The 252,807-nt window shown below is 35.5% G+C and overlaps 1 protein-coding gene across 5 annotated transcripts; it reads right to left on the bottom strand.

Annotated features, from left to right (window-relative positions):
* Positions 1 to 20,544: 20,544 nt before the first annotated feature.
* Positions 20,545 to 248,877, bottom strand: arl15a (ARF like GTPase 15a). 5 transcript variants are annotated; one of them, XR_015935956.1, is made up of 6 exons: positions 228,519 to 228,644; positions 165,958 to 166,102; positions 159,901 to 159,960; positions 137,221 to 137,429; positions 29,519 to 29,987; positions 27,989 to 29,469 (listed from the first exon to the last, which is right to left on the bottom strand). XR_015935956.1 is itself a non-coding variant. In XM_088629511.1 (6 exons), the coding sequence occupies exons 1-5, from the start codon at positions 228,570 to 228,572 to the stop codon at positions 48,521 to 48,523; spliced, it is 507 nt and encodes a 168-aa protein (XP_088485637.1). In that variant the 5' UTR covers positions 228,573 to 228,647; the 3' UTR covers positions 29,850 to 29,987; positions 48,507 to 48,520. The 5 variants fall into 5 exon arrangements, 4 of the variants coding, with proteins under 4 accessions (XP_088485638.1, XP_088485636.1, XP_088485635.1 ...); XM_088629511.1 differs by lacking the exon at positions 27,989 to 29,469 and adding an exon at positions 48,507 to 48,559 and having other exon boundaries at positions 29,850 to 29,987; positions 228,519 to 228,647; XM_088629512.1 differs by lacking the exons at positions 27,989 to 29,469; positions 29,519 to 29,987 and adding an exon at positions 20,545 to 21,198 and having other exon boundaries at positions 228,519 to 228,647.
* Between the last annotated feature and the right edge of the window lie 3,930 nt (positions 248,878 to 252,807).

Here is a 252,807-nt window from a genome sequence, read left to right as displayed (position 1 = left end):
TGCTCAAAATTTAGAATAATGACCCTGAAAGTCTAAATTGCCACTTTAGTTTAAAATTGAATATTACTTTTCAGTACTTGATTACTTTTTATACTTTTAGCTGAAAATGTATATTTTTCCAAATTGTGTAGAAGTAGCTGTTAATTCATATTGAGTTATAAAAGGGCAAAATTGAATAAGAATTTTTCCTTGGCTTTAAGTTTGTTGGTATTAGACTAATGGCAATTCTAGTTTCAATATATTTCCATATTTTCTATATAATTTTTAATTATTGTTTCTAACCTAATATATTCCAAAATAAAATAAATTGCATGTGCTAGCATGGTGAGAGATGACAACGTTTTTTGTTTCACATTTTAAATAGTAGTAATAGTTTCAGAAATAGTTTTTCACTTTTCAATGTCATTAAGTTAGATTGTGATGAGCTTTTTGTGTAATTTTCTGTGACATATTTTGAACATTTTTATGCAAAATGTTAAGTGTAGAAAGTTATATTTTCAGAAACCTATTCAAAGTGACTTGGTGCAAGCAGAAAAACTTTATGCTTCTTATACTTTTGTTATTCTCTGTATGCACAGACAAAAATGTCTCCATTTTCTTATTTTATTTAAAGCAGTTCTTTCTACATTTTATAGTTCTTTTAATAAGTATTTTAACCTTTTCTTTTATCTGTTGGTTCACTTCACTCAGTAAAAAAAGACAAGAACCGCCTTCGAAATGTTGTAAATCGCGGCTCTAAAATCCCTGGTGAGCCTATAAGACCCCTGGTACAGCATAATGCCCAGCAGATCCTGAGAAAGCCCTATGCCATCATTGAAGATTCATCTGATCACTGAAATATGGCAGCGGTCTAATATGTTTTGGGAGTTTTTGCACTATGGGTCTTGGAGACCCTGTTAAAGGGGAACTGCAATGCTATTTTTACATTTCAGGGTGAGAAAGAATCCGCATTGATGAGTGCATTTCAAACCACAATAAAAGTAAAATGTACACAGTAACTTGTAAAACCTCCAATATTACAAAATAGACAAAATTGCCAGGTATGCACAGCACTACAGTATGTTCTGCAAATCTGCACGAGGTAACAAAACTTCCAGTGAGGTGTAGCAGCCTTACTTCATTGTAAAGAAGAGGGCTTGTGAATACAGTACATCTCTTAATTCAATAGAAATATCGCTCTTGATTTCGAGATGGTTTTGCCGAAAAAATACTAAGTGTTAACTCTGCATGTAGATCATGTTAGAACACTTCTAAAGTGAAACGTCTGCTGCACAACTTGTGCTTAGTCATTATGGTGACTAGTGAGCAGGACGGGCTGCATCACATCACAATATGTGGGAACAGGTTTGTTTAAATTGAAATTTTCTGTTTTTTTCTGTAATGTCAATTAATTTATTGTGTTACCGAGATTTAATAACTGGTCTGTGAAATTGGGACTTCTGTTCCCCTTTGTTAGAGAGGGGGAATCAAACTCTTAACACGTAACATGACATTTTGGCAAAATATCTGGTTCCCTCTGCCAAGCATCTCAGCTTGGCTGAAGTAAGACATTTCAGTATATAGATCAAATCTTTTATCCAAGTCAACAAAAAATGATTACCTGCACACAACATGTTCTCTACAGGTAATCTCAATCCCAACCTCCATCCAATGGAATGTTGTTTGAGCTCAAGAAGGTGGAAACAAATGTCTGAAGGACCTAGTGTAATTTGGCCTTAAAGAATTATCAAAATTCCCCCTTCTAAAGTGCCAAAACCTTATAGAACACTACAGGAGGCATTTTATTAGTGTTATCCATGCCAGGGAAGAAGACATCCAATCTGCAAAGCTTTCCATGATAGGTTTTGTTCTTATTTCATTAGGAGTCTGCAAGAACCTGTAGGGCACTGTATTGGTCCCATTTGAGCAATAAGATCAGTCTTCTTAGTAAAATGATTATCCTTTCTACTGAATTACTAGAACTCATAAAGAATAATGCTGTCAGACTTGTCCTTAAAGCATCTTGTTTTGTTCACATTTATTGGGGTGATCATTTTTTCTGATATACAGGTAAGTGATTCTTTGACCAACAATGGAGCAACCTAAGATGTGAATCACACTTTTACAAGAGAATAAGTGTACACTGTACAGGAAACTTAATTATCATACAGGTTATTATTCCATGATTAAGATTACTTTCCATCAAGTGCATTCTTAGGCAAATAGTTTGTCACTAGGTCAATGTGTATGAACTAATTGTTGTATCTTAATATAGGAAGTGTGTACAGACTACTTACCTTTAGTTTTACTTTCTCTACAATACTGAAGTAATGATTTGCATGATAAACCTGAAAACTTTAATATAATTTATTAGACATGCGATTACAGTAGGCAAAGTTAGTTGTAAACATCCTCTGCTCCCTCTCTTTTATTTTAGTGGTAGGTCCTATGATTAGGAACATACTTTTAAACTAGACCTAGACTAATATGTGCATAAATATTAAAATGACATTGCTACAATTCATGGCTTTTGAAGGAATTTACCTTTTTGTTTTGTTTTTGGTACTTAAATGATTTTCAAACACCTGTTGACAACAATGTACATTCAAGCATTCAATATATCAAAGTTCACATCAGTGAAGGAATGAATGCACAAATAGACAAAATTAACATGATTTATTTATTTCCATGCAAAAAGCTTTACCAGTTTTAATTCTTTACATATGTTAATTGTTTGAATTGCAGACATTACATTAAAAACAAGGCTACTAAGTCCTGCACGAACTGTTTTAGATCATTAACCTTTGTAAAAAAAAAAACTTTGTTCCTTGGGGATCATAATTGTTGTGGTGTAGTAAGAATGTGCCTGCTTAGTGGTCTACCAAAAACCTCCCTTTGGACTTGAAAGCCTGGCCAGACACGTCTCTTGTAATTGTGTTTATTTTGATCATTAAGATTTTCCTTGCAGCCACACAAATTCTATGAACTGCTACTTTCTAAAGCATGTGCTATTTTCTGTGATTTGTATTTATTGCATAATTTTTATCTATACTATTAATCATTCAAATTGCAATATGTCCTGGAACGACCTACCTAATCCCAGTGGTTACACTGGATTTTATTACAAATGTAAAACAATTTATTTCATTTTTACTTCAAAAATGCACAAACCTCAGTCTTAAAGGCAATACATTATGGATTCCTACATAAATAAATTACTCTGATGTTTTAGCCAACATTCCCCTAATCAACAAACATTTTTATATTGAAATATACTATTGCACATTCTGTTTTATGTGCTGTAGGTAATTGTTTCAGTTTGGAAATACCCTTGAGTTCATCATTTGAAAAAAAGTGGGCAAGCATGGTCTGTTAGCAATTTAAAATCTAGATGTAGAAAGATGTAAAGGCTTGCCTATCAGAGTAAAGATTTTGCTATTTGTTTCAGATGATGTTCTTGATCAGATCATGAAAGAATAAGGGCTGAGAGAGAGCTAAAGAGAACTGAATTTCTCCAGTGGAAGTGTGAAATATTGGTTGAAAGGCAGAATATGTTAATATTGTCAGAGATGATACAGGAGTAATGGAAATTAAAGCTAGGTTAAAAAGGTGTTTAAGAAGCTTACTATAATGCCTGCTACTAAACCGAAGAAGGAAAAAAACCATGAGAAATTACATCTCTCAAGACACTACAGTATGAAGTTCTATCCAGATACATCCTTCAGACAACTTAAAAAAGTTGTTCAGTTGCACAGATGTTCAGAGTTGAAGAAATTCAAAATATTCATCATTTTATGCATTTATACTGAATAGCAAGCAGCTGAAAGTAATTTGCAGCCTTTTAAAGTGTACAATGTTTTTCAAGCATTATTATTTCTTCTCAGATCCATTATACTGTAGCTTAATTAAATGCCCCCATTTGTTTCTGTTTATTTTAATGATACCTTTGCCAGCTTCCCTTGCACATATTACATTTGACAATTTGGAACATTGATAGTGTACTGTTACTTACATAACAATGACGAAAAAAGAGAAGAATTGGAAGAGGAAGATTCACCTCTAGCCTGTTCTAGGATTGTGGCATGTTGTTGCCACTTCAGTAAATCTCCAGTTTTGTAGTTTTTCTATACCTGAAGTGAAACCTAGCCAATGTTGTTTTTTCTGTTTCAATAGCTTATTTGTTTTAACAATGGATGGGTCTTTTCATGAAGCTTCAGACAAATATAAGTTTAAATTGATGTTACTATGATCTAATTAAGAAGCATTCATTGTAAATATTTCAAATTTCAAAAACCAGGCAACTGGGCCCTTACTGTTAGCTCAAAAGTCAAGCGATTCACATTGATGTCTTTACTTTTTGTCATAAGCTCTGCTTTTGTACTGTACACTTACACTCTTTCTTATTTAAGAACTTTAAGTTTAATATTTCTTCATATTGTGCTTGTTGAATCACTGAACCACAAGGAAAAGCTTTTGAAGAAAGAGATACGTTTCATAGAATAATTCCTATCAGACATTTATTCTCTGCTCAACAGCAACATTAAAACAAGTGGGGTAAAATGTGTTTTTGATCACATTTATTTTAAAAATAAATAGGAATTAGTCAGATGGCTACATAGTCTGCTCTAACACACACATTGTGATTGGTACAGTAACTGTGCCATGGGACATACAATAATATTGATGAGATGTCAAATAAGGTCATGTAATAGACATTATAACACCCCCAGGCATGTTTTCTACAGCAAAGTAAAAATGCCTGTGTTACAGCCACCCTGTTTCTGTGCACTTTTTTTCTGCAATTGGTCCAAACGGAAAAGGATTATCAAATATGATCATTCGCTTCTATATGTACTTTTTTTAAAATTATTTATGAGACACTACAGCGAAAGATTTGAGTTAGTTCTGTCTCATATAGAGCCCTGCAAAATATTCACACCCTTACAATGATGTCCCATTTTGTGGAAATACAACTTATTTATACATTTCTTAAGTGAATGCTCAACTAGAACAAATCAATGGGTGAAAGAAGTTATATGTCACCAAAACTGCAAATGAAATCAAAAACTTAAATATGTTGCTTGAATAAGTATTTACCTCTCTATGGCAACCCTAATTTAGTTAAAGTAGGTAGATGCATCGGCATGCATAGGTTGCAAATTCACATACCGATGAAGGCTCCACAGCCGAAACATTGTTTCTTTTTTTCTGTTTTCAGCATGCAATAAACCTTTACTTGATCCTACTTTTAAGATGCATAAAATTAATTTCATACATCAGTTATTTGATTAATCAAAAATTAGTTAAATGGCCTCTGTGTGAAGTAATAGTGGATCACATGGTTTCACCATACAGAAATTCAAGACAAAATTTAACCATGAAGCTCAAGAAGTTTCAGAACAACTCAGACAGTTGGTCAAAAAAGAACAGATCAGGAGAATATTATAAAAAAATAAAAGGCAATGAATATCTTGATGAGGATGGTGTAGTCCATCATTAAGAAGTAGAAGGTGTATCATACCATCCTTACACTGCCTGGATCAGGCTGTCCCTAAGCAGCTGGGCTAGGATGAAACTGATTAGTGATGCCACCTTGAGGCCAATGTTGACTTGAAAAGAGCTACAGAGTTCAATGACTGAGATGAAAAAGAGGAGTCAACTATATCCCAGTCACTCCAGAAAGCCTTTATGGCAGAATGGCAAACCCATCTCAAACCCCCCAGTGGAGTTTGCAACAAAACACACAAACATGTGCAAAATGATTTTGTGGTCAGATGACACATGAAGGCAAGCATCTTAAATACAAAGCCTTATGTCTAGCACCACCCATTCAACACCATCCTTACAGTCATGCATGATGGTGGCAGCATTTTGTTATGGGGTTGCTTCTCACCAGTGGGGATTGGTAAACTGGTCGATGTTTAAGGGAAAATAAGGCAAAGTATGGGCAAATCCCAGCCGAAAACATGCTTCAGTCTGCTGAAGACTCAAAACTGGGACATACTTCCGCTTTCAGTAGGATATTGACCCAAAGAACTAGGATAAAGCTATTCTGGAGTGCTTTAGCAACTGAAAATCCATCGCTGAAAAGGAGATTCACCATTTTTTGGGTTAGGGTGGTGAATTGATATGTACTGTAATTAAATCATTTTTTTTATTTTTCTTTGTAGTTTTTGCTAACATTTAACTTGTGTCACCCGTAAAAGTGTTGATAAAAATAAAAGCCACACCAACACTGCCTACAGTATATCCAAAATCATTTTGTGATTTCAAAGCTTTGAGAGGTCCATACAAGTTACAGAATGCTATGATGTGAAATTATTAAAAGGGGTTCAATAATCAGGTGCATTAAATATCTATTTCACCTTCCTTCACTTGAAAAACACTCTAGTTTGTGAATTTCGTTTTTGCGATATGAACAAAAGTACAGCTTTAACAACCAAAAAAGCAGACAATCTATGGGTATGTAAACAGCAATCTGCAAACTAACTTGTGTCAATATCAAAATTATTAACTCATTAACTTTCCATTCTCTTACCAATGCTAATTATGAAAACAACCACACACACCAAAGATGGACTCTTCTCAATTTCACACAGTGACTACTGAATAGAAAATGTCTCAACATTGAGAATCTGCTTGTTTTACTCCTGAAATTCTATGAGCCACAGGAAATGGCTTGTAAAGTATACCAGGCTACATGGCAAAGACTCTGGACAGTAGATTGGAGGAGATCAGTGCCTTAACAGATGAGTCATAGTTCAGTTTAAGATTTAAAAAATGATGAAGGGCTATGGAGATAATTAAGGGTGAATCACTCTGACCCTGTGCTGAACTGACTTGAGTTTTTCAAGTGAAGTGACCCACAGTTCTGTAGCTCCAGATGTAATGACTGACAACACCTTTTCCTGAATATATTGCCTCAACTCATATATTCTATTAATGAACAACTGAAGCACACTTCTATGTTATGAAAATGGTTTGTAATCTGCTATTTATACATAATCTGATAGAGATTATTAAAAATAATGAGCAAACAAGCTAGTATATGAATAAACGATTTCTTCACTAAAGAATTATTCACAGTTCACATGCTCCGTCCATCAGTATTGGATTCAAATGTACTCAGGTTTTTTGTGTTGCAGAGTTAAAATATAATTCTAAAACTACACTGCAGATTCTGCTGCAATGATATTGGTGTTTTCTTAATTTCATTCCTTTATTTACTTTAAGTTTACCAGTTATCACTACTTTATTGGGAGTAGGGATAGCATTTGATCAGTGATGAGATGGTCTTTGTGTAATGAAGTAGACAAATGTTCTGTTCACATACACTGTATATCCACTTGAGGGCTTGAATAGTTCTGTTCCAAACCTTATAGAACTTGGCACACAGAGCAAGACAAATCTAGATTAATTCTTAACTATGTAACAAGATTCTTTGAGAAGACCACCATGAAGATGAAGTTCTTAAATTAATCTAGGGTGTTTGATTCCTGTTTTCTTAGGTGAAACATTTGTAACCAAATAAGGAATACATATACTGTATGTATACATATATACATACATATAGGAGCCCAAGAGATTGTTAATCAAATTGCAGTAAAGAAACCATGACCAGATGGATTAGCTGCATGACACAACACTACCATTTAGGAATTACATTTCAGTTCTTAATTAAGGGATTTTATTTAATGACATCCATTTGTTGTACACATTTCCAGTTAAGGAAGTATGTAGGAAAATGGAAGGCCCAGGTGAATACATTTAACACAATTGCTGCCCTGATGTCTCTACCAGTTCTGCACCACGATAGTTTTTAGATTAACCCATTAGAGCTGTGAGTGTTGCTACAATAAAATGAAATAAAGTACCCAGTAAATGTTTTGATAACCTGCTCAAGAGGGAACTTTTTGACTTCAACAGACAAAAGCATAGTATATTGTTACATTTAAAGGTGTGCAGTTTATACATTCCTGGAGGGCATACAGTAAAACAGCTTTACAAACAGATAATGTAAAAAGCATCATTATCCGTGTTCCATATCCTCCGTATTGGACCAAAAAAATCTTATATACAGATGTTTGCTTTAAAGCCCTCGTACTGGCAATATTTCCCTTCTTTGGATTTTATTGATTGTTGATTAAATACAATGTCAAAGTTCTCGGGAATAAAATATGCTTTGAAAAGTTAATATCTCTCATTCAGTCAATTTGTAATGAGAATGTTCAAGGGATTCCTCCGTAAACTGATAATCAATCCTTTGTTGTGTATTGTTTTAATTTGCAACAGTAAAATTCATGCAATGTAATCAACTAGCATTAAGTAACAGCAGGAAAAATATGGAACTTTACAGAATGCTAAAACTGTATTCCTAAGAGTTTTCTTAAGATCTTTTAGGTATCATTTAATTATACTCTTGAAAATAGCACACCGTCAAGATCTTCATTCTGTTTTTATGACATAATGTTTAAAAATATTAATAATATCACAAAATATTTCAATTTTTAAGTACCAAATATTTCAGAACCTTCCAGTTTTGAGTGACTGGTGAAATAGGAAGATTTCAGCAGATGAATTTCTCTGCGACCTACTGTATCTAGATTTTGGGAAACAGCACATTATATGACAGGCTTAATAAAACATTCTAAAGAAGAGAGATTATAGTGGTTTCAGTGGCCTAAAAAATGAGGGGATTCATTTATCAAATACATTGGTTTGAACTCAGATCCAGAAAATAATTGACCATCCATAAAACACTCCTTAATTCTTAAAAATTCATATGGAAGCTTGTCATAACACACTGCTTCACCCATGTCAAGAATTATATGAAGTGTGAAGCATTTTTATTTCCATCTGGAGAACGTAAGCTGTTTTTAAAAAAGAAAGTTGCACTGCGTGTACCTGCTAGTATAAATCATGGGGAAGGATTGTAATTTGGTTAGAACCTTGTAACACAGGCATTGTCGAAGGGCAGACTAAGCTTGACAGATATATAAACCCCCCAAAAAGGTTCTCACGAAGAAGAAAAAAAACAGCAGAAAGCATCCATGGCATGCCGCTTAATTTGAGTTCAGGTCTCTTCAAAGGATCACTTTTAGATGGGTCGGCTTCCTCTTTAGTTCTCAGGGCTAGACTAAGTAAGAAGGCCCTCTCTTGGGACTAAAGGCATGCCACGGCATAACACACTCATTTTCCGCTATTTATCAGCTCCTGTATTCTTCTTTTCCACTTTACCATTCATCGCTATTAGGTTTTACTTTTTTTCTAAAAGAGACCTATGATTCACCACCAGGATAAGATCAAAGTTACTATTGATCAATGACTCAATAAGAAATGGGGTGAAAGGTTCCAGGCCATCAGCACCCCTCCAGATACCGCAATCTCAATTTTATTTAATGAGGGTTCATTCTTATGGATAAGTGACAGAATCTTAATAACCTAGCAGCTGACTTAACTTGCTTATTTTCTCTCTGCACCCTAAAATATTCACTAATTAGCAGTTTAAATTTTACTTTCCTGGAATAATCGTATCACTGATTCTGTGGCAAGACCTTTTGACATAACTTACAGCATTCATTATTGATTACTGCTACATCAGTAGAGGTCTCCCTAAAATCATTCTGGTAAGATGAAAAACAAGTGCCTGATTCAGTATTTTAATGTATTCTATATTCAAAGGTAATGAAGATGAACAACTAATTAAATTGTATTAAAGGATAAAAAAATCTTAAACATTAAATGTTACCTTTTATGTTACCTTATGTTTCTTTTTTTCTAGACACTTGTTTTAACGAGTTTGGAAAAAAAAACACCTGAAGTGATTATATTGTTAAATTATGGCCATCCATTATTTGTAAATGTGTAAAAATGTCGTGAAATGTAGTTTGTAATAAATTATGAATTTAGAAGAGGGTTTTGGGTGGCTTTTACAGAGACTCCTCTAAAGATATGTAACTAATATGTACACCTCCTTAAAGAATTAGTAAAAACAAAGGGTGTATAAACTAACAAAATGAAAACAAAATGCTTTTTCGCAGAACTAGAAAGAGTGCAGTGTCTTGTGGATTTATATGCTTGTGAGTAGTTAAAGAATTCCTTTAAGTATTATTTACTTACAGGAGAGCTCAACTGCAGGTATGGAGAAGGAAAATGTTGAGAGCATAATTTCATGCGAGTGGCAGTGCCTCTTGGTTATTATTAAACGCTTATTAGACGTTTGTAATCTTTTTAAACACGTCTTAAATGGTTATTTATAATTAGTTTTCGAGTGTTTAGTCTGAAATTCGAATTCTTGTACTTTAATTTATTGATTTCAAAATGATGAAACCCAAAAACTATGTATGTATGCTTTTCATTGCCATCCAATCCGTTTCAATCAACTTTCACCGAGTTGGCTCGCCACAAAAGAGTTTTTTAATTGTTATTTTTTGCATATTGTCTTTTTGCAGCATCACCGCACCGTCTACTGCTTAATACGCGCACTTCAACTACAGCGTATTCAAACAACTTGATTCCAGGTTCTTATCCCCACTTATCGCTTATGATAAATACAAATAATATCTACTTTTTTTCTATGCAGCACCCAAATAAGAAATAATGCGACCTATTCTGATACCTTTACCTGTAAACCTGCGAACTTTTCTACGGAATGTTTTATCAATTTCTCCAGCAGGTTCTAGACCGTTGACAGACTAAGTTACGTGATTTATTGTTGGTAAGCCACAAACATTAAAACACTGCATGCCACAATACCGATCATCAAGTTATCAAATACGGTAATAACACGTGTATAGTCCTAGTATATACACCTGCAAACTTGATCTTTAGTTTTAGGATGCGATTTCAAAAGTAATAAAATCAATGTTCCGCCAATTGCCCTACATTATAGAACATGGCTTGATGTGACGTCTTGTTGCCCCTAAAGAGTTAATCGATGGGTTTGAGAAAGGACAAAAACAGAAATCGGCACTCTTTCCTGTCCTGTTTGAAGGAGATGCGAGTTGGCAGCACTGAAAAAGCTTGAAGATTAATGGTGTAAAGGGGGGCTCTGACAGCTTTTCCGCTGCTTGCAGTCCTCCTGGGTGGGCCGATTGGTCTTGGATGTCACTTTTGCTACTTAATCTTGTGTATCTGAAACAGTCTGACGTGTTTGGCGAGCCCGGACTGTCCAGCTCTGTATAGACATCAACAGGAGAGTCAGATAAAAGGAAACGGCGCTGGATTATTCCTCCCCCTCCTTTTCCTTTCTTTTTTAAGTATCTGAAGCACTCTTCAACACAATGATTACCGAGGCCCCGAAACTTAATAATATTCTCGAAGACCCGAATTTCTTCACAATACAATTCGAAGTAAATAGGAGAACTGTCTAAAAACCATTGGTGCTTCAAAGGCACTTACAAAGACAATTCTACTACTATTAATAATAAATAATAATTTATCGTAAAATTATCTATTTTGTTATAAACCATCTCAAACACTTCCCAAACTTGCATAATTTCTGCAATTGCAACATGACTTAATTGACTTTTTGCACCTTTTCGTTTCATTTGTCACAGCAGCCTTAATGTTTAATAAGTGAGCATCGCTTTTCCTGGAATTGAAGACTTGTAGTTCTATATATTTATATCATGGTCACTGTGTCCTTTTCATTTTAATAACCTCAATGGAATACTTGATCTATTTTACAGATATATTTTAGCTAACAGTCATTTTTAGTTGGTTCTGACATTATCCTGTTAATAACGGAAATCTAGAAAATTATTAAAATACGACTCCTGCCAGTCTGCACGAGTTCTTCACACTCAGTGTTAAAAGCTCTCATCATTTGCTTCTCCCCTTTCAGCGTTCTCTCGTCAATGTATGAATGGACATGGCGACTGATCAAAACCTCAAAAGCATTTTACTTATTTTATGGAATAGAGGGATTCCCAGACAGATTACCGTTTTTAAATGAGCAGCTGTTCGCCTTCTGCTGGTTATGTTTGTCTGGCAAATGGGCTCTGGCTGTTTGGGTAAATCCTGATACGGAGCTCAACTCCAAGTGGCAGGATATGGCTTAACTGTTCCTATACAAACTCAGTAACCAAGCCTAACGTTTTGCAGGGGCTAGGTGTGAATATCTAAAGAGATTGTCTCTGAAAATATACAGTACATGGGGGGTACATGGGGAAGATTTCTCTGCCTCTGCCTCTGCCTTTTGAAAAAATCTTCAAGGAAAAGAAGTACTGGAATATTGCATCACTCTGATCATGCCTGATCCACTAGAAACATTTTAAAATAGAATCTATGAAGGAAATGCGAAATGCCTTTCTGAGGAACCGTTACACATGTTATAGTTAAGTTATACAGATATTTTTTTCTTTCCATTTGAATATTATCATTTTTATATGATAAAACAATGGATGTGCTATAAGGCTAATCATGAGCTTTTCTATTGAATTGCTTTTTTACTTTCATATATTTCATTCTCTGAAATCCATCAATGATGTCAAGTACAGATTCTAAATTTATTTACTGATGTATTTAGTGCAGCACCATTTATGCACCTCAACATGTCATTTATTACAGAGTTTAAAACTAAATGTGTATTCAATGTTTATTTCCTTGGCTGTTTTGTAAATAACCTTAAGTAAATGTAATATAAAAAAACAAAATTTGCTAAATAATCCTAATTAATGTAAAGAGCTATAATGCCACAGACAGAAAACATGCCATTGAGCATGAGTTAGTATCCATCGCCACTCCATTAATATAATTAAACCATTTATGGTCATTTGTAAGTCCCGAGGTCTCACCATACCTACTGACTATATCAACACATTGTTCAGAGAGACTTTTCATTCCTTTGACAGCAAGGCCCTGAAGCCCTGTACTTCACATCTATTGAACCTTTAGAGAAGATGATTCATTGGTAACATCTTGGGTGAAAATCTTCCACCTTTTGTAGTTGTTGCCACAGGCCTCTGTGTAAGTACAGTATATTATATTTCCTTGGTTCATTGCCAGTCTCTGTAGTTACAGTACATATTGTTGACAGGCCAATTGTATATTGTCACATGTTCAAGGTCATTGTTGTGGTGAGAGAAAAAGTCAAAGGATGAACTGCGATACTGCTGGGTTTTGTATTGTATCACTAAACCCAATGCATTCTGAGGTATTGAATGTATTGTACTCATACTGAATTTTACTTTAAAATGTTGTTGTAAAGTGCATTTGAGATGACCTGATTTGCCCAGACTATTGAGCTACTCATTACTGTTCATGCACTATTATGGCAAACTGGCATTTCACCTCCCTCTGTCTGCAGTATAAAATTGCAATGATTTCATCAACCGTGCTTTTGTAATAATGCTTATACAGAAACAAATTCCCCATGTCTGAGGCACCATTGATGAGATATCACTTTCAGTGCAGTATTTGTAAAAAACATCATACACTCTGCTGACTATGAGTCAGCTTACTTAGTCTGTATAGCTGACTTATTTGAGTAGACTGCTATGCTATCATAAACTTGGCTTTCTGTGTAAAAGGGTTTGTCTCCTAGTGGAAATAATTGGGCATATCCAGTTCTAAGAGTTAAGTTAAAATATTCAAATTAAATTTACATAAGCAAAAAAAAACAGTACTTGGATTATTTCAAATTGTGTATAAAGTTTTCATTAAGAGACAATTAAATAGTTCATAAAATCTTGTAGTGTAATTTATGTGTTGTTTTGCAATTCGTATTGTGAAGGATGTATTTACAATATAATATGGTAAGCATCAAAAGATCCATATGACTTTTTCCTGGAACAAGATGACAAAAATACTGACTTTTATTAAACAGACATGACAAAGGTGAATTCATTATGCTGATTTACAGTACACCAGTCAACAAAATAATTGAAGGTCACAGTCCAGTGACCACTAAAGAAAACAATGTAACTTAAGAAAGCTTAAAAACAAGAGGAGGCCATTTAGGCCATCTTGATTGCTGGTTCCTAAATAGTCTGAGGTTATCATTCAATTCTTTCTTGATCTTTCTGAATCAATTTGAGCTGTACAGCCTTGTGGAAGTCTGTCATATTTCCTTCATAGAGCCTGGAAAAACTTGTGCCTGTTCACCAGCCTCATCCTTAGATGACACGTCTTCCCAGCTCATCCCATTAATGTTCAATGGGCTTGATTCTGGATAATAGGACAACCATAGCATAACTGTTACATGAACATCTCGCAAGTAGTATGTTGTTACACACGATCCTACGATTTGCCATCAATCACCCCAAATAGAGTTGTATACACAAGACATTCCTACTACGACAATCACCCTTGGACCTCCCTATCAATTTACATATTTTACACAACACCTACTGTTGTAATTTTCGTTCTGTATGTCTGACACCTGATGTCCATCAGAGTGGATTTCACAAAACCTTGATTTATTGCTACAGAAAACGTGGCTCCACTGCAGGTGTGTTCACCAGCAGTGACTTATTCCAGGCTCCAACATACTAGTTGTGACATTCAACAAGTGTAGCACTGACATAATCAATGTTACACCAAAAATATCAATATCACAGTTCTATATACATTTATTTTGTTAAAACTTACATGCATAGAGTGAAACTTATATGCATAGAGTTTCTTTTGGTACTCATTATGTTGATAAGATTACATATAAATTAATATATGTCCCTAGTTAATGTTCATTGCATATTAACTGTTGTGATTCAGTTCATAATAACACAACAGATCAATTCATATTAGTAGATTAATGTATGCGAGTGTGTGTACATACTGTATCTTAAAACCAATACAACAGACTTATGAAAATAAACTAGATGTATTCAGACATTGTTAATGTGAAAAAAAACTCTTAAAAAAAGGTACCAGCCATTAAAAGTGGAGATTTCAGAAACTGAGGCAAAGTTACATAGAACTATTTGTCTGCCTTATGGCTCTTGGATCCTGGGTTTGATTCTGGGTTACCTGTGTGAAGTATGCATGTTGTCCATGGAGGTATTCTCTTCAGTTTCCTATTAAAAACTAACTGGTGTCTTTAAATCGTCCCTATAATGTGTATGTGTGTGTCGTACAATGGCCACCGACTATACCATCCAGTGCATAGTCCCTCCATATGCAGCTGGGATCGGCTCTGAGTTTTGGTGACCCTTACCACAATAAGAGGCTTTCTAATAATGCATTGGTTTCTTTCCCTTATTGTGCTGTTCTTTATTCTTCCCTCAGACATTATTCACTGTTTGATATCTATTTAAAAAATGTTTACTACTGTTCCCGTGATAGTGTTTTTTTCAAAAATATTTTTATTTACTGTATTTGTCATTTAAACATGAATTATCTTCAGTAACACAAGAAAATGCTTGCTCACCAGTTTAAAAGTTGGAATAGTTTTTGGTCATGCTTAAGGCCCTCTTGACAACAAAGCCCTTCTGCAATTTCTCCCTTCCAAATTTATCAGTGGTTACACTGCAAAGGAAAAATACAGTGAAATTATGTGAAACCACTGCAAATATGATACTGTATTATAACAATTGTAAACATACAAACACTTCAGTAGCAATTGACATTATATTTTTTAAGTGGTGGTGTCAAACACTCCACTGTAACTGAAAGACATACAGTGCCTTCAGAAAGTATTCACCCCCATGGATTTAATACATTTTGTTATTTGTTAAGTTACAAACTGAAATAAAGAATTTATATGGGATTTGTCACTAATCTACACAAAATATTGTGTACTGTCAAACAAAAGTTCTGGATTTTTTTCATGTAATTTAAAGAAAAACATTGAAATGTCTTGATTTAATAAATATTCACACCCTTTGCTATCTCACTCCAAATTAAGCCCAGGAACATCTAATTTACTTGAGTTTATTCTAAAATTTTAATGGAGTCCCCCTGTGGTCAGTTTAATTGGTTGACACGATTTCAGAAGCACAATATCTGTATATACAAGGTCCCTCAGTTGACAGTGCTTGTCAGGGTAAAATCTCTCCCATGAAGACCAAGGAGCCGAGATAGAGCTCTGAGGAGGCAAGGAATTAGAGGGGGTATAAAAACATGTCTTGAAAACAGCAGTCAGGTCCATCATAAAGAAATCCACCCAGACTCTTCCTAAACAACTGGGCAAGAAGAGCCCTAGTCAGAGGAGTGATCAAGAAATCTAATGACCACCCTGATTACACTACAGAGTTCCATGGCTGAGATCAGAGAGCCAGAGAGCTCCTATGGGAAAGTGGCTTGGCAGAAGCCAATAGCATGCCTGGAGTTTGCAAGCAGGCACATGGCAGACCCTGAGACCACATGGTAAACAATTCTCTGGTCTGATTAAACAAAAATTGATCTTTTTGGCCTGAATGCAAAGTGCTGTGCCTGGCACATACTGAACACAGCTCATAACCCATGGAACATGATATGTACAGTACCATGAAGAATGGAAGTGGTAGCATCATTTTATGGGAATGCTTCTCAACAGCAGGGACTGGGGCACTTGAGGGAACAATGAATGGAGCCAAATATGGACAAATCCTTAAGGAAAACTTGCTTCAATCATCAAAATAACTTAGACTGGGGTGAAGATTCACATTCCAACTGAACAAGGACCACAACAATACAGCCAAAGTGAGGCCAGAGTAGCTTCAGAACATAAAGGTAAATGTCCTTGAGTGGTCCAGCTAAAGCCCAGACCTGAATCCTGCTGAGAATCTATCGAAGGACTTGGAGACTGTGATTCACTAATGCTCCCCATGCAATCAGACAGCTTGAACAGATCTGCAAGGAACAGTGGATGAAAATCCTCAAATCCAGATGTGGAAAGTTGATTCAGACATACCCAAAAAGACTTAAAGTTGTAACTTCTTCTACAAAGTATTAACCTAGGAGAGTGAAATAGTTCAGTAAACAAGATATTTCAATTTTTTCATTTCCACTTTTGAAATTGCTGCACATGTTCTATAAATCAAGGAGAAAAACATTTCAATGCATTAAAAATTCTGATTGTAACACGATAATAATAATAAATAATTGCTTACACTTATATAGCACTTTTCTGAACACTTCACTCAAAGCGCTTTACAGGTAATGGGGACTCCCCTCCACCACAACCACAACCAATGTGCAGCATCCACCTGGATGATGCATTGGCAGCCATAGTGCGCCAGAACGCTCACCACACATTAGCTATCAGTGGGGAGGAGAGCAGAGCAATGAAGCCAATTCATAGATGGGGATTATTAGGAGGCGATGATTGGTAAGGGCCAATGGGAAATTTGGCCAGGATGCCGGGGTTACACCCCTACTCTTTTCGAGAGTAATTGTTCAGAGTGGCGTATACTTTCTAAAGGCACTATACAGTATGTTTCAAATATGATCCAATATGATCTTAGGATGCACAGGGCTAGTCCAAAAGTGCATGTTCTGAGGAGGAGCAGGAAAGCCTTCATAAATTATACATTTCTTATTTTAACAGGTAGCTGATTACATCAACAGTGAACAAAGGAGGAGAATGAGAGGATGTTAGAACTTGGTACTAGAAATCATGAGCAGAGAGGATGAGAAAGAATATTGGGGTATTAATGGTGCTACCGCACAGTAATCTAATATGGTATATATTGTATTGAAGCAACTAAATATGGCTGCTTTGTTCTGTGCTTGATTATGTGGGTTACATCACAAGACTTGGGCATCAAGCAGATAATCACAGAGCTTGACTATGCACTGACCCTTTGTCACTGCTTAATGAACTGACCTTTTAGAGGCATCCTTAGTACACATCCAAAAAATTACATCTGGCTGTTTGGAGTCAAGGAATTTAAGCCTTGATAACTTGGAACATGAAATAATGGCTTGTACCCTAATAAATGTTTTTACTTCTTTTCATGGAATCTCTTTGGCTCTAACCTATTTTTATAAATATTGTTTTGAACCTGATATCATAACTTTTATTGCCTGAATGGCAGCCAAACATGGGTACTGTTTCTTTCACTTTACTTTCGACCACGTAGCCAGCAACAGACTATCAACAACTAAGGATTTTTAACCAGGATAATATCATTTATAGACGTAATGCAAAAGCTGTCATATTTGAAAGCATTTGTGTTTTTTCTAAAATCAGCCCACATAGTGTCATCATTGTGACTCTTTTCCACTCCTCTTGTAAACAGTTTGTATTGAATGGTACAGTATGTCTACCTACAAATCTTGGCACACGATCTTCATAGTGTAGGTTTAATTGGTCTCAAAGTTTTAAATAAAGCATAAAGGTGATGTTTATTATCGACCTTTTCCTGTTATTCACTTTTCAGTAGTTGCGTCTCTTAAAGGTCAAATAGCTTTGCAATGGAAAAAACAGTAAATAAGACTTGTGCACATTTTCATGTATGTTTTTATACCAGGAAAAAAAAAACATTGTTCAAAGTGTCAGTTGTGAATTTCTAAATCTGAAAATGTGCATGTTGAACCCATCATTACTCAAACAATTTGATCTTTTCTTCCATTTATGCACTGGCCTTTCTGGACGCAATACAAACCAGAGCAGAAGTGATACAAAGTGTTCCACTGACTTGTCAGCGAATGTGACTTTGTTTTTTAAACTGATTCTATTGCAGGTTGTTTCTAATCCTTCAAAATTGCAACTTAAACCTCAATATTATGAGAATGCAGCACATTATGTGGTACTGTATGTTATTAATTAAATTGTCTTTTCAGTGTACTGTATGTGACGGACTGTTAAGGTTTTGTCTTAGCTTTTCTGTCACTTGAATAATAACATCACATTATTATTTTCTAAAACCACTTACTCAATTCAAGGATACAGTGACCAAGAGTGTATTCCAGGAAACATTGGGAACAAGACGGGATACAACCTGGATGGCATGTTAATCCATTGCAGGACACACATGCACACAAGAGGGCTAATTTACAGAAGCCAATTAACCTACATGCCCAGAGCCTACAAAGCCCCATGTCCAGAATTGAACCTAGGGTCCCAACACTGCAAAAAAGCAATGGTAACCACTTCACTGCCATCAGTCTCTTGGATTATCGTCAATACTTACTGAGTCTTAAACTTGTGGCTTTTTCATAACCGAACACAAGTAAAAATTTAAGGAAAATACCTATGATCGAATTTTTTCCATCCCTTTTAATACCAGACAGGAATCCATCACAGGACACACATAAATATGCACACACTTACATGAGGATCAATTTTCCCAGAATTAAGCAACCAGTATATCTTGGGACTGTGGGAGGACAGTGGAGCAGAACAGACAGTAATGTTAACAACTGTGCAACCCTGCCACCTATCATGGAAATGACTTCTTTAAAGAGATATTTCCAAATAGTTTAAAATCCATTTTACCAGAACTATAAATGGCACAGTCATTCAATTACTGAACAAGATCAAAATGCACTCAAATGGAAAGAGGCTTCCTCTCAATACAGTGACAAAAAAAAGAACTGCAAAAACACACAATATTTTATTAAGAATTAGCATAAGTGGTCAGGATAGTCACTGTGTAATGAAAACATCTGCACTTTTTCACCTTACTTTTTATATACTTTAGCCCAAACATTTCTTAATTGTTGATGAAAGATTATTTGTTTTTGCTGTACAGTTTTGCTGAATGTTTTCCTTTCTCCACAATGCAGACTGTGCCTGTTCAATTGTATTTTTTATTTAAAAAGAGAACATGAACACGACCAAATAAAACTGTCCACACCATCTGCAGGACACCATTTATCTATTTTTTTTACAGAACATACTATAGCACACATGAATTAGAGATAGTGATATTAACATGAAAATTAAAGGTTTAACATTTAAATCACAGTTACCTGATAAATAATTATTAATGGTTTGTAGTCCATTATAAGCAGCAATTGAAATTTTGATATCCAAAATTTTACTTTTGTTTTTAACTGACAGGCACTGTACAATATATGGGAAACTGTTAAAGGTTTGAAATTGTTCACCCAGAGCTGGGACATCAAAAGCCATTGAATATGACTACACAGAATCTGTCTGGTTGATATGTTCCTTCATTATAAGTAGGCATATTGATACTCACAGACAGGAGTACCATCCATTGAAAGTAAATAATACAAGAAGACTATATATGGTATTATTTTGAGTTTTAGAATGGTTTTAATGGTTTAATCTCATAATTGAAATTCCCACATTTCAATTAGAAGAATTCTAGATAATATACAGTATGTACTTGCGTTAATAACTGATGAATAGATGGTACACATAAGTGATAATTGTTAATATTGGGATAAGTGGTGTGCCTCAGGGGTCTGCATTAGAACCACTGTTGTTCCTAATTTTAACACTGATCTACATTCCGGTATAGTTAGCAAACTAGTCAGAATAACTGATTATATCAAAATATGAGGATTGGTGAACACTGCGGAAACTACAAGAGAAATAAGTCTTAGACCAAATTCAGGACTGGGCAAAAACATGATAGCTGATATTGAATGTACTGTAGGTAAGTGCAAGGTGTTGCATGCAGGTAGAAGAAAATAAAGTATACAATGGAAAACACTGAAGCTGAATACTTATTTATTTGAAACATGATTTATGTCTTCCAATCAAAGTGAAGCAATATAAAAGAAAAATATAATAAGATAATTTACAGATTTTAATCAAAGGATGTTATTTCAAACAATAAAATGGAATGTGACGCACAGTGATCTCATTTCAAATACTGAGTACAATTTGGTCACTGCGTTGCAGAAAAACATATTGCTATTTTGGAATCAGTCCATAAAACAGAAACTAGTTAAATTCTTGGCCTTAAACAATGTCAGTGATGACAGCAACAGAATCGTTTTTTAGATTACTTTGAGCCACTGACAAAATTAACCTAGTGGAATTTGCCATAATTAACAATATGACAAGTAGAAATGTAATAAAGTTCAGTGTAAATAAATACATTTAATTATTTATATGTAAACAATAAAAAAGTAATTATACACAATATATGTACTATATTTATATATCCAGTTGGATGAGGATAGCTGAAGAATGTAACTCTTAGGGAGGCCGTCATCCACCAGTAGATTAAAATTTATATACAGTATATACAGTATGCAACCTACTCAATTTGAAGCACACAGGGCTCAGATTCACAAAATACATCCTTCACATGGTAGAGTAATGAGAGGAGGTGCTTAACTCCCTTCCTTATGGGGTCCAGGGATGGAACCCTGCTGGGAACAATTTAAAACAGCTTATCAAAACAATCCTGCAAGTGTTTGAACTTTGGGGAGAAACTGAAATACATGGAACAAACTCTAACGTACACAGGAAGATCATGCAGACTCCACACAGATGGCCAACCAGGTCTGGAATCAAATCAGGGCCTTATACAGTATATACGTATATATATATATTTGAATGTACATATAAATATGTTGTAATTAATATATGAAAAACATTTTTTTTGCTTCGTTGACCTAGAATCAGTGTTTGCAAAGAATGCAATGACTGATGAATTTGTGTCATGGAACAGCGACTGCAACTGCTGAGTGGTGAGATTCCAGAAAGAAAGAGAAAGAGAAAATTTGTCCCAATTCTTCCCATCTTTCAGCTGATTTGAATATTCAGCTAGTTTAAAGATGATTTAGCATTACATTTTATACATTCTAAAGCAAAATCAGTATATTCTTGTCTGAATACAAGTTCACATTTACTTGCACAGTGTATTTTTTAACAGAAAACAGAAGACATTTTCATGCAAAGGATTGTGGGTGTCTAGAATAAATAACTGAGGTACACTGTTGAATCATGTTGCCTGGGATACCTTAACAAAAGGCTGTATGAGGCCTTTGGATCTATAAGTTACTGGCGAGAAAACAAGAAAGATGGGCCGTATTGATTCCTTTTATTTGTATCCCTTCCTCTATTCATATGTTCTTGTTTTTTTTCTTCAATCCGATTAGCTTAGAACTTAATTGAACCTCTCAAGATGAATCTCAATTACACATTCATAAACATAAATTTACTGTGGTCACATAACAATGGATTTAAACCTGTGTGGTTTTCTTTAAAAAATATTTGCTTCAGCCACAAATATTCACTTGTAAAAGAAGATGAATAATTGGTTTCTAGGTAGGTGTTCATCCCTTCCAGAAAAGCAGAATTAGTCCAGAACTGGTGAATGGTATCGGCTGTGAACATACTGTTTTTTCTTTCATAAAGCAATTGTAACAGTGAAACCATTTATTCAGTTTAGACTAAACAAAATGAGAGGAGTCAGATTACTGGAAACAAAAGATACAGAGCAAATGAAATTTGATGTTGGTAATTATAAATAAAGGTAAGAAATACATAGTTATAATTACAATACTTAATATAACACAATTATAACCATAGGAGTTAGGAAAAGGACCTAGTGTTGTTATTATTTTATTGCTGTCAGCATTTAGGCTACTCAATGAAGCAATAAAAAACAAATAGATGGCTTGGCTACACAGAAAAGTGTTGAATACAAGTCAAGAGAGGTTATGTTTAATCTGTACAATTAATTAGTTATATCACATTTCTCAAATACTGCATACATTTCTTAAAAAAGGGCTCAAGAACCATTAGAGAAAGTCCAGTAAAGTGCAACAAGACTCATTTAAGAGTTTAAGGAAAAAGTAAGATAAAGGACCTTAATCTTCTCAGTCTCAGTACAAGATGTCCGAGAGAGGATCGAGAGAGGTCTTCAGAATTTCAATATCTGAAAACGATGTTCTTATACAGAGATTCATTAAATCATGGAATGCAATAACAGGACACAACATAGTAAAAGCAAGTTGAAGGGAACTTTGAAGTCTAGTTTGGCCGTAGTGATACATTTACGTGTATAGGAAAACAATAAACACAGAGAGACTTCTAATGATTTCTAATTTCATAAGGCTGGGTAATGAAAAGCTTTCGTTTTCATTTCTGAAAACATAAGGAAAGAGAAACAATATGAAAGGCATTAAGAAACTTAAAAATAAATGGAAAGGACAATTATTAATTGTTTTGTAAATAATGGCTCTGAGATTAAATACACGTCTGTAAGGTCTCTCAGTCAGGTAGTAAATTTCAAGCAAAGATTCAACCATGAACACCAAGAAACTTTCAAAACAACACAGGGGAAAACGCATAAAACCTTTTAAAGACCCTTAAAATCTCTTGGAGCATGGTGAAGTCAATCAATAAGACATTGAATGCATCCAGGAACTGCATAAACTGAGCAGCCGGGCAAGGAGGAAAGTGGACTGTATACTTATGCAAATAACATATTTCGATTTTGGCCCTTTAATTTTTGTTGACATTTACTGAAATTTATCTAACCCTCAGAAGCTGTCAGTTTAATCATTCAGGTTTTGAAAAACATATTCATCTTAAAAGACATATATGCAGCATTTTAGAATTTCACAAAATTCTGTAGGTAGCTTTTACAAGTGTGAAAATACAATTAAAATATGAATTAATAAATCCAATAAGCAGTTAGTAAAGAGTTGTCCTTGATAGACATTTTTTTTATTGAGAAACAAAAATGTCATTACTCTTTGTGTGACCTTCATACATAACAAAAATAAAATCCTATGGGAGACACAGGTACAGTACATAGTAAAGTGCCTATGAAATGCTTTGGATGTGTCCCTGTATTTTATTGTAGCTCACATCTCTTCTAGCTCTCAAAGGATTGAAACAACAGAGGGGTGTTACCATGCACAGGAAATGTCATAAACCATCAGCGTATTTATTGTTAATTTCCTCGTAGTGCCCAAAAATGGCAGGACAGTATTGACTTGCTCAGAAGTATCTGACCTTATATCAAAATTAATTCAGGATGTTGAGTTCTTGATGTTTTTGTTATGTGTTTATTTTTAATTCCAGGACCCCTAAAGTACTTCCTTATGGTACAGTACTGACTCTGCTTAAAGAATTCCAAGAGGGTGACCCCTCACTGTGAGTGTCTGTAAGTGTAAAACTGGCCCTGATGATAGAAACAGGATCATTAGTACCAGCTGTACTTTAGAGAAACATCTGTTGTGCTCCTAGATTTAGTCAACAATCTCTAACAACAAAATCCAGCAGGTAGAAAAGGCCAAGAAGATTCTTTGAAGATTGAATGTTAACAAGGTGTTGCCCAGAAAAACACACAATATTTTTTCTAATTGTGTTTTCCTAATTAGCTGTAGATATATTTTAAAAAGTATATCAAGTCTTCATAAGTGGTTTGAAAAATATACAAGTTCAAATCTGAATTAACAGGTTCAGCATTGTACTAGGAAAATATATGTAATACGGTACATTTAAAAAGAAAAGCTAAAAAATGCTAATTAGAAAAGATTGCTTACTCTTAATATCTGAAGTTGATTAAATGCTTCATTTACGATCTCCTCATCTCAACATATTTCTGCCATTACCTGCCTAACCATAAAAGTATCCCTGATGCTTTTAATGTTATTATGAAATTCTCTCTCTTCTCTGTCATGTACAGAAGAATAACAACCTCACTCTTCTGTCTAACACATCCATAACAACATCTGGTTAATTAAAAACAGATTTTTTTTTTCGAATTTGCATTTGATATGCATGACATTACAAGTGTATATCATATCTTAAAATTTTATCATTAAGAGCTCAGTAAAAACAGATACTGTATGCTTTTCTCATATGTAAAGTGATAAATTGAGATCCCTGTCTCTGTCTCAATACATATGTAATATGCCTGATATAACCAGTTAAGAGTTTTATACAGAGTAGAGAGTGAGATACTTTAATAGTGGTATTTGACTCTGGAGACAGATAAACATTTAGGTATGTCTCCTACAGCTACATTTGCATTGTCTTAGATCATCAATTTAGAATTCACATTGCTGGAGAAATGGGCAGGGTAATACTTCCCAGATTTATGCCTTTCAGGTTCAATTGAATTGTGGATGTTGTTCTTTAGACACCAGAAATGTATATATATGAGATACCTAAATATTATATAACAAAATATCACATTTAAAAGTGAGAACCTACAGTAAGATAACTGGGGAACACCATAAATATAACCTTTCTGCATAAAAAGTAATAGAAAACTAGTAAAATAAACTGTGTAATTGTGATTAGATGCTTAGGCCTGAGGGAAGTGATATTTTTAAAAACAATTCATTGAGCTACAGAGAAACCTTTCTGACTCAGTGGTATCCCTTTCAGAATCCCTGTAATGTCTTTCCACAGCTGGCTATACTGAATTTCCTGCAGGTCACATAACTAGCAACTGCTTAAGTATTATTATGAACAAGGCTTAATTAAAAAAAAACTAACATAATGAATGTCAAATTAAGGACAATAACATAACAGCAATCTGTATGAAAAATCTTTTATTAAGGGACAATTAATTGCAGAATTCATTAATGAGACACAAATTGCCTAAATGTTGCAGATGTACACATGTACTTTAAAGTTCTCTAGCTTTTCTGTTTACATTTGACCAATCTTAAATTGGACTATTATTGCTACACTTCTTACCTTTTTTTTATGCCTAGTTTGTCTTTTGAAAATGAAATGGAACAATCGAACTGGGGTTACTGAAGGACTTAAAGCAAGATAAAAACAGATTCTAAATCAGTAGTTGCAAGCACCTTTTGTTATCAGCTCCTTAGGTGACTATAGGCATCACAGGAATATCTCACAGCTATCACATTGAAAACAGTACCACATTTTCAACACATCAACCAAGAGGCAAAAGCTTTTGCATACTCACAGAAATGGATAACCTGCCAACTGTATATCCCAGACTCCACTGAAGTCTGGTGAGCAAATCACTGGAGAAATTCCCTTGCAATAGGCTTATTAGAGTCCCTTATCACAACTGACAGATAACCTGTGGGAACAATTAGAGTCCTGATTCAATGCATGCACACATACTGCCCATTTTCTTTTTCAATTCACCATAAATGTCATAATAATTAGCAGCAGCATGGAGTAGTGATTAGAATGGTAGATTGGAGATTTGTCCTATCGGGGGTGGGATGTTACTGTTTTAAGTGAGAATTTATTCTCAATTGACTTACCTGCAACAATAAAGGAATGAAGAAAACATCACTCTAATCCCCGTGTCAACTTTTACACAGATGGTAGCTCTTGGTTTCACTTCCAACACACATTCTACCACTGCATGAGTCCAGATAATAAGGAATGCACAAAAAATTAAAACCATATTAAAATTGTGTTGAGAACTGTTAAAATACTCATTTAACAATTCACTTTCAAAGGAAAAAATATTGACATATTTTCTCCCCAGTAATTCAGTATTTTGAGAGTAATCGTTTTAAAAAAATATATTTTAGATTTGTTATCTAACAAATAAAAGGATATCCAAACAGGTTGAAGGGTACTTATAGTCTTTAGGGTATAAGAAAATAGCCCCTTTATTGAGAGGAATTTTCCATTGTAATTCATACATTTTGGCAGGATAACTAGGTAGAATGTCATGTCATACCATACAGTGTTATGGGAGGCCGGAGTCTACCTGGCAAGCAACAAGCGCAAGGCAGGGTACACCCTGTACAGGGCGGCAGTCCATCGCAGGGGCAAGTGGAAGCCAGTCATACAGTACATGGAGACAATTTGGCCACGGTAAAGGCTGAGGGGGGTGGAGGAATTTGGCCTGGTTACCAGGAGAACTCCCTACTCTTATCGAGAAATGCCCGGGGATCTTTAATGACCACTGAGGGTTAGGACCTCGGTTTAACATCTCATCCGAAAGACGGTGCCCACTACAATATAGTGTCCCTACCACTATACTGGGGCATTAGTACCCATACCAACTGCAGGGTGGGCGCCCGCCACTGGTCCCACTAACACCACTTCCAGCAATAACCATAGCTTCCCAGGAGGTCTCCCATCCAGGTACTGACCAGGCTCAACCCTGCTTAACTTCAATGGGTAGCCAGTTGAGAGCTGCAGGGTGATATGGCAGGTGGCTAGGTAGAGAGTGAAATTCAAAATTGCCAAACTACAGTATACTACATGCTTTGGCAATGATTCATTGTGATAACTCATGAAAATACCATTGTCAAGAATACTTTGTTCTTTTTTCTGTGTGATTCTTCTATACATTCAGACAATTTCAATCAATATGGAGAAATGGATTCTAAACACTTTCTGCTTTTTACCATACAAATTGTTATGAGGAATACTTGTATTTTCAGTTACTTATTTCTATTTGCTGTGTAAGTGATTTTTAACTGACATCAGTCAATATAATAAAAAAAGATTAAAAGACATTTTAGTCCAGTAGGACTTATTCACAATTAATTAGACCCTGTCATGTTGTTTTCACCTTAAAATATAGCATTTCAATCAATTGTTTGGTCAATTGACCAAAGGTTATCCATAATTAACTGAAGATTGTGACATACCCAGCTGCAGAAACATTTGTTTCTAAAAAACATTGCTTTCATACATGTTCAGCACTAGTTCACATGTGATCTACCTACATTTTAGATTTTTTACAATAAAATAAAATAATAAAATAAATTCACGTTAAAAAAAGGATGACTGGCTCATCCTGTTTGCCATAAAATCTTGTATTTCTCACACTGACCCTATAACAAGGTACCTGAATATAGAATGTTAATCTTTTAATGATAAAAGATTTTTTGACATGTTCATGCAAGAACAAGTCTTTATTTTTGCAAAAGCACAACCTGGACTATAGACACATCACAAAAGCCATTGTTTTGCAAACTGAACTATTAAAAAGATATCAAAGTATCTTTTTACTCCTTTAAACCTGATCACTTAATAAACACAAAGACAGGGAAAATAAGAGATTAAATATACGGAAAGTCTTGTGATTTTAGACACAACGTGTATCCATCTGGGAGACTTCAAATTGGAACAGATAACAGGATACAGAAATGCAATCTGTTAAAAATTAGTTGAAAGGGCATTTCTGCATTCATCTGATATCTCCAATTAACAAACAAGGCAAAAGTAATCGCAAAGACACTCCTCCTCTATTCAGCCTTTATTGTCAGTACTGGACAGCGGAAATCACGTATAAATCACACATATACACAGTATAACTTGTGAATGACTGTTGGTATTCCACCCAACTGAGCAAACTGTTAAATACAGATTTTTTTTTCCAAGTACAAACACAGGCTTTTGCCCTTCAACAAACAAGATGACCTATAATAAATGTACAAATTCCTGATATTATAAATGAATTACAAAAAAGGCAGCTGAATTGGCTAAAAGGGTATAAAAATTTAGTAGGTTCTATAAATACGACAAAAATACACCAAGCAATACTCTAAAAAGAAGTTTCAGTTATCACAGAATTTTATTAAAATAGTTTTGCACTAAGAACTTTGAGACACCTCTGGCACATAAAATGGAGAGGTGAAGAAATTATGAAAAATGCAGAAAAACAGGGAGAAATTGTGAACACAATTGCAAAGTGTTAGAAGTACAAGCGCATGAATGAGAGCAACAAGACAGAGGTGGCAGACAGGGAGGGGAAGTCTCTGACAGTTGGAAGGCATTAAGCGTCAGACAGGGACTTGTCAAAAACAGCTGTTGTGGCTGCTGATTGATAGTGTTTTTATTCTGCCACCACGAACACACACACAGAAGTAATTTAGCCAAATGCTGAACACCACATACCACAGAGTCTTAATACTCAAGCCTAAAGTTGACTTTTTTCAAAAGATAATGAACGTTTATAAAAAAGAAATGGATCACATATTAAAATAGCCCATTATGCATTTACAGACTTAAGTCAACATAAGACTTGACATTTTTTGGTCTTACACTTCAGTTGAATGCTCCATATGAGTGGACAGAAGAGAATTTACAGCACTAGAAAAAGACTATCAACCCTTTCCATCTGAAAGTTCCATCTTCAAAAAACCAACAGACATACCTAACAATGTTGTTTAAAACATCAATTCTGGCAACTTCCTATCTAAAATATACTGTACATTGTCATTGGCTGAAAATGAGGATCCCTTAATTTCATTCTTTTTAAAAAAACAGTTATTCATTTTCTACATTTCATGCTTTGCTTTCAGTGCTGCAGCATGCAATTCAAGATATTTCTCAAGTGGTGGTATAAAAATTGATTACTATAATCCTTTTTTAAGTATTTTATGTGTAAGAGCCTTCCTTCTCGATAACATGTAACACCAAATAAGTATGATTTGCATGCTCCTTACAGTAGATCAGGGATAAGGTCATTGAAAAGACTGAAGTCTAGCAGATAAGTCTTGTTTTGTAAAGCCTTTTTTGTAAAGTCATATTGAAATTTAATTATTTTTATGCACATCACATAAGGCTTTAGACTAGAAGTTGCATTACTAAAACATTCTGTGTTATCAAGATATTTTATAAATGCACTTGATAACCATGCTTGTCAGTCAATCTACAAATCAAGCATACTGTATGTGTTAAGATATAAAATAATTAGTAGCAATGTGCAAGTTACCTTTGAGCTATTTATGAATTCAAATAGACAAAGTTTAATTCCAAAAAATGTCCTACATTTGAATTTTACCACACTGGTTCAGTAAAATGGCACAAACAGTAGTAACCAATTAGTATATTTATATTTTTTAATTTATTTTGCCACCGGGATTCAGCCTGTGCTGAATTCTTTCATAGGAGCTCCACTTAATAAATTCTTTCAAGAGGATATGATTGCAGGTGGCAATCTGCACTTGTAATCTGTTTCTCAGCTAGAGACACCATTGAAACATACCCCTCATCTGACACAATACAGTACAGAGAAACACCAAGTTTCCTAAGACAGTCTCTGGTTTTGTTGTGTTTTATTTTTCTCTTCAGGGATTCATTTATTTCATATTCTTCCAGGCTCCAAGTCCTTTTCTTCCAGTAGATTGATCAAGTGGCTGAAACTTTCTTTCACTAAATCCATATTATCTACTGAACTAGGGTCCAGAATCCATCGTTTTCCTCTTGCCAGGGGTTCCAATTCAAAATACTTCTTAATCTAGAGGAAGAGAGAGAAAAAAAGCCATATTTAAAAAATGCTCCTTTTTTTGTTCTTACAGGCCACCTTCCAAACTTGTGTCAGCACTAATAAGGCTGACGAAGCCAATGTATTGTTTTATTTGGTGACAAGCTTGGCAGATTGTTTCTACTTTCAATCCACGGTGATGAATCTTGTGCTTGTGAAATGAAATGGGACTGACATTCCTACAGACCAAAGGCTTCAGACTATCTAGCAGAAATGTAGTGAAAGAGCACTTGTTGCTCCAATTAGTTTTCCATACACTGTAAATTAATGTTACATATTGCTAAGTATACAGTGCATATGTTTATCAAATTCAGTGGGGACATACAAAAAATAAAACACTAAAACCTCACACCTAATCTTGAAAAGAATATAAAACAAAAAAAGGCAAAATTTTTAAAAATACATAGCATGTAATGTACATTCTTGGCAGTTGACTTTGATATTAGCAGTTGATTATAAGAATTGTATTGGCTTTAATTTTAGTGCCTGATTTATTTTAATGTGTTGGCAGTTCATTACAATGAGGGGAAAAACAAAACCATCTGTTGCATACTATTAATCTAATGAGAAAACAGTACTTCTACAATATGTTTGCTTAATCTCACCATTTTAAATTGGAGAAGTGTGAGTTATTTTTAAGCTATATGCTGTATTACTCCATTTCAGTCAGCACTCAAAATACTACTTGCATTATTGAGGAAAATAAACTATATGCCAGAAGTAGCTATAAAATACCAGTATGAGACATGGATATTCCAAGTTTATCATAGAAACAACCAATTTAATTATATGAATGGATTTAAGGCTGTATGACAAAGTGAAAATGATTCATGCTAACACGTAGCAGCAGTTGGAAGGTAGTGGGTTTAGATCCTGGGTGGGGCACTACTGTTCTACACTTCTACACTTAATGCAAGATACGTCAAGTAGACTGCTGCAGGAAAAAGCAAAGTTATGGGTATACTTTCAGTAAAAGCATCTGTCAAATAAATACATAATATACCAACTTTTTACATTGTCATTTTTGTTCTGTCATGATTCCTCAAGTCAAATGTAGCACATTAAACATCTTAAAATGAAGTGCTTATATTTCTTTTGCACCTTCACTTCACGGTCTTGACTCATGCATGGAAGAACAAACACCTGAAATAACACAGCTCTTGAAGTAAAATACTTTTCTCACTTATAAAGTCTCCTTCTTTCTAACCTTTCTAATTTATTCATTCAAATTCAACCTTTTTTTTAAAAAAAGGAGAGGGAGAGGAGCCAGAAATTAACTATAGTCCAAAACTGAAATAATGCCTCAAGGATTCCAAATGACATTTATATCACATTAACCACATACCAAACTATGTATTAAGCCTTTCACCTTTGCTGATAAAAATAATAAAATAATTTATTGTATTCAACCAAACATGTTGGAAGAGACCCACTTTTCCCATCCCTGAAGTACAGCTCCCATCAATGTGACGCATAACAGCCCACCATCACAGCAATTCAGGAAGAGAAGTGAGAAGTTGCTTCACTAATTGAATCAAGGGGGAACTTGATTAGGAAGGCTAGATAGTACAAGTCCAGAATGGAAGTTATCAGGACTACCACAGTTAATATTTCTACTCTTACAAACAGTGCCATGGGATCCTTCATGTCTTTTGTGATATTTTGAGAAATTATTTAAAAAATGTTTTTAGTAATGGAAAGTGTAGTGTTAGAAGTGAATTGACACTCGTAGTCGGAGAGGCCTACAATTGGGGTGATAGGGTTAATGTTCTTAATATCCTAATTCTCAGGGCCACAGTTTAAATGCTAATGCACTTCTGGCACAGGGAATTGTGAGCAAATGAGACAAATGCTGCCTTTTTTTAAGATGAAAAAAGACCACTCTTGGAATTCATTGTTCCAAGATCACTGATATTGTTATTGTTCACTGATATCTGATCATTTTCCACATACAGATACAGCCAAGTAAGGGACAGGATTCAGCCAAATAATGACGTGACATTTAAACATGGCTTTGTTAAATAAGGCCCAATCTGGGGCGACTTCATTCCCCTTTCATTCATAAATCCAAACTTGGCAGCTCAAAGTAATAAGAACAGGACCCAACTTAGCTTGAATTGTGCCTTAATTAACCAAACCACATTATAGTACATCTTTATAGTACTGATCTGTTTTACTAACTCTGCCCTTTTGGCTGATGTTGCATCTTCATTTGGCTGATCCTTGTTTCTGACTTGGCTTTTTGTGTACACTGGAAATGTTTTTGTCATTCTCTATATCACATGAAACTTGTTTGCCCTGTAATGCATGAAATCAGATTATTTGTGTTTATAAAATGCATCAGTTAATTTTAAGCTGCAGTGGAATAACATCAAATATAAGCACAATATATTTTAGGGTTTTGCAAGCCTTACCACACGCCAGAGTACTTTTAAGGTCCCAAAGATATTAAATCTCAGAATTTTCTGAATAAATGGATTTTTAAAAACAGAAAATTATTTTGTAAACTGAAATGAAAATTTTCTTGCCCCTCTAATTATAGTAGTTGTTGCCAATTTGTGCATTCCTTTGTTTTAGCAAGAGTGTACTGGGAAAATGTTAATTTCCCCAGTTGTATAACCAGAGCCACAAAACACATAGAGAAAGAAAAAGGTCTACACTGGGGAACTTCCAATGTTTTAAACTGGCTACAATATGCGATTAGGAAATAAGCAGAAATTCATTCAACTTGTGTTGTCCAAAACGTTATTTATATATTTCTGCAATGACAGGTCCAAAAAATGTAACTTTGCAGCTAATGAAAAAACAAACCACGAATCAAGCATTTTGTGTTGTAATCCAGATTATAACCTTAGCAGTCTATGGTGCGTGATTTAATTCTCACAAGGATGAACGAACAGGAAAATTCATAGAGTTTTAAGGTGTAGAAACAACCACACTAACATCATGTGAGTCCTAAATAACAGGTCATACAAATACACTGTCTGGTTGTGAGCCCAGATACACATTGTTTTAAAATATGTAAATAAAATTCATGTTAAAAAGACTTCTTGATCTTTGGAGAATCAAATAAGTGGTGATAATGACATTTAGGAAAAGCCTTGCTGATTGTGACTTAATTGAAATACCAACAGTACAAAGGACAAAAGAGCTTCTAGATGACCTTGGCCTTAAACCTTAGGACAGCACTAGCACTGTCCACATTTTTGGAAGCAAGAAACTCCATGACTAAGCCTACCACCATATTTCATCAAAGCTTCTCAAAGACTTTGTGATTTATGGGGAGTTTCACCCTTGACTCTAGACACTGACAAAGAACTCTCACCTTTGACCTTCAATAGGCAGGACAAAAATTGCAATCAGCATAACTGGGACATGAACACCACTTCTAGTGAGTCCTAGTCTGGCATGTCTCACTAATTCATTGCCATGTGCTTAGATTTGAGTACCTTACTCCCAGGCTTAAAATTTACATTCCTCTAGAGTTCATTCAGTTAAATTTTGTAAGGATATCTGAGTTTCTTCCAAAATCATGAAACACATTTGCATTATTTAATCAGCAAACACCTTATAAGGCTAACCATCATCAAGAAAGACAATGCCTTTATACAGTATGTCACTTACAGTACAAATTGTTGTGATGAAACACAGAAAAACATGGTGTCGTTGCGTAAAATGATTAAACTAGGCAGAGCCTTTCAAGTGTAAAAGTTTATGGATGAAATGCAAAATAGAATTACTTTAAAATACATCATGTTTAGCAAGAATAATCTAGCAAAAGAGGACCCACAATTTGACCAGATTTGACAACTAATTTTGAGTTAATTAAAATCACCTTCTCAGATTATCTGCCCTTTTTGATTGATTTAATTCCTGTGCGTGAAAGACCTTTTTTTTTAAAGTAAAGCAGCTTCCACTGTGTAGATTCCACTTTGTTGATTCTGTATGGTACTAGAGTTTCCAAAATATTGTAATTATTATTAAAAGAATAGTAGCATTATACTACTGTAGCTGTAGCATTTTCATTATTTTTTATCACAGCTATTAAAACTATATATATTCTAGACAGGTGCATGTCAGAGAAAATGTGGTTATCCACCTTTACTGAGCCATATATATTCATAAAAAATAAAGTTGTTATTTGATCAGGAAGCAGAAACAGTAAAAACTTCACATTTTAACAGATAATGTGTACTAATATCCACGGAAACCATCCACTTTTGACCTTTAAATAGAGTATTTATAACAGAACATAACATATGGCACTGAATGTGAAATAAAGGGATTTTAACAAAGCCAGTGCTCTCCAAAGGAGCAGAGTTGTCTACCTTTAAATTGTGATGAATGATTTATAGTTATGTGATTCTGAATGACCACAACAGTGAATCAGAGGATGCAACTTCTTTTTTCTGGAGGAGTCTTCAGTTCTAAACTGTGTCTTGATTATAGTGTTACAGGGGTTTAATGACAGATTAAATCACATCAGTGGTGTTAGCCTGAGGGTCTGTGGAAAGCTGAGCAGACCCAAACAGTGTTAACAAATCTGTCTGGGTAATATGAGCCTACCAGACCTTCCATTCACTGTCTGTCACAGGCCCTCTTCTGGAGGTCTGAGGGCCTGCACTGGCAATCTGTCAGAACATGGGAACAGCTCTGCTGAATAGTGAACTACACCTTGCCCATTTCAGGAATCATACTTTTACCATTAGACTACTTTATCACATCCACCAGAAACATCAACAGGTACACTCATTTCAATTAACTTAAAGACAATGTGAAAATGCAGTCAATTTCAGTGGTGGTCATTTCTTCATTCACATAATAAAAGAGGAAAATGTTTTCTGTTCTGAAAAGCAAAAGATGTAGATTCACAGACTCCTGTATTTTAAAGCATAAATTATTGCCACTTAATAATTTCTACTGATCTTCCATTCTTATTACATCACCGTGTCTGATCTTTTTATCCTATCAATAAGTTGTGAAGATGTACATATGGTCAGTGACTACCTTGATAAAACTACTAGATTAATTAATTTATATGGTGTGGTCTAGGCTCTGCTTTATATAAACAATCATACACTCAATCATATCATGTTCTAAACTGAAGTGATTAGAATGAATTATTTAAAATAATTTAAAAAGAAAACTCCTCTTATACTCTCAAGCACCAGGTGGTAACCTCTTTTTTTCTCATATAAAACGACAAAACAGCAATTCCCTCCAGATACCCAACTAGTTTCTCTGGGATATCCTCTTAAGCACAATTACATTTATTTAAGAGCCTTGTGTGACAGTGGTAAGTCCCCTCAGGAAGCAGCCAGATGGCTTTTCAAGTGACCACTGGGTCATCCAGTCTAGCCTTTTCCAGGTCATAGGGAGCCAACATGTAGACTTGTTTAGCTGAGAAAGCTGATTATGTCTGTGAAAGGTGCATTTCAAAAAGTCACTCTATAACTCATCATGTGGTGACCCTCAACCTACTGGCATCTTTCTGCTAAACCATTCTACTTAACTTCTGTGTGAAAAAGATATAAAAGTTATAGTGTTTTTGCTTAGACACAAGTGAGTTTTTCTGAATAGTTGGTATACTTTGTCAGTCTACACCTTAAATACTTTAGGTGTTATGTTTTAAGGAATCAGTAAAAGATCCTAGGACCTACCTTGTGTTATTCTTAGATGAAGGGACAAACCATTAAGAAACTCCAAAACTATGAAATGCAGAAAATAAGTTACATCTAATGATGTAACGGCCATGATGGACTGTTATATACACTGTGACCCATAATCCTATGGGAAAATAGTCTTCTGTTTGGTTGTGGACAGTAATGCCATGTGTCTAGGCATGAAGTGGCCAATTATAGTGTGCTTTGCAGTCTGCTTTCATGTGTTTTCAAACACTGACCATTATTTAAAGATCCACTGAGGTATACTGAGGTACCACATATTGTTTTACAAAGAATAATAAGCATATTTATGAAATATTGTTAATTGCACCAAACTAACGAATAATAATGTGTTGTTTTTCGGTATATGTAGTACCTGAACTGCTAAACACTGACAGGATAAAAACACCACAGGAAAACAAAAATGGAAAATACTTTTTACCCAAATACATCTGAACCTTCCACTTTTTACTGGAACCATATCTCTGTCCCTCAATATTTACTTAGTGCATGCTGGCCTTGGTGTGCAGTAAAACCATCTATGTTATATCCTGATCTGGGCTCTAGCTTAAAAAAATGTTATTTGAGCCAAATTAAGAAAAAAAGTGTGTGGATCTGGTTGTTGTATCGACAGCAGCCCAGGAGAGAGATGGTCCTCCCACTTCCAAAAAAGAAAAACAAAACAAAACACTCCTTCAGACAAACATCTAGAAGATGCCAGAAAATGCTGATTCAGACTTTCCTGTCTGGGAGTACAACTCAATTATACTACTTCACTTCCAAGTGGCACTGAGCTACTTTATTTTTAAAGTCAAGCTGTTTATAAATTTCTCTGTATATCACAAAATATTAATTAGTTCAAAGATCACTCTTGATTAAAAGCCACCCAGATATTAATTATGAAAATATGGTGCTTTAGAAATGGCAATTTAAAACTTGGTTCTGTAATTTCAAAGTCATAGGCTGTCATAGGCTGTATGCTGGGATATCAACAGCAGGTGCTGAGAAGTGCTTCTTTTGTTGTCTGTCTGTGGCCGTCACTAATCTACAGACATCCTACTTTCAGTGGTAGGAGGAGAGCGTTTGGAGTATGTCCATCTGCTCTTTGGTTTGCAAGATTACTATTACTACTGACCATGTCTGAGTCAGGCAAGGTCATTAGGACCATTAGGTCATTAGGAATTAGTGTTTCACACTCCATTGATACAATGCATTTGTTTTTAAACCTGAGAAACAATAATACAAACAACCAATAAACTGTAAAATATGGAAATACACTGCAAAAAATAAAAATAAATATGACAGCCTTTTAGTGGTTCATCAATTAAAGGTCTCAGGGCCTCAGTAGAGGATTTAGAGATTGCAGGTTTAAGCCCAGGCTATGCCACCCGACTGAACAAAGGGTTCCCAAGGGATGCCAAGATGAGTGGACAGACCAACATCATATGGAAGAGAGTGAGTTTAGTGATTGCTACTTTGCAATCTACTGGCCTACTGGCCTGAATGGTAGGTCTACTGGCCTGAATGGTAGACCAGTGAGAATCGTTTCTTTCCTCAGATGAATATATCTGCTCTGTGGCTCTATGAAAATTCGCTGCCAACTTAACAATATTATTCTGAAACAGTATGTTTTGATGTTTCAGCAGATGTACTGATCAGTGAAGGAAAGTCAGTGCATGGTGATTCCATAAAATTATAAAAGACATATTCAAAATATACAAAAAATAATTAAGTTAAAACATGATGAATAATGGTAACAAAAACACTCATCTGAAATCTAATGTTATATTCTTTAGATATACAAAACGTGCATTTTGAGTTTCCTTTACTATATTAATTAGCTTTTAAATGGCCATTGTTTTGCAAATATTTTTCTAGTTTAATTTAAATATTGTTTCCATAATTCTTACAATAATAGAAATAAGACTGAGTTGTCTGTGGTTTCCTGCCTTTATTTTGTCCCCCTTTAAATGAATTACATTTGCTATTCTTCAATCTGCAGGTACAACTCCCTTCTTTAACCACAGATGAACCATGCTAGTTAAATGTCATAATTAAATGATTAATAAAAACCTTTTCCTTAAGAACAATGGGAAATATACATAGTGATTTATTAGTTTTAAGCTATTGTAGTCATTGCAATACCTCACTTTAAAATGAGTAATTCTAAATTCACTCAATAAGATGGAGCTTGTTCTTTAACCTGGGCCTTACAATCAATATTTTCTTTTGGAAAAAAACCTGTGTCAAATATTAATTTACTACTGTTTCATTTTATCTCCCAGTATTAATCCCATATTGTCCTACAAACAGATTACTTCTACTTTTACAGTTCATTCTGAGAGCAGGACGTGTAGAAGACTCTGAGCAGGGTGAAAATCCGTAAGGCTGCAGGGCCTGATGGGATACCACCTCGCGTCCTGAGGACATGTGCAGCCCAGCTGACCACAGTGTTTACGGACATCTTTAACTCCTCCCTGTCACAGTCCATGGTCCCCACCTGCTTAAAAAAAACCACTATTGTTCCAACCCCCAAAAAGACAAAAGTGACATGCCTGAATGATTACCACCCAGTAGCATTAACATCTGTGGTGATGAAATGCCTGGAGAAGCTGGTGTTGTCACACATCAACTCCTCCATCACAGAGTCCCTGGACCCCTTGCAGTTCGCCTACCAGAACAACAGATCAGTGGATGATGCTGTCTCCCTGGCTCTGCATACAGCCTTGGAACACCTGGACACTAAAAACTCGTATGTGAGAATGCTGTTTGTGGACTACAGTTCAGCATTCAATTCCATCATACCCAGTCAACTGGTGACAAAGCTCAGGGGATTAGGTCTGTGCAACTCTGTCTGCAACTGGCTGCTGGACTTTCTTATCGAGAGACCACAGGTGGTGCGGATAGGCAATAAAACATCAACACCACTCACCCTGAGCACTGGAACCCCACAAGGCTGCTGTCTGAGTCCAAGGTTGTACTCCCTATTTACTCACGACTGCACAGCAAGACACAGCAACAACCGCATCATTAAGTTTGCCGATGACACCACTATAATAGGACTGATCAGTGATGATGACGAGTCCACTTACAGGGATGAAGTTGTACAGCTGCTTAGGTGGTGTCATAGCAATAACCTGGACTTGAACACAAAGAAAACGAAAGAGCTAATAGTGGACTTTCGGAGACACAGGCCACACACTCACAGCCCACTCAGTATTGATGGAACGGAAGTGGAAACAGTCACCAGCTTTAGGTTTTTGGGAATTCACATCTCTAAAGATCTAACCTGGACTGTGAACACTGACTCTATCATGAAGAAGGCTCAGCAGCGCCTTAATTTCTTGCGGTGCCTCAAGCGATGGGGGATGCCAATACATGTGTTGGTGAACTTCTACCGCTGCACCATCGAGAGCGTCCTCACCAACGGGATCACCGTGTGGTATGGGAACACCTCTTCCTGAGAAAGAAAGGCACTGCAGAGAATGGTCAATATGGCCCAGAAGATCATCGGCTGCGGTCTCACTGAGATTAAACAGCTCTATGAGGACCGCTGCCGTGGTAGAATTCTGTCCATCACAGAGGACAGTCACCACCCCGGGCATGAGCTCTTCACCCCACTGCCCTCAGGCAAGAGATATAAGAGCATATGGACACTTACCACTAGATTCTTCAATAGCTTCTATCCACAAGCAGTGAGACTGGCGAACACATTTAGCCATCCCCCTCGGACCACACCTACACCATCACCATCTACCTCTTTATGATTTCTTATCTATTGCACATCTCCAGTCATTGTTTACACGTCTGTATTGTTTACATTCAAACTGTCTACATGTTTACTTGCACATTGTCTATTGTTTGTTTGTACATTGTCTTGATGCACTGTTTGCACTTTGTCTTGTTTTTTACACTAGTTTTACAATCGAGAGACTTTCTGTAAGTAAGAATTCCATTGTACCAGTACCGGTTACATATGGCAATAAAGTTCAAGTTCAAGTTCATTCACTGCTTTGTTAAGTACTGGATAAGATTGCCTTATTTTAAGCCTCTGCTTCAGTATTCATTTGCATCTCACTCTTTACGATCCTCATCTTTTTTGTTGCATATGTAGCTTGTAATCTCTAATTTTGAATTTGATTCTTAAAAATCCTACAGTACCTACCTGTTGTCTTCACTGAATTTCTTAATTTTTAATTAAGTTTTCCATTGACTCTGTTTAGGCTTGGACTTTAATTTTAGGGGCGAATTTACTTGAACTTTTAAGAAGCCAATATGTTTTTAATATATAACATATTTCTTCTATTAAATCTGTATCCTTTTGTTCACAGTATACTTGTTTGAAATTGTAAACCCTAATATAAGAATGTAGAAGTATACAGTACATTAGAGGGTACCATATTATGGTCATAATTCCCTAGTGGTTCTGTCACATCTAATTCATTCAATTTATGTAATTCATTCAATTTAAAAAGACTAGTCAAAAAGAGCATCTCCCCGAGTAAGTGCCTGTACAAACTGGGATGCATCAATCATTAACTGTTTCAGCCATATGCATTTCAGCTTCTGTATTCCACATGATATCTCACTCATGATATGGCCCTGGTGTGAGAGTGTCCTGCAAAGGACTGACACACAGTCCAGGGTGTACTGTACCCTGCCATGATGTTGTTTGCAGTAATACTGTAGGTTCCAGCTGTCCCACAACCTTAAATTGGATAAAGCGGTTAGAAAATGGATGGATATTGAGGGATCTAAATTGAGGGATATTAATATATGACAAATACATGTCAACTTTTTTACATATTTCCCTGATTGTCCTGAAGCTGTTTGAGATTGTGTCTGAATTAATTAATCTATAGCATACACCTGTTGTTTAGCCTTAGTAATATAATATTCCAGTTTAACCCATATATACTGTATTATAAAGTTTTTACACTTATGCTTATGTTTTTTAGCTTGTAAGATTCCCCCCCCCCCCACAATCGCCAGTGTTTTTTTGGTATACACCCAACCAGTTAGTAAATGCCAAACTCTTCACCTGTGATTTCATGGCTATGAACCTGCAACTGCACATGGGGGAGAATGAGGAAGTGTGGGCTGATTCCTCTGACCTGTCATCTTTAAACATGTCACAGGTTACACATCCCTGCAGAGGATGTTTAGCAAGGAGAGGCACATTACCAACTGTTAGCGCCTCAAGCCACAAGCTGCTGAAAGCAGAGTGCCTAGGCTGACTAATCTAAATCTACAGTACAGTCAGTACTGCTTAGCCAGTTGTATGCCACCCCAGCAATGTAAAGCAATACTTTCCTATGGAATTTGTTCCAACATGCACCATGAAATGAAACCTTCCTTGTTTGTGGCTCAAAAAGAAAGATGTGGCTCAATTCCAATGATCTTGGCCTTGTGTTGCTCGACAAACTAACACAGTTTGCAGAGAAACTCATTCTAGCAAACAACACACTGCAATAGACTCATGCTGCCGTACTTAAATATATATTTAATCTACTTGAGGTGTGTAAGTAGATCCAAAAATAATTATTTTAAGCATAGAGCATGTGATGAACACAGAAGGCAGAATAAGAACCTGTCACCAAACTAAGGACATTAAGATTAGGGGAAAATATATTGAATGAGGTGTACATACTGTATACACCTTTGCCATTATGCATTCAATCTATAATTAGGAGTTTGCTATTCTTTACTGGAGAGTACAAAAAGTAAAGACAAATCTAAATGTTAAATCTGAAGATAGGAATGTGTTGCAAACATACATTATAGTTGTACAATACGTATTAAACCAAAAGAATCAATGCTGGAAGACAAATATCATTAAACTAGCTGCCAGGGCGTGGGTATTATTCACTTAACCCATTAGAGATATGATAATATTTTTTGTCAGATCGCAATATCTGCAAAAGTTAGTAAGTTTCAGTCCAGTCCACAGTCTTATTTGGTCTTAGTTTTGCTATAGCTGACTTGTCTGCTTTTTAAGCACTGCTTAATTTGAAGGGTAAAGATAAGAAAAAATGGACTGATGTATTTGAACTATTTTTGTCTCTTCTAGGCATAAAAAATAAGAGAACAAACAAACAAAAGATACTGAGCCATACTGTTATTGTTCACAGACACACATAGATCCATATACTGTATATAAATACTATGAATACTCATGAAAATACATGAATTAAGCAATAATTCAAGGAAAGGAAGCAAGACCATGGCATACATTACATTTTATTTATTTTTTAGTTTTATGTAACTTGGGATACAGAATGAATTCTTTATTTCCCATACACTACTTAAAGTGACCTCCTGATTTATTCATAACACTGATGAAAAAGGAACAAAAAGGGCATTTAGCAGCAAAGTTACAGATTGCAAAATGTGTCTTGCTGAAAACTATTACAATGATAGCATAGCATAGAGCAGCGGTAAATTGTCACTGATCATCACAAGTTAGGGGATGGTTATAAATGAATCCACAAAAAGATTAATTTACCACTTCCCACTGTTTTGTAATTAAGATTTTGTAAGGCTAGTATATACTGTAGGTATATTGGCAATTCTGCCATGAAAATGACACAAGTGAATCTTGCTACCTTGGACAAAGAGACAAGTGATTTAGGAAGCAACTGTAAATTGTCATTTCAAAGGCAACAGCTGGAAATCACCATTAAAATCTGGCAAATTAAGAATACAGAGCTTTGAAAACAACCATTTTGAGTCTCTTGCATGAATGTGCCAAATTAAATCTAATTAAATCAAAACATTTGGTTTGATGTAAAGGTGAATTTCATGTTGAATATCACTCATCTTCACAATAAAATAAGGTGGGAAGTCTATTAAGTTTCATGGTTGTTTCATAGTTGTTAAAGATAGGGGGATCATGATCTCCAGCACATACTGTAAAAGCACATTTTGGCCAGAGACTTGGTTCCCTCAGCCATGAAGCTCAAGAATAACTGAAAATTGACATTTCAGCATCATGATACACTGCACACAAAATAAATGTTCTTGGCCATCTCAACCAGACATCTATCCAATTGAACATGTGTGGCTTAAATACAAGAAGGCAGCTCACAAGTGGAAACTAAAGGATCTGATGGACCTGGAATTCTCAAAAATCTCCCGTCAGAAGTGGTTGAAACTCATACCACAGGAGTTACAAAATTCTGTTACCCTTGTGATTTCTCTGAAGTATTTATGACAAATATGCCTTTCATCTGTGATTAAACAATAGCATTTTTAGATTTTTGTTTACAAGACACATTAAATAATTTGTACATCTTTCTGCTACATTAAGTTTTTGTACCTAGTTCTTTAGTGGTATTGTTAAATCTGGAGAGTAGCATATGTACAGCATGCACAAAACAACACACTGATAGTTCCCACAACATCCTATTACAAAAAGACTGTTTTGATAGCAGTTAATCTTGTAAAAGGTATTAATGGTTAGTTCACTAAAAAAACAAACAAAAAAAAAGCTAAATAAATCACTGAAGTTTTTCTTAAAATATTGCTTTCACCACGACTCTTTGCAGGGATAAGCAGCTTTGGGACAATAGATTACATTTAAAAAAAATGCGTCCACAGAGCATTCTGCTTTCACACTATTTTCTACTTATGACTGGTGACTGTACTGTACATAGACAGCATATACAGTACTGTATATGTACCAAAAATGCTGAAAAGGCTCAGCAGTTTACCAAAGACAATGAATATTGATTTGTAACTATTCATAGAATAAGTCTTCCCCCTTTCTTGACCTAAAAACTTGCTCTGATCTTAATTTTCTTCTTCGTTTCTCACATTGTTTATGATCTCCGAGTAAGATTGGGCGAAGTCAATAGGACAATGTCCTAGTTAAGTCTTAAAAGTTGTGATGTGGTCCCTTCATGGTGCTTACAGTGAAGATATCCTGGCATGTGAGCAGCACTGGGAGCAGTTAATGAGTGAAATTACCTCGCTCAAATATCAGAGACAACCAATTACTCTGTCTGAAACGCTGGCTTGTAAAGCTATCGGTCACTTGTAAAATGGTCTGCTACACACCCGAAAGATATTGTTTAAATAACCTGAAATGCATTTACCATGAAATTGATCCTGTTTCATTTGTTAATTCTAAACCTCCTCAAGTTATCCTCATATGCATACACTGTGCAAAAAACACATCTCATCTGTCTCTTTTAAGATTTTGTAGCAACAATAACCCTTGAACAGGCAACTTCTGAAAGAACCAATTTTGTAGACATAAGAATTTGTAAGGGCAAAAAACACCATTTTAATAACACGTTCCGGACCTAGTGTGTTTTGACTTTGCTGTGTTTGAGGTAACACCACTGTGATAAACAGGTAGCATTCCGATTCCATGAGACAATCTCCAAGTATATTCTCAGTGTGGCACAGAATGTCATTTTCTAGGGTTCACACACCTGTCTATTGTATGCTTAAGCAGCCTGTGAAATCTTACTATAAAGATTATAATATACACATACAGAAAGAACAGCAGAGCACCGGAGTTTCACTTGAATACTGAGCTGCCAAAGCAGGTGGCATGAAGCAAAGAAAGAATGTATCTAAAAGGTTCCTGAGGGCTAACTACAGTGCTGCTAGGAAACCAAACAATCCAGCCAAGAACAATACACCAAAGGCTGGCACCCAGCCAGACTCTGGCTAAACACCAAATTTAGTCTTAAACCAAGACTACACTGGTTTTAGATTTACTGGTCTCTACGTCAACATTTAAAATCACTTCTCTAATGTAAAATTCACAAGTAATTCAGACTGTTTCTTCTCAAAGATAGCAGACTGATGCCAGATTCTAGTAATTCTCAAGGACTTCATAAATCCACTGAACAAAAAAGGTACAAGGAAGGTTTAAGAGACATGCTATAAGACAGTGCAACATTGTTACTTTAGTTAAGGCCAGGCTATTTTAATGTTCCACATAGTCCAGGTCTTTTGTGCAAATAAAAGATACAGTATCCAGTGACATTCCCATTACAATCACAAGTCAATCCCTGTCCATAGGAACAACTGGTCATTTTAGGTTTTTAATGCAAAATCCAATCAGAAGAAAATAAGATGCATTACGGAACTGAGATTAATATAAGAAAATTAGCAGTTTTTCAAATAACAAAAACATATAACTAAAGCAAATGCACTAATTTAAAGCAAAACAGTTATTGAACTAAACTTTACACAGACTGATTTGACACTTACTGGACATAATATGGTTTGATATACTCTCCAGATATATGCTCCCCAGTAAAATAATCTATACATAAAACATAGCTAATATTTTAAGACAATATCATTCAAAAACACAGTTGTAGCTTGTGTACATGCTTATTGAGTTAATTGGGGTTGTTTACAGAGTGACGGTTGACAGTGTCAAGACACCAGACTATAAAAGACTAAAAGATTTTAAGATAGATATGGAAATACAGTAGAGAATTGATGGCAGCATTTTAAACATACTCTGCATGAAGCACAAGAACAGAATCTTCCCAAAGGTAAAATCTAGCATGAAATGTAAAAGCAATGTAAAAGCAATCTTGCAAGACAAAAGGTCCAAATCAGAGATCAACATAGAAATAATGCACTTCATACAATGATTAAACCTAAAATGTGGAATGCATCCAGTGTTCAGAAGTATTCAAAAGTTCAAAAAGAAATTTCTTTAGGTATAGAAGCACTTAAGATAAATGAAGGTAATAAGAGATGCTATTTATAGGCCATTAACAAAACTCTTCCAAAAGTTGTTCAAGTCAGGAGTAATATTTAATGACTGACAAATTGCTAACGTAGCATCTATTTATAAAAAGGTTAGGAAAGGTTCACAGGTTAGAATAGTTAAATGTGAAGAGTATAAATCATGGGATGTTACAATTGTACATCATTAAAAACTCATTCAGAATATTAGCTGTACTCTAAAACACTAAAGGCTTTCAAGAGTTGCAGGACTGTACAATGTGCATGGAACAAGAGTTCACAATTTGAGAAAAGGAAAAGGAGAAAGAACCACATACAGTACAGTATGATACTTCATGAAGTACAGTAGATGGCTAAGAACAACAACACTGGCCCATTGACTGTTTTGTCAAAATGATGCATTTGTGCAAAACACTGATCTTTAGTTACCCTACTGATGTTGTGCCCAAATTTGGCACTGGATTGTTTATGCCACTAAGTTTCAGCTACTTTTCACACAAAGCTCAGGCACAGATGTTCCCAAACTAATATTGCAGTATTGAGATAAAACCAGGAGACAGTTTCCAATGCAGGATGTTTTGTATGAGATCTCTTGTAAAATTTAAAAATAACAACAGGTTCAATGATTGTGGCATAATGCCTGTACTGATTATAACCGGAGACACGGACAAAAAGCGACGATGGGGGAAAATTGTGTTTGCCTGATCTTATTACAGATTTACAGTAACTCAATTTATTAAGGGCCATGAGCTGTCCGACAGCTAACATCTGGACTCACTCATCTGGCAAGCCGCCATGCCCCTTCATCAGGCCTTGACTATGTTCACCTTTCCCAGGTCGACTGGTTTGCTCTGGAGGGAGCTGTTTTTGGTGGGCCCACAGAGAGGCCTGCTGTGAGGTGCAACTGCTCAGTACTGACAGGTGACCTGCTGGCAAACTGCAAAAGGCAGTGGAAGATACAGTACTTGCTGCAATCAAAGTGTCCATCTGAAAATGATTTAGAACGTATACAATCTCTCTGCATAGGCTCAAGGGACATGTGTTTGAAATTCAAGGTTTCTTATGTTTTTCTACTTGTTTCCTATAATGTATTTTCCTCTAGTAATCTTGATGGCTTTTTAACATTTTATTTTTCCATGGGAACTAGACGACAGAGGTACAAATTTCTTCTGGACACTCTTAATCTGGGTTTTATTAAGAGCGATTCATATAGAAAATATAAGACAAAAATATCAGACTAGTGAAATAGACAGAGTAGTCAAATAAAAATTGCAAGATTTTTTTCAAAAACATAATCAGATTATTATTATGTTTGCACACACCAAACCAACTCATATTGCTTTTGCTCAATATTTGCAAGACTTTATGTACCTAAAAACATGTTTATTGTCATGGGCCATTTATTTCCTTTGGTACAGAACCTTTTCTGACTGCACTTAATCACTTCCAGGAAACCAACGAAACAGGCACAAAGGCTGCATCCAAGGCTGTATCCTACAATGCCATGCTGTGAGGAGAACTCTTCCCAAATCCCAACATCGACAGGTTTCAACATTTATATCAAATAATGATTAAAGCCTTTGGATTTGTTATCGCTTTTAAATTTTGACGCACATGGCTAAAATAATTGTAGAACTCTTAATTAACACATTTTATTTTTGTGATAAAGTCTGCCCTTTAGTAACCCAAACAAATTTGTGTTTTTGTTAAGAAAGCAATATTATCCTAACTGTAGCTCCTTAAAAAAAAGGATATCAGCTGCATGGCAAAACGTATCAAAGACCACAGAAATAACAACAGAAACATGAACAATAACAAGCATGTTAATAATAACACTAAATAATAACTAAAAGCAAAAAGGAACAGTGCTCTTTGGATTTTTAAAACATCATGAGTTCGATAGGCTCAGATAAATAGAATAAAAGTGGAAACAAAATCCCAGTGTTTGATCACCATTGATCAGAGTTGGACTTTGGTTAAGGTCACATGTGAAGTGAGTTCGGAAGTCTCGACTTAGTCTCTGCCAGGCAGCCATTCACCCTGCAAGGATCAGAAACAATGGAATAGGATTTACCACAACTGGAGGTCCTTCCTCAAAGGGAGTCCTGAACTGAATAGGCATGGAGATTGAATTACCCTCTCACCCCGATAGACGGTGGTCTATGCAGGTCAAGGTTCAGGCACATTGACAGAGACGTGTGGGAAAGCCAGGCAGCATGCCCACACAAACTGCCCACTGTCGCCCACCCTCAGAGTCTCACTCCCCGAGACATTCAAGCCTATTTCTCAAAGCAAAACCGTCTCAGAGAAATGGAGGGAAAAGGACCAGGAATAAACAAAGGCTTCAAAATACAATGATGCATAATGCCTCAGGTTCTAGCCAATAAACGGACTATTATTAGATAGTCGGAGAGCATTGTATTTTAGAATTGAGTGGTTGAGAAGCTATTATTCATTATGTTTAAGATATTTATAATGTTTTAACATGGATTTTAGAACAAAATATGCTCGGGAGGTAGGTAAACAAATAAAATTAAACATCAGATCTTTATTGCAGCTTTAACCACATTTAGCTGAGAGACGCTCGACTCACTTGTCCTGAAGGGACCCAGACTACATATCCAGTTCAGTATCTGTAATTGGTGTCAGGTTAATAACAAAGGAAATACAAAATGTAATGGAGATGAAGCAAGAGCTGCCAAAGCCCAGGCTTACCTGGAAATATCCTGTGATTGTGGGAATGTGAGACCAAGTGCTAAGCACTTAGGTTGCTGGGGGAGATAGAAAAGGGGGTTTATCTCAGGCTCTTTCATGATTTGGTTACACATTCAGGTCAACGCTGCTCTATGGACATCTAGGCGGCCCGAGAAAAATTGAATCCCCTTTGAACAGTTTCATTGTCTCCCAATGTGATAATTGGCTGTTGACGTATTGACCAAGGGCTTTCCGGTGACCAGGGTTACCGTGGAATTTTCTTGTCTTTTCCCTTTGATGTCTTTCCACGAAAGAGTAGATGGGATGGGTATATGAACATAATAATCCTTATTAAATGCACATGGTCATTTACATGCTCATATGATATCATGATGAGTGTGTGCTGAGTACAAACCTTCAAATGATGGCTTATGTATGATCAGGACCTTTAAGATCATAACAATCATCCTACAAATGAGAAAGAAAATCAGTAAATTATTTGTACTGTAAAATAGGTGATGTTCAACACAGTTGCAGATCTCCTTGGAAGCTCATTGTTAAAAATTTGATGTATGTCCTAGTGATAAGTTATAGAATAGTTAACAATGCACAGTTGCACTGGAGTATTCACATCCCCATTGACAGTAGATTAATTTACCTTATTAAATATTGTTTCCTAAAGTGTAGTCATCAAAAGGTAATTGATTTTCAAAATTTAATACTGATTGATTGCAGGAGGCAGCATGAAAGATTCCAAATTAATTAACCTAATTCAGACGGGGGGTGGCAGTACCATATGTCTGCAACTCTATAGATATGTCTGTTTAACTAAATGAATAGTTCTTTTTCCAAAGGATGTCAAGACTTTTTGCTTGTGACTATACTTTGAAACTGATTTTACAGTATCATACCTGTAAACGTAAATGGTGTCCTGAATCAAACTTATATTTTGTATATTTGTGGAAATCCAATATCATATATTTGTGCAGATTTTCATACTGTTAATGCCTAGAATAAGGAAAATAAATCATGATTTTAACAAATCAAGAATTTAAGGAGTACTTACAACTCCGATAAGACAGATTTCATTAGTCAAATAATTTTTTTCATGCTTTTATTAATGATTTTTATTAATTCACTCTGTCCAATATTTAGCTTTGAGAGTGTCTCCAAATATAAAAAGGTTCTTGCTGGAATAACTTGTTGGCCTAGTGAACATATGTTTGTGAAATGTTACTGTCAACAGCTATAGTGCTTTACTGCCAGACATAAACTAAATCAACCTAAGTTGAACTGAGGGTTTTAGACACCTCTTAAAATCACATCCCTTCAATCAGTGCATTTTTATTTGAAAGATCACACTTCAAGTGTAGCATTAAATTAATGAACTAACACAGCTGGAGTTGAAAAATAGCCACACTATCGAACAATAATGGTCTACCATCAAAATATACTTGTACCTAATATAAACACATGAAGTATACTAAACAGGAAGCAATCCATTGGCTTTGATGATTTTTCTCCCCTTGGGCTATGTTGCACAACCTCGTTTTTATGAATCAGATATTTTTTCTCTTTCGTGTGTTACATTTTTTTGTTTCTTTTTAATAGTTAAATACAAAAAGGCTTATTATGCAAGGTGAGTCAAACCAGGTAAACAGTAAAATAAGCAACAGTACTCCACATGGCCTCACTTACACGTTCTCAGGAAATGCTTCTATTAAAATGTATGAAAAGAATATTCAACAGCAACACAGTGAGTATTCAGTTAATGCTGAGATTTATCAATTATAATCTAAGTGCTGTTTCACTGTAAGAAGCACTTTTTTTTTACAAAACTTAAAATAAACTTAAACAGATTTAATCAATACTATTTATTCCAGGTTTATACAGATGCATATATTGACATTCTAATAACTTACAGTAATTCTTGAAGTGAAGGTATTTAACCTAATAACAATTAAGGCTTAATGGAATTATGTAAAATTAGATCTGCAAAAGGACAGATACTCGCAACACATTTTGTAAGAGCACCTAGTCTTCAGGAGTAACCCGGTATAAAAATATTCTTGAACAAAGTGAAAAAGTTTTTGATGACATTAAACATCACCATTAACTAGAGTAATGATTTCTAAAACATTTTTGTATTCAATCCAGTTACAAAATGCACTGTTCAACTGCTTTATGTTTAGATGAATACCACACAGGTTTAGTCCATTCAGTTTGTGCACTGGATAAACCAATAACAATACTGGTGACAAAAATTGCAAATTTCTAATCAACTTGTTTAAGATGAGAATGATAAGATTCAAACACAAAACGTCAAATGCAAATAGAACCTGCCCATTTTAACTGATACATACAGTGCCATATAGAGATCAGGCATGAGTTACTTGATAGACAGCAGTTTTTAAGTCAACATATTCTCAATAGGATTTAAGTCAGGACTTGGAGTGGCTCACTTTCAGTTAAGCACATTCACTTTCTAATTCTTAAGCGACTTCCATGTAGCTGGCCATATGCTTTGGATGACCGCCTTCCTGAAAGGTAAATTTTTACCCCAGTTTTAAGTCTTCAGCAGACTGAAATAGTTTTTCCCCCCTAATATTTGCCTGTACTTTGCGCTGTCCATTTTTTCTTCAGGCTTCAAATTCCTAATTAAGAGAAGCATCTCCACAGGATGAGGCTGCCACACCATGCTTTAATGTAGGGATGGTGTTGTTTTGTGTTAGAAGTAAAGCTTTGCAATTACACCAAAATTACAATTTGTTTTCTCATTTGAACACAAATGTTTTTCATTAGCACTTGTATGCTTTGCTGCACACTACATGTACAATTTTAAATGGTATTGCCACTTTGACATACTGTATACTGCAGGCTAGGATATCATTGACCCATCTCATCCTTTGAGCTCTGTTGCTCTTTCAAAGTTGTCTTTGGCTCACAGTGAGTTCCCTAAACATTTAACTGCTTTGTTGGCTTCTAGTTTGGAGGAATAGCCTGATCTAGGCAGCATCTGCCACAATATGAATTCAATTAACAGGTACAATTCTTGATGACTCAATAGACTGTGCTCACAGGGATATTCAAAGACTGATATTCTTGCACCTTTCTGATGTGTGCTTTTTGAAGAGACTTGCTTTGAAAACTACATAGTCACCACGGTTACGTCTTTGGTTAAAATTCACTGCTTGACAAAGGACCCTCACAGAAACAGGTATTTGTATTTTGAAATATTGAGAAGCACTTTATTGTACACATAGCCCACTCAAGTGATTGTGTGGCTAAATAATAAGTTAATTTTGAGCATCTAAATTAATTTAGCTTTGCCAAAGCAAATCGGTTGAATACTTATGCTAAAATTACTTTTCATAACCATTTTATTTTTTTGTTTTTTGCTTCAAATGTGTAGAGTAGGTTGTGTATGTATCAAATGTTTATCGGTACTTCATAGTATCACAACTGCAAATGTCAAAGTAACAAAATGTGAAAACGTTGCAGGAGACTGAATACTTTTGAAAGGCACTGTATTCTTGCATCCAATTGGGCATAGATCTTCACATTTGTAATCTTCCTCGCATCCATATTCCTTCAAATACATTATTTGACTTATAGTATGCAGTATGACTGAAAGATGACAGCTAATAATGTCCTTAATTTCATAGTATGTTTTCTAAAAAATGTGTTTTTTATTTGTGAGTTTTCTCCTACTATTGAGAAACACATGTCAACAATAATTGACTGATTCTATTAATACCTTGGAATAAAGATCTCCTAGTGTATATTAATGCTGAAATACAAAGTAATTCTATGAAAGTGTTCCTGAAACACTCAAGGAAAACCTACATTTTTGGCTACAGTACAAAGCCACCGTCCAGACCCACACACAGTAGTTGTATGTTTCAGAGACTAGTCGGCAAATTACAACAGACTGCCAAATAGCGAGCTCATAATTACCCATCTAAACAACATCAAAAGAAAACTGGCACTGAGATGCTATGGGAAGTTGATGCTGGCAACGACACTTGTAACAGCTCCGGTAAAAGTGTGTACTAATTTAAGAATGTAACACCTTATAAAATATAGAATTAGTTTATCGCTGCAGGCTTGGGAACAGGTAACTAGGTTCACATATGCCAATTAATATGTACAGTACTATATATAAAGAGAGGCTTAAACTGGTAGATTCTCTTGCTGAGGTATTCCTTTTAGTTCCATTTTAAGCATACAGTAATACAAACCTTCTGCAATATTTCATTTGAGTCACTTTCAGTCTCACCAAACATTTGCCAACAGATCAGATGTTTTGCTGCTTAGTTATTTAAACATATATACTTTATATACAATTCTTCACAAAGTACTGAAGTTCAGATTTCTTCTGTAATGCAGGATATTATTACAGATATTGCAGAAGGCAGGTGAATTTTAAGCAAAAAATGTAACAAATTGAAAAATTATTATTTTTGAAAGCACTACTTTGTTGCTGTATTAAAGAGAAAAAAGCAATGGCACATCACTCACAGAATATCTAACTTTTCTACGAATCTTGTCTATAATGTTTTTGCCACACCTTGAATAAATTTAATGATTCCATCGTCTTTGTATTCAACAGTAATTTAATTGACTTTCCTTAACTGAAATCATTTACTTAATGTTACTTAATGTTTGTCGGTAAGCAAAATAATTATTTTTTTAAATAGAGCTTTATTCCTCTGTAAAAAATATTTCTGCTCTTTGCTTATTTAACTTTAAATTGTAAAACAATATTGTCTTCCCATGTGAAAAAAATAACTGATCATAAAGTGTTAAACAAAATCATTAGTTATACGCTTTCAATAATTTGTGCTCAATTAGTCTTTATGAGGCAGCTATTGAGCTCTTTTACACACTATACTGTGATACAACTGCAGTTCAATAATGTCACCTTCTGCTCAGCCATTTTTCCATCCCAGTAGTGACTTACAGAATCCCATCTCAGTCTAGACAGTTCAATACTGTGTTAACTTTTATACCCTCTGTCTGAAAAAGCAGACATGAGGTAAACACTCAGCTGTACACCATATACAACTGTAGCAAAACAGGTGATTCACACTAAAGATTACCAAATTAACCTTTTTCATGGTCGCTGCTTAGAGATAGTGTTATACACACCATCCACTTTCTCAGTGTCATCTTAATAAAAAGACACTTAATAAAAGACACTTAAATATACAGTACTGTAAATAGGAATGGGTTAATTATAGGCTTTGATTGACTAACATATTGCTATTATTTTTTACTAATGATCACTTAAAACATAAATTTAAACTGTAAGGAAGGAAGGTGTAATATAATAGTTTACTTCAGATGTATTTATACCCTTTGTTTTTTTTGGCTGTAACACTTCTTCATGTTTCCAGTGTATGACTGTTGCAGGAATTTTAAACCAAATGTCTTGTAAAACATTCCAAAGTTTGTTGGATTCCTCTTATTATTCTCTGACTCATGGTAATCCCTTGTGGTCTCAATCAGATTCATGCCATGACTCTTTGGTGGCCATGTTAGCACTTAAGCATACCAAATAATACATTGTTTTTTTTAGCTGAGTTAGCAGTATATGGTGTATCAGTATTATTTTGGAATGTTCAAAATAGAAAGAGGAAAATAAATGTTTGCATAGTACTGTATATCTTCACAAAAGTATAGTTTTGTACTGTAGCTTTGTGTTTAAAAATAAATCACATACAAAGAGGACTATAAGCTATATGTTTTTCTAATGGCCCAGAATGAGAAGACCTGAAAGAAGGTCAATAAACATTTCTTCTTGCTGAACTAAAGGGATCAATAAAATCAGTTATTTTTAATAAACATACATTCATCCATTTTCTAACCACTTATCCAACACAGGGCTACAGGGGAGCCCAAACCTATCCCAGCAACCAAAGGATGCAAGGCAGGATATACCCTGGACAGGATGCCAGGGCACATATAGACACAAACATACTGTAGACACACACTCACCAGGACCAGTTTCCCCAGAAACCAGTTAACCTACCAGCATGTTGTTAGTCTGTGGGAGGAAACCAGAGCACCAGATGAAATCCATGTAAACACAGGGAAAACACAGACAATCCACACAGACACACAGACAGCACCCCAGGAATTGAACTCAGGTCCCCAGCACTGAGCAGTAGCAATGCTAACCACTACACCACTGTGCCATCCTTAATAAATTTCAAACAAACTCATCTGGGTGCTGCCAGAGTAGCAATTCCTACTTGGTTTAATACATTGGCTCAACTTACTGTGAGGACAAACTATGGGCAAATATCCCAACTAATTCATTTACTATGGACAGGGAAGTTTGACAGGGGAAGAAAGGACCTCTATGTTAATGATTCACATAAGAATCATATTTGACAAAAGTGACTGGTGTCTGGCATCATTCAAGCATTTCATCATCTCTATCTGTGTGCTCACCTTTTGCTGACAGCATTTATTTTACTTTATTTACACTGCATTATTTGCAGAAACTGCAAAATGGCTAGTGTAAGTGGCAAAATAGCATAAATGGCCTTTATGGAGATAACTAAGAGGAAGAGAAACATAAGATTATAAATGTTGCTTTCATTCTAATGTTTTATCTGGCCAAATAGTTAGAGGGCATAAACAACAAACCTCATTCTTTCTCTATTAGTAACTCCCACTTTGACCTTTTCAAAATTTTAGTTATCCTCCTTGTTGCAAACTGCAGTTGTTGGCACAATACTGTGTTGTAGCAGTTAGCCAAACACATTTGCTAGTGAATTCCACAAAATAGGTTGCCTTCACATCTGAATTTTTGTCATCACCAAGAAACAAGAATTGCATGTTTTGTTATAACTACTTTCCATAAATTCCGTATCATGATCCAATGTCATTTTGAATGGTCTACGTTTATGGCATCAATTCTACATTCCAACTAGACACTTGAACTGCAATAAAGGTCTAAATTTGCAAAAAGGTCTTTGAAATGTTAATGTAGAAACTGTAAGCACTCTTCTTTATGTCAGTATTTTGGAGTTAGTCCAGAGATGCCTTCAGCAATATAAATAGCAGCATAATCACCATGTAGCCTGATGTTGTCAGATTTCAGAAGCTAAGTAAGGCTGGGCTTGGGCTGTATTGGGATGGCAGACCTCTTAGGAAAACCTGGTTGCTGCTGTAAGTTTGGTTGGTACACCAACTAGAAATTTCAAACCAAGACTCCAGTATAATGAACGAGGATACTGTACTTTAGAAACAGATGTCCTTTCATTGAATCTGATTACTTGATTACTGATTACATCCTGACTACTTGATCAAAAAAGATCCAATGATGCTGTTTAGAAGAGTATGGGTGTTAATCCAGGTGTCCCGACTTAATTCCATTCTTTGCTTGTATTAGACTAAACAGTGTACTGTATATCCCCACTTAATTCAATTGAGTTAGTGAAGAAATTTCTCTCTTCCCACCTGAATTGCTGTTTACTGGGATTGCTGGAGCATAATGGCTGCCATTCATCATTCATGTAGGTGCTGAAGTTCAGGATTGAATGCCTCTTATATGTACTGTAAAGCACTTTGGGACCCGTAGGATGAAAAGTGTTATGCACGGATTTATTATTGTTACTGTAGTAAAGTGTTTTTTGTAATTTTGCCATCGTGCTGGCTAACAGCCATTACCAACACAATCCATCTATTGCTTGAGATGTGACATCATAATTTCTTACAAACAAAGTTAGGTGGTCTTGGGGGGATATGTACATATTAAAAAGGATCAGTAATTCTTTGCATTAAATCCACTGGACACTTAACATTAATGTGAAATTCCAGGTTCTAATGATAATGCTATATTGAAATGTATATAAACATATTAATCAGTTGTCTGAGTTTTTCATAATATGGGTAACCAAACCAAATCTTTATAACATTAAAAAGATAAGGGAAATATATTGATGTCCAAACATGATATCTGTCCAGGAATATGAGTGCTATGAATGCAAAGCAGTAGGCAAGACATTACAGTACATCACTAAGAAAGTAATTTAATACATGTGTGCATGCCACCTTTTGCTTGTAAGGTCCCCTCTGCCTAGCGATTTAAGGTCCTCTCTCACTTGTTTTTTATGTGTTCACACTGCCATTTTCAGTTCACAGGGAGGTTAATCTCAAGCCAGATAAAAACACATCCCCATTCACCCAAGACTAAAATGTTCTGCCAGGGTTGAAACAAAACACACAATAATCAATGCATTTTGAATAACGCAAAGCTCTGTTTGTAGCTGTCATTCACAACATTCCAAATTTCATCTGTTTACAGGAATGTGAATATTACTTCTGATTCAATGCTGGATGAAAACAGTAGTGTGCAAGGACTATGTACTATGCAGGTATTTTTTAAGGTAACTTGTTTATTGAAAAGAAAATGGATGTTGTATTAAACTGTTATTTTATTTAGGTCTATTTATTATTTATTATTTCCAAGGAAAAAATAAAAAAGTCACATTGTGAGGATGAGCAAAATTCTATATTAAACAATAAAAACTAAGATGTGAAAATGTTAGATGTACCAAAAGTAAGAAAAGAAAACCTCCAATGCATAATTGTATTTTTCCAATTGTCATTATGGTTACAAGTGAGCATCCCTTGTTACCTTAATGACAACTGGAGAAACGCCATTGACAGGACATTAGCAAAACGCTTCCAACAGTCATTCAAGAAAAGGGTAGTTCATTCTAAAAAAAGGATGAAAAAACTGAACCTAGTTAATGTAGACAAAAAAGCTTAACTTCTGATGATATACATAAAAATAAGATTGCGGGGACAGTCATCATTAGAAAAGGTATGTCTTTCTGAACTAAGTCAGACTTTATTCAACACGCTGCAGCAGTAATGGGTTACAAATGTGACATAGTATTTTTAGATATTTAAAAGGCTTATGAAGAAAACCTCAAAAAGTTAGTTAAAAAAAGCATGAGCCATAGGCCTGATCCCTAACAATGATAACACAACTAGCAGATTGGTGCAAAATCAACAACCTATACCTCCACATCAGCAAAACTAAAGACCTGATCGTTTACTTCTGGAGACAAGAAAAAGTCCACTCCCCCATCTACATCGAAGGGACTGTGGTGGAGATGGTGAACAACTTCAAATTCAAATGTTCACATCACTGAGGACCTTACATGGGCACTCAACACCTCCAATCTCATCATGAAGGCACAACAGGGGCTGTACTTGCTGAGAAGGCAGAAGAAAATACGCCTGCATCCACGGATCCTCACCGTCATCTACAGATGTGCGGTGGGGAACATACTGACCAGCTGCATCACAGTCTGGTACGGCAACTGCACCACATCCGACCATAAGGCACTGCAGCAGGTGGTCAAAACTGCCCAAAACATCATCGTTTCCGCAGGTCTTTCCTCCCGGCGGCTGTCAAGGTGTATAACGCTGCCCTAGGCTAGGACTGTTAGCCCTTCATGTGCTCGTCTATGGACAGCATGTTGCTCCATTATACTTTTGGACAATCAATCTGTATAAACCTATGCACATTTTGCACATATTCTATTGTTTTTACAGTGACTATGATCATTATATTTTGCACACACCAATGTATTTATTTTTATTTATTCATTTGTATAATGTTTAGTCTATTCTGATGTCTGTTTTTGCTTGTCTTGGGCTGGAATGCTGTAACACATCAATTTCCCTTTGGGATCAATAAAGTCTTATCTATCGGCAATGCCTTACCATCAATCCAGGAAATTAACAACACCAGGTGTCTGAAAAAAGCCACCAAAATTATGACTGACCCCACTCACCCCAGTCACAACTTGTTTGTCCCCCTACCATCTGGTAGAAGGTTCCAGACGATCCAGTCGCACACAACAATCTCTCCTCACTTCTTCCTGTACCCACAACGACTGTACTCCTACACCACTACATACACCATACCACCGACAACTGAATGTTACCCGAACTTGAACATAAGACTGTTCTTGATTGAGTTGTACTATTTGATAATGCTGTATTATGCTTTGTTGTGTACTTTTGCACAAGTTTTAATAATAATAATAATAATAATAATAATAATAATAATAATAATAATAATAATAATAATAACAACAATAACCTACACTTAAATAGCGCTTTTCTGGACACTCCACTCAAAGCAATTTACAGGTAATGGGGATCCCCTCCACCACCACCAATGTGCAGCATTCACCTGGATGATGTGACTGCAGCCATAGTGCGCCAGAAAACTCACCACACATCTTGTTGTTTTCATTGCTATTGTTATTGTATTTACTCTTTATTGTCTTGTCTGCTGTTCTGTATATACTAAACCTGAGAGACTAATGAGAAACACTTTTCATTGTACTATGTACCTGTGTAAGTATAATGACAGTTTAATTTAACTGAATTGAGTGCTCAAATTAGGGTTATGAAACTAAAATATATGAATTTGTATTACTGCCCTTCCAGATTTAGCAAACAACGAGAAGTTATAGAGAATATTAAATATGTATAATTAATATATCTATATGACGCAGACTTGCCAAACATCTAATATTGGTACGTAGTACCAAAGTGTTACCTGCAGATAGCAAAAAATGAACTATGGTACAAGTATAAAATGGGAAAGAGGCATTCTCAAGAAGAAATGTACAGATTAAGCAGGTGGGACCCTATTGTTATTTCTTCTAGTGAGAGGACCGAACCCTTGCTTCTGTGTCTTTTAATTCCAGACGATTTCTTTATCACAGAGTAATTTTATTTCAATGTTATATGTGAGGGACATTTTTAAATTTGTGTACTTTAAATCTTGAACTGGATTTGTAATTAGTATCAATTCTGTGCCAATTTCTGAGCTTTAAAATGTCCCTTATTCAGCTGGGTAAGCTGAAATGTAACCAATTGGACTTCTGCAGCAAGAAACATCACTCATTGGGGAGTGTCAGATACAGTATCATTCCCACCTGTGTCTTTTCATCAGAAACTAATCACCCACTACATTTTGTTTGGACAGAAATAAGGGAGAAAACTAATTAAGAAGTCGAAGAGAGACTGAATACAGTTCTGAAGTGATTGATGCTTGAAGCAAGGCATTTACAAAACTAAGAACTGAGTGCAAAACATGTAAACAAAAGTTTAAACAAGCACACAATCAATTAAAGGTATGCATTAGCACCAATGATACACTTCTTAGTTGGAATGACAGCATCATACATACTGTAGGACAATCCCAAGGACAAGAGATAGGAAAAAATTGGAGGGAAGCAACAAAAAGTCAAACCTAAAAAGAACAATTTAAATCAAATGGTGATATGTTAAAATTGTAAGATAAAATGAAAATACAATTAAATTATTCAAAACGCCAACCTATATACAGGTATGTCTTCAGAATCAACAGTGAAATATGAACCAGTGACTTAGTAAACTAAGTAAACTAAGAGGAAGAGCTTTTACATATAAGAACAGGAGGCACTATACACAAAGTTGTTGGGGAACTGCAGTAAACTAACCACTACCCAGCCATGTTTTTTGAGACAACACTATTGTTCCTTTCAAGAAACAATGGAGTCTTATATGATATATTTAAATAGTTAATAGTAACCACTATATGAGCTACATGGGCTGAATGGCATCCTCTCATTTGCACGTGTTCTAATGTTTCTTATGGTCTTGCTCATTTGGAAAATGAATCAAACAATTCAGTATCTTAATCCTAATATTAATCTGAATATAGTCCAAGACATGTCCTTTGGGCTCATTTTTTGTACTAAAAGTATAGTATGTGAAGGTTACACTCAAGATTAGAAGCTCATCCAGGTTTCTGAAGTGGTACATTAACAGAGCATTAATAACACCACTTTGATGGGATGCCATTGCAGGGCTATTATTAACAAATGTTCCCATTTACATACAGTAGCTGAGTATGTCTTTATTAAGATATAGTACCTTTCCAAAGAGCACAACAGCAGTGCCATAGTGGAGGGTGTGCACACAAAATCTTGTCATAAGGAATTCTGAGACACCTAACTTATCTGTGTTGCAGGAATTCCACTTTATTTTTTAAATTTTATTTTATATTCTATCGCCTTTCAGGGCAACACAGATTGAAATATTGGATTTAAGTATGGCCAGGAAGTATACCCCAAATAAGTACTATCTCATTTCCAAATCTGGGGCAGTCAGATATTTTCATGGTGTTTGTGTGTAGACATTTATGGATTATGAAATTCCAAGAAGTATTTTTTGTATCTTGACATTTTCAACGATAGGTTTAAATAGTTTTTCTGTAATTCACTAAACAGATTCCCATCACTGCATTCTTTAATTAAACATACATTTTGAATAATTTTCACCAACATATCCATGATATCCAAGCTTATTCACTATAGAGTCAAAGACCTGCTTGGATCTCGATTTTTCTAGTAACATTTTCCAAACTTTGAGATCCACCCATCCTTTTTCTAACTACTTCATCCAATTTGGGAGCTGGAGCTTAGTTTTGCAACCAAGGAGTGCAAGGTAGGGTACACCCTGAACAGGACACTAATCTATCGCAGAGAACACACAGACACAAACATGCACACACTCACACTAGGGCCAGTTTTCCCAGAAGCCAATTGACCTACCAGTATGTTTTTGGAAAGTGGGAGGAAACTGGAGTACCGTGAGGAAACCCTCATTAACAAGGGGAGAACATTCAAACTTCAAGCAAATAGCACTCCAGGCCTGGTATTGAACCCAGAGCCCCAGTGCTGCAAGGCAGCAATACTAACCACTTAGCCACCATGCTGCCTACTTTCAGATACAAGAATATCTATTTTTTTTCACAAGCATTTGGCCAATAAACATAAAAATTAGCTAAATCGTTTTCTATAAACAACATGTATAACTTACAGTAAGTAGTACAGTAAGTAGGCAAACATAGAAATTTATTTAGTTCGTACTCCAGCTTTAAGAATCGAAGGATGACCAGATCTAGCTCAAACTCCCTTCTAAAGACAGGCATACTGTATGAGCATTTATTACAAATTTCTTTACATCGCCAAACCAAAAACCCGGAGTGTTTTAACCAGTGAAGTTACATTACTTTTGAGGTGGGAATCCCTCCCTGCTGTGCAATCACAACCTCTGTGGCTTTCCAAGAGCTGGCAACATTAGCACGTTTGGCAAGAGGCGCACCTGGGAAATGTAGTAAAGTCTGACAGAGCACACTGCAGAGGGTTCATGTATGTTACTGTATGTTTAAGGTCTTAAGTGTGGACCTTGCTGTGTGGACCTGAGTATATTAAGAATTGCGGATTCCTATTTAAGGGACACATAAAAAAAAGGTAAATAAGTGGGACCACTTGATTATAAATACAACCATACACACTTACAGTATACATTATTTTTAATTATTAAAGAGCTCTAATGTTGTTCATACATTATATGGTTTGAATACAGTGCAAAATTTAGAAGTGTAAATTTTATACAATACTGTTAATTGAGAGTCAGAATTATATCCCTTACATACTGTATACAGTCTTAGGAATGGACACTTTATTTTGCCTAATGCAACTGTCAAAACACAAAAAAATGACTGACTATACTTAATATTTGTACTTACGTGCCTAATTAAAGTAGTGTATGTGCTCAAGAATGAGGATCTCATTTCTAAATTATTTCAGGATTTTACTTGAGCTGTGAAAGAGATTAAATACATTGTCTCCAAGGAACAGCATAACAGTACTCCAAGGTGAAATTCAACAGTATCAGCATTCTAACAGCCAATTTTTTTTATTCCTACCTCCTCTTACTTTAATACACACAAATATCTGCTTACTGCAGGAAATATTTTAACACTTACTTGAAGCAGAACACTACAAACAAAATAAAACTGCCCAGAATGTCTGGTTTTTAAAAGGATACATAATGTGCCTCGCAAATGTATTCAGACCCTTTCTATGGTGACCCATTTTGTGAAATTACATTTTAAATTAAAGCAGACAATTTTTTAAAACTCAATTTTTAATTCACAATCTGCATGCTCAAACTGAATACCTCTAAGGGAAAGACACAGTAAGTCTCAGTTTATGCTCTGAATGTGTGGAATAGGTTATGTATATAATGAATATTAATTGCTACTTCAAAGTGTGATGACAGCAAGCTTTAAAGTAACAAAGTGTGAAAACCATGCAAGGGTCTGAAAACTTTTTCCCTGGCATTTAATCAAGATTAAACTGTAAAGTATCCCTGGATTCGGTGTGGGTAACCATGATTGTGCAACACAACAACATTGTTGAATAGTGGTGCAATCATCCTATAACAACATTTTAAGGGTCACTACCTAACATGAACTAGAAGCCCTGTACAGAGCTTTGCTGCTTGTGCTTAGCTTGTTTATCAAAGATAAATTATTTTGAATGTCAGGGGAGATACAGCACAGGATATATGAGAATCAGAATCACCTTTATTTGCCAAGTACATTTCATGTACAAGGAATTTACTGTGGAGTGCTTTGTGCAGCAGAAAATCTAAATATAACATATAGAAACAAGACAATAGTCATCATTAAGATAGTGTTCATATACTGTAACTAGGAATTCTGGTTAAGTAACAACACAGCCCTCGGAAAGAAGCTGTTCAGATACTGGGTGGTTCTGGTTTTGAATAGACAGGTAGTGTTTTCCTGAGGGAAGTTTATGAAACAAGTAGTAACCTGGGTGCATGGGGTCATCACCACTTCTTTGCTCTGGAATTGCAGAAATCATCAGTGACAGCCAATGACTGTCTGCACAGCAAGAACAACGGCAGACAACACTGCAGTTTGCCTTTGCGAGGGCAGACATACTGTCAAACCAAAGAGTTATAGAGGCAATCAAAATATTCTCAATAATGGCTGTGAAAATCTGTATCAGAATTGTTTGAGAGACACTAAAGTGTTTTGTTTGACACAAATAGTACATTCTGTGCTGTGCTTTCTTTGTTATACTTGTCCTAAGTATTTAGAGATCATGATACCCCAAAATGTAAAGGACTAAACCACACTCATAGCCATATCATTGATTACCAGGTTTTGGAGAATTTTTCCAGAAATCAACGACCGGTTTCCACTCTTTTAAAGATATTAAGCTCCAGGTGGTTGTTAGCAAAACATGATACCAACCAACTTACTTCCCTCCTGTACATGGTCTCATCATCATTAGTCATGACCTCATGACTTCACTAATTAAGACCTACAGTATTAGGAACAACGTCATGAAGACCACAGCACCCTACTGGAAAGAAGTTTAAAACAATGTTTAATTAAACATTTCCTAGCCTATCTGTGTAAGTTTTTAAGCTCAGCTGACACTCATAAAAAAGGCACTGACCGACTGATAAAATATATTCTTATCCCTACTCTAATTAAGGCTATGGAAGAAAGCTCAGCTGAAATTCTTATTTTCTTTTTATTTTTCTTTGTGTAATTAATTACTTTTTTCTTTGCAGCTAGTATGCCAACATACTTCACCTTTGAAACCCAGTATACAGTGGATAAATGTATGGGTGATGCAATGACACATTTATTAAATTAATACTGTTTCCTAACCTCAATAAAATACATACTTAAACCAAACAATACAGTTCCAGGTGTCTGCATCCCCTAGTAAGAAATCTAATTGAGAATCTGACCATGACCACTGTTTGCCTTTGGTATTTAAACAGCTAACCTATAATATCTAATTTGCTTTGTGTTGTGTATAAGGACATTTGTAATGTTCATTCTTTCTCTCAGAGTACTAAACAGCCAGTTCACAATCACAAATTGACCATTAATGCATATTAATTTTGATATCTAATTCATATCGTTTATTTGATTTTTGAATGAGGTACATGGTTCACACAACTAAGAATTTATATCATTTAGCAGTTTATGTTCTTAAATCTGTGGAATATTACCACCAACTAGTTCCTTGCAATAGACCTTTCCCCACTTTGTTCTTCAGTGCTCTACTGCTGTTACAAGCCACTCCTTCATACATATACTACAAACAGAATTTGCCTTCTTGGCCTGGTAACTGACTGAAACATGGTATTGATAGATACTTATAAACAGTGAGAGCACTTGACCATGCAAAATATACCAATGCAAGAGAGGACTTTACAGTAGTATAACTACTAGAATTGCTTTTATTCTGGCAATTTGCTCTTCATCTATCCATCTTCACAGATTGTTGTAAGCCTTTATTGAGCACTGCATTATTAGTTTGTACAGGATTTGGCCCATTTAATCCTTTTAACAACAACCAGGACCACATAAGTTTTCATGCCATGTGTTGTGCAATTTTCAAATGCAAGACAGAGAAACTGTGTTAGAAACACACATGCAAATTGTCAAAAATGACAATATCCACACTTGCAAAATAAAGGGCCTTAAAATACATATTTTAAAACACTGATTTGTGAACTCTATATCTAAAGGGTAATAGTAATAGGAGCTAAAATATCCATTGCAATAGCCAAACTATTATCCTTCATACAGATTTTCAGAAGCCACCTAATGATTTTGTCCAAGGGGTTATAAATGTATATAAATAAGATAAGGATGATTGCACTTGAGATGTGTTTAAACACAATAGAGACATTAATAAGTTTTTAACATCTCTATTTAAAACCTGGCATTATTGACTGAACCTTCAAATGATTTGACTCTAATTGTGGTGATATAGTGGAAAATAAAATAATAAAACATACAGTACATGTTGCATGAACTTGCCTTGAAAATTTACAAAACCACAAGACTGTTCTTCATTATGTTTTAGTTTTTTTTTATAAATGAACTGGGAGTCGTTAACTATTTATTAATCTCAAAAGTTGACAAATTTGTGCTTTATTTGAATAGGCAGTTGCCAGATTTTCCTTTCAGAGTACAAAGAGCAGTCCCTGCTATTTCAAAAATAAAATACATACTGTAATTTGAATTTAGGGTCCCAGAGCAAGAAACACATTTTATGCCTGTGATCTCAGAAGACCGTAAAACATTACAGTATTTTAATTCCAGAATATCCAAATAAAAAGAAAAGATGGATAACACAACCTATTACTTGTTCCTTTGCAACACAATAATGATGTTTGTTAAGTGAAACAAAACTATGAGTTTGGTCTTGGGGATTGCTGTATTGTATCTTTTGTTTTTCAACTTTCCAAAAAATCCTGAAGACTTCCTTTACTTCTGGGCTTGCATTTGAACCCTCCTTGTCTTTAGGTTGTGTAACTTCATTTGGCATGAAGAGGATTAGTTGATAATGACATCATTAAAGATTACTGAGCACTTAAATCAATGTTGATTGCAGGGGAGTTCGGTGTATTTTCATTAAGCATAATTGTCTCAATGAAAAGAACCATAATTTGTTAATGAACAATGATCTCATTTTAAATTACTGCAATGCCAATACCTATTTAGTCAAATGTACTGCAGTCTTAATTATAGAAAGGTACTTGTTTTGCCTTGGTCTCATCTAAGAGCATCATTCCAAAGGATTATGTTTCAAAGACAAACCACTAGAGTGAATTGACTACACATAAATATGACCAAACTGTATTCCAGACACTTGACAACAGGATGTTAAATACAATAATAAATACTGTTAAGAATTACTACATAAAGACCATCTCTACCTGCTCCGCCAGCAGATTTCAGAAGTACCATGCCCATACTTTTATTGCCCAGACAAGACATGCAAGAAATAAGATGTGGCGTATGTTTCTATTTATGAGAAATTGCTAATAACATTAATGTACTTAAATTAATGTACTATTTTCAAACTGAAGCATTTATGTAAGCTAAAAAGCAGGGATAATCAAATGCTGGAACTGTACTCAAAAAGCTAATTAATTTTTTGATTACCATTTTAATTAATTAATAATAATTATAATTGCATACACTTATATAGCGCTTTTCTGGATACTCCACTCAAAGCGCTTTACAAGTAATGGGGACTCCCCTCCACCACCACCAATGTGCAGCATCCACCTGGATGATGCGACGGCAGCCATAGTGTGCCAGAACGCTCACCACAAATCAGCTATCAGTGGGGAGGAGAGCAGAGTAATGTAGCCAATTCATAGGGGGGGATTATTAGGAAGGGCCATTGGGAAATTTGGCCAGGACGCCGGGGTTACACCCCTACTCTTTTCGAAAAACGCCCTGGGATTTTTAATGACCACAGAGAGTCAGGACCTCGGTTTTACGTCTCATCCGAAGGACGGCGCCTGTTTTACAGTATAGTGTCTCCGTCACCATACTGGGGCATTAGGACCCACATGGACCGCAGGGTGAGCGCCCCCTGCTGGCCCCACTAACACCTCTTCCAGCAGCAACAATTTAATTGTCATCAAATTTTTCTATAGTATGTAATTTAATAGCCAGTTGTACCATTGACTTGAATTGGAAAGTATAAGAATGCCCAGTATTTTTGCCTGTAAAAATAATCTTTGCATATACAGGGATTGATTTACTGTTCTTAACATAAGTATTATAATAATACCAGAAACATGTTGCTGTATGTCTTCAATAATTCAATCTCCCAATGTTAGTATCATTTGTAAAAATAAACTTTAGCATTTAAAAAAGTTCTGGGTGACCTAAGATAAAATAAAGGGCAGAAAGGTTAAAAATGACATTGAAATTCTTAGTGGAAAACGAAGGAGAAAGGGTTATGGTTGAAACAAGAGTAAGAGAAACTGAAAGGTCCATAGATAAGCAGATACAGAGTGGAAAAAGATTTTAAAAGCCTTATTTTAAGATGGTTGCAATGTGTCTAGGAGGAGATGACCATGAGACAGATATTTGAATATTATCAGCATAAAAATGATACAGAAGTGTTGAAGAGAAAGAACAGTAATGGACCAAGGACAGTACCGAGGGGAAGACACAGAAGCAGGACCAGAAAGGGAATCTTGCCAGGTGTCCTGGCATATACTGTATGATCAGCAAGGTAGGAGAATTGCCAATTGTGAGAAATTCTAGAAAATCCTAGATCTGCGAGTGTTGACAGGGGAATAGAGTGATCCACACTTTCAAAGGTAGCAAAGAGATAACGTCTTAATATATTACATCTTACTTGGAATACTCATGTTCAGAACACTGATTTTCATATTTAAAATGAAAAAGCAAACAAGCTAGATGAACTGCATGACATCCTCTCATTTATGACCATTCTTACAGAATGTTCAAATATGGTGTTTACATTCTAGAGTCTCATTCATATTCTGAATACCAACAATTTTAATGTAATTGAATATCTGCCTGCATGAAAATACACTGAATGAGTGAAATGGCCATCACTTACCATTATACCTGAAGATGTGTCAAGATGCAGCTAGAAGAAAATAAAACCCATGTGTTTTGATACTGTAGGTGGGTACCCAAAATCTGACAAATGTTATGATTTTGGAATGGTTGCAAGAGTTGGGTTTGAATTGGTTTGTCTACCCTAAGCAGTTAAAATACTTTTGTCATGATTGCACTGTACATGAGTGTCTGTCATCCTAAGTGTTCTTTTTCTTCTTTATATTCAGCTTATATGAGTTGAAACTAGATTTCTAGTGCTTGAGTATGTGTATGTTCAGTACATTGTGAGATTCCTGTGTTTGTCTGGATGCATGTGCTGACTTTTTCACATCTATGATTCAGTATGTACAATATGTGGAGAGGATTCATGTGTGCACTCATGTTCTTTGACTCATGGAAATGCAATATTAATTTTTGGCTTTTTGCCATGTAAATTCTTCCATAATATTTTTTGTTTTGCTCTGGTATGCCAGTCTAAATCACAGATTTTCTTTTGCTTTATAATTTGTAACATTCAACATATTCTGCTTTTATTTTAATACTATTACTAATAATCCATGATTGTTATTTGTTAACTGTTTCTGATTAAGTTTTGGGTGATAGTTTGTGGGTTTAAAATAATGGCGAGAATGTTCAAACTCAAGACTTATCATCTGACAAATGCTGATTATTTCCAAAAGCTAAATAACAGACTTGTTGATTTCCAACTCAGCTAACAAAACTTATAAATGGTTAATGTACTTGTCTAAAGTTCTTTAATTTATTTAAGAGACGATAAAATCTACTTTTTAGTAATATAGAAACAAAACAAATTTAAAACTCATAAAAATGAAAAACATCTGATACACCATCAGAGAAAGCTGTGAACAAACACATCTGTTATAATCAGGGTCAACTAACAAGAAACACTTTCTTAATAGGAAGCCAAGCTTAAATTTTGTAAACTATTGACTGAAAAAACAAATACAGAATATTATTTTTCCAGACAACCTACAGCCATGTTGTTCTAACATTCTTTGATTCTCTTATGTTCCCTTTTCTGTATTTTAGGTTAATGTTAAGTAACAAAAAGATATCATCAGGAGCAACTAATTATACATTCCAGCTGGACAAAAACAATCCCCAGTTTGACATCCAAAAGTGCAATCTAACACTATTAGGCAACAATGGCAATGAGCTTATGTCTTGTTTTTGCCGAGCACTGAAACAGCATACTCTCTTTTCCCAATGGGAAAATAATACAGTGATTTGATAAACTGAAACAAAGAAACTGAAAAATGGGTTTTAAGAGCACATTAGCCAAATTTAGATTTTTTTCTGAAATTAAAATTCCTGAAATTGACACAAAAATAGCATTTTCATATTTCTTAGACACAACTTGCAAATATACGGTTTAGTATATTTTCATTCCCTAACGTAAAACTGTTCAGTTCAGCAGAGATTACTTTCTTCATTCATGTTGCATTTCTTTCATATTTCAAATGCTGGGAAAATGCCATATACATCTCTAGTTTCTTTTAAATTAGTGTCAAACTGATTTCAAAACAAAAGTGCATGACTTAAGCAGGACCCGTGACCCTCTTCAATTTTCACTCTGGAATTATTCTTGGATGTTTATCTGATCAGTGTCCCAAAATATTTAAATAATATGTCACTTAAAATTTTGAAATATAAGGAATACATCAACATACTTTTACTTTGAAAAATGCCTAACCGTGTATTCTGAAAACAAAAATTAGCAAATTAAAGAAAACGGTCAAGTTTCATCACTCAAGATTGAAGATCAGTGATTGTTTGTGCTGATAGGTGTAATTGAAATAAGTATGCAGATGACTGAAAGCAAGCCCTAAAATATAATTACATATTCAAACCGCATAAACACCTTGGATTCCTAAATCTGCATCTACACAGATGCAAACCACACATTCAGTCATACCAAGGCCAGTTTTCCCAGAAGCCAATTAACCTACCAGGACGTCTTTGGACTGTGGGAGGAAACCTACGCAAACATAGGGAGAAGATACACACTCCACACAGACAGTACCTATTTCTGGAATTGAACCCAGGGCCTCAGTACTACAAGGCAGCAATTTACAGCAAAGTACTGCAAAATTTTGTGTTGATCAATGGCAAAAACCCCAATTAAATACATTGATTCCAAATTGTAACACAATATGCAAGGGATTTATTGTAACACAAAAGTGCAAGGGAGGTGAAAACTTCTGATACCCACTTTACCTGCACCTCAGGTGAGTTGATTCATAACGTTTATTGAAGACTGTACAAATAAATTAACAATGGGTCAATATTGTTCATCCAAGAGCAATTTTCTGAAGGTTGCTTAATTTTATATTAAACTCTGCAGATTTCTACATTTTTAAATGAGTAGCTTTGGTGATACATAATGCAGTTTGAAAAGATACATACTGTATTAATCTGTGGACAGCAAACAGTATTTAGCTTACACTGTGGGGAGCAGCCTTGTGTACAATGGCAGCAGACATCATACTGAGGCAAACTGCCATGGCAAAAAAGCAAAGATCACCATATAAAGTACCAGATAAACAGCCTTTGAAATCGATGGATTCATTTATGCTACAACAAAAAACAGCAAAATGGAAAGTCTTTACAACACATTTAAATTCTTTTTTTTTCCAGATATGCGTCAGCTCTTTTTTGAACTTGTAAGGCATTCCAATCAAAACCACTAATAATTCTCCAGTCACAAGTAGTTATGCTAAGTGATAGAATGGTGAAGAGAAACATCTTATGAATTTGGTGTTGGCTTATATTGTAACTAAATTGGAAACTAAAATTTGCCGGTCTGATGGTTTGATTTAATTGAGGCCTTGGCCTACATTTAATCTGCAGTTTTACAGGTATCATTCAAGACATAAACATATCCTTATTCTGAAATATTAGAACTAGTAATTAGTATTATCCTCTGCATCTCTAAAAGAAGCACCACAATTGTAACACTCCAGAGTGGTATAACAGTACCATTGTACTGCATCCTGATTTTCTTGACCAAACAGGATTTTGAAAGTTATTTAGCATCAAAATAGATTGTTAATGTCTTAGTGTGAAGTGAAGTTTTTGGTGACAACCACAATTTGCTGACTATGGCAGGATGGGTTTATCCTCAGAACACAAAGATTTGGATAGTGAAAGGAGGGCAGCAATGACGTTCCCACTTGCCTTTTGACATAAAGGATACAGAAAATTAAGAAGGGAGACACAGAAAGCAGAAAGCACAAAACCTGAGCAACTTATTAGAAAGTGATTCAAATGCATTGATCTTTTGACCCAGATCAAAACTGTGCATATGATTGGGATTTTAACCATATTAAGGGTAATACCTGCTGAGAAAAGGAAAGGAAATGAAGGAGAACAAGTGTAATTTTTCTGAGGACAGAATGTGTTAATACAAAGGAATGTTCCCACACATATTTAATAGGGTTCAACTTTATAAGTTTGCATTTCTTCAGATGGGAATACTTAGAGCAATTACTGTAGGCCCAAATTACTTGAGGTTCAATGTTTTACAGTCCTACTGGCATGAATACAGTGACAGCAGGGCATTTTCTAAGTCGTTATTTTAATTTTAACATACCAGTTCCCACTGACATGGTACGCATGAACCCCTAAATGCCTTTTTACAGGCACATTTCCTTTATTTATTACACTCAAGGTACAGAATCTGATTCATATCAATGAAGAAGCGTCACATTTCACAATGACCTTCCAACATGCTAACCATCTGCAAGACATTGTGCGCTTTTTTGCGTTAGTGAGACATTTGTGGAAAGTGATTCAACGTACATTGTCACCACATATGCTGCAGAACTTCAAGGTTCATAAAGTACGCATATTGACAGCAGTGTACAGTGACTTTTTTATTATGAATCAACACAGTTGACACAAGGTGCTGTGTGGTTCTTCAGAATTTTATCATAAGACAAAAGGTCTGAGAGATGCTAAGGAAAGTTTATTAATTTGGTTGCGAAATCAATAAAAATAGCACCCAAACTTTCAATAACTGAACTGTTGTTTAGTGACTATACAAATAACTGAAAAGTGTGTCATATCAGCAGCCTCTATAAAGTGAGAGCTCAGTGTCCTATCAAACACTATACTTGGATCAGTATCTTGGGTTGGTAAGAATAATACTTTCATAGAAATTAGTTACTGTCTGTCAACTGAGATAACTAAGCACAGCATAAACTGAATAACATCACCATAGCTAAATAGAGACACTTATCGAACGTATAAGATTACAAATACCAATTAAGCCTTCTGTCCAGGTTACTTAAATTATCCATCCACCTTACTCTTCTATCGATCCTCCACTAATTTTATAACTATCTAATTAATAACTGCATGTTTCCATTGAAATTACCAATTTTTTTCTGTAGTAATTTGAGATACTTTGCAGTCACAGGTTTTTCCAGTCTGTTTTTCCACATTTTCTTCCCTGATGTTTTGACAAAATGTTCTGGAAACATCAGAAATCATTCTGTTGGTACCAGTATAATTTTCATCATTAATAAAGAAAAGCATACTTGCACAAGAGATGGCCACAAATCAGAATTGAAAATCCCATGTTTCAGAATTCACCTGGATGTACAAAAGTGAACCAGGAGTTTTTTTTAATCAATGTACTGATCAACCAAGATATACGGTACTTTTTCCAAAGTGACAGAAAGGTTAAAGTGTAGAGGAAGTTAGTTACTGCATATACTTCAAAGAAGACCACCACATTGGTGACACATTGGTGGCGTTTGTTTTTATTAATTTATGTGTCACACTTCCTTTTAATATCAAACAAATATTTTTTATGTTTTTTGAAATACCAAATATTTTATGAGCAAATATCTGTATAAACTATTACTCATTGTGCTGCAATCTAAATGGAATAAAAATAATTATATTGGCAAGAATGCTCTCTTGCCAATGTAATTTATATTTTATATAAAAATATAAATTATGTCTGACCCCACTCACCCCAGTCATAACTTGTTTGTACCCCTACCATCTGGCAGAAGGTTCCGGTCACTCCAGTCGCACACAACTAGACTCCAAAATAGCTTCTTCCCCAGAGTTGTCAAGTTGGTGACGCCCCCACTCCCTCCCACCATATTATGATCTCTCCTAACGTCTTCCTGTACCCACAATGACTGTACTCCTACACCACTACACACACATGTAAGCCGAAATTGTACTGTCCCCTCGATAGCCCAGTAAAACTGTACCGGTCGTAATGATATTTAATATTTATTAATTAACCATGCTATTTTTTACCATACTATTTTTGCACTGTTCCAAGAATTACCTTGCACTGTTTTTGTCCTGTTATATTTTCTCTGTTTGCGGAATTTTGCACAGTTTTGAATACTTGATTACATGTTACTTATGTTATGTTATTACATGTTACTGTTATTGCTATTGTGTTACTGTCTATTGTCTTATCTTCTGTCCTATTTATATAATGCACCTGAGTGACTAATGAGAAACACTTTTCATTATACTATGCACCTATGTAAGTTTAATGACAATAAAGTTGAATTGAATTCTCTTTAAGTAATTTTAAACTGGATTTAATTGTGAAACCCCAGATGCTTATTTAGGGAAATATAGAAATAAGTGAAAGAACAAGCGAAGAACAAAACCACTAACGAAAGTCAATTTGTGACTGATGTCCAGTATCAGCCAAAAAAATCAAAATGTTATTAATAAAAATTACTTCCTAAATTGAGAAGAAGTTGTCCTTCATAAACCTTATTTTCATGAGAAGAATCATAATAAATGCAAAGCGTGAAGTCAGCAACATAACATCCTTACTGTTGAGCATAGTTGTGGCAGTGTTTTCTTATCGAGGATGATAACCCAGGACCAGTCCAGCAGGGACTGGGAAACATGTCAAGACTGAGGACGCAATGGATGGAGCAAAGTACGAGCGAATCTCTTAGGAAAACTAGGACACCTTACTTCTGTCTGCTAATGACCTAACACTGGGACAAATATTCACCTTTTAGTAGAGCAATGACCAAAAGCATAAGGCCAGAGCTAAACTGAGTGACTTAACAAGAAGAAGGTTAATGTACTTGAGTCATTCATTTACAACCTGATTTGAATCTGATAAAAATATATGGAAATACTTGAAGTTTGCTATACATCAATGATCCTCAACCAATGGCTCACAGTATGAGTAAGTTTGCAAAGAAGAATGTGAGAAAAGCTGGTAGAGACCTTTGTAAAAATACTCAGAGTTGTAATTGCTTTCAAAGTTGCTACCACCAGGTATTCACTCAGAGAGGTGACTACTTCTGCGACCAACAGAGTATTATAGCTTTTGTTTGCAGATTTTGCTGACTTAACTTCTTTCATCCATAAAGGTGTTCAGTTTGAACATTCAAGCTTTGATTAAAAACATTCAATTTAAAAATGTGTTAACATCATTTGTAACTCAACAAAACGGGGCATCGTTGAAATGGGGTGAATAGTTTTGCAAGGCAATGTAGTTAATCAACTCTTTTAATCAATGACATCATCATGAGGTTTAACAGATTTTTGATTACACTGCTGACCCTTTATTTCTCTGATGAAACCATGTATATTATTTTGTAAAAAAAATGCCTGTCTCAAATCAAAGCTATTAAAACAACAAAAAAAGTTGTGTATGAAGACAAGCAAGTTCATAAGGTTTTGGGTTCTGAGTGGCTATAATAAATACATAAAACTCTATGCTCAGAAATACCATTTGTGTTTTTCAGCCTGCCAGACATGCACTGCAGATAGTATCGATAAAGACATACTTTCACTTACATATCAGTTTGCTAAATATTTGGAACAATTTGGAACAAGTGAGGATGTATAAACCATTTATTTAAAGCACGTGAACTTTAAAATTTACTAATGTCCTGGTGAAGGCAAAAAAATTAAATTTAAACTCATGCGTAATCCTGAATTTCTAAACGGGCCACTGAATTAATAATCTGTAAATCATAGAATATGTGTCATATCTGCTGTTACCTGGATGGTTTTAACACCAACAGACAGAAATATGTAAAAAAGACCTAACCTAGACCAAAGTCTACAGTATATAGACCAGTACAATTTAGAATAACAGTTATGGCCTCTTTTCAATTGCAAAGTTGCACTGTTAACACAAGATGGACCTTCATTTTGTTTGCAGTTGATACATACAATAAAATGATTATTATTAGTAAGGTCTCACAATGTTCACTGAGACTAAGACTTTGGTATAGTCTATCTTTCACCCTGTTTATGCCCATGCCAATTCATAATTAGTCCCGCAACACTGTCTGTCAGCCTGTCGCAGTTTTTGTCACTTGGAATCGTGGTGAGGAAAAGCTTTGGAAAGAGACAAGCAGGGCTTTAATCCACCGCTTCAGCTACCCAGTCCCACTCAACCCCTTTTAACACTGCTTTACAAAATCCTGTTTACGCTTATTGGTGATGAGAACTAGATAACCTCAGAGAGCTGGAAACCAGGAATATATTCAACAGAGAATGGAACAAAGGAGACTGATTGGGCTTCATTCAGCACCGAAAAAGTATTTTCCTCTTCTGAAGATGATAATTGCAACTTTTAAAAAGGACATTGTGAAAAACCTGAGGCCCGGATGCATGTCTCCAGAAAAGATCCCCGCTGAGTGCATATGAATGTACTCTGATCTGGGAAAAGGATCCAAACAGGATTTTAAACCCCTCATGCAAATAATTCAAACTCCAATTGTTTCAAGGTTTTCACCATATGGCTAGTCATCCTTTTATTCCAGGAATTTATTCGATTGTTGTTTTATTCCTTTCTTTTCTTGGATGTGATTTGACTTCTTTTGCCTTTTCATTTAAAGTCTTTTTTTCATCAGATAACTTTACTGAGGGTTCATATTTGATAAGCTAAGCTTTCTAAGCTTTTATTTCCCTGTGCTGCCTGCCATTAAAACAAAAAAATTCACTCTGCAGTCTAGCCTCACGCTCTCAAAATAAAACAAACTGTGAAAAGGGAACAAGCTCCTGTGTTTATTTTTAACACCAAATGTGGTCTTGGGGGCCATTCGTGCTTGTCCTATTGTTTTGACTAGGTATCGCATGTGCTTGCACACTGCATACAGACTAAACTAGCCATGGAATGGGATCAGTTACTTTACTATTTGGACTCTGTTCAGCTCTTTGTTCTTTGATAACATTTCTGTCATTAGTGGCCATTTGCACCTTATAACTGAAATTTATACACAGCTTACTATACCACACAAGTTTTTTTTCAATACCTCAGTTAAAATAAATATTGTAATGACTGAAAGCTGAAAGGCTGCTGTACTTTAGACTGTTTTCTGAATTCTTAAAATGTTGCCTTACAACTAATCCTGAAGTGAATACTGATGTACACTGGTATTTATCCTAGCTGCAGTATGTTTCATAGCTTAAGCATTTTAATGGACTCCTAGGCAGCATTTTGGAGGTTCTGAATCCAGTGTCTATGACAATACTCATACTGTCTTGTGCTATCACACTGTTTTGTGAAACATAGGCTACTGCACATCTGAAATGATGGTCTTGAAAAAACAATTTTGATCTAAACTATGTTAATTACTGGGCAAAACCTTTTTAACTTTTAGATTAAATTACTTTATTATCTTATATAACTCTATACTAATATAGAAAGCTTAATTATGCTGGAATAAATGATTGGACCTAAATAAAAAATAATACAAATCTTTTGCAAGTCTCCTTTTTCTCAATTTCTGAAAATACAGAAATAAACAGTATGAAGTACATCAATACACAGGGAAGAAGTTGAAATCATATTCATCCATGGATCTAACTGCTTAAGTTCAGAGCAGAACCTTTAAGGAAAAAGGAAGAAAAATTACTTTTCTGCTAAACCATAAGACCACTGAATTGAGTGGTGTCACAGCCCCCATGGGGATAATGGAAATGGGGACAGAAGTTTCAGAGAAAATAAACCTTATATAGATGTCCCTATGTAAAAGATATTCCTGCTCACCAAATACTTTCATTAATACAGCAATTTCTAATCCAAAGGTAGTGGAACATTACTGTAAACCAGGAACATTAAAACTATTGTATTGCATTTTTTAGAGGTAACCGAAATTTGCATTAGAATAAATTGTTAGAAAAGGCTCTGGTAAATCCTATATTATTCTTCAGGATTGGATTTATTTATAGTACACTAATGAAGCACTCCACAAAGCTATGTCCTACATTTGTGCCTGCAGCCAAAAAACATGAAGCAGCTTCACATTATTTGTTGAATAACTCAACTTCACAGTCTAGACGTCACGTGAAGAAAATAATTCTGAAGTATCTGATATTAAATGTATTCAAATGGTTAATAATCTCAGGTGATTTAGCAGCTAAAGTTAATACAGGTGATACAATGTCTGTGCTCTGAGGCAAGAGAAATTTAATTCAATATAAGCCCACGCTTTTAAGAAAGGAACTGCTCAACTCATAATACATTCTGTAAAAAACACTCTGTTCCAAGGAAAGCGAGGGCCCTATTGTTATTGACAATTACCTCAGTCTCCTTAAACGATCAAATAAAAGATGGGTTCTTTACAACCATGGATGGCCTAAAGGAACAATTACCGAGTTTGGCCAGATTTCAAAACTGAACATGAACTGCCAAATTAAAATTGAAATAAGAAGATTATATGAGTTTGCTAGCTCAAAGCAGCCTTGTACAAAATGAAACAATCCAAGTCTCTGCAAAGGCTGAATCATTTGTGCTAAAAACTGCTACACAGGTGCTCTCTGGAATCGCAGGTTGGATTAACATGTTTAGACTATTTAAATCACTGTAGAGGATTAAAAACATTAAGAGGTAGCTCATTTTTAATAACTGTCAATTAAATAATAATTACAGCCACAGAATCTTTAATGGAATGTACCAGAATCATTCTTAAAGTCATGAGTAGTATTGAGTAGTATACGGTAATTGGAGGTATCAGGATCCCTTACTACTATTGTGTCAGAAAGATAAATACAATAATAGTTGTGCACTCTTTCATAGGGACATTAAATAGCCTAATTTACATTTGCTTAATACATATTAAAGAACCTCATAAAGATCTAGACCATCACCAATTTGAAATCAACTTTTTAAGATATACATACAGTACAGAACCCTAAGTTCTGATTGTAAAACATATTCAACATTTTCTTGAATGTTTTCTTCAACAAATCTTAGGCTTTTCAATTCAGGGGAAACAGGAAAAATAACTTGAGACTTGCACTATTAATCACACGTACTGTATTACAAAATTAAAATAAACATATATTAAAAAATAGCAAAATATAAAATGTAACAATAATCAAGATGAAAATCTTCTAGAGACAGATAACATATGATGAAAAGGAAGCAACATTTTTGCCATATTACTTTTATCTTACATCTACATCAAGCAGACCGTTAAACAATAACACAGAAAACAGATTAATTTTAAGAAATGGTTAAAATAATTAATTCTTAAATTTTTAAATAATCATTTTTTAATCAGTGAACGTTTTGTTCTGAAATCCTCTTCTGCCTCCAATAGTTATCTAATGCTTATGGGCATCTAGAAATGTCCTGCATTTTATTTCATTATGTTATATGTTCCACATCTCCACTCAGCTTCATGCTCCATGCTGTATGCTTCAGGTGGGCTCTCCAGATGCTCAGTGTTACTACATGAGGGTTTACCCCAGACTTACATTCACTGTTGTGGAAACTGTATGCCAAAAACATTACAGCCTGCAGGACAAAGACTGGGCTAGGGAGAGCCCACACTCACCCTCCCTCACTCCATACTCTCATGTGAGAGAAACTCTTAACAGGAGATGTTTATTTCAAGTTATTGCAGTTAACGGGGGTTCCACACGTTACTGAATCACATGAAGCACTTACAGTATCTTTTCAGACAAGGCTACTGAATGTTGGCTGATTTTTTTTTGTTCAGTAAATAATAAAGTAAACCTTGTGTGCGTTATTTGTCACGTGAGGTTAGATCTGCTGTTAGGGCTTGGTGGGGACTAGGTGAAGGTCAGATGTGTTTTGATATGTTAAACCATAGAAACTTAAGAGGGTGTACTTTCTTTTTCATATCACTCTGTATACTATTCCCTTTCCTAAAACAAAAAAATGCATTCTATAATTTTACATTTTAGGAAAGCCTGTTATAGCATAACTAATTCGTCACAGGGGAAACAGCATTATTGTAAATGGAATATTTTTCTGTTTATGTGTACATGTGTGCTGCCTTTTGCAAAGAAGAACAAGACAAACATTTCTCCTTTAAAAATAGGATTGGGAATGCACCAGCTCTTGGGGGTACATAACTACTCTTTTCAAGTACCCAATAATTAGATACATTTCTAGACTATAAAAGCCTGAATATAATCCTCAGATACAAACTATTCTGAGAAATGTCAGCACTACATCTTGCAATACATTTGACAAGTCCTCAGGCATAGACATTAGGTATACTGTACTTACTGATCCTAAAATACAGTCCAAAGCCACCCAAGCAGGGTGAATCTTGTTAAATCGCATCACTGAAGAACTTCAACACAGCCTATTAGGCCCATAAGGTCTTCATAACTTTGGGAGAGTGTTTTTTTTTTCTTGTGAAGCCCAGAACTTCTGTAGTGCACAAAATTAAACAGGTGCACCAAGTCCAGATGCTCAGCCTTCCATTTGACAAATGTCATTTCATACAGTGCGTGGTTATTATTTGCTTGTTTTAAACGGTCAGTTCAAGCTTATCTTAATTTTACAAAGCAAAGTACAGAATAATGCATGTGAAAAACATACAGGGAACTGATTGTGAAACATTAATTTTGGAGATCAGCAATAATCTACTTCTACCGGTCATAAAGTCACCTGGAAAACTCCCACCTAGTGCCAACACTAATATGACTAGCTGTACAATGGTTCAAGATACATTGCCAAGACTCATTTCCCACCAGCTATTGAATGATCTGAAAAGCAGTCATGTGTCTATACTGTAAGTCTTTAGGCTAGAACAAAATGCACAGTTAATTCAGCACTCGAACAAACTGCACTGAATGTGGATTAGTACCATAAATAGAAGCTAAAGGAAAAAAAATGTATTAGAAAAAAATTGGAAATTCTTGGGGAAATAATATCTTGTTCTATACACACTTCAATTTATGGGAAATTGACATTATTATGCCCTGGAGTTTAAATTGAAATTTTTCCTTCATGGTGGTTGTAGTGGTATGGGATGTTTTCCTTCTTATACTGTATATACTATAAATTATTGTGCATACCCTTTTAACCACAATGTAGAAGAATTAAATTGCTGTAGAGTTTTCCTCTTCCTATTGAATAAATCACAAAAATAAAAAAAATAAAAACAATATCTTCACTACTGTACATTAAGTAGATTTGCTTAATTTGAAAAACTCATAAAGTTGAATTAATAGATATGCCTAATAAACACAAGTGTAATGACACATTTTTAAATACAGTAGAGCATTTAATTTAAATGTATTTTTTGGATTCTTATATAATAGTAAATCAATCCTTACTTAACCAGATTTTCCAGTTGGGAACACATTTACATGATGACCTGGCCTAAAGTTTCACACTTCTCCAGCAGAAGAAATATAATAACAAAAATGACATACAAGAAGAAAAACACACAAACAGACTCAAAAATCATATATAAATACATAGAAGAAGCATTCACAGTTACAAAGGTCAGTCAGGGCTGAGTCACCCTATGACTAAAAGATTTCACAGAAGCGTAGGTCTAATTGTAACTTTTGATGTAACTCATTTAATTAATTGGCTGCAGCAAAGATAAAATAAGTGCTAATTATGGATGGCAAAAAAATGGAAACAACTAATTTAATAAGATGAAGAGACCTTAGTCTGTATGAGGAAGAGCAGATGATCGACGCGAAAAAGCAGCTGCAAAGTGGAACAGTGGTAGGACATTTGCTTTGCTTGGATCACTTTTCTAAAATTCTGACCTGTACAAATCTGTGTCATTTGACAAAAGTATCAACCATACAAATTAGCAATAATACAAAAATAAGACACAAGTAGAGCTTACTAACTGCATCGTTTGGACCAGAGTGCCCAAATAATAAATTTGTTTGACGAAGATCCAGCTTGTGTGGCATAATATTGTATGACATCAAGAAAGTGGCAACACTACTGCTTTCAAGATCCAGTGGACAGATGGGTAAACCAGAGAGATCATTTAAGGTCTTATCAATGATATGCTGCAGGAATGAATAGGCATGCCACATCCACAGTAATCCAGAAGTGTTCAACACAGGATGCTTTTCCAAATGTATTACTGTACACTGGTAGGAGGTAGCCCAAGCTGCTATTTCTGACCTTTGTGATCATTCTGACAAGGGGAATTTGTGTCTATTTTCCAGAGAACATTGTACGACTATGACCAGGATTGCCTTGTCCAAGTAGTGGCATACAATTGGTCGAATACTAAATGTGTTGGGTGGGATAAAATTAGTGAGGATATATTCAGCTTTGCATACAACAGTAACCCCTTGGTTCGCAGGATGCCTGCGAGAGACATACAGGATCACTCCTTTATCAACACTAACTCTTCACTGTGAAGCTCACTGTGAGAAAAACATTAGTGGTGGCAAAACACTACACATTTCATTTCTCCTGTGCTGGTAAGCAGAGCTGATTGAGAATTCCAGTTTCCAAATCACCACAGATCTCAATAATTAAAGGGAAACTGAAGTCGTACTTTTTCAGACCAGTTATTACATCTTGGTAACAAAATGAATTAATTGACAGTATGGCAAAAGTTTACAAATTCTGAATTCGTCACAAAATTGGAGTTGCCACGGGTGAGATTGAGTGTTTGCATGAACTGAAACGTGAAGCGGCCCTTCCTACTCACTAGTCACTGTAATGTTCAATGTAACGCAATGTACGAGCAAATAAGTACAGGGTGTACAGCTGTCACCTCACTGCAAAAATGTTGTAATGTGATCTGCAAGCAGAGTTAAGTTGTATTAGTCGGCAAAACTGTCTCAAAGTCGAGTGCAATATTTCAATTAGATTAAGAGAGATTTATTCACAAAATTGCTTGTTTACAATGTAATAGGGCTGCTTCACCTCACCAGAAGTTTAGTTACCACCTTGTGAATCGCAGAATATGACGCTGTGTATACCTGGTATTTTTGTCTATTTTGTGGTGTAAATGGAAGGTTTTACATATGACTGTGTACATTTTATTTTAATTGTAGTTTGAAATGCAATCATCAATACTGATTTTTCTAACCCCTTAAATAGTGTTGCAGTTCCCCTTTAACTGGATGTCAGTATTAGGGAGGGCCTCATGATGGTGGAAATAAAGACATTTAACCTTGATGCAGCAGTTTGGACTCATCTACCAGAGTTATTCTATACCATTATACCAAACTAAATCTTTGCACTATATACTGTATGCACTAAATCTATATTTGCACAATACTCGAAATCTTAGGCACTGAAAATTCAAATATCCTTTGTAGAAACCCATCGCCTGCTCATACTCCATGCACTTTCACAAACAAAGAAAAACAAGTCATCAGCTGGACTCACACTTTCTAGTTTAACTTCAGGCATTTTCAAAGTGCTTGCATATGTTATTGGCATGTGTGTATGTGTGTCCGTCTTGGGGGTGAACCTTTAGAGTCTTGTCTATGCTGGCCTGAAATACCTTCACCAGCAAATCCATTGGGATGTTTTGTTAAACACACTTATGATGTTCAGGTGTAAGCCCCCAGGCTTTCCAAGCTCAAGAGTGCATAATATGTATAATAAGGTATTTGCCAAATGGCAGATTGATTAGCAAAGTATGTTTACAAATGTCTGCTTTGGATACCAAACATGATGAGGTCATTGTGGATGTGGCACAGGTGGATAAAAGTACAAATACTGTATTAGATGGATAATACAACAGAGTCCCTTAAGACAACAATGTTTCTTGTGACCATTTACAAACCTTTGGCAATGACCTCTTGTCTCCTTACATCTCTAAAACTCTGCACAATAGTGCCTGGATATCTGAATCTATTCCATCAACTACAAAGCCAGCATGACTTATTGAAAATGTTTCAAGAATTCACTCTTACTTGAAAGTGAAGACACTTTTTGGTCTCCTTTGGGAGTTTTTGAGAAATTTGTACATTTACCCCTCCACAATTTCATGTTGCACAAAAATCAATCACTAGCTAATCTGCAGAGAATAGATGAGGGTAACATTTTATGTTTTTGGATTCCAAGTTAACACTGCTAAGTAATTAAGGATAGAAAAATGCCTCATGAGTGAAGTGGCTTTTTTGTACCCTCACTGTGAAATCTTCATCCTGTTACTGTTAGTTGGATCTCTATTTTTCTTCAAATCTAAATGAAGGGCATATCTATTTTCTCTAGTCTACTTCCTTTCTTATAAATGTTTTCTCTGCTACTTAAACCTCCTCCTGATGATTTCTCTACACAGTACAGTACTAAAAAAGTCTGCCAACTCCCAATTTAATGATGGGAATTACAATTTCATACCTTGACTTTTATTGTCATTTTGTTTAAATGAAAACTGTTTTATCATAAAGAAAAGGTTTTAATAATTAATGTATGTGAAATGTAAGTGAACTGCTAGTTTATTTAGCACAATTAAGAGTATAGTTAGAATCAGGTGGTTAAATAAGTGGGTAAAAAAAAAACAGGAAAGAGTTTTTGGCAATCCTGTCATTCCATGATCAAAAGATCTTTCAGAGGACCTCAGAAAAACAAATTAATACTCACCAGTCTAGAGAGAGTAACAAAATGATTTCTAATCATTTGGGGCTCTATCCACTGTCAGAGAAATGGAACATATTTAAGTCCTTGGTGACTATACCCAGGACCAATCATCCTGTCAAGATCTCTCCAAGAGTTATCTGGAAAATCATCCAGGAAGTCACAATGAACCCCAGAGCAGGCTTCTCTTGTCATGGCTAATGTAAGCGTTCTTGCCTTAAGCATCAGGAAAAGACTGAATTAACATTCAGGGAGGATAACCTAGAAGAAACCACTGCTTTCTAGAAAGAAAACACTACTACTACTACTCATCTCGTCAAAGAACACCTGGACTATCCACAGTATTGAATGTTGTGGACAGACAAGTCCAAACCTGAACCTTCTGATCACAAGGAGAAACATTCTTAGTGGTGAAAAAAAACTGCCATCCAATAGAAGAAGGGAAATAGGGGTTTCATGGTTTGAGGCTGTTTTGCTGCTTCAGGACCTGAATGGTTGGCCATCATTGACAGAACCATGAATCTGGCTCTGTATCAGCAAATTTAGGAGAAGAGTGTAAGACCATCAATTCTTTAGCTGAAGTTGAGTTGAAAGTGGTTCATGCATGAAGACAATGATCTTACAAGCAGATGTACAGCAGACATGAAGCAGTTCTGTAAGGAAGAATGGGCTAAAATCCATAAAAAACTGCCGTGAGAGACTTAGAAACAGATACAGAAAATTCCTGTTTTAAGACATTGCTACTTAAGGAGGAGCCACTAGTTCATGAATATATTGCTCATATTGCTGAATTTATAGGTTTTGATATTTACTCACATGAGACTAATTATAGTTAGATCCTTTTGTTAATCCAAATGATAATGAAGATATAATTATGTTTTAGATCTAAAATACACGAGAAAATGATGTTAGGGGGGTTACAAACCTTTTCTTAGCACTGCATTTAATTTGCATTAATTTTGTTTAACAAAATAAATCAATTGAGAGCCAATTTTTCAATGATGACTGAAACCTAATTATACAGCAGGACATGTGCTGGAGCAATCTGAGTAAAATATAACAGCGACATCCTACTGAGGATTTCAGCCAATCGTGAAGGTCAGAGCTCTACCACTGCTGCACACTGCTCCAGCTTGATGATTGGACTGATTGGAGGACCCTGTATATGCTTCCTCATCCTCTCTACTGTATATGGATGCGGGAGTTGGAGCTTTCAGCCAGAATGTTAAAACGCACTCAGCGACTGGGATATATATAAAAAATTAATTGTCAAATTTTAAAGTTGAGAAAAAATAACTTTTCTGCAAGAAATCCTACTTTGTAAAAATGCTTCAAATATTCACCCATCTGCTTTCCAACTGCTTCATCAAATTCAGGGTTAGCAGGAGCCTATCTAAGCAAACAACAGGCACAGACACACAAAAATACTCACACCAGGGCCAAATATCTGAGATGCCAATTAATCTACCAGTATGTCTTTGTGCTCTGGGAGGAAACCAGAGCACCTGAAAGACACCCACACAAACATGGGGAGAACATTCAAATTCCACACAGATAAAGCCACAGAAATTGAACCCATATTCCCGGGGCTAGGAGGCAGCAATTCGAACTTTTGCTCCCCTGTGTTGTCCTAATTCAAATACGTTTATAGTACACAAAGTAAAGGCCCATGTCCATGGCATGTAGTTTCATTACCCTGTAAAATTATCTACCTGTTACAACATTTGAAACAGTGGGCCTGGTTTCTGGAATGAGGTAATGCAGTGCTTTCAATGACAAGTCAAAGAACTGGTGCTGGTCCATGGCTACTTCCTGTGAGATTTCAAGAGAAGCAGAAGAAGCAGTGAGTTTATATTCCATCTTCTTAGTTGCACTTTGAAATGTAAAATAAACTGTATGTACAGTATGCATATATAGCCATGATTTTGTCATTTGATATCTGCTTTGTTAAAAATATGACCTTCGTATTGAAGTTTCGAAAGTATTGAAAGTCAAAATCAAATCTGAACTGGAAATGAGTAAACTGACTACTTCAGGTAAAGGTTGGTTAAAGTGGTACACTTAAGATACATTCTTCGTTGAAGTTTCATTGCTATTGCTTGGTAGTTGGCTGTAAAATCTTTGGTTATGGTACAAATAGTGAGGATATCACAAATCTCATACTGTTACTTGGTGCTGCTTTAGAAGCTAGATATTTCTGTGAAATATAATACACATTTTCAGGTTTTTGGATCACATGGAACATATTGCCTAGTAAATTCACAGAAAGGCAATTCACAACAGCTCCATCCTCTTCCTGTTTTTTCATTTACATTTATGTCAGCAATATCTTTAGGTCCATGGCAGCAGTAATTTTCATTTTTATGCTGCATGCTCAGATAGTCTATAGATTGACAATTTCACCATTCCAGCTGGTTTTTGCCCATGATGTACAGGTATGGCAAATATTTTTTTCAGGTTTACATCAGCAGGTCATTATGAATTAATTTTTTGATTATACAGTGTACATTGAGTCTACAGCAGAAGGATGAAATGATTTAGACATTTTAGAAAGCAAATCATTTATGTGGATGTAAATGATAATATAAAACAACAAAAGTTTGTTTGTACTGTACATTCAAAACAAAACAATTTTGTTTGTCAGGCTTTTAGCTTCCCATTACTGAATGAATACCAATTCAGTCATTGGTTTTCTTGCCCTTATGTCTTAAATGTCTGAAACTCTTAATAGCAGAATAATATTCCCATTTATACCTAAAGTTACAATGTTATTATGCAAAAATCAAAACATACAAAAAACACAGGCAAGACTGGCCAGGGCCTACAGTATAAAGTGCTAATTGACAACTGGTTAAGAGACACTCAAGTTTAATTTTCAAGAAGAATACAGGCATGCCTTTAGACTTCTGACATGTCATATCATTTTGTTCATCAGCATCCACCCCCACCAAAATATGTGCATAGCAGTACACTTTTTTAATACAATAATCTCTCTTATTCTTCCCACGCTTTATTGCATAAAATACCTTGAAACATGTTTCTACAAACTATAATGTAATGCAAACATACCAGAATATCAAAAGTACTAAATCTAAGGTATGCATATATTAATATATATTCTGAATACACACAGACAGCTACAGTAGACAGACAGATACAAGTTTGCATTACACTGTTCCCAAGATAACCAAAGGGTGTCATATGAATGGATCCAGTTAGAGGAGAAATACAGAGCAAGAGAAAAATCAAACTCCAACAAACAGCATACCAGAATGTATTATGTCATTATATGATAATATTCCAAAACATTTCTGAGATCCCATAGTACCAATCTCAAAAATAAGTCCTCTTGGTTTAGCTCCCTGAGCCACAAAGATGTCTTGCTTCAATTCAACAGGTACTTGTGTTGATGCATTCTGGCACCCACTGTGCTGTCCATGGACACATTAAAAACATCTGTTTAGAAACACAGTGGTCTCCTAAAGTGGTCTCTTAAATTAATAGCAGTGATATCGTATATTAAAAAGTTTCATCTTGGATCCTTCATCCATGATTGTTAAATAATTTATATTCTACATACAGTATTTAAACTTTAGTAATAACCAATTCCAACAACAAAAAAACAATTGTCCATTTGAAAATCAAATAGTTTACCTCAGAATGGCTCAGTACATGGAGGACCAGGTGACAATTTGGTTCAATAGATTGAAAGAGGACTTGTTGTGCGAGGCAAAATATCCTCATGTGCCAATTCTGATGGGACTACTGACCAGTTTTGCATGGATGGTTATATTCTATATTCCGAAGGTTTTAATCAGCAGTTATGTGATTCTGTTTCAAGTTTCATTTTAATTTATTGTATCATTTGTGTGTCATGGCTATTAATTACCAACCTGTGGAAAACCAATGAACATTTTAATATTGGTACATTTCATTTAGATTTCAGCCATAGCTACTGTATTTCTGATGCATTAGTAAACATCAATAACCTAAACATAAGAAACAAGAAACATGAGTAAATAAAAAGGGTATGGAATAGAGAGGAACATTATCAGTTAACAAAGAACATAGAAACTACTAATTTAAAATAAGAATGATAGAGGTACGGTACAGGTATCAAGCATTATGATTTTATTACAAGCTGCACTTTGTACTTTATAGGTTTTTGTGCTAGTTTTTCAAGTAGTTGAAAAAATAGAAATTGCTTCTTCTTATACATGTGAGTTGCAGCCAATGCTCTGTATTTGCCCTTTTTTTTCCTTTTCTGTGTAAGATGTATGTCTGCTCCAGATAAACCAAAGTGAAAGATGCATGAAGCTCATTTAAGCCTTGCTTAGAGGTTGGCAAGATCTGTTCTTGGTTTTCTGTTGCTATAAACATCCTTTAAAAAACTTCCACAAAGAAATAAAAGGTCACTTGTTCAGACAAGATTAATATTATTCTCATTAAACCTATCTTCACAAATATAAACCTTCATAATCCTCACTCAAAACACTAAACAAAGCAAAATGAAACAGAATAATAAATGGCTGTGTAAATTCTTAAATATCACTAAAAGAGACCATACAATGTGCAATGAATCCAGCTGGAATTGTGCTAGGAGTCTATTGTAGAAAATAACCATTATAGTATATTAATAATTATTCATGGCTTACTATCAGTTCCCTTGCAGATTTAATTTGCTCCATTACAATAAAACAGATGTTTTCTGTTTGTCCTGAACAAGAAAAAAAGTTAACCACAGGATTTTCAGTTTTCCTGTAATGTGTAATTGAGGTAACAATGCCCAAAGCCCCAGTTATAAAATGTGTTTCTTAGGTTATATCAGTATATTAGGATTCTAGACAAATGGAGATAAATTATATTTTGATGTCTGAAGCTGAAGTATAAGCATTGAAAAATATTTTTTTTCAAGAAACAGTGACAGCATACTGTACACACAGTATTAGTCTTTACACATCTAAAGAGATTCTAGTTGCCAAATTGCCAAAACTAGCATGAAAGGAATATATTTAATTTAATATAAAGCAACACTGTCTTCAGAGCTGTTTATCATTGTTCTTCAATAAATCTTACAGTTTTCTAACAGTCCTATTAAAAAAAGACTTTACAGCCTTTAGCACCAAAACAGTAGGTAATTAACAGAAGAAAAAAAATGAAAACAGACATGAAGATCTGTTCCTTTTGCTGTGTCAACAAAGATAATATTAACACTGTAAGTGTAACTTAGATTAGGCAAAGACAATTACAAAATGAAATAAAATTAGAATGCTGGCACTTTAAATTTCTGGTTACAGTTTCTCTACATGAGTTTAAAGCATAATAAATGCTTTGCAGAAGCATTTATTGACCTTCAAGTGTCAAACGTGACACATTAAGGCACTGTGCACTAGGGGGTAGGGCCCCGTATTCATAACTGGAAGTTGTGGGCACAAATCCCAAGTGGAATACTGCTATTGTAATCTTCAGCAAGGCACTTCTGTATTATACCCAGCTATATAAATGCGTATAAATGTACAGTAGATCACTTTGGATGTAGGCATCTAGTCAAAAATATAATTGTAAATAATAATGTGTTACGAGAGGAATACTCATTTATCATATCATTTTTCCATGCTGCATAGCAAAATCATCACATCATGTTTGTTTTCATTGATGTTTTCTAATATTTATAAAATTATTTTCTTTTTATTTACCTGATAATTTGGATAAGCAGTTTTTTTAAATCCTGGTAAGGCAACATACTGTATCTTAACCAAGGCAGTCAGCCATTCTATTTATGCCAAATATATTTTGACCATAAAGGGCAGATAAAGACACGGTTGTTTATGAATTTTGAATTCTACAGTTACCTTTTGATCCATCACTGTTAAGATCACTAAATATAAAACTCATGATGTGATCAAGCTTAAGAAACTTTACTAAGGCCCAATGCTAAAATTGGAAGCAACTTAGTTACTGTTGTCAGGAATAAGTGGCAAATGAAACGCAAATAATTTCTTGGAAGGAGAATGATTCAATTCTTAAATTTCTTGCAGACAAAAAAGATTCTGTCGTCATGTACACTGACATGTCTGAACATGCTGTGTGTTCCGAGTCACCCTAGTGCCAAGTTGTCAGATTCTAAAAGTAGAGCGTTACATAGATCAAATGGCCAGTCATTTTCAGTGTTTACCCAGACGGGAACAGGAACTGTAGGGGTTAGTGAAAGGGCGACATTCTGTCTTGGTCTGATACCACGAGTGTAGAAAAAGCCACCTGCTAAGAACAGAATAAGACAAATTAGGTAGTCAGGTGAATGTGGATAACTGAGGCTTTTCTGCTTGCTACAGAGGAATAAAGTAAGGGTGGCCATGGTTTACATTACACTGGTCAACAAAAAATTCAATGGCTAAGCTAGAAAATTGTCCCATTTTGTCGAAAAATTTGGTAGACATTGGGAGCACAGAGTTTAAGAAAATGAGAAAAAAATCAACTAAAAAGATCTAAAACAGCTTTCTGATGTTAAAAAAAGTGATTAACATTAGGTTCCTGTACAAGGCGATAAAGCAAACATATTGTGAATTTGAACACAATACTCTATCATTGATAACCGAAGTACTGTACATTAATAATCAAATACCCAAACCCATGTATAAACACACTAAGTTAGCACTAATACTTGAAGTAAAACATATGATAGCAACCAGGGAGTTCTTTGCATTCAAGGAAAAGACAAGTACATGCTTCAGAGTACATAAGAAATGTATACTTAAGCAATAAATGTTTTACTAATGGTTGGAAATATTTATGATATTGATGAAAATACTATATGAAGCACATTAAATTGTATGTTTAAATGAAATTTAAATAATAGGAATACTGCATATTAACTAAAGGTTAATTCCATGCTGAAAAGCAGAAAGAAAAACACGATGTTCTGGTTGTTGAGCCTTCTTTAGGTTTAAATGTAAACATGGGGAATAACTGGAAACTTACAGTGTCAAAGGGAAGGAATGAAAGCCAACATTTAAAGTTTTCAATGGAAAATGACCGAGAACTATGATTCATAGAAACATAATATATCCATACAGTATATTATACTGTATAAAATAATATATAATACAGTCTATTCTAACAATCTGCCAGTGCTGCTCTAAAGATACTGTAGCAGGTCTTGGTTAAAGGTCCACAGTAACTTTGCACATGCTAGGTATCATTCACCTGCTTACATGAATCATGTCAAAAATATTTTTCTTGAAAAATCTTCGGCTGATGTGAATGGAGATATTCATAGATCAACGGCTGTTTAAAACATCTCTTTGGCAATCAAAGTTCACATGCTGTTTGTGAACTGAATGTACTGGTTAACAGAAAATGAAGAAAAGGTGGGGCATTTAAATCTGAGAGTGTCCAACCATATCACACCTTTGTGTTGTGCTGCAGTGTAGTACTATATTCTATGCTTCCACACTCCTACAGGGCTCATTCAGAGATAACAAAAGAGACAAAAAAGATTACTTCTTTTTAAATGCCCTCTACCTTCCAGATAATGGCTAACCAACAGCTGATTTCTATAGTCTGTTTATGAACATTAAATTTACCCTCTTTTAATGTGTTGTGCTTTCTTACATAAAAACAACAGAGGCTGACTCTGTCATTAAGAGCATTATAGACTTTATATCACAGAATAGATAACGAAATATTTGCTTCAACTCATCTTTTGCAAATTTCTTTTCTTTTCTGAACTGATTTATTGTTCAACACAAATATGAAGCCGTTAGTAACATTTGATAGAAAAATCAACATTTAGTGAATCTGGTGTTTAGATCAACAGCAGCTAGCAAGCAGTCATAAAATATGGGTTATTTTCAGCAATTATGAATTGCCTACAAAACATTAGAACACTGCATGAAGGTAACTCTGGCAATAAATACAAAAATCACTGAAAGATCAATATCTGATATCACTGCATAGCGGGGGCCAATGGTGAGTGAAATATTCAGGATATAAAATAATGTCTGCAGCTACAAAACCTTAGGACAAAAAGAAGACAGTTCTGCAATGTGGGTTGGATTAGTATCTATGATTATTCATATATAGTCAGTCCTCTGTTCCACATAACAAAAGAAGTACATGCAAATTAATGAGCCATTAACATCCAATTCATTGGTTGTTAAACTTTAGTGAATAGTCTACTCACATGCAATTATTTCTTTAAATATATACCTAACTCTCAGCTGAACCCTAGCAGAAAAAATGCACTGTGAGCTCATTTTTTTACAACCAAATTTTTAATATTCTCCAAGATGTGTTTTTAAACAACATACAGTATTTGTTATTTGCAAATGTATTACTTTGAATTTTCAAGTCTTTTTTTTTCTAATTCACAACTGTTTTCCATCTTTATTTAAGTAGTCTGTGTGTCATAAAGAAAATGTACACAAAATGATAGTCTCGCCCAGAGCAGAGTGAAGAATATTCTATTTAAGTGTGTGTACCAGTAAAATATGTCCAAGTCATTTCTTGTTATTTATGCCTGAGTAAGCTTTCCAGAAGTAATTTTTCCTTTTGTAGCTAGAAAGCATAATCATTAATATTGAAAGCTAAAAGAGAATAAAACAGAATACAGTACATATAACTGGAAATGCAATGTGAAAGACATGATAAATATAATTTGCAAAATATCTTCATTGGATGCCTATTTACATTTTATTGTATTAGTGTATAAGTGCAAAAATGAATGGATCAATTGTCTGATGAAGACATTTTTCTTTTTTTATGGATAAATCCCTTATTATATATACAGCACTCTAATTCTGGCCAATGAATTCCCAACTTATGTATATCTTTATCAATCCTAACTCTATTGAGTGCAGATGTTTAAAGAATTTTCTTTAACTAAAACAGCTTTTATTTCAGTATTGTTACAAATTTATGATTTGTTTTAAATCATGAATTTGACATGTCACTTGTCTCTAGATAAGTAAAATGGAGAAACCTTGGTAAAAAGCCACCATATTTGAGAAAAGATATTTGCTCCCATTATCTCTCAGTAGGAGGCTAGAGACTATAGACAGGAGTAGTAAATCATTGATTGCATAGGCTATATCTTGGCAAGGTTAAGTTTCAGTGAGGACAGAGATATACTTATCAAGAATAATTCATACAAAATAAATATACAATTGTTTCAAAGTAGATATTTAATAATTGAGAAACTAGTAAGGTATCATATTTTTTATATTTTTGTCATAAAAAAGATCTGTGAAAGAGGTAAAACAGGACCTGTAGCATGAGTTAAACCTATTTAAGATTTAGTGCGTAGCATGTATTAAGCCTGTTTGCACCTCTGTACTGTCTTAAGAGCATTCAAATCCTCCGTACAATTGAACCGGTCTTTTGTTTCATGGGTGTGACGTTGGAGATGTATAGCACACACACTTGGAGACATACCTGAGACAGAGGTTTCTCTCACAGTTAATATGACATTATAGCAATCTCTTGGCAACTGATTTACAGCAAAGTGTTATCAACAACATGGAGACAACACACTGGGGCTTCCAAGGGGTTCATGTGCTAAAACTCTGTATCTTATAGGGCGGAGCTGGTCAAGTTAAACTTCATATAGACTAACAAACTCATGATGGGGACTCCCAGGAGTGGCACACAGTAGGTGGAACAGTGATGTAGTTGGAGCCAGCTGGTTAACCTCAGCTTCCTCTGAACAAACAAACTCTGCTGTTTGTACTTCGGGCTCACAGTGTGAAATAAGGCAGCAGGCAGTCTGTGCATCGAATTTGTAAGGAGACATGCACTGCGTTGTTTTCATCCTTAACACCGTGGTGATGAAAATGATGCATTGTTTTAAAAAAGAATACTGGAAAGAAAATCCTAGATTTGAAAATTTAGAGGGGAAGGGGTTTCGTTATCGTTAAATGACAGTGAAATAAAAAAATTATGTTTTTTTCAACCCCAAAACAGATTGTTACATGAACAAAACAGTTATATACTATATATGCTTACTGGATCTTTTTTAATAGAAAATATTTCCTTTACCTTTTATCATAATATATGATATATATAATTATAATTATAATACAGTGTGTGTATATATATAGCATGTCTCCAAGGACCAGAGATGATCAATCCTGAAATAACTGAACATGATAGTTTTACATTAATCAAAATACCTAAGGGATAACACTTAAATCCTTTTTCACCTTTCTTTCTCAATACTCTGTCTACAAGAATTTAAGAATAATTAAATTAATAATTTAAATTAAACCCTCTCAACTCCTCTTTACTAAACTGTAAGAACAGCAAGAGAGAAAGCTTCCATCCGTCAGCTCCCTAGAGAACTTTTTGTTTTCCAAAGCTGGGTGACTGCTTTTCATGTTGTTTGGACAGCACATGGGACAAGTCTGTTATTTTGTACAATTAAAACCAGCAAATTTTATGTCAGCTAGAGAAGGTCATAAAGGTCTTCTTTCCTCCCTTACTGTTCTAGGACTGCCACACAATTAATTCCAACAATATCACATTTAAAGGGTCAACAATACAAAAGTAACTGCAAGAAAACCTGAATTCTGAGAATATCTATTATCAGAACAAACATGGGACTATCAACATGTTTGTAAATGTACTTTCTGCACATCAATGGGATAATCAATGGAATAAGGATTGCTATGAATACTGACATTTTTTCAAATTCAAGTGAACCACATTCCAAAACCCTTCATTATATCTTTTTACGTGAAACTCTTCATAGAATTGAATCACTTTCTGCAACCTTCCTGTATTGCTTAAAAGCATCCATAAAACCTTGTCAGATTATATAAAACTGTTTACTCATTAATCGCTTGTTTTGATTTTTTAATGATAAATTTGCATTCTGCATTACAGTATAATGACTTGTATATTTTTAATACTAGTGCATCTTGCTGAAAAAGCAAGAAAAAAAGTCTGGTTGTATTTGTTCAGATTTCTTGTTCATCTGCTACAGAATTCCTCTGGAAATTCCTATGGAAATATTTAATGGCAAATCTTTATTAAATTAAATTAAGCAAAAACAAAACATGTCACTACTGTACTGTAAAAAATCACTTTAATGAGAATATTTTATATTGATAATTGAAAACAGTTTATCATCACTACACATGCTAGTGGGAATCATTGTGTGATTTTTCTAGTAATTGTGGAAAGTTCTTAAAGTTTTACATAATGTTCACAACTTTATTGCAATACTGAATATCAAAATGCAGGAAGGAAAAAATAAAAAAGACACTGAATGTTAGAAGTCAATCTCACTAGACTTTATGATACACATAAAGCGTGTCATTAATCTATAATGAGGAAATGGTGTCTCTCTGACCAACACATTTGTTAAGCTCTCAGCGTCAATCACTGGATCATTAAACATATAATTTTTTTCAAGCACAAGTAGCAGGTCTGAAGTCAGAATCATACCAAATACTGTACTCAGCATCTAGCCAACCGAAGACTTCTATACTGAAGTTCATACTAATGAACATACTGTTCTAGGGCATTATTAAAAGGAACATAATAATTCACATGTGTCAAATTCTATTAAGCAACGTTTCTTTTGAAAAGACTACAGTATATAACAATAATATTATACGTTTTTAATGGCGGTTATGTTTGTTTTCTGATAACCGAACAATAAAGTTTTAGTTATTCAAAGAGTAAGCAACACGTATTGTGCCACAGAAGAAGTTTGCCTGTGCCAGAACGAAAACAAGGAGACCCATATGCAATTCTCTGGGTGTGCTGTCAATTTCTAAAAGAAGAGCTCACAGGAAGTCCACCTAGTGTGGCTAATAATAGCAGGACTAAATATGTAGTCTGTGACGGCTACTAATAGACTTGTTTTTTTATTGCAAAGGCAAATGAGGAGTACTGTAGGACAAGCAGAAACCTTGTTAGTACTTAATTATATTTCCTGTGCTGGGGTGCAATATATCATAGTTATATGACTGCTGCAAAGCCTATACACAGAAAATGTAAATGCTGTGGTTTAATCATCGCACACTGCAACATGACTTAATTATGGAAGATTAAACAAGAAATAATTATTAATATTAACTACCCCAACACTCTACCTTTGAAACACATACAGTACATAACAATGTACTGTATATAGATTAAGGATGTAGAATTAAGGTACATACTGTAGCTGCTGTTACAATTACACTTTTAGACCTAACTTTCAATAGGAAAGTAAGGGTCAACATACAGAATTTGGATGGTAAAGGACTCTTGGAAGAGATGCAGTTCTTGGAAGATCACAAATTGTCAAAAATACGAAAGAGTCCCATTTTTGCATAGTGTATCATCTCAGCATTAGCACACTTCCTTCACTAAAAATGCCTTCTCAGATCCCTTGGTATTGAAATCAAACAATCCTAGTTTGTGATCCTACAGAAGGGAGACAGGCATCATGTTAGCCAGCAGCCATATCACTCTGCAACTCACAACTGAGTCTGAGACACCCACTGAAGCTAAGCAGGTGTGAGCCTGGTCAGTACCTGGATGGAAGACCTCCTAGAAAAAACTAAGGTTGCTGCTGGAAGAGTTAGTGGGGCCAGCAGGGGGTGCTCATCCTGCGGTCCATGTGGGTCCTAATTCCCCAGTATAGTGACGGGGACACTACACTGTAAACAGGCGCCATCCTTCGGATGAGACATAAAACCGAGGTCCTGACTCTCTGTGGTCATTAAAAATCCCAGGGTGTTTCTCGAAAAGAGTAGGGGTGTAACCCCGGCGTCCTGGCCAAAATTCCCATTGGCCTTTACCAATCATGGCCTCCTAATAATCCCCATCTATGAATTGGCTTCATTGCTCTGTTCCCCTCCCCACCAAAAGCTGATGTGTGGTGAGCGTTCTGGCGCACTATGGCTGCTGTCGCATCATCCAGGTGGATGCTGCACATTGGTGGCGGTGGGGGGAAGCCCCTAATTCCTGTAAAGCACTTTGAGTGGAGTGTCCAGAAAAGCGCTATATAAGTGTAAGCAATTATTATGTTACCGTACACTTTCTCAAATTATCATCCTATATATTTAGATATACATTTACCTTTGTGGAACACCGCATTATCGTACTAATTATTTGTGTGGGACTTGAAATGCAAAACTTGAAAATACAAAAGCTGTACCATGTATTGAGGATCTTTTAAAAAATACAGACTAGGTTAGGATTTGGTTCCTCTTTAAAGTAGAGGGCAGAACCAGAATACATAGAAAAAAAGTCACATGGAAGATGCTATGACTGATTTGTCTTTCACTTAGATGCTGGCATCTCTCCCTTTTCTACTGAATAAACACTTATTGTTGCTTCAAGCGCTGTGAAGAAGTGTCCTGAAAACGTGACAATAATATACAGTATTACAGTATTTACTAAATGGGTTGTGGAAAAATACAAGTCTGCTGTGCACGACACATAATTAAGTTTGAAAAGGCAAATTATTACGGTCTACCTCTCCCAAACCTCAGCTATGAAGTGATTATTTTTGCAACCTTTGCTGTGAGTAGAGTGGGTTGAGTTGGAAAGAAAATAAAAGGCGATATGAAGAGCTTACCTAGCCCAGGGCAGCCTGTATAGAATTCCTCACATTGGTAACTTTCCAGATCCTAATACAGGGTTCTTTGCCAGCTGAATCGTGCCTCATTACACTGATGAGCAATTGAAATTAAAACTGAAAAGGCAGAGGACACAATGCAAACCACATACAGTAGATATACACCAGATGACATTGATTTGTCTCTCCTGTTGACATCATGGCCTGCTTCACTGGTCAACAATTTAATAAAGTGAATATTGCTAATGGGGATGCATTCTACAAAAAAGATATTTAGAATTCTGTATACTTTCTATCACACATCTTGAACTGCTTTCTTTTTTAATTTAATTTTATTATGAATCCTGAAATATTTTAGAAATGTAATCTTAAGTTATTTTTTAATACCTTAAAAGGAAAGACTCAGTTTCACCATGGGTAAAGATATGTCTGCTCAGAAAGTTAGAAGTTGGGTGCAACTTGGATCACAGTGTTTTTAAGTGGGGGTACTTCCTGCTAGTACAGTCTCCTGATAGGATACATGGATACATGTCCTTAAGCGACACTTAAGCTTCTTATCGCTTCTATCCTGCACCTGCAAGCAACAACCAGAAAACTTTTGCTCTTTTACACAGATTTTCACTGTTGCTGATCTACATTTATTCATAAAAATAACCATTTTGCACTCTGAGCACATAACATTTTTCAAAGACTAAAATCAAAGGTTATTCTTGTGTTCATGCAAATTATTTTGCTCAAATTGCAAACTCTACAATACTAAATAGGCAAAGAATGAAACTGAAAAATATGAGACAGCTGCTTCAGTCTATGTACAAATGTATATAATGGAATTGTAAATTGTGCATGAATGTACTACAGTTTTCCCATTTATTTTGAAGCTGCTAAAAGGTGCTTGACGTGAAATACAAATAAAGATAAAGTCATCCACAGTATATTATTGAATTAACATAAAATAAGTGAATTGTATGAGTTGTAATCTGGTCTCACTTGGGTCTTGGTCAGCAATTTTGGCGAACCTCCAAAATTAATCATGAATTAATTAGATATAAGATCATTTGAGGATATACAGTTTTACAGGACAAAACTCAGTGTACAGTGATGTCCCTTGGTGAGCTCAGGCATTCTGCACTAGAAGAGCTAGGGTATTCGATATTATTCTGTTTTTTCTTTTATTTTTTTTGTAATTGTAGAGGCCTGATGTGCTGGGATGCAGTTTATCTGCTCAAGTCTTATCACTGAGAACTAACAACAGATGCAATCCCTGTGTTACAATAACATAAGACTGCTGTATATACAGCACTGCAACTACAAAACAAGATGCATGCTTGTTATGTATTGTATTCTCACAAAAGAGTGATTTTCCACTTCTTAGAAAATAGATGGGTTGAAACAGGGGTGCCAGCCAGCCTGACAGCCCAGTGATGATTGTCCTGCTGTCCTCAGTGGCAGCTCCATAGATCTTCAGGATGCCTACATCTTATTCCAATATGTAAGGCACTTCTCCTTTTAAGGGATCGTGTACTAGTTCTGTGTACTGCTATTCAGCCTATGCACTCACTATTTTACACCTTCTCCAAATACATGAACAACACTTGTAAAGTCTGGATTATTAATTACCTACACAATTGGCTAATCTGTGTACACTCCAGCTCCCATGCTGAGGTACACTCATTGGAAGTTTTGAAACTTATCTAAATATATAGGATGATAATTTGAGAAAGTGTACGGTAACATAATAATTGCTTACACTTATATAGCGCCTTTTCTGGACACTCCACTCAAAGCGCTTTACAGGTAATGGGGACTCCCCTCCACCACCACCAGTGTGCAGCATCCACCTGGATGATGCGACGGCAGCCATAGTGTGCCAGAACACTCACCACAAATCAGCTATCAGTGGGGAGGAGAGCAGAGTAATGAAGCCAATTCATAGAGGGGGATTATTAGGAGGCCATGATTGTTAAGGGCCAATGGGAAATTTGGCCAGGATGCTGGGGTTACACCCCTACTCTTTTCGAGAAGCGCAAAATGGGATTTTTAATGACCACAGTGAGTCAGGACCTCGGTTTAACGTCTCATCCGAAGGACGGTGCCTGTTTACAGTATAGTGTCACCATCACCATATTGGGGCATTAGGACCCACATGGACCGCAGGGTAAGCGCCCCCTGCTGGCCCCACTAACATCTCTTCCAGCAGCAACCTTAGTTTTTCCCAGGAGGTCTCCCATCCAGGTACTGACCTGCTTAGCTTCAGTGGACTACCAGTTGTGAGCTGCAGAGTGATATGGCTGCTGGCCCTAAGTCCAAATCTAGGAGTGATGGTGCATTTTGAGAAAAAATGTCTGATGATGTGTAATGTCTGATGATGGTCTTCCTAGATCCTGGCTCGAATCTAAAATCATGATAACCTATTTGTGACTTACTTAATTTTGGAATTGTGTGTACCATTCACATGTGGCTTTAAATATGTTTTTCTAGCGGCTATAGTGATAGCACACAAATTGCATGTTGTTTTTTTTTTATTTTTAGCATTTGCCAGACCTGCTTAATTCATATGTATCCATATGTATTGCAAACTTGCAAGCTGGAATTCTTCAGTAATAAAATTTTTACTTTTAAATTCCTTATCTCCAAAATAGCAGTGTCCAAGTGTATTTTTTAATTGTTAGTTACAAAATAATTTGAATTCAATTCTAGAATTATGACACTCTTGGGGAAATTTGTTTTATAGTCCAATGCCACAATAAAATGAGAAAGACAAACATTACAAACATAGTAGACCTTACAATAGTGTTACAAGAGATAAGAGAGTTACTTCACACAGTTTGATAGAGATATTGCAGTAGGGATGAAAGATTCCCTGAATTATTACTTTTGCACTTGGGGACACTGGGAGTAGTGCACATTCACAATGGTGGGTTGAGACCAATACTCCACAATGGTTTTGGCTTTCTTTGCAACCTTTTATTTGTAGAGCTGCCCCTCTTCTATTTACTTTCACAAATTTTCCCAAACTATTGAAAACTAACAATACTGACGCTGCCAAGTGTACTGTAAGTGAGACTGTATTTTAAGACACTTTCAATAACAATTTCAATAGGAAAGTGTTAAAATAGTTCTATTTACCTTGAAATACAGTAACTGCGTTTACTAAAAGAAAAGAAACGATGTTGGCCTTTTTTATATACTGTAAATGGTGACACAACATTTGCTCCATTTTAGCTTTAAATCTACAGCATGACCAGTCTCACGTACTTGCAGTCAATAAAAATATCTACAGTATGAATGTTAAATACAGATGGAGGACTGTTGCATTCTTCCTAATTAAGTCAAAACTTTTAGAATGGGCCCATGATGATTTTCTGGTTAATTTAATAAGATGACCAGGACTGTGGTGTCAGCAAATTTAATAAGATGTCTCACTGTGTGTTAGTGAACAAAATGTACAGTAGGGAATACGAGACACGGCCCTTTGCAATGCTTGCACATCTGATGTGATGAGGCCATTTGATCAATGTCGGACTTTAAAATAAAATCAACAGATTATTTGTCATGTAAGGTCTTCATACTGTAAATAGACGCTTAGGCTGTAAAACCAACAAGTCAAAGCTGTTTCAAAACCTATAGATACAATTCTGTACAGGTTTCATTATGCTTTGCTTTTCCATTTCTTCTCTGGCGACATAAGCATTCAGAAAATGATTGGCTGTATTCAAACCTAAAGAATGGAAATTCTATTTCACAGTCAAAAATGTCTCAATAGTTTTCATCATAGTCTTTGAAACAGTTCTGCCCTAGGACATGAAGGAGATGCAAAAGTAATGACAGTTAATTAACAAGGCCTTGGGAACATGATGCATTTTTAGGGTTGTTTCCACTGCTCTCCTTGTCAGTTTAAGTTTTACCTTTATGCAGCTAATTCTAAGAGGTTCAAGAAAGAGTGGATTCTGCAGCAATATACAGTAGTTAGCAGAACCGTTTTGCAGTATTATATTATGTGCCATTTTACATGAGCACTTTGGAAAAATCAAAAAATTAAAATTAACATAATTTAAGTCCAATGAAAAACTTTAAGAGATATGCACTTTTATTTTTTCCTAAATTAGCAATGAAGGTTTAGGCATTTAAGTATTTAAAAAATGCAATCCAAAGACTTTAAAATCCATCCGTCCATTTCTAACCACTTTATCCAATTCAGTGCTGTGAGGGAACTGGAGCCTTTCTCAGCAAGCAATAGCAGCAAGGCAGGATACACACTGGACAAGACGCCAGTCACAATGCACACATCGACATAGACACTCACACACTCGCGCCAAGGCCAGTTTTCCCAATAGCCACAACCTACCAGTATGTCTTTGGACTGCGTAAGGAAATTGGAGCACCCCTAGGAAACCCACAGGAACACAGCGGAGAATATACAAACACCACACACAACATAGCAATTTAACCCAGAGCTCCAGGGCTGTGGTGCAGCAATGTTAACCACTATGTCATTCTGGCACCCTCTGTCTGCAGTTAAATAAGATAAACATTTTTTTACATTATGGAATATAAAGTGTAATTTAAACAGTATATATTCATAATTTCAAAATCATTGCACTATGAAAACATAATTTTTGATTTCACACAGGTAATAAGGTTATTTGTCTCACTTTGTTTCAAGTGGATTGTAATTTCAATAACAGGAATGACAAAATGTCTGTCTCCCTTTTTTGAGAGAAATGCTCAATGTTGCAGCATTGCAAGAAAAGAAACTGTTGCACTCGCACACATTCAGCAACCTCATCAACGTAATTATAGCAGAAATGTCAAGCTGCATGTCTTTAAACAAACAACTGCTCCATGCTACTCAAGAATTTTCAAGAGCAACAGTTATTTCTAAACAGGAAAATCCATTGACTGCACGCTGAAATCTAAGTTTGATGATTTTTTGACAAATACTTAAAAAACTAAAAATATTTTAAATATTTGACAAGGTCACAAAGACTTTTGTATTATTGTTTATGAATGATGAGGAAGATGATGATGATGAACCGAGATTTAATATATGAATGGATGATATTGCTGGCTAGTAACTCGCAATAGGTATCTTTCAACTGCTGTAGTCCCATCTTAAAGCTGGTGTCTGCACATGTACCTTTTAGAGCATCAGCAGATGCACTAGGACACGTCAGTACAAACGCCTCTCGTGGGAAAAGAGAAAGGTGTCTTGGCTTAGAAGGCTGCACTGAGAACACTTACTTTTGAAATGAAAGACTGGCATTATGAAGATACAATATATCGTGCAAGAAACAACATGGGATAGATCTTTGACTGGCTTGTGGTTGCTTCACAACTGAATTTCACATTAAACAGGTAAAACTGCAGGAAGCTAACACAAATAAGTTGCCATAATTATTTACAGCAGCAATTGCACTAAATAACTGAAAGGATTTACTATAATCCACCTGGACATTATCAGAAAGCTACTTATATCTGGTAAGGGTCATAGCAAGACAAACATTTCAGTAGCACAGGATCCATGGTAGAACTACATCATCACTACAACTGCATTTTAGGGATTTTGACTATTAATATTTCAATGATGCTTACAAACACATGTTGTAAAATTCAGTGCAAAATAAAGCTTGTTCTTTTTCTTATTTCATGAGAATCACTTGTTTTCAGGACAGAATCCATACAATTATTCCTAAATGCTAGTCTCAGAGACAGACATTGGCATAATGCAAAATAGCACCTGGGGTGCCTCTTTTTTGTCTGATTGAACTTGTTTTCAAACATTGCATTGCTTTCAATCATCTGTATAAGACAGCTCCCCCACCCCCTGCCTCTAACCCCATCAGACAGGCACACACAACCCCCCTACCCATCCTCCCCGCCACCCTGCCTCTGCATTAAGGTGCACAGACCAGACAGTTTACAATCGTCTTTCGTTTTTTTAAGAACGCAGGTTAACTTTTTTTGCTTTTACCTTCCTCTCACCTAGCATACAAATTTCCATCTGGACTGACTTCAAATATGTGACAAAAGGAAATCATAGCAGTTCCATATCCTCTGCATGACAGTGTAATTCCTTCTGCCTTACAGCAATGTCTGCAAATCTCAGACAGTTTACTTGTTCATGTAGCTACATTCTACCAGGGGCCCAATTCTTGCCAAGTATTTTTACATTAAATTTTATTGTAGTGTTCCACATTTAACCCTTCCCTAAACCGACTTTTTACATCAGCTGCATTTTGTTTGTTACGACTTTAAGTCTTTCCTTAAATGTGCTGTTGATAGTAAGTGCACCTGGATAATCTAGGAAAATTCAAACCAAAGGGAAATTTTCCTGTTGAATGCATTTACTAATATTGGGTAACTAAAAGCTTATAAACTTATGCTTGTGGTCTTTTCATCATCTTTAGAATGTAAGACAACTTTGTTCCCTAATTATGTAACTTTTAAGCCTACCTTTTGGAGCCATATTTGGATAATGAAACAGTTTTATATGTTTTAATACAGTATAGATTTGTAATATTTTGTGTGCAGTACATGGAGAACATTCTTTTTTTTTTTAAATAGCAGGGTTCTAGCGCAAACACTTTTCTTTCTCTCCCCAAATATGAACAATAAGGAGCTTTATTTATTCAATTAACACTCCTAATTGAAGTGATTCCTAGTGTGCTTATTAACCTTAAAGTTCCACAACAATGACAGCTGGTTTGTTTTGCCTTATTATAAAAAGCGGCCTGTGCAATTTCAATGAAATTTGATCACAGTTTAGGAGGTTTTAAGCTGAGAGACATCAGACACCCTCAGTGTGTTTGGAATGTCACTGCTGGAGAGTCACAAATATAAAAAAGGTTAATCTTTTCTCAGCCAAGCCTGCTCCAATTAAGTTCCTCAGCACCCAGCAGAGATAGGAGGAGGAGGATGCAGAATTTCTGTTTTTGATTCACTAGTCACGGGCATCAGAAGTTGTGTGACATGTCATCACATGATTCTCAGACAGAAGTCTGCCTGCATGTCGAGGAACATGAGTTAATCCCTGCATCTAGCTAATCAGACTGCCTACTTCTACAAGACCTGCCATGGACTGACCTTCCTTCCGACAAGTAATCAGCAAGTAACGCTGAAAAACAGCAGGAAAAAAGCAAAAGAAGCAAAAAGAAGTTTATTTAGGACAATATAGTTATAGATAGAAAGAAGCTGGGGGAGATGGAGAAAGAAAGACTCTACTGAGCAAATCAGCACACTTTCTATTTTTGCAGAGCATTCTCTTCATGATGACTTTGTTCACTACCAATATCACCAAAACAAAATCTCAGTACTTAGGCAAAGTAATCTCTTCAGTAAAGGAGTTGCATTCATTTTGCATTCACATAACTCTCAAAATATGTACAGTACGTGAAGTCTCAGGGAATGAAACTGCTAAAATCTTTTCTGACCATGGTTTTTGATGTTAGAGTCTGCAGTAATTTAAAAATACTGCAGCAAGATAAGTTTTTGATGTTTTAACAGAAAGTATACACTGTACATTTCTACATTTATAGTCTATATAAAATATAATAGTTCCATTCAAAATTAACTACTGTAGACTATTGAGCGCATTATACTTTCAGTGTCTGAAACAAAAATGTTCACAAGTTATGTCAGTGATCAAAATGACCACAGTAATATTCCACATCTAACAAACAGTGTACATGTCATCTACTCATTATGCATGAAAAGCTCTACTATCTGGTTTGAATGTCTAATGATAAGAAAAATTGACATTTAATACAGAAAGAAAACCCCTCAAGTACTTTTGCTTCTTTATTTTAATTTTAGCTAGAATCTGCTACTTTATAATAGGCTTTTGTGTGATTTGCACAGAAAATATATAGGTACTTAAAAAATAAATTAATAAGATATCTAAACTTTTGATTTGATAATTGTGATAATCATTAGACACGTTCAGTGACTCTTGCTTTAGCGAAAGGTTTATGAACTGAAGAAAAAATACAAATTGTGAAGTTTTTAGAATTTAAGGACTACAGTGGGTTTGATAAAAACAGGCTGCATCTGTTCTTTCTTGTGTCTCCAGTTAAGAAAGCATTAATTTATAGGCTAATCTGAAAGATGTGTGTTCTCTGTTCACACAGAATCTAAGGTCAAGCAGCAGTAAGATAAGCTGCTAAGAGGCAAGGCATCAGCTTTGCCAAGACCTCAAGTGTTATAGGAAGTCATTAAATGTGAAAGTACTAAGTGTGCAGAATAATCCAAGATCTGGGTCACTAAGGTCTTGTATCTGGAAAGTGAAGAGTAATCCCAAAATCAATGCTGAACCATGAGAAAAAAAAATACAAGGTAGGCTGATATAGCTGCTAGCTATCTTCTCAGAGTTTGAAACTTTTGTAACTGTAAGAGGTCATTGTTTGGCATAGTACCAGGGAGGTTTAAATCCTTTTTGAATTGTGATTTATGAATGCTGTTGTGGAAAAGGCAGAATATCTGTCCCAAGCACCTCCAAGACGGCTCCTCCTCATGAGACTTAAAAGCATGGATAATTTTGCTATTATGTCTGCTTTCATTCTTTCATTTAGAAAAGAAACTTCACTTCATGGAGATAAAGTTTGTTAAGGGAATTAAATAGATTGTCGGAGGTACTTACTAATACTTCACTTTAAAGGATATTTAATTTGCTGCTATTGCTCTAAATAAATTTAAAATCCCTAAATGTGTGGGACTTGGGCACGTAGAAACGCTTAGGTTCTTGTCTCAAAACATTTAGATTTGCAGCCAATGTAAATAAATCTCTTCAGATATATTAGAATATCAAAGGAAAAGGCGAAAAAATTAGTAAGAAAGTAAAAAACTTTTACAATTAGTTTATTTGGTTTTCACAATCTCCTCTTTTTTTACTATTCAAGCCACAAGAAGAGCAAAGCTCCTTCATAAGTGAACATGCTTGCACGAAACAAAACGTATTACATTCTCAGATGTACAATATCTTGTTTTTTTGGACATTGCCTTATTTCAAAGTTTCCAAGGCAGCCGGAGGCAAGGGGGAGCCAGAGCCTATCCCAACAAGCAATGGGCACAAGGCAGGTTAGACCCTGGAAGAGACACCAGTCTATCATACGTAGACACTGACACACACACTGGAGACAATTTTCCCAGAAGCCAATTAACTTACCTGCAAGTTTTTTTTGGACTGTGGGAGCAAACCAGAGCACCAGCATGAACACGGGGAGAACATACAAACTCCATGCAGATTGTATTCCAGGTAAAGAACTGAACCAGGGCCACACCGTACTACCCACAGACACATAAGCTGAACTTTAATGTTTATACCAAGGGAGAGGAAGAATTATGGAATTTAATGTGAACAATTCTAAATAGTTCATTTTCTTCCTTTATTAAATTGTTAATTGTCAGCTGTTGTAACATAACCTATTACTAGCTTTAAATAAAAGGTAGGAAGCAGACACTGTATGTACAGCATCCTTCAAACGTTTTGGGACTGTGAAATCTAAACTCTGATTTTTATGAACTTTAACTGAAAAAGGTGACTCATAAGGGCAACTCCTAAGGATTTAATTTTTTAATATTTTTTTAAGTAAATTAAATTTTAAACCGTTAATACCATTAAAAAAATAAAAAACAAAACAATAGGTCTGTACCTTGTTATTTTGAAGTAGCAAAGGTATTGGGACAATTGTCTAACAGGTGTCTCTTGTTGGGTAATTAGGCACTCACAAAAGAGCTGTTAGCATCCTATCAATGTGACTTGCTTCAACATCAGAGCTTGGATATTGTTGAAAGTCAAAGTAAAAACCAAAGCATTTTATGTTAAAGAAAACCAGGCAATTTTGAAACTTTTTGAAAACAAAAACAACAGAAACTATAGCAAAGGAACTGGGTATACCAAACTCAACAATCTGGATTAAACTGAACTAGAAAGGAACCATAAGTATAATCATCAATGAGCCAAGATTAAGCTAGCCAAGAAAAACATCTGCAGTTGATGACAGAAAAAATATTAGAGCTGTCAAGGAAAATCCTAAGACAACTGTTAGTGAAATCACTAACAACTTCCAGAGTGCAGGAGTGAAGGTATCAAAATCCTCAGTTTTCAGATGACTAATAGAGCAGTAAGAAGTATTTCTCTCATTAACACCCTGAACCAAATTAGAATTTGTTTGGATGAAACAGAGGTTTTTGAAACACAATTTTATGGACAGATGAAATCAAGACCATTCTTTAACAGTGCTGAAAATCTGTGAAGCATGGTGGGGGTAATAATGGCCAGACCATGAATGGCAGCCTCTGGAATTGGTTAACGTACCTTTATTGACAAATTAACAAATTATGGCATCAGCAGATGGATGTTTACATAAATGTTGTCTCTGATTATATAGAAGAAAATGATTCCATACTTATTGGTCAGTGCTTGCCCATACAGAAAAACAATTACCCAAAACATAGAGCAAAGCCAAAGCATCCAAAGAGATCATCAAGAAAATAAAGTGGAACATCTAAAGTGGGTAATTTAATATCCAGATTTAAATTCAATTGAGCCTGCGTTTTACATATTGAAGAAAACACTGAAGTCACAATAGCCCAACAATAAGTATAGGCAAGAACTCAAAATGGTTTCAGGAATGGCTTGGCGAAGCAACCCAAATGATTATAAGTCCCAACACTTACGGTCACTAGAAATCAGTTGGCAAACATATTGTCTAACATGATCATATTTATGAAATCACCGAAAAGGAAAACATATTGTACTATTCATTTGCATGAATCTCATAATCACAAATAGAAACAGCTTGACCTTAAATAAAAAATGACTTTGCTGCTCCAGTACATTGAAGCACAATGTATTTTTTCTACCTCAAACAGAATAAATGTTATTCAGAAGGTCAAGAAATGTAATTGTAAGCTAACTAATTAGAAAACCGTCATGAAAACATTTAGGTCTCTAAACACAATTCTGGAAGTCATAGCCCCATCTAAGAGATCACCCTATAGCTGGAACTTTCCCACTCTTGGGTCACTGGACTCACTAATTACCAGCAAGGCCTTGACACTAAGCAAAGCTCGTGCTTTCATCTGTAGTTGATGTTCTCTTCAAAGCTGTGTTACAGGATTCACTCTCGTCAATTAGCAGAGATCAGAGTCAATTAGCTTTTCACAGGCCGCCCATCATGTCACATAACACCTACATTATAATGATACTACCTGACAACAAAGCTGATCAATGATCACCATGGTAGAGTGAAACATGGAAATGCTCCTTTGGAAATCTGAACCTCCATCAATACTCCACACACAGGTGCAAGGAAGAAACAACATGCTTTTCCAAAATCTGCATCTAAAATATTCCTTGGAAAAACAATTTCACACTGCTGGCAGGAAACTATGAAGTAGTCCCAGCTGTTCATTTTTATAAATGAAGAAAGGTAATTTTGGTGTTTTAGATAAAATGATTAACAGTAAGAATACCGACCTCTTAAAATGCACAAAGATATCAAGACTGACTCCACCAAGAGTAGGAACTTAACTGCACAGTAGGAGGTTGGTAAAACCCAGACACGTCAAACCAACAATTTTCCCTTCCAAACCTTTTGGTTCACAAATTCTAGTTCACAGATACAGTACTCTGCTTACAGAACCTGGGTTCTAATATATTCCATCCCATTTAATATCTTCCTGCTATCTATAAAACAATTTAACTTCACAAGGTTTTAAGTACAATAGCAGCTTACTCCACCATTACAGTGCCTTGCGAAAGTATTCGGCCCCCTTGAACTTTTCAACCTTTTGCCACATTTCAGGCTTCAAACATAAAGATATAATTTTTTTATTTTATGTGAAGAATCACCAACAAGTGGGACACAATTGTGAAGTGGAACGAAATCTATTGGATTTGTGAAACTTTTTTAACTAATAAAAAAATGAAAAGTGGGGCGTGCAAAATTATTCGGCCCCCTTGCGTTAATACTTTGTAGAGCCACCTTTTGCTGCGATTACAGCTGCAAGTCGCTTGGGGTATGTCTCTATCAGTTTTGCACATCGAGAGACTGAAATTCTTGCCCATTCTTCCTTGCAAAACAGCTCGAGCTCAGTGAGGTTGGATGGAGAGCGTTTGTGAACAGCAGTTTTCAGCTCTTTCCACAGATTCTCGATTGGATTCAGGTCTGGACTTTGACTTGGCCATTCAAACACCTGGATACGTTTATTTGTGAACCATTCCTTTGTAGATTTTGCTGTATGTTTGGGATCATTGTCTTGTTGGAAGATAAATCTCCGTCCCAGTTTCAGGTCTTTTGCAGACTCCAACAGGTTTTCATCCAGAATGGTCCTGTATTTGGCTGCATCCATCTTCCCCTCAATTTTAACCATCTTCCCTGTCCCTGCTGAAGAAAAGCAGGCCCAAACCATGATGCTGCCACCACCATGTTTGACAGTGGGGATGGTGTGTTGAGGGTGATGAGCTGTGTTGCTTTTACGCCAAACATATCGTTTTGCATTGTGGCCAAAAAGTTCGATTTTGGTTTCATCTGACCAGAGCACCTTCTTCCACATGTTTGGGGTGTCTCCCAGGTGGCTTGTGGCAAACTTTAGACGAGACTTTTTATGGATATCTTTGAGAAATGGCTTTCTTCTTGCCACTCTTCCATAAAGGCCAGATTTGTGCAGTGTAAGACTGATTGTTGTCCTATGGACAGACTCTCCCACCTCAGCTGTAGTTCTCTGCAGTTCATCCAGAGTGATCATGGGCCTCTTGGCTGCATCTCTGATCAGTCTTCTCCTTGTCTGAGCTGAAAGTTTAGAGGGACGGCCAGGTCTTGATAGATTTGCAGTGGTCTGATACTCCTTCCATTTCAAGATGATCGCTTGCACAGTGCTCCTTGGGATGTTTGAAGCTTGGGAAATCTTTTTGTATCCAAATCCGGCTTTAAACTTCTCCACAACAGTATTACGGACCTGCCTGGTGTGTTCCTTGGTCTTCATGATGCTCTCTGCGCTTTCAACAGAACCTTGAGACTATCACAGAGCAGGTGCATTTATACAGAGACTTGATTACACACAGGTGGATTCTATTTATCACCATCAGTCATTTAGGACAACATTGGATCATTCAGAGATCCTCGCTGAACTTCTGGAGTGAGTTTGCTGCACTGAAAGTAAAGGGGCAGAATAATTTTGCACGCCCCACTTTTCATTTTTTTATTAGTTAAAAAAGTTTCAAAAATCCAATAGATTTCGTTCCACTTCACAATTGTGTCCCACTTGTTGGTGATTCTTCACATAAAATAAAAAATTTATATCTTTATGTTTGAAGCCTGAAATGTGGCAAAAGGTTGAAAAGTTCAAGGGGGCCGAATACTTTCGCAAGGCACTGTATATGTATCCTTTTGTAGTGAGTATTTTAGCCCATAAAACAGGTATTTACTTACACACAACAAACTTACCCATATATCATCAGACCCCTAAAAAGGGACATACAAGATGCTTCTTTGAACATCCCGAGTGTGTGGGCATCAAAAGCAGAATCTGTGGACCATGAATCCTCTGACATACTGAAATGTTATGCCTGATAAAAGGCTCCAGTTGCTTTACACATAAATCAACACAGTCAATAATTTAATGACTGGCAGTGCACATCCAGACAAGGCACAGGCGTCTTTGTTGAGAGAGAGTAATATTGTGAGTGGGACTCAAAGAACATGAAGAAGAAGATTCAAAATATTTTTTTCTCGTTGAAGGACAGTGTATTTTGTGCCACTGAGAGTAGGAACAGGCATGTAAAATCACCATACCATAATGTAATGACATGTTTGGAATGATTTGAAGCTTAAAGTGGCAGCATGTGCTGATCCTTTTACTCTCTAACTACAGTATTTTCCAAGCAGGATATACGGAGGAAAAATATAAATCCTTTAAAACGAAATATTTATTTTTTCTTTCGAACTGTATGACTTACAGTTCTGATAAATAAAAAGTTGGTTGTTGGTTATGCTAGAAAATGTTCTCAATTTTGTAAACAAATGAAAAAATATTATGTAGGCTTCCCATACAAATATCTCTGTGTGTGATACCATGAATTGTCCAGTCGTAGGGTTTGATTGAGACCACTGGACAGTCACAGCTAGGAATCAGGAAATGGAATATAAAGTAAAATAAGGTTCCATTGTGAAGCAGTTGTCTGCGACTTACTGTATATGGTAGTTTAAACCATATCAAACTCTACTTACATTTTTTCCTATGTGCTTGCACACACTTAGGTTAAAGATTTTGTTTATTTCATACAAAATAAAAATGGAACTATTCATCATTTTCCCCTGTACAAATTGGAATTCATTATTCTTCCTAGTTCTTGGATGTTGCATCTGCCCTTAAAAACTGTCAGTAGTCTTTTTCAGCATTACCTTAGTTTATTCTGTAGCATATATTTTTTAAAAATACAGAATGTTATTTTAATACTGATTTAATCATCTTAAGGCATTTTGTAGATTGTAGCTACAGTACTACAATTTATTTTATTAGAACCTTTGATCGTAAAACATCAAACGAGTAGAGACAATTTCTTCACTCATTGCACATTTCACATAAATATACAGTACAGTATGTTCAGTATAAAGACGTAAAGCATTACTAATGCCAATAAAATGTACAAAGACCAGGGAAACTCTTGGATTAGGAAACAAGAACTCAGCAGTGTTGTAAGTCTATCTGCTAGAACCCAGCTAATAACATTTTTTTCCTATTTAGATCCTGTGCTTTATGGTTTCCCTTTCAGGCCTCACATGGCTGGTGTTTTTAAATCCTTCCAGATGAAAACTATAAAGGCTCAAAAGACTACAACATGAACAAATACAGCAGAGCTAATTATATAATTCATTTTGCTAAACTCCTACAGGCGAATGAAGCTTTCATAACACTAAACAACTTAGTGAATGACTATTGTTCAATCATTGTGTTGATATAAAACACTTAATTGTTTAGTTACTTAGCGCAGACACAGCTGTTTGAGGACGGGCGTGTTAATGCAGAGGACCCAGTCTGATAAATTACGCACATCTGGATCAGTTTTGGTAATAAGAGACAGGTAGGAGAAATTTAACTATCAATCATGAATAATAACCCACTTTGAAAAAAGGACTTTATTTTTTCTGTCTTTTCTAAAACAGTCTCGCCTGTCTGGTAGGCTGGGAGTACAATTTGGAAAGGTGGAACATGGAAGGTGCAATATGGAAGAGACTGCTAGTAGGCCTGTTTCTTCCTAGGACAAATTTATCATTCATTTTGTTAGCAAAATACTGCTCTTCATATCAATGCTTCATCAAGAGTTTCAAAAAATACAGCACAGACCCCTTTTCTTATCACTTTTAAAAGTACTAGGTAGCAGAGAAAGCAACATGAACCATGGGAGACTGAATAAATCATGGGTACAGGCATCTACAGAAACGCACCTTATTGCATTTCAACAAACTGGACAAACTACAGTTTTAACACATTTTGTAGGTTATGGTAGTCTTTAAGGCCTTCATGGCTTAAAAATAAAAACGGTGCACAAAATTTGGAAAGCTGTAATGGCAGGCATGCAGAAATTAAGCTGCTGTGTAAAGTTTTGTCTTGGTTGTTAATGAAATATTATGCCAGGCCAAACCTGTGAAATTTCTAAAGACTAAGGACTCATACAAGCAGCACAGTGGCATGACAGCTAGTCCTGTTGCCTCATAGCTCTTGGGTCCTGGATTCGATTGAAGGCCCGCAGTGCCTTCTGTGTGGAGTGTGCATGTTGGGTGCTGCGGTTTCCACCTGCCTTCCAAAGCCAGCTGATAAGTTTTAACTGGCTTTTCTATACCAATTATTAAGCAAACATGATGTGAAATACGATGTCCCAATTGTAAATGTCATATGAAAGCAGCAGTAGCAATCATATCACTTAAGACATGAAGGACATTTTCTTATTTTAGATTTACTTCACATGGTTTTAAACTGAAACACAGAACATACAGCCTAGCAGACGTGCACAGATAAAATGTTGGAGCAGCTAAATAATAAAATGCTAGTAATGAGAGAAGAAGTCCAGGTATTTAATTTCCTCTTTCAAGGATAAATTTCTAGTTCCCAATTATCACATTTCACCTGTCATTAAGGTGTCTTATTTTATCTGCATTTAGCATTCTGTATTTTGAAAGTATGCTGCAGAGAGAAGGCATTGCTCCCCATGCACTACACCTCAAAAGCATCTAAGAAAAATCTATGCTTTTTGAGCAGTTGTAAATAGTTGCGTAAGGTTTCACCATCAGAGATTAACAAAATATGTGATATTGTATATTTTAGGTTTTATGCTAATGTTATGCTAATGTTTACCTCAATAATGTTATAATGTAGATGAATTCCTGAATGAATTTAGTGAAGAAAAGCATTATCCTTTTTGCATGTTTATATAGTTTCAAAAACCTTTTCTATGAGTTTTCATATGTGGAATTCACAATGTCAACCCTTTCATAATCTCTAACAATCATATTTCGAAAATGAGTACCTTATGCAATGTAATAAACATTGTTGCAGCAGCTCAACTCTTTCAAAATCATTCAATATGTAGTAATAAACAGTTCAGGCTAAAACGTTAGCTACCAGTCACAATCTTTATTGATCCATTGAGTATAGATCTTTCTTACTTATCTGAATGTATGTTTAGGGAAAATGGGCAAGATAAAACAATATAAAGACAAAACAATATAAACAATATGCCAACTGATGACTTAACACCTACAGTGGAGCTGGTTTTAAAAGGAAAAAAAAACATTCAGTTATTGAAGCTCCCTTATTCTTGCAAGACCAAGGATGTCTGAAGTCTTCTTAGCTGCATATGAAGAATGACTCATCTTACTCACTAAGACAGAGAATGTAAACAACAGAAAGGTTAGAGCACAGGGGTTACTAAAAAGTAAATCAATCATGCAATTAAAATCATTACCAAATGCTTTGCATTGAGTGTGCCAAAGTCTACTGCTGTTCTAGGAAAATGGAGTAACTACTAGTTTCACAGTCACATATTCAAGTTCCCCCCATCATATCAGTTAATTAAATTGATTATTAAATAAGAGCCTGGGGAAAACAGCTCCTATGGGACAAAATATGTGAATTTTTAATCAGAACATACAGACTAGAGAAAACAAAAAATTGCTCAGTAGTCCACTAAATGGAAACATCAGATAAATGCTGACTTCTTCTGAAAGTAACTTATACTGCCATCATGTGCCTGTGTCTGAAACCAAAGAGTCTGTTTTCCTTTACCATTGTTAGAAAGTTCATATTCTTCTAAATGAAAAAAAGTCATTAGCATACAATTTATGGCTCAAGATTTAGTTTATTGGAGCAAACCCTAGCACTCTAACTTTAAGAGTCAGAGAAAGCAGTTTCCAAGGTTGGCAAAGTTAGACTGGTAAAAAATACATCATTTTGTTTTTGCACCACCATTCCTGGGGATTTTTCATGTGTCCCTGTCAATGGGTTGCCAAAGACCTGTGGAATTTAATTTTGGTTTGGATTTTGGTTTGGTTTGCAATTTTCCATATCCAAGAGATGAATCAGCAGCCCTTCAAATACAGTATGCAGTTTGCCCTTCACATCTTACTTTAGACGTGCAGGTTTTGCGAGGTGAGCAAATGAGGACCCTGGACACCACTCTGGGTAATTTACAGCCATCTATGACAGCATGCACCAAATGAACATCTGTCTGCCATGTGTGGAGTAATGTTATCAAACAGCAAGACAGGTGTAATATATTATTGCCTTATTTCTGTCAGGGTATAAACAAACTTTGACTTTAAAGTAAAACCTATTGGTTAGCAGAAACAAGGACTGTTTTTCTGTTTTCTTTCTTGTTGCTGATGTTCAGATGGCTATTTTAATCTGTCGGTGTAGTAATCAGGTTATATTAGGATATCGAGAGTAAGAAAATGCCGAAGTCAAAGTAAGGAGCAAAAAGAAATAGTCCGAGATCCTTTAGAAAGTTTTCTTATGTTTATAACAAATTTAAAGTAACACTGGTGACATTAATTGAAAAAAACAAACCAAAAACAGCTTGTTGAAGATTAAAATGGGAAGGTTCTACTACAATCAAGTTAGTTATTGTAGTTTACAAAGCTTACAGTTTACAGCTATTCTCCCCATTTCTGATAGTTATTTTAGCTCTATAATTGTTGTTTAATATAATTGATGTTTTTTTACCACTATCATTTTAATTCATTCAAAAGATATAAAAAGCCTTGAAGAGTGTCTTTTCAACTCTCAGTGGAGTATTTTCTTGTACATTCAATATATAAGTATGCTATAATCTATTACGTTCTATCTAATGTAAATGCTCAGCTGGTCAGCTCAACTGATAATAGTTATGGTGCAATGAATAATACGATTCTGTTTTAGTGTTTGTAAAGTGTTAATTCAAAACAGAAAAATAGAGTAGGTGTCAATTTAAGTCACAAATCAATCTTCAGAGGCTCTTCTGAATAATATCACCTAAGGTTTCATGAGCATTGCTGACGTCTGTTCCAATAACACCACGGGTGTCTATTAAAAACCTGTTCCACTCCAGTCAATGAAAATAATCCACATCCACGTTTCAAACAGGATGTGTTTGATTTGGCTTTATTAACCAATTACAGACTTAAATGGCTCATTCACTTTCAATGTAATCAGATGTTCCTATAAAATAATTGTGAATTGTAAAATACATTCCAGAAGAGAGAATATTTTTACATGAATTTTTACATTATTTTTATAGTTTCTTAAAGGTTTCTCCGTGAGGTGTTTATGTTTAATGATGGAATAAGCTTTACAATCCCATTTCTGTTGTATAACAGTCTCCAGTGTTTTTCTTTAACTCTCAGGGACAACAACTTTGAACAGTAATGTGATAAAATATTATGAAAAAAAATATAAAAGCAACATAATGATTTTTTATCAGCTGATACCCAAGACATGAAATCTTTGACAGAGACCCTCATCCTATAGTTAATGGTAGGACTAATGCTTGGACAAATTTGCTTATAATGGTGACCTATACTATTATTTTATTGTTTTTTCTCAACAGTGAAATAACCAGCCTTTTAATGACACACTTTATAAAGGCTGGAATGTTTGTGTGTATTAATGTGTTTTTCATTCTTTAATCCCTACAGATGTGCAAACAGCTCATACAAAAGCCTTAACTGGAAATAAATAAAAAAATATGTTGAGCAATACCATGCTCCAGTAAATAGTACTCTTCAAAACACTGTTTTTCTCTATGTAAAAGAAGAAATATCAACATGTTTGTATTTTAGATACACAGAATGAAGTGTTATTGGGTTACACATTAAAGGTATAGTCATTATTTAAATGAGCAAAAACACTGCATGTTGAACAAACATTTTGGGGCCTTAGAGCAATAATTAGGAATAGCAAAATGGATTAAGCATGTTCTAGAGGCATGCCTTTATTACCTTATTTACTCACCTGGCACAAATTGCTCACCACATATCTGTTTATGTTCTAAAACACAGTAGCTTTGTTTTTTTTTCTGTTTGCAACATTTAATGAGCAAGCAAAAGCACACATGAACTAATGGTGCAAATGGTTACCCTGTGTTACATGCAATTGTTTTTATTTCATTAGGAGCAAATTTATTTCTATTTTTGTTCATTGTGCCCCAGATGCGACCAGAGACGTAACATTCAGTAACAGAAAAAGGTGCATTTGAGTATTAAACTGTATGAGTATAAAAAGTATGATATGTAGGGGCATATATCATATTGCCTTTGATGATGTAGGGGTTTATTTAAAGTGTATTTTAAGATTCAGACATCTGATGAATGCATATCATAGAATACCATAACATTTCAACTGATTTAAAACATTTAAAACATTTAAAATCACAGCAAATACATCTTGAGTTTAGCCTGCTACTGCAGCACTTTACAGGCCATGAGACAAGAAACAAATGAAAGGAGTCTTTGAAAAATGTTTAACTATAAAAAGGATGAGTCAACCTTAGGCTGAGCTTGAGAAGGTTTTATTTGCTCTATAGGGACCAGATAAATTTTGTTCTTAATGATTATACATGGAGTTTAAAAAATGCACTGAGGTATGTGGTGGATAACATACTATAATACACAATTCCTACTAATTGTGTATTTTTATGTACATTACACAGTACAATAAGCATCCACTTTTTATGCATTGACTCTGAAAGGTATTAGTGCTCTTGTGCAAAAATATAGGACCACATTAAGTACCTGTATATTCCTTCTGTTATGTTGCTATTTTGTAGAGAATGCTTATTCAAAATTAGCATTGCAATTTGCTTTCAATTCACATTTATGTCCATGCCACTAAACTACATGATACTAAATGGGATATTGGGTCATTAAAAAAACCAATTTCTCCAGATAAATATACATCTGTTATTTACAAGAGCTCCACTTCCTTGGTGACAAGAATATAACCCGTCAGTTGCATTGGGTGTCATGTGTATCCAATATTACACTGCATTACTTATAACTAGGTTAATATGAAAAAAAAATGTTTTATGCTAAAAGACATGGTTTCATTTAACTGCAAACACTATTGAGGGACTTAAAACTTCAATTCTTAACAACTACTTTGGACTCACCTCAAGAGAGCTGTTAGGAAAACGTCTGCTCTTATCCAATGTAATTAAAAAAAGAGGAAGCACATTCCACTATTAGTCACAGAGGCATCAAACCCCTTTACACTATGACTGAAAGCAGCAGGGATTACAGCTAAATGTAGTTTTAGACTATAACTGATGTCAAATGAGCAATAGCACACTGGGTTCTGAAATTGACAGTTTGTGCACGGTTTTCTCTTTTATATTGGAGAGGTTTCTAGGACCTTTTTCCCCATTTACAGCAAAGATTATCCCTGAATTCATCCCAGACACAAACAAACATGAAAGGGTTTAAGTCACTCTGAGCCTTGTCATGAGCGTTCAGGAGTTCACACTCGGAGAATGGAGACGGAGTTATCCTCTTATTGAGGTGGAGAATAGTGTCTGAGCCGCAAAAGCGCCACAATATGGGAAAATTCAGCTTTCAATTCACTTCAACAATAGATGTAACAATCTAAATTCAAGAACTGTACTGTCTCTGAGGATCTTGCTGTAAAAGGAAAACTACCGAAACAACAGTTCAATCCCCACTTATGCATGAAGTGAGAATATTATAATTCTGTTTCCAAACCTCCTTATCACATTCACCATTTTTCCACAATTCAAAGCTGTGACCGACTTAATCTACTAACAGGATTGTTCTTTTAACTTTTATATTCATATTTGGGTTCTGCCTATAAAAATTAACAGAAGAGGTATTCTGTGACCTAAAGTACTATTAAAAAATTACTAAGATGCAAATGAATAAAAATATAAGTGTGGTTTAAACAAATATATAAGTGTGGTTTGATTACAAATTCGAATTTTTACTAACTATAGAACATGGCCCTAAGGCATAAAATATATTACAAAAAAAGTATTAGAGCAAGTTTCCCATCCAGTAATGAATTGTATCAGACATATTGTGGGCATGTGTGGTAGTTTTGAAGTTTCCAAAGTCCACTGCAGGGAAAAGTGATCACTAATGGAAGACTATAGGACATTCTTCAGTGCAACCTAGATCAAACAGGTCAATTGGTGGAAATAATGGATTGTTCAGTGAAACCAAACCAGTATTGGGCCTAGAAGTCATCATCCAGAAGATCAACGACACAGGTATATTCATAGCCTGAAGGGACTAGCATTCACAAGGATTCTATTGCAGGAGAGATGTCCACAAGCCAATGATTGGCAACTACATTGTTCCCAAGATCACTGAAACTGGCACAAAGAACAATTGAGAGACAGAGATATTTTAAGAGGAAGATATGGTCACTACAAATTGTTTGCTTGCACTGGGAAGGTCAGGGTGTTGGCAGCCTGAAGAATGCTTCAGACCTGACAAACTATTCATTTTTGACGTTGTGTACATGTTTCTCAAGTATTTGAAAATGAGTCACTGGATATTGAGAAAGGCTTCATACCACCTTATAACATTTTTATATAACAGTGTTCATCTACTATTTACAGAATGTTAAGGCTTGTATATCTACCGACATGTCATACAGGAAGAAAATAGTACTGATGATAGCATTTCTATGTCTGTACAGAGTGCTGACCTCAAACCTATAGAACCCATCTGGAATGAACTGCAATTGAGCGTAAGAGAGTATGAAGAGACTGACACTTCTTAGTACAACTGCATAGTGGAAGAAACGGCACAATATTTCTCCAGTTATCTATCAGAACATACTGTAAGTCCGGAACAAGTGATCCTCCCATAATGTTGGAACCATAAATCTACTCGAAGAGAAACAAGCCCTTTGGGATGTACAGTATCTTCTCCTCTCCTTTGCAGACTTTCTTATATGCTCATGTTCTTAGTAAAGTGTGCAAGCTTATTAGTGCCACAGAGAAAAAAAATGTTTATATGAGAAAATTTTGTTTAAACACAATAGTTAATTTTTGTTAATATAAAATTAATATTATTGCATATACTTTACAATGCAATATACAGTATTAATATAGTCGGCAACATTGTTAATAAATTAACTATTGCGTTTACATTTTATTTTTCTCCATGGTGCTAATAAGCTTCCATAGTAAAGCCTGAAGTGAGTTGCCTATACAATATACTGTGAATAGTTAGCATCTGCTACTTTCGGTTAGGTCATGTACAGTATACTTACTTTCATTGTGAGATTTAAATTATTTTAAAAATGTTTTATGCCATAACCACACATACCTAAAACATCTGTGCAATAAGACACCTATTAATAAAATGTTAACCATGTAACTGAAAGCATTACATTTAAAATACAATACTTGTGTGAGGCTGAATGAAAACTTTGTCTCGTCTAGTTTTAACACACACAACAGATATATCTGTACTATATTGCAATCTGGCTGACATTATGTTCAACTCATGATGATAAGATACTTTCATAGTCTCTTGAAAGTGAGATCAGATATGAGATCATATTTCATTTCATAACATGTCTGGAGTACATGTTGGTGTAAGATTTTAATATGGTATATTCTTTATTTGGCAGAATTTATATAATATGGTACATAGTTTCTTCTTGGGTTTCTATTTATATGTATTCATTTACAATTAAACAAAATATTGGTATGTGAAGTACAATGAACTTTCGCTCATCTAGCTAACACAACATTTCAGTTTTATGGAGGGTCACATGAATTAAAGTAATGTTGATGGAAATAAAATTGAGATCTTAAACGTTAAAACACTTTTAAAATATTTAAGAGAATGTCACAGTAGAAACGACACTATTACTGTGACAAAATTTCTCTGTTCCTATCAGAAAGTTTTATGAGGATTTCATTTTCTAAGGTCTATACAATGATTTGCACTACAAGCACTCAGACTTTAGCAGCCTTCCTTCATTTTTGTTACCAAAGTAGACAGAAGCTGGTACAATTATCTCTAAGACTGCAGCGTCCCTATTATAAAAAGCCCCTGTGAGCAGCTTTATCAGTTCTAGAATACTAGAAGCTACTTTGGATTATCTGCTTCGGAAACACGTTTTTACGTTCTAAGAACAGTCCGTTCTTTTTCATTTAAAAAAATGAAAACTGTGAAAGTTTGTTGCACAACAAACACAAATTAAGGGGTCTTGCTACTGTTTCTCAATCCCTTCAAAGTAATTTACTGTACTTACTTTCACTTGAATGAAATTCTGGAATGTGAATAAAGTAATTTTATCAAATTGAATTGTTTCACAGACCTTTGTGAAAAGCTTTCCATGTCTTGCGAAAAACAAAATATGCTATGGTTCTCATTTAGTTTACATGTACTGTATGTCCCTTACTAGTGTTGCCTCTTACTAAATAAGGGACATTCTGGAAAATGTACAGTTTCTAAAGAAGTGAAAAGGCAAAACAATGCACATCAAAAGTTTAATACTGTCATACTGTACCAAGGAGATACCAAAGGTTCTCATGTTATCAGTAAATTATAATAATATCCCTGAGGATAATATTAAAGCAGCTATTTATTTCATTTGAAAATACTGTAGTATTCGCCAGGTTTAAGTAATTAATGGATTTATTGTAGACACAAATGTAACATATTATTATACTAAACAAGAACTGAATACATTTCAATGTACTTTAATTGGTCAGAACACCATTTATCTTTGTGTTGGTCAGAAGCAAAACAACCTCATGTGAACTTAAAGAAGTCATTTTCACACTGTTTGCACACTGTGCTTCTCATCTCCTGAATGCTGCTTCCTTTTCCTCCAATCTAGTCCAGCCTAACCATTCTGGTTCAAAAGCCTTCAGACTGATCCCCTAACCTCCACATTACAGCTCATTAGATCCCAATTTACTGAAGTGGAACAACAGAGCATTCCCAAAGGAGAATTATACTTTTAAAATCTGTTCAGGTCAAATGATGGAAAACCACCAACATAAGGTCACACAGATCAATGATCAAAAGAAATAGCATACATGTTTCATTTTTCATATAAAAAGCTATTGGGGTGAATGAAGGATTAACTTAGATAGTTGTTTTAATCTTGCTTACATTTTATATTTCTATTCCTGTGTCAAACTAAGATCTAAATAACCAAACTCTAAAACAATTTTAACAATTATGCTTTCCCAAAGAGAGAAATGACATTTTATGATGATGGCAGCAGCACATTAGTTTTTTGTTCTTACTGTTGTTAACTGTTCCAGCAGAAGTATCCATGTGCATCTCAATTAAGCATAACTGGCACATGAGATCAGTCTAAATATTTTAGGGTGATCTCAGACAAAAAAAGCCAGACTGTCAGTCCCAGTATAGATAATACATGTTTCTATTAATTATCACACAGCATTCAGCTGTAGGGCAAGACAGAGCTCAGTTTATAATCCAGTACCTGAAGTCATATTCATAAAATAATTTTTCTTCCATGACTGGTAGCACATGCCAAGTTTCTGACATTACATTGCTTAATCTATTCTCTTTTTATAGCTATTACTAAATATCACTCCTAATATATTTATTCTGAAATGAAGCCATAAAGCTCTTATTGGAGATTCCTTGAATTAAAAGAGATGTTTATGGGGATTCCCCCTACATTCTGTTATACTGGGTGACTGAGACAACTAACATCACTGCCACAAGAGGAGTATGAAAAAATTTGATACAATCAGTAACAAAATAAATGCAGTGAAACAAACATACTGTAGCTGAGGCGAATTCTGTAGTTACTTTGCAACATCTCAAATTGGTCGAAAAGTTAATTAAATGAAAAAGAAAAAACAGAATCTCATGGCTAACGGAAGTATGAAAAATCAATTTGTTTAATACATCTCAGTATCTATATTTAGTCTCTATAGCCTCCATATACATTAGCTGATAGTCCACTGATCTAAACAACACTGCCTTGTCTTTCAGACTATTTGTATCACATTATTCCTCAGAGCATTAAACTAGAATGAAATATTTGAGTTGTGGTTTAAGTAGTAATGGAGAGACTTGAGGGACCTGCAGTCTGGGTAACAGCACCTACAGTAACAGACATTTTGAATAAACATAATTGCCAAACAGTAAACCTATCCTGTCAAGAGAAAGCAATCAGGTGCATAGACAGTTTAGGACAGTACAAAGTGACTTTCATAACCAATATGCTTGGAGTTTTTTGTTTTTTCCAGGTGGATTCTTGTAAAAACTGAAAATTTAAATTTGCATTACAGATAATAGATCTACAGTATATATAAAACAAGAATACAATACCACAATCAGTAGTGGAAGTGTTTCAAGCAAAAATTGAATTCATCACTGTATCCTACAATTTTTAGGCAAAGCAGAGCAACTGATTGAAATATGGACCATGAATAGTTAATGATATAATATATATATATGCAGATATATTTATTTAAAATATATACTGTATATATGTCAAGACTGAAACACATTTGCTGCAAATTGGAAAGGACTGTAGTTGCCTCTCTAGTGATATAAATAAGAGTAATAGTAAAACAGAGCCAGCACTATATCTGAGAATTTCTCTGCACACATTGGTTTCTTAAATTAGAGAGATTAGCCAGACAATAGCTGATGAAACCTGTTCAACATGACTGTACAACCACCATTCTTTAAACTCCTAAACTTTTAGGGGTCTCTTCTTGGTTAACACACAAATGAAGTGTTCTTAGAAGCTAGGGGAAGACGTTATGTATACTCACTTGTTACACAAGCTCTGACCTAGAGTCTGGAGGCAAGAATGCTGGAGTTATGCTGAAGAAAAGAGTGTGGCTTTTTTAGAAATGGGTATTCTTGCAGAAATGCCCCACTTTGTGCATTCAGACCTGCAAAAAATAACGTTAACCCATTATAAATTAAGCTGCCTCAAAAATGGTAGAAGTTCTGAATAGGAATGTTTGCCACATTTTTGTTGTGCGCTCTATGCTGCTCATGTAGCATTGCCACTCCTTGACAATGGGGCTGCATGGAATGAATGTCCAATGAAGCTACTTGGACTGAATAATTATGAAGCTGTGGAAAGATATCTTACATAGGTAAGTCTCCCTTTCAACTGACCTGCTATAAGTACTTAAAAAAGTAATGTTCATTCATAAAAATTAAAATACAGAGGTACATAAATTTTAATATTTCATGCCTCAAACAGGAAAATAATCAAGTATGCTCTTATCAGAACACCATGAGATGATGTCCCATATCCAAGGAGGTTTTTAGAGTGTGCCTTTGATTTTTTCCTGCATGCGATTCTCCTTTTCGTTAACAACATCTACTGTACAATATCAAGAAGTATAAAAGAGAGTAATAATTCAAGGGACAAGACAAGTTAAAGGTCTTTGTGTATAAGGTACAAAACTCATAATGGAAAAAAAAAGTAATTGTGCACTTTGTGTCTTTCATTGTGAACTGCTTGGTGACTGCAGTACTGTGCCATCTGCATTCATGGGACTGCTGAATCTTTCCATTCTTAACTCCAGGATGTCATTTAGGTTTCGATTCTTCAGTGATTGATTCAGTGTATTATGGGGAAATATTATGATATTTGATTTGATTATGGTATGATTTGCTTCCATCCAAGAGGGTTCAAAATGCCACAAGTGTGTTGCTCCAACCCTGAGGAAAGACTGAGATTTTCTTAAACTTGTAAACTTCAATTATGTTTTTTTCTTTGTACAGGTTAAAACTTTGGAATGAAATCCTCCAAGGAAGTTGGAGTCTAGTTAGATTTTGAAATCCCAAGTAAAAACATAGTTTTATATTCCCCTTGTGGAATTCAAATTTAGTCAACAATTTTGCACACAAGGATAGGTTTTACTTATGATTTTGGGGGTTTATGGTGTGCATGTATCCTAGTAAAAAACTAATGAAATACCTACCAAAGTCTGTGTTCATCCCCCACAGTTCAATTTCTCTCTTCAGGAGGGAAGAGTGCCTGCTGCTTGCTTCACCACTGCAGGCAAATCCCATGGGTGAAGCTGTTCCAAGACCAGCGGCTTCAATTGCCTAACAGGATGGTACTAACTTGTACTTCGTGAACCAGTATCACGGGTCCACAGAACATAGAACCCGTGAAATGTCACCCCATATTATGTTTCTAACCTGGAGGTCCCCTAACGTACCCAGCTCTTAAGAGGACTCAATAGTACACAATAGCAGTTCTCCACCAGATTTGAATAATTCGGTTTATGTACTTTTTGCCAGCGTAGTGTAGATTTAAGCCAGTAAAATCTGTAGCCACTGTAGATTTTATAGAGTCTAATTCCAATTGCAGAACTAATGAGGGGATGAAGGAGCAATATTTGAAATGTTTGACAGCTGCATGTATGCACTGAAACTGAAATCCAACCTTAAACTTTCCACTTGCAATTCAAAGCGATTCAAATAGTCCTTTCAATTATTCACATTCATCAATCATTTACAAAAAGTGCCAAAACTATCCTGATATAATTTTAACAAGATCAAATGAACCAGCCTGCTATTTCATGTCGTCTGTTTGAGACAATATTGATGATATACCAATCCTATGCAGTTCAGCTATGCTAAAATGATATAGATTAGTAAAGAATTTGTCTTTACTAGTAGTATTATAGATTAGTAAAGAATTAGAGTTGTACTATATGAACACGTACTTGTCAATGATTTAACTCTAAAATGATTCTGTATAAAAGGACCTTTCAAATGGAAGTTTTCTATTTGATCAACAATGTTAATATTACTTAATTCTAAAACAGCATTACAATCATAATTATACAGACTGTTTTTAAATACTGTACTTATACTCAGTTGCGTGTATGCAGTAATAACACCAAAATACAAACTCTGGAGATGTTTATTTGGCTATTGGAGGGTGCATCCGTAATCTTGCTGTATTTAAATTATACAGTGGGCGGAACGAAAGACCACACACAAAGCCACATACGCACCTGAGATTTCTGGATCAGTATGCGCGTGGGATTAGAGCATGCAGCTGCCACATAACCAGGAATGTGGAGATCAAGTTACACACCAGAGACAGAACAGACCCTCAAATGAGGAAGGTGATTCATATTCTAGGAGAAGTTCTGTATTACTACTACCGCAGTCGAAAGACTCTATGAATGTTATTATGGAATGCTTAGAAAGTCAGTCCAAGGTAAATAATCTTACAAGAGATGCTCCACAGAAAGTGTTACACAGCACGATAAGGACTCAATGAGGTACTGACCAGGTCTAGAAAATGTAACAATTGCTGGCAAGCATGGGCAGCTGTACTGAACATGACAATGCTGTTCCCTTTTCTACTTCCTTCAGAATGAGCATGTTGAATGATTATAAAGGATAGAAAGAGCAAATGTTGCCCCATACTCTTCCAGTCTGTTATTCATACCAAGCCGATCTTGCGGTTTTAAAAACATTTGGAATATAACTCTTCAGATTTTTAAAAAATAATGGATCTATATCGGCTAACAAAGGTGCAAGCAGTCGAATGAGCAGCCTGCTTTGCTTTTGGCCAAAAGTTAAAACAATAGCAGCAAAGAAGTGAGGACAGCAGGCAAAGCCACACTTATTTCAAAAGTGTAAAGCTGGTTTCCTGTCTGTCTGACACAATTGTTTACCCAACTGTTCTAATAAACTCCTGTAATAAACTCAAATTCACCTAACTATACTGCACGTACTGGAACAACCAATGAAATGCAAGTCACGCATACTGCACATTTATCACCTCTGCATGACTGTGTCTAAACACATTGTTAATGTCTAAATGCTTCTGGTATGCCCATGTGTTGTATTATGAAAGTTAACTTAAAATATAAATTCAACATCTACAGAATAAATATCAATGTCACATAAGCACTACCATTATGACCACAGTAGCATAATTTGAAGAACACCATTTTGAAAACTAAGTGTTATACAGTAAATGGAAATTCTAAGACTGCTGAAATGAATGTCACCTGAAAGACTAAAGAAAAAAGCAAACATGATATTGTGAGCTTTTGCATTGATGGATTAAAAAAGGTAATTTAACTAGTAATGTTTTTACAAAATATGAACTGGATATTACTGAATATAGAGGAATATATTACAATAAAAGTAAGAATTTCTAATGTTTAGTTTTAAAAAACATTATTTCTTATACAGTATAATACTTTGTGTATATTGTATTTAAGATTTTTTCTTGATAGGATATATACATATTAGAGGAAAAACAACAAATGAAAAACATATTCTAATAAACATAGGTACATTTGGATCCCTAACCCCCCAGGCATTGCATTTACTGCTCACTAAGGAATATTCTCAAGCCAGCTAATTAGAATGTTACAAGTTAGATGCCAAGGGTTAACCCACAGGGCTGTGAGCCAACTGTGATTTCATCGCTCCGCAGTGCAGATGCACAGATTCATTTCATCACTCAGTCCCCCACACACACACACGCCCCCCTTTCACCTTTTTCACCACATGCACATCCTCTGGTTAAACAGAGGGGTCAACCACAAGAACCATAGTTCTCAAGCAACAAGTTGTAGACTGCCCAACTGATCCTCAAGAAATTAATGACTGTGTGCAACTTAGCCATTACAAAGGGTAGCTGGTTCAACCACAACACTGCTTTCTGCCTCAAACAGGCCATGTGCTACAAATTTCTTCAGCTGCTAGAGTTAATTGAACTATCTCATCTATTACTGTAAACCAGCCATTATGATAAAAACAGGTCCATAAGTTGCTCTGTTGTGAGAGGAATTAAAAAAAATGCAGAATGCCTTTGGATTACTGTTGATAAACCTGACATTTCAGTTATTTTAAGCATGGAAAATCATACAAACCTGAACCTAAAAAACTTTGGACAGAGAAGGGGCATTCTATGTATTTAAGTGACAATTTAAAGAATACAGACAACATAACCTTGAATAAAAGAAATAAAGTCACAATCTCTGTTCTTTGATATATGTAAAAAAAACATAATATGAAATAAAAAATAAAATTGGTTTTACTCAATAAATATGAAAGATATCACCAAAACACAACAAATGCACATGTTGAATCAGTCCTTTGGTATCTTGACAGATAATTTAATTTTACAGTGTACATACAGTAGAAATAGAAAGATTTCTAAATTTCACTATTAAGATTAATCCTTAAAGGCATAATCCCTTCATCTTTACCTGAACATTCTGTTGCATTATAATACATACATTTATATAAATTGGCCTCTTTAGATACTAAATTTAGAGTTAAGAGTTTTATATGTAATATTTATATAGTAATATGAATTCTACATTATGTATTGAATTTTTCACTATTCTGTCATCAATTCATTAATAGCATATAAGTGACATTAAAAATTACACTATGACCTTAAAACATTTTGGAACATTTGGAACATTGTCTAAAGTTTTCTCTCTGAAAGATTAGTCATCAAAGCCTGGGTTTTTACGGCACATTTAATGTCTGTTATAATCTGCTTTATCCTAAGATAACTTCAAAAAAGAACAGTCCCAAACATACACAAATGACTAGAAAAGTTTATAAAATGAAAAACATCTTGGATAAGTCCATTAGGCAGACATCCAAACAGGCCTGTTTTGTTGAGGTGTTATATCAACATGCAACCCCCTTCTCTCCTCTCACTTCCTTAGGCCCCAACAGCAGGAGATTGATGTCAACAAGGAATTCTGTCCCATGTTCCCCGAAAACATGCTCAACAGAGAGGTCCAGTGAGGGATTTATAACCCAACAGAGTCAAGTAAATGTTGCTAAAGTGACGCCTAAATACTTGAAAACTAGAAACAGTGTCCAAAGCCACAATGCATTTCAGACAGATCTGGCATCATCATATTAAGGGAATACATTTCACTATACTTCTCTATATTCTCGATATTTGTAAAACCTGAATTTATATTGAAGTGTTAAAAAGTGCTTTGTGTTCACAACAAAGAAACCTACAGGATAACTGAACAACTGAACAATTTCTGACAATTTAATTTCAAAACCTGATTAAATGTTTTGAAAAAGAAGGGATATTCGTTAATTATGGACCATTCAAGAATTATATTAAACAGTACATGGCTTAATATCTTAATATTTTGATAAAAAAAAACAAAAGGCTTATCCACCAACATATATAGTTATAGTATACTAACTACAAAAAAAATTGTTAGTATTTAAACTAAATTTAAACAGAATTTGATGGTTTTCTGAAGGACAACCAGGGACAACAAGATATTCTGTCTATATTTTTCATTTTTGTATGGATTGTCTAATGCTTTAAAATAACAAAATACAATATTATGAATATTCAATTTATTGACAAAGTAACAGAAAGTACCAGATTTTTAAAACTACTGTACAAATAAGATTTGTCCTTATATAGTGTGAGGCTTTCAAAGAATCATGGAATGACATCTGTCCTTACAGGAACCTGCATTACCACTAAACACCCACAAGCTCAAAGAGCATGTTTTGATTTCCTCACCTCCAGACAGAATGCACAAAACAACAGACTTAAGAAAGAGTAAATACCCTAATTCTCAGAAGTGTGTTTATCAGACAGCATTACAAAATCAATCAACATGAACAGCTTGGGTCAATATGGCTGATTTTCTTTTTAAAAAATGTATAAATATGTGAGTATAGCACCTACTTGGGTGACACATGGCAGCCGTTATGAATCAGCAGCCAAACTGCACAGCAAATCAGATAAAGAAGAAAGAGACTGCTTTAGCTATTGAATGAATGAGAATATTTGATTTACAATAAAGACACAATCTAACAGTCATGTGTTAAGAACAATATGTCATAGTGTGTCAAGAATTTGAATAAATGCAATTAAAATGAGATATAGAAAAGCAACCTTAAAAGGGAACATCTACTGTATATACACATAAAGAATGATGTTGTACTCTTTCAAGTATTTAATAATAATGTAATGATAATGTTGCTTTATTAGCCTTATACAATTTCTTGCATTAGGAATTTGTCTTTTCGCATACCCCAGCTTGCTCTCCATGAGACACAGACACACAGACAGGGAGAGAAGCTTAGGGTCAGAGCGCAGGGTCAGCCATTGTAGAGCGCCCCTGGAGCAGTTCGGGTTAAGGGCCTTGCTCAGGGGCCAACGCAGTAAGTTTCCTCTGCCGGCTGTGGGATTTGAACCGGCAACCTTCCAGTCACAGGCACAGATCCTTAGCCACAGAGACACTTCTTTTTCATGTTGAACACCCGTTTAACTTATATAATGAAGAGTGCAAAGAAACAAATTATGACTTAGGAGTACCGTAATGGTCTTCTGAAGGCCTCTGACAGAAACAATTTAATGCAAAATATAACAGAATGAGATATCCAGATGTTCATACAGTAGATTAAATTGAAACATATTTAAAAATAGTTTCTGTGACTAGGATTCCTACAAGTGAAATCACTAAGCACTGCCAGACAAATGCCAGGGGTGGGATTTCAATTAGTTGACCTTTTCAGCTTCTGTCAAAAAGGTAATTCCAGCCACCTCCCAGTTGCCTATAAGATGGCTGTAATGCAGTGATGCCAGTGAGGGCAATGCCACACCCCAGTTCTGTGCTAATCCTCCTGGCTGATTAGGTTAATCTTGTATCATGTCAAAAGATAATTCTTGCATTCCTACAACGGTTTTCATGCCAAGGGATCCCAAAGTACTTTACATACAGGAGGGAATCCTCTTCAACCAGCAGTGGCATGCAGCACCCAATTGGTTGACTCAATGATGACTCATTGTACATCAACAGCCACACTCCACAGAAAATAAGATAAAGAAGTGAGAGACTGCTGCAGCTGTTGAATGAAGAGGGAACATCAGACAAGACAATGGAAGATCCAAATTGAACAGTAATATAATCATAATACAATCTTATGATACAAACAGTGTCATAAGATCTGCATTTTCCGTTTCAATCAATTGATGGTACTTTCTCCAGCACAGTACCACTGGACCCCATACCAGGGCTACACTTACAGTAGCAACCTTGCTTAGTGGGCTCCACACCCTCTTTTCTGACTTCGCCTGAGCGCTTGGTCTGCCTTGCTTTGTTTCTGAGCTCTGACAAGATCGGCCTGCAGGGTGATAAAACTCAAGATGACTGGCTTGATTGGTACTGTAGGTGCCAGATCACAGCAGCTTATCTGCTTGTCCTCATTGCCCCCATGCAGTATGCTGCTGGGAGCCAAGATGTAAAAAGAACAAAGGCAATTCCAAACTATGTGAATATAAATTGAAAATAAATACAAAATTATTTTTAAAATTAAATGCTTAACTCTGTATACACATCAAGCTATTTAACCATTTCTGACTCACCTCCAGTACGTTGCTGACATTTGACATGATCATATGTTACATGTTAATATACAATATATGCCTAAGTAATCACTAGATGTTTACTTTTCATTACAGTTCTGAGACTGCATAAACTTAGTTTATCCTGCATGTAAATTAATGTGGTAAACACAGCACAGTGCAGTGCAGTAAAGACTGTGAAGAGCATCTCTCAGGTCATCATGGTGGAGCTGCCCCAACCTATCATTTTTAAAAACTTGTCTATTTTTCTTCCCTTGTAAAAATGGTGGCACATATTTTCACCCTTGCATATTTGATAAGTATGTTTCAGAAAACCAGTGAACTGCCCACTCCTGAAAATGTATTTTTTGTGTACTGAATTATTGCTGTAGTAAAATAAGTAGCTCCCAACAGTTTTCCATTAGTATTTCCACACAACTTGTGAAAGTATCTTGTACAAAACATAAAAGGTCAAACTCCCAGATACTGTCATGTTGCTGTCTGCTGTATTTGATGCTTAGTTTATTTTCATTACAGTTTTATTATATCTTATGTCATGGCTACTGTAAATCAAACATTTTAAAACTTCAGTGCAACACCAAAAATTTAGAGAATGACTGACAGTCATCTGTAATCACTAAACTAGGTTGCAACTCGTTTCATATAATGCACTTACTCTTTAGTAAGTGCTCTTTAGTAAGTAAGAGCTAACATCTGTGCCAAAGAACGTGAAGGAAGAGCCGCAGAGCACAATGGCTTTAGCCTTTCTCTGTTAATAACAGAAGATATATGCTCTCGTTAAATGAGCCAAGCAATAATTTATTATTCTACTGCTGAGTGTCTTGTACTTGTGCCAAATAAAGGGCTATTCCTGATGATGAAACCTAGTTCCCAACCATTTGTTTCTTTCCCAGATAATGATGATCCTCTTAAATACTGGAAAGAGTGAACATTTACTTATAGTACCAGCTGGCAAGTTGAAAAATTTCTAGTTTTTATTATGCAGTAGAACTCTTACAGTACATTTTTTGATTGGTGCAAGAAATACACTGACTAAGACTCAAACTTCAGAGAAGATCACACTGATCATCCAGTATTCCAGTTAATGATAATGGTTTCTGTCTTTCAGTATTTTGCAGCTTACACTCCATATAGTTTCAATCTGAACTGTTTTTGATTACTTAATATTTTTCAAATAAATATATGCTTAAAGAATATCATGTGTTTTGCTACATCTTATTTCCCTTCCAAGATACCATTCTCCATTTAATTATTATTAATTTGCAATGGTTTGAAAATTTTACCAGTTAAAATACACAAAATTAATCAGCAAAAAAACTTGAACAGCATGACACAAAATGCCCTCAGCATATGACATTGTCATAGAAATTAGCAGCAAAACCGTCCTATAGAATAATAACATAAAGCAAACATTCCATTCAAGACAGGAAACAGGAAATAACTGTGTAGTGTTTTTTTTTTATTTCACAACTAATAAACTAATACAGTACATGTGTAGCTTTGTTTCTTCATTACTTGCTGTTTGTTACAATAATAAACTCACTATATCTTTAGTGCATGCTGATATACACAAACTTTTGCAAATTTCAATAAGAACAGTACCGCTTTCTCCTAATTAGTAAGAGTAATTGTTCATCAACAAATTGGAAGAAATGTAGATTGTGTTAAAATCAGTCTTTCACAAATATTTATTAAGCGTCTGGAAAGGGACTCTTCCTTAAATTACAAAGGTAAAATTATGCTCCAAGAAAGGAAATACAGTAAATCTCTTTGTACCTTCCAAATAAAAACATCTCACCATCTGTCTTGATACACAAACCACTGAGCATTATAATTTTCAAATATTCAAAAAAATTAAAAAGGAACTATTAAGGAAATTTCTGGGACAGCGCAATTTCCTAAAACATTAACCTATAACATTAACAAATATTGTAGAATGCATGCCGTATCATATCATTTTTAATCTTCAATATACCAGTGACCACGCAACACTGACATATGCTTTGATATGTGAATTAGTGAAAGAAAAGGTGAAAATGCTCAAAACACTTCCACTATTAAGAATAATAAAATATAGAAAAGTCTGCTGTTAAAGAATATTCTACAATTACAAGTTGTTATATCATTTATTTCACATTGGGTTTTACTTGATTAACAGATATCCCTGTATTCCCTAACCTTAGTACAACAATGGAAAAAGAATAATTTAAGCACTCCTCTGCTTTTTTATTGTGGAGAAAGCTGTATTTTCAGGTCACTTTCAAAGTTGTATGAAGCATTCTAATTCAAGAAGAGGTGACCTTAGGTAAACATCCACTGCTATTTAACAGTGTTCACTGGTGAAGCACCTTCTTTCAATAAACTAGTTTCTGTCAAAGAAAGCATCTTCTTAAGATGTAATGAAGTAGGAAATGTCCAATTAACCCCTTGCTGAAGGTTTACTCTTGTCACCAGAAAATGCAAATAAGATCACTTTATTGGCCAGATACAATTTCTGGTATTAGGAATTTGTCTTTTCGCATACCCCAACTTACTCTCCATGAGACACACAGACAGGGAGAGAAGCTTGGGGTCAGAGCGCAGGATCAGCCATTTATACGGTGCCCCTGGAGCAGCTGGGTTTAAGGGCCTTAGGCAGGGGCCCAACACAGTAGGATTCCTCTGCCAGCTGCAGGATACAAGCCGGCAACCTTCCAGCCACAGGCGCAGATCCTTAGCCACAGAGCCACCGCACACTCAGTGCTAAAACAGTTCCTTGCCTGCATAATTTCACAAAACTGCTTTAAAGTGAAACTTGGCATATAAATCTCAACAACAAACAGGTACCATTCTGTTACAGTGATTATTATTATTATTATTGAGTAGTTATCCCACTCAACCACAATTCCTTGAGACCTCTACATAGGTACCAGTATTTAAGACAAACATAGAAAATGTATACGCCATCAGATGACTTCTTTTAAACAGAGATTTTCTTCTGTCAAACAGAGCAAAAATTCAAGACAAATAGCTAGTTCAGAGAAACTGCAATTTTCTTCATACCATACGCAGTGCAGACAATGACTATTAATGTGATAATATTATTGTATACATAGACTTCTTATAATATCTGAACTTTGTTAAGAGCCACAGTCATGTACATACTGTAGAACTGGTCCTATAATTGCCCACACATGCAGGAATACAAACTGTATTTAAACCTTTAAGATACATACACATGTTAAAAACTACCAAAAAGGAATTGAATTCCCTGAACATAAAATGTTGGCCAGTGTTTCAAAATGTGGATCACAAATCTTGAGCAATATTAATGAGTAAAGTGCATTTATTTCCAAATATGCAACTTTAAGTTCTCATATATTCCAGATGTACAATATGTAAGTAGATGTTTGCAAGTGGTACCCAAAGAAAACACTTGTATCTCAGAATTTTTTGCCCAAAAAGCCACACAAGTAAACAGCAGAACAATACGCAATTACAACTTAACTGCTTTAAAGGGCTAAGTTAATGAGGGGAATCAAAGAGGTATTATAATGGGTTTACCTTAAATGACCAGGACAGACCCTGAAATAACCTCAGGGTATCTGTAACAACAACATAATTCAAGACATTAAGGCTTCTGATTTCCCCCTCACATGGCCTTATCATAACATTTTATGGGGCTTTTAAAGTGGAATTATGAAATTAAGGTTCAAAATAAAATACTTACATGCATCTCAATGTGCTTACACAAATCCCTTGATGGCAATGCAGTCTCGCAATAACAGGTTTTTTGTTATGTACTTTGCAAAGCAGGAAAATTGGTGTAACAGGGCTCAGTAAATACCCTTTTTGTTGTCAGTGTTTTATTTTACCTGTTATGATGCTGTATATTGTGTGAATCACACAAGCCATTACATTTTTCATATTACATTTCTTAACTGTCTTTTATTAATAAATCTGTTTCATTTAGTATCACAAAAAGCAACAACTATCAATGATAAGTTAGAAAAACTGATACTTTAAAAGACATTTTTAACTATTTAGCAGATACTTATGAGCATATCAGCCAAACACTCACTTTAAGTAGACTTACAATTAGTTGTTTTTTACCTTTTTAAAATGCTTTGTACTAGCAATACTCTGCTGCTGTGTAGCATCTTATTATGATGCATACTCTCTTTGACAAAGTTTCAGCAGTTAGCAGTTACTCTGCACTTTGTCATTACCTATGATTAATTTGATTACAAGTTACATAATAGTCATTAACACCAGAAGAAGACAGCAGAGAACAGTAGCTTCCTGCTTTACTTAAGCAACAGTATACCATGTCCTCGGCACCAGTTTCTACAGTAATTGCCACACGAATCGGTGATTTACGGAAGCAAAAAATAAATGAGAAGGCATGTGTTGCTTTTGCCCAAATGTCGCATGAGTACTGAGAGAGAAAGCATTAGCAAGTGCAATTAACCACCCAAGAAGTGCGTGCTACTTCAACTACTGTATTATCATGTAGCCAAATCACCTTTCAGACAGATCTCTTCTACAGTCCAAATCTAAACAATAGTGGATCTGTTGTCTGCACCACAGACAGTTTCTTCTGTCTGAACATCAAAACCAATTCTCCATCCTGCTAATATGAGGCCCTGTCTACACAACACACACTGAAAATCTGGAGGTTCTATTTTATGCAAATTAGAGAATATGCGTTGCAAAATACATTTTAAAAACAGGGCAACTGCAAATGCCCATTTTTCTTGTTCTCACTAGCACTGCAAATCTAATATACTTCCCCTAAAAAAAATATAGAAACCTGACAAATAAATTTCTAACGATGCCACCTAATTTCTGAGACTAACACATGTATGCACTGCATTCATCTTTCAAATGAAACCTGGTGACAAAAGAAATAATTTAAGTATGACATGTTATACATTTCTGAAATTGCTCGAGGAGTGAACACCTAGTCTATTCATTGTAATATGTCTGATAATTATAGTACATAGGAAGACATGTCAGGGAATCATAAACTAATAAAATGAAAGTCTTTTCTTGTGCAAAAATAATCATTTGAATAGAAAATGCATTTGCTGAAATAACAAGCAATCCTCGATTCAGGGAGTAAACAAAGTGAGCCACAGCTTTGTTCTGTGCTACCTAATTATTTCTTTAACGTTCCAACAACTTAGTGCATGATGACATTATTTCCTCCAAATAAAAGAAAAAAAACCTCTGAAGCAGACAGCTTTATTTAAACATGTTTTTATAAATAAAGAAACCCAGGTGCCAAGGATAAAGATGTGCTCTTAAGTATAACAACACTATTGAAAAATTTCCAGTATCTGCTGTTCATCAAAGGTGTTGAATATGTACATCTAAAGTAAGAGATCTCATTGTTAATGTTAGCAATAAACACAAAACATCTGGACTAAAAATAGTGGTAAAGTCATGATAAATACTATGATGTATACATTCTATGTACAACTGCAAAAAAACAACCCTGGTTATAATCTGGCTTCAACAGACATAAAAGGCAGATAAATAAAAATCATGTAGTTGGTTCACCAGGAAAGAAGTTCCGCACTACTCACACTAAGACCTAAGTTAAGCAAGTCGACAAAACTTGTTAAAATGGCTAATTTATTGTGGTGCTTGGCAAATTTGGGAGGCCCTCTGTAAAGTTTTAAACCACACTGTTCAATACATTTAACAAAGTGGTTCATAGAACAACCCAGGAGTACTAATACGAATACCACATTCAAAGCCAAGTTGAATAAATTATGAATGGGATTAAATATTGAAACTACTCAAAAACAATGAGACTATGGAATCATAACACTCACAAAAAAAAACTTCGGTATGAAGATTAGGTTTAGTTTTGACTAAATGTCAAGAAAAACAAAGTGCATAGATCCTACACATTTGTCCTACTGTACAATTCATTATACCAGCTCCAGATTTCTTTCCACAAAGGTCTTTCTATGCTTAATTTCTCTTTACTATCCTTGCAATATCTTTGATTCAAAAAAGAAGAACACTTCTGCTTACTAGTATGGGTGTGTAAAGTTTAGTTTTACAGGCAATATGTTAAATGGAGAAAAGAAAGCTTGAATTTATTGTTTTCTTGAAGCTAAAAGATACTTACTTTCTATTCCCTTAATGATTGAGTCACTTGCTTCCTGGATTTCTTCAATGTGTGGAAACATTTCATTATTCAAACTAATGTCACATTTTGTTTATTTTTATTTCATTTTCTTTTCATATAGCCCAGCAGAGGTGGTGTTAGGATAAACTATGACATACTGTGACGCAGGCAGAAGACAAAGAACATCACACCAATCTCATGATAATAAAAACTGAGGATGATCCCCCTGTACTCTTTCCACACAAACACTTCAGAATGTGTACAGTTGGACTGGCAATCTCCAGTAGCTCACACTGTAAAGTTGAAACTGTGTGATTCCTCACTGAAGAGAAAGTAAAAAAAGAGAAATGGGCTTCGGAAATTGTTAATATCTATATTTGGTTTGGAAACTTACCTCTTGTACAGAGCGAGCTGCTGGCTTGTCCTGATGGTTGGCCAGTATTAAAAACGGCAATGTGCAGAGTTGGGGGTGCTGGAGGGCTGAGTGCAGTTCATTCCTGGCAATCTCTAGGTCCTCTTCAGAAGAAGCGCTGTCTAGTACAAATATAACCCCCTGTGACCCCTGGTAATAGCGACTCCAGTATTTCTTGATATTGTCAGCCCCTTGAAAAAAAAAAACATGACATGTTATTTCTTTAATCACCTCATGATTAATACAAGACAGACATTTTTCATTTGGGTTTGCTAATTGTTGGAAACCCATGGATATACAGTAGAAGCCAAAGTCAACATATAGGCACCTGTCCTTGCTCCAAAAAATAATTATTAAACATAAATACAAATGCAAAAATTACACAGAGATACAGTACAGAAACAAAAGTTGAAACCTGCCATAAACGTTTTGAAAAACAACTGCTAGAGGTTATATAGGACTGCATGGCTGAATTTGTTTTTGTACGTCAAGGCAGAAAAACCCATTTGTTTGTACTAAATTTGTTTTTATTTGTTTTAAATTTCTTTCAAAAATGATTATGTTTTAAAGTGCGAGAAAATGCAAAACTATCTATATAATAATAGAGCTTCAACATGAGGCTACTTTGGATTTCAATGCACTTCTTTTGAAGGTCAACAAAATCTACACTACAACCTTCAACAAATTTTTGTAATCAAAAACAAGAAACTCACATTACTGTTAATTATTTTGCATGATTATTATATGTCGTGTCAATATATGACATGAAGTGTGCTTCAACATTGCAGTACATTTTTAGGCTTTTCCAATGGCCAACACATATTCTTCATGTTTTCACAACTGATCATATACTGTATCTCATTCATGACCATATCACTGCTGAGATGGAATCATGAGTGGTTTCACTTCTGTAGTCAGTCCATATACTGTATAAAAATATTCAATGTGGATTGGACATCCAATTCTGCATCTGTATTAGGACAAGTGCCACTCTTCGTGTGATTTGCAAACAGTTCCCACACTTAAAAGGTTTCTTTTCAATCTTCAATCTTCAGTCTAGCAGTGTCAACTTTTAGAACCACTTATATTCCATTCAAAACTTAACTTCATGTTCATATTATTAAATATTCTATTAATAAATGGAAGCTAGAAGTCACAATCATCACACTAAGGTTTTGCATATTTAATAACCTAAACTGACCAACCTTTCAGGTCTCACAAATTCTTTGCATTTTGTATCTAACTTTTTCTGTAGAATAAAATAAACCAGCCTTTAAATGTCCTCCCTGCTAGTTTCAAACCATTCTATGTCTTGCAGAGCAATGGGCTATGCAACTTAAATTTAGTCAAGATGCAGTACAATTTTTAACACTACTCTGCTAGGTGTGGGATTTCTTACTTCCAATTTGCCTCTGACAGTTACCCTGTAAATGAAGATTCTTTGATTAAAATGTATTACCTGGTGAAGAATGGTATTTTATTTCTAATACCAAATGGATCTTCCTTCAGTGTCACAAGCTTCATCTATAGGTATTCTATAACTGGGTGCAATAACAGACATGTATATTCAACTGAATCAGCTGTAAAATTGACCAATGCCCATTTAGAGCAAACAAAGGAGTTCTCTGAGAATTTCTCTAAAACATTCTAATTTTAAAATTGTTTTAATTCACATAGCTTTTGTTTTCTTTGACTTAGTAGTAAACCCCATACTATGGTATCGCTCATTACAATGTTAATCTTTGCACGTCTTTAATTCCAGCAGTTAAAAAATGCCAAGATAAAATATCTCCAATTTTATAGGGTCTATTTGCACTTCAACTATATGAGATGTTTAGTATTTTTATTTTATTTTTAAATAAAAATAGCTCCAGGCTTAAAAAATGGATTAATTTAATTTTCAAATTTTCAAATGTATTCAATTATCAGAACCGTTTATTTTACTACAAGCTTTTTAACTCTTGCTCCCATTGGCAAGTAACCCTAACCCTAACCCTAACCCTTACCCTAAGTTTTTTCTAGGAATATTTTTATTAATTTCTAATTTAATCTATGAAGCTTTTATTATTACTTCCTTATCCCATCTGAGCTTGAACTCCCTGCAACTGTTAGATTTAAGCATATGCAAAGTGCAAAGATTACTGTGCTGTTACAGTATGCAAGCAAACTCATTATTAAAAACTTCACGCTGAAAACAACCGTTTTAAACAAATCTATGAATCATTTTAGGATCTGTTTATGTTGATCCTCAAAATCCAATTGAATGACTGTGTTGTCTTCTTTGAACCCAGTGTTAAATAATAATAATAATAATAATAATTGCTTACACTTATATAGCGCTTTTCTGGACACTCCACTCAAAGCGCTTTACAGGTAATGGGGACTCCCCTCCACCACCACCAATGTGCAGCATCCACCTGGATGATGCGACGGCAGCCATAGTGCGCCAGAACGCTCACCACACATCAGCTATCAGTGGGGAGGAGAGCAGAGTAATGTAGCCAATTCATAGAGGGGGATTATTAGGAGGCCATGATTAGTAAGGGCCAATTGGAAATTTGGCCAGGACACCGGGGTTACACCCCTACTCTTTTCGAGAAGCGCCCTGGGATTTTTAATGACCACAGAGAGTCAGGACCTCGGTTTTACGTCTCATCCGAAGGACGGCGCCCGTTTACAGTATAGTGTCCCCGTCACTATACTGGGGCATTAGGACCCACATGGACTGCAGGGTGAGCGCCCCCCACTGGCCCCACTAACACCTCTTCCAGCAGCAACCTTAATTTTCCCAGGAGGTCTCCCATCCAGGTACTGACCAGGCTCACACCTGCTTAGCTTCAGTGGGTTGCCAGTTGTGAGTTGCAGGGTGATATGGCTGCTGGCAATATCCCAGTAATATTGGGATATTGTATCCCAGTAAATTATTGTTCCCATTATTGTTTTTAATAATGAGTTTGCTTGCATACTGTAACAGCACAGTAATCTTTGCACTTTGCATATGCTTAAATCTAACAGTTGCAGGGAAATCCCAGTAAAGTCTCAATGCTTCATGAATCAGAGTCCTACAGAAAATGGTGTAGATATGACTTTATTCAAAAATTAATTTGAGAAAGCTTTTAATTAAATGTACTACAGTACCTTGCCATCAGGTGCCCCAATCTGATATGAAAGAAACCCCTCCTACTGTAGTTTTTCCACACTGACAAACAGCAAGACATGTCGTTTACAGTTTAAAAAGTACTTTATGATTTCTTCTACACATCACAGAGTGATTAGATTTCAAGCAGAGGCTATTAAAGAGGCAAAGATGATTCAATTCCATGTTATGTTGCCATAAACTATAAGTTAAGAGCAATCATCAAACCTTTTCCCTCATGGGAAACATGAATCCACTGGTTCTTAGATAAAAAGATAAAGCAGATGGTTTATTTTAAACCATATAGGAATAAATCACATCCTTTTTAATATTAGAGCATTTTATTAATTAAAGGTTATATAAAGTGGATGTTATTTTAAGATTTATCATACAGTCCTGATAGTTTCTTGAATTTAGACATCAAAATGTTACATACAGTACAGAAAGCACTCCACACATCTACACAAAAGGTGAACTGGAAACATACTGTACATTTGTGTAAGTACTGATATTCAGAGACCATACAGTCTCATTTCTTTTTACCTTTCATCCTTGCATTTGCAGTGGCAACTGTAGTTCCCATTTACTCTGCCATAGTTAAAACAAACATATAGGCCTGGATTTGGACAAAACACATCTAATCTCTATGCCTATTAATACTGTACAGTACCTAAATGTTTAGTTTTTCCTGTAGAACAAATTTTGAAAGTTACTGTACATAATAGTGTTGTCCAAGTTCTGGATATCTAAGGATATCTATTGAGAACATAGGGTTTTACTAAGCAGCTTGCTTATTAAGATGTGAGCGCAAACAATTTGTTAGTGGAAGTACAGTAATTCAAACAAGAAACCAACACGCTAAGGATGAGGATGAATTTTTTTGTCAGAAATGTTCAAATTTGAAATGAAAATTCAACAGAAAATAGGACTGTGATTAATAGCACACAAAAGTTGTATTTTTTCTATAAATCTGCCGTTTAATTCAGTTTAAATGTCCCCCGGTGTGCTCAGTAATGTATACATTGTTCACAGATAAATGTAATAAAACACAGTTATACTGTAAAAATAAAATACATTTAATATAGCTTATACCTGAGTGATAATATTCCAATTCTGCTTTATACCTCTATTTCAGCTTACAAAAAACTAAAAATGGCCTTTATCAGAGATTTTGCTCCAATAATAAAAAAGTAAAAACTGTTTGATTACAGTATATGCAAATAACAAACATTCTGTCCTGCAATGTCAATTTTGCTTTGCTTCTACTTATTGCCACCTACTGGTTACTAATAAAGAAACAAGGAAAAAGGCTTAGACAAATATAGTGTGCAGTTATTTGCATACAATATAATTTTCATTTTAGTTATTTTATTTTAGAATAATAGACCACTCATTAACAAAGCTGAGCATTCAAATGTAAAACTTACAGTAGGTTTTATGTTGTAGGTTTCATAATAATCTAGCCTCTGCTAAAATAATTTCCAGGCATATGGGAGAAATGTCATTATGGCAACAAAACTAATGTCTGTACACATAGTATGTATTCTTCTTGATGCATATATAAGGTTTCTGCAAAAATATTTTACCCTTTTTTCTTTTTGGTCACTGTCCTTAACAAAGCTTTGATATACACTGTTCAAAAGAAAATACAGATGAAAGTTTGATGGAAGAGCCCTAATAACTGCCAATCATAACAGTAAACACACTTGAAAACTTTCTCAAATCCTTCTTTGATTTTACTCACCTGCCTTTAACAGACCCATGAACAGACTAGTTCTGTTAGACAGTAAAACATATGACTTACTGTACTTACAAGCCTGGTCTTATACTGTATTGCATTCTTCACTCCATTATATCAGACTATTCCAGCTATAATTGCATACTACATCCCATATTCTTAACTATAAAACAAATCTGCAGTACTTTATTGTACTGTATCTACAGTTACAACAATCTTGTATCTACAAATCTGTAGTTGCTTTCATGAAAAAAAAGTTTTTTCCTTTACTGATCTAAATTAGGCATGGCTGAAATATGACTAATTTTATCATTGATTTTATTAATCTGAATATATACCACATCCATTAAATCATACACTGATAAAAGTCTAGTCACCAGCAGTTTCCATAGCATCTTCAAAGTAAAGGCTAATCTTCCAAACAGCTGCACAAAGCAGGTCTGGAGAAATCATTTAATTCTGAATTGGACCTCTTAATCCTACTGATGTTACTAGATATGATTATTTTTATTTTTATTTATTTTAGAGAACAAAACAAAACCATTTAACATATGAACAACCATTATTCAGCCTTACATCACAGGTACAAATTCCTGTTTGTCCCCCTATTTTTTACAATTATATAAATTTTTAACAGAACTATATACATTCAAAAGAAGGAAGATGTATACATTTATGAATATGAAAAGGGAGGAGACTATATGAATGTATCTTATTAAATTTCAGTTATTTTGTATCTCAACAAAATCTGACCTTAAAGGTTTAATGTACTGAACCCATCTAGACCAATATTTGACAATTTATTTCATTTCATGAGCAAGCAGCCACATCACTCTGCAACTCACAAGTGGCAACCCACTGAAGCTAAGCAGGTGTGAGCCTGGTCAGTACCTGGATGAGAGACCTCCTGGGAAAAACTAAGGTTGCTGCTGGAAGAGGTGTTAGTGGGGCCAGCAGGGGGCGCTCACCCTGTGGTCCATGTGGGTCCTAATGCCCCAGTATAGTGACGGGGACACTATACTGTAAATAAGCGCCGTCCTTCGGATGAGACGTAAAACCGAGGTCCTGACTCTCTGTGGTCATTAAAAATCCCAGGGTGTTTCTCGAAAAGAGAAATTTCCCATTGGCCCTTACCAATCATGGCCTCCTAATAATCCCCATCTATGAATTGGCTACATTACTCTGCTCTCCTCCCCACTGATAGCTGATGTGTGGTGAGCGTTCTGGCGCACTATGGCTGCTGTCGCATCATCCAGGTGGGTGCTGCACATTGGTGGTGGTGGAGGGGAGTCCCCATTACCTGTAAAGCGCTTTGAGTGGTGTCCAGCGCTATATAAGTGTAAGCTATTATTATTATTTGTAATTTTAGTGAAAATGTTATTTTTTCCATTATATATATTTCCTTTATTAATTCAATCCAATCATTCATTGTTGGTAGATCTGTGAGAAGCCACTTTCTTGTTATAGCTTTCTTCCCTGCTGATATAAGGATTCCAAATAAATATTCATCACTTCCCCTCCAAACAAAATCCAGTTTACCAAAATATAAAGCCTCAAATGTAAAGGGTACATTCTTTTCAAATATAGTTTCCAGGGCCTCATGTAACTCCTTCCAGAAAAGCCTTATTTTAGGGCAGTTCCAGAATATATGCCAATGATCACCTTGGTTTCCACACTGTCTCCAACACTTAAGAGTTTTCCTCCGTATGGTGCGCCTTCTGACTCAGAGTAATGAAAAATTGAACAATGTTTTTCCAGCAAAACTCTCTCCATAAATGCGAGTTAGTACATCTCCATTAAAATTCATCTTCATTAAAATACACTGTGGTCAGCTGGGCTGCACACGTCCTCAGGACGCGAGGTGGTATCCCATCAGGCCCTGCAGCCTTACGGATTTTCACCCTGCTCAGAGTCTTCTGCATGTCCTGCTCTGAGAGTTTCAGAACAAACTCGCCCTGCACACTTGGGGTCTTCTCAGCATTGCCCGTGTTCAGATCATCAAAGCGGGCATAGAAATGGTTCAGCTCGTCAGGCAGGGATGCGTTGTTCGTGTCAATCTCCTGGCTGCAGCCCTCGTAGCCTGTGATTGACTGTAATTCCTGCCACAGCCTCCGGGTGTTAGCACACTGCGTTTCAAGCCGCACTCTGTAGCTCCGTTTGGCGTGTTTTATGGCTTCCTCTAATGCATACCGTGATTTCTTGTACAGCTCTTTGTCCCCCGATTTGAACGCGGTGGATCTATCTTTTATTTTATTGCAAATGTCGTTGTTGAACCACAGTTTCTGATTGGGAAATGACCTAATTTTCATTTCTGGTACACAAATGTCGGTGCAGTATTTAATATCATGATTTCTCCCAGCAACACCTCTCACAATGTGCTTAAGTGGTGACATTATGATGCTGGATAAGTGAGATATACACATTTCCCACTTCAATCCCTCCTGTTAACCACCTGGCGATAGCCCTGGTAGGTTACCCATTACCCTCCACGTACACATCAGCAGAGCCCATCGACTCATTTGACCTGACGTTTTGGGTAATTTGCACTCCTCTTACAGCCTTAGCTATTCCCTATTGGAAGGACCTGAGCTTGGGAGTTTTAGATTTGATTTCCTGCTCTTATGATGAAGAATTTCCCACAACAGTTGGCGTAGGGATTCTCGCCAAGGTTGGCGTTGACAGGATTCTCCACGTCTCCGGTAATTCCCAGACGGCACACAGAGTGAGTATATTTTTTATGTTACCACCCAATTAGGTTGTCGTTAGGAAAGGACCGGAAACATAGGGAGAATATAAAGAATCATTAATAGGGAAAAGAGTAAGGACACGTCTCTGTGAGATTCAGGGCAAAATCCCTAAACCGAGACAAGACACGGTTCCTCTGAGCTTGGTTTCGAAACCAAGACAAGACGTAGTTCCTCTGAGCTCGGGGTGCGTCTTTAATCCAGGGTGCTTTCTCCCTGTGGCGAGGCAAAGTCCCTAAATGGAACAAGGGGAGCTGAGCGACAGTATTGTGTCAGCAAGATTCCTTCTGAATCCACCCCTAAGAAAGCTAAGGCTAATAATATCATTAGGATTATATTATTAATAATATGAGTATAGACCAGTTGTGCTAGCAGTTTAATCACCAGTGACTACTGAGTGTTAAGTGAGAAATTGGCCCTGTATGCTAACACCAGACTCATATTCACTGATTGACTGCTTCACAAGGGTACTTGTAAGTCTACCAGCAGCGCCGCTGGCAGCACTGATAGATCTGAAGATGGTATCTAGTCCAGTTAAAACAGAGTATTATAAGGACTAAAGTAAAGATGGTAAAGGGAACATGGAAACAAAAGATGTGTATTAAGACTGAAATAAAACAGAATGGCAATAGTAGCGTTGTTAAATTATGAGACTATGGAAAAGGAATTCACAAGAATGTTGTTTAGCAATGCTAAGTGAAGAATAGTAGTCAAACAACAAAAAAGCAAAGTTAAAAGAAGTGGTTGTGTGGCTAACAAAAAGGGTTAAAAAAAGGCAGTGATGAGCTGTGAGAGGTAGCGATGATGGAGAAGAATGTGACGTGTGGAGAGGACAGAACCCTGGTGACGTGAGAAAGAATAATACAGCACACTATAGCACAGAACGTGTTCAAAAGTACTATAAGTAATAAAAATGGATTGCAACCTGATTGGAAGTAACAAACATTGCTTGTTGAAAAGAAACTAAATGGAATACTTGATGCTGTGCTTATTAATAGTTACACAGCTGTTAAAATAGATACAAGTAAAGGTAAAATGTATACCACGTTTACACTAAAACAATAATCAAACTTATAACTAAAATATTCATGAAATACAACACACAATCCAACAACTTCCAAATTTAATGCAAAATACCATAGATGTTTTTTATTTATTTGTGTGCAGGCATGTGTATTTGTGTGTGCACGTGTGTAGGTGAAAGAGCTCAGTGTGTGGCTGTGAGTTTAAAAAGATGACTATATGAGTGTGTGTAGCCAGCTGGACTGGCTGGACATTAGAGACTTGATTAAAGTAAATCAAGAAGCAACTCACGTGAACAGAAAATATAAGAGCATCTAAAATGTATAAATACAAATTCTAACAGAGTACAGGTAGAGGTAGACCTAAATGACTCACATATATAAATGAGCCAGATAGAATTTGTATAAAATTAGCTATATAAATTTAGTTGAAACAAAGTTGAAATATATGAGGTCAGCACAATCTCAAAGTGATTAGCATTTGTGCCTCATACTGCTTAGCCTTGGATTCAATTAATGGGGTGCTGTGTGCATTGAGTCTATATCGTCTCCCACTATTTGTGTGGGTTACGTGCCTATGCTCAGGATTCCTCCCAGAGTCCAAAGACAGCAGCTGCTTTCTAAATAATCTCATTACAGGTATTATGATATCTGAGCACTTGAAGAGTGAAGGCCCTGCTTCCGTTACCCTATCAGTCGTAAAACGCAACTCAAATTAATCTGCTTGAGGCCTGGGAAAGTGTGTTCAACTCCCAACAGGAGGGACTGGATTGACAAAGAAATCTGGCCTTTTGGGTTCGGCGATGGACTTGACCTAGTTGACCACCAAGTCATCACCCCAACGACCTCAAGTTAATATGAAGAATTTATTTATTAAGAAGGATTTACTCCTGGAGTAGTGACTGAAGATGGAGAACTAGAAGAGGTGGTTTAGCCTGCAGTGTCCAGTAATTAACAGGCAGGACAATCATTCAAGAAGAGGAAATTAAAAGTCAGTCTGGAGCACAGAATAGTGATGAGGTTGGCAGACTCTGTGATGATTGGTGTGTATAGCTCTTGACACAATTGGTGAGACATTGGGCAGTTGCCACATCAGGAGCCTCGGTGCTAGTTTCTGTGACTAACATCATTATTCATTACCAAACTGTGAGTTTTCTATTCATGAAATATTAATTGGTCCTCCTAGTCAGAGAAGAGGAGAGACCCACACTACCAATTATTCAACAGAGTTCAGGAAATCAAATCTAAAACTCCCAAGCTCAGGTCCTTCCAATAGGGAATAGCTAAGGCTGTAAGAGGAGTGCAAATTACCCAAAACGTCAGGTCAAATGAGTCGATGGGCTCTGCTGATGTGTACATGGAGGGTAATAGGTAACCTACCAGGGCTATCGCCAGGTGGTTAACAGGAGGGACTGAATATATATGAATATATGGGACATGTATCTCACTTATCCAGCATCACAATGGCACCACTTAAGCACATTGTGAGAGGTGTTGCTGGGGTCTGTTGATTTAGCTTTCAATAAAAGTTACGCTAAGATGCCATAAAGCTGACTTGCTTTAGCAGCCCCAGTGACTTAACGCTACATAATAAAGGCCTGGAACAACACCCACAAACCGGATAAAGCAGACCAATGTCTGCTGCATATCAAAAGACAGAACCTACAGCAAGACAGAGTAGGACAAGAAGTAATTACTGTACATATCAAAGAACAGGACAAGCACTCTTCTGACTATATATAAAAGCTGGGAAACCCTTGCAGTTTGTCTGTTCTGAGGGGGCAGGCCCAGTGCGCATTGTTGGACTTAATGACCTCAATAAAACTGAATCTGCAAAAGACTGTGTTCTGCTCATCTGATGAAGAATTTCCCACAACAATTTTAAGTCTGATCTTGATAACTTACTTAAAAAATGAAAGGCTAGTTACTCAATCAGCACGAAGCATGGTAGATATCACAATTTTAATTCAGCCTTTAATGTTATACATCATGTATCATATTGCTTGAAATGCAAATTTTACCCTTACACAATTCCACAGTCGTGCATTTAATTTGTAATAAAAACTGAAAATGACCTTCATATCACGGGGACTATCACTGTGCATCACTTTTTGCCTCATGAAATGCAGAAATGTTACTATTGTACATTACCATCGTGGTCTGTGTTAAATACTTAATTACCATCTTACCTAGCTTTTACTCACAGTGACTTGCAGGGGTTAGGTGTATTTTCTACATACACACTTTGGTATTATTTTACCTAGTTGGGGTGAATGGAAGGATTTAGAGCAGCACTGTACCCACCTGGGACTTTAACTCCAGAGCCCCTAGCACTACTCCACACTGCTGACCTGGTTATGCAACTGGTCTTACAGACAAAGAAAATTTAAAAAAGAAGCCTGAATGGATCATAGGTCATGAAGTGACCTTCTACCAAATTAATAATAATGAATTTGTTAGTTAACTCATCAGCATGCTCAGAACACCTAGGAACACGAAACTGCATTAAGGGCACGTTTGTTCTCTTCAGTCTAAGCATCCATTTTAATGGAGATAAAATGAGCCCAGTGTGAAATACACATGTGAAATGCTAGAGGATCTATTGCAAAGTTCTCTGTCCCAATAGCTGGTGAAATGAGGAAACAGAAAGCCTCCTGTCACATTAAGGGTCTGACCATAATTTCATTCAGGGAACTCTTTATTAGGAACTTCTTTCTCTTGTTAGGTATGTATTTTTAACTTAAAATTTTCCTAGCTGATCTGTCATTCAGCCGGTCAAAAACAGGAGGCTGAAGGAGAATTCACTGAATCTACACAAAAACGAAACTGACCCATCATAGTTTATTACAATAAAGCCTGACAATAAAACGTCTGTGGAGTTTTTGTGCTTACAGACGTGTGAGTGTCTGTGTAAATTTAAGCATTACACACAGAGAGAAAAATGTTGTATTCCATTTTTTATTTCTCCTAAAATGACCCCCGTTTTAGTTTCTGAGAACCGCACCTTCAACTAAATGCAAACATGCTGCTAATCCAAGTTTAACTTTTATTGTTGAACTGTAGTCAAAGCAATCTTCTTTGAAGTGAATTTAACAAAAAACAGACCAGTCACTGCAGTCTTCGCAGTGAGCACATTATGAACTGACAAAGCTGCAGCCTTTTTTTGGAGGGTGAAGGGTAGGCAGGGGGGACAATGACACTATCTTCACATGAAATTCTTTCATTATTTTCTTAGCAAAAATTCCTCAGAGATTTTCTTATCCAGACAGTATGACATTCTCATAAACAGTACCCACTTTGTTAGCCAGACAGAATGCAGAATTATCTGCAGTACTCCATAGCTCATAGATTTTTTTAAAAGGTGTAAATGTGCATATTTATAAAAATTTCAAAACTGTTATAAATTCTGATATTGGATTAGGTATTGCAGAATGTTCATACACTAATGTGAATTCTTAGGCCTGTTGCCTCTAATGGCTTTGGAGATTAAGACAGGAGCTGAATGAAGTTAATGTGCTGAGCGCATTCCTTTCTTTTCATTAGCATATTTCATATTAACTAATGTATAATGAAAATCAACAACCTTTTTTAAGGAAGGTAAAAAATGACCAGAAGTGTTGTTACAGTTAGGATTAAAGTATCATACTAATGGCCACAGGTGTGTGGTGGGGTGAGCTAGTATTTACACTGTACATCAGCTACACCTACTGTATATAGATATGTAATTTTGTGCCAGTGTCTGCCTGGACTTGGTTTTATTTGACAAATAAAAAAAAACTGCTTTTTCTCCTGAAAGAGCAGTGGACACATTGCAGTATGGCAGAGTTCCTGAGCACTGCCAGAGCATGACTAAAGTCACCTGAACCACCTGAGGCGTGGTAGATAATTGCCTCCAGGTAGTACAAGACCCTTGTCAAGTTAATAACCATGGTAACTATCACAGAAAGACAGTTAAGTGTACTGTAGGTGTGGACAGCTACTGAGTAAATACTAGCTCTCCCTGCCTCTCCACCAACAGCAACAAGCATGACACAAGCTCACTAGCATTGAAAAAACCAAACCCTTATTTTGCCTTCCTGTTTTGTATCTGAATTTAAAAACAATAAAATTGTTCTGCAATTATGAATCAAACTAATCTTTAGATTTCAAAGGATATAACTTTTCATGTAGAAAAAATATAATTTCAATTTTTAAAATTTAAAATATTCACTTTCACACAACACCATCATTGTGATACCAAATCAGAAGTGAAAATATTTATATCAAATTATTTATTTCTGTTTGTTTTGCATAACCACTCAGGGCTTCTCTTAGAAATGCAATACACATTATTTTTTCTTAGTTTTGAACTGTGGTATGATGGATAGATGCAGGTACTGTAGTTTTGATGAACCTCAGTTACATCTACAGTATATTAACAATTTCTTACAAAAAGATCCCAATTTTCAATCAGCTTTAGTTTACCTTTTGTACCCAAATGGGAAAGATGAAGACAACATTAAATGTGCTCAAAAAAGGCAGGACAGATAAGGACAGATCCATCTCTTACTGCTAACATTAAAACACTCCCAACTGTCAAGGCTTAAGGGTCATTGTCATGCTGCCTTGTAAGACTATGTTGGTCAACTCAAACTTAACAAGCCCTGGTGGTGCTTAGCCAATTGTGCAAAGCTGTTTTGGCAATCCTGGATATACTGTAGCTCCTTACTAAAAAGGCATCCCTTTTTAAAACAAATAATCAAATTTGTAACTCTGAACATATGTTTCCAGTCTTGTTAGTCAAAAGTTTTTTCTGATTGGATAATGACACTAAAAAGCTCGGTATTATCTTTAAACCCCCCAAAAAGAATGCTGATTCAGTGAAAAGGAATGTTAAAGTAACGTTCCCTATACATTTCCATTGGATGTGGAGCTTTAAATCACATCAGGCTGGATTCATGCTCCCATTGCTTTCGGCCTAAGAACAAATTACAACAAATGTATTTATTTTTCTATTGTTTTTATACAAAGAGGAACAACTACACCACAAAACATAATCAGCTTACCAAGCCACAGTACAATTATTATTCAACAGTAATACAAACCACATTGTGGCTGTAATTATTTCTATGGTTAAAAAAAGAAAAAGATAAAAGTTAAATATTTTCAGATAACCTGTTTCTGGGTTTCAAAGATCCACAGCTGCAGATGTTAGAAATGTTTTAAACGAGAGCTATTTCTAATGAAACCAGGAAATCTAACCTTTTATTTAGAATGGCTAATGCTTAATACATATAACATTACAGTACATTATTTTATACACAATGTATAACCTACAGCCATCATGTCATTCCCTTTTCTCTATTCATAGTTATCCATATATAAAAGATATTAGTATCAAAATGACGCACAGTATACTACTGTTTTAATGGACAGATTACTAATTTTTCAAAGATATTCTATCAGAAAAAGCCCTGATGATACAACATTGAACCTGGAAATAAACTATTTAATCTTACGTAAGATCTTCCATATTTAACATACGTTATGGCACATGCTATATTCCAAAATTTGGAAATGGGCCTAGACTTAACAAAAAGGCAGGAATAAGTAAGCCTAATAGAAAAGCTTTCTTTAAACATGTTATTTTAGTTTTCTACAGATTGCATTGTTGAGTAATGGTACAGATTTTTATCATATTATTGCACCCATTGAACAGGCTTCTTTATTCATTCCTTTGTTACAACAGCACTAAAGTGTTATAACTTAACAAAAAAAAGGCCAGATGTCTGAGATAGATTAATATACATGCTCCAGCTAACACCAAAGCAATGTTTCACTTCCGAAATATGATTTTGTCACAATTGTGAAAAAGTACAGATCAAAGTACAAATGTAGTGATTTACTCCTATCTTTATTACTAATAGCACACACCTTTAAAAAGCATTTTCAGTCATGTTCCCAGAAGCTACCAAGTTCAAATAAGCATTAACAATATGTCTACCCAAGTATACTTGTAATGACAAATATAAAAAGCAATCAGCTAGTTCAGCAATTAGCCATTCTTTTTCACACAAATGATTTAATGCTACCGGCTTAAAGGGATACTCTGGTGCAAAAGAAACCTAATACCTACAGTTCAGCAATATTATGTCATCAGTGATAATCCTGCGCTCCAAAACTCCATGAGGTTATACCATCAATCTCAATAATCAGTCCTCATCCTCCAGAGCCATGGTGATGGTGATGCACCTCACCCATTGCAGTGTCCACGGAGACACTAAAACATTTGGGCTGGGAATGACAGAGAAAAAGTGAAAATAGCCACCAAAATTATGCATTCAAAAAAAAAATAATCCTGGGTCCTCCACCCTTGGTTCTTGAATTCTAAATAGATAACTTTAAATATGGGGTAAGTGTACTGGACAGAAAATGGAAATACCTGAAACACCAAGCACAGTGTTTACAAGAATATTCAGACACTTCCACTGCTTTCACATTTTGCTTGCAGTCATGATACTTTTTAACAGCAATACTTATTTACACAACCTACCCCTCATGTTCAAAGGAAAAACAAAACGAAAAAGGTAAATACATAATTAATATAAAAGAAATATGGAAAAGAATGAATGTGAAAATATCCAAATCCTTTCTGTGCCCTAACAAGCCACACAATTAGCCGAGTGGTCTTTCTTTGGGCCACACATACAGTAAAGTGGTTCTCATGATGTCCAGGATACAAACACCTGTCTTTGTGAGGTTATTTGGTCAGGTAGTGAGATAAATCCATTGAAAAGCACAGATCAGGAGAAGGCAAAAAAAAATATCAAAGACTCTGAATATGCTGGTGGATACAGTCTACTCAATCATCAAGAAATAGAAGCTGCATCTTCCAAACGCTGCCTAGATCAGGCTATCTCTTCAAACAGAGCAACCTGGCAAGGAGCAAAATGTTAAGCGATGCCAATGTGAGACCAAACCTTGAAAGAGTACAGAGTTCAATGGTTGAGATGAGAGGAAACGTGAAAACAATATCAAGAACACTTCACAACTAGCCTGTATTGCAGGGTGACAAGAAGGAAGCCTGTACTAAAAAATATCTCAAAATCTTAAAGCATGCATATAAAAAAGCCCTTGCAAACCAAAAATCATGCAAACATGTGACAAAAGGTGTTGTGGTCAGATATGACCACTAAATCCTGTTGTGCAGTAAATGCATTATTTGTCGCAGACCCAACACAACATCTTTTTTAATTAACACCATCCCTACAGTTAAGCATGCTATGGGGAAGCTTTGCCTCAGCAGGGACTGGAAAGCTTGTTAGAACTGAAGGGAAAATGGAGGAAATAAAGTACAAATAATTGGAGGAAAATATATTTAAATCTGCTAAGGACTTAAAACTGGGGCAAAAATGTATCTTTCAGTAGAACAATGATCTAATGGTACAATAGAGTGGCTTAAGAATAAAGAAGTCTTTGAGTTGCCCAGTCAATATACTGACTTGAATCTTACTGAGAATTTGTGGAAAGACTTGAAAGCTGCTCTCCATTAACAATCCCCAAGCAACCTGATAGAGCTTGAGCAAATCTGTCAGTAAGACTGGGCAAAATTGACAACACAATGTACAAAGTTGATAAAGATTTACTCAAAAAGACATGTGGCCCTAATTGCTGCCAGAGGTCTTTCCAATAAATATTGAGTTCATAGGCTGAATAATTATGCAATCAGCATATTTCAGTTTTTGCTGACATTTACTGTAACTTATAACTTACTGCCTTCAGTTTGAGTATTGAGGTTTTGAATAACATTTTAAAAAGTGAATAATTTTAATTCCACAAAATCATAGGAAGGATATGGCACTATATATTGAAAGCAAGTGCTTTCACACAGGTGTGGCTCATGCATTAATTAAATAACATCTCAGCATCCTTAGGGTCATTTATAAAAATGCTGGAAAGGCGACATTGCCTATTATGGGTAGCATGGCTTGTTGGGGTGCATTTTGCAGAAGCTTTATTGATAAAGCTTTCTGAATCTTCACCAAATGTTGAGGTATTTCTTTCCTGCTGGAAGGAGTTTCTTCCAGGATGAGAATGACTTCTTTGTTTCATTGTCCAGTGGTCTGATGAGCATGACACCAATGGTAGATATTCTGGTATGACATTTCTGACAGCATTTTTTGCCTCTATCAAACAGGCTGCACGTGGTGGCCTAAAGCCCTATTAAGCAACTTTACATTGACTTTAAATATTTTTTGTCTGCAACTTGTAAATTGTATAATGAATAAATAAGATGAATCAATAAATTACTGCCAGCAGCCATATCACCCTGCAACTCAAAATTGGCAACCCACTAAACCCAAGCAGATGTGAGCCTGAACAGTATCTGGATGGGATGGGAGAACTCCTGGGAAAAACTCCTGGTTGCTGCTGGAAGAGGTGTTAGTGGGGCCAGCAGGGGTTCTATGTGGGTCCTATACCCCAGTAAAGTGATGGGGACACTAGATTGTAAAAAGGCACCGTCCTTCGAATGAGATGTAAAACCGAGGTCTTGACTCTCTATGGTCATTAAAAATCCCAGGGCGTTTCTCGAAAAAGAGTAGGGGTATAACCCCGGCATCCTGGCCAAATTTCCAATTGGTCCTTACCAATCACGGCCTCCTAATAATCCCCATCTATGAATTGGCTTCATCACTCTGTTCTCTTTCCCACAAATAGCTGATGTGTGGTGAGTGTTCTGGTGCACTATGGCTGCCGTCGCATCATCCCCATTACCTGTAAAGCGCTTTGAGTGGAATGTACAGAAAAGCGTTGTATAAGTGTAAGCAAATGTTATTAAATATTTTTAGTGGCAGCTGTTTTAGACAACTTAACGTGAGATTACATTGATGTTTTGGAGTCCACTATTATTGTATAATATCATACCATTCTGAACTGTAATCGGGCAAGGTGTACTTTGGATTTTAATTTTTCCCTGTTAAGATGGAGTTCACGGTTACCTCTATATTATATTTGTTGCATTACAAATATGCAAATATCTAATATGCAAATGAATGAAAAAGCAAAAATTAAAATGTTTAAATATATTGCATTTCAGAGACACAATAAGAGGGAACATCAGGTTAATGTAATTGTAAGAGCCTTGGTTTGCACTACCAAAAATGACCCAACTACAGTACCTAATATATCTGCCAGTATCTGGCACCATCACCCAACAGTCATTTCCTCACAGGAATGATGACAGTAAATTTCAACATGTCAGCAGACCATGGTATGCTAAATTGAGGGGTGGCAAAATGATTTACATTCTAACAGGGAGGGTAACATAAGTCAGCATTACACAATAGCACAAAACAATAAAGCAAAAACAAATTCCAAAAGCATTAGACAACCATGCCATGTCTATCAATTTGTGTAATATTTAGCTCTGTTGCTGTGAACAATTTGCACTAAAAAAATAGTAGTTATGCCACTGCATTGTGAACATTGGGAGGTGCAACACTTACAGATGTAGGATCAGAGATATAAAAACATAAAAAACCTACAAAAAGAAGGCCATTATGACCATCTTGCCTATCTGTTTGTAGATAATTGATTAGAGGATCTAACCCAGCCTATTCCTGAAGCAAGCTGGTTTATCAGCTTCTGCAATGTTGTTGGGTACCTTGATCCAGACTCCCATAAACCTTGGTAACATAAAATACCTCCTGCCCTTTGTTTTAGGTGCATTTCCCTTTAGTTTCCATTATTGTTCTGAGTTTTGTATTTCACAGTTGATCCACTGAGTAGACTTTGTCAGTGCCTTTGAGGATTCTAAATACTTAGATCCGGTCTTCTAGTACTTTTCCATGTGCAAGATTAAAAAAGATTGCGTTCTTTGTAGCCTGTCGGAGTATGAAATTCTTTACGATAACTCTGGACTTTTAAAAACACAGCAATATCCTTTTTGTAATTTGATAAGCAGAAATGTACAGTATAATGTTTGTGCTTTGTACAATTTTGCCATCTCTGGATTTAGATTTTACATTTATATATCCTAACATTCTGTTTCTCTCTTTTATTGCTTCCCAAAGATAGTGTAGAAGATGAAATGTTTTGTGAAAAAGGTTGCTTAGTCAGGCTCAGTGTTTCCCATCTTAAATTTATACAGTAGTTTTTCTGCTAACTACCGGTTATAACGCTCTACTCTTGCCTACGACAAATGTTATCTGTCAATAGTTTTGAATTTTGTCTAAATAATTTTATATTTTATTTTGCTGCTTCTACAGTGTTTGCTAATCCTTGTATTTTGGTATAATCTGCAAAGTTGACTAGTTTACTAACTATACCAGAATCTGTATCTTTGGTATTCTGTAAATTATGAAAAGCCCACAAATTATGATAGCCCATTTTGAGTATTCCTCCTTTATCTCTACTCTGATCTATTAAACAAGTTTGCAATGTCTTAATATCTAAATACACCATGTCTTATGCTCTGCACTCTAATAAGAGTTAAGCAAGAATGCCACTGCTGTATATTGAATCTTTAGTTTAGTTTCAATTATTGTTTCTATAACCTTACATGTAATATAAGTAAAACCCAACTGTATATATTGGACTGTTAATATCTGACTAGCTTTTTATGGGTCTGCACAAAATTGGCAATTTTCTAGTCAATGGATATTACCCCTGTCATGAGAGACTGTTGAAAGAGCTTTGTTAATGGCCTATTAATAGCATCTCTTGTTTCCTTAGTTACAATTGGTCATATAAAATCAGGCTCTGGGGATTTGTTTTAAGTGGTTCTAACACCTGTAAAACCTCTACCCCTTCTGTGCAGACTATTTAATATAGAATATTTACTTCACATGAGAAATTTTCTTGACTCCTTTCTTGGTAAACATTTAAGTGAAAACTCCATTTAATTTATTAGCCATTTTACTTTCATTTTCTGTTTTTATACATCTCACTTCATCTTTTAATGATATTTTGCTGTTGTAGTACTGATAAAACATTTATTTTTTTAACCTCCATTGCCAATTGCAACATCATTCTGTCTCTTTTATGGCCTTTTTAATCTTTTTTTGGTTTTTTTGGTAAACTTGTGGTTTGAATTCATTCTACTCAGTTTTTTAACTGGAACTTGTTCTTTTTTAATAGTTTTATTAAGTACACACTCTCTCTGCATATTTTTCCTGATTGATTTAGAGAACTATTTGGCCACTTCTTTATAGCCTTTAACTTACATAAACTTGTGATTAATTTATGCTGTCTTATCTCTTTCTACTTTTCTTGAGCCTTGTTTTTATCATTTCTTATTCCGTTTCCTTATAATTGTAATTTCTTTGTTTTAGACTTTATAGAATCCTTCAAATTATACTGTGATCATAGGTTCCTAACAGTTCTCTCACTCCTTTGTCCTTGATCTGTCTTGATCATTTCAAAAGAGTAAATACAGACATTCCTTTAGGTATGTACACTGACATACTGAGTAAGAAAGGAGCCATAGTCTACCATAATAATTTCAGCTGCTGACATTTTCCCTATCTATGTGATAAAACTAAATGTTACACAATAACCATTTCTTCCTTTAAACATGCTGCACATCCTTGCTTGATTACAGTATATAAGATATCATTCTAATTACTATATGAATCGAGTAGTCTGTAGTATACTCTAACACTATTAACTAATGAAGTTACTGTAGTTGAATTACTGTTTTGTGCTCTTTTAAACAATTCAATGTAATTATAATCACCATTAATCAAATACATTGTCTAGTTTTTTTAGACTCCTCAGCTTATACAGATGATAATTTTGAGAAATATTTTACACATTAGTTTTACGCTTCCTGCAAACATGATGTTTGTGTAGGTTTAGCACATATGTAGCACACAGTATTTTTTAAAATAAAAACACCTTTACAGTAAAAGTCTTATAAACTATTGTATGATTTCTTTTTTTTACTGAATTACCACTGGTTTTCTAAACAAAGTACTGTACAAAGCACATTTACAAAATTTACTTACAAATTGAATAAGGATTAGCTAAGAGGGCCTATTAAAAGTGAAGCCTATCGTTCTTCTAATACATCAAGAGACTTTTTCAATCAATCTGTAAGAGTATGTCATAGGGGAGTCAATTTTGAAACAGATTTTCTTATTTAAAGATACTAGGATACAGTCAAAGCAATGACTCTCACAATTTATTGTTGCCTTTTAGACACCACATGCTACCTAAGCTCTTTAATGTAAGCCTCAAACTGTACACTGGTGCCAAAGGCTATATTTGTGGAATAATAATGAAGAATCTTCATTTGACCTTGTTAACATAAAAAAAACCTTTTGTTCACTTTCATACATTTTCCCAATACTTTATCTCAAATTAATTACTAAACTGGAGATCACTGAAGGAAAAAAGGCACATATGGGTGTATAGTTAACATTGGCATTTTGACAGACTGTAATCATTATGAGTCTTACAAGTAAAAATCTCATTATTATTTTGCTACCTTCAGCTAATAAATAAAATGAGAGGAGTCCATCTAGCTCTTTGGATACTAGTAACTAACTGATCCAAGAGTGACATCCAGCTGTTTCTTAAAAAAGCAAGAGTATCAGTATCAAGTCAATTTTAACTTCACACAGAAAAGTTAAAATAGTGAATATACTGTAGGCAACTATAAAAGAAGCAAGTTGATTTTCTTTCATTCCATCTTAAAGTTTCTAGTCTAATAGATCTTCCCCTTTATGATTAAATACAAAGAATATAACAAATGATTAAGCATTTGGCTGAATGTTGAAAATGAAACAGGCAGACAGATTAAAAAGAGTGGGACTGAAAACTGAATTTTATTACAAAAACATGGCTTGAGCCCTCTTTATGGACAGTTCTTGGTCAACAACCAAACAAATTCCTCAAGGACACCACTGCTCTAAGGGATTATTTTTTACAAGAGATAAGCTCTGTGTAGATAAGGGAGTGATATGTATGCATGTGAAACAGAATCAAGCCATAACAACTGCAAGGGGAATATAATTTGGCTGCTTTATATTTAGCCTTGACACAAGAGGCCAAGGATTGCCAAACTTAAATCCCAAACTACCTTCTCACTCCTTAATTGTTGGCACCATGGTTGCTTGTGCTCTTCCCACGTGTACTGAACAAAAAACTCATTCAATAAAACAGAAAAGGGAATAGAAATCCCTGATAACAGAAGCATTTTTCCCATATTTCACTCAGAAGAGGTCAACCACTTATCATTTGTGCTCCTCAGAAGGCACAAGGAAATATAACAGAATCTCCTGAATTGATGGTATTACACTGAAGGATACTGCATTATCAATTGTTATTCTTAATTACAACAATTATTAAATTATGTGAAAATGGGATCCTGGTGACCCCTCTAAATTTTAATTAAAACCAATTGGAAACATGCAAACAGAAGTGAAATATGCACAAGACTAATGATATACTGTAATTTTAAAAGCAGTCTAGCAGTCTAGGCTTTAAATGCCTAATGAACAAGATTTATTTCCCTGAAATATAAACATAATATGCATTTTATATAATATATAAGAAATGTATTTGATGTATTCTATACATTAAATAAAAGGATGTCTGAATATTTGGAATTCTGGTAGAATTGTTTCAACATTTTATATTTAAAAAATTCAGTCTAGGGAATTTTTCAATTAAAAAAAGATTCAGGATAACAGAAAACACATACTTTCGGCATTATTTTCAATAATTACGCAAGTAAAATAGTGTATTAAACAGAATTATGATTTTACATAAAGGATAAAAATAAGAGAAATAAGTACGTAGGAAAGGATAAAATCGATTTGTGACTGTGCAGTTTTTTCATTTCAGTTATACGTTTACCTAAAAAGAACATTTAACAGTTAACATTTAATTAAAACGAATACTTTAAGTATATTTTTAACAACTATGAAAAGTGTGATAAATTAAACCAATTCCCTGCCCTTGGAGAGCAAAAATGAACACAAACATTCCTTGGTCAAAATCGCATGACTATAAAGTTATAATATTACAAAATATTACCTCCAAGTTCCTTTACATTCAGGATGGCATTCTGGAATGGAACTGCTTTGATGCTAAAACCTGAAATGAGAAGACATAGAAACTGGTTTGTATCTTGTTTCAAAGTTAAAAGCATATAATTAAATTAATGAATAGAATGTGGAACTCTATATACAGTACAACAAGTACATGAATTAATTACAACTATTTAAAACAATTTTTTTAATTACAGCATTTTTGGGGGTTGGCTGGCTAGTATCTAATTATAGATCGCAGCTCAAAATATGATTACATTTTTTTTAAATGCTTTAAAAAAAACAGTTTGTTTTTACAGCATTAGGCTGGCCTCCAAAATGACAATTCCACTTCCTGAACTATGCAATTCTGGGAAAAAGTCAGCTGTAGTGGGACCACAGATTAGGGAAGTGGGATTATATATATATGGAAAAGTAAACAGCTCAGGCTCAAAAACTATTTAAGTTAATTAGCCTTTTAGTATTAATTTTCACTCTGAAATCCCACAAGAAGAATCTTAGACATCTTGACACAATAAGGTTTTTTACCTTCAAATACTTAAAGGCATAATCTAACTGCAACCTCATAGTAAAGCTAGTAAAGATTTAAACATGTAGATGTTTATTTAGATATCATTTTTAGGCTTTTCCGCTGTCCCTGTCCTTTCCTGACTATTGTCCTATTCCCAACTGAACTAAAATTTTGTATTGCATCTTCATTGAAATGAACTGTCAGTACCATAGAATTGCCTTTTTCTGCAGACAGCACTTACAGCTGAGCTTTCAGACTCAACAACAATAATGGAAAATCTTTACCCCCACTGAAAATTAAACTCAGTCTGAACAGGCTTCTTATATAGCCTCAGCAACTGCTGCTGGGGGATTTCCCTAGAACCTGATCACACACATTGCTGTACATCTTAGACTGCTTTTACATAAGACAGTTATATATTGCCCTTCCAAACTTTAAGGGAAAACCCTTAACAGTGGATCAGTCCATCATCAGTGGTGATTACCCATGCAACACGGCACAGCATTGATTCCACTAAATGTTCACAGATGTCTATGGAGATATACTGTATGACCATTCAGCCCACAGCAGTCAAAGCAGCTGCACTCAAGAAGAGTGGAGCAGTTCAGTAACTTTTTGAATTATTTTTCATATTGGTATATTTTTAGCCCCCCAACCACTGCCTCTTAAATCTCAACTTACACGGGAGCTATGTCTGTTGCTCCCTTATACAATACATGTGCACTTATAATCTTGCCTTGTACAGTGAAAAGCATAAAAGGGAAAGTGAAGTAAGATGTGTCACTTTTGCTGTGTACAGTACTGTAGAATATTGTATTTTAGAAAAAAGATAACTGTGAATTAAAAGTACAGAACTTCAGCTTGTATTTCTGGTTATATGTGTGCTTACATATTAAACGATGTTAGAACAACAGTTTAGAACTAGTTAATTAAACAAGTGTAAAGTTAGTATTTGCTTGCATACCCCTTACATGCAATGACTGCATCAAGCATGTGACCAACTGACTTAACCTATCTCTATGAATTGGCTTCATTGCTCTGCTCTCCTCCCCACTGATAGCAGGTGTGTGGTGAGTGTTCTGGCGCACTATGGCTGCCGTCGCATCTTCCAGGTGGATGCTGCAGACTGGTGGTTGTGGAGGGGAGTCCCCATTACCTGTAAAGCGCTTTGAGTGGAGTGTCCAGAAAGCGACACCTGTAAAGCGCTTTATAAGTGTAAGCAATTATTATTATTATTATTATTATTATTATTATTATTATTATTATTATTATTATTATTATTAACCATACTCTTGATGTTCCTTTCAGATGCCTTGCTAACCCATCACTGCAGGGAGTGTTTTTTTTTTGTTTGTGGGATTTTGGGGGTTTCCTCTTCAACAAAATGCATGCTCAATAGGATTCAGATCAGGACACTGACACGGCCAAAAAGTTTCCACTTCTTCCTGATTAACTGTTTGGTTAAGTGTTTGGTATGTTGCAGGGCTCTCTCTAGTTGTAGTATGAATTGCATTTTTGGGACATCGGAAGCCAAGATGTTTCTGTATAATTCAGAATTCAGTCTGCTGCTGTCATCATCAGTTACATGACCAGTGAGCCAGTTCCAGAGGCCAGTTCCACCATGCTTCACAGATGAGGACGTGTGCTTAAGATCACTTAAGATCATTTGCAGTTTTACTTTTTCTCCATACTTTGCCTTTCCATCACTTTCATTAAGGTTAAACTTTGTCTTGTCTGCAAATAAAACTTTGTTCAAGAACTGTTGTGACTCATATTTGTTCTTTTTTTTCAAATTCTAATCTGTCTATGATTACAGAGCTGATGAGAGGTTTGCATCTTGCAGGGTAGTCCTTGTAATTCTCTTGTCAAAGTCTTCAGCACCTAGTGAATTGAGATACCTTCCCACCTGCAACTGTGGAGATAACTGTCTGCAATCTTGTTTGCTTTCAGCTTCACAATTGCTCGCTTTGCCATCATAGACAACACTCTAGTTTTTGTCTTGGATTATGCTTTTTTTCACTCAAGAGTCAGACCCAAAAAGTAAACTCCCAAGGCTGGAACCAAGGCTATATATTCACAGCTTTTTTATGTTCCCACAATTAATGCAACATGGAACAGCTGAGCAATCAGAAACACCTGCAAGCCATTTGTCCTTATATATGAGTTAATCTGAAATGGGGGTATTGAACGCCACAAATGATATCATTCTAACATGGCTAAACATGTATGAAAGTCTGTATTTTTGCCATATATAAATCTTTTGATGTGAAATACAAAGATCATTAGTACAGAGCAAACTTGACAAATTTCACTTCACTGCTTTGAGGCAAATGTAAAGCATTGTGGTATAATTCAAATAAATAATGATTTATAACTATATACATTCAGATAAATAAAAATGTATAATTATAATTATAATATTTAACAATAATTGAAACAATAAAAATATTGAAACAGATCTATTTTAGTGCACACTATACTTTTGTTATGTACTTGACATACATACCTAAGACTCATTCGTGTCTAATTGCCTACAACAATATCAGAACCAACATACATATACTGTACTGCATACTACACACCTTACACAGTGGTCATAATCATATCTGTTTATAGATTATATATCCGTGTGTCTCATGGAAAGTAAGCTGGGGTATGCAAAAAGACAAATTCCTAATGAAATAAATAGTATTTGGCTTATAAAGTGATCTCTTATATCCTTAGCATATCCTTAATGAAGGCATGCCACTTTAAGTTATTCTGTCATATGTTAAGACAGTTCAGTGAATTAATCTTAATTTTAACTAATCATAGTTCCATTTTAAAGTATTCATGGAAGCCAATTTTGTAAACTGGGAGAGGTGCACCCCCAAAATCAACAAAGCCAACTTTGCTGTAATATTGTGTCCACACTTCTTGAGATCTTTAGGTGAATGTTGGCACACAATACTTGTGGGTAGATGTCCTTCTTTTAGCATTATGAATGGAAGAATGTCGATTTGTATTTTGACTTAGCAAGGTTTTTTAAGAAAACCTGATGGGGGGGGGGGGGGGGGGATGGGAGGCAGCACCCCAGCTGACAGTTTAAATGTGTGGCGAGTACCAGTATAATGAAATATACACAATAATTCAAGCAATGATTGTTACGCATGCAATATCCAGGATTTTTTGTAATAAATGTAATACATGTTTACTATGCATTTTAAATATTACAAAATGAACTCATTTATCAGCCTCTGAATATAACTAATACAGTGAGTGGGCAATAAATCCTAATGATCACAGGGCCAATGTTAAAATCTGAAATGGCATGGGAATTGCTTTTAAAACACAGACAAATACAGATAAATATATATATATAACATTTGTCAATATAAAATACTGCACATAGTGTTCTAAATATATCAACAAACTTTACTATATGGTTCTGATAACAGTAAAACATTATCACTAAAATATAAAACATATTTTTAGGTGGAAAAAGAATAGAATTGGAAAAATTAACAAATGCAGTCTTTGGAAGATTTCAAAAGTGAGCTAAATGAAGGAGAAATAAATCTTAAACTCGTATGAAGTGTCACTAATAAAGCTATTATTTCATGATAGGCACATTAGATGCACAAAAAGATTAAATATATATATATATTAGCTATTTTGAATGAACATTAATTGTAAGTACAACATTCCTGTATGACATAGCTTATATAGAATGTTAGCATATTTGTACTAACAAGCGTGATGAACACAATGCTAAAACATTTTAGAACACAGCTCAGGTTTTCTCCCAAATACACATTGCATTTATTAATAATGCAACGTTAAAATGCATTTGCTCACATAACTGAGCAAGTTTGGACTATTCATAAATATGATTACAGTCATTGTATGACCAAGAGCTGCCAGTATCTGACACAGGTGTACCTACAATTTTAATGTCATGATTATCGATGAGCCGCACTATGGAAGTGTGTGCAAAAACATGGATAACAATCTGAGTGTTTAAAATGCATGGTGCTATAAAGTGAATTCTAGATCTCACTTAGTGATGAAAATGCAAGCAGATCAGTCACAGAACATCTACTGACGTACAGTATGTCTAAGAAAAGACGGTCATTTTGGTCATGTAAACACAGTGGTGTGTAGTACTTTTTCTGACAACTTTAGGAGTTGGACCTCTTTTTGATTAACATAAACAAAACAAATGACACACTGAATGTATTTATTTTGACAACAGCTTGATGGCTGTACTATACTTGCTGTTATAGTGACAGTAATGTCTACGTAATCCCCTAATCTTTCACTAGGATAATGCTTACTCCCATAAGGCAAGAGTCACTCAAGAGTTATTATTTCTACTATGTTATCAACGTTCTGGCCTAATGTATCTCTGGATCTTAACCAAAGCAGACTCCTGTGGGATGAGTTAGGCAGGCCCATTTGTCAGCATCAAACACAACCAAATAATGTCGCTGATCTGGAAGTTGTTTTGAAGACTGAACAAAAGAACTTTGCAGTCTCTGTACAACATCTCTCTGTCAGTCTGCTCCATAACATTAATATGCTTATGATGAAGACACCAGTTACTGACTACTTACTGTACATTGTGGTTCCTATTTTAAAAGGGCTAGGGATCAGATAACCCTTGTGTTTTTCAAACTTTCATGATTGCAAATAAAGTCTTATTTTAAGTTTACAAACTATACCTAACTTTACCATTTTAATGTTTGTCATGGGATTATTTATGGTTTTCGGAGTTGTTAAAACTAAAACCTATAAAATGTAAATTTTTCATTTTTTCATGATAAATTCTTTTTTTTTCCATTTGTTCCTTTTGCCGCACATTAATAAGAATGTTAACGAGTATGGAATTTATTTTTGACTTAGAAAACTTTATATAACAATGCTTACATTGATCCTGAAGTTAAGGATATTTATGAAAAATAAACTAATTGAAAACTGGGTAAAAGAGAGGTGAATAAGAAGTCACTGCAGAGGAAACTACATAGAGTGCATTTACAGGAATGAACAGGAGGCACACCTTTATCCAAACAATTGGGTGGAATATGGGTCAAGCTACTCAGCAATGCTGTTGAAGCCAATACCCTGGTATCTTTGAAGAAATGGCTGGATGAGATCTTTGGAACAATTTGGTTCAGTAACTTCTACCAAATGGGCTAGTTAATCCTTACGGCCTCCTCTGGACTCTAATCTTTCTTACACTCTTGCACTCTAAACTAAGATGGCTTGTCATTGGAATACTGTAGCATTCTGCATGCTGACAAAATAAAATCTGCCTCGTGTGTGGTAAAATCTTTTTGTTTTTTAAAACAGAAAGACAAAATTAACTTTTGCATGGTTAAAAGGTGGTATAATGACACACCATCAAATAAATCCATTGATAACTAATTTCTGGTTTTAGCAAGAACTATGAAAGTTATACAAAGCTCCAGGGAAATTCAGCTTTAAAAACAGAGTTGCAAACCTGGTTGTAAAAGTAGTAGTGCTAGGACTGAGTCCTCACAGTGGCCTCACCTGTGGTAGGCACAATATTGTCAGTGCCTTCACTGCAAAGTCTTGAGAGGAGACTTGTCTTGCCAGAGCCTTTCAGTCCTATACAAACCACATCATATTCAGGTCTTGGAGGAGGTGGTCCTTTGCAGCAGAGAGCTCTGAAACACTATAAGGAACAAAAGAAAAACGTTTTCTTTAGAGTGCTTTGGAAAATGTCACAACATTACATAAATTACTATGGGAAAAACATTATTTGACCTGACTATTCCCATTTATTTGCATTTGCACTTTTTTCGCCTATTTTATCTTTGTGCAGTACAGGTATCAACTGACCTGTCACTACATGAATCACAGCCTGTGGCCAGAAAACTGTTGTGAAACATTAAGTATGAAATATTGTGTAAACCATGAATGGTATGTTTAAGAGTCATGTTTAAAGATCATAATCCAGAACTAAAATGAGACCGCTTTTATTGGACAAGAAATAAGAAAGGTCAGTCTGGGCTGTTAGGACATTTTGCCCCCTAGATGATATCTGTTTTGTAGAAGAAACAATGTGTAACTGTGCATTTTAAATAGAAAATTAAAACTTTGGTTTCATTAAGGTCTGCTTTGTGAGTACAGTTATTTTTAAATAACAGTATTTGCAGCAGACCGTATTAAGTCTACTCAAATATATTTAATAAAAGTATTATAGTACTAAAGTTAATTTGTGTGATGTTTTTTTTTTATATTCTCTTCCAGTCACCAAAGAGAACATACTCAAAGAACATGTAACAGGTAATAAATACACAGTTCTTTAGCATTACACCTGAAAAGCAAGGTCGAGGTCCATGCCTCTTCTCAAGAAAATATGCTGTTAAGCTCTTTGACAACCTCCTATGTTCAGATGGTTAATTAAATCTGTGCATAGTTAAAAGTTCATACACTAACAAAAGGGGGAGGCCTACAATGCTTTTATCATAGCAACTCTCAAGCATACAGTAGTAGAAGTCCCTTGAAGGTGTCAGGCAACTCAGGAAATTGAATTTTTCCATGGCTGAAGGAAACTTGAATACAGCAAAGTACCAAGCTCTAACTGTATCGACATGGTAGTGGGCTTATTTAACATAGTTTAATATTTAGGCTTGACAACAGTCTAAAGCACAAAGCTAAGTCAAGAGAAGAATTTCGATAGTGTACAAACTCAATAAAAAAGTGCCAAACCTCCTGACCTGAAAATAACTGAAGACAGGACAGAAGAAATAAACAACAAATATGAATGCAATTAGTTGAATGAAAGGAAAGGGGAAAGCTACCACAGTTACTATTTGACTACCATTGCTGAGTAAACTGTATTTTATTATATATATATATCAAATTATATCAAAATTGTAATCCAAAATACATGAAAGAGAAATAGTCCAGAAACTTTAATTTGAAACATAGCCTCTCTCTGTTAAATGCAGATCCAAAAAGGGGAAAAGTCTGAAAACTTCAAGCAAATAGATTATTGCATAAGCAGAAATAGAAATAGATCTGTCATATAGAGGGCACAACTATGTACAGTACAACAGGAAACAAACATTTGATACCCCCCCCCCCCCCATTATCACAGTTTTAAATGTTATTCAAAAGAAAAATATAAGAAATTATACAATTCCCCATTGAAATCCATATGGAATAAAAAACAAATTAAACGTTTACAATAAACTTATTGTCATTCGAACTATTTCTGAGTCATTAATTTCACAATGTACTCTGCATTCCTGTAAATCCGTAATTTGAATAAATACCTGGCAGTAAACTCCCAATAACTTAGTTCATACTGACATCACTTTTTGGCAGTTTCATTATGCTACTCATCTTTCCCTAATATATGAATTTACCCTTTGTTCCTCATCCCTTGTTTTGTTTTATTTAAAAGGGGGATGAAGCAAATATTAAAACTATTCCTTTTAAGCCAAAAAATATCTGAGTACTTAAAAAACCACGAAGAGGAGCTATTCTTTTTACCCATCATTAATGAAGTGCTTGTAGAATTTCTCCAACATTTGTTGAAAACAAAAGCATGACACAGACTCTCTTCATACCGTCAGACAGGGGTAGGAGACAGAAACAAGGGTAAAAGACTGACATCCACTGCCACTCTTTTTTTCTTCACAATTTATTACTGTAAGCAAAATTCCAGTAATTGTAATCACTACCTTCTTTTCAGCTGTTCTTGCTAATAACAAATGAAGTGTCTCTAGAACCTTTCCAACACTCTCATTTGTTAAGAACAAAAACAAACCATGTCTGATGCAATGCAGCATTTCAATAACTAAAACAAACGGAAGCAATTAACAAGAACATAGAGCTGCACAGTCAGTTCAGGACAGTAGACTTCTTTCTGCATTGTGTTCGGCTTCCTTTGGAACTACAAGCAAGACACAGAAAGAAATCTTCCACCAGTGTTCCATTAATTTTCTCTTTCAGTGGATTTGACAACACAAAGTTATAGCATACCTGAGAAACACAAATTCTGGAGTCCTTAAGATTTGCTTGGATTAAATGTAGGCCTTTTATCAATGCAACGTAGACATTGGTACATTCAAAAGAATCTGAGAGTTTTTCATGGGGGAAATTTATTTATGTAGAAAATGTTAATGGTCATCTTCCCTTTCTGCATTCACCATTTCATCCTGAAAGTAATCCTGATAGAAAGGTGTGGAAGGATATACAGTACAATGAAAGAATTTTAATTTAATTACACAGCAATTTTGCCAACACTTATTTAAAGGTAAGGGAGCATGCTTTCAAATAAAATGCAGGTCAGATCTTTAAAATTTAAAGCTGCTCAGATCTGCAGGACCTTTTTACAGTAACACCAGAAACTGACAGGAGGCATCCATATTGAACTAGGAACTAGTTAACATATTATAACCTAGGATGCTCCTGAAAAGTAACAACTGGTGCAACTGGATGCCATAGAAGACTCCCATTAAAGTCACCAGACAACTCAGACCTGAGGTATTCAGTACAGGTGTCTCTACTATGCCAGCAATATGACTCAACATGAGTGGGCTACGTGACTGCAATTATCAAAATTTTACTTGGTTATTGGCAAAAGGACAAATATTTGATTACTTGTGTCATTTGCAAATGGTAGGGACAAGTGTATATCAATACCAAAAGGTGTGGAAGGCCATTAATGAGAAACTTAGGAGTCAGCAGATTGCGGTCTACAGTAATCTAACCTCAATGCGATGACCATATTTTGAAATTGGGGCTCTACCCTTCGTTACAGTAACACCAGCATCAATATTATCCCTTTATCTTTCAGCTTGAAAAAAATGGTGATGGTTACTCAACTCTTGCGACTTCAGGCTGGATCTGCATCACGTACAGTAACAGCCCACTACATCACCAGAATATACTGTAAACCACTTGAGCACCCGTGGAATAGGTTGGGTCAATGGTTACATTAACATTCTGGTCACCTGTCTGTTATCCAAGACCATCTACTGTAAATACTATGGGTGACAGGGTCATATCCTGTTATGTCCGAAAGCTTTGGAATACTATAACTAAGGATAACAGAGAGTCACCTTTCTTGAACACTATCGAATCAAAACCTTCTCTTTAGAAGGCCGTTTAATTAGCTGGTTTTGTGTCTGCCCCAATGTTTTCCTACTGTAGGCCAAACCCTTATTCTGCAATCTTGCTCTCCTCTTATTGTGAATTTTTTCTGATTGTAAAGCACTTTTGAGAAGCCACTTGTGAAGGTGTTATTCAAAATAAAGTTTATTATTATTGTGAAAAACAGGCCAATTGAATACCACTGCATTCTAACTTCACTGTGTCTCTACCAATACTGTGATCAAGTATACTTAAATAACACATAACATAATAAATAATAATAGGACCAAGTAACAATCTACAATGTTTCATGGAAATACCAACTAAATTTAATGTTATACTTAGCAAGAAAAGACTAAATTTCTTTCTCGATGTCACATTCAGTAACAATAATCCACCCAGGTTATTTTCAGGGTGCAATGACTTGGATTTGACACACAATCACTTCTCCTTCCTTCCACAGAAATTATAGATAACTGAGTGCAATTTAGTCCAGAGTGGAAGTATTGAACTGAAAAAAAACTGATGTGGCAGAGTACATTCATTTTTATTATAGAAATGCTTGCCTGAAGGAAATCGGGGGGTTACACCCATCTACTTAAATCCATCTCAGTTTTTGTAAGTATGGTATTAAAATTTGTTAACAGTCAGGTATAAGGATGTGTAGATTTCAACACCGTGATTTTTAAAATTATTAACAATCTGTATTTTTATAAGCACAGTCATAATTGCCTATGAAGTACTCAAAGGCAGACTTACAGGTTCATTTCAAATCACAAAAGTGTGCTAAAACAATTGGGAAACCAACAAATGGGAGAATACGAATAAGGGTGATTGAGCAAGAATTTCAGGATATCATCAGCGTAAAGTGAAATGAACTGTTGCCACATTATGTGATTATATAAAGGTTCAGCATAAAATAGCCATAAACTGTACAAACAAATCGCAAGTACATTATATTGAAGTTGTAAAGAAACAATTTCTGAAACTTTCTATATACTGTAAAGCCACACTGCACAAACATTTCTGAAATGTGGCTTCAGAGGCTCAATGAATATTACACAGTCCAATCACTCCAAAACACAGGCTTCTTAACATCTGTTTATAATACTCTACCACTGTTACTATAAAGCCCAAATTAGGCATATCTATAAATACACTCCATATAAAAAAAGTCTGTGCTATTCTCTCAAGCCATAATGGTATCGGAAATTGTAAAGTATCTCTTCCATGATCACTATTCTAAAAGTACTTGCAGATTCTCCTGGATCACAGATTTCAGCATACCCTCTGTGATCCCCAGAGGGGCTGCTTGAAAGAGAGACTCATTCAGCTGTTTAGCAAATATCTGTGGGTAAAATCCCAGACTGCAGACTGGCAAGATCACTGTGTTTGCAGCTGAGCTTGTATAAACAGCACACAGGTAAAGAAAGATTAATGGAGATTAGTCTCTCCCTGTAACACAAAAGGAAAAATAAGATACAGTTTTTTTTTGTGTATAACAGTCCGGTGGTGTCCATTTTTAACTTAATTCTTTTCCTTTCAAAAAGCTTTTTAAGCAAGTAGATGACACAAACAGGAATAAAAAGTAAACTTAACTTCATGCAACAGGAAAGTATATCTTTTTCAAGAAAAGAATAACAACACTTTGGATTCATAAGATAGAAGCATAGCATTATATAGACAATTTTGCTGTTCTTTATATTAGGAAAAATTTAAAAAGACTGTTTTTTTTCTCTAATGCAGTAATTCATGTTTTTTATTGAAATATTATGAAGAAGAAGTACAAAATTAATGTGACCAGAGGCAAGAGTGTAATGCCTTTACAGCAAAGACCAAAACCACATGCTCATGGTATGTCAGAGGCTCAGACTGAACACAATGACTTGGACATCTGGTGCTTTATCGACCAACACCAGCATGGTGCATTTTAGCATCACAGAGCTAAAGGTGCCATCCTTCCCATGAAAGATAAACCAGCTCCCAATTTACAGTGTGGGGGGACACAGATTTCACAGCAGTTGTTTCAGAAGAGCAGAGTCAGTGACCTCAATGCCCTGGACAAACTAAGTCCCCTCTGAGGCCAAAATGTCTCTGCCCAGCCTGCTGACAATGTGATTGACGAGGATGCTTCATGAAGAGGCTTGCAAAGAAAAATAAATATTTCTAAAGGTAAAAGCAACATCTAGAAACTTTAAAGAATTTCAGAGTTACTGTGCAATGTCACTCTGAAAAAGGAGGTTACAGCTTTAGCTCTTTAGATCATTCCAGACCCCTGGGAAGTTCACTTAACCCTTTTTAGGTATATAATGAGAAGAAGCTGCAGTTATCATTCCCTATTAATGCTTCATCTCGATCTTTGTAGTGAATACTTGCCTGAAAAATGAGAACAGGAAAATTAAAAAAAACAATGTATGACTGGAACAAAAACCCTTTCCTATTCTTAAAATGATTTGCTAGCAGTGTGTTTAAAAACAGCTGGTTTGTCACTGTAGTTCTATAGCTATTTGCCTCAGAAAAAGCAGGTGATACAACCCTTGCCAAAGCTACTCAATAATAGTTGATTGTGCTAAAATCTTAATTGATTGATTGCTTCTTCATAAATTGGATGCATTTTAATTGTGTTTCTGTAAAAGGCCTCGAGACATTACCTCATTGTTGTTTTTGCAGTTGTAAAGCTGATTAGCTGAAACAAAGCCTTAACAGCATTATAAACAGCTAGCAGCAGACATGAAGCACAGCTGGGACAAATCCACTCCAAAATGCCAGAAGATTAAAAATCAATGCAAGTGGAACCTACATGGAACAATACAGATTTAAGTAAACACCCTATTGTCCCAACAACAGCTCCTTTACAAGTAACAAAGAAAACGAGCATGCAGTAGTACCTTTAAGAGGCTGTTTGTGAGTTGAATGCAATGCCCACCTTTTGGAAAACCACTTAAAAATCAGTAATAATCTAGAAATGTCAGGTCCAATGAGTATATTGATTCTAGAATGGATAGATAAATTATGCAAAGTTCTTTTATTTTAATGAATGAAAAGGATGCAAAGAAAAAAAGAAATTGCTTTAGCAGCAATGTACAGTTTCGTAAGAAATGTGCAGGAATATACTGTATACAAATGAAATAATTGAAGCTCACCACTACTACAGCACAGGGAGGTAAGAATTATATAGATCTGGACTGGCTGACCTGGACTCTCCTAGTCAATCTGCAAGAATATTATAATCCTATCCCCTTTAAATAGAAGACTCATCCTTAATTTATTAATTGGCCTCATAACCGTTGTTGTAACTTCAACAATTAAGGCTTAGCTGGAACAAATAGTTGCAAACAAACAAAATAGAAGATACAGTACATAGTTGTCTACCCCTAAGAATCAAAAATCACATAATCATAGAACCTAAATGGCATTTTTTCATTATCCCAGTCCATTTATGGTACAATACTATTTGTCACTACTGCAACCACTAATACTAGCACTAATGACGATTATGACTACTGACTATTACTAACTAGTACTGTAGTAACTAACTAGACTAGTACTGACTATTACTAAAAGTAAGCAATCCTTTCAATGTGTCTTATAATGAATAACATGTGTTAAATTGTATAATGTTCCAAAGGATTTGTGGGAGATTAATCATGGCCATATGCATACAGTATATCCAAATCATCCTAAAAGCATTTATGGGGAAAAGACTGGATTCCTCCCCAATCATAACACCCACTGTGCCTGATAACAAATGATAGCAGTCAGGCTAGATGAATAAACAGTTTCCTGTGTTTCAAATAATTGAGAGAAAATACAATAGAAAAGGCTTACAACAGGTGCTAAGTGGACTGACAGGCTGGTCAACCTGAAAAATATCAAGAACTGTAGATAAGAGTTCAGATGTAAAGAAACAAAAATAATGTATTAGAGTGTGTGTACTGTACATTGGTACACTGTTGTGTACACTGTCAGTCACTAGTGTTACACTAGACTATAACCACTGATCAGTGTCAAGAAACCATCCATCAGGTTTATCTGCATAATTAAGAGATATTCACCCAAGCCTAGCCAAACATTACTAAGCTTCAACAGAGCAGGTCTACAAGCCTTGCTCCCAGCTTGAGAACATTTCTGGTCACAAACAACATGAATGCAAAATGCTTTTATGAAGAAGTGCAAAAAAGGTCTGGTCTTCTCTATAACTAAACATGAATCCAACTAAGACTGTCAAAACCCATTCTGTCGGCTGTAAGCTGGAGGAAGTATTGTATGTAAAACATAAATGGATAGAAATTAGGATAGGAATTTCTGTCAAGCCTGGTAGTGGCAGCATTATACAGTATTATGGCCGGAAGTGATGTCAACTATACTTTATAGGCATCTGTTAAATTAGTATGCATTTTGTGAACATACACTCAAGTTCACTGACTTAAAACACCCAAGTGTTGGAAAAAGACAGCAAGCAGAAATCTCATAGGCACCATGGTTTTTATTTCATATGTAAACAATGCAAGGTTTATTACTACAACAGATTAAATCAGACACTGATTTCATTTTTAGCTGTTTGCCTGAAATGTGAATGATATCTAAATAGTCATGACACAGCAAATGTGAGAAACCTCAAATTTTTGAATACTTCATTCTGAAATGAGACTACTATAGTTTCAATTACACCAAGAATGCCAAATGTTTAAATGCCAATGCTCAGAGACTCATTTAAAAATGGAATATCTAAATATAATAGTACACATCTGGAAACAGAAGAAATAAGGACTTGTTTAGAACAAAACAGGAATTACTTACAACATTGGCTCTTATCAATGAACAAATTGTGCATTATATATTTTAGGATTTGTTCTTCAATTTACATTTCATCCTTTTAAAGCAATATTCCAAACACAAAAATGTGTTTGCAATACAGAAATATGAACATATTATAAGATCATGTGATATTATAAATGGCTATATTGGTAAACAATGTCACTGGTATTACCTTTTAACCTTTCACTTGGTATCACCTTTGATTAAATGACAAAAATATTTAAAACATACTGTACAATCCACTTATATTATGCATACAATCAAATAAGAAACATACTGAAACAATAACATTTGTTACATTAACTATAAGAATAACTTCAAAGGACAGATCTATAAAATTGCAATATGCATACAATGCAAAAAACTTTTAAAGAAATCCAAAAATAATGGAGAAAATGTACAGTACAGTGACCTACAAAAGCATCCAGCCCCTTCCAATTACATTTTATTTTGTTGAATTTTAAATTATGAGTATACATTTCTTAAATGAATATTTTTCATAAAAACTCAAGTTTGCTTGCTCATATTTACCCACTCATACCAAGGCCAATTAGCCAATTAATCTACAAGTATGTCTTTGGACTGTGGGAGGAAACAAAAGAAAACCCATGTGAACATGGGGAGAACATGCAAACTCCACACAGATAGCACCCAGTCTGAAATTAACCCCAAAACACCAGGGCCCCCGCTCAGTAAGGCATCAATGCTAACCACCGTGCCACCCCCATTTTGCTAAATTAATTCAGGTGTACAATATTATTTAGAAACACTTAGTTGAATGGCGTCTGAGTGTCTTCACATGATTTCAGAATAATAACCCCTTTTTCTGTAAGGTCCCTCAGCCAGGTAGTAAATTTCAAGCAAAGAGTCAATAATGAAAACCAAACAACAAGGGGATGAAGCTACAGAAAGACATAGATCAGGAGATGGTAAAAAATAAAAAAATACAGAATATCCCTTTGTGCTCAGTAAAGTTGATTATTAAGAAGTGGAAGATTTATTGATGTTATGTCAAATGCAAACCCAATGCAGCACATCTTCAAGTCAACACTAATCCTACTCTCAAGCATGATAGTGGCAGCATTATATTATGGAACTCCTTCTTATCAACAGTGACTGGAATGCTAGTTAGGTTTGAGGGGAAAATAGATGGAGCAAAGTACAAGCAAACACAAGAAAGCCTGCTTCAGTCAGATGAAAATCCACCACTTTTCAGAAGGACATTGACCCAAAGCACAAGGCATATATTTAAACTGGAGTGGAGTTAACAGTAAGTGAGAGTTAAGTGGCCAAGGCAAAGTCCCGACTTAAAAAAAAAAAGTACTGTACCAAGACTTGAAAATTGTGGACCATCAGTGATCCCCAACCAACCTGACAGCGTTTGAGTGAGTTTGCAAAAGAGAATGAGCAGCTGAGTTAATGAGTTAGCTGAGCCTAATCCAAAAACACTTGCAGCAGTAATTGCTGCAGAAGGTGCTTGTTGACTATTTTAGTTTTTCGGTTTTTAATTGTTAATCAGCTTTTTCCTGACATTTATCTTCTCTCACACATAGAAGTGCTCACTTTGAGATTATTGATTAAATTGATATAATTTTGATTAAAAATAGTCACTTTAAAAAATGGGTATATAATTTGTAATGCAAACATAATTCTGACTCTAACATAATATGTAATGCATCAAAATGGGACATTATTGAAAGACAGAACACCATATTACCGTTATAATGTGGCTTGTTAGATGTGATCCCTTAGAGTTTTAAAAAGTAGTTTCAGAGAACATGAAGAAAGTTCTCCAGGCTTTGAACATCCAGCTTGTTCCCAAGACTGTATGTGTCATTGTTGCACGGACATTTGTGCTATTTAAAAAACAGCCCACGATGAAAGAAGTTGCTCCTTATCATTTCCCATCATATTCTAGAAAATATGAATAAAAGAGCAAAAGAGAAGAACTGTCTCAAATAATATGTATGAAGACTGCCAAAAATACGTAGGATAGTGCTGGCTGTGATTTGTGAACAAAAACAGCAGTGTCCTTTGTTTCTTATTTTCCCTTTTTCTATTCTCAGTGATGCCAAGATGCCCCTCTTTGCTACTTCTTTACCAAGAAATGTGAAGCAGTTCATTGTGAGTTGAAGCTTCTTGTAGCTCAGCAGTCCACTGATAGGACATCAGCTTATAGCTGGGAAAACGCCTGCTGTCTGGCACTGGACTGAGAGTATTAAGATGTTGGATAGACTAGGCCTGACAGTCAATCCCAGCCTCTCTAGACAGTGCCTGGAGGACAAAAGCCAGCATTTGTCTGCAGAACTCAATCATGACCTTTAAAATGACAGTTCTCTATAGCTGGCTAAACAAAGTAGAAGTTCTGTTGAATGACACGTATGTAATACACACCAGCAACAGTCAAAACACAGATTTAACTCAGCTAAGGTTGAACAAAGGCACGGATGGTGCCTTTATTGAACTTTTTTATGGTTGTTGTTGTTCAAGCTGCTGCTGCAGTTCTGAAGCTATCAAAGAGATGTATACTTAAGAGTTAGTGTGCTGTACAGTTACATAGGACACCACAAACTGGCCTAACTTAAAGGAAGTAATACTTGATAATAATATCAAAATAAGATACTGCATGTTTTGCTTTTTGATCAGTATCACAGAAGAGTGATAAGGGTTCTTCATTCCTAACCAGAGGTTTATGAGTTCAAAACTCACCTCAGCAATGTACTTTACTCATGTTGTTTCAATAAATGTCCTTCTGTATAAATGGGTACTCCCCACTCTATCATTGTAAAAAAAGATTTAATCAATTTACATATCTGAGGAGTGATCAATCCAGGTCCTAGAGTTACAGTCCCAGCAGATAGTTATAAGGATTATCTATAATTGAACAATTTCTCAACACTTAGAACAGCTAGTTTGGGTGACTGAAACAGGTGTGTTCCTGAATTTGTTTAGAGATTATTTGAAATGCAATTCTAACACCCTCTAGAGCTCAAGTACCAATGTTTAGGCATTTCTGACTTAACAAAACAAACTGATTTACTAAATGAATCAAAGTTTTAATGTGTTCCAAACAGCAAATACACTTCAGTGTCAGCTACTATAAAAAAAGCTTCACTAACCCTTCACTAATATTTAACTCACTTATAATTCAGCCTGTACCTCAGATCAACTCATGCACTAAAATGAAGGGGAATGTGGCAAATATTGTTTTGCAATTAATTCACTATTGCCAAGAATTACCTCATTTTAAGCATTATGTGTCCATTTAAATACGTGCTCAAGGGCTGGCATGAAAGAATGCTTGTCAATGGTTTTACCACATGCCCCTGATATCAGAATATCATGAAAGATTTCCCATCATATTCTTCACGACAGCTGTCTTTCATCATGTGATGTGTAGTAAAACGTTTGTGAAATACCGAACGAATTCCTGGTGTTTAACAGTTTATTAATTTGCTGCTTACTTTCAATAATATTTGCTTTATTCTCTAAGCTGAGGAAAGGTGTAACAGAGAAGGAAAACCAAAATGAATGTCAGAATAAAATACAAAATACAGTTGATCACCTTCAACGTCTTGAACAGTTTGGCTCCTGACTACATTTGTGGACAGCTAACACACCTACATATTATTAGCACTCTGGCCTTCTGTCAGTTCCTTTCTGCTGCTCCAAGACTGTTGAATGATCTCATCCCATTTCAGACTTCGCAAGTTAGTCAGCACTTTGAAATCCTCTCTAAAAACTCACTTCTTTTTGTATATGCAATATAAAATAAAGGCTATGATAAATATTAGATTTAATTCCATATTTGAAATAAAACTGCATGTACTCTCCCATGTCAGCTAAAAAATATCTAGTGTACAAAAGGCTAAAATCATAATTTCTATTAAATTTTAACAACTCTGCAGAATAAAACTGAACCACTTTCAACAAAAGTATGCTGAAGAACTAATATCGTGACCTGACAAAAGGTATGTAAATGTTTGTGGCACAGGGCGTAAAGACAAATGCAAATGAGAAGAGGCCTTATGAGTCATATAGCTTGTCAAAAGACTAAATAGTATCACCTTTGGACAACAAAGCTGGCTTGTTCCAGTCTCCCATTGCCCTTTTTGTAAAGTGTTTCCAGCCTTTCATTTGTATGCTGTAGTTCAGGGTTCATTCTTGATTCTATATATGACAGGCCCACACTGTTAATTTTGTCAATATCCTTCTACATCCTGATTCCATACTGGCAATATTTTTTTTCTATTGTGACAGTCAAATTGTACACAATATTCCAAATGAGGTCTTGTTAGTGTATGTTCTCAGTTTATATTATGTATTTCCCACATCGTCATTGCATGTATCTGTAGTACATAATACATGCAAATTGCACACACTGTCAAGTCATTTTATAAACTGAAGCCTGTCAATCTAGGATATTTACTAAGGATTTTCACTTTGTTGCGAAGAGGTATGCACATTTGTGGTTGTACTGATCTCCTAAAACTTCAGCAAACTTGATTTATATATACTTATTTTTGCATATAACTTGTGATAACATTTTTTTCCCTGATCCTTTAATTTTAGGAGTTTTCTTTTTTTCCATGTAAAACTGTGTGTGTGCAATCCATTTGGTCCTCATTTTGAGCATTTGTATTGTTACAGCTAACAATTCATACCTACAGTAAGTAGCATCCACATTTGCACTGATACCAGATTCACACATTAGACAAGTTCTGTGAGTACTCTATGAGAAAATAAACATAACGATCAGTCATTTTTAAGACCCAATGCAGTCTATGTATCATGATACTAAATATATTTACCAAATCAATGCACAGTATTTCCCATGCAATAATGCAGAGGACTGTTATAAACAGTATTGTGTGCAAGTAAAGGCTACATTAACTGTTATCACTAGGCCAATTGTGTTCAGATGATTCCCTCTACAATCATACTGTATATAATGCATTATTTCTATGCTATAACTATAGTAAAAATATAGTTTGATGTAGTTATCTCTCTAATTACCTTGCACACACATGTGTTTGTGTGATTTGGACTTTTATACCAACAGGAAGCTACCTTGATTGTCATACTTTATACAAGAGAACAAATCCTTTTGTCTTTGATTTTTTTCCAGAAATATTGTCTATATGCTCAAAGTTTTTCCACTACATTCACTATTTCATCTACATTTTTAGACTCCGTGAGCTTTGATTTCAACTACTATAGCAGACCAAATGGACCAACCAACGTGGGAGTAAAATCTTCTGTGAATTGTTGCACATTGGGGATAAAATGAATTATGACACTGCCAAACACTTCTCACTACAATGCAGGTCTCCAAGAACAGTAGTAAGAGAACCTACAGCACCACCTATCATTCCATGGTCTATTTTGACTTACATGCAAGAGTAAAAATTAGACAAAATTAGGTAGGTAAATTAGAGAGGTAGGTTCACTTTGATTGACTTTGACTTTTTTTTTTTTGAGAGAAGAGAACATTGAAAAAGCAAACACCTTGCTGCCAATGTGAACAATATAAGAAAACTAGTGTTGACTGATGACACTGTATATGTTTGTACTGTATCTTAATATCCCATGGAGTCACTACCAGCAATCTGCCCTACTTCAGCTTTAACAACATGTTGTTGGCACATATGGGGCTACTGGAAAAAAATGGGGATAGGAAGAAGCTAGTCAAATGTTAGTTTGAGACTAGAAATACAGAATTTCCACAATTCACATCAAATTCCCAACAAATCCATGACAACAGACATAGTATACATCATTTGTATTATCCTATCAAAGTTTGCAACTGAGGGATTTATATGGAATTGGTACAAATCCTAATAAGATATACTGTATAAAGATAAAATTTATTTGTCCTAAGCAGTGAATGATCAAATCATGTGCATTGCTGGAGTACATCTAGTCATACTACAGTTGTCTAGAGCCATGTGTAACAAAGCAATATGTTAAACAAACATGTATGATGCCTATATGTGTCATTTTTAAGTTTCTGAAAATAGGAGACAGCAAAACACCCACTGGAGATCCCTACACTAGGAATGACTGAGAACCTAACAGTGTACTGGAGCAGACTGTTTTGTTATTTAATAACCTCCCTCCTTCTCTGCACAGTAACCACTATAGGCTCCATCCTAACATAGTAGCTGTGACCCTCAGTCCAAGAGAGGCAAGATCAAAGACGGTCTGGGCAGCCTTGGAAAAACATTTCTACTGAGAATGGACGAGATGCCTGTCAAAAGGTGATTCCCACTGAGTGGAGGGCTGGCTCAGGTTACCTCTGGATGCCAACATGAAAGAGCCACAGTAATCAACATACGTTTTTTTTTCTTCAGAATGGGAATAAAATTAGTCAATGAAGTGCTGGTCCCTCTGTTGTCACTAATATGCTTTCCAAGCTGAAACACAGCTTTATCAAAAAAGGATTTTGAGGTTGGGGTTTGCACTGTGCCAAGTTACCTTTGGCGATATAGTGGTACAAAAGTGAAATGAGAAGTTTCATTGTGGTATTTTTAAGGCAGCTCATGTTTCTATGGCTAGCCCACGATCAGAACTGAAGGGTGTGCGGGGAGATGATATTGGCGAAGGAGGGGGGTGGTGCTGTAAATCTTAATGTCACTGACAGGAAGGCTGTTGTGAACCATTACCATAAATCTGACAAACGCTAATTTGATGGGAGGCTGTATCTGTCTGGTCCGAGGCCAGTCTAGACAGTCTATTGAGAAATCCTACAGCGGGACTGTTTGTTCCCAGTAACACCATCTGGATATGGCAATAAGAGGCAACCGGTGGAGTTCACACACGGATCAAAGTGCACAATTTCCATTGCTATTGTGGAGAGTGTGCTTCCAAAAAAAGCTTCAGATTCACTTTCAGTGCATGGAAAACCTCAGCCTTCTTTGAAAACTACAAACTTTGTATAAAGTACATTTTTTCATACTGTACCTGTACATCAACAGCCCAGAAACCACACTGCCAGGATCCTAATTGATCACATTCAGCAAATATTCAAACCTACCTTGATTCATGTACTCAATTTTTATACATTCAACCCTGTAATGCTTTGCAATGTACAGTGTCTGTGACAAATAAACGTGTCTTGTTGGTTCTAATATGAAATTAAATTTGACAGTGACTTCAGAAAATCCTACACTCTTCTCCACAGAGAGTTCAAGTGAGGAGAGTCTGCACTTTATCCGAGCTTTCTGTAAACCACTGATAAGGATACTCAGAACTGTTGGCAGTGACATTTAGTCACTCTGTTTATATACAAGCAGTTAGATGATGAAGCCCTCCAGGATTTCTGCTTTAATACATTTAAAAGATCAGAAGATCATATTAATAAAGATTAAGTAAATTTAATGCGTTCTTCTTAATCCTCAGTTTGAGTACAAATACCTCACTACACTTCCAATTGTTACTACAAACCCTCAGTGCAAACTGACCTATTACATTACCATTGAACATTATATTTTTATCTCACCAGTCCTTACAGTAGATGCTACATCTTTGCTTTGTTTCACGGACACAATATTAGGAACATAATGTATAAGCAAGTGAAAAAACTGATAAAAAGCAACATACTTATCTATTTACAGCAATTTTCAGTCAAAGCTTGGTAGAAGGTATATGTTGCATAATGAGAAAACAACAAACTGCAGAAAAACACAATGCTACTGAAGAATTATGATATAAACAGAAGGTCCTGTAGACTCTAGTCTCCTACCAGTACATAGGGGAAATAGGTCCTGTAGTGCTTCATGAATTGAAAACAAAGCAAAAACATTTATCTGTCTAAAATCTACCCCATGAAAGAATAAAATATATTGATGTTTATTAAAAATTGTGCTTAATTAAGTGGAAAATGGGGGCAGTGAAAGGTAATGGCAAAAAGGGCCACCTACAGGAATGTGCTCCCTTTTTTTCTGAAGGATTCATACACTTTGAGGGCATCCTTTTCACTGTTACTACACATTAGGGGGGAGTAAACCTATTGTGAGACATTTAGGAATATAAATCTTGTAATTGGGTAGGGTGATTAGCTTGAACGTATTAGCATAGCCTGGGTGAAACCTTTAGTTTCCAGCACAATATATTTAAAAAGATGTTTTCCGCACTGAGATAGAGGATCAAAGCCTTAGGGGCCTCCTATTGAACCACCCTGACTAATACAAATGTCAGACTGAGGGGGGAGCTCCCAGCTCTGAGACATGGGGGGCTTCATGACTACATCAGTTATCATACATTTTTATGCAACATCTATTTATCTGAGGTGCCCCTAATTTTTAATAAAAACAAATCTTTGGCCCTCTTTTCCTACTAGTGTGGGAAAATGTCTAAGATAAACACATTTCCATTAGACCCAAATGCTCTGCTTTAATAACCATTTACAGGTCTTTTGTTACAAAAAGATGGAGATTTACTCAAAAATAAATAGTTTTTTCCAGGAACAGAGAATTAGGCTGACAAAGTGGAATGCATTTAATTCCTTTAAACAATTTTTATGCAAATACCCAGCACTCATAACAGCCGGCGTAGGGACCTTTGATTTGTTAATGGATAAAATCCTTCATAGTAGACTGTGTAAACTGGTTTGATATAATTCATTATGTTGTTAATTGTTACATTACACATAAAGTGTTTTAGATCCAATGTGAAAGAAAAACACAGCTTCTGGAAGTTCCTCAATTATATATAAAAATACCACAATTATATAAGGAATCAAATCAATTCAGGCAGAGGATTCCTCTTATGTGGCCAGAACAGTTCTGTCTAGACGCATCTTTTTCATGTCTTTAATCTTCTAAGACTTACAAAAATGGAAAAGTCATTAATAAGAGCAGATGAGCCCTATTCATACAGACACAGAATGTTTCCAAGATTGGAAGGGTACAGCCATGACTTTATTAAGAGTAATGGATGAGAACACCTTCTGCCTTATGTACAGCAGTTGTGTCAATGGCGTACTGAAATAGAGAAAAGCCCGTCCTGGCAGAAATTTTTACTAATCATAGCATTTTAAATGAAATACTAATGTTTGCAATATTAATTTTCAATTATTTTAAACGAATGATAGATTATTACATAATAAAACTAAAATAAACCTTTTAAAATAAAATCCCAGAGACACCACATTTTACAGCCTTTACAGACAAGCAATCAGTGTCAAGGAGGCAAGATTCTGCTTTCTGTTAAGAGTTTAGGTTGAGTCTGGGTTGAAACTGACATTAACAGCTGGCCTACAGAAGTAATTCAGCAAATATTTGCACATCACTGATGACCTTTTTAGGTGGCTGTTACATACTGTATGAACTAGTGCCTACTTAATGATTGCCCTTTACTTGTATCAGTATCTCATAGCACTGGTTGCAGCTTTACAAACGCTGTGCCAGTTTTGATGGAGGAGAAGTGAGGGGTATAACTTGGAGCCATCTGACAAACATGCACGTGTTAAGAGTACAATGGAGTATCCTGTCTGGTGTAATGAGTTTTTGTTTCATCCCAAAACAAAGCCAACACTCCCCCTTAAAAACATTTTAGAAATGGCACAGTAAAGAAAAAAAAATACATGCCACTTTGAAGTGTGGCATGTTGAAAATACTAGTACTTCCCATGCGGCTGAAAGTGCTAGCCCCTCAACTGCATACTGTACATGAAAGCAGATATACAGTACATATTGGCATCCTATATCTGGAATAACTTTACATGCTATATAAATAATGTTAATTACAACTTTAACAGTTAAATGTTAACATACTTTAACAGCAACACTCTGACAGTACAGTAACTTAATAACTGATTTTTAAACTATTTTTATCCAACAATATTTATTCTTAGAAGTTAAGATGGAGAGGTAATTCTGAATAAATAAATACGAACAAGCAACTGACATTAAGCTATCAGAATTGATATCCTTATAGAATCTAAGGTGAGCTCCATTTCTTTTATCATTTTTCTGTCAGTATTAGAGTTGACATAAAATTCTGGAGTTGTCTTACAGAGCTTTAAATGACTTTGCTTCTTTGTACTTAAATGAATTGTCAGAAACAGTCTCCAGCTGTTCTCTCCTTATGCTCGACTGATAAAGGTCTACTGACTGCATCCCAAATATACAGCCTAAATTACACAGCTTTGGAACATTCTGTCCCAATATATACACTACTTGTACTTCATTCTCTCATTTATAATGCAAAAAAAGAAGTTGGTAAAAATGGGTACTGCTTTTTTTCGCACTCATGTCCTCACCACATCACTTATTTTTTTTAATGATGGCAGGTATGTAGGTCTTTAAACACAGCATTTGTATTCTGATTAGAAACTTATTAGCGTTTGTATCTAGCTGATGCAGTTTTTCAAATCAATATACATTTACAGACTGATCCACTCCACCTGTGATTTGAATTTGCAACTTTTCAACTGAATTTACATGATTAAACGGACATAAGAACTAATTTTCTTTTGTTATGTTTAACATTTGGCACTGTCTATTCAAGTGTGCACTGGAGTAAAAAGGTTCAGCACCACTAGCATTGCATGGAGATATCTTTCTACTGTTAATGCACGCAAAAAAAAAGTTCTATCAACAGCTTGGTATCATGACATCAATTTTATATTTAAATGCTTACAGCAATAATGGAACAGGTATCACAGCTGCCATCTCCCAATGGTGAACAACTACGGTTGGGTTATATATTGCTGTATGAATTTCCAGTTAAAATAAGAAGAATGCATAGACTCTCCTAGCATGAATCATACAAATAACCTTAAAAACATTGTGTAGAAAAACTATGGATCTTTTAAAGCAGTGTGGTTAAAGATTTCTTTTCAATTAAAATATTTAAGATGTTTCCAAGCATAACCGACACTAAAATTAAAGGTTATATTAATGTTCCACTTATGGTAAAAGAGCATACACTTCCGCTCCATGGTTTGAATTCCTAAATCTTACCTAGTTACAACCCCCATAAATAATCACACAAGAGAAAAAAGGGGACACGTGCAATAATGGAGGCAACCCTAAACTGGGTGAAAATAAAGCATGTATGACTAAGATGTGCACCATTAAAACCAGTCCTTAAAACACTGATAACATCCTATTTCACCATTAAAATTCCTCACGTATTTCTTTTCACGTAGAAAATGGTTCCTTCTGCTCACCTTCCTTCTAAAAAATGGCTAATAAATAAATGCATAACATTGATGCTGGAAAAGGTAGAAAATCTGTCTGGGATTTAGTAGAGAGGCATTGTGCATGTAACTATGAAAGTAGTCGATTAAGAGTAGGAAGAAGGATGGTAATGTCTTATAATAAGAACCTTGTTATGCAATAGGATATGGTTTGTTCTGTGGTAGGGTTTGGATGAATGACAGACCTTTATGTAGTGCCCTTTTAAGGTATTACTGCACATAGTAGCCTCTATAATGTATCTCGCCTTTGAAAATTGCACAGTTGTATAACCAAAATTATAAATAATTTGTTAAATTAATAAAATTCAATATTGTTATGATTTGGTATTTTAATATGTATTCGAATTTAATTAAAATTATTTTTTAATAAAGTCACATTTTTTTAAGTTGAAATAACTATTCATATAGAATATGAATTTTCATCATGCAATACTGCAGTATATTAAAACATTAAAAATCTCAGCTGACACAATTATATGATTGTATATATGATTGATGGAAGAGAACACTTTCAACATGCAGCTGTGAAAATCCCCAAAAAGATCACAGATAAAGAACAAAGTAATCTAAAACAGTGTCATTTGGCTCCTTGAAAGGAATATATGATTCAGTCTACCTGCAATTGTCTTTTCTTCTATATAAGCTTTGGAATTTTTCACTGAATCACTGAAACTCATGGAAAAATTTAAATACCCAAATACATGCTGTACATTTGCATCATTAACATCAACAATTCTGATGTCAATCACTGTGGCTCTATTTGCCTGATTAACATAAACCTTATCCCTTAATTTGTAATTTGGCTTAAGCCAGCCTTTAAATTTTGTTTTCCCCCGATATGTACTGTACTGGATTACACACAAGTTAAAGGTTCCCATACACTGCAGACTGGTATCCACAACTGTACATCATAAAGTTTTATTTTTATTTTAAAAAACATTCAGTGTTTCACTTTGCTCAATGTGAAAAGCACAGATTCATTTCAATGCACATTGCTCCTTTTCCCTCCTCCTAAGTAATCAGGCACTCTGAAATAAAGAGGTAAGCTGTGGTCATGTGTTTTCAGTGCCAGCACTGAGGAGGTCCTAATGAAGCATAACATCTACAGAAGGGGCAGACTGAGGGCAGCAGCACTCAATTCACTTAACCTCGGCTTGGACTGGACCCAGGTCCTACTATTGAGATGAGGGTTAAGGCAGTAATCGGGGAACTAGCAGATCTCCACAGTACATCCAGATTTTTGTTTTTATTATGTTTTAGGTAAAGACACAGAAAAAAATATATAATACCAAGAAGACATCTAGAATATGTGCAGATGCAGAAATAAATAAAAATGGGATGAAGTGCAAACTAAAACATATAGATTTAATTTCTATACATTGTACAGAGCTTTTGGAAAATTATATGGAATAATATAAACTATGTTTCGTGATTAAAAGAAATACTTTCTTGGACTTGGCACATTAATATATTATAGTATTTAAATAACCTAAAGAACATTACACAATATAAACATCAGACTGTGAGATAAAAACACATCTTTGCGTTTCACTTTCAATCTTGTGAAAGCCACGTTATCAATGCATAGTAAACATATTGTGTTGGGTGTTTTTTTTCATTTACATTGTATAGAGTCACACAAATGGGCATAAAATGATTCAAACATAAAATATTTTAAAAGTCTGTAAACTGCAAGGTTGCTTCAAAACAAACATTTGCTTTCTTTTTGCAATAGACTCATTAAACACAATTTTACATGAATGCACGATGCATTAAATAGAAAGGTTTTCATTACCCCTCTCAAAACTCTATTGCCAAATAAACACTGTACTAACAATGCTAAACAAATGCCACATTTTCTAACTGTAGAATACTTAGATTTTTTTACAGTTAGCATCAACTTTACCTTTGCTACACAAAACTCAAGACAAGACTTTCCAATGTTATGTCACCGTTACGTCCGTCGAAACTTAGAAGACATTTCTGAATGTGGCAGTGAAGCATCTATGACTTGTAAATGAAAAACTCAAAGAGATTTCTGTGGGCACCAAATCAACTAATAACCAACAGAAAATAAAAAGAATTAATAGTTAAATATAACTTGTTTTGTAGTAGTAATTAAGGATACACAACATTATGCTTTTGTAGTGTAATTTATATAAATTGTCTCTCAGCAATTGCATTTTGAGCAGTTAAAAGTGAATTTCTGAAGAAATCAATGATAAAATATTAATCAAAGTATCAATTATAACATATAAAATTGTCAGTTACCTCATATTTTATACTTATTTTTTACTGTATATGAATTTGACTATTCTGATTAAACGAACCTGAATAATTAAAGAAAAATATGTAAATACCAAAACAGCATGATCAAACTTTAAGTTCAAGTTTCTGCTTTTATTCTACTTTTATTCAAGACTTCAAGATTTTGTTCATACTGTTGTTAACTATAACTAAAAGTTTATATAGGTAAAGGAAAAGATGGGTATCTACAATTTTCAAAATTTTTCAATTAAATGTAGCTTCACCCATACTTTTACTTTAGAAATTATTGCATATACATATACTAAAGCCGAAAAAAACTATTTAAAACTAAAACACATCCACAAGTGACCCTCTTAAAATGATAAAACTGTTTTTGAGGCGGGTGCTACTGATATCCTATTCTACTGAACAGACATATGCTGATTAACATTTGTCATCAACTGGGTTGGTAATCAAGTGTTAAAATCTAGGGTCTAGTGTTAAAATCAAAGGCTAGTAGCATGTGTGGGCAGCACTGTAAGTAAAACAAGCTGTATATTGGTGACACGTGCTTTGCAACAGGTTGCAGATGATGTCTTTTTGGATTCCGTCTCATTCATCGTGTAGACCATGGACAAGCATGTGGCTTTTCACTGGTCTCTTAGTCCCATTTGTCACACTGACCCTGCTCATCACTGAAATGTTCAGTAGGTTTACGGTCTGGTAAGTTTGGCATTCATGGCATAATTATCACATTCTCAACTCGCAAGAAAGTTATTGCGACTCAAGCAGCATGAGGACGTGCATTGTCCTGCTGGAATCTGTTCACATGAGGATGAGCCTGCAGGAAGGGCAACATGTTATCTTTCAACACTCCATCAATGTATCGTCAGGAAGTCATGTTACCATAAATCACTACAAGTAGATTTCTGAGAGGTGTCACAATTCCCATTCTCCTAAATCATGGCCAGTCATTACCAGACTATTTAGCATGTCACGTTAGAAACTGCTGGCAGTGAATAACCTGGATGGCAATGACTCACTCCAGCTTCAAACATGCCAGTCCTGTCCTCTTGGCAGTAAAATGCAATGCTTCCTTTCTGTATTTTCTAAATACATTGGGTTCAAATTGACCAAATGTTCAAATGTATTCATACCTCACAAAAATCCATCTATCCATTCATTTTCTAAACACCAGGGCCCATCTTGGCAAACAACTGGTGCAAGGAGGGGTAATCCTTGGATGGGATGCCAGTCCACCACAGGGCACACAGAGACGCACACACGCAAACAGTCATACCTGGGCCAATTTTCCCAGAAGCCAGTTAACCTACCAGTACTTCTTGGAACTTTGGGTGGAAACCGGAACAACTGGAGGAAACACAAATTCAAACTACATTCAAACTCAACATAGATAGCACTCAAATTCAGGAATTGAACCCAGGACACTAGATCTGCAAGGCAGCAATGCTAACCACTGCGTCCATGTGCTACTCCCTTACAAATATGTTAAAAATCTATACAAGTCAATTTCATCTAATGTTTTACCAGTAGTAAAAACATCTAATGTTTTACCAATAGTAGTAATTTTACTGGTAGTTTAATAAAAGTTAACAAAAGTTTCAAAGTTCATAGAAATACCTGGAAGTCACATTTAATTGCCACAGAGTATTAAGGAAGGCTGAATACTGAAGCAAAGCAATTCCTTAGCAAATCCAGTGACGAATATTAAAAGAAAACCAAACTTTAAAAGATAAATGTGTTTCAATGTGTCTATCATCAAGAAGATTGGGGCTAAAACATGACTGCTACACCAGCAGGAATAGGACCATGATTAGGACAGTTTTACCCATATGTGTGGTCAGAAAAATGGTTTAGGTGGCTATCCCAAAAGGATTTCCTGGAAGCAGAAGAACCAAACAAATTTCTGTAAACTAAGGAATTCATTCTGCTGCTCCTATAATTAGTTACATCATTAATCAGGATAAGTGATCCAGTTCCAGATGCAAGCCCAGACATGCCCAGGCCATGACCATGCTTCAGAATTTACTTAGAAGTATATAGATAAGGCAGGAGAGGTTTTGGAATTGATTTAAAGGTTTAAGTCTGGAGAAAGGAAATAATTTCAGATGCTGCAAAGAATAACACCTCATCTGTGAAACATGATGAATGTAATGTCATGCTTGGCTGTCTCTAGAACTGGCTCAATCATCTGTATTGAGGATGTAATTAATGATGGCAGCAGCAGAATGAATTCTCAGGTTTACAGAAACATCTTGTCTCATTACGTAGAAGCAAATTATTCCACACGTACTGAACAGCCTCTCCCCAGGCAGCATGACTCAAAACATACATCCAATTCAACCAAGAATGAATTCAGGAGAAAAAATGTGGAATAGCTTAGTATGTCAATGTACAGATTCAAATCCAATTGAACATGCATTTAAACTGAAAAAAAATCAAATGGAACACCCCAAGAACATGCACATCCTCAGAGTGGTTACAGGAAAGGCTTTGCAAAGCATCTGATTTGACTACATGAAACATTTTGTGATCTCAGATGGTTGCAGACTTCATGCAGTTATTATTTCAAAGGGATATGCAACTAAATACTGAATTATACATTTTGAAATGTACTTAAATCAAACATGTCCCAATACTTATGGTCACTTGAAATCACTGGGTTAAACATAAGGTGTAGTTTTGTTCTAATATGATCTAAAGTGTACATGGATTTAACAAAAAATAAAAGGCATACTACACTTTATTGTGTATAGTGTACATCATTCCTATTAAACTGATGATTGCAAGTACAAATTACTTGACCGTAAAGCAAAAAGAACAGTTTTGAATTTGCTGTACCAATGCTTTTGAAGGGAACTGTATAAACTAAGAAAGGTTGATAAAAATGCAATAAAATGGAAGAACACTGCAGTAATAAATATATTAGAGAAAACTACAGTCTTACAGTAATTGCACATCAGATATCAATTTACAAGATAAAAAATACAGGTTACAATACCAACAGTTCAGCAGGTCCTTTAAACAATTAAAAATACTACTGATGAAAAGTCAACAGTTTAGATCCTGATGTTGCTGTTAATGTAAAGGGAGCTGGAAAAAATAATATGCTGTAAATCACAGTGTGCAACAGGAGGTTAATATTCTGCTGAGAATAATTCCAATAACTAAAGTTTTTTCTGTAATTATACTATTATATCATTTACAACATTCAAATAATTTTCAAACATTATCTGACAGTTGGAGTTTAATAAATTCCAGAAAAATAACTTTAAATGCACACAAAGTACTGAACACCTACTTTCAATGCCTTTTTAAAAAAAAAGCAATCTAAAATATTAACAATTCAGCAAAATGAACCATTAGGTTTACCAAAGGTTCTCAACCTTCAAAGCTAACACTTCATACTTCAAAACTGGGTGTACACACAAAGAGAAAAAAAAATCTAAATTAACAGCACACTCACTCTTTGCTTTGAATAGCTAAAGCTAAAAAATGAAATCTGAAAGAACGTGTCACTCCAAATGCTGGGTGTGACCCACTGCAGACGTAAAGCATGATGGTATTTCACTGTAAGACGTAGCTTTGGGTGTTTAAATGCTTGGGTGGTTCATGGTTTTCAAACTATTTTAGAGTTCAGCCCCAAGTTTCATTCTACACAGTGACGTTCACCCTGACAACCTGTGTTTCCACCCACCACACCTGCAGCATGTGTGATTATGAAACCTTTAGCTCAGACAAAATATTAAAAGCAACGATTAGAACTGCAATTAAGTCAATGGGCGTTGTAACACATAAAGGTTAACTAGTCATATTTTAAGACATGGATTCATGAATAAAATATGCAGTAATTAATTCAAAAATGTCTATAGAAAAATGATAGGCAACAATCCAAATTAAGATGCTTCACCTTGTACAATCTGTTTACAGTAGCCTCATACACATGAGATTTCACATATGAAACTTATCAAGAAGACTGTTTAAAATTAGAAAACTGAAAATAGTTTTGAAGGCTTCCAATCAAGTCTCAGCCTACCAAATTTGGCTTTAATCAGCAAATTGCATTTTTCTATAGGACTAGTTTACACTATGGGCCACATTTCATCAAGCTAATGATGACCCCATGTGGGCATAAAAGGAATTGCTACAATGTATAATTGTCATATCTGAAGCAGGTTTGGGTGTGATAAAACTTGAAAAGAGTCAATTCAATCAATACACTATTATACATGTAGTATGAACTTTGAGAAAAACACAACAAACAGACAGCACTCATTGACAAAAGAACAAAATGATAGTCAGGCAGCCAACTTGACTCATCCAGGGACCTTGTTTCACTATATTGCAACTGCCATGTTTAGAATTATCCCTACGTTAAGATTACAGGGTGCACATTGTAAAGCATGTGCTGACCCAGTGTTAGCATGAAAACTATCACAGCAACTTGAAAGATGCAACATTTGGACAGACTTTCTTGGGAGGAAACACATTTTTATGAAAATTTGTAATGACTCATATAACCCACTATAACTGTTCCGTAAGACGTTTTTGGCTACCAAGTCTCTGAAAATAAACATTTTCAAAAGTGGGATGAAAAACTCCTTATTAATTTATATAGGCTTCAACTACTTAAGCATCTAGAAATTATTACAATTGTCATAGAGACCTATTACTTGAAGTCCAATAACTGTAATTAAAAGTTTTCAGATATGAATTATTGCTTAAGAACTGAGCCCACTTGAAACTTGAACCAAACAGCCTCTTCATATGTTAAGGTGAATTACAGTGCCCACCACCACTATGATGTTCCACATTACATAATACTTGGAATCTTTATGCTTTTCATTTTTTTAATTTTGCTTACATTTTTCTGTAAAGAACAATCACGTCATAAAGTAATATACATTTAAATAGTACTGTTATTAACAGAAATTAGTACTAAGTAGTTCACCCGTTCCCATACATATAGATGGCCACAAGCACATAGCAGTAGTTCCATAAATTCTATACTGTACATTGTCACACATACACTATCATTAAACGAACATTTTGTAAGAAAATTAAAGAAAACTTACACTTTAGTATTTCTTGGTTAACAATTTTTTTTCCACAAAAGTTTCCAGTTACACGGTTCAGAAAGGTCTATGGATAACTTGACAATTCATAAACTGTTTTTATACTGTAAATGTTGCCAGTGTCTTTCAGAAAATTGTGCCTATTCGATCATTTATGTCTCAGTGCCAGTGGTTAGATCATAAATGTAATAAGTGCAGCATTTAAAGCTAATTTAAAAAAAGAACACCCTTTAAAAATATCTTGTTTAAATTCAAGTTTTATTTCTTTTTTTTTTTAGCAGAAGAACTGAAAAATAGCAGTCTTACATACCTAATAAGTATGTAGAGTAAACATACTTATTATGTTTAAAAGCTTAAAATAGATGCCCTCAAGCACAATCCACCCACATCCACTATTAGATCCACCTAAAGGTTGCCGGTATTAAGGAAACAATTATCTTCAAAAGGTTGAAACATATTATAACCATAACGTCACCCAAGATAATCAATCCAATGAGTCATTAATAAACAAATCCTGCAGCACGCACTGCTTTTGTGTTCTGAATGTTGAAAAAGTTGGTAATCAACAGACTCCATCTCTTGGTAAATGAGAAAACTGCAGCATCACACAACTAACTGCTATTTTGCACAGTAGGTTTCAGAGAGAATTTTTAAAAAGAGGGAAGGTGTGCATTTTTGAGGCTACAATATAAAATATTTAAGCAGAATACATTCACAAATTTGCAGTTTCAATATGGAAAACAGACTTGTTCGATACTAGAGCAGTATTTCTACATCTTTAACGCACAAGCACTGCACAAATGGAGCAGCACTGCCATCTATAGGTTATATATGTGTTTTTGCATCTACAACCACACAAAATCACCACCAATCCAGTAAGATGTTTTTCTATTATATTTAATAATTGCACAAATATAGTGCTTTTCATTCCAAAGGATCCCAAATATGTACTAAAAGACTTAAATTAGACCAAAATAATATTTATTTTACACCATGTTTCTAACATAGCAAAGCCCTATGCATTAAGATGAAGCTGGCTAAGGTTGGGGTTATCTGATGAATCCCACATCTATATCTGCAGGTAGAGAAACTAAATACAGAAGGAGTAATGCTGGTGCCAAAGCTATGATATGGGGGGCAGGCACGCCATTTTAGCCATCTCTTTGTTTTGATTGAAATGCACAGCATTACTGATATATGAGATATCATTCTAGTTCCTTTTGATTTACATCTGAGATTAATATTATTCTTGTTATTCTTGTCTGTTCCTAATGTTAATCTCAACCAAGATCTTAACCAAGCAACTGTAGGGCAAACTGGTTAGATGCAGGCAAATACTGTTTATCAACCCTGCTATTTTATAAATATTTACTTATATTAATAATTTATTGTTAAGTAATTGGGTGACTGAAGGAAGATCTCTGTGTGATTCTTTTTTCACTGTATACTGATGTTCAAGCTAATAGCAAACACCAATTACTGATGCTTTAGGTAGCAGTATCTGACTTGAACACATGTGGCCACCCTCATAACACATCAATTCCAAGTTTCCATGTAACAATCTTATTCACAAATAATGAGGTTTTGTCAAAATCAAATTCTATATCATAAAATTATACTATGTTAATAACAGAGTCATGTCATCCTAGGCTTATCTGGGGCTGTCTTTCTAATGTATTTCAGCCGAGACCAAATTGAGCACTCTGTTGCCTTTGGAAGAGAACATTCACAAAGTCAAACCCAGACATGCCACCGTGGAATTGTAACATATGTATTATCTTTTTATTAAAATCTTATTTTATTTGACAAATGAAATAAAACCATGTCCAAATACTAGTTAACATTGAGATTGCATCTGAAAACCTGTAAATTCATTTAGCATTTTAAGGACCTTTGTAACATATAAACTTATAATATGTCCTTTTTAAAACACAATTAAAACAGAAACAGATATAATAATATAGAAACTATCACACAAATTATTATCTAAAAGCTAAAGTTCAGCATTGTTGTGATCAATCTATCACTTCTAATACATATATTGGTCTACCCATATCCTTTATAAATGGTGAATACGAGAAGAAAATCTCTTTGAGATAGTTGATGTAGGGTGGAGCAGTGGCTCTGTGGCTAAGGATCTGTACCTGTGCCTGGAAGGTTGCCGGTTCAAATCCCACGGCAGGCAGAGGAATCGTACTCCATTGGGCCCCTGAGCAAGACCCTTAACCCCAGCTGCTCCAGGGGCACTGTACAATGGCTGACCCTGTGCTCTGACCCCAAGCTTCTCTCCCTGTTTGTACAGTATGTCTCATGGGGTTTGTGAAAAGACAAATTCCTAATGCAAGAAATTGTATATGGCTAATAAAGTGATCTTATCTTGATGTACTTTCACAAGAAACCATTAGGTGGAGCAAGAACAGTTTTTATAAAAATGATTCATGCAGCCTAACAAAAGCTGTACTTCCTAATTAAAGTTCTATGATGAAGTGTTAAATGTGCATTCCCGTAATTACCTGTACCTTACAGTTTGACTGTCTTGGTTCTTTAATATTTTATTGACAGACTGTATTATCATGAAGACTGCATGATTTCTTTTTATTTAACAGGTTTTTTTATTAATAAATATTTCCAATAGATTTCAGGAAATTCAGGAAATTTGCAAATGAAACATTTAATGGATCCATCAAAGAAAATGAAGTCTGCAAACAAGAGGAGGCAATTTGTTCCATCTAGACTGTGTGATTGAAATCAACCACTGTACTGTAAATATCAGTAGCATTTGAATGCTGTCATTTTTGACATTTTTAACGAACCCAGTACATATATAATTTTTGGTTCACAGAAAAAGTAAGTAATAATGGCCATTTTAAAATTACTTTTAGAATAACACTCTAGAAAGTTTTTCAAAACATTATCATCATCCATTGAAAAGCACTAAATAAAAATCTGAAAGTGAAAAGATAAAAAATAAAATAAGTTACACGTGAGCTTTATCCAGATGCATGAATGTCTTAAGCCTTTAAAAAACGAACACAGCTTAAGAATATTTTAAATCTATTACAATGCATGATTTTGTATTGACCCCAATATACTTTTACATGTATATATCATTGGTAAAATCTATTTCAGAGGGACTTTGATTATTGTTTTTTAATGTGTCAACATTAAATCACACTTTTGTATTTCAAATTCAGGTAAACGTTTAATGGTACATAAATTGTAGGTCTGGCTTTAAATACTATAAATTCATCATTTTTGGGAATATAGATACATACCAAATCAATTCAAATCTTATTGGTTTGCAGTTTATGAAACAAGCCATATAATAAAATGTAGTCAATAAAATAATTAAGCCATTCACTTTGAAAGTCAATATATAACTGAGGGCAGTGCAGAATTTAGTACTAATTTACATTATAAGAAGAGACTGTTAAAGAGAAAGTAAGCCTTTTTTTCTGAAATCCTTTTTATACATGTAAACATCTTCAGGCCAGGTATAACCAACTTCCAGACATCATAATAACGTCACTAATACAAATATAGTTAAAATATCAATTGAAAGCATTGACTTAATGAAAGACAGACTTATAAACGTCTTTGGAAATTGATGTCTGAAGCAATTAATTCCTAAAACCACAAGACACTTTTATCAGGTCACACCTAACAGGAGTTCTTTCCATGCTTCAGACTGAAACGAGAATGTGCCAGACTCAAGCCACACAAGAAATAGTGAGTGAATAAATCCCTAATAAGTATAATAGCAGTACATCATCTGAAACAGTCTGATTGGCCTTAATGCCCTATCAAGGTTAGCTTGCCTTACTACAGAAAGATCTAGACAGTAAGGATTTAAAACATTTGTTACCATAGCAAAAGATTTATAAACCACAACTGTTATGTATCTTCCTTAAGAAACTAAATAAAAAAGACTTTAAAAAAAAGGATAATCTTTTTGTTAGTTACGAACTGTACTTGTACAGAAGTAATTCAATGTGCAGAAAAAAAGGTTAATAAAATAGCTTGAATAACTATTCCATAGGTTCTTTCCGAACTTCCTGCCAGTATGTTTTTAATAAATGACAGTTGCAGTGCATTAAAGTTTTTATGAGGGCCGACTATGTTTTGGCTTGCTAGTTATGAAACAGCAGTTTCATTACTCCTCACCATCATGCCTAGATCATACCCAGGCAAATCGTATTCCTGCTGTAACTGCATTCTCTGAAAAATAGTTAATATGCATATGCTGCAATTTTTGTGGAACCAGGTGGGGTGGTGGAGGGGGGAGGGGGCTCAGCTTGGGCAATCGGCATGACCATACTTAGAAGGTGCTTTATAAGGAGACTGCAGCACAGCAGGGAAAATCAATTCCAGCAGGTTTCCTCCCCATGGCCAAGGCCAGTGTAGAGGCTCCTATAGTTTCCCAGTTGCCCTGGCAACTTAATGTGATCAGGCTCTCAGCCAGTGGTCTGCTGGACAAATAAATCGTTCTGCACACTGTACAATGCTTCGTTTTTCACAGTGCACTACAGGCAACCATTTATCCTTGCATGAATAGAGAACTCATCCCTCACAAATGTTACTCTTTCATGCGTACTGCAGTGTAGAAATACTATACAAAGAAAAGTTCTGTTTTGTTTCTGACTGGTCAACAGGTGAGGACATGTTTATTTTGCTTAAAGTTACTGTTAAGTGAATATGTAGAAAACACAATGCCTTTTCAACCTACTAATTGCTAGTTACCACGTCCTGAGTGTATACTTAAAAACAAAAATATCCTCTCTCAGTGGTGAAAACACCCTACAACATGTAAGAAATGACAATGAAGACAATCTGTTATTCCAAGAAAAGACAATATTTACTCCTAAATGATGTCTTCAAGATGCCATATTCCCAGATTTTGGTATAAAACTTCTTCTCAGAAGAGGTGCACCTTGTCTGCTTTCAACTCATGTTGAAGTGTCACAGAAATATTCTTACTTCTTCTGTGTGTTTTGCACTACGACCTCTAAGCCTTTTAATATCATGTTAAGGAGAAACGCAATAATGTTGCCCTTTTTCATATTCTGATATATTAAACAAAATATATACCAAGTCTATCTGTTACTGAGAATTTTCTAAACTATTAATTTTTATTCTTACATAAATTAAACATATAAAAAGTAGAGTGAACAATACTTTCAACCAAAGTGCATATTTGCCTTTAAAATGTTAATTGGACTGTATACTGTCATAATGCAATCCATCGAATACAGCTTTTATTCAACTGTGGCAAAACTAATTAACGATAAACCATATTTCTCTTATTATCTTCATTAAAGAAGTGTTTTAAACATGAAATCCTGGGTTAATAGATCTTTTGATGTCTTTTGATAGCAATCATGAGCGTTCTGTCTGAACTATTTGAGCACATAAGATTTTGTTTTTTTTGTAAATGCTATGATCAGAAGAGCTATAGCTCTGCACATCCACTATGGCTTTTGCAAACAAAAAAAGAAACTAATTAAACATTGAAAAACTTAATCCACAATTGTTGGATTACAACACATTAGAAAACTAATTGAAAAACATTTACAACACAGCACTTATTGAAATCAGGATACAGCATTACTAGAAATACACTGGGATTATTTCAAAACATAAAAGTATTCCATTCATTCATTGTCTAACCACTTCTTCTTATTAAGGGTTGTGGGGAAGCCAGAGCCTATCCTGAAAAACAACAAACACAAGGCAAAGTACACCCTGGACAGGATACCAGTGCATTGTAGGACAGACAGACACAAACACGTGGCCAGGAAACTAATATGAACATGTGGAGAGCATACCAATTCCACACAAGTCTGGAATTGAACCCTGGGCCCCAGAGCTGTGAGACAGCAATGCTAACTACTGTACCACCACAATGCCCAGTATTCCAATTACTTGAAAAAAAAACTTGAAACGGAACACATCGGATAATAAAATGTATATACAGTATATGGATACCAACACATTTTTGTCTTTCAGTGTTCATGGAAATTTAAAAACACTATCAGACACAAAATTGGTGCATTTTGTAACAGGTAAAAAATGCACCTGCATCCAGGTACCAGCATTGAACAAGGCCCTTTGAAGACCTGAATAATCAAACAGAAGAGGAGTTTAGTAGAGGAGGAAGCCCGCAACCTGATTGGAGGGGGCTAACACAGGTGAAGGCCACACAGAGCCATTCACTGGCTGGAATAGTGAAAACAGGAAACAGATGTGCTGTGATTGACGGCATGAAAAGGACCACAGGATTTCAAAGGGTACGAAGAAGCGTGCAGCCATCTGGGATATAGAACTTTTCTCGCAATAACAGCAGCAAAGGAAAAGACACATACGGAACTTGAAGTGAAGGAGGAAAATAAGATTCCAGGAACAGAAATCCAAATTTCCCTTGAGGAACATATTCCTTGAGGGGGGACTAAAAGAACCCCCAAATGATTGTTACTCTGTGTTCAGAAGCTTAAGTTCCAAACCCAACTATGCTTTATTTTGGTACTAATTTCTAGAGTGAAGTGCCAGATCCTACCACCTTTTCTTTGTAAAATATGACATAAGAACAAAATATTTCAATGCTACTCCAAGTCCATCAGACCTCGATTCTGAAGCTTTCCCACTTTGTGGTAAGGAAGAGAGATTGGGCAATGCTGATTATAAATTACGCTATTTCAAACAAATAAAATGGAAAATAGACAGTGTGAAAATACTAGTTGCATGTTAGAAAGAATTATTCTCAGAATACTAGGATATTATAGCTTTTACAAAAAACACAGGTTTCCTCTTAGGAAGCTTGGGAATTTTATGCCTGCGTCCCTCAGTTGTACGGCATTTCTGTCTGAAGTGCTTATCGGCTCCAGAGACTGTAGACCTATATTTATACACTAGTGCGGATATATATCTGTTTTCTTTTTTAATTGAAAACACAGTCTTCATGTTAACAGTAGTTCATTTTTTCCTGTCATTGATCAGGATGACTTGATTAACTAGCTAAATAAAAATACCCTTTTATCCGAAACATCTCATATCAGAGAGCAGACATATTTAAGGAATAATAAAACTATAAACAAAAGATCCATTTTACTGGGTTTAAGGAGGACCTAAGTGTTACTAAGGCTAGTACACAGAGAGACAGTCAAGAGATTCATGCTTAAGAAGCCCTAAGGTTTAGGTAAATAAAACATTGTCACTTAACAGAAATGTAAAAAGCTACACCTATAGGTACAAGAATCTACTATAAAACAGACTATGTTAAAGTAAACCGACACCTAAAGAAGGCTCCACAGCCAAAATGTTCTGTTGCTTTTCTTCTCTGTTCAGCATGGAATAAACTTTTACTTGTTTCTAAAATAGAATATTTTGAGGCTAATTCTACACTAAAGAGCAAAAAGAAAAAAAAGACTTTGAGCCTTTTTGACAGGTGAATGACCTCACCATAAACTGATGCAGCTTCCCACTCTGAACTTTTCTTTCTATTAAATATATAGAAACTCCATTTTTGTTCTACTGTTATTATATTTAAAGTTGTCAATCACTGGGCTAAACACAAACTAAAAGTTCAAATTAAATTAAACTAAGTTGTTCAAAATGACGCAACCTCCTCTGAACAGTTGATGTTGAAACATCTGTACTTCTAGCTGCATTGAGCTCAGCTTGTATTTCAGGGGCAGTTAGTCGCCTGTTTTGCAAACTTATGACAGTAATGAACGTATTCTCCAAATCTGAAGTCACCTAAGGCCTGCCTGAGCTTTTTCGGTCCTAATGAGTGCCTGTTTCTTCAAATGGTTTGATAGCCACGGCCACAGCAGTTAGTGACACTTACAAATTTCTTGCAATTTGCCTTAAATATTGACCTTCATTTCTTAAAGTAATTACAGACTGTCTTTTTTCCTTAATTAACTGAGCAAATTTTGCCATGTTCATTCAGGAATTACAAACTTTTGCCCATGCTTCTTTATTTATAGTAATCGTGGACCCCTCACCTGTTCACCAATAATTGGTGACAAAAGGTAAATGAGTTAACATGCTAGTTAACTGTGAGAACATCTAACAAATACAATTTTAAACTTCTTTTAGTGTTCTAACACCATGTTTTATACATTTCTGACTTTTAACTAACCTGGGCTTCAGACTGAAATCTGCTTGCTTTGGGTGTTCATTTTATTGAAAATGAAAAATTAAAATTTTCAATGCAGTTCACTTAAGATTATAGGAACACATATCATGTAATTTAATATTAAGTGTTTATAGACAGGTTTATACAGTTCAAAGCACAGATAATCATGAAAAACCTGGTTTCAAGCAGGTGTACTCAAACTTTTGACTGGTACTGTAAGTTTAATTTAAAAGTATTTTGCTTTGTGTTGCTTTCATCTTTGTGTTCACTGTATGTATATCCCATAAATACAATGTGTTAAATGTTTTTAACACCGTTTCGCTTAGTGTCAGTGTCTTATGGTCCCCGTTAAGGACGTTAAATGCAGACCCCCACTTACACTATGTATAAAACAAGGCGTATCAGAGGCCTACATTCTACATTCTCAGACCCAGTGATGTACTGTACAGTACCTTGCACCCTAAATAAAAAAAATATAACCCATCGCTAATTGAGTGAAGTATTTTTGGATGCAACAGCAGTAACCCACTTTGGCTCTGAACCCACAAATATGCATTTATAACATTTATACTGTAAGTCTAGAGCCTAAACACTCTTAAAAGGAAACATCTCTGCCCTGGCAAACTTATTAATAATAATATTGATTTAATTGTGGATTTATATATCAAAATTGAGCAAAAGTAAAAATGTCCCTCCCAGGATAAACATTTACATCTTCTTTAACAGGGAATCCTGGAGGCCACTTGGTATCATTAAGATATATGCTGCTTTTAATAACCAGACCACCTTCTCCAATTCTGTTCTTGGCAATATTACCTCATGCTCTTTAATTCATCGCATCGTTCCTGATAGGTCCAATAACAGTCATATTTTTCTACCTACATAAATGTTTTTCTACAATTTAAATTTCCGAACTTAAAATGTTTTATATTGTTGAAGCAAAAAGTATAATATTATTGTTGTTATTATTATTGGAGTTTGTATGTTCTTTGCATGTTTGCATCGATTTTTTCCAGGTGCTCCAGTTTCCTCCAATAGTCCAAAGACACACTGATAGGTTAATAAGCTTCTAAGCTTGGTCCAGGCATGACTGTGTGCCCTGCATTAGAGTGGAGTCCTCTCCAGGGTGTACACTGCCTTGCACCAGTGTCTTGCAAAGATAGGCTCTAAATTGGATAAAGCTGTTATAGAAATTAATGGATGCAAAGTTATCTACATGTAGATATACATGTATACAAATAGGTGCCAGACAGTCCCCATTCCACTATGTGAGCTCATTGTAGGCCCATCAGTACATGATTTTCTCTCTCTGACTGCACTGTTTCTTTTTTCACCTTTTTCAACACATTCAACAACTCTGTTTGGCATATACCCAACCCTGCTTACATCTTCTTTGTCCCTGCAGTGGAGATACACCAGAGTCAGGACAGTCCACTCCTACCACTCTTCTTCCACAGAGTCACTGTACTTCCTGCTCTCTTGTCTCCACATCAAGGTAGACTGGCAGAGCCAGGAATATAAAAAATCACCTCTCCCACCCTTCCCATATCAAGGACAGCCAGGTCCCTTGCTTTCTGGTTTCACAATCCACATGATAATTCTCATCCCCGCCATTCTAGCTCAGCTACAACTGTTTATTCATTAACATACACTACCACAAAACAAACCAGTGCTGGACTCTCACCAACACATAAGCCAGCATTTAGTACACAGCTCTGCGCCACCTTATCACATGTCAATCTCTCTTTTTTTAATAACCACAATCACACAACACACTCACACAGTGTATGCAGTGCTGCATTTTCTAGCACCTTAGCACCTTATGGTTATTAGCTCTTGACTACACAGCAATGCTGTGTCGCAGGGGTACACAAACACTCAAACTTCCCCACAGCTGCCAGTGGCTCTCTCACACCTACTGTACCTAGCTTGCATCACAAACACTCACACGTGGGTTTGGGAGAGATCCCCACTGACACACATTGCAGCTGTAAGAGAAGTTTTCCTCTTTCTCCGACAGAGCCTGTGCAGTCTCTCAGTGGTCTGAGAGCCCTTGCAGTCCCTGAAAGTGAGGTAAGGCAGATCATATAATGTAAATAAGAAAGACATAGTTAATCAAATCATCAATTCCTAATCGCTGCGATTTCCTAAATGGACACCAGCTGACGGCCTATTATAAAAACACAATCTAGAATTTATTATGAAATCCCAGGACATGGTCTGAATGGCAAATTTAAAATAATGTTGAATATAATGTGTTGGGAATGAAAGTGTAAGCTGGTTATTAGAATAGCTAGATTAAGTGGGATGCTGACAATGGCTTCCCTGCTTTGGGTTATCCAGTTAGATTTGTAGTCCTCAAATTAGAAAGTTAAATTAAACCCCACATTTAATGATGTTGAAGAGAGATCATACCAACCAAGTTCAAGCTACCAAAGCTCTTCATAAAAGGTAGACTACAGAATTCAAGAGAAGAGAAGTAGCAAGAATATTGGTGTCACAGAGTTCCAGTGCAGCAGAAAACTTTCACTACTTGCATTCCTCAGTGATTTACTCATACTTATTGGGAAGTGAAGATACTCATATTGAAAGTGGGGAATATAGCTGTTTTCTTATCTGTGGATTTTTTTTTAATTCACCCTCAGTGGCCCTTCAACACTGTGGGTGACCTACTAATAAAGGTTTCACATGCCAAGGGCAGCTCCTCTGTTCCAGACCAATCAGGTTTGTACCTAAAGCATAAAACTGCTTTCTGAAACTCAAAATCAACAACATTTAAAAAGGTGAAATATGCACCCCTTTTCCATGCATTCCAACTGAAGCCTACATTGCTTTAAAAACAAACTCATGATTAATAATAAGGATTTTAAATGTAAACACTTAAACAGAATGTTTTGTTGGAGAGGAGGTAGATATCTCATGTTTCTTCCTTTTCCTTGAAAGTTTTATGAAAAAACACCTGAGAGTAATGGAACGACTAGATGCGCATTATATCAGATGTAGCTAATTCCTAATAAAACACTTGTACAATTTAATATTTTTTGTAATTTTTCATAAAATCTTTCCATATGTTTTTACATAATATGTATCATTTGTACGAATATGGTGTTCACATAAAATTAAGTATTAATTCTATTAGAGTAAATTTATTTTATAAACAGAATTAAAAAAGTGTATCTGTTCAGTAATAAATACATTGAATTTTCAATTGATAGCAGGACTAATGGAATTTCAACTTGGGTATGTGGGACTCTTGATAATAAAATCTAAATCTGTAATATCCTATTTTTATATACAGAGAATAACATAACATGCTTTTGTTACCTGGGATGTCAGTTTCTACCAAGATATGAAACATTAGTAGAACATGTTCAGTTTCTGTCTTCATGTTGGCTGAAAATATATTTTTGCTCAGCACTACATTTTCCTCTTCTTGGATATATGGTGCTATAGTGTTTGGATTTGTGATATCTTTCTAAAATGTTTAGTGTTTAGAGAATTAGATTTGTTTAATGTCTTCAGTCAATAGTCAAACAGGAGTCGTATTATTTTGCTGCAGATAACACCTCCTACATCTACAGACATCTGTCAGTGCTTATTTATATTCCAGACAATCACTGCTAAACAGATTAAAAACAATTTTAGACTCTCCTCTCAATGCAGTAATCATCAGAATGTACTTTATGTGATGTCTTGACAATCTAGGAATTCAGTTCACTGGGGCAGGAGTAAAGTCCAGTCTCACAATAAGATGCTGTAGACAGCTGAGAAGAAAATAATATACAAAGAAAGCAAGCTTGGGCCAGTGGAGTTTAGAGCAATTTTCCTCCCATAGTCTGAATCAAGAAAAATAATCTCTAAATCAAACCTTTAATAATAATAATAATAATAATAATAATAATAATAATTGCTTACACTTATATAGCATTTTTCTGGACATTCAAAGCGCTTTACAGGTAATGGGGACTCCCCTCCACCACCATCAATGTGCAGCATCCACCTGGATGATACGACGGCAGCCATAGTGCGCCAGAACGCTCACCACACATCAGCTATCAGTGGGGAGGAGAGCAGAGTAATGAAGCCAATTCATAAAGGGGGATTATTAGGAGGCCATGATTGGTAAGGGCCAATGGGAAATTTTGGCCAGGACGCCGGGGTTACACCCCTACTCTTTTCAAGAAATGCCCTGGGATTTTTAATGACCACCAGATAGTCAGGACCTCGGTTTTACGTCTCATCCGAATAACAGCGCCTGTTTTACAGTATAGTGTCCCCACATGGACCGCAGGGTGAGCGCCCCCTGCTGGCCCAACTAACACCTCTTCCAGCAGCAACCTTAGTTTTTCCCAGGAGGTCTCCCATCCAGGTACTGACCAGGCTCACACCTGCTTAGCTTCAGTGGGCTGCTAGTTTCGAGTTGCAGAGTGATATGGCTGCTGCTTTAGTGTGTTCTTGTACATTACAATTTCTTATATATTATTTATTATAAAAATAACCACTTAATAAATATAATTGCACCAAAGCATTGTACATATGCTATACAGTTGTGTGCAAAAGTTTAGATGGGCAAACTGTATGTTTCAGTTAATCTCTAAATGAAAAGAAGTTGACACAGCTGCACAAAATATCTGCAAATTTTAATGCACAGTTAGTATGTACAGTTTTAAAAGATATTCAAAATAATAAATCAGTGAATATGGCAGGGTGCAAACATTTGGGCAGTTTGTCAGTCTGTACATAGTAACACCTCCTTTGGCAGAAATTACAGTTTCCCATTGTTTTCTGTAGCCAGCTAAGAGTTTTCTATTCCCACTCTTGAATATTTTTCCCCAATCTTCCTTGCAGCACTCTTCTAAGTCAGAAATATTCTTACCCCCACAGATTCTCAAGAATATCCAAGTCTAGGACTGTGAAAGCCATTCCAAAACCTTCATCTTTCATTCCTGCAAGTACTTCATGGTTGATTTTTGATGTATGTTTCAAAGCCAGCAGCTCCCATTGATTGACACTTCTGACTCGAATTATCCCTGTAACTGAACTGATAATCCTAGAGGTTTACATACTTTTTCCGACATTTAATATTGAATCATTTTGATCAATAAACGAATGAAAAATATCCTTTTGTGTGTTATTTGTTTTATTGGGCTGTCTTCATCTATTTTTATGACTTAGATGAAGATCTGATCACATTTCAGGTCAAATTTATGCAGAAATTCACAAACTTTCTAGCACCACTGTATATCACTCTGCAACTCACAACTGACAACCCACTGAAGATAAGCAGGTCTGAGCCTGGTCAGGACCTGGATGGGAGACCTTCTGGAAAAAACTAAGGTTGCTGGTGAAAGTGGTGTTCGTGGGGCTAATAGGGAGTGCTCACCCTGCAATCTATGTGGGTCCTAATGCCCCAGTACTGTGACAGGGACACCATACTGTGAAAAGGCACCATCCTTTGGATAAGATATAAAATCGAGGCCATTAAAAATCCAAGGCATTTTTCGAAAAGAGTAGTGATGTTACCCAGGTGTCCTAGCCAAATTTACAATTGGCCTTTATCAATCCCCCAATCCCCAATTACCCCCATCTATGAATTGGCTTCATCACTCTGTTCTCCTCCCCACTGATAGCTGATATGTGCTGAGCATATTGGTGCACTATGGCTTCTGTCTCATCATCCAGGTGGGACTGCACACTGGTGGTGGTGGAGGGGACTCCCCATTACCTGTAAAGCGCTTTGAGTGGAGTGCCCAGAAAAATGCTATATAAGTGTAAGGAGTTATTAGGGCACCTTGCTCTTCAGCATTTACATGTTTCCACTTGGTCAGCTTTTAAGATCACATGGCCTAAACTATAATTTCTATGCTAATGATACTCAAATATACATCCATACCAAACCTGACACTGATGTGGCTGTCTCTATTCTATCTACTGTAATTGCACCTCTGACATACAAACTTGGATGACTCCACATTTCCTTCATCTTAACTGTGACAAGGCTGAAGTCATGCTTATTGGCACCCCCCATCAACTTTGTAAAGCCAATCCTGTAACCCTATCTGTAGATGATTTTGTACTTGAGCTTCAGTCTAAGCTGAAAAACCTTGGGGTGATATTCGATTCTGGCTTAACATTCCACCCACATGTGCAGCATATTGTCAAAACATCTTTTTTTTCCACCTCAGAAATATCGCTAGACTATGCTCTATGTTATTACTAACTGTGGCTGAAAAGCTGATCAACACATTTGTGTTTTCCTGAATTGACTACTGTAATGCTTTACTCACTGGGGTATCTAAATCTACATTGAACAAACTGCAGTATGTCCAAAATTTGGCAGCCAGAATCCTGACAAGGTCTAGTGCAAGTGTTCACATTACTCCTATCCTGGAGTCCTTGCACTGGCTTCCTGTCAAATTCCATGGACTTTAAAATCCTCATGCTCACCTATACGGCTCTGCATGGCTTGGCACCTCAGTACCTGTCTGAACTATTATCTCCCTACTCCCAACCTCGCAAACTTTGCTCTTCTAATCCTTGTCTCCTATCTGTCCCCCCAAGCTCATCTACATTCTATGGGTGACAGAGCCTTCTCCTGTTATGTCCCCTGGATCTGGAACTCTCTCCCCAAGGATATCAGAGAGTCACCTTCTCTAAACTACTTCAAATCCAGACTCAAAACCTTCTTTAGAAGAGCGTTTACTTAACTGGTTCCATTCTTTACCCCTCTGCTCCTACTATACTTACAGTAGTACCACGATCCACTTGCTCCTCTGTTGTAACTGTGTTTTATCTTTTGTATTCTTTTTATTTATTGTTGTTGTCATTCTGTAAAGTGCTTTGAGAAGCCACTTTTAAAGGTGCTATATAAAATAAAGTTTATTATTATTATTATTAATCCACTCTTCTTTATGCCCACACAATATTTGCTGTGCCACTGGCTGCTACAAAACCCCAAAGCATTATAAATCCCCTTCCATGCTTAACGGTTGGCAAAGTGTTCTTTTCGTCAAATGCTTCACCTGTTTTTCTCCAAATGTATCTTCTCTAGTTTCAGCCCAAAACTTTCATAAGTCAACAGCATTTTATTCTAAAAACTTTCCGGCTTATCATGGTTTTGTTTTGCCTGCTTTGGACGCTGACTTTTGTAAGGGGGTCGTAGGAAAGGTTTTCTTCTGATAACACAAGTGCAACTTGTTTTTGGGTAAGCAACGATGTACTTTGGACAACTACTCCAGTGTCAGCTAAGCTTTTCTGCAGGTCCTTTGCAGTGATCTGTGGGTTCTGCTTTTCAGATCTGACCAGTTTTCAAGATTTTATGGGGTCTTCCAGATCTTGCCTTGACTTCAACATGTCCCTTAAACTTCCTTTTCTTAATGATGTTTCTGAAAATTGAAATTGCAATCTGAACATTTCATAGTCTTCCTTTGCTTTGTAAGAGTGAATTATCTTTATTTCCAAGTCATCTGACAGCAGCTTAGAGGAGCCCATGGTTGTTGAAAATTGGCAGAATAACTTGAAAGGTCAGAAGAGTCAGAGTAATTGACCGAGAAATTCTCTTCACCTGACTTAATTTTTTAAGGGGCCACAAAACACAAAAAAGAAGTAATGAATCAACCTGAAGAATGCCAGCACTTTTGCACATGACACATTCACTTGTTTATTTTTTTCAATGTTAAATTCTGCAAATAAATTGTAATTTTGCATTATAATTTCCAGAAAAATGTTGAGTTTAACTGTACCATATAGAGGTTGTATCACCTTCTGTTCACTTAGAGGTTCACTGAAACATACTATTTGACCAGGGGTGCCTAAAGTTTTCCACACTACTGCATAATATAAACAACTGTGAAATAATATTTATTTAGTGGTTATTGTTCCAAATGTATTTTGGAAGGAGTAAAAACTTGACAAGAATCATTAATTTCTATTTGGTTCAAGGTTAAAATAAAAGGTACACTTGCATCTCATTTTAAACAAAGAAAACTGTGGTGGGACAGTGATATGGCACTTAGCACTGCTGCCTCACATGTCCAGGAACATGGGTTTAATTATATTATCCTTCATAGTTTATTGAGATGGTGTTAGCATTTGCTCCTTGTGTTCCTGCTGGGTTGCCCAGTTTGCTCCCACATACTACAAATATGCCAAAAGGTTTGATTAGCTTCAGACTATTCCTTGTCTGTACCCTACCATGGTCCAGTATCCTGTCCTGGGGAAATGTCATGTGCCATCAGTCCCCCCATGTGCCTAAAGGCTCTGGGATACAGTCTAATATGACGCTCCACTCAAGGGGATAAGCAGCTTACTGATAATGGATGGATCAAATGATTGTTAAATCAATAAAAACATACAGTAGGAGTAATGGTACCATAGTAGAAGAGATCCAACCCTCCTGACTTGCAGGTTATAGTATGGCTTATGTAATGTCTAGGCTAAATAATTTTGTTTTATGAAAACATCTATATCTACATTTCAACCTCAAAGAAAATACACTTCACTTAATACTTAACTGTTTCTGAGAGTTCTGAAGACTGTTCTGTAATTATTTTTAAAGTAATTCAGACAATGACTAGGTCCTGCTCTTGAAGATTTATTCATTTGTTTTTGCTAAAAGACTGCAATCATACATTAAAATGGACTTTTAGTCAATGCACTGACCAACTGCTATGAAGGCAGTATGTTTTCCCAATATGTCACAATGTCCTATGTAATTTCAGCATTCCAATTACTGCAGAACTAAGAAATGCATTTGATGCTCTGACATTTTTTTGGAAAATAATTGCAAAATACCATGATTACACATCTGCAAAATGTTCTACAGCTCTGTAATGGAGTACTGCCAGCCCCCACAGCATTAGAAAAACTGGGACATAAATGAATTACAATGACTGAACACTAAGCTGCAGATAAAGGGCTCTGATTACTCTATTTTTTCATGTCACTGGAAAAGCCATCTTACTGTTCTTGGCAAGAATATTTTCATACTCAAGTTTAACAAACAGAAGCTGAAGTGGTCATGACCACAAACTTCTAAAAAAAACACCAAATTTCCTAGAAAACATTCAGCAAAGCCAAAGTTCTGAAATATTATGCATAAGCTTACACATAACAGAAATATTAATGTGAATACTATATTTGGAGTTTTTTTAGTTTACTGTCTCTGACATTCAGACCCTAGGATGCCAAAACATTTAAATCATTTAAATATACAAGAAACTTCTGTAAAAGGTGTTACAGATATAATACTGTTAGATTATATTATGTTATATATATGTTAATCCTAAAAGTAGGATGGCCTTGCATGACTTCCAATGTAGTTTTTCTAATGTGGTGCTACATTGTTACAAAAGGAAAATGAATAATAACTTACACCATAATATATTTTTTCATTTTCATAACCCATCAGAGCTGTGCCATTAGCGTTCATCAAGTGGTAAATTAAGTGTAAACTGGTAAGTGCTAAATACTTAACAGGCTTAAATGAACAACATTAGAGGCATAATTTCATTTAAAAACGTAGATGTTGCACTGATTTATTAATATCTAAATTAAACTGCAAATCAAAAGAAACTTATCACTATACAAAATTCAAGTACGCAGATTTGTAATATTGATATGAATATAAAATTCTTATGGGTGTCATTGTGATTGACCACTTCATGACTGGTCATGATACACTTCAATGACTGACAGTTAGAGCACTTAGAAACAGTTAGAAAGGCACAGGTCATAAGGTGCCTTAACAATTTGGATGTCAATCCAGCTGAAATTCAAGAAAGAAGAACACAGAAAGGAATCAATATGCCCGGCTTAAAATAGAACAAAACCTTTATGCCACCAGTATGTTGGAGGCTTTGTAATTTAATCAACAGCTTTAAAATATTTGTCAATATTGAAAATAAGGTCTATTATTGGTAATGGTAACTCACAGCACAACACTAACACCACCGCATATGCCTCATCTCTGCAAACAAAGCAGTTGAAAATTGTTGCCTGCCTTTCTCAACACCCATGTCAGCTGGAGCTGAATTCGAAAACGGTCTAAGATTAGTGATATTTCAGTAGCCCTGGATATTCACTACTTTACTTTTTCTGTAGTCAAGAAAAGCTCGCTCCAAGTTGCATGCCTTTGTTAGCCAAGCCTGTACTGGATCCAATGTGCTGTATTTTTGTTCCTGCCTACTGTTTCTATAGCACCCAAAAGGCACTGACAAGGATTGTTTTATACTTGGCTTATGTTGATGTTTGGCAGCTGTGACACCATTGTCATTAAACTGAATGATAATGTTAAATATACATCCATTTTTGTGCTTGTGCAATCATTCTCTCACTCTGGCCATCCAAAGTTGGTAAAGGAAAAAATATCTCGCATATCGCTTGTGCATGGCACTCCTGTGACAGATCTCATGTTTCTACAAATAGTAGTGCTAACAGGCATTTCCATTGTTTTCAAGGGTGCTCAGTATCCAGTATCAGAACTGTACACATATAATATATACCCCTAATAAAGTGAAATCCAAAAAGGTGTAATCAGCATAAGCCTAGCATAAATCAAAGTACAGTACAGAGCTGTATTCCAATACCCAGCAAATGAGTACAGGAGCAAATAGATAGTCCCTCCATTATTGTAAAACCATGAGTGGCTTGTAGGGGTCTTTGTTAGGGTAAGGAAACAAGAGTAAACACATTCACACTAAATATGACAAAAATAAATGCTATAAATGTAACTTTCCATGTTTTTAGTCATTTAATAGTTTCACAAATCTATGGTATTTTATATATGCTTTGTGAATTCATCTTTACTGACACTGGGAATAAAAGTGATTTGGCAAATTTTCTGTGGCAACATAGAAGGAAGAGACAAAAATTGTCCAATATAACAACTAACTCAGTTGAATTGATCCATGTGCTGCATTTGCAAGAAAGCACAAATTTAATTTAACGAACAGATAGATTTCAAAGTGTAGCCGAACATTTTAGCAAACCTCCAGGTTATATATACATACTGAGGCATAAGCCTTAGACATTCTCTACAACTGGCTCATTTATCTTTATTGAACAAAGGACAGCAGCAGAAGAATGAATCCTGAAGTTTACAGAAACCTTTTATCTGCTAATGTAGTAAAAAAATGGTTCCAGTGGTACAGCATGACATTGACCCAAAACATTTGACAAAGGCAACAGGGAGAAACAAAGTGGAAACTTTGACAGGCCTAGTCAATCTCTAAGATTAAATTCAAGTGCGAATGTACTGTATTTGCATGTTGAAGAACAAACTGAAGTCAGAACATCCAAAGAATAGACAAGAACTGAAAACGGCTGTAGCAAAGCATCTCAAACAATTACACAAAGTGTTCATGATTTCAACAGGTTGCAGACTTCATGCCGATATTACCTCAAAGGGTTATACATACCGCAGAATTTTACACTTTGAAGTGTACTCAAAGTGAATTTGCCCCACTAGTTATAGTCCCTTTAAAAAAACGGGACTAAACACAAAGTGTGTTTTTATTCTATTATGATGAAATGTATGTACAGCATTACCCAAATATGAGCCAGAGCCTATCCTGGCAAGCAGCAGGCGGAAGGCAGGATACAAAATGGAGGGAACGCCAATCCATTGCAGGCAAACACAAATAAACACATATGTACATACTCAAACCAAAGCCAGTTTTACAGAAGTCAACTAACTTACAAGTATGTCTTTGGACTGTGGGAGGAAACCCCTGGAGAACACACAAACTCAACCCAGATAGCACCCCAGGAACTGAACCCACGGACCCAGTGCTGTGAGGCAGCAATTCTATCCACTGTGCCACCATGTAGCCCATTTTCCAAAAATCCAACACATTATATTGTACTTATCATTCAAATTAATCAAATTAATTAATTAATCACAAAAATAAATTGCTTGACCGTAAAGCAAATATACCAGATGTGGCACTGTCCTAATACCTTTGGACAAGCATAGTATGTTATATGGGAGTTAGTAAAATAAAGTGAAAGGCCAGCATTTAATTACTTTCAACTGATTTTTCATCCATTTTCAAATTCCCTAGGATGCAGCAGTTCTAGTGTAGGTAAGAACAAAAGAAGTAAAAAAAAGACATGGTAGACATTTCCAGTTAATTAATTGTTTTTAAAGGAAGCAGTACTTTGTTTTGCTAACAAATTTTGGGATCCCACCCTGCTTCTAATTTTAATGGGCCGTAAAAAGCAAATTGTTTGTAATCTCATCCTGTTTAGGTCTTTGGAAGTTCAGGGTCCCAGCAGCATTTTGCAGGTTAGCTCAGCATTCAGTCCCGCCACTGTTATTATAAACTATGGGATATTCAGGCAGTCGGATGGAGGCAACTAGTGCTCACATCCTGCAATTCATACCACGGAAGCCCACCGAGTTATATTACAGCAGCACCCACCAATCCTGCTCAACAGTGGTTACCATCAAAATATCAAAAAGAAGATTTAAGTCTTTACTGGCTCAGGAATTTTCCAGGAGATAGTAGAAAAGTAAAGACACTCAATCTCTGCAGTTGTTTTTCTTTTCTAATTTTAATGTTCTTTTTTTAATTTGTTTAGATCAGAAAAAAGTGACAAGGTTTTCCTTATGGGTTTCCAATTTTTTCTACTGCAATATCATCCACTGTTAACTTACACAGCCAAGTGAAGAAAAGACTGCTTTTCTACTATAGTCTTCACCACAAATACAGTACACTTTATTTGATGCACTATGTCAACACCAGGAAGGTTCAAGACACATTCCAATTCCTTTTACAATACAATCTTCCAGGGATGAGTAAACAGCTAGAAAGCAAGATATCCTTGAAAGCTTTCATAGATAATTTGCAATAATGATCAAACTCTTACTTTACCAGCTATAAAAAGCTAACATAACAGATAAGTTTGAAAGATAACACCAGTTTCCTCAATATCAGGCCAATTATTTTAATTCAATGACTCTGAATGATGAAGGAATGTACAGTCTTCTATAGTATAGTTTTCTAGCATTTTCAAACAGAATAAAGTTGAAAAATGTCTAGAACTGCCTTATTTGGATGACTCAAAGAACATAAATTTGGGCTGAATCTTCAGTATGTCTTGCTTTTGACAGATGGGCATCTGTTTTATTTTATTTGGCTAAAGAAGATTAGAGTGAATTTAAGTGCACGTTCATACGTTCTACATACTGCTTTTAATGTTTTTGACATATTTACATTAAAAACTTAACTTCCATGAGAAAAAAACATCATTTGTCAAAGTTGGAGCTAAAGCTAAAGATTTATCATTTATCATTCTGCAATTTCTTCACATGCTGACTACCAAATCTGAGAGTAAAAAAAAACATAAATCTGTTCATAAAGCAGAGAATTTCTCTCCTTTATGTTAGGTTTTGAAGATGTTTGTAATTACTAAACATTGTGAGCTCAACTATAAAACTGTTTTACAAACCCACAAATTCAAAGATGCACTTTCAAAACTTAGGCATGGCTGAAGGTGACGTCACGGTAGTTTTGCTCAGAGATGGATATAATATCCATTAAAATTATATTTTCAGTGGGGCATCATGGAGCATTTATTCTCAAGGAACATCCAGTACAGTTTTGTGAGCACCCCTACTGTTAAAATGCAAAGTCAATGGTATGGCACAGACAATAACCTGTAGCACTAACCATAAATGTTTTTCAATACTAAGATTTATAAAGTAAATTATGGTCTCCTAGTAAAAACAAACAGATTAGAAGCATCTTGAGATACTGCTGACAAATAAATTACACAATTCACAAACATGTACTAGCCAGACTACATTACTTATATAATATTTGCTAAATGTATACTGAATGTTACATTCTTTACAGTAACTTAGATAATGAATATATACTATATCTAATATATACTATATAATATATATAATCCCCACTCTCAAAAAAAACTTCTGTTTTTCTTTTGTGTGAATTCATATTGCACATGGCCACATAAATAATACGTATTTAGCCAGTTATTTATTATATATTATATTTATTTGGTCTGACAACTTTTTGTCTTAGCCACTTTTTTATAAAAAAAACATACTGATCTGTTCACTAAGTAACTGATCTCAATGTCTTTATGTATAAAGCTGTATTAATATTCCTCTCTCTATATATTATACTATTGCTTTAACAAGTGTTGCAAGGGAGAGTATTTATGTGTGAAATTATGCACAAGCAGAGCATTTTAGGTTTTGAGAAAGAATCTTACATCACTGTTAGGAAGTCATATTTAGATAAACCCCAAAAAAATTCACTTTAGAAATATCCAATTGAATTAAAGGAAGAACTGGAAAAAATAGGTAAAGGAAATACCATATTTTTGGAGGACACAGCTGTAAAGATTTTCCTGTAGCTTCTGTCTTTGGTATGCTTATATTTAGCTAAAATATACAAAAGCATTCCTTAAAGCTAAATAGTGACAAAACAGAAATTTTACTGGTAGGCAGTAGAGTAAAGCTGTGAAAGTTTTTCCACAGTAATGGCAGATGGCTTCATTCATGAGCCCTAGTCCGGAATTTGAAAATCATATGTGATCCTCTTCTGTCTTTGAGCCCCATGTGAAAAAATCTTTTTTTTCACCTTAGAAATATTGCCTGCATTAAGCAATTTCTAATGTCTTAAGTCCAATGCCGAGTGCTTGATGCATGCATTTATAATATCAAGGCTTCATTTCTGCAGCTCTTTGCTCTATGGGCTCCCTAATACTTTCATCAGTTGCAATGATTTACAAAACTCTGCAGATAGCCTAACTCACTCCAGACAATGACAGCATATTAGTCCTACTTTCATATCTCTTCATTGATTGTCTATAAAGTCATGTATTCAATGTAAGATCTTATTATTGACTAATAAGGCTCTGAATAACCTGGATTCATCAAACATTTCTGAACTCATTCCTTTCTGTAGGTTCCAGTCAATTAAGGCTCACTGTACCCTGGACTACTGGTGGCTGTGCTTTTTCTGTCACTACTACATTTTTATGGAATGCCCTTCCTGCATTTCTTTAAGAAGCAGGTTCTTTGGTTATTTTTACATCTAAACTCAAAACACACAGGGACTACAGTATGTCTGATTGTCTTACAGTTTGTCTTGTATGTTTTTGTTTTATTGTATTTACTTATTTTAATTTTATTATGTACAGCATCTTTGGGTTTGGAAAGGGACTTTATAAATTAAAGTTATTATTGATGTTGTTGTGATCAGAAACCTGTTATTTAGTCTGACTCACCTGAAATGTTTTATTTTCAATTATTATTTCAATGATTTTAAAGGAATTGATTTGGAGATTATCTGACAAAATATCCTTAGTGCTCAAGAACAAGAACTGTTGATTTTAATAGACCTAGGCTCTGCAGGATCGGAGTTGAAAATAAACTTATATACTGGATATTTCAAGACAAAATACAACCTCTTCTTTTTGCTTTTCACTTTGGGCAGCACTGTTCAATACAGAGGTAGCTTCACATAATGTACACAGGCCTACAGAATAATTTGAAGATAATTTCAAATTATGAAGTGTTTTAGTTCAGTCTGACCATTAACTGCAGAAACAGAAACATAAAACCACTGTACTAAAAGGTAAAATAAACACAAAAGGGATTGCTTTTATACAATCTCTTGGTCCCTATGGTTTCAGATATCCTGGTATAGTGCTTTCTTTTCTCCTTGTTTTACAATGAACACAATGTTATTAATCCAAGAAACAATGGCCTAGGAAGTCATACTTGTACGCCAGTTGGGGAATATCCAGTCAGGCTTATAAATACAAAAATGTGACAAACTAACTCACAAAGCTTTTCGAAACAAACTTAGTGAGCAAAACAAAGACCTGCTTTTGCTCAAAAAGCATATTCAAACAGCTCCACAAACTGGCACTGACTCATTTTGTCAAATAACAAATGACCCTGCAGGTACTCATGTCAGAGAAGCATTTTTACAAATTCACACAAGATTTGCAAAAGAAACATTTAAATAATCATTAAAATTGGGTGCTTTCATGAGAATAAAATAATTACAGGTTACAAATTAAAAAAAGAGCAAATTCAAGTATTGTGGAGAACACTGGCATTCAATTTGGCTTCACTGAAATACTAACATCAGAGCACATGTTTTATCCTCACATCCTAACATTTGTACTTTGATGAGATTTTGTCTTGCTGAAAGTTATTGCTTATCAGTACATGAGCCTACAGGAATATCTTCAGGGAATTTTCAGTACAGAACCACTTAGTTTATGTACTGTAGTCATGTAATCTAATGTGAACTCATAGGTCATGTTCTTTGCTATTGTTCTCTACTCTGTTGGTATAGTAATTCTTTTCTACTAATATATATGCTCTGCACATGTGGATTAGTCTTATTCTTCAGAAATAGTTAATTTTATTTTACACTGCTTATTTTACAATCCTGCAAGTTCTCACCCTCTCATATAAATGTGAAATTGAACAGGTACAGGTTCCTTCCATAATGAAAGGTACAGTAATGAAAAGAAACAACGTGAAGGCTGTGAAGCCCTCTTCAGGTGTTGGGTAGAAAGTAGCAGATTAACAAGACATTGGAGAACAAAAGACAAGAATAGTTAAGAAGGGGAGGGAGTAGAGAGGAAATGGGCATGAAGCTGGATAGAATGAGTGGCCAATCTCATGGAGAAGAGGAGGAGGGGTGTGAAAAGAATAGAGAGCATTAGAAGAAGATGAGTCTGTTATTAAGAGGTGTGTGATCCAAGTTTCGGGATAATTTTGGATTTGGATGTCTGTGACAGGAGTTCCGAAAACCCTCTGTGAGGACGCAGATGGAAAGATTAGAGAGATCGTTCCCATTAGAGGTGAAATAGGGAACTATCGGGTTGGAGAGATCTTTGATCCTCACTGTGTTCTGTGGAAGTCTGTCATTCCTACTCCTCTCTCACCAATGTAAATGTCTGGGTACTTTGTCTTTCTAAACACACTACTACATCAGAGAGGCAGTAAATGAGGTTGCTAAAAATACATGATGTCATCTGAATGACACAGCATTGTCCAGGGGGGCTTGAGTGTGCATAGTATTGGATATATTGTATATATGCAGGTGATGCAGTGGATTCTGGTGTGGATGGTTGCTGTAGGCAGTCAAGGGAGCTCTGAACAAGAAGGTTTAGCACAGATTGGGTGGTAAATGTTGTGAGATGATGCGGCAGTCAGGAAAGAGAGTGCCAGTGGAGGGGTCATCCTTTAAGATCGGGGAAATTGTCATTGATGGTCCTGGGAACAGAAAGGGTGTTACAGTGGTAGAGAAGCACTAATGGAATGCTGTTTTGAGTCTGGGAGTTCTTAATTGGGTTGATAATCCAAGGGCTATTTTTGGCTCAGGAGAGAGACCTGTCAATAAGATGTTGGGTATGCTCTCTGAAAAAACAGTGCATTTTGAGGGCTTAGTTATGTACTGTAAGTCCATGTTGTCACTGCAATGTGAAAATAATCTGGGTATATCATTTACATGACAAAATATATTTTTCGATCAATCTCCAGAATTACAGAATCCATTCATCTATCCATGTTCTAACCACTTTATCCGATATAGCACTGCAGAAGAGCCAATAGGGAGCCTAACCCAGCAAGCAATGGGCACAAGCCCATGATACCCCCTTCTAATAGGAGGACACACACAAACACACACATACAAATTAAGGCCAGTTTTCCCAGAAGCCAATTAACCTACCAGTATGTATTTGTAATGTGCGAGGAAACCAGAGCACCTGGAGGGAAACCCACATGAACACAGGGAGAACATACATATTCCATGCAGACAGCACCCTGGTACAGTAATTGAACCCAAGGTGTCAGCTCTGAGAGGCATCAAAATCATTTCAGATAGTTGTTGCTGGTCTCTTTAAATATCTTGTGTAATACATAAACTTCTTACAGTACAAATACTGGTTAGCTATAAACTTAAAGTGTCAGGCAAAAGGTGAGTTTGGTCACTCTAGTTAGTTATAATGTGTTTGCTTAAAATGAAAAGGTAAATAAGAAAAAAGGGGGAAAAGTTAATAATTTCTTAACATTAAATACATGTAGTAACTAATCCCAAAGTGTTTACCGCTTAATCCAGGTGAATAAAGAACACATTGTTAATATGCTGTGACTATTAATTATTTATCACTTTTATTAAGCAGCTTAAGATTTAAGGATAAACAGATAAAACAATGTTTATTTTTATACAGTAATTTCAGTGAAGGGAAGCAACATGGCACAGTGGTTAGCATTGCAGAACTTGAGCCTTGGATTTAATTCCTTGAATGCGATCTGCGTGGCATTCGAATGCTCTCCCCATGTGCTCTGATTTCCTCCCACAGTCCAAAGACATAGAGGTATGTTCATCGGCTTCTGGGAAAACTGGCCTTGGTGTGAGTTTGTATGTTTATGTCATGATTTGTGTCCAGTCCAGTTATTACCACTAAGACCAAACTTAGGTTTACACTAAAATATATTGCAATACACCTTCTAATACCTAAACAATGAGAAATCCATATTTTCAACTTTTCTATAAACAGTGAGACACAACCAAATAAAGACAATGGCAATCTGAAAGCAATTATCACCACACCACAAGTAATACTATTGAGGATTACAGACACCTGTTTAAGTCAGAAGTACAACTTAAGCTAAGACTTAATATTTCAATGTAAAAAAAAATATTTTAACTACACAAAAAGATTGTTTTAAAATAACTGTCGAACAATGAAAGGTATTAAATATCAAGAACTGTAACAAAATTTGACATACATCACTTCTATTGTTCATCTATAGCTATAGCACTAATGTGAACTTGTTCACCCTGCAGTCAAATCAGACAATCATTAATTGTCAAACACAACTGAAATCTGTCACTAGGTTAAGAAGTTACTGATAGTCAAATCTGCTATCAGTGATACAATAAGAATTGTGTTTCAGGTTGGAAAATTAACAGAGAACCATACACCATACTTGTTATAATTGGCAGTAATCTACTTAACCACAAATGTATTTGTCAATATGCCTTGAAATAGCAGGAAAGAAGCACTCTATTTCTGGTATGCCCCCTAACCATTTAAAAACAATACAGAAATAATGTGATACTCCACCATACATTGATTTAATCTATTTTCTGTATCAGTCCCAGTATTGAATATGTTGGTTACACTTAACAGATTAATTGAAAATTGTTCTCCATGATCTCGAATACAAAGTCTCTAGGGAAGTATAAACTACAAAGTGGTTTTTGTGACAAACGTCTCTGAAAATAATGCAAAGAAAACTAGGATATGTATTTAATCCTAAACTTTTAAAGATGGTAAATTAATTGAGATACAGTATATCATTATCATTGACTACCTGCAACTCTCAGTCTACCTGCAACTCTCACTATGGCCTGTGTTTAAAGGAACAGTATGACACATCACCCATACAACACTGGCTACACATTTGAAGACTCTGTTTGAAACTTCAGTTTCCGTATTTCAAAAGACAACACCTGTGCAAAAATTGCACTTTTAAAAGAGAAAAGGCATATTATATTATTTCAAAGGAATCAAATTTGTAAACTTTATTTTATATGTGACCCAGAGGACAAGTCTTTATAGTAAAACTTACAATAAGAAAGTGTCACAAGTGATGTGGCCACTCAAAAATTGCCTCTCCAGCACCACATCTATCCGTGACCAGAAAGTGGAAGAACACATCAGCAGTTCCCCCAGCTTGGTGCTCAGTAAAATCTCGTGATTGATCAGTTTAGAAATCTGGCTAGGAAGAAAGAAGAACCACATTGCAAACCAGTCAGTATAAATAGATAACGCACCATGATGGAGAAGAACATACAGTACACTCAGGTGTATGTAAGCTTAAGGAAAAGAAGTTTCAGACACAGTAAAATTTCATCTAACCCTACCCAGCATCTACAGTGGTGTGAAAAAGTGTTTGCCACTAAAGGACAGGCTTGTTCTAAGAATGCAAACTGATTCTGTTTCTGAAAAGGTTTCTTCTCTAACAGGATGTTTTAAACTACAGCCTTTGGGATTGTGCTTTTAGACTAAAGGAACTACAGTGGTGTGAAAAAGTGTTTGCTTCCCTTCCTGATTTCTTATTTTTTTGCATGTTTGTCACACTGCAATGTTTCAGATCATCAAACAAATTGAAATATTAGACAAAGATAACAAAAGTAAACACAAAATGCAGTTTTTAAATGAAGGTTTTTATTATTAAGGGAAAAACAAAATCCAAACCTACATGGCCCTGTGTGAAAAAATGATTGACCCCCTGTTAAAACATAAATCAACTGTGGTTTATCACATCTTTGGAAAGCTGAGTTCAATTTCTCTAGCCACACCCAGGCCTGATTACTGCCACACCTGTTCTCAATCAAGAAATCACTTAAATAGGACCTGCCTGACAAAGTGAAGTAGACCAAAAGATCCTCAAAAGCTAGACATCATGCTGCAAATGAGAAACATAGTAATTGAGATTGATCAGTCTGGAAAAGGTTATAAAGCCATTTCTAAAGCTTTGGGACTCCAGCGAACCACAGTGAGAGCCATTATCCACAAATGGCGAAAACATGGAAGTGGTGAACCTTCCCAGGAGTGGCCGGCCGACCAAAATTACCCCAAGAGCGCAGCGACGACTCATCCAAGAGGTCACAAAAAAACCCACAACAACATCCAAAGAACTGTAGGCTTCTCTTGCCTCAGTTAAGGTCAGTGTTCATGACCACCATAAGAAAGAGACTGGGGAAAAATGGCCTGCATGGCACAGTTCCAAGACAAAAACCACTGATGAGCAAAAAGAACATAAAGGCTCGTCTCAGTTTTGCCAGAAAACATCTTGATGATCCCCAAGACTTTTGGGAAAATACTCTGTGGACTGACGAGACAAAAGTTGAACTTTTTGGAAGGGGTGTGTCCCATTACATCTGGCGTAAAAGTAACACAGCATTTCAGAAAAGGAACATCATACCAACAGTAAAATATGGTGGTGGTAGTGTGATGGTCTGGGGCTGTTTTGCTGCTTCAGGACCTGGAAGACTTGCTGTGGTAAATGGAACCATGAATTCTGCTGTCTACCAAAAAATCCTGAAGGAGAATGTCCAGCCATCTGTTCGTGACCTCAAGCTGAAGCGCACTTGGGTTCTGCAGCAGGACAATGATCCAAAACACACCAGCAAGTCCACCTCTGAATGGCTTAAGAAAAACAAAATGAAGACTTTGGAGTGGCCTATTCAAAGTCCTGACCTGAATCCAATTGAGATGTTGTGGCATGACCTTAAAAAACCAGTTAAGGCTCGAAAACCCTCCAATGTAGCTGAATTACAACAATTCTGCAAAGATGAGTGGGCCAAAATTCCTCCACAGCGCTGTAAAAGACTCATTGCCAGTTATCGCAAACGCTTGATTGCAGTTGTTGCTGCTAAGGGTGGCCCAACCAGTTATTAGGTTTAGGTGGCAATCACTTTTTCACACAGGGCCATGTAGGTTTAGATTTTGTTTTTCCCTTAATAATAAAAACCTTCATTTAAAAACTGCATTTTGTGTTTACGTTTGTTATTTTTGTCTAATATTTCAATTTGTTTGATGATCTGAAACATTGCAGTGTGACAAACATGCAAAAAAATAAGAAATCAGGAAGGGAAGCAAACACTTTTTCACACCACTGTAGTTCCTTTAGTCTAAAAGCACAAACCAAAGGCTGTAGTTTAAAACATCCTGTTAGAGAAGAAACCTTTTCAGAAACAGAATCAGTTTGCATTCTTAGAACAAGCCTGTCCTTTAGTGGCAACATCATGACTACTGCAAAAAGATTTCCAATACCCCTGGTTCAGTAATCACAGACAAATTTATCATATGTGTTTTGGGAACTGGCTTCCTCTTCATCATTCACTATTTTAAACAATGATATGCCTCACTCTCATCTAGTATTCTTTTTAAATGGTCTCTTGGTCTCTCAAAGCAATAGGAACAGATCTGTGTGGCTGGTCTCACCATGGCTAAAAAGCTGCTCTGCGCTGAGAACCCCACCCCTGGTGCCAGGGGAGAAGGTAGAGGTATGAATGCTGCTGCTCAAATGGATAAAACGTTATTGAACTTCTATAGTTACTGACTGGTTTTAATAGTTTCTGTCATCAATGGTACTCATCATTAAAATAAGTATTTCTCTGAATGATTGATTCTTCTGCAAACCAATAGCTCTACAACAGCTGGAATCTAAACTATTCGTGCAATCATCATATATTGCAAATCTGCTGAATTCTGTGAGCAGTGTTTCACTATACTGGTTTCCCGTTGTCATTTTCTTGACACAATCAAGGATTGTGTTAGACATAATACAAACTGTAAAAACAATCTTTGTTGGCCTACAGTGCATTACTGGGAATAATTTCTTTTTTGAAGCAAAAACCATTCAACTGCTTTCATTCTCTGCTGTTTAAAATAATTCTTGCCCTGGACAGCTAGGCTAACTACTAGCACAGGAAGTCAGTCAGCTGTATCAGAAAACACTGATTTATCCATTCATCACATGAGAACATAAACAGGTTAAATAATGATGCATAAAGCACAATGTTCAATGGCCTTTTTAAAAAAGAGGGGAAACACAACAAATGCACAAGTTTTCCAAATGTCAGAATGGAAATGCTAAAGATAGAAATCCTAAACTGCAATTTTACACATCATTGCCACAGCAATTAAAGACCTGAAAAGACTTAATGAGCAGGACAAACGCCTTGTACCAAACATCCATTATACAGCATTTGCAGCAGCAACTATTTATATCTCAAGACACATTACAGACTCAGAGCGATTATGTATCTTGCATGTTTTAATATTTAGGTCAAATTTCCCCTGATCAGGAAGCAAAAACTCTTTAAAAAGATACATACAGTAATATCCTTAAGAAGACATTCCTTCTGTTTCTAGTATGTATTGTGTGGGCAATATAAACAAGGTTAAGCTTTTTATATAATGCTATATGCAACACAGTGTCTATGTTTAGACTCAAATACTTAGTTTAGGAAAAAAGGCTATCAGCACAGCACAACACAGATGTGATTAGTGATTTTTAACTTCAAGATGTCCCATGACAAACTCCAGTTTAAATATGAAACATAGTATGTAATACATCATATAGAGCAGGTGTCTACTACAAGTAAAAAAACAGAGAACAGCTACATCAAAAGATGGACAAAAGATTAAAAATCTGAATTCAAATTTGTATGTAGATTTTTTTAAAGGGAAAGAATCACCTACTGTAATTTAATGTCTGAAGTCAGGAACAATAAAGAAATATTAATCGAAAGACAGTTACCAGATAATCATCGACTTTTTGAGCTGGCATCAAGACTAAAAAAAGAGAAAAAAATTGAAACAATTTCTACTGATATGAAGCACTGAGAAAGCCCACTTTGTGCTTATCTACAGCATAGTACCTGACATTGCACACCAGGCAATAATTTAGAAACAGGAAAAATTAAAAGCTCTCCTGAATTATAATGAAAAATGTATGTGATTTCTTAAGTTCATGATTCGTTTCTTGAAATGAAATCAGTATGCATAATAACATATGGTATAAGTGTGCAACCACAGAGACCACAATTTATTCCAAGGCAGAAACCAAACATGTTCTGGCTTGAAATGGAATGCAGGAGTATTTTTTCTAAATAAGATCACAAATAACTTCTATAAGTGCTGAATAGTGACTATTAGTTCTAGAATATTAAAGAAAATTAAACTCTGTGAAGTTGTTTGGTCACAATTATAGAGAACATGCTATTTAGAATGAGTGTTCCTGCTTTAAGATTTACAACAGAATGTAACACACTTGTATACAGCACTTGCCAGCTGTTTTTAAGAGTACACAGTACTCTCCAATTTCATTTCAAGTTGTACTATGTTGCAATAAATTAGGGTATTGAAGACTGCTTTAAAGTCAGTCATTTAAAAGTGTAAGTCATTTTTTTAATTGCAGGAAAATCCAATCTTCACAATCAATATGTTCATTAGTAGACAATACATCTACGTAATGCAGAAACAGTACACGCTCGACACACATTTCACAAGATGCACTTATCATGTGAACAAATTATTTCAACATCCTTGATTATAAACTTGATCATAGAAAAAAATGTGCAATAGTTACATTTACCAGGCCACATACAGTAAATCCCAACAACATATAGTGTAAGCTATTCCCCTAAGAACAAACTCATAAACCCGTAAAGCTGCCAGTTGACTGTTTTTGAATTGTGAGCATTTGACACGGGCTGTCTGTACAGAAATATCAAAACCAGATATAACTCCAGCAAAATTAACAAGGCAGAACACACTATGATTCTTCATCATTGATATCAATAAAGAAATCCACCAGGGGTTATTCACACTTTTTCTACTACTAGGGGAATATGTACATTACAGGATTTCAATGTTATTTTTTGCTGTTATTCTCACACTGCTTAACATCATATCAGTTTCAAGGGCTAGAATGAAAATCAGCAAAAATTCATAAATATGGCTTTGCTGTCATCAATTTCAGGCTTTAATTGCACTGGCCGTGACAGGTATTTTAGTGACCTGGTGTCAGAGGAAGCAGTTAAAGGCACTCCCTTAAATACTATAACTCTTCATTAGGAAAAATAAATATATCAATAGTACTGTTGTGAGGGACTTTCTAAACTCCACAGTAATGGTTTAGTGCACATTGTAAAGAATAAAAAATACATAGGGTCATAATATAAAAGGGTTATGGGGTTCCCTGCTAAAATCATATGTGTGCTGGTGGGTTATACTATACTGTATGTGATCCTGAAGCCAGAAAACTGATCAAGTTCAGTGAGTTGAGAACTGGGTGTGAGTTTGAAAGTAGAGAGCCCAAGCTATCATCCAAATGTATTAAGAACAGTGTTAGACTATTCTTCCCCCTAAAGTTTTCCTCTCATAACGTGGAAAAGAAGTATTTTGTGGATCAAAATCCCTTTGTAGCTTCAACATCATCTAGAGATTTTTTACATATCTTATGTCTCTGTAACCCATAATGTACTGCATGGACCACCTTTATATTTTGTCATTTCATTTTCTGTATAATGGATTTATAACTTTTTTCTATAGAGGGTGCACAGTGTTATTTCTGCAGAGGTCATCCAACAGCTATAAACAAAAATAATAGTAATCATTACCTTGTAAATGTGATGAACTGTAAGTCTTTGCCAAGTTGAATACAGTCAGCTGACAGCCACCATCCTCACTCCAATCAGTTCCTTGTGACATTGAGAGTGATGAAAAATACACAATGTAGCTAAGATGACAGCCAGAGTCTCCAAAAGAGGCAAGAAACCAGAAGAAAAAAGTTTCACTGCAAATGTCCTACTAAAAATCGTGAAGTTTATAAATACCACAACTGAACGTCTTCCCAGATTATAATAAAATTAATCCAATGTCAAAATAACAAATCCAGATTGAAAGTGCCGTACTTCAGGAAAATTAAGCACATCTGCATTTCTGGTACACAAATATAACTGACTTATAACTGTTGAACTGTAACTCAATCCTTAAGAATATTTTCATCTTTTAAGGTGATTCTCCAGAAACAGCAAGCATTCCAATGGAACACAATGGAAACTAAGGAGAAATGCATTTAAAACTGAGGGAACAAGCTACTCAGTTTATCTTTTTCTTTCATGAAACAGCCAAATGAGGAACTCAATTTACCTAGTTACTGGCAACTAAATGAGCTAGATGGCCAAATGGTCTCCTCTCATTCCTGTAACCTATCTTGTGTTTTACATGCCACATAGTCATTACGCCTTAAAGGCTGTAGGAAAATAACTTAATAGCTAGTAGGGCAATAGATTCCTTTAAGGGTCCTGGTTTGCATTCTGCTGTAGACAAAACAATTATTTTTTCCAATATTTTTTTCTTAAAAAACATTTGGGTACAATTTAGGAAGGGCAATCGTATGGGTTGCAACATCTCTCTCACTCCCCTTCTAATGTATAGAATCTATTTATATTAACATATGTCTCTTTTATTCAAATATTGTATCTAAAATGTGCTATAAAAGGAAAAAAAATTTCCTGTGTATCCTTTGTAGTAATGCTACAAAAGCATAAAACAGTAACAGAACATTTATAACAAGTTTCCTTCACAATATGAACTGTAAAATTAAATACCCTAATAATATTTTTTTATCAGAACCTGTTCTCAAACTTAACAGCTTTGTTAACCCTACAGTAAATAGACGTGCACTATAAAATGTACCTAAAACATACCTCTGTCTGCTCCACAAGTAAATGTGTAATCCTAGCAATGTGTCCACAGCCATGAACCAGATGCAATTTATCAGAGACTCAGACTCATTCTATTTGTAAAACAATGCATTTGTTATATTTAAAACGTACCTTCACTACTCATCTAATTCTGGTTTTGAAGTGTACTCTCTTGTAAAATGAAATGAAATTAATGAAATGACAAAATGGGAAGGGTGATCCATGCAGTACTTAAGGGATGAGTCAGATTTGTTAGGTTCACACTAGCTAGCAAGCACCCCAGAAACACTACTAGATGCAGGTAAGATAAGGGGATTCACCAAGTGATTGTTATTCACAGTTACAGTATGTCAGAATCCCAAATATGTTATGTTTTGTAGTCACTGCCAAATACACTGTAGCAGGAGCCATAATATCACTTCACTAACAGAATTGTGTTAGAATGCTAGAGCAGAAATGTGGAATAAACAGGCTGTGGTTAAAACAAGAGAAAGATTTTTAGCAAACAACAGAAACAAAAAGCGTTTTTCATAAACCTCCTGACCTATATAACACGGTAGCATAGATTACAAAATGGACTTTGTAACCACCTGCCGTCTGCTCACAGAATACGAAGTGTTTTCCCACTCCTTGAAACATAGTCTTTCATTTTTAAGGTGACATCGTATCTTATAAACGAGGTTCTATTATTTTACTTCTAAATACTGATAAATGTTTAATTGAATTAAGAAAAAAACAATAGATGTTTTATCTTTTGATTGGAAACAGAAAATGAAAGTGTATTATTAAAAATATCCTAATTACTTAGAGCAAGAAAAGCTTTTTTTCTTGAAAAGAAAACAAGTTAAAGGGGATAAATGTTTTTCAAATAAATATACAGCACATAAAAGTGTAAATAAAATAAATAAATTATTTACAGCACTCATTTTTCACACACAAAAACATGCAGTTATTTTTTAAACCAAGACGAGAGTAACATGCAAAAGTGCCGTTCCACCTTAATAAGATGTAAACACATGTTATGGAAAAGGGAAGTACAAGCCCTTTCATTGACAAAGTGCCGTTTTTACAATGTGATTTAAAACGACAAAACAACACAATTCACTGAGGGACATACAGCAAATATATTTCTGAAACGTACGCACACACACCTCACTTCTATTTTATGAGAGCTTTACATCTTACCGTATAAAAACCAATCCTACAAAGAGCTAGCGTGAGCTGCATACAGTCAGACATCGTCCACGGCAACAGAGTAACCCTCGACAACAATCAATCCAGTGTAACTAAATGAGGCCAGGAGGAAGAAGCAGCAAGGAGACAATCTCCTTTAAGTCAGTTAAGGTCTCAGGCACTTCCCACTCCGGCTAAGGAACGGGGCAAAGCATAAAAACTCTTTTTTTCAGTAAAGGAATTTACTGTACACATTAACATCTGAATTTAACTTAAATCCATAATGTCAATTACATACTGTACATTAACCTGCTATCATTTAATCTTTGTCACATCTGTTGTATATCACATATATGCATCTTCCTAGTATGATACTGCAGGATACAAATATATGAGTACTTCATCAGTAGTATCTGAAGTTATTGACTAGATCTCTTCTACTTTCCATTAGGTATTACACATGGAAAAAAAAGTTAAACCTTACAGAATGATTATCTCTTACAAAAGAATAACCTATAAATTGGAAGAAGCAAGACCTATTACCTTTAATCTATCCCCAATATATTTTATAAAGTGAACTCATTTAGTACCACTGTTCCTTATTTGTACACATTCTTCAAGTGTTTCACCTGTAGTTTTATACCAGCAGAAGGAACTCCCTGGTTGTGTTTTTAATAGATTGTTCTTGTCTTAAAAAAGTTTTAATATTAAGACATCTAGGTTTTATCGAGGCCTTGTTTACTGATGTTATCTAGCCAAGTTTCCTCGAATGCAGCAAGGGACATTTTCTCCATTCTCTGACTAGATACTGTAGGTTTCAAAGTTATTTATTGGACTGTGGGGGTGTGCATGATTGCATACAGTAGTTTACAGATTAAACTAAAAAATAAAAATAAAATTGCATTAAATCATATCAATTAAAATAGAATCAAAAAAAATTCTAGAACTTCTTATTGTATTTTGTTTTTCTTGCTCTTTTTGCTTTTTGGCCTGTATCCATTCTACCATCCTTTCATCTAAAATATGGACATTTCTCCCATAACTCGGGAAGAAAAAAAAAGTCGTACAACAGAAAACTTTCCATTTTTTTAATGAAAGAAATTACCTTGTTCTGAGAAATCCATGACAATTTTCTGAGAATACATTATTATTATTATTATAAGTCTAATAAGGGCTTTTTAGCATGTAGAGACATTTTTATTTCTTTATTGAACTGTAATGTTAATGAGGTGCTGCTCCAGTTGTTTTACCTAGTGGTAATTTGGATATTTTCATACTAATGTGATATACAAATTACTAAACACAACCCAAAAATGTAAATACTAATAATTCATCTCCACTTGATTTTGATCATCATATCAGATAAAATGAGAAATGGATTTATTCAATTACTAATACCATTACTACTCTTCTTACAGTGATATGTGATCTTAATGACGATGGTAAATGTTGCAAAGAAAAAAAGATGGTATGTACTTTGACACAGAAAAGCACAGTACCATTCATATGTTTCCACTGAAAATTCCACAAAAGGATCAAATGACCTTAATGTTTCCTTGTGCCATGGCATTTCTTTTGTTGCTCTAGGAGTGTGGCTTCATTCCATAGGCATAGTACCTGCTATAACAGCAATTCCAATATACATAAGTACACGTTGTAGTATACTTTTACACTTTTTTTATTCCTGAACCCAGAAGAGTATTATTTCTCTTCCAAGCACGTCTAGTGTCGTAGCCTTAATTGCCATGTGCATGGCTACAAGCCAGTGATCTCCCAGCTGTTTCTGTCAGGAGATACCCAGCTTCCCAAGACAGTCAAAACAAGCAGGCAGTTTTAAGGTGGGCCAGCTCTTGCTAAATAGAAACATGAGAAAAAGAAGCTGATGCCATTAGCCAGCTCTGTATGATCCACTGTTGTACTAAGGATGTACTTGGCACCTCAAGCCTCCATTGTTTTGCTCTATGGGATAAATATTGTTCTCTTGTTCAACGACACATTTATAAGCAAAATCCTTTAGGTCTGAAGAATTGTTTTAACATTGTTAACATTTCATTGTGTTTAACATTGGTATTTAAATGAAACCTCATAGAATTTATATTGATATCTAGATCTAATACCCCCGCCTAAGAAAAACACAGTGACATGCCTTAATGACTATCACCCGGTGGCACTAACTCCTGTTATCATGAAGTGCTTCCAGAGGCTGGTCATGGGGCACATTAAGGACACCATTCCAGACACACTGGACCCTTACCAATTCGCCTACCGGCCCAACAGATCCACAGATGACACAATCTCCATTGCCATACACACTGCCCTATCCCATCTGGATAAAAAGAACACATAAGCAAGACTACTATTCATCAACTTAAGCTCAGCTTTTAACACCATCATTACAGATAAATTAGTCAAGAGACCCAGTGCACTGAGTCTTGACACCACCCTCTGCAACTGGATTCTGGACAGGCAGACCCCTGGCTGTCAGGCTTGGAAACCACACCTCCGGCACACCAACTCTGAAAACTGGGGTCCCCCAGGGTTGTGTGGTTAGTTCAGTGCTTTACTCCCTCTACACCCACGACTGTAATGCCAAACTTAACACCAACTCCATCATCATCAAGTTTGCCGATAACACCACAGTTGTAGGTCTGATCGAAGACAATGATGAGAGGGCCTACAGGGAGGAGGTCAATCTCCTTACAACATGGTGTGAAGACAACAACCTCACCCTCAACATCAGCAAAACCAAGGAGCTGATCGTTGATTTCAGAAAACTGCATAACGGTCATGGCCCTATCCACCTCAACAGGAATGAAGTGGAAAGGGTCAGTAACTTCAAATTCCTTGGTGTCCATATCACCGAGGACCTCACATGGTCTCTCAACACCACCTCTCTGATTAAGAAAGTGCAACAGCACCTATACTTCCTAAGACAGCTGAAGAAGGCTACGATTTCATTCTCTTGATGTATGATTTTGTACAACTGATGTTGTTTTGCACGTTACCTGTTACCTGTTGTTGTTTTTGCACATTGCCCATTGTCTCTGTCTTTCTTTTCTTATACAATTGTATTGTTGTTTTTTTGTACTACTTACCGTCTGAGAGCTAGCTAAATAGCATTTCATTATACCATACCTGTGTATGAGTATAATGACAATAAACTTGAACTTGAACTTAGTACATTTTCAAAAAGCTAAATGTACAGTCAGATAAATGAGTTGTGCTTAGAAATGTGCAAATAAAACTCTCCAAAACCAGGAGTATCTTCTTAATATTATTACTTTATTTTATACAAATGCAGATGTTAGCTACAGTTTTGTACATTCTGATTTGGATATATTTTATATGTGTGGTCTCACCAATGGAAAGGAACATTTTGAATATTTAACGCTCTAATATTTGGAATGGCAAAAACAACACAGGGATATTTTTAACACATTTCACCCTCCAGTAACCAAGACAAACATTTACCTTCACATCTTGGCTACAGCATCCAATAGCTTCAAGTGTTCTGCAACAGTGCTTGAAATCATCATAATGGTACAATGAGTTCTGAGCTTAATTTAGACCTTATAGCCCATACTGAGTGGATCATATCCTGAAAATCCCTGTTTTCTCTCAGATATTGAAAAGCAATCCCCCATGTTGGTACCAATGAAAAGTTTAACTTTTCTAAAAATGCATTTCTCGTGGGGCACTTGAAAAGACTTTATGGTTACTCCCTTGTACTCCCACAAATCCCATATTACACATTTCCCCTACTTTTACTGTACACTTGCAAAATCTGATATCTTATCTATTTTCATTTTTTTTTTGCGGGATCTGTCAAAGAAAACAAACACTCATCCAGCCATTTCACAGCCATTCAAAAACAACAACAAAAAAGATTTGTAGAGAATGCAGTATCCTACTTAGTACAGCCACTTAATTTTGCTGAGCAGATGGCTAATGATCACATCCTCTTCAAATCCCATTGAACATTTCACAAAGCAGATCTCAGTGCTGTGTCAAAGGTTTGTTACAGCACCTTGCCTTTCTTTCTTTCCATCTTTCATATTTCACTAATCAAAAACTTGCCGTTTACTTTAAAATTGTATGTTTTTTATTTTAATTTCAAAAGACCATGAGTTACATGTTACACCTTCCACCTACACCTACAAGTCAATAAGATACCAAAAAAGCTATTACAGTCAACTCAACTGGTAATAAGTTTAGGATATCTGAATATTTTTTTGAATATTATTTGTTGTCAGACCATAGTAACTAGTCATGAGATTTACTGTGAAACTGTCCAATAGTTGCTTAACTGTCTTGTTTTCGTGTATTCAATCCCCTTTATCTTCTATTAAATATTATGCATCTAGAAGGGTCTCCACAAGCTTCTCGAAATTATATTTTATCTGCCCATGAACTCCAGTAAAATGGTATATTGCAAGAACTAAAATAATAAAAATAAATATTCACAAACAGCCATTGCTATCATGAAGGTATCAAAATTAGTATGTGACACACTTCTACCACACAACTTATGCTTGATTTTATCAGACAATTTGTGTTGCAGCTTCATTTTGTCAGGTGGATATTTTTATATCGTTAAAGATTTTTTATATCAATAAAGATTTTGCAAAAGTAGAAAAATGACACTTCATACCATCAAAATAAGATACACATTTGGACTAAAATCTGTGACATTTCTATTCACAGTACTTGCAATAGTAAGCTATGGAAAGTCTGTTAAGATGCCTTGAAACCATGCTATTAATACTAATTTCTATCATTAACTATTAAATAAAGTCCTGCATTCCCATTTACTTTGAAATTTTCAAAAGGGTTTAAAAAGAATTTCATGTTACTTTCTTATTCTTGTGCTAAGCAAGTGTGTTAGAACATTTTGTAGGGTTACTGCAAATTTCCAGCTCAACTGAAATAATCTATTTGTAGCTAGAAAAGACTTTCCTGAGAAAAAGCACATTTGATAATGTCTATTTTGTATTTTAATTTCTGATTAAATTTCAACCAATGGCTACATTTCCTTGCATAACTTAAATGTGCCTTATAATATTAATGTTGTATTATAAATTACAAAGCTATTGCCATTTAGACAGCTGTAAAGGTTAGAGATTTCAGATTTCATGATTTCAGGCCATTTTGTCTTCAGTCAAATATAAAGCACTTGTAAAAAATGGGAATAATTTAAATAAAAAATATACTGGGCAACATAATCGTATAGTCTAAATTACTTACCTCAGGTTTATACAAAAAATGACATCTGTTGTTCTCAATCCTGATTCAGACACTTGTTAAAATGCCTCATCTAACTCTGTTGTCTAGGTCACTCTGGGACAGATGTTGATTCTGAAACCTAGCCAAAAAATAATGTCAATTTCATAAGTCTCAATGCTTAAGTATCAGCAGATCACAGTGTAATGTGGAGTGATGCTTTTAAAGACTCAAAAATCTCAAGGAGCTGGAAAAACAAGTTTTGCTCAAGAGATTGTAGATCCTAAGATGACGACCCACTAGATTTCAAGAATTTTTTCGCAATCAAAAATTGAATTTCTGCTGCTTTAATTAAGCTATTTGTTTTGAAATTCCATTAGTTTTGCCAGGTTTATGGTTCATATTCTCTATTTGTTTCTCCTCTTGGTAATGAATATCAAGTTAATTCAAAGGATATTACCAGCTTTTATTTACTGTAAGTTCATGTTCAGTTCCAGTTGTGTTGTCAAACAAAAAGACAAAAACTTTGCAAAAAAAGTGGTAACATTTCGGTAACCGTGTACTATTTCTTAATGTATTTAAGTTGTTCCATATTTCCAGAAAAGGTGTATACAGATATACAAATATAACAAGTCTCAGTTATGACTTTTTACTACTCTTTATTACTCTTACACAAGTGCACTCTGTATAAACCATAATACATAGAGTTCTCGTGTATGCACAGCATTCACTGAATATTAATGAGTCCCAGAAAAGCCCACATGTGTAATTTCTGAAGTAAAAAAAGCACAGGTTATATTTCACTGAGCAAATGGTCTACCCTTGCCCTACAGTAATTATAGCAGGAATTTGCTGCACACAGCAGGAAAGGTGGAAAATGACATATTCAATAGTGTAACTTAAATGAGGTTGAGCCTGCTGTGTGTCTCAATTAATACAAAACGTTCGCTGTTTTTCACAACATGAGGTTAGTTTTCCATTAATAAACTGGCTGTTTTATTTCTGATTCCAAGCAGCTCTGAAGCTGACACCAGAAAAATATATATTACTTAAATCACTCTTTAAGAGTAAATCTACAAATCCTTGCAATTTCTAGTACTGTGACATTATAATGTCATACTGTAGTTGCTGCCTATCAAATTCCTGCCACTGTTTACACAAATGTTTCATGTCACACTCCACTTCCCTGTCACAGTCACTGTCAAAGAATCCCTGCTTTTATCAAATTCATTAAAACTTTTAAGCCATGAGGGAACGCTAGATACTTGTATTTAACCATGCTAGTAAAATCAGATGTGCAATATATCTGACGCAAAACACAAAGCACAGTGCATGGACGGAAAACAGAATCTTTTCACAAAACCAATCTGGTCATTTTCATATAGAATCCTGTGGGCGACTTTGACTTTTCATGAACGTATATTTCTGTGAAAAACAGCACATCCTTTCTCACCCAGAAAGTCTAGAGGCAAATCTCTTCAATCTGACAAAGTGTGAAAAAATGTACATCCAAACCAAAATCATTTTAAAGTGTTCATTTTACACACAAAATGAATGATGGGAGGTTAGTAATATCTACGTCTATGTGTTCAACACTAGCATACAGAGATAAAATATTCCCTTTTAAGTAGACAAAAAGTAAGGTATCAAGCTCATTAAATATTTTTTCTTCCTTTCTAATGGATAATAAATAAATACCCTAAATAGCAAATAGGAATCCTGTATCTACATAGTTTATGTCATTATTGTTCTTATCATCCTCTATAATTTTAAATTGAGAAAATACATTCAAACTGTTATTCTTTAGCAGTCATCCAACATGGTCTACATTTTGGCTATAATTGTTTTGGTTATATGCCATCTACATGCTTCAGATATTTGTAAGGCTCAAATGTGGCAAACACATATTTGAAGTTTTAATTGGCTATTGCGTTTTTCTTAATGCAGCTGCAATTTCTCTGCTGAAGCCTGTTGCAGATTACTATAAATTGTACACTGGCATTTTGGAAGGCCTCTTACCAGTAAACTATGATCCCTATAAACATAAAAAGCTAATAATACATTTGCCATTTTAAAGCATTTGTCATTGGATAAGGTTGTATTTAGATGGCTAGCAAACTCTGGAGACTTTATTGGCAATTCATTGCACTATATTATATAAAAAGGACTTAGGGAACTGTAATTAATTAACATCAATTCTTTTCCAATATTCTCTGGAAATGTCAGTTTTCTTCATATGCTTCCAATAGTAAAAAAATGTTTAACTAATGAATTTAAGTGATCGTAGCCAGCAATTACTAATCTAGCAAGGCTTGATGGATTATGTTTGTTAATCAAAGGCCCCAACCTAGGAGATCACGAGACTCAACACCATAACGAGATCGTCCCATCACACAGGAGTGTCTAGTCTCTAAAAAACGTTGCTTTCTTCCAAGATGATAATGTTAATGAAGCCATGGTTGTCCTATTTGCCACTGAAAATTTGGGGAGTGACCTTGGTACAACATGTAGCATCTAGCCGTCAAATACCTGTGAACAGACATATATTTCTCCAGTTACTATGAGAGTAATGGGACAGAATTACACAGGACAGCATCTGTAAACTGGTGTAAAACTTGTCACAGATATACAGTTTCTACTGCTTCCAACAGTTGTCACACATATTACTAGCTTGTGACACAAACAGTGGATCCCCTACTGATGACAAATGCTAATCAGTATAAGGTCTTTACCGATGTCATGTCTGTTTAATAAAACTACACCTCTTACAAAAGATTGACACTTTCCCGATTATGTTGTAGTTTGCAGTATTAACTGATTTATTTATATTCAGGATATACCGAAATGCAAAAAGTGAAATATTTGCAAACATGGAACAAAGCAGATATATTATTGTTAAGAACACGGTACAGTGTGTTAAAAACCAAACATTCATTTTGTATATGAATTAAACACAGACCAACATTTAAATGACTATTAAAATAACACCCTGACCCCAATTACAATATTTTTCAATACAACCATATGCAGCGGGAATGACCTTATTCAACAGCAGGAAGTCAATCAGTATGTGATTTCAAAAAATCACTTCCAGGCCAAAAATAATTGCACTAGTAATTAGAACCTCGTTATTTAACAACTAAGTATTAAAGAGAGGAAATCTAGTAGAAATCCTTATTGAAGAACGCTCAGATTTAGAGACCTTACATTGCAGTTTTGGTTGATAGAGAAGACAGCCATGATCAATACAGAGTCCTCAGGTAAACACTGAAGTCAATGGAACAAGACAGCAGTACTATCACATTCAGTGGCATTATTATTGACCAAACTGCGACTAGAATCCCTGCACTGCCTGTGCAGAATTTCCATAATAAGGCAATTAGTGCACTCTGTGTGATAAAGGATGTGATGTTACCACCTGGCAAGCCAAAGCTCACTGCCCTTGGTCTTCTCAGAATTTACACAAGATGTAAACACCTCCTGGGGCTGTTCGGACTTGCTCATGCCAATTCTCCCAGCTGCCTTCCTCCAATTAACAGGTGCTAGATCTATCAAACCCAGGATATTTAAACCCTGCTCTGCCACTAAGCCGGTGCTCTGACTTTGAGATATCTTCCAACCTTGATAGCATTACTAACCTGTGTCTCAGAAGGACACGCGGCCTGAATTCTGCCCGAGAGATTCTACGCCTGCCTCAAATACGTTCTGCCTGTCTGTATCCCGTTGCTTTCAACCAAGCACTGGACCCGTGGCACTTTTCTGCACCTTCTGCCTGCAGCCTGCAAGGTGGGGCAGCCGCCCTGCCTCTATCAGCCTTGATAGCTCCTAGTTAGGTCAGTCTCCAGGCCTGCATTGTACCCAAGCCACTGGATTCTCAGCCCATCAGTGAGGCGCAACCTTCCTCATCAGCACACTGGGTCATAACATGTGAGGCTTAATTTCTCAACAGAATAAAGAATATTAAACTACAAAGAAACTTACAAAATTATAATAAAACCTTCACCAAACAATATGGCAAACAATCATCTAGAACAGACCCAAATGTTCTGACGTTTTTGCCGATGGTTTTGTAGTACATGTGAAACATTTACTCTGCCTTGCACCAATTTTTGATGGTGAAAATAATTGTCAAAAACTGGTTTATCACAACAATTAATGAACATTTTTAGGAAAGCCCTTTTAACATTGTATGATTTAGAGGTCGCTGGTGACCCAACGAAGGTCATTCTTCCAGCAGTTAATGGTATAAATAAGATATAAATATACAGTACAAATCCCGTTAAAGGGGAACTGCAGCACTATTAAATATTCCAAGGTTAGAAAGAATCAGCATTGATGAGCGCATTTCAAAACCGCAATGAAAGTAAAATGTAGACAGTAACATGGAAAACCTCTACATCAGTAAAACCTACAACTAACCTCACAAAACAAATTACATTTCCACGTATGTGCAGTGCCATGTCCTGCGATTCAGAAAGAGGCAAAAAACGACTGGTGACATGATGTGGCTCTGTTACAATGTAAAGAAGCATATGAATACTTTTAATCAAATAGAAATATTGCCCTTGAACTTGAGACAGTTTTGCCAACAACTAGTACAGTACGTACTTGTTAACTCTGCATGCAGATCACATTGGAACATTTCTGTGGTGAGATGTCTGCTGCACAACCTGTACGTTTTAACTCGTACATCACATTACATTAGTCATTACAGTGACTAGAGAGCAGGAAGGGCCGCTTCACAGTTCTCACAAGCTCTCGCTCTCGCCCTTGGCGAGACCAGTGTGTTGTGACAACATGGCAACTATTCAATACTTTCACAAAGTTCACAATTTTGAGCTTAATTCAGAATTTGTGAAATTTGGTGATACAATCACTTAATTTATTTTGTTACTGAGATTTAATAACCTTTCTGAGAAATTGGGACTGCAGTTCCGCTTTAAAGATTAAAGAATTCCATGCACAATATTTAATACTAAGAGCATCTTATTCAATGCAAAAGGACTTTTTGTGTTCATTTTAAGTACTGATAGAAGAACATCAGGGCATCTAAATGAACAATACTCTCATTTCCACATCACTCACAAGCAACTTTGCCAACATACAGTACTGTCCCTAAAAGGCTGCATTTGAACTAAAGGAAGTGTGGCCTAAATAATGACCTACTAAAGACTCCCTTAAGACAGCTTTGTCTCCAGTACTTAAACCTATGAGCTTCTGCACAGAGTGTGAACACAAAAATGAGTTTCACACCAGTTATGGCCAGGATTCTTTTACTGAGAAAAATAATTTCTGCCCTATTATGCATTGAGATATTGTTCTAATAACATTACAACCCAGAGCTTGGAACCGGAAATCTGGTTCTTAAGGCCATTTAATTAACATGTATTAAAACAATGACATTCTTCTTTCCTAAAGGACACTACTTCATCAATCAGATCCTTGTTTTTTTTATTTTTTTTATTTCTAAAATGTCAGCCTTAGAGTTGGCTTAGCTACTTATTTTAAGATACAAGACTCTACAGACTCAGGTGCAGGCTAACTGCGCTCAATATACAGTTTAAATATACTTTTACAATTGCTTCTACTACACAGTAGGTAGGTATATTTTATAATTGTATCTTTTATACAATGTTAGAAAATTTGATTTTTTTTTCATTATTCAAGTAGGTACAGTGGCTGTGTCAGCATGCGTAGGCTGCAAACAAAAGGTTTATTCCATGCTGAAAAGAGAAGACAAGAAACACAGTGTTTTCGACTGTAGAACCTTCTTCAGCTTTCTTCACCTGAAGAAGGCTCCACAGCCAAACATTGTGCTTCTTTTCTTCTCTTTTCGGCATGGAATAAACCTTTGTTTGTTCCTTTTTTTCATTATTGCCTGACAGGACATGAACTGAAGTAATCTGACTACAAACACCAGAAATCTAAAATGATCGAATCATTAATTTAAATAATGACATATTAATAAAAATAATAACTGGTTGTCCATCACCATAAGCAGCTTAAAAACAGAAACTCATTTAATCAGCAACAAGAGTGAAAAGTAATATGCAAATTTCAATAATACTAACACTGTAAATATAGTGTTAATACAGCAGTTCCATTCCACCTATAGCTGCAATACTAAAAGAAAATATTCCCACTGCAATTGAAGGTGCAAGCAATGACTCTTTCCACACCAATGGCAATTTCCTATTCCCTATATATTAATAAAACCTTTGCTCTAAAATGCTTTAAGCAGACAGTGAAATTCCACATAAAATGGGAAGACCTCTGGCCTTTGAATTGTTGTAATCTACTGCATAAAAAAAAGACACTTCAGGCCCAAATTTCCAACACAAATGGAAAAAAAAGATAAGTATCCCGACTAATTAGCCAAGCCCTAGAGTATAAAACACAGAGATAATTAAGGAAACCCCATTCCCTGAAACAACAAGATCTGTGTGACATAACCATTGAATGACACACATCCCAGGTGTGGGGACAGATATTCCATTACTTTTTCCTAAAACCAGCAATAAAATGAGCTACAAAAATAACAAACATTATATAGGACATAAAGATTAAAGATGTTTGTATTTGCTTGAAAATGTGAATGAATGCCAAACACCAAAGTTTTAACTGCCTTCTTAAAAAACAGCTTGATGAGATCCTTTGATCAAATACTGTAGCTACAGTACTACCAAATTAACTAGACAGGCTGAATGCCTTTTTCTTGTATCTACCTTTTCTTATGTTCTTTACTTACACTTTATCAATAGCATGACCAAATTGGACAAGAGACAACTGTATTCTACTAGTTACTGTATTTTCAAAATACACTTTTCCTTAAAAGCTGATGATGGGCAATAATGATCATTCTATAATTTACTGACTATAAAAGGTAATCTAAAATTGTATCTAAAACAGACCACAATAACTTAAGCAACAGAAAAAGAAAGGAAGCTTTGCAATATATTTTAGTGTTAACTGTTAAATCAGAAGGGCAGCCCATTGCTGTCTTGCAGTATTGGGGCCCTGGGGTGTTATCTATGTGGAGGTTGTATATTCTTCCTGTGTTCCTTCCAAAGTCTAAACACATACTAGTAGGTTAATTGGCTTCTGTTCTGGGAAAATTGGCCCTGGTGTGAGTGCTTGTTTGTGTCTGTTATTGCCCTGTGACAGACTGGCATCCTGTCCAAGGTGTATGCTGCCTTGTGCCCGTTGCTTGCTGGGATAGGGCCAGCTCCCTGGCAACTATGCATTGAATAAGTGGCTAGAAATTGTATTAAAAAATGTAGAAAATAAAGAATCGTGGAGTATGATTAGTTATGTGTGAGAATCTTCCTTGAAATAATTAAAGAACCCAAAGTTACAGGACTTAATTTGTCAGAAATACAGTTCAGTTTATTCAACATCTGTATTACACGTACCACTGCTTTGCATTTATTCATTCAGTTTATATCTTCTGATGAGGCTCTTAGAGTGCACAGAAGTATAGCAGAGGTAAGTTTCTAAACTGTATGACTACATGCTTCATCAAATATCAAGAGCTAAGATAAAAGCAATTTGCAACTGAAACTCAATGTTGTTATTAAAATTGATAATATTCATATTTGCTGAAGAAATAACCACTGAGAACTTCAAATTTTCAAAGAAATTCACCAAGATTCGGGTTAAATATTTTATTTTTCACAAAGGCCAAATCATCTCCCAAAATTAGAAATTACTGTTTTCTGGTCTTCTTCTCTTCTCCCTGTTCTATGTTTTAGGTCTATTAATTTAAGATATTATATATAGATTATATCATATAAGTTATAACATTTTCATTTTGACTATCGTCATCTACTGTTAAGTGGACATGATTGTCCCTCATTAGTACAGGTCTTCAGGTAATTTTTTATAAATATCACAATATTATTTCATGTTTAAGACAAAAAAATTCTTGAGAAGGGTTTCTTTGGAGCTGCTTGATTTCAGACAGAAAATACATTTTCCTTCATATTTCAGTGGGAATCAATAACAGTAAAAAGAGCAGCCCTCCTGATTCCGAATGGCTCAAGGTTGAGCTCTATGATTCAGGTACTGTGTGTTTAAACCTGGGTTAAAATGAGGTTTCCCAAGCAGTGGCTAACTGGCTAAGCCTGGTTTAGGGTAGGGTATGATAAGCCAGCTGGGACTCTCTGGGCTCTCAGAGACCACTGTGGACACTGGGTTGCTTGCAGGCATGCAGTGCATTTGCTGAGGGGCTCACCTCTCCTCTGAAGGGAACTGAAAATACTGTACAAGGGTGTGTCGCCTGTGCTGTATTAACAGTCGATTGACTTGACTGTTAATACATCACAAGTGGCCAGGTCAGAGGAGTCTGCCTATACTTCCTTATTCTCTCTCGTGTGTGGTAAGCAAAGATCGTAGCTGCAACCCAAGACATGAAACAAACACAAACATCAATTCCAAATCAGGTAAGTATAACAATAGGTAATTGGTGATTCTAAAATGGATATAAAAAGAATAAATCTCCATAACGGGCGTTACGGAAACCAGGTACCTAAAGCATTTTTTATATAAACTGCCTTATGGGGTTGGCATCCATCAATAATTACTGAGCTTGGCTGTTTCACTGGGAAACAATCACTGAATTTCACATTGGGCTATATTCTAAAGTATACACTTGCACAGCCCCCCCAGTAGCACTTTTTTACATAGAACATAAAGCTATGTCTTGCTATGTCAAATGTCTTGCTACAGCACAAAATAACATGCTGCATGTTTGGTCTTCATAATTTACCACTACATACTCATATTGCGGCTGTAAATGATATTTTCCAGGTTTTTAAAGGATATACATGGTTTAATACTGCCTGGCTAAGTTGGCATGCACTCATAATATTCACATCCATTTTAAGACCCACACAACTGTAAAACACTCTCTGAAGGTCAAGTCTACTATCCTGTAAAAATTAAATTTGATACAAAGAAAACTCATCACAAAATCCTGTGTTTCTGCCAAAAGGGTTGTGCACATCTATCATATAGCTCTACTGGTGATAATTGAGACAGTGAACAGAAACATTCTAAAGCCACTGAAGATAAAAGGTTTACTCATTCTAATAAATGTAACACAATGTCACGCTGAAAACAAAATTCTACGGATCCTCCTAAATTATAAATATAAAAGGGAATGTAGCTGATTGTGTAAGTATTCATTCATCTAGAGACAATATTTAGTAGAGGCACCTTTGGCACAAATTACAGCGAGGAGTCTTCTTGGATAAGACTGGACCAGCTTTGCATATCTAGACACTGCGATTTCTGCCCATGCTTCTTTTCAAAATTGCTCACACTCCCTCAACTTGGATGGGGACCATTGGTGAACAGCAATTTTCAACTCCTGCCACAGATTCTCAATGGGATTGAGGTCCGGGCCTTGACTAGGCCACCCCAGAACACTGACTTATTTGTTGATGTAGGGTGTTAAGCTTGCACCAATCAGAGCACTTAGCATTGTGGCCAAAAAGGTCCATTTTGGTCCACTTAGCCTCTGAGTCTCCCACATGCCTCCTGTCAAACTGTAGTTGAGATTGGATGTGAGTTTGTTTAAGCAATGGCTTTCATTTTGCTAGTCTCCCATGAAGCCCAGATTTAATAATTAATAATAATTGCTTACACTTATATAGCGCTTTTCTGGACACTCCACTCAAAGCGCTTTACACACCACCAGTGTGCAGCATCCACCTGGATGATGCAACGGCAGCTATAGTGCGCCAGAACGCTCACCACAAATCAGCTATCAGTGGGGAGGAGAGCAGAGTAATGAAGCCAATTCATAGGGGGGGATTATTAGGCCATGATTGGTAAGGGCCAATGGGAAATTTGGCCAGGATGCAGGGGTTACACCCCTACTCTTTTCGAGAAACACCCTGGGATTTTTTATGACCACAGAGAGTCAGGACCTGAGTTTTATGTCTCATCCAAAGGACGGCACCTGTTTACAGTATAGTGTCCCCGTCACTATACTGGGGCATTAGGACCCACATGGACCGCAGGGTGAGCGCCCCCTGCTGGCCCCACTAACACCTCTTCCAGCAGCAACCTTAGTTTTTCCAGGAGGTCTCCCATCCAGGTACTGACCAGGCTCACACCTGCTTAGCTTCAGAGGGTTGCCAGTTGTGAGTTGCAGGGTGATATGTCTGCTGGCATTTGTGAAGCAATTGTTGTTGTATGCACAGTTTCTCCCATTTTATCCGTGGAAGAAAAAAACTCGGTAGCCTCCCTGACTAATGCTCCTCTTGCACCTTAATTACACACACATGGACTCCATTCAACTAACTATGTGACTTCTAAAGACAACTGGTTGCCTTTTTAGGTATGCCATAGGAAAGGGGGTGAATACGTATGCAATAAGTTATTTTCGTTTTATATTTATAAATAAATTAGGTGGATCTGTAGAAGACAGCACAGTGGAGCAGTGGTCAGCATTGCTGCCTCGCAGTGCTGGGGTCCTGGGTTCATTTCTAGACATCAGGTGCTATCTGCATGCTGTATGTGTGTTCCCTCCGTCCTTGCGCGGGTTTCCTCCGTGTTCTCTGCAGGCATACCGGTAGATTAACTGGCTTCTAGGAAAATGTACCCTGAGGTCTGTGTCTATGTGTGCTTGCTGAGATTGGCTCCAGCTCCCTCATGAGCCTGAATTGGATGAAGCAGTTAGAAAAAAGATGCATGGATCTGTAGAAGTCTGTTTTCACTTTGACATTATATACAGTTTTGTGTTGACAAATGGCAAAAATCCCAAACAAACACATTATGATTCCATACAGTAACAAAAACTGTGAAAAAGTCCAAGGGGTAGAATAATTTTGACTAAGCTAGGTATGTTAAAACTACACACTAAATAAAAAAATATAATTGGTAACTTTTTAATTTGCTTTGCTTACCTCAGGCTCATAATACTTGTTATCATTAGCCAACAAGTTTTTATTACCATTTCCAACAGTGAAAAGGACAACCTTGCTGAAAAGCTTATCAAGGGAAACTTTGTGTCGTAGTTATCTATTAAAAAGCTTCGAATTCAGCACTATAAACCCCTACCCAAAGAACTTTAATAGACACTGCCCAAGTCAGAGCAACCTGTCCTTCTGCTTAGCAAAAACTGCTCTTCACAGCTTCGCCATGGCACCATCTTCAGGGTAACACAATTATTGCCAAGGTAAGTCACGTCCACCTGATAGATTTAGAGTCATGTTTTGAACAATGCTGTTATATATTAAATCTATTCCACTGACAGTCTTGTCACTGTTATATATACAGTACTAACTCCTACAGTCCATTGCAAGAGAAGAGAAAAGTATAGTGGTGTTTTGCCCCCTAGTTCAATAGAAGCATTTACTTCTTGTCCTATACCCAACTAAAGATCATTTTCATGCAGAATATATTTTCAGTTCATTGGTCTAAGATTTATAGCACTTTCCAAATCTTTCATTTTGTCAGCTGTTACCTTCTTGTACCTATTCTGACTTTGTCCCTCAACATCTGAAGCATGCAGTATTTTTTTTTCTCTAAACTACAACCATCAGATATTATGCATTGTCAAGAGATTCTGCCTGGAAGAAAGGCTGACTGATCCATAGTAAAACTAATATAATCCTACCCTAATCATTCACCCTATTATTTAGATTAAATCTTTGTTAGTAGTGGTAAAATGCTGCTGACTGGGACTCCATTCACTTTTCAGCTCAAGAACAGCTGCTTGTAATTGTACTGATTGCACTTCATAGATAATCTTAGTGGACCATGCATATGTTCAGTCCATTTAATTAAGATGCAAAGCAAGATATTTTTCAGTCAAAAGCAAAGGCTGTACAGATTACTACTTCAATTCAAAATTTGCTCTGTTTTTAAGAAAAAATAAGGATTGCAAGTATCAAATCACACAAGATCATACATTCTCAATTTAATTGCTTAGAAACCTTATATCCACCACTTCAAATAATTAGTTCTCAAAGCTTGAAATATCCCTCAGGAAATGGCATTTTAAACATTGTCCAGAACAAAAGTAGGTCTTAATGGGACAGATTAAATCACAAAGCATATTCTTCCCTGTATTTCATAAATGACAAACTGGAAAAAGAGTGTATGTTCTTGGCCACTCAGGGCTGAAATCTGAAGAAGATATGAATGACATTTCATTTCAATACACAGAAAAGATGCAGGGACAGGTGAGACAATCTCAAAACATGGTGGTAAAATCAAACCAATATGTTAAAATCAAACCAACAAAAGATGGCGCAGGCCTATGCTTCATGAAGACTAAAACAATAATGATATTTACAAAGAAGATACGAATATATTCTGGGACAACAAGACTGCTTCAGCAATTTTGGGGGTCACACATTACACACACTTAATTAATAATATGAGATACAATTAACAAACTTAAACGTAAACAAACATAAAACATACTGTATGTATAATGCATTTAAATGTGTTCTGACAATTTGACAACACCTACAGGAGACTAAACAGAGAATTCCTCTGGCATCTAATACATCCTGCAATAAACAGCATAGAGTACAGCTCTCCATCTTAGTAGTTTCTCTTCATAGGCTTTTTCTGATGCATTTAAGGGTTAACTTTAAAATTCTAATTTTGATGTGCAAATCAATTTACAGTATTATGCTCAGTTCCTTGAAGGAACTCCTCTACCTGCACATACCTACTTGTACTTCAGTTTGTGTATTACTCAATAAGGAAATGAAAACAAAAGGGGAAGATCACTGCTACAATCGCCTAAATGTTGCAATGCTATTACTTATCAGGCTTAGTATATATCTTTTCTTGAAGGAAAAATTTTAAAAATAAGACTTTTGCAACCTACTTCATACTTCATTTTTTTTAATGTAGCCTAAGCTATAAACTGAATAAGGGTATGATTTGTCATGTTGACAAAAACAGCGTTACCTCCAATGAATTCAAATCACAGCCATTCAGGGTCCCTCCGGACACCTATACTTCACAGATAGGTCAAGAATCCCAACACCCCAAAGGGCTGGGCCTCCTGCCAAAGAAGAACTCATGGATGTCACCTCTGTTAACAGGCTCAGTGGCAAATGAGCCCTGTTATGATTCATTGCACTTATATTGCATTTTTCATCCCAAAGTGCAAATAATCCTAAAAGACAAGACCCACTCATCCACTACTGCAGTGCAGCAGGCATGCACCAGCAGCTCCACGTCAGTATATAACACTATTATATAGACAAAACTATAATGTTTATTGTCATGAATGTCCGTCTTTGCTAACGCTAACCAACACAGTTTTGCCTACTGGAGAAAAGTCTACTTGCATATCAAATATATTGAATGTTCACACAGCACAATCACCAAGAGTGCTAGAAAAAAAAAAGGATGTAAGGATTTACTGCATCATTTGTAATCAGGAGGAAAATCGCTTTTAGGAGACTTTCACGGTGTTGGGTGTGCCCTTCATTACTGTATGTATACCTTTCCCACAAATTGAACGAGAACCTTGCTAGACTAACAGAACAAAGAAAACTTTTTACGGATTTAAAACACGCGCCTTAAGTTTCAGATATCAAGCCAGAGCTTCAAGTATACAAAACTCATGAAGGAAAGGTACATCAAATCAAGACGTTTCCGAAAGCAGTGACCTTCAACTACAAGCTATTCTTGATTTCATTTATCTTCCAACTCACTGCAACACGTAATTAAGAAGTATACATGTGCAGTAAAAGTACACACCTTTAAATGAAGTGTCGATTTAAAAAAAATGTTCAGTTGTGCAAAAGAAAACTTCGATTTAAAACAATGTAAAACATGTCTAAATCATATTAGATGAAAATTGTGCACTAGGGTTCTTGATTGTTTAATTATGAAGTATTTACATTCAAGATATTGTATTTATAACATAAACAACTCGTTTGAATGTTTTAAGAACAAAATAAATGCCGAGATCCATTCAAAACCACACCAAAACGTTTGACAGACAACATCTGCCAAAGAGCATTCATAGAGCGATTCTAAACGATAACAGTGAAGAACAGGATTTAATTGTTATTTTTTACTATTTCACTACACACATATTCTATACTATAAATGCCATTAATAGCTATACTCGAAAAAATCCAATTAAGGTATTGGGAAACCTACTAATGCACCATGCTCTTAGAATGAAGTCATTTTAAGTTACAAAACAACCTTTTGGACCTCATGATTTGCATTATTATTATTCCCCAGTTACGAGTTTTTGCATTCCGTAACACTGTATGTGGTATAAAAACAAAAGAAAAATTTAAAAACTAATCAAGCAACAACACGTAATTTAACATCACAAAGCCGACCACGGCGGGATTTCGTCTGCTTTTTCTGGTAACAGCAGACCGATCAACCGCAAGAACAAACACTTCAGCTATACTGGGTAGTGAAATTCACATTAAAAATCCTTTAACTCTGAGTTCACTACTTTCGTGCCAGGGGTTGCAATTTATACCCAACCATGCATAGCATAAGCTCCTGGATTTCTAAACGAATCACAGGAGTCGTATCTCTCTTCAGATCTCATGACATCAAAATAGCCCAACCATAAGCATACTTAGCATTCCTATAATTTAGCCCTTAATGGATCTGTCAGCCTGATAAGAAACTAAAACAGACCTCTCTACATTATATGAGCTCATTGATTCTTAATTCGCTTGCTCTGAATTCAAACTCGGCAAACCTCTGGTCTACCATGCTGAAACTTATGTACGACTGCAGCAAGACATTTAAGAGGCAGATCAACATATTTATTAAAGTAAAATTAAATATCATACCAGATAATCCATGTACTGGGTTAGTAGACGTAAATCTTCCAATAAGTCAAGACGTTAAGGTAAAGTTGCTTCTTGTGTATTTGATGTATAACAGATGCATTCAAAGTACTGTATATGGCACAGTGCTTTGTATTCCCCGCCTTTCCACGGTAGAAAATAAATTCAGTATAATTCCCTGTGCTATACAGAGATGGGCTGAAAGGTGGCTTTATAATTGAGTTACAGTCTGCGACTCTCGAGGCTAATGTTCTTGCAGAATGAAGCAAGAGCCCCCTTTTTGTCCCACTCCCTACTTTGATCACGAACAAATACACTGTTACAGGAACTGAGTAAGCTCTCTTTTCTTTTGCGTAGGGCAGTCATCTGATCAGACACGTGGTACTATTTTCATTCACCTAAGGGTAACGCCCATAACAGCTGTGAGGCAGTACAGAATTTGACCATTATCATGTGATAGGGGCCTTTTTCAGCGAGACCGTATTTGATACTGTTCAATGTATTTCCTTTCATACTGCTGTGTGTGTTTAACGTTTTGTCGGTAAAGTGGAAGAGGTTTGGAGGATTGATGTGTTTAGAACTGACAGTGCAAAGCTTTCTGGTAGGAAATCTCGTTTCCAAATACCGTCACTGTAAAAAAGATGCAGTAGTCTACAGAGGCCAACACTTCCAAATGCGTTACGGTGGAAATATTCAATATTTTTGAATGTTTAATTTAATATTTTTTAATGTAAGATAAACGCAATACATGTTTAATTGCATTTAAACAACGTCTCACGGTTTATCTTACTGGTATTACAAATATTATCCTGTAAGAAATTAAAAACAGGGTGGATTCTGTTCCTGGCCAAGAGCCTAAAGACCCTCAAGCAAACTGTGAGTCGGTTCTCCGACATAATGTTCTCCACACCATTCAGCCAGTAAGGGTAAGATAAATATGTAGTGGAATACTTTTGCAATAGCCAGAGTTGAAAAGAGCTGTGCATGGCAATCTCCTAATGAATTGGGATGGTCATGCATTGGTATGAAAAGAAAGTCTTAATAGTAGAGAGGCAAAAAGTTAGTCTTTCACTGTGAGTTTATTACTGCAAAAAGAGAAATGCATTCATTTGTGAAGCAAATATACATAAAACATACAAGACACATTACAATAAGAAACAGTAGTTCCTGTGAGAAAAAGATTAACATCCCAAGCAGACTCTTCTGAGATTTGGAAGCAGGAACAGAAGTAAATAATACTGTCTCCTCAAAAGAAGCAATCAAACTAAAGAACAATGAGTACAAAGGCTGACTATATTGTGTCTGAATCTGAACATATTATTGTATATAAATCTTGTACTTATATATTATATTTAAACACCCATTTGGACTTATACCATTTGCTATGCTGACACTGTGTTAGTTCAGGATTTCAGCTTTGGGACAAGCCTTTACAGTGGTGAGGACAGATCATCATGGTTGGCCACACAGATCCCCATGTCCCTGAAGGAACGGATTCCCATTGTTTGTCTGTTTGCAGCAGTTTTGAGTCCAAATTTTGGGTTGGCAAAGTCTTCAGAGAGAAGTGAATAAATGGGGTGAATCAGCCTGCAAAACTCCTTGATTTCTAACCTCCGCTAAATATGTCTGGGATGCTCTCAAACAACATATTGCATCCCAGCAACATCTTCCCGGAGCAATTCCAGAGCAGTTCACAGCCATCAGAGAGAATTGGGACTGTTTAATATTCCTTTATTGTCAGGCTTGGTCTGCAGAATAGGGTAAAGGAATGAAGTTAGGGATTGGCCAGAAAGTAATAGTCCTTGTTTATCTGTAGGAGACCGAGATTCACTTTTTTTTAAAAGGGCTCCTTCCTAGTGTTCCTTTGACATACATTATTATCAATACTTTTTTTCTAGAAATGTTATACAATGGCCTATAGTGTTTGCTTATGTTCAAATATCTTTAAAGTTTTGGGTGTACTACTGTACATTTACTCTACGAAAACCTAAAAAGGTTTATATTGAATGACAGCGTATTTACTTTGGAGGAAACGGTGAAAGATTTATTTCAATTGACCCACAGATAAATCCCTGTTTCCCTCTAAATAGTGTTCACTGTCAACATTAATATTCAGGACATTGACACAGACAGCACTGTAGCACTATAACACATTTGTATTGTAAAAGCTTTACTACTTAACAGAATGTCATCAACAAGGCAAATTACTGTTTTAAATTAAGGACAAAAATGTTTTGAATGTCATATTCTCTTACTGCTCTCTTGTCATATATCATTGCTCCCTTGAAGTGAATATTGTATCAGTAACAGTGGAAAACTGTAAATAACATGTAGTCTACTACACATTTGCTAGTTTCCAAATGTTAAATTGTGCATTATAATTTTTTTAAAAAACTTAAAAGAAAGCAATTGATGCTTAAACATCTGCTCTACATGTAGTCTACTACACAACTTGTACTGTAGTTATCAAAGTTAGATTGCACATTATACATTTATAAAAAAAACTAAAAGAAAAGGCCATTTATGTTTAAACTCTGCTATTCATCAAAGCAATTCAGAATAAAGTTCTTTTGGGTGTTAAATGACTGTTTAGTTGAGTGAAGCGAATCATTACATTATGTTAAGCACTTTGTTATGCACTGACTGCCAGAAAAGCTTAACTGAATAATTAATGTTTTTTTATGTCAGAATTGTGGACTGTTTTTTGATTTCTCTAACTAAAAAAGTAAGGCTTTTTATACAGCAAGATATAACAGTCTATTAGAACAAACAAGTTTGTTTCAATTTTAATTTGCATATCAGACACAACTCTTTAATTTCAATTTATATGCAAACTAAGATTAATAGGGAATGTATGCTTGAAAAGATAGGCTGAATTGTTTCCGCTCAATCTTGCAAAATATTAAAGCAAGGTTTGGATATATTTAGTCCAGATTTCAGGACATCATATTAAAATGATGAAAACCAGCTGGGTTAAATTGGTATACCTCTTTTTTGTGGTTATCATTTCAGATGGATTGAAAAAAGAGCAAGTAAGATGCTTGACACCTAGCTTAGGAACTTATTATTACTGCAAAAGCAAAAGATGTATGGTCATCCCAAGCATATATGATAAAGGGAACTGAAGCAAACATGAAGATATGAATAATTAGGATCAAGATGGCTTCAGCAAAACATTGATGTAACACACTGTGTCTCAGGAGAGTGTGGTACTTAGCTACCTCATAACCCTACCCATAACCCCATGGCCAGATTATCACAGCATGCTGCATCATCAATTATTTATCTTATTTCACTCTAAATGGCATTTAGATTTTTTTTTCTAAATTAGGTTAAATGGAAAGCTATATAGTATTTTACATAAATTATATTTTGTTCTTAGTTTGTTGTGGTTAGTCTTGTGGTTATAAAATAAGACCATGAAAAGAAGTACAAATGTGAAAATTATATTCCTTGTTACACAAAAATTCAAAGACAAAGCACAGGCTTGCAAGTTGACACTGTAAAGGTTTATAGGTAAGATGTATGGATGTGTAGTACACAGCTGCTGAAGGAAGAGATTAGGCTAGCAGATGAACAGGCGAAATACAACCAAAGTGTAGTTTGGGGCAGCCACAAAATTATGCATTTGTCTCTCCTTAAGGATGGAACCAAATAAGGAAATTGCTCTAATCCTGAGGAAAAACAAAACTTTTAATTGTTAAAAAATTATTTAAATTCAGCATATATTGTATGGCCTTTTTACTGCTGAAACAAAAGATAAAACAGTCCTTACATTATGTCAATGTCTGTAATTAACTGAGGTCTGAACTAAACCTTTCAGTAACACCTGAAATATTCATTTATAAAATGAGAGCTTAACAGCATATTCCATAGTATTAAGTATAATTCATAAAATTTCAAGACAGACCAGTATAACCTGTTCTTCATAGAGTATAGATTGTTATAATACAGCACTGCAATCTTCTTTAATAATTAAGTTCAAATTCAATGTTTATTTTCCATTTGTAAAATTCTTAATCGTGCTTGTTCAACAATGGTAGACAAGTAGTACAAAAACAGTATCTTCTAGTACACGATACAATACAACATACAATATATATTTTACAGTGTACAATAGTAATAAAAAATGTGCAGTATATAGAGCAAAAATGCAACAATGTGTAGCTGGTAAAATGAGGTCCTTCTGACACTCTGTTCTATGACCTATAACCACTTTGACAGATTCACAAATATTCTCTTTTATCCAGCAAGTTTTTACATATATTATTTTCTTT

This window comes from Lepisosteus platostomus, chromosome 4 (assembly GCF_059453375.1).
Source record: "Lepisosteus platostomus isolate fLepPlt1 chromosome 4, fLepPlt1.hap1, whole genome shotgun sequence".
NCBI lineage: Eukaryota > Metazoa > Chordata > Actinopteri > Semionotiformes > Lepisosteidae > Lepisosteus > Lepisosteus platostomus.
The sequence above is the reverse complement of the archived record's forward strand: the minus strand, read 5'-3'. Positions and strand labels throughout refer to the sequence as shown.

Bases quoted from the DNA above. Each gene is read 5' to 3' on its own strand.
- arl15a (XM_088629509.1), bottom strand. From the start codon at position 228,572: ATGTCTGACTGTATGCAGCTCACGCTAGCTCTTTGTAGGATTGGTTTT. The intron at 166,103-228,518 runs GTAAGATGTAAA...TGTTCCTTATAG, and splicing joins GTAGGATTGGTTTTTATACG to TGTTTCAGAGCTCTCTGCTG. The intron at 137,430-159,900 runs GTAATATTTTGT...TTTTTTTTCAAG, and splicing joins GAATGTAAAGGAACTTGGAG to GGGCTGACAATATCAAGAAA.